The 288,358-nt window shown below is 32.5% G+C and overlaps 6 protein-coding genes across 6 annotated transcripts in view; 5 read left to right on the top strand and 1 right to left on the bottom strand.

Annotated features, from left to right (window-relative positions):
* The window catches only part of LOC105336706 (uncharacterized), a 19,874-nt gene extending 5,565 nt beyond the window's left edge, over positions 1 to 14,309 (top strand). The window contains exons 13-45 of the mRNA XM_066071045.1: positions 1 to 136; positions 548 to 683; positions 765 to 802; positions 1,002 to 1,143; positions 1,267 to 1,493; positions 1,742 to 1,912; positions 2,000 to 2,192; positions 2,273 to 2,512; positions 2,648 to 2,862; positions 5,986 to 6,091; positions 6,181 to 6,297; positions 6,455 to 6,590; positions 6,714 to 6,894; positions 7,155 to 7,425; positions 7,524 to 7,710; positions 7,823 to 8,034; positions 8,122 to 8,351; positions 8,449 to 8,602; positions 8,828 to 9,012; positions 9,116 to 9,259; positions 9,391 to 9,559; positions 9,682 to 9,811; positions 10,057 to 10,178; positions 10,362 to 10,501; positions 10,639 to 10,786; positions 10,881 to 11,084; positions 11,180 to 11,383; positions 11,669 to 12,451; positions 12,541 to 12,759; positions 12,919 to 13,014; positions 13,111 to 13,442; positions 13,539 to 13,749; positions 13,988 to 14,309. The exon at positions 1 to 136 is cut by the window's left edge and continues 62 nt beyond it. Coding sequence (XP_065927117.1) covers positions 1 to 136; positions 548 to 683; positions 765 to 802; positions 1,002 to 1,143; positions 1,267 to 1,493; positions 1,742 to 1,912; positions 2,000 to 2,192; positions 2,273 to 2,512; positions 2,648 to 2,862; positions 5,986 to 6,091; positions 6,181 to 6,297; positions 6,455 to 6,590; positions 6,714 to 6,894; positions 7,155 to 7,425; positions 7,524 to 7,710; positions 7,823 to 8,034; positions 8,122 to 8,351; positions 8,449 to 8,602; positions 8,828 to 9,012; positions 9,116 to 9,259; positions 9,391 to 9,559; positions 9,682 to 9,811; positions 10,057 to 10,178; positions 10,362 to 10,501; positions 10,639 to 10,786; positions 10,881 to 11,084; positions 11,180 to 11,383; positions 11,669 to 12,451; positions 12,541 to 12,759; positions 12,919 to 13,014; positions 13,111 to 13,442; positions 13,539 to 13,749; positions 13,988 to 14,274 — 6,466 coding nt within the window. The 3' untranslated portion in view covers positions 14,275 to 14,309. The remainder of the gene's footprint in view (positions 137 to 547; positions 684 to 764; positions 803 to 1,001; positions 1,144 to 1,266; positions 1,494 to 1,741; positions 1,913 to 1,999; positions 2,193 to 2,272; positions 2,513 to 2,647; positions 2,863 to 5,985; positions 6,092 to 6,180; positions 6,298 to 6,454; positions 6,591 to 6,713; positions 6,895 to 7,154; positions 7,426 to 7,523; positions 7,711 to 7,822; positions 8,035 to 8,121; positions 8,352 to 8,448; positions 8,603 to 8,827; positions 9,013 to 9,115; positions 9,260 to 9,390; positions 9,560 to 9,681; positions 9,812 to 10,056; positions 10,179 to 10,361; positions 10,502 to 10,638; positions 10,787 to 10,880; positions 11,085 to 11,179; positions 11,384 to 11,668; positions 12,452 to 12,540; positions 12,760 to 12,918; positions 13,015 to 13,110; positions 13,443 to 13,538; positions 13,750 to 13,987) is intronic.
* Positions 14,310 to 18,933: 4,624 nt separating this feature from the next.
* LOC105327902 (uncharacterized) lies at positions 18,934 to 49,778 on the bottom strand. The gene is made up of 47 exons (XM_066071043.1): positions 49,655 to 49,778; positions 49,285 to 49,498; positions 48,983 to 49,141; positions 44,287 to 44,635; positions 41,653 to 41,950; positions 41,104 to 41,230; positions 40,777 to 41,001; positions 40,432 to 40,641; positions 39,392 to 39,669; positions 39,145 to 39,295; positions 38,783 to 38,995; positions 38,440 to 38,593; positions 36,906 to 37,156; positions 36,316 to 36,339; positions 35,904 to 36,101; positions 35,197 to 35,332; positions 34,672 to 34,709; positions 34,309 to 34,450; positions 33,906 to 34,132; positions 33,383 to 33,553; positions 33,105 to 33,297; positions 32,784 to 33,023; positions 32,403 to 32,617; positions 31,785 to 31,890; positions 31,435 to 31,551; positions 31,020 to 31,155; positions 30,744 to 30,924; positions 29,710 to 29,980; positions 29,421 to 29,607; positions 29,097 to 29,308; positions 28,755 to 28,984; positions 28,516 to 28,669; positions 27,804 to 27,988; positions 27,558 to 27,701; positions 27,254 to 27,422; positions 26,999 to 27,128; positions 24,836 to 24,957; positions 24,431 to 24,570; positions 24,141 to 24,288; positions 23,838 to 24,041; positions 23,546 to 23,749; positions 22,375 to 23,163; positions 22,061 to 22,279; positions 21,795 to 21,890; positions 21,338 to 21,669; positions 21,003 to 21,207; positions 18,934 to 20,050 (listed from the first exon to the last, which is right to left on the bottom strand). The coding sequence occupies exons 1-47, from the start codon at positions 49,774 to 49,776 to the stop codon at positions 19,767 to 19,769; spliced, it is 9,300 nt and encodes a 3,099-aa protein (XP_065927115.1). The 5' UTR covers positions 49,777 to 49,778; the 3' UTR covers positions 18,934 to 19,766.
* Positions 49,779 to 80,622: 30,844 nt separating this feature from the next.
* LOC105336833 (uncharacterized) lies at positions 80,623 to 201,397 on the top strand. Its single transcript, XM_066071431.1, has 143 exons — positions 80,623 to 80,857; positions 96,554 to 96,644; positions 97,300 to 97,333; positions 99,775 to 99,907; positions 100,143 to 100,203; positions 100,348 to 100,454; positions 101,528 to 101,610; positions 101,788 to 101,846; positions 101,972 to 102,093; positions 102,188 to 102,278; positions 102,655 to 102,766; positions 102,936 to 103,110; positions 105,926 to 106,115; positions 107,213 to 107,421; positions 107,579 to 107,697; positions 108,367 to 108,593; positions 108,829 to 108,974; positions 109,869 to 110,045; positions 110,973 to 111,131; positions 111,989 to 112,131; positions 114,456 to 114,526; positions 116,538 to 116,704; positions 116,798 to 116,964; positions 117,155 to 117,338; positions 118,309 to 118,461; positions 119,335 to 119,511; positions 119,813 to 119,963; positions 120,214 to 120,360; positions 121,506 to 121,657; positions 122,376 to 122,514; positions 122,623 to 122,847; positions 123,946 to 124,012; positions 124,337 to 124,500; positions 124,660 to 124,787; positions 125,188 to 125,329; positions 125,586 to 125,822; positions 126,046 to 126,088; positions 126,202 to 126,356; positions 126,907 to 126,998; positions 127,539 to 127,587; positions 132,728 to 132,979; positions 133,072 to 133,126; positions 133,304 to 133,476; positions 135,390 to 135,563; positions 135,659 to 135,920; positions 137,722 to 137,876; positions 138,062 to 138,235; positions 138,366 to 138,587; positions 139,014 to 139,056; positions 139,338 to 139,498; positions 142,948 to 143,130; positions 143,355 to 143,564; positions 143,729 to 143,771; positions 145,523 to 145,686; positions 146,403 to 146,576; positions 148,212 to 148,479; positions 148,609 to 148,772; positions 149,861 to 150,025; positions 150,124 to 150,342; positions 151,569 to 151,611; positions 153,015 to 153,172; positions 153,503 to 153,691; positions 153,794 to 154,015; positions 154,177 to 154,219; positions 154,376 to 154,533; positions 154,743 to 154,916; positions 155,270 to 155,479; positions 155,598 to 155,640; positions 157,233 to 157,399; positions 157,509 to 157,685; positions 157,775 to 157,993; positions 158,206 to 158,248; positions 158,565 to 158,725; positions 158,864 to 159,037; positions 159,353 to 159,608; positions 159,790 to 159,959; positions 160,166 to 160,339; positions 163,152 to 163,401; positions 163,689 to 163,855; positions 163,961 to 164,134; positions 166,542 to 166,794; positions 167,321 to 167,487; positions 167,653 to 167,823; positions 168,259 to 168,523; positions 169,123 to 169,286; positions 169,644 to 169,817; positions 171,513 to 171,774; positions 171,903 to 172,075; positions 172,416 to 172,598; positions 172,725 to 172,980; positions 173,354 to 173,511; positions 173,719 to 173,892; positions 174,841 to 175,093; positions 176,425 to 176,588; positions 176,730 to 176,906; positions 177,399 to 177,660; positions 180,412 to 180,581; positions 180,721 to 180,894; positions 181,097 to 181,355; positions 181,442 to 181,605; positions 181,760 to 181,930; positions 182,325 to 182,537; positions 182,632 to 182,674; positions 184,821 to 184,984; positions 185,187 to 185,357; positions 186,641 to 186,899; positions 187,017 to 187,180; positions 187,404 to 187,568; positions 187,784 to 188,002; positions 188,204 to 188,246; positions 188,697 to 188,869; positions 189,046 to 189,219; positions 189,315 to 189,536; positions 189,641 to 189,683; positions 189,839 to 190,002; positions 190,306 to 190,479; positions 190,648 to 190,857; positions 190,946 to 190,988; positions 191,077 to 191,240; positions 191,343 to 191,510; positions 191,736 to 191,948; positions 192,542 to 192,584; positions 192,706 to 192,869; positions 193,287 to 193,451; positions 193,556 to 193,771; positions 193,874 to 193,916; positions 194,167 to 194,327; positions 195,985 to 196,161; positions 196,318 to 196,527; positions 196,702 to 196,744; positions 196,905 to 197,077; positions 197,326 to 197,496; positions 197,801 to 198,007; positions 198,102 to 198,144; positions 198,239 to 198,393; positions 198,594 to 198,803; positions 198,986 to 199,213; positions 199,334 to 199,376; positions 199,586 to 199,746; positions 199,864 to 200,031; positions 200,222 to 200,434; positions 200,912 to 200,954; positions 201,175 to 201,397. The coding sequence occupies exons 1-143, from the start codon at positions 80,693 to 80,695 to the stop codon at positions 201,395 to 201,397; spliced, it is 22,689 nt and encodes a 7,562-aa protein (XP_065927503.1). The 5' UTR covers positions 80,623 to 80,692.
* A 38-nt stretch (positions 201,398 to 201,435) lies between these two features.
* On the top strand, positions 201,436 to 255,415 carry LOC105342845 (uncharacterized). The gene is made up of 74 exons (XM_066070871.1): positions 201,436 to 201,622; positions 202,623 to 202,838; positions 202,975 to 203,017; positions 203,177 to 203,337; positions 204,689 to 204,868; positions 205,054 to 205,275; positions 205,351 to 205,393; positions 205,476 to 205,615; positions 206,555 to 206,614; positions 207,015 to 207,227; positions 208,444 to 208,678; positions 210,008 to 210,110; positions 211,021 to 211,174; positions 211,463 to 211,686; positions 211,991 to 212,150; positions 212,967 to 213,195; positions 217,537 to 217,750; positions 218,060 to 218,257; positions 219,246 to 219,549; positions 220,566 to 220,804; positions 220,929 to 221,118; positions 221,669 to 221,887; positions 222,490 to 222,675; positions 222,777 to 222,957; positions 223,221 to 223,387; positions 223,515 to 223,642; positions 225,440 to 225,686; positions 225,764 to 225,935; positions 226,050 to 226,290; positions 226,431 to 226,548; positions 229,944 to 230,119; positions 230,279 to 230,438; positions 230,641 to 230,841; positions 230,970 to 231,221; positions 231,369 to 231,528; positions 232,439 to 232,680; positions 232,831 to 232,961; positions 233,068 to 233,221; positions 233,765 to 233,986; positions 234,179 to 234,272; positions 234,616 to 234,733; positions 235,007 to 235,155; positions 235,248 to 235,381; positions 235,503 to 235,775; positions 236,240 to 236,530; positions 236,691 to 236,842; positions 237,067 to 237,208; positions 237,310 to 237,413; positions 237,614 to 237,817; positions 237,941 to 238,115; positions 239,321 to 239,610; positions 239,804 to 239,953; positions 240,332 to 240,548; positions 240,795 to 240,958; positions 241,121 to 241,429; positions 241,543 to 241,726; positions 242,026 to 242,237; positions 243,693 to 243,879; positions 243,971 to 244,141; positions 244,799 to 245,197; positions 245,330 to 245,480; positions 245,604 to 245,743; positions 246,568 to 246,665; positions 246,781 to 246,964; positions 247,180 to 247,288; positions 247,446 to 247,653; positions 248,184 to 248,384; positions 248,703 to 248,928; positions 249,098 to 249,401; positions 249,538 to 249,555; positions 251,254 to 251,303; positions 251,759 to 251,796; positions 251,897 to 252,187; positions 254,361 to 255,415. Exons 1-74 carry the CDS (start codon positions 201,514 to 201,516, stop codon positions 254,826 to 254,828), a joined length of 13,599 nt encoding a protein of 4,532 aa, XP_065926943.1. The 5' UTR covers positions 201,436 to 201,513; the 3' UTR covers positions 254,829 to 255,415.
* Positions 255,416 to 260,002: 4,587 nt separating this feature from the next.
* Positions 260,003 to 274,349, top strand: LOC105319325 (cytochrome b-245 heavy chain). Its single transcript, XM_034475987.2, has 16 exons — positions 260,003 to 260,351; positions 263,179 to 263,271; positions 264,375 to 264,485; positions 265,874 to 265,961; positions 266,641 to 266,801; positions 267,280 to 267,380; positions 267,889 to 267,969; positions 268,319 to 268,442; positions 268,990 to 269,082; positions 269,452 to 269,586; positions 270,140 to 270,258; positions 270,671 to 270,707; positions 270,921 to 271,003; positions 271,385 to 271,577; positions 272,172 to 272,296; positions 273,406 to 274,349. Exons 1-16 carry the CDS (start codon positions 260,310 to 260,312, stop codon positions 273,524 to 273,526), a joined length of 1,707 nt encoding a protein of 568 aa, XP_034331878.1. The 5' UTR covers positions 260,003 to 260,309; the 3' UTR covers positions 273,527 to 274,349.
* A 1,855-nt stretch (positions 274,350 to 276,204) lies between these two features.
* On the top strand, positions 276,205 to 285,145 carry LOC105347836 (uncharacterized). The gene is made up of 14 exons (XM_034475986.2): positions 276,205 to 276,454; positions 277,724 to 277,799; positions 278,256 to 278,411; positions 278,590 to 278,682; positions 279,107 to 279,234; positions 279,506 to 279,707; positions 280,059 to 280,195; positions 280,763 to 280,909; positions 281,434 to 281,561; positions 282,111 to 282,177; positions 282,650 to 283,092; positions 283,221 to 283,468; positions 283,886 to 284,042; positions 284,346 to 285,145. Exons 1-14 carry the CDS (start codon positions 276,311 to 276,313, stop codon positions 284,461 to 284,463), a joined length of 2,244 nt encoding a protein of 747 aa, XP_034331877.1. The 5' UTR covers positions 276,205 to 276,310; the 3' UTR covers positions 284,464 to 285,145.
* The last annotated feature ends 3,213 nt before the right edge of the window (positions 285,146 to 288,358 follow it).

The following is a 288,358-nucleotide window of genomic DNA, read 5'->3' as shown; positions in this document are numbered from 1 at the left end:
TTATCATGCGTACCTTGATGTGACATATCGATTTCGAGCTGGAACATCACCTGGAGCTTCAGATATAGTACCAGACATAGACGTTGGAACAAACAAATCTCACACTGAGAACGGACTCTCTTTATCTGCATTCAAAGTATATCAATTTTGCTGGGTTTTATTAGTAATGTTTATTTTTCGACTATAAAGTGACATTGTATACATTTTTTTTTAGATGTTTAATATTATGTTTTTAATGTACTCACTTTAATTTTCAGTTGTCCAATTTCGTATTGATAAATCTATGGATTTAATTATACAACTTTGGATAAAGAATGTATACACAATTCTAAATGATCAGTTCTGATTGATATTGTGATAAAAAAAAAATAAGCTCGTGCAAATACGGGGATGCTATTTTCAAGGCTACTTATGTCGATATATTGTTATGTTGGAAAACATATTGTTCAGTATTCATACAAAGTTCATATGTAATTGAAGCAATCAAATGACTTCTGTATAATGTATATAATAGAATACAAAACATATGACTGTTTTATGCTTTTAGACCTATTACGTCACAATTACTGCTGAGTCATCTGCTGGATCTGTGAACGTCACATCAGATGGAGTCACTGTTGTCCAAGAAAACGTCATCTTGAATAACGTCACAGTCTACGATGGAGACCCTTGTTTTAAAGCAGGTTTGTGTGAACTCTTTGTAATCTGTCCTTTGTGATCACAAAGTTCTGGACTTGTTAAAAAAATTACATATCTTTTTGTAGATGTGAACATCTCTGCAAGATTAGACCATCATGATTGGGTTCGTATTCATAATTTCCTTTAACGACGGTTGTAATATTAATTTTTTCCATGTATTTTGAGAATTGCTTTTATCTTTGTTCATATCATCATGTTCTTGTTAAATCGATATATATTATATTCTTAAATATTCCGATTTTATACCTAAATACAAAACTAATTGAGGTATACGGTGTACATTTATTAATTTTTTTTCAAAGAATATTCAAAGGAATTGCACGACTGATGCTGACTTCCAGACATCGACGGACAGTTTAAGTGCATATTGGAAAATTCCAGATGAATTATTGCCATTCACACCCGACGTGTATTTTTCCATAGAAAAGAAATCTTTTTATGGGGGTAAATTTGATTTATATTAATTAATTTTTATTGTAGATAGTAATATAGATTGTAATAGTTTTATTTGAACAACACTTTTCTTATTCCTTATGTTCTACAACACTATCAAATTTTGTTTTACAGACGATTGGACTTTATTCCAAGATTACAAATACAACCACGGTCACCATCAGGCTCATGTTACGGGGCTTCTGTTAGATCCCGGGAGGCTCTATCGATTTGTTGTAAAACTTTGTGCACGGGAGACGTGCTATCAGCCAGTCCACAGCAACGGGGTCCTAGTTCTCGCAAACCCACCTGTCACGAATACAATACGTGTGCAACATGACAACAATTCAGCTTCCGAAAAAGTAAGACTGCGTTTACGAATAATGTTTGGAAACGTCATACATTATACTTAAACTTAAAGTACATTTCTTTAACATAAAATGAATAATCTTGTACATGTATTTTTTGAATTTTCTATTATATATATTAAAAACTTAAAGTATAAGACAGGTTAAAGAATCTAACATCGCACGAAAAAGTTGTTTTAATATGAGGAAGTTTTTTAATGTATGTCTATCATTGATTTTTTTTTCATAATCAATATAATTAGCTTACGGTGGAATTGGATATGTTTGCGGATCCTGACATACACATTCCAGAGGAAAAATATGGAGTCGTTGACAAATACGAATGGGCCATAACTGACCAATCAGAAATTGGTAGACTGCATACTCGGTGGCACAGACTCTATAATTATGACGTCATACCCTATAAATATAAAGTATGTTTTTTGAATCAAATTTAGTATGTTTAATTTTTTTAAAAGTTTTTATTATTTTTGCTTTTAACGAGTAATTCCTTTGTACAGATGGAATTCACCATTTTGTTAGATGGTTTATTCGATTTTTCTAAATGCCGAAGATTGACAATCCGTGGCTACAACAAAGCTGGTCTCTACTCAACCATATCTTCAGAAATAAAGAACTGTAGCGCATTTGATCCAATTCTAGTCAAACCAAACATAGTAATTGATGCTGTGGGGACTCCCGATCGAAGTAGAGGTATCGAATTTTATTTGAGTTACAATTAGTATGAAATGAATTATTTTTTGTTCTATCCATTTTTTTTTTACTTTTTAAAGACGGATATGGAGAAGCAATCTTACTGCAAACAAACGCTAGATGGCCACATCCAGATAAAGACTATACTCCTAACATGAACTTTATATCAGCTGTATGGCCCACTCTACGCTACAATTCCTACACTGTGGCAATTATCATAGCACGAAATATGGATGCCACGTCTTATTATCTCTCATCGACCACCTTATCCATCCCCGACCCTTGTAGTCACCCAGATGCTATCAAATGTGACACTACAGGTAAGCAAAAAAAAAAAAGAAAAAAAAGTTGTATATTATTAGATACACTGCTTTTAACGAATAATTATATGAATTTTCTATAGAGGTTCAGGACACAAGTATGTCTACATGTATTATTTTCATCTAAAATTTTAGAGCATGAATTCATAAACGTGAAATTTAAGGAAGGTGAACTTCAACATGGACAACGTTACATTGTTTGCATTCATACGGAATATACAGAAATACAACATGAAAAATGGACACAGGTTTTACCTGAGATAAACACATGCAGTGATGGTATTGTGGTGGATCTAACTCCACCGACCGCAGGAAATGTTTGGATCGGAACTCGGGGACAACGCTATCAGGTTTATAAAATATTTGTCTTACATATTACATTTACACAAGGAAAGCAAATATTTTTATTTATATTTATTTATAACGTTTTTTGTAAAATTGCGGGTACTTTTTATAAGACTATGGATATTTCCATATGCTTTGTGTTTTTAGCTCACCTGAGCTGAAAGCTCAAGTGAGCTATTCTGATCTCTTTTTGTCCGTCGTCCGTCTGTCCGTCTGTAAACTTTTTACATTTTGAACTTCTTCTCTAAAACCGCTTATCCAATTTCAACCAAATTTGGCACAAAGCATCCTTATGGGAGGGCGAATATAAATTGCAGAAATAAAAGTCCGATCTGTATTCAGAGCGGAGAAAACCTTGAAACTGTAGAAAAAGGGGGGTGCATTTTTAAAAATCTTCTTCTCAAGAACCACTGATTCCAATTCAACGTAGTTTAGCATAAATTATCCTTATGGGAAGGAAATTATAAATTGCAAAAATTAAGGTCTGATTCTGTTTCAAATCTGAGGTATTACGAAAATAATAATAAAGGAAAGGCGTGTTTCAATCAGTTTAATAGCTTCGGGCTCGGCATCCGGTAAAATGGGTAGACAAGACTTGGCCTGGGCAAAACGAAAGATTGGCAGTTATTAATCTGCCAATCTCATTAAAATTTCAGGATATTTGATGGACTAGTATATTTGTATTCGCTGTAAATATTGCTGCAAAATAATGCGTATTTGGAATAGACGATTGCCGATCTGCCACGGCTTTTATTTTGCCACGGCCCGGGTTTGCATACCCATTTTACCAAGACTCGTATTCCATACTTCAAAAACGAGGTTCTTTGTTTAAAGCAGCCATGACATTATACGAAAAAGGGTCGATCTGACTATGATGAATTTGCTTGTTGTGCAACAGTTCGCGAATGAAGGGAAATTTTGAAACATGAAAAATATATTGGTGCCGATTTTGTGAAGTAAATTGAGGCCAAATATTTCAATGCGTTGACAGTTTTCACACATGACGTTGGTGTTAGCTTGTTCTGATTTTCGTTTCGTTTTCATTATTTATGCTTTGTAACCTGGAAACTATCGTCTGTATTTCGTGATTTTTACGTATCAAATCAAACAGAGACTTCGGTAAATCCAACAGTTACGTTAACTGTTTACCTGCGCAAATTAAGCAAAATGTGATGTAGGGGTACTGAAATACAATTCATTCTATCGGTAATTCGGCATTATCTTTTGCGTAATGGTAGATTAATGCAATAGGTTTTGTTGAGATGCTCGGCATTTTCTCGAGTTTATTCAGTTTAAATAGAGTTTGATATCGCTGACGGAAATATGTAGGTATATACATGTATATATATGATTCATTTCGAAAAAATAAATCGTGCTCTTTATTTGTTATACATGTAGTGCATGTTTCTTGTGTTTAATTGTTTACAATTTCTATTTACTAACCATATTTGAGTGTTCAGCTTCGAATTATAAGCAAGATACATAGATTTGCTCACAATTCTATGTTTGTACACAGATCTTAAAAACTAAAGATTAAAAAAGTAAAAAAAATTGTCAATATTCATTAAGAAAATTTTCAAAGTCTGTTCTTCCAGAAACCAACTTAAACAACTTATTGTATTGTAAACTTAACCTTTTTAGCTCACCTGAGGGTGGGGCCACAATGGGGGGTAGAAGTTTAACAAATGAATATATAGAGTGAATCTTTAAAAATCTTCTTCTCAGAAACTATTCCGCCAGGAAAGCTGAAACTTGTGTGGAAGCATCCTCAGGTAGTGTAGATTCAAAGTTTTGAAAATCATGACCCCTGGGGGTAGGGTGGGGCCACAATGGGGGGGGGGGGGGTCGAAGTTTAACATATGAATATAAAAAGTAAATCTTTAAAAATCTTCTTCTCAGAAACTTATCGGCCAGGGAAGCTGACACTTTCGTGAAAGCATCCTCAGGTAGTGAAGAATCAAATTTGTGAAAATCATGACCCCCGGGGATAGGGTGGGGCCACAATGGGGGATCGACATTTTACATAGGAATATATACAGTAAATCTTTAAAAATCTTCTTCTAAAAAAACTAATCAGCCAGGAACGCTGACACTTGTGTGGATGCATCCTCAGATAGTGTAAATTCAAAGTTGTGAAAATCATGACCCCCGGGGGTAGGGTGGGGCCACAATGGGGGATCGAAGTTTAACATAGGAATATATACAGTAAATCTTTAAAAATCTTCTTCTCAGAAACTAATCCGCCGGCAAAGCTGGAACTTGTGTGAAAGCATCCTCAGGTAGTGTAGATTCAAAGTTGTGAAAATAATAACCCCTGGGGGTAGGTTGGGGCCACGATGGGGGGTCGAAGTTTAACATATGATTATATAGAGTAAATCTTTAAAAATCTTCTTCTCAGAAACTAATTAGCCAGGAAAGCTGTAACTTGTGTGGAAGCATCCTCAGGTAGTGTAGATTCAATTTTGTGAAAATCATGACCCCTGGGGGTAGGGTGGGGCCACAATGGGAGGTCGATGTTTTACATGGGATAAACAAAGTAAAACTTTAAAAATCTTCTTCTCAGAAACTAATAAGCCAGGAAAGCTGAAACTTGTGTGAAAGCATCCTCAGGTAGTGTAGATTCAAAGTTGTGAAAATAATGATCCCCAGGGGTAGGGTGGGGCCACAATGGGGGGGGGTCAAAGTTTAACAAAGGAATATATAGGGTAAATCTTTAAAACTCTTCTCAGAAACTAATCAGCCAGATGATTCTATATAATTGGTAAGACCTTGGCCCCAGGACAATTCTTTGGCCTCACGAAATGGTTCAGAGTTTGATGTACGTTTATATCCCATATATAAACTATTGTTAGGGATCTTTTTGAGAACTGCAATGCTCAACATATGATATGACTATTAAATCATCCTGTTAGAAAAGGGACTAATGGTTATAAACATAAGAATATCCAGGGGAAAATGGATTTTATTTATACAGGATCTACATGTATTATTGTACATTGTCCAGATAGTTTGTATTATGACTCCATTGAGATGATTCTATCATACCTATTGTTCCTCAGGTGAGCGATGAGGCCCATGGGCCTCTTGTTTATACTTCCAACAAAATTCTTTATTAATTTTTTTCTCAGATTTCTACAACGGACATGTTTATAAGTTGGGACTCATTCGAAGACGTTGAAGAATTTCAAACGATATCACATTCATCTGGTATACAAAACTACATACTTGGGATAGGTAATCTATTTCAAAGGTTTCACCATAAATATATCAATTATTGGGATTGTATCAATGCTTAAATGGTTATACATATCTTCTTTGTGAAGGAACTACTGTTGGCGGAAATGACGTAGTCGCCTTTTTCGACGTTGGTGTCGTGAATCATAAAGCTATCCATGGTCTGACACTACATAGTGGTCACGGGTACTATGCAACAATTAAAGGTACCTATCTTTTGACTATTTAGTTAAGTTCTCCTTGATTAAGCACATTTAAATCCTGATATTTTTAGCATACTTAATGCGGATACTATACGCATTCAGTAATAAAGGACCGCATATCTACACAAGTTATAATAATATCAAATTCTGATAATTTCAGCAATTGATTTCGCCAGTAGAACTGCAGTTCAAACTTCGGAACCTGTTATAGTTGACACGAGCCCACCAGTCAAATTGGACAACCCAATTACTATCCCAGGACGTCACATTACATCCACATCTGAAATAGAGGCATGGTAAGATATGAATAGAAGTGAGATTCTGAAAGAAACAAAGGAGTATCTTATTATAAGTCTTTATATTTTAAACCAAAAAGAAAACTTTTCTCATGTTCTTTTGTGTTTGAAATATATCTGTAGTTGGAAAGACGTGTTCAGAGACCCAGAAAGTGAAATAGACTCCTTCATGTGGTCTATCGGTTCCCAGCCAGGGCACTGGGACATCATGGAGTTCACAAGAGAAAATTCTGAATGTGGAATCAATAACAAAAATCGAAGGCTTGACATAAAAGAAGGCCATGCTTATTATATAACTGTGAAGGTAAAAGTAAACACACATATATAGTTGATTGATCGAAAGAAAAAAAGTGTATGGTTGTTGAATTAATATCTACTTTTAGTGATTTTTCATAAAACATGTGTTAAGAATGTAAAACACAAATAAAGAATGGTACATATACTTTTTATCCGAAAATAACAATTATTGATGTAATCTATAAACATAAATAAGCAAATTTAGCAGATTATAATATTATTGACAATTTTAGACAATACAAATTCATATCCTTTTTTGGCATTTAGGCATATAACAAGGCTCGTTTAATGGCAGTTGCAACATCTTGGGCGTACATCGTGGATTTCTCACCGCCACTACAAGGAAATGTCCTGGATGTTTTACCTTCTGGAAAGAGAAGCATTGATATAGATTATCAAACGGATATGTCTAGGTTAAGAGTGGTTTGGAGTGGATTTCATGATCCCCATTCTGTGATCAAGGAGTATTTTGTGAGAATGGGTACCTGCCCGTTCTGTGACGACGTGCTCCGACGGCAGAGTGTTGGCCTAGTAAACGGTTAATATAAGTTGCATGATATTATTTAAACTCTAAAGTGCATCTAACATAAAGCCTGAATTATTAGATTTGTTTTTTTTTTTTTTGTGGACTTGCAGAAATAGAAGTTGATTATGTACATATTGGCTCTGGCTTAACTTACTTCACGACTGTGACAGCATGTAATACGGCTGATCTCTGTACCAGTGCTATCTCAGATGGTGTGATAGTCGACAACAGTCCTCCGAATGTTGGTGTGGTCATTGATGGGACTTCCTCCGAAGACATAGAATATCAATCAATCAAGTAAATTTTTACTTACTATCCATATTATTTCATACATTTTAAAATCAGTGACTGGATTAGGGACTTGTCATGTTGTTCAATCAATATAATATACAGATTTTCCTTATTTTAGAAATTGGATTGGTGCCAAATGGTACGGATTTTCTGATCCTCAGTCTGGAATATCTCATTATGTTTGGTGGGCTGGTAGCACCCCTGGTGGAAAGGATATATTACCAGAAAAAGAAGTGCATTTAGCTGAAACAGCAACTGCATATAATTTTTCTCAGAAACTACCAGAATCAAAGCGAATCTTTGTGACTGTTAGAGCTTATAATAAAGCAGGTACTATTAACATTTGTATATCAAAGTAACGCAAGTTTTTATTTTCATCTATGAAGGTAATTATTATAGATTATAATTCTATTTCAGGACTGTTTATTGATGCAATATCTAGTGGGTTTCTTGTTGATGCAACACCTCCCGTAATCAGCAGTGGTCCAAAGTTTACCAAAGACTTTGGATTGGTTGCAAGTACTCAATTTTATAGGTCATCCTTAAAAGTGGAGTGGAAAGTAGCAGACCCACAGTCACACATTGAGAGACAATACCTATCTCTACAATCTCATCATGGAGGTGAATTTCAACATTCTTCAACACAGGTATTTGTTATTGTAGATTTTCATTCAGCGAAAAAAGTAAAATGAATTTTAATGATAATGATAAAAATAACACCTCGGTTTTGATATTTTGTTTTAGATAAATGGTATCGCAAGGGATTATATTTTAAATGATCTGAAACTCCATGATGGCGTTACGTATTATGTAACACTTGTATCTTGCAATGGCGCCCAGATGTGCTCCTCGTCTTCCTCAACCGGTATTTTAGTAGATAGCACCCCTCCAAACCGAGGTAAATGATTGGTAAAATTAAAGAATATCTGTCGTCATAATCCAAACTATACCTATCACATTCAAAAATGTAAATGGTCAAGGTCTCCATTTAAAATACATGTATGTAGATGTACACGTTTGATGCCATGTTTTGAATAATTGTATGACAAACAGAACCTGTCAACATAATACATGTATAATGAACAGTCCAAATAACTGTGATTTTTACGTTATTTCATTAAAGGTACGTTTGCAATACAGACAGACCATTCAGTAGATAAAGATCTAAACCGCCATGTCTCAGGGTTTATGACGTGGTGGAAGTATGCTGTGAACTTAGCCTGGTTAGGGTTTGCGGATGCCCATTCTGACGTTGTCAGTTATTTTGTAAACATCGGATCAGCTTATATGGGTGCAGATCTCAACGCTGTAAGTAGAATCGTACTTTTTATGATTAATTTTTGAACTATTGCCAAGACCTAATGCTTGGAGATATAAAGTTTAATACCTCGAATTCTTTTGTAATAAAAAGAGGTCAGGCATCCCAAAAATGATAAACCATTCGACCAGTGGAAAAGATTGCTACGACGAGGGTAAAGTTCAAACCTATAGGATTCCAACTCAGAAGCTGGTGGGCCATGATTTTTTGTATATCAGCGTTTGGGCAGCAAACAAGGTATACATACAAGTATTAAAAACTTAAATAGAAAAACCTAAACAAGAATAAATATGAATTGAATGATTTTGTGTAGAAATTATACTTTAAACCGATTAATTTTAATATTTTTGTAATCCAAATAAATATAGGTAGGATTGTCAAGTGCGATAATTCATTCGAAGTTTAAGAAATTACCCCAGGGGACATTGTCGTTAGTAAGGCGATGTGAATCTGAGGACTGTGAAGGGCAATGTGTGTGTGGTCCTCAAGACAAAGTGTGTCATAATAATGGCTCCTCTTGTAATGACGTCACAATAGGTAAAAGATAACAAATTATAAATCATACTCATATTGAAACACAAATTAGAAATCATAGTTTTGAATGATTAATGCTGAAGCATGAAAAAAGTTGTAAGCCTTGTTAAATTTATGTTTGCCAGGAAATCCTAACAATTTGCTTCAAGTGAAGGACGTAATGTTTGGCTCACCAGATATACACTATTCACCTAGTAATACCGTTCTTCAGGGTCGTTGGACCATAGTTCACAGACAAGGCAGCAAACCATATATGTAAGATTAAACTATATTTTTGGATGGGTACCTTTTTCTCAGTTAATAAATGTATTTTTAAAAAAAATCATAACCATGAAAATAGTTAATACGTATAAAAGTTATGATATATGTCTTAAAAAGTTTGAACATTCAAAGAAAGGGTTTATTTCTCTCTAGTGCTGCGAGGCTTTTCCTTGTGATAGATAAATTTTTAATGATCGGAAATCTTGTGCATTAAATTCAACCATACTTAATTTTACTAGGTATCAATGGAGTGTTGGCTTTGCAGATCATAATGTTCCAGTAGGGATTTTTGATCCTGAATATGATCGTGTTTGGCATGATGCTGGGCAACTAAACTTTGTAATTTTTACCACAAATCCAGGTAGATATAGCTTCTATAATATACATTTTATAATATACAAATCAGAAAGAAATGCAACGAGATTAAGAAATGTATATCTGTAAACAAATTTAGAGCACAGAATCAATTTTTTGATAGTCACGACGACTTCAACTTTTTACCAAAAAGACGGATATAGAGAAAATATTTATCTTATACATATAGGGCATCGCCTGGAAGAGACAGTTTCCTTCTCTCTATTTGTGAAGGCATGGTACAACAGAAATACTTACGCTGTATTCAAATCAAATGGTGTAATAATCGACACTAAGAAACCAGCCGTTCAAGACATTCTGGGAAGTTCTGTATGTATGTTTGAAAAATAATTGAGTTCATTTGTTTTATATTTGATTTTGAAACACAGTCCTTTATCACGACATTTAATTTTTATAGTATAGACGTAAATAATACAAGTTGTTAAAAATAATCGATTTTGTGACAGATTTCTGAAAGGATGATCATAAGTACAATGAAAGACGATGACTACACACGAGAAGGCATTTCTATGATGGTGAATTGGACGAATAAATTTTCAAACGATAAAACTACCATTAAAACCTATCGTGTTTACATAAGTACTACTCCAGAGGGTATGGTTATTTGTTTTTTCTTTAATATTTTTTTTTTTTACAAAACAAAGGTTGAATAAGAATACCATTATATGGCATTTCATATTTTCAATAGGTCATGATGTGTGGGACAGTGGTGAAGACTTGCCAAACACAGAAACAACGTATTTAGTTCGAAGTATATCACTTTTACCCGGAGTCCGATACTTTGTGAATGTGATCGCCTATGGTTTCTCAGGAATCTACCACACCGAATCATCAGACGGATTTGTCATAGACAATACAAGACCAATAGCGGGAGTAGTGTTTGATGGAATAGGTATTTTAGTAAATACTAGGATGATACATGTATATAGATTTTATGGTTTTGGCACCTACCTCACTCGTTTACTATTATTTGCTCTTTTTCTGCAGGATTGCATGATATGGAATTTCAAAACTCTTCCAGTATTATCGGCGCCCATTGGCATGGGTTTTTAGACCTCGAATCTGGAGTAAAAAATTACTTTTGGTGTGTCGGTAACACGTCATATAAATCCGAGTGCAGTATACGAAACTGGGAAAATGTTGGTATTCACACATCTGTTTCGAGGACTCTCTCACAGATGCTTGTTGATGGTAAAGTGTATACCAAAAACTTTTGAGTACATAGTTTATCCTTAAATTGTTCACAATACTCCGTTATTATATTTTGTAGTAAAGTCATCCTCTATGTTGACATTAGATAATTTCTTTTCATCGTGCAAAACAATATTTTTTTCAGAAACCAAACCACTTAATATGATAAAACATTTCTTTATTATCTTTATTAATGCAGAATACATATTTGAATTGACTATTTATTAAGATTCATGGTATAAAGAAAAAAAAAGAATAACTATTATACGATTAATTTTTTTCCAGGACAAAAATGCTACAATAAAGTTTACGCCGTCGATAACGTTGGATACAAGTCTGACGTCATTGTGTCTGATGGCGTTAAGGTTGATATTACTCCACCGGAACTTGAATACCTCTTTCATATTGACAACAACTTGCTGAAAAACCCTTCATTTGAATTATATCAAAGTTCCTTACCAATAAACGACACTAGTCTTTATGATATCTGCAGTTTAACTCCTGATTTTATCCCTGATGACTGGTCATTAACATCTGGAAGTTGTGCAATAGTTGTGTCATCAATAAAGAATTTGGCTAGGGATGGAAGATCATTTCTATTCATCAGAGGGAGTGTGAAACAGGAAATTGAAGGTCTAAAACTTGGGGGACTTTATCAGGTTAACTTCTTTTCGAGTCAAATCCCATTGACGGCAGCAACCGCATCAAATAAGGAAGGGTTTCTTTCAGTTGGAAAATCAAAACACGTGTTTCTTCTGTATTCAAAAGCGTATAGACACGATGAACATGAACTATCTTTAACTCGAGAAATTGTTTCTTGGCAGAGACATACGTTTTATTTCACAGCGACACATGAGAGAACGATTTTAGAAATTGGTAGCGCTGATTCAAAAACCGGACTTTTTATAGACTACTTATCTTTAAAAAACGTTGAGAGGATTCGTAACAATAGTGCAGAGTCTCAGGTATCCGCCCATGTCGTGTATATTCACCAGTGGGGTTCCATACACGGAGCCTGGAGTTTCTTTGAAGACAACAGCCCTATAACAGAGTACAGTTGGGCCATAGGTACTAATTTTAAAGTGAAATACATGTATATTATTTCAAATAAATTTAACAAAAAAAGTAACTGACTTAAAAAAATCTTTTGTTGTTAGGATATACAAAAGGTGGGACGCAGATACAACAATTTACTAGCACAGGAGTTCAAAATTTTGGATACAATTACAACGTCACTTTGATTCACAACACATTCGTCCACGTGACAGTAATTGCGTCAAATGCTGCAGAGCTTATAGAAATAGCATATTCCAAACCTGTTCTTATAGACTTGACGCCGCCTGATATTGTTTATGTCTATGACGGAAGATTGTCAAGTAAGTGTTTGAATAACGGTGATGTCATTTTAAAAAATAATATTCGTAATGTAGGTACGATATACCTGTACAGTTTGTTCTGACCAACATTTTATAAATGTAAAATATGAAATTCATTGGTATTGGTATCTACAATCTAATTATCCTATGCTATTAAAGACACAGATGAAGATGCTTGGACGGACAACGAAGTTGTAGTCAACTTTTTGGCAAACGATGAAGAATCTGGCATTGACTATTGCGAATGGGCAATAGGTATGATAATATAAAATTATACCAAAACATAGATACTATTTGGTTACTTCTGTGTTGGATCAAAACATTCTGTTTATTTTCATATTAATTGTTTAGGTTACCAGCCACAAGGTATCGACTTACAAACGTTTTATAGATTGGGTATCGGAGAACATTTAGCGTCCAAAGACTTTGACTACAGTGTACTGGAAAGTAAAACAATATATTCCACAGTAAGATGCCATAACCGTGCAGGGTTGTTTTCTTCAAAATCATCTGATGGCGTGAAAATTTCCATTCTACCGCCATCAATTACAAATGCAAAAGTAAAAACTATTCCGTTGTCAATTACCGAATACAAGGCTGGAAATAATTATCAAAGTAATGTTAACAATGTAAAAGTTCAGTGGTCTGGATTTGAAGACTATACGGGAATTGAACAATTTAAGGTAAAAAACATTTGGTCTTTAAATGTGCTGACAATGTAAATGTGATAAAAACGATGTTGGTGTTATTGTGCATTCAGCTTTGTTCTGTGGTTGTAGATAACATTCATTGGTTATGGCCATGAAGCAACATTTGAAGAAAAAATGACGTTTCCAGTTGGACAAGATATCCAATCTGTAGACATCGTGAACATGAATATGCCAGATGGATTAAAGAATATCACTGTCCAAGCAATTAGTAAACTTCTGCTGACCAGCAGTCAGGTCCTTTTCAACGTAACAGTTGTTTCTTCTAAACCAATAACGAAAGGTATAGTGTTTCATTCTGAGTCACGAATTGTTTCTGTAAATTCATCTCGAACTAGTTGACTGAACAAAGTATTTGTTCTGTTTTATTTATGCTCACACGTTGTGTGAACACAGGATGTTTATATGCATTATAATCAATACAAAAAACTTTTTGTCGAGATTTGACATTAATGAAAATTGTTACAATTTGCAATACATTCTTTTTTGCGTTGCTCTCAGACGAAATCTGTTTTATTAAGCAGGCAATACATTGGTTCATTCTTGGCATGCTGGAAGCGAAGAATTTACAGTGTCCTGGAAGGATGTGTTTATTTCCCAATACTCATTGTTTTATGAAATTTCTGTTGGAACCGTTGACGGCGGATGTGATGTTCTACAATGGCAGGAAACAACATCAACGTCTATAAAATTTGGTTTACCTCCAGGTTTTGAAAAATTTTCAAAATTGTCTTTGCACGTCTTTGTTAGAGCCATAAGTGCTGGAGGGACGTTTGAAGACATTAAGATTGTAATCAAACATAAATGATGCCCATTTAATTGATTCGTTTTAATACTTAATTCACAATACAGTAAAACACGCTTATAACGAAGTCCCAGGGACGACCCATTTGACTTCGTTATAAGCGTAATTCGTTATATCCGTCACAACATGAAATAGAGACTTGGGGAATAAAATTCACTTCGCTGTAAGCGTCAATTCATTATAAGCGTGTTCGCTATAACCGTGTTTTACTGTAGTTGGAATATACTTAAAAGTTTTAATTTATAAATTAGATATACAAAATCATTCAATTAGTCTGTTTGAGAAGAAACCTACATTTTAAGCAAGCATGGTGAGGCATAGAAAAAAAACTAGCTGATTTTTTTTTCTTTTTTTTTCTATCAACAAAATTAAAAACACAACTTTGTTGTAACGAAAGATAAGTTACGTCTTACGTACAACTGCGAATTTTGTGTTGAAATTGATTGGAATATTGATGGCTAAAGTTTTCCATCCAAAATTATTATATCTTATGTCTAATAGATGATCACTAGAATATTAGTTTAATTTTAAAACGTTGTCAAATAATAAAGATTAACTTGGGAAAATGATTATGAAAAACGAATAGTAAAAAAGTTGTCAGCTCTTGTAATAAACATGAAAATCTATGAGAAAAGTACACGTTTTAGGTATATCTCTTATTTTCTTACAAATTTATTGGTTTAAGGTTTCATCGGATTTCAGGATTTCCCTTTCTGAAAAAATGCTCAAATTAATGCAAAACTTGCGATACTTATTATGAAATTGATCTTTTTAAAAATTTTCTTAAATGGCAAACAAGTTTATCAAAAGGTTTATTTACTATATACAGACTCATTGAATTTGGTTTACGTCAGTCTTGTTAGAATTTTAAAAGACGAATTTTTGTAGTTTAGATCAAATAAGATACTTATATTAGGTTTGTTTTTTGTTATGTTTGTCTTTTCTTTGTATATAACGGCGTGAGCCCCATTTAAGGAGCAATTATAATTACGACTGCTTCCTGATCATTCATCATAAAAATCCATATCTTACATGTAAATGAAATATTTACAAAAATTACTCAACATATCTTTTTCATGTTTCAAACCAATTTGATTTATTTTTTCTTTTTTGAAAAATTATTCAATTAAGCAAACTTTAAGTCTATAACTTTTTAAATAATGGTTCAAACTCACCCAAAATGGGTACGTTTGTAATTCAATACTTAATCGTAATCTGCAAAAACATAATGACCCTGTAAGGTACAAAATGTTAAAATATGGTGTATGTATATGACTGCCTATTTTGGAATGACCCTAATGACGTCATTCGACAATCGAAAGACCTTATGCATTCAGGTTTAAATTAACCTAACCTGTAATGTCAAACATTGCCTTTTGTAGCAAAGCGTTTAGAAGAAAAACATGAGTTATTATCGGTTATGAAAATCAAATCATACAAAACAAAAATCGATTTAGATTCACGCCAATATGTCCCACGCCAGTCCTTACAATAGATAATATAATTTTGTATAATTTTTTCAGAATTGACAATACTGACAATATTATACAAATTTTATGCAGGTACACGTGTTCGCTTTGCAGACAGAGTATGGCAACTCTTTTTGTGCAGGTTGATTTTGATAAAATATTACATACACTTTGTTATTTTTACGAAGAATTCAAAGTTACATTTTTCTACACAGTTTAGCATTCTTTTCTATTAAAATTTATTTGTACACATTAAGCCTAAAAATATATAAAAATGGCCATTGTAACCTAGAACTCAAAATAGGAACAACTAACGTATGTAAATACCCTATACTTATTTAGGAATCCCCATCGTTAAATGTGTTTATCGATTTGTATTGTCTTGATTTTCTAAACATTCAACTGTTTTGTAAAAATTGTATGAAATAAATAAGTGTCTGATTGAACTTGACTTCTTTTTAGATTGTAGAAAGGAGATAAAGTATTAAACAATCCTTCGTATCTTTTTTATTCTTTAACATATCGATTACTTCTACAAGAAGTTTAGATATTCCTTACATGTACCTCTGTCCAAGCGCCCATTTAAAACTCTGGTCACTGAATATGGCAAAAAAACTTTGTAAGCAAAACGGCGTCAAAAAGTGTTTATCATTGTTTAATCTTATTATATATATGACAAAAACATTGGAACCATTTTATCAATCAATCTGTTTAACATAAGAAAGTTGAACTTCTTTTGAAAATGCTTGACTTTTCTCTGCCCAATCTCTGAAAACTACATTATGACAACCTCTACAAACCCGTGTATACAAATATATTTTTTGCTTTATTCACGTTTAAACATGGTATGAATTTAATTACACAAACATGTTGATTTTTCTTTCAAGAAATGTAATATCATTTGCTGGTAGTTCAGATAAGTAACTGTCCGCACCATTCTGTTTTGAGTAAATTCCTTTTTCTGTTTTCTCACTTTTCTTTATAAGAACACCAATCTAAGCCAATCGTAATTAAAAGTCTCATTTAAAATTGAATGCATAAACACATGAATGTAGCTGTATGGCATCATTATGAAGTTACACAGAGCGTTTAAAATAAATTCGCCAAAGCATAAGGTAAAAATGATTAAGTCTGGAAAACAAGTGGGGACAGAAAGACTAACAAACCGCATTACCCCTCTCCCCCCCCCCCCCCGGGTTTCACCGGTAAGGGACTAATAATTGTGACTCAAACACGACACTATTTATTAGAGCTTTATAAGATATTAATTCACCACCGAAAATCCTATATAAATCTAAAATACTTTAAAGGATTTTAAGAGATACTGAAACATTGCTTGAAAATGACTAGTTTTAGAAGAAAACATTTGCCTTTTGTTATTCCTTAAAGGGGCGTGGTCACGATTTTGGTCAAATTCTATTTTTCTGTTTTTATTATTTACAATGCCCTAGAAATGCATTTCAAATAAACAAATAAAATTTTAGAGCCGTACAGATATAAGCAATATACAGAGCTCAAAATTCTTTGTCATGTAAACAAGGATTGTGCCCTGTTTGTGTTTACAACAGTTCAGTATGGTAGTAAAAAAATTTTTAAAGCTGATTTGTCTAAATTTTTTTTATTTATTTTATGCATAAATAAACAGTTTCTAACGTTTAGCTCATTCATTTCATGTCTAAAACTGGAATGTTTACATCAACATTCAAAATGTAAACAAAAGCGTTGTTTACATAGCAAAGAATAGTAAGCTCTGTAACTCGCTTATACTCAATAACACTCAAATTTTGATTGCCTATTAAATATGGCTTACTGAAGCATTGTAAACATTAAAATCAAAAAAACAATTTTTGACCAAAATCTTGACCATGCCCCTTTAATGGAACAACAATACTAAACTACACTGTAAACTTACAATGCAGATTGGTTTGTCCAGACTTTGACATCACATTGGTCGTGTATTAAAAGGTTCCGACGTAAAATCGTTCACGTGAGAATTAGTCATGGCTGCAAGAGCCCAATCGTATGTACATAATTGTACATTTTCTTATTTTGATAAGAGTTTATCCTACAGTTTAAATAAATCTAATCTTTACACATCAAAGATAGGAAATCTTTTCAGTTAACATTCAAATAAAATGCGAGTTGTAACGAATAACAAAATATTAAAATATTGGTAATTTTGTTCAAATAGAACTATATATGATCTGAGTTTTTTGGCCACCATAATTCGTTATTTTTTAAGTGTTTCTGGTACAATAAAATGTTATGTTATATTTAAGAGGAGCTGATGTAAACTATATTTTTCACCTATTTATTTGATTTATTTGCACCTACTGGCAGTATATGACATCAGGAGTAACGCTATTTCAATAATTCAATCAAAATCAATCAAAAATTGACATTTTTCTTCTCTTTTTATGAATGAAAAATACAGAACACATGTTTGAACGAGGAAATTTTTTAATCATTTATTAGCCGTGGCTGGATACATCTCTGATTAAAATATTTTCTTTGTTCAAGCATGCGCTCTATGTTTTCTGAAAGAAAAACTGCTTGAAAAGCTGTTTTATGCTAAAAATGCAAAAATTGTGTCTTTACGATGTTATACTTCTAAATTGTGGGCAGTTGAATCAAAACGAACATTATGTAAAAACATCACATATATATCTGTACAAAGAAAACAAAGAATTACAGTAAAATGATGATGTTCATTTTAGGGGGTGGGGGCATTTTAGGCCCATATCATAAATAGTCCTTTGTTTAAATTATATTCAATAGTCGATGCACCAACATCTTCTGAATCAATAAAAAAAGGACTGACATATCAAGTTCAGAATGCAATCTAGTAATTAAATTTAGTATACTAGAACTATGCTTTATTTTGCGTATAAAAACGCATCAATTTTATCAAATCAATGCGATTGTTACCATTGTATATGATGTAAAACGTAATGATCAATGTAAATAAACAAATACGATAAATAACTTTGGTTTTAGCAGAGGCCCAAAATAACAAACGCTACTTGTGACCAAAACTTTTCGACATTGTTCTACTCAAAATTGTCACAGAGTCTGTCATCATTGGGAATAAATGAACTTCACTGATAAAGATTCAAATAAAAGTTACTTAAATTTACAACAAAAAAGATTCGTTACATATATGCTCATACAAGTTTATTTACACTATCCTATCTGTCTATGCACAAAAAAATATATATAATTGTTTCATACCAGATATTATTGAAATTAAATTACGTGGACGAGTATATTCCAACTTCCACACACGTAGTCAGAAATCACACCCACCACATACCGTTTCTATCACTCTCATCTCCGATGAACAAGATGATTAAATCACATGAAACGAAACAATATTCCAAAAGCAACAAATTATGTGATGCAAGAACACAATTTACGAATGACATTCACATGACATCAAATTATTATACAACCACAGATTTCAATGATTTTTAAATTTCAAAATTAATATCACAAATTTCAATGATTGATGAATCGATAAATGAAAGTCTACCACACCTTTCACATTTAATTTTACATCAGCTGTTATTATGAGATGACTAATTGTAATAACTACGAGATAAAACAAATAATTGTCGCCCTGTGGCATCTACAATTGCTGCTTATTGTTTGTTCGTGATGCTCGTTTTCCTTAAAAAGTAGGAGTTTGTGCTAGTTTGCTACTAGTTTAAGACTGGTTTACTTGAGTGGTTTTGATTAACCTCACCATTATCATAAGTTGTGTTTTGTCACTGAAACGATTTCTATTGCAATTAAAATAGATACAACCATATAACTGTAGAAAATCTAGATAGAGTTTAAAAACAATTGCAAGATATTTAAAGTCTGAAATGTTTAAACAAGTTTTACCTGATTTTAAACAATATCAGGCGTTTTTCCAAGCTGTTATCTTTGTACGCAAATTTGTACAGGTTTAAAGGAAGTTGATAGTATATCTCAAAGATAATTTACTCAAGTACAGAATATGAAACCAAATAACAGGAAACTTTATTGATGTAGGATAACAAATTTTATGTCTTCGTATGTTCCACCAGCAGAAATAGCCCTCACATATACATGTAAGGACACTTTTAAAGCACGTTTTACTGTCGGTGGTAAACCGAATTTCAATGATGTCTGTTTGGTTTCCTGCCATTGTAGAATATCACTTCCCCCTTCAACGGTCCCAACAGTAACTTCATAGAACAATGGATATTGTGATATAAAGATGTCATCCCAGGTCACTGTAAATTCTTCTTTTTCGGCATGCCAGGAATGAACAAAATTTCTTCCTGTTAAATGTTATCAATACATATAAATTTATCTTTAAGATAATCGAGAAAAAAAATCGAATTATATCTAATATTCTAGAACTTTGATTTTTCCTCAAAATCAAATTTATACTTGATTTGTTTGTACTGTAAAAATTTTACCATAATTTGAAATGAAAGATTTAAGCTGCTTTTAAAAAGTGCATTGTTTAAAACTAAAATTTTGAATTATTACAACTGTTTTAACGTTGTCAGAAAGGTTATATGAGTTACAAAATTATATTGTACTAGAATATACTTAAAATTGCATGAAGGTGATGTACGTCATTATCTAAATGTTATAAGAAAATTACCATATGCATTTTTATTGAATAACTGTAATAATTCAACCAGGCATAATTCAAAATGTATGAAATGTTGTATAAAATATCCAAATATTAGAAATTCTTATAAGCGATTTGAAAAGAGGGTATATTACTTCAAAGACTTGACCTTTGAGCAATATGTATGATTTTGACCTTCATTGAGCTTAAAAAAAATTAACCTTATTTTCCAGATTTTATAACAATTTGAAGGAAAAATGAATAATTTCACTTTTCATATAATGCTTTATATACCCTGCACAGGGTAAAAAGCTTCATGTGTATGTAGTTTAGCCATATCCAAGTTATTTTATAACCATCGTTCTGATAAATGAATGGCAAAAATTCCCCGAATGTTTACTTAAAAACAGTAACATTTTCAATAGAGCATATAATTATTTCGGTTTAACTAGTAAGTCAACAAATTCTTACTTAAGTTAATATTTTTATATCATTAACATATTTTTTTACAAATTTTTGGTATAATTTTCATATTTCTGAAATTATAATTTAACCTTTTAAATAAATACCTATTGGTCATCTGAGTTGAGATAAACTTAAAAAAATACTATGTAACTTTATAGATTGTTTCGACAAATGCAACCTCATACCTTTCTTCGTCGGTTTGGAATGAACAGCTGTAAAGTTGTAAATGACTTGGTCGCTGGCCAATAGTAGTTTATTTATTGCTTGAACTGTAATATTTTTTAATCCTTCTGGCATATTCATGTTAATGATGTTTACTGATTGAATGTCCTGTCCAACTGGAAAGCTCATCTTTTCTTCAATCGCAGATTTATCATCGGTAATTGTTATCTAAATAAATGTCGACTAAAATATTTAACAAAAGCCAAAATCTGATAAAGCAGTTAAAAACGTTTTCATTTTTTTCTATTTTGAAATAAAACTTAATTTGTCTTTTGAATAAGGAAAACCAAATTTAAACCTGAAACTGATTAATTCCTGTGTAGTCATCAAAACCGGACCATTGTATCTTAACATTCTGGATTTTACTTTGATAATGACTCCAAGCCTGGTATTCAGTGATTGACAAAGGGATAACAGCTATTTTCGCATTTCGAATAGATGGATGCCGGACTGAAATTTTTACACCATCAGATGATTTAGAAGAAAACAATCCAGCACGATTATGACATCTGATTGTGGAATATATTGTTTTATTTTCCAAAACACGATAGTCAAATTCTTTAAATGCTATTGATTCAAATATTTTTATTCTCTGGAATGCTTGCAACTCAACTCCTTGAGGTTGATAGCCTACAAATTCAATGAAAAAAAAAACAATAAATACAATAATATCAAATTATATGTTCATGTTTAGCCATGTAACCATCTTTGATGGTGTTGTTTGATCAAAGATATTGTTTTATATGGAGACGTACCAACAGCCCACTCGCAATATTCAATGCCCGATTCTTCATCGTGAGCCAAAAAATTAACAACAACTTCATTATCTGTCCATGCATCTTCATCAGCACCTTAATATATAAAAAATTTATTCCTGATTGCATCAATGCTATTATATCACAAACATACATTAATATATTTGTTTAACTATTCATGAGTGTTATTTTACTTGGATACGGTTAAATTCCTATAAAAATTTCCTTAACAATTACATCGAAAGATAATTGTAAGGTAAACTCACCAGATAACCTTCCATCATAAACATATAAAATGTCTGGAGGCGTCAAGTCCACAAGAATAGGATCAGAATATGATATTCCCACCAGTTCTGCCACATTTGACGCAATTACTGTCACGTGGACGAATGTATTATGAATCAAGGTAATATTGGAATTATATCCAAATTTGTTAATCCCCGTGCTTGTAAAGCTCTGTATCTGTGTTCCTCCTTTGGTATACCCTGAACAAGAATACGTGTATAGGACATTTATTCAAAGTATTTGATTAAATATGCCTTAATTCTAAATTATTAAAAAAAACAGTGACTATTCATACCTATTGCCCAGTTAAACTCTGTAATTGGACTATTGTCTTCGTAGAAACTCCAGGCCCCGTGTATGGAACCCCATTGGTGAACATATACGACATGAGCAGAAACATGAGCATTTGCACTGCTGTTACGAATCCCTTCTATGTGTTGTAAAGAAAAATGGTCTAAATATAGACCTGTCTTGACATCTGTGCTACCCATTTCTAACACTGCTTTCTCATTTTTAGCCGTAAAGTAAAAGGTATGTTTATGCCAGGAAACAATTTCTCGAGATGACGATGATGATGAACCATGTTCATCATGTCTGTAAGGCTTTGAATACAACAAAAATACGTGTTTGGAATGTCCAATTGAAATAAAGCATTCCTTATTAGAGACCGTTGCTGTTTCTATAGAAATTTGACTTGAAAAAAAGGTTACACGATACAGCTCACCTATCTTCAGTCTATCAATGTCTTGCTTTACGCTACCTTTAATAAAAAGGAAAGCTTTCCCATCGATAGCCAGGTTTTTTAAAGAGAGGATAACTACAGCACAACTTTCAGAAGTTAATGACCACTGATCAGGAACAAAATCGAGAGATAAATTGCAGAGAGTGTGCACGTCGATATTGTCTATCGATATAGATCGTTCATACAATTCAAACGAAGGGTTTTTCAGCAAGTTGTTGTCAACATGAAAGAGGTATTCGGGTTCGGGTGGAGTAACATCAACCTTAACGCCATCAGACACGACGACGTCAGACTTGTATCCAACGTTATCGACGGCGTAAACTTTATTGTAGCATATTTGTCCTGCAGAAAAAAATACATTAAATATGAAATGATAAATTTGATTCATTTAAAAATATATAAACATCTCCATATATAAAAGATAATATGTTTTTATATACTAATTATTGTTTTGTAAAGATATATGGTAAAATTGTCTAAAAGAAGACATGACACCTGTTTTTAAGATTGTTGTTTTTGTTTTATTTGTAGCAATTGATAAAATAAGAATTGACATGTCAAATAATACCATCCCCGATAAGGATAAGGAACACAATCTTTGTCTGATATTCAGTTTTTAAGGACTAATATTGATCATTTGTTACTTTTTTGCAAATATTGTAACATTAATACATCGTTTATGTTGCAATTTTGCATTCTTTACTTGAACAAAACGCAATTTTACCATTTGGAAGTTCCGTTGACAGTGTTCTTGAAACTGAGGTATGGATGTTAACATTTTCCCAGTTCCTCACACTGCACTCTGTATTAGAAGAGGTGTTACCAACACACCAAAAGTATCTGTTCACTCCAGATTCAGTGTCAAAAAATCCGTGCCAATTAGCGCCAATGGTATCGGAAGAATTTTGAAATTCCAAATCATGTAATCCTGAAATAAATTTGAATAAAAATGTAAAATGTAACGCTTTCAATTTTCGTCCCAATCAATCAAATATTTACATGCATAATAAGTCTACCTATTCCATCAAACACTACTCCAGCCTTTGGTTTTGTATTGTCTATTACAAATCCGTCTGATGATTCGGTGTGATGGATTCCTGAGAAACCATAGGCGATCACATTCACAAAGTATCGGACTCCGGGTAAAAGTGATAGACTTCGAACTAAATACGTTGTTTCTGTGTTTGGCAACTCTTCTCCGCTGTCCCAAACATCATGACCTGGTCAAATGTTAAATGGTTTATTATCATTTTTATTATTAAAGGATAAAATGTGATTTATCTCAAAATTATTTGATAAACTATGATCAAACGTCTTACCTCCTGGAGTGGTACTTATGTAAAGATGATATAATTTAATCGTTGTTTTATCGTTTAAAAATTTATTTGTCCAGTTCACCATCATGGAAATGCCATCTTTTATATAATCATCGTCTTTGAATGTGCTACTGACCATTCTTTCTGTAATCTGTTTAAAAAAAACCCCTTTTAATGGTATATTAACGGTAATCATTTGATTTTCTACATTAAAAAATAACTTTTTGCCTAGAAAAAAAAATACAGATTTATATATTATTGATAATACAAGAAATTAGCCATGTATTCCTTACAGAGCTTCCAAGAATGTTTTGAACTGCCGGTTTCTTTGTATCGATGATAACACCATTTGATTTGAATACAGCGTAAGTATTTTTGTTGTACCATGCTTTCACAAATACAGAATACGAAACTGTCTCCTCAAGGACCCGACCTTTTAAGATACAATAAAGCTTTAAAGTTCTCTAAAGTTATCACTGTCATAACCATAGTAAGTTAGTTTACTCAACGAAACATTTTATAGACACGAATCACATAAATGTTATTGACTATATCTCCACCAGTATATCAATTATGTATATCTATGTGTTAATTGAGTTTTTGACATATAAATCTAAGCATGATTTGTTATTAGGAAAATTGCTTATGAAATACGTTTGATAACGTAAACTCTCGCGTAGTTATATACAAACACACACCTCGCATAAGGGTATAAATAACAAAGGTAAGCTGTCCATCATCATGCCACACGCGTTCGCGTTCCGGGTCAAAAATTCCTACTGGGACATCGTGTTCTGTAAACCCAACACTCCACTGATACCTTATAAATGGAAAATATTACTTTGAAATTACATGTTACAACACTTTGATAATATATGTTATAAATCACAACACTAAAATACAAAGTGTTGGTCTTCTCAAATAGATCTGAGTTTGCTAAAGGCCGTACAAAACATACACATATTGGGTTTTCAGATCAATTTTATGTAAAGATTAAATTTCGGTGGCCACGCAAAGCCAGAAGCTTTTTTCATACTTTACAGTTTAATCGACTTTTATAAAAGTCTACTTGTTAAAAAGTCTGATACAATTTATTTGTTGCTGTGTGTTCTCGTTTTCATGGTAACAGAGGGTTAAGATGTCAAACTGACATTTTAATGCTTATTTGAGAATAGATTGTCATGGAAACAATTTGTGGTTTTCAGGGTGGCATATACTATTAAAAACTTGTCATTTTTCGACGGAAATAAAAGTATTAATGGAGAAACGCATTGTTTTATATTGTTTCCATGGTAAACAACCAGAAGAATAAATTATGATTTTTCCCATTAAGTTTAAATGAAAATCTTTATTTTTAAATACTCTAATATGCCTGTGCATCAAAGAAATTTAAAATGAAAAAAGAGAAACGTTCCTATGGTAACAAGCTGAAAAACAGGTTTTTTAAAATAATAAATTGGGCCATTTTTGAATAGGTAATATCCAAATATGAAATAATATATAATTCTTTTTATATTTATTGTTAAGAAAAATCAAGTATGTCTTGAACTTGAATGCCACTTGAAAAAAATTAGAATTTTTCCTTTAAAAAAATGCTGTTGCTATAAACTAATTAAAAAGTAAGAATTTCTGTGTAATTTCTTTAGTTCTTAAATGTAGATAGCAACAGCACGTGTGTGCTATAAGACAAAGGTTTTTTTAAAAATATATATATTATGGAATTTAGGTAGATTTTAACATGTACAAACGAAAATATTGCTATAAGATTCGAAAATTAGAAACAACAGGTTTTCAACATTACCTTTATTCTAGTTTTAACCTATTTTTTGGCCTTGTTACAATAGCAACGAGTGCAATTTTTTTTTACAATTTTTTTTTATGTTTATTGTATGAACATTGGTAGAGATGTAGAAATTAAATAGTTACCCAATTTGGTTAATAAACCTGTATAAACCAATTTCAAAAATCTTTTGTGGTTTTCATGGATGGTAACACTATAAAGCATTTGTTTTTTCCATCAATAATTTTCGAAGAAATAAATATCGACAATATACCATGGGTTGTTTTACATCTTTGATAGCTTATATTATTAAGCAAAACCGTATTTTATGCTACAATGTAGGTACATTGTAGTATAAGCTAATTTTTTTTTTTTATATTTAGCATAGATTACAATGACAAAGGTTATCCTCAGCAGCCAATTTTTTGTGTCTTTTTGCATTTTACTCTTACAATGTAGCTGTATCCATGTATGAAATATAAAGAAAATCGGTGATATGCGTGGCATGACCTTTACATAAATGTTTGATTCTTGCATATAATTGAAAGATTGCAATGTCTTTGTAATTAAATTACATAGCGTGCATTTATGGTATGCACTTTCATATAGTATCAAAAAATGTTTATGACTACATGTGTAACTTTTTTTTCAAAATGTACCAGTATGAGAGTGAGAGATACAGAAAGAGAGGGAGAAAAAGAGATTGGTCGAAGAAGTAGCCCTTTTGATACAAACAACCCTACAGGATCGAATTTATTAGTACGAGATAAAATGTTTTATCAGTTTGCGGACAAAATATCTTACATTGTTGGTATATTAAAACTGTTCACAGTTGCTATAAGTTACGAATTTCTTTTCTGAAAAACACTTAAAAATGATTTTTGTGAAATATTTCTACGGTCTTTGAATTTGTTTTTGTAAAATATGTAGCACTGAAAAAGAATATTTTTAACACAGTAAACGCTACTCAGGTCATTTCATTTTTCGGGGGGGGGGGGGGTAGTTTGCGGTCCCTTTTCAAAGAACGTTCAAACAATGAAAAAAGTTGATGAGTTAATCAAACTTTATCAGTTAGGCTTACATATACGGTGGAATGCCTTGTCTGTGAACAATTGACCAACGACCTTGTAGAACTGTATTGCTTGGCGTATAGTGCACATTTGATGACCCAAATATTACGTCTGTTACTTGGAGTAAATTGTTTGGATTTCCTAAGAAAAAAAATTGAACAGTGCCTACGACTTGAATGAAGTTTGTTTCTATAATTAAGGTCTTAAGTGTTAAAGGTTAAATACAAAAATATTTGAATTGTTGTGACCATTTTCGATAAGTTTACCACTTGTGACATCATTGCATGAAGATCCATTATTACGACACACTTTGTCTTGAGGGCTACACACACAATGTCCTTCACAATCCTCAGATTGACAACGCCTCACCAACGACAATATACCCTGGGGTAATTTCTTAAACTTGGAGTGAACGATTTCACTTGATAAACCCACCTATTTCCAAAAGGAAAAAAACAACTTTAATACCTACTACTCGCATACATGCGTTCAGATCTTTTAGAAAAAAAACCGACTTGAACATAGAATAAATCAACGAACGTACAAATGTATATTATGGTAAATCATTACCTGATTTACTGCCCAGACACTAATATACAAGTGATCATAGGCGCTCAGCTTCTGAGTTGGAATCCTATACGTTTGAACTTTACCCTCGTCGTAACGATCCTTACCATTAGTGGAATGGTTGATCTGCTTAGGGGTACCTTCTTTCTGTTAAGTAAGAAATTCGTCATTGTAAAACATGATTTATATTTTTTTAATAACATGACTATATTTCTCAGTCTGCTTAAAGCTAGTAACAATTTGTTTTACAGCATTGAGATCCGCTCCCATGAATGTTGATCCAATGTTGATAAAATAATGCACTATATCAGAATGAGCATCCATAAATCCAAGCCAAGCCAAATTTATTCCGAACTTCCACCACGACATATATCCTGATACATGGCGATTCAATTCAGCATCTACTGCATGATCTGTCTGTACCGCAAACGTACCTTTTTGAAATTTATATAATAGAGTTTTATTATTAAAACTAATCTTTTGAGCAACAATATTTTGAAGTATTTTTCTTTTTTTGATCATCTAAAATGCATATTTAAAAAGATTTAAAGAATAATTATCATGGATAATGTTTCCTTTATGTGGAAAGTGAGGTGATTTAACTTAAAAAAAACTTTATAATTCGTATATACTTAGAGCAACATAGAACAGTTATACAAAACTAGTCATAAAGTGATTATTAAAATATATAAAAGATAATAAAACACACTGTTTGTGATTATTGACAGCATACATGATATCATATCGTACAAAAGATTATCGATAAAGTAAATGTAAACCCAATCATCATAAAATTTATGACAAATTGATTTGAAACAGTTCAAAAAAGGGGCAAAGTATTTCCTGTTAACAAAAATATTGTACTCTAATATGTTTACGAGACAAATTTGACTGACCTCATTGTATCAACATTAAAACAAAATATTGTTAATTTAAATGAAAACTGGATAACAGTATTTACCTCTACTTGGCGGTGTGCTATCCACTAAAATACCGGAGGACGTAGTCGAAGAACACATCTGTGCGCCATTGCAGGATATAAGTGTTACAAAATACATGACTCCATCATGAAGTAACAGATCAGTCATAATAAAATCTCTTGCAATACCGTTAATCTGAAATACAATATTTAAACATATACTTTTTATGTTTTCACACCACTTAAACGAGTTTCGCCAATCAAAATATTTTGATTCTTACCAAAGTTGAGGACAGTGCAAAGTCGCCTCCAAGATGAGATTTAAGAGATAGATATTGTCTTTCAATGTACGATTCAGGATCTGCTACCTTCCATTCAACTTTTACTGATGACCTATCGAACTGAGTTTTCTCTTCCAATCCAAAATATTGCAAGTGATTTGGACCACTACTTATTTCAGGTGGTGTTGTATCAACCAAAAAGCCACTAGATATGCCATCCACATACAATCCTTTAAATAGGTTTCATATTCAATATCTTTTATCTTTAAATAAAAATCTATAAAAAAAATCTAAAGGAAAAAAACTAACAGGAGTTCGAAGCTAATTAAAAGTAAATTGTACCTGCTTTATTGTAGGCTCTAACGGTCACGTAGATTCGCTTTGATTCTGGTAGTCCTTGAGAAAAGTTATAAGCAGTTGCTGTCTCAACTAAATGCACACTTTTTTCTTGTAATATATCCTTTCCACCTGGAGTAGTTCCAGCCCACCAAACATAGTGAGATATTCCAGACTGGGGATCAGAAAATCCGTACCATTTTGCACCAATCCAATTTCTAACAATAGAAAATCGTTATTATTGTATTGATTGAAATGATGAGAAGTACCAAGTCCAGTGGCTGATTTCAAACAAAAATCAAAGATTACGGTTTGTGGATTAATTTTTACCTTATTGATTGGTATTCTATGTCTTCGGAGGAAGTCCCATCAATGACCACACCCACATTTGGAGGACTGTTGTCGACTATCACACCATCTGAGATAGCACTTGTACACAGATCAGCCGTATTACATGCTGTCACAGTAGTGAAGTAAGTTAAGCCAGGACCGATATGTACATAATCAACTTCTATCTCTGCAAGTCAGAACAAAATGAAATCAAATATATATTAGTTCCGGCTTCAAATAGTAAGTACTTTAGTGCTTGGAATGATAATATCATGCCACTTATATTAACCGTTTACTAGGCCAACTCCCTGCTGTCGGAGCACGTCGTCACAGAACGGGCAGGTACCCATTTTCACGGAATACTCCTTGATCACAGAATGGGGATCATGAAATCCATTCCAAACCACTCTTAACCTGGACATATCCGTTTGATAATCTATATCAATGTTTTTGTCTGCAGACGGCAAAACATCAAGAACATGTCCTTGTAATGGCGGTGAGAAATCCACGATGTAAGCCCACGATGTTGCAATTGTCATCAAATGTGCCTTGTTATGTGCCTTTATGACAAGAAAAGGAAATGATTGCCATTGTCCAAAACAGTTTATGTCCAGTTTTTTCCTTTTCTACTATGATACATATTCTAATATTCAATATTATTTGATTAGTCAATACGTGAATTAATCATTTAAAATAACTGAAAATACGACTTTCTTCTTATTATAAAAAACTGTTATTTAGTTTTTTAGTGAAAACAATTGTGAAACTATTTTAATATATATCATGTTCGATAAATTATTTTTGTGGCATAATTTTGTTGTCCTTCTCAAAACACATTGCCATATATATTAAGCGTAGCTTTCGTACAAGGAAGTTTGAGTACCTTTAATAAACTCATTATAACTGTGGCATTGTATTAGCAAACAAACATTTAAATAAAACCGTATCATTAATCTAATGATTAAAAACACAATTTATCATTTTTGCAAACCAATATTGCATATCAACAAATATTGTTTTCGATAAATAGAGGGTTTAGTGATTTTTGCTAACTAAGCTTGCACAAAGTAAACTTTCTTTAGAACCAAGCTAGGTTAGCGCTTTTCAGTACTATCAGTACTTTGTTTTGTTTTTTTTATCTGTGAACAACCTTACGCAACGTGGTTCTGATTCAGTTTAAAGCACGATGTTGTGACTTGTTAATTTTTTTTCAAAAATACTGATAAAAGTATTATGTTTTTATATTTTCCTGGGTGTAAAAAGTTTTTAGAAAATTGAGATAGACAATTCTTTTTACTTGTCCGTTTCTTTTTCTTAGTTTACCTGAACATTTATAAAGTAAGCATGGCCTTCGTTTATATTCAGCCTTCGATTTTCGTTATTGGTTCCACATTCAGAACTTTCTTTGATGAACTCCATTATGTCTGAGTGCCCTGTTTGGGAACCAACAGACCACATGAAGAAGTCAATTTCACTTTCAGGGTCTCTGAACACGTTCTTCCAACTAATGATGTAAAAAAAAAATATCAAAATTTGCTTCAAATTGCATTCAAACGATAAACAAAGTTGTATTAAAAATAATTGTTGATTATACATTACCACGCCTCTATTTCAGATGTTGACGTTATGTGGCGTCCCTGAATAAAAATGGGGTTGTCAGATTTAATTGGTGGACTCGTATCGACAGTTACAGGTGCTGATGTTTGCAGTGTAGATCTATTTGCGAAATCAACAGCTAAAAAATATATCATTTGTTGAAAAAGTAAGAACTACCTATATGTCATCATACATTGATTCAATGATTAAAATTCATTCAATTTTAAGAGCAAGAATTCTTTTACATTTAATATATGAATTAATTTCTATTTACACGTTTGCTTGAAAACTATTTTAACTTTTTGTTTTTTTTACAAACATTGCAAACTCAATATCTATAAATGTATTTTCGAATGAAAATATATCTGTTATTCAAAATTCATGATTCTACTGTTAAATATACAATGATTATATATACCTTTTACAGTTGCATAATAACTGTGACCGCTGTGTAACGTTAGACCAGAGATGGCTTTATGATTTGCAACCCCAACGTCAAAAAATGCAACAACATCATTTCCACCAATAGATGTACCTATAGATAGCAAAAACAAAATTAATTTATATGCACTAAACATAATATTAACGCTAATCAAACTCGTGACATCAAATTTCATATGTAGATAATAAGCCAAAAAATTAGATATCTTGCCAGTAACACGACAACAATGAAAATAGACAAATGACATTTTCATTGTTCGTGTTGGTGGAAATAATTTCGGGCACTTTGTCAGTTCACGTTACAGCGTAAAGATATCAAACATGCACCTATTCCCAGCTCGTAGTTCTGTATTCCAGATGTATGAGGAATGGTTTGGAATTCTTCAACGTCTTCAAATGAATCCCAAGAAACATACATGTTGGTGGATGAAATCTGTATAATGATGTTGATTGTTAATGAGAAGTTAACTTTGTTTTCAATATGAACATGCATTGAACAAGTATTTCAAATAACCTTTTTAAAATAACTATAAGTTTAAGATTTAAATTGTATTTGAAAATTTGAAAACATCATAGCTCTCGGGTACAAACATAGTTAACAAACATTGCGTTCAAGATATAGTGTATTACACATGTTAACACATACACATTGCAGATAGTGAAAAAAGGTATGAACACGAAAATGTACGCAACATTGTTTTAAATTTGAATGGGTAAGATGGATTTTATTTTATTGAACGTCGCTTTAAGATACACAAACTATATTGAAAATCAAGACTGTCTAACATGCATATTGTGAAGGTATTAAATACATAAACATCAAAGTTCATCGTTCTTCTTCTGAAGAATTTAGGTCTCTTAGTAACAATTAAGTGTTATTGTCGTAACATAAAACGATACATGTGTTCAAATTCTTTTATTGCATAAAATAGAAAATTTCATGACCTGGTAGCGTTGCCCTTGAGTCCCGATCCAAACATTTCCTGCTGTAGGTGGAGTTAGATCCACCACTATACCATCACTGCATGTATTTATCTCAGGTAAAATCTGCGTCCATTTTTCGTGCTGTATTTCTGTATACTCAGCGTGAATGCAAACAACGTAACGTTGTCCGTGTTCAAGTTCCCCCTCCATGAATTTTATATTGATAAATTCATGGCCTGAAATTAAAACACAAACTTATATATTCTTAAAAATGTGCATATAATAATGATACAATAACTTATTAATTGATTACTACAAAAACAAAACGTGTATTCAAAATGAAATTGCTTATTTTAGTCCTTTTAGGTTTATATTTGGAGAGAAATAAAGCTTCTCTCTTACCTGTAGTGTCACATTTGATAGCATCTGGGTGACTACAGGGATCTGAGAGGGACAAACTTGTCGATGTGAGATAATAAGACGTGGCATCCATATTTCGTGCTATGATAATTGCCACAGTGTAGGAATTGTAGCGTAAAGTGGGCCATACAGCTGATATATAGTTCTTGTTTGGAGTATAGTCTTTATCTGGATGTGGCCATCTTGCGTTTGTTTGCAATAAGATTGCTTCTCCATATCCGTCTTAAAAAGTAAAAGATTATTCGTATAGAATAAATGAATATTCATTTCATACAGTAAGTATCACAAAAAAGAATTGAATACCTCTACTTGGGTCTGGAGTCCCCACGGCATCTATTACAATGTTTGGTTTAATAAGTACTGGATCAAATGCGCTACAGTTCTTTATATCTGAAGATACAGTCGAATAAAGTCCAGCTTTGTTGTATCCACGAACTGTCAGTCTCCGGCATTTAGAAAAATCAAATGTGCCATTTAATACGATCGTGAATTCCAGCTGCAAAAATCATATAAAAAAGATATACACATTTTCGAACACACATTACAACACGTAAAATTTATAAAACATTCATAATTCATACTTTGTACTTATTCGGTATGACATCATAATCATCGAGTCTGTGCCACCGAGTATGCAGTCTACCAATTTCTGATTGGTCAGTTATTGCCCATTCGTATTTGTCAACGACTCCGTATTTTTCTTCTGGAATGTGTATGTCAGGATCCGCAAACATATCTAATACCACTTTAAGCTAAAGTTAATACATATCAAATCAATTTAAAAAATAACGGTAAATTAGCTTTTCGCACTGTTTCCTGCTACTACATAAACTTGTTAATTATGATGAAGCTTATATAAAGAACATACTAAGTATATTTATCCTGGCATATCTAATACCACTATGAGCTGATTATTAAAAAGTGTCATTAAAATGTAGCAGTCATGAAAATATACCAGTTAGGTACAAGTTGAACAATTAAACCTTCTTAATACTTTATTTTTCGTTTTAAAGCTTTGGTTGAATGTTTGTCATTAAAAAAGATTTTAAATTACATTAATTTATCTTTAAAAATATACAATCAATGTATGATACAGAATGTTACTTTTTCTACAGTAGATGTGTTGTCATGCGTCACATTCATATTTTTTGTGATAGGTGGGTTTGCTAGAACTAGGACCCCGTTGCTCTGGACTGGCTGATAGCACGTCTCCCGTGCACAAAGCTTAACAACAAAGCGATAGAGTCTTCCAGGATCTAGCAGAAGCCCCGTAACATGAGCCTGATGGTGACCGTTGTTGTATCTGTAGTCTTGGAACATACTCCAATTGTCTGTAAAACAGTATTGCAAAAGACTATTTAACCTAAATTTTCCATGGGATGTCAAAGGGATGCCCAAGATTATGTATTTCATTTATATTTTATAGTTCTGTTGTTTGCTTTTTTAAACATTCATTCATAGAAAGAAAATATTATAATATTAGAACAAATATAAACTACAATTTTACCGCCATATAAAGATTTTTTTTCTATGGAAAAATACACGTCTGGTGTAAATGGCAACAACTCATCTGGGATTTTCCAATATGCACTTAAAGTATCCGTCGAAGATTGAAAGTCAGCATCAATCGTGCAATTTTTCAATGTGTTCTATAAAACAAGTGAATTATTTTAAATTTGTTACCTCTTTATTGTATATTATTATATAATATGTATATTATAACGATTTCAAAAGATGTCATATTAAGTGTTAAGGAATAAATTGTCAACAGCTATCAAACTATAAAACCATAGACTAGGGCGGTTTTCTCAATACTTTGTCCATTCAGTATTTTACATAATTATACTATACAAAAAACACAAATACAAACCCAATCATGGTGGTTTACTTTTGCAGAAATATTTACACCTACAAATGTATAGGAAATATAAAATATCAATATACCCGGTACCTTGATGTCAAGCAAATATTATTACATCATGGGGTAGAATTTATACAATCGAAAAATGTTAAGTACATGTACCTACCTCTTAAAATTTTAAAATACAATTTGAACGACAGTAAAATAGCTCAATAGTCTTATTTTGAAGTTTTTATAGTTATTTTAACCCTCTTTCAATAATTTTCCACCTCCGCTTTCTTTTTTTCTTTCTTTCCATATAATACAGAGAAAAGAATAACAATCTATCTATTGACGCTACGTATAAATATTCCATCCCGCAATAATAGGAGTTACTGCTAAAAATAAGATTATTGCTGTATGATACATTCTGTCATTATTTATCTTTCTTATTTATCAACAGCTTTAAATTATGATATCTAAAATATTTTCAATAAAAATGTTTATTCCATTGCTTGTCTATACAATAAAATAATAGTATTGATTCCTACAAACCTGATACAACACAGGGTTTTCCGTCATAAGCAGTAATATTATCTAGAAAAGCGTCTTCTTCGACAGCAGTGACGCCATCTGATGTGACGCTAACAGCACCAGCAGATGACTCCGCAGTTATTGTTATGTAATAGGTCTACAAGCATAAAACATAATTATGCGTATATGGATGTACTCCATTCTATACATAAAGCAGATACAACTAAATTGGTCAAATTTAAAAAAACAATAATAATATACAAAATTCTAAAAACATTTATATAACTATTAAAGGCATGGGGTTTCTTTTGTCATTAACTGTGAAATGAAAGTTTTATACGGACAATATATTTTTTCAGTTTTCCCTCTTAAACAGGACCAATAAAAATTTAGGTGACAAAAAAGATATTTTCAAGGAATTAAATTTAAACTAATAGAAAAATAAGAAATATAAAACAAATTCAAAGAAGCGTTCAGTACACATTTGATAATTGTCTAAATTTTGGTAAAAAACACAATAGTAGACAAGTCAATCGGCAAAGATCTCAGACTGATTCTCAGTATTATATTCTAAACAGAAATGGTGTTACTTGCGAAAGATTATTTAAAACACTTTTGTCTGTAACAATAGGTTAAGAATAAATAACTTATCAATTAATGGTTAAATTAAGTTTATTTCCGCTTTGTTTTTGTTATCTTTTTTCTATTACATGAATTACCCAGATTACCTGGAACGCAGATAAAGAGAGTCCATTCTCCGTGTAAGATTCATTTGTTCCAACATCCTTATCTGGAACTGTATCAGAAGCTCCAGGCGATGTTCCAGCACGAAATCGATAGGTCACATCAATATATGCATGATAGAAACCTGCCCATCTAGCAGACAAACTATGATTTACTGACGTAAAATCAATATCTTCTATGTCCTAAATGTAAATCAAAGTTTTAAAGAATAGAGAGTCCATACCACTCAAACACAATAAGGAAACTGATGTTTTTGCTAGCAATTTTTTTCAAAAATGCTGCTGTAGAAAATCTTGATTTTGTGATAAGGTAAACACATAAAAAATGCACTAGACTAAAGCAAACCGTTGACACGTTAAAAAAAACGTTAGCATTACTTTGAAGATTTGTACTTACGATAAACGGATTTTCAATAGTGTTCTACAAGTCAAAACAACAAGAATTAAATAGAAATTATAAGTAAAAGAGTTTTTTTTTTTAGCTAAAAAATCTAATAGTTTTCTACAATCGTAAAACAAACAATGAAAAAGTCTAAATTTAACAAACCCACGAGCGGATAGAGTGAATGTACAAAACTATATTCCATTAGATTTCATTTCGTTCTTCTTTGAATTCTTAAAGGATGGGAAGAGATGCAGGATAAACAAACACATTCCGAGGTCTCAAAATTTGCTTCTATAGTTGAGAAATACAACTTAGCCATTTGAGATTTCTGACGAACATGAATATTATTAAAGCTTCACTTTTGTTTTATTTACTTTCCTTACCTTAAGCCCTGAAAATGTTGCTTATTTGTTTTTGAAATGTTTCTCATTAATTCTGATGCATTCTATTTGACCCGTATTTTGTACGACAAATTTGCAGGCGGATATTTTGCTTTTAGAAACAGTTAAAACACAAGCTTTCAGAACTTAAAATTTCTCTTTACCTAACCAAAACAATGCAAAATGTAAACGATTATCATGATATTTTTTAAAATAACATACTGGTACATCCATGACAATTCCAGTTGAAGGAAGCTGAACGTTATGAATGTAAGGATCGGACACACCATAAGATATCAGTCCTGCATCATTTTCTGCCTTCACAGTGACGTAGTATGTATGATTTCCGTGCAATCGCCACTCTGTGTCAGATATAGGAATGGCTGTACATGTTGGTGGCTCTGTTATACTACAGCTGGCACCAGCCATTATTTGGGAATACTTCAGAACCTGAGTACCTCTTGGACTATGACCTGTTTATATTCAATTTAAATATAAAATGAATAGTACATAGTCAATAAGCCGTGTTTTAGAGTCCTTTAACAATCAAAGTACTGAAGTACTGAAAGCCGGGCTCTTTTGGTGTGTCTTTATGCATGTTGTGTAGTAAAGACTCTCTCTCTCTCTCTCTCTCTCTCTCTCTCTTTCTCTCTCTCTCTCTCTCTCTCGCAGCAAAGTAGTTCATGGAAATTCATGCGCTTTGTATGTGTCCAAAATGCATTAGTCTTGTTTTTAAAACACGCTTACTTATTAATAAGAAAACTAAAAAAGATAGACAATTCTCTCGAAATTAAAAAAAAAGAAACAAAATGCCAACACTTTTGACAAAACGTGGCTCTTTACGTAACTATTTGGTATAGCGGAAGCTTTTACTTTGTCGCTGTTTGGTTTTTTGTTTACTTTTGAAGTTGTGCTATTTATAGTAACATTGGTGATTTGCCTGCCTTAAGCCAAGACTCCGCTTTCAGCAGAGCCCGGCTAAACATCATTTCTGATAGAAAACAGCAGGCCTAATTGACATTCAAATTATAATACTTGAAAGATGAGTTTTAACATTTTAGATTCACACAAAATTTTATATTTAATTAACTCAATCAAAAGTTACGTAACAAAAACACGATTGAAAGGGCAAAGACAAATTATTTCTCTATTTACTTATAGTCATCAAACAGGATCAACAATAATTGTCCATGTGCTTGCAAGTCAATTTAGTAATTGCAGCTGCTTCATTGTCGATTACAACATTAATTTAAAAGAAATTGTTTCAAAGTACTCATTTTGCGAGTTCATAATATTTATCAATCTGTGATGAACAATCAGATAAAATACGAAATCAATACACCATTTGCAAAACTTTATGATATTGCTACGATATTATTTAACAATATTATAATTAAAGAGAAAGTCAAAATCAAGTTTTTATTGAAAACGTTGTCATTCCATAATATCAATATCTGCATGGAAAATTACATTGAATTTGGAATTAATTCAATGTTATTTTTGTGCATTTAGAGTATAGAATTCTATATTTGCGGCTTTACATATAGAACTTTACAGAAATTGTATTTTTTTTCTGCAAATCTGAAAAACGGTACCCTTGATTTAAAACAACTTTTAAACACGCCTGCAAATAACTGATTTGTTAGTTTTAATGAAGAATATTGATTATCAACTTCTTTATCTTGTATAGCTATTTTCGAAAGAGCCAAAAGAGCCATTTGTTTATGAAGTGAATTTAATCACTGAAACTCCTTACCAACAGCAACTTGTAAATCAAGAGGAAATGGATCGTCTGGATCGATGAAAGTCCCAACATTCCAGTATACTACCAAATGTCCACTATCATGGTGGACAGTAATGGGTGGAGAAAATATTGGTGGAGTTGTGTCAAGAAAACAAGGTCCAACCGACTTAATAGAAAGAGATTAAAACTATCAATTAGAATAAAATTAAATTTGAAAATTTATTTTGTAACAATTCATGTTTTAACAAGTTTATTTCGAAAAACCCTGCTCTTTTTCTAATTTATGAACCAACATTAAACTACAAAATATATTTTGGAACAATATTCAAATGCTAAAAATATGTCTGTGTTATACCTGAATCCCTCTAACATCTGACTTGCTAATAGTTTTAATGATGAAATAGAACGGTTTTCCATCAGGAATATCCGTGTGGATTAAGTGAATATGGCGATGTTGTTTTGAAGATCTGAAGGCCATGATATCTGGAGCAGTACTTCCCGACAGTGTAGATAACCCAACTTCATAATCGTGGATTAACGTTTCATTTGACGACCAAGATAATTTTATCTAAATTAGATATTAATATAAACATTATAACATTTTTTTAAATACCTGCTCAAGACAAAACGAGTTATACCATAGACATTTGATTTAAAAACAACTAAAGCTTAAAAACATGTACAACCCCCCTTTCACAAACCCGCCACGCTACTTACATTTGAAGATTTGGAAATCATTGGACTTGTTACTAAGGATGTCGCTGATGTGTTGGCACATACTACCGACCCATTTACTTGAACGGTAGATCCATTTGTGAGATATTCTGATGGAAACATGTCAACATTGGACAGAGGTACAGCCTTGTTCCTGATATAAAAAATGTCAATCTTTAAAGTCTTTAAAACAATCAATTAATATTGTAAACTTCATAATATAAAAGAGAAAATACAGAATCGTTCTTACACACAATCTGTTGTTGGGCTATGAATTAATTGTCTGCGCCTGTTTGTACTGATAATCCAGTAGTTTGTTCTCCTTACGTCTGTGACCAATCCCTCTCTTACATGGGCATAACTTATGTCTACCTCAGTCACAGAAGGAACATCTGTGGTGACAGTGACACCGTCAGAACAAACTGGGTCGGAGGGCTCAAGAGCACGGTTATAGGCGACCACGCAGGCATAATACGTCCCCTCTGAGGTAACTGTGTGAGTGGCATGGAGTGAGTAGGTTTCTTTAACCTATATATTATAGAATGAACAATTATTGAAAAAATATCTTTGGTCTGATTTGTAGGATAAAGTTTAACTCTAGAGCACATTATTTTGCCCAGCTTATCTTAGCAGTCGCTAGTGCATTTCCCTTTAAAAAGTATCTTTTTGAAATAAAGGAGTATTAAAAATTATTTGTAAAAAATATTAAGCGTAAAAATTTGTATGTGTTGTTAATAAAGTGTGTAAATGCCTTCAATGGTGTTAACTTCATCATTTTTTTTCTGGTATATGGACACTGCATATAAATGTAAAAGTACAACTACAAATTGATTTGCAAGAATTCAATTATGTCAAATATCGTCATTTTAAGAAGTCTTTGAAGCTTCAGATGAACCTTATCAGCAATATAAATAAGATGATATCTGTACAATAATATTCCTTTTTTCCAAGATGTACCAAAAAGACCAAAAATCAGGGAATTAAGACTGAAAAATAACTATAAAGTATTCCCTTGAATAAGCCAAACAGTTAACATTTTTATGTTCCCGTTTTCAAAAGATACCTAAAGCAAAAAATCAAAGGCGATAGGAAATTTGGAAAATTTGGTAGGTGTTCAAAAATTACATGAAGTCATATAGTAAAATAAGTTTTGAAATGACTCTTTAGCAATTCGGGATGATAAAGTCGATATTTAAATTTGACGCTGTTGTAAAATAGAATGCATGAGATAATCTCAATTTTTGTACAAAAGAAATATTAGAACTCGTTCCATTTAGATATAACACTTACAATAGAACTGTTTGAGTCGAGCTGGAAATCAAATGTTGGGATCTTTACATTATCGAAACCGTACATGTAAAACATAACACCGCTTTCTTTGTCAAAGAAGCCATTCCAGTAAGCGTTCAGTGTCTTGCTCTGTTGGAAATCTATCTCGTCAGTTCCTCTAATGCCGTCCTGTACAGTTCCAGTATGTGGAGGTGAAATATCAATTGTTATCTACAAAGTTATTTATGGCCTTTACTCTTAGAACATACAATACTGAGTATACGAAGAAACGTCTGTGCATAATTAGCACCCAATTATTCATTTCCATAAATGTATATGATCATATTAATTGATCGTAAAACCAACCCTTTTTGTCAGTATGGTTGACAAGAGAGCTTTGTTTGTTGCATTAACTTCTAGGAAATAATCCGAATCATGTAATCCAAGGCGTTTGTTATAAAGGAGTCCACCATCTCTTTTGACTTCCGGTTTTATTTGATAATGTCTGTGAAATGTCCCCCAGTGGTTTGTTTGGTAACAGTTTGGTCCTCTGCTGTAGTTTCCGTATATAAGTTTACATTCATCTATGTCCTGCAATAAATAAACATTGCAATTGAAAAACGGATAATAATTCATTTCTTTAATCAGCTTTTATTATATTCTCTATCAAGATTTTCTTTAAGTTGAATTTACCCTAGAATTCCCTTGAGCAGGCAGATCTTCGTGGCCATGCAAAATATTTTCTCCGGTAAAATTATCGTACAGTCTCCAGTAAATGCTATCAATACCACTGTGGTAATCGTACGCCAACCATTCAATCCTTTAATGCAATAATAAATTGTATGTATTACTTTAATCTTTCACACGTTATTTTGATGTTAAGATAAAAACATGTATCAGATCAGTGTGGCCACAACAAAATTTCCTCACGGGAAAGTATCGTTAAAATTTCAAAACACGCGTTCAATTAGCATCAATTAATGATTTGTTCTTCAAATATTCTCTTTCAAATTATATATTCAGATGTGCAATCATTTTATTAATTAATCATTAATATATTTAATGCGCGCATTCTAAAATGCTCTTCTAGTTGCTTTTAGCCTATTTTAAAATTTTGTGTCCAACTTTGTTGTTTTTTTAGAGGAAAAAAGTCTATTCACTTTATACGAAATGGTAAACGAAAATCAAATACGTTGACTATTGCTTTAAATTAGAGAAATTGTTAAATAAACAAATCATTACGTCATTTCTGTAAAATCCTCCAATCCGTGTACACTGATATTGAGTATATCTCCTCGTGTTAACCAAAGGTTCTCTATCACTGGTGGCGAGCCGTCTTTATAAACTGTCAGTGTGTCGTTTAATGTTTTATTAAAGATATCAACTGCAACAATCGTGATAACTGCTTTATCCCCGTCCGACCAATTCATTGTCAGGAATTCTGACTGTGTGGAGATGTTCTGTACTGAGGTAGGAGGTCGATGATCCTTTACACCAGTTCCATCGTATACAAAATATTCTACCCTAAAGTCAACACATCCTACAGCGAAACCTTAAGCTTTATTATTTTTGTATATAATTCAAGGTAAAACGTATAACAGAAATCAGCTTGATCGTTAAAACAATTGTCATCTGGAAGAATTTAAGTAAGATAAGGTTTCAAAGTCACATTGAACACATGATAAAGCTTACTTTAAATGTTCTGATGTCGCGCACGGTGTTGGTGTTAAAATGTCCTTTCAGGGTGCGCGCACAGTATTTGAGTACTTTTAAAAACAAAAATTTGGACATATGTAATTTTATATACCGATCTGTTCGAATGTATACGGACTTCAACAAAACATGTAATAAAATGTAGGAATTGTTTTTTATATTTCATAAATCGGTGTTAAAATCTGAAAAATTTTCTAGAAATGGCATGTAGATAGGTAACACTTTTTGGGTACATATCTCAAATAAACTACATTATCTCGGTGAACTTTCATTTTGGGAGGGAAATTTTTGGTGGACTAATTATTTTGATAATGTAACAGATATACGTCATAACGTTTTTGACGTAATCAATGCCAGGGATGGACGCCGGATCAAAGAATTCCCAGAATGGAGTTGTAGATGCGAAAAAATCCTCGAAAATGGCCAGGGCAAGATGAGATAATTGCCAAAATATAAATTGTAATTCAGGAACTTGCAATGATCTATTGAAGTTTTTTTTTTTTTTTAGATATATGACTTTTTTAATAAAGAGAAATTGTTTCTGTGAAAAATTTTCGTAATATATTTTTTTATAATAATTTAATTTTCAATGATAAAAAAAAGATCGTTATGCTGGAGTTTATTCAAGACACGTGTCACAAGAGATACATTTCACAGTCAAACGTTATGCGTAGCATGGCGATCACAAGTATCATGCCCATTAAAAAAAAAATGTTGGCTATATTTCATAATAATAGAAATCATTTTAGAATGTGCATTGTCATAGGTTGTATAGCCATTAAAAAGAAGCAAATGTGTCCACAAATTTTCTTAACAGAAACATTTTAGAATGTCAACATGAAATGTCACACTTTCATAAAAACACATTAAACTACATAAGCAATGAAAGAGAAAGTAACTTAGACACTTCTTTTAAAAAGTCGCGCAGAAAATTCACAAAAATGAATCGCAGTTAGAAATGTGCTTTTTCTCCCAAACAATTTGATGCCAAATATACAAGCATTGCGAATAAATATAATTGATTTTTAGGAAAAAAATGATGTCAACATGATATGTCACGGGTACGTAAAATGACGCAAGGACTTAAACGTTACGGCATGCAGTATGTGTGCGGGGTGTTTTTCTTCATAAAAACAGTTCTAGAGAAAATTATAAATAACTACAAATTATTTTGTGAAGAAAGTACCAGAGTATAAAAATAATAATAATAAAATATAGGAATAATAACTTAAAGACATAATTGATGATAAATATCTGAACTTAACCGGTCGAATTAATATATTTTTACGATTAAGATATAGGGTACATGTAAAATGACGCAATGACGTTAAACGTAATGTGACGATGAACATATATTTTGATTATTTCAACGGGATCTTTGACTGCTACACTACGAATTAACATTAATGAAGAAAAAAGGAAACATAGAAGGGTAGAAAAGACTCGGGAATGAAGGAGTTTTGTATATCATTTTTGAATCAAGAGCTATTCTTTATGATATATGACTAATTTCAGAGGAAGTTCATTTAAGAATTTAGGAATAAGAATTGAAAGCTGTGAGCGAATCACATGCTTTTGAACATTGATATTTCTTACAAAAATTTATTTATATAACAGTTTTGAAATATAAAATCTCTTACATGTGGGAAAAAATCAATTTAAAGGTCTTATTTTTTAATTTATTTGTATGTTGTGGTTAATGAAATGTATCATTACGTTATGATAATGACGAGTGAAAACGACGTTTTTGACGTTTTTTTACGTTACCGAAATTAACACCAACACCGTGCGCGACGTCTTTATCAAAGACACGTTTACTTCATTAATATTCTAAGAATTAATTTTCTTACAAACAGATTTTAGTAAAACGTGCATTCATTTGGCTTTTTCTAAATCAGAATAAATTTTCATACCTAACCCCACACTATCATTAAGAGAAAAAAATGACAGATAACCATTTTATAAAATTACAATTTCAATTAAATCTTTTAGAAAAAGTAATTGTCAATTTTTTTTAAGAATTGATATTATAATATAAATTAAGTACATATTTTATATAATTATTTACTTTTAACAAGTGTACCATTTTTTTCAAAATTCTATTAATATGATAACATCAATTCATTTTTAATGGAAAGATATTTCAATATAACTGTTGCTTACCTTGAACATTCTTTATTTGATTCACATTTCTTATGCCTGTGTAATCATCATATGGCTTTGAGATTCCATGACTTGACGATATTTTATTTAACCATTTCCTTTCGTGATGCTCAGCATTTCTAAATCTGTGTATCCAGTTGATGTAAATTGGGGTTGTATTTTCAACTACCCACGTGTAATTTGTGTTCTGTGAGGCAGTTTCCACACGCGAATTTACAGTCGGATTTTGTGACACGTGAGAATTGTTGTCATATAATACAAAACGTCTTGTACTTCTGTAATTTCCTGCCTTATCATAGGCGGTCAAATGGATAGAATGTACGCCCTTTTCAGATAGATTGAGCTGTTTCTGAAAATATAGTAATCATTAAAATATAGATAATGATCATTTCAACGATATTTTAAGAACACCAAACATTCATTTTCAGAGGACTATATGTCCTGACACGGTATCTAAGGTGGTACGGGACACTTCCATGTTGTGACGTATTGTTTATCGAAATAAACAGTAAAATGAAGTGTAATTATATTAAGAAGTTTCTTCCCCAATATTGTCACCCAACAGCAAAGCGCAGTGGGTTTGAGGGTTTACTACGAATCTAAATGTCATATGTTCGAATCCCGCTCCAGTTTTTACAATTTTTACCTCTCTAAATATTTTTAAACCGGTGAAAGTATTCCAATCATAATGTTCTATTATCTACACTTATATTGACAGATGTTCCATACAACCCTAAAAATTAGCATTAGTTTTGTACGGAATTAACGTATATAAGCATTAAAATGCTTTCTTTCATGATTCATTCGGGATATGAAGGTACATGTAGCGACGTTGCAGAAAAAAATACATAAACCGCTAACATAAAGTTTTTTTCTGCAATGATATAACCCGCATGAATCATCAAAAAAGCATTTTATTGTTTAAGTGTTTATATACGTTAATTCCGTACAAAACGAATGCTAATTCTTAAGGTCATCAAATCATCAAAGAAAGCATTGTATTGTTTATACTAATGTCTTTCTTTACACTAATTAATGAATTGATTATCAAAAGTTAGTAAAATTCACTTAATGTTATCATCATGATTGTTTCGTGCAGGCCGTGATTTTACTTAAGTCGCTATAAAGAGAGCGTGTCAATTAATTTCAGTCCTGTCAGTTTCAGCCGCTGTAGATTTCGACCAATCGATAAATGGGCCGTGTAAATAATTTCAGTGTAGCTGTTTCTATAGAGCTATAAATTACCTAAGTTTCCGTAAGAAATAGAGGAAATAATACTCGGTAGATGAAAATATATGTACATTAAGCTTCTAGCCACACTACTGTATGTTATCTGTAGTAGTTACTCAAATGCTGAAATATTCTTGCGTGAGAGAGAGAGAGAGAGAGAGAGAGAGAGAGAGAGAGAGAGAGAGAGAGAGAGAGAAAGAGAGAGAGAGTAAGAGAGATATTTTATAGTTTTTAAAGTGTTCAGGAAATCAATATATAAGCAACATATAAGCACCAATAAACGCATTTATACCTGCATGCATGCATCTACATATGTAAATATATACTAAACAGTAGGCCTACTCCTTTTAAAGCCATTTAGAATACTGAAAACCTTGGTGCATTGATAAATTTTGTGTGCATACATTGAGATGTTGGCATTTCTTTGAAGCCGACAAAACAACCTAGCGAACTCTAATGCCGTCGTACTGCACTTTGGCGGCATGTCTTTGATGCTGGCGATGCGACGAGCGTCTGAATTTAGCAAGCTGCTAATAGAAACGAGTTCTATATTTGTATTGAAAAAAAAAACCCGCTATTATTTTCATTTATGATAAAAATCAAATAGAAAACATTAAAAATCAATTATTTAAAGGTAAAATCGTTAAACAAAACACAAATAAGAAAGAAAAAAATTTGGCACTTGGGGACTGAACCCGGGTCGCCTGGGCATAAGTCCACCACTCTAACGACTGAGCTACGCAGACTCTCGCTTTAGGACTTTGGATCCGAAAATCTCGAGAATGCGTGGATCGATTTTAAAACAAATTTCATTTTCGAACTATTAAAGAGCGTTTCTGTCGAATAAAAGCAAAAAAAAAAACAAAAAAAACAAGTAAACATTTTTTGAAAAATTAAGGTTTTTCATTTCCTTCCGGTGACGACTGGAAGTGTCGGCGAACGTTCGAATATGCGGGAGACACTGCGGCTGGAGACTGTCTGCCATCCCTGAAAACTTGAAAGTTTAATCTTTCAGACTTTTTTAGAAAAATAAGCCACAAACAGAAACATAAAATCTTTAATATCTCGGGACCGGAAGTGACAATCAAAAAAATGATCGACCAGTTTCTTACAAATTTTGTCTTGAGTAAGTTCTGAAAGTTTCATGAAAATCGGCTGATGCGTTTTGAGAAAACCTTACCGAAAAAAACCCAATAATAATAGAGGAAAAGAAACAAAGCAATAACAATAAGGTCTACCGTTGAAGACCTTAATTAGTGGATGTAGATATAACGGTATACTAGTAACTAACATTGCAACATAATATTAACAAGATATTGAATGCAAAAAAGGCATTTAAAACCTCATGGGTTCATCGACTTTTAAAAAAACAAAACATTCTGTACAAAATTTTAGATTCTTACTGTAAACAAATTAACATATTAGATGTGAATTACGCTTTACAATTTCAGAAAAAAGATAGAAAATATGCAAAAAGTGGGAAAATTACCAAATAAATTATGTTTTATCAACAAGTTTTATGCTCATTCAATGAATGTAAGCCTAAAATCTTCAAAAATATTTCATCAATTAAAATTGTACAACAACCAATCTGGAACAAGTGCAATTTTTTGTAAAAGGGAAATTCCCTTTTTTTTTTAAAAATTGGATTACATGTGGAATTATATATGTAAACAACTTGTTAAATGATCAAGGTAATTTCACGTCTCTTACAGACTTCAAAGACTGCATAAAGAATTAATCAAACTGGATATGTGAATTTAAGATTCTTTCCTCTGTTTTCAAGCCACTATTTAGGAATTTTGATTTTTCAAATTGTAAGTTCACTAATATGCAAAACTATATTTATTTTAATTTCTATTCAGGTTTAAAGAATGTATTACGGATGTAGTTTTTTCTATGAGAATTTAGTAAATAAAAAATTTAGTAAACCTTGTTATCATACTGTTTTACAAAAGGAGTATAATATTGATTTTGTTAATATTTTATGTTTATATTTTGATAATATTAGATATTTCTGATAAACGTCTATCAGAATTCAATTACAAAGTAATACTGTGGAATCATTAGATTTCGTGGTGGCTCAATTTTCGTAGATTTCGTGGGTACCTCTCATCCACGAATTAACATCCTCCACGAATAATATATTAGGGTAATAAAGTCATATTTCGTTTTGTAGGTATAAGAAAATACACGAAATTACGTCCCCACGAACCTATAAAATTTCAGCAATCCACGAAAATTGGCCCCAATGAAAATTAATGATTCTACAGTAGTTCTTTGTAACAATGTTTATTTGAGTAAATGGAATAGAGAAATCCACAGTCAATGTAAAATATGCAAGAAGAATGAAATTACAAAGCATCTTATTCTTGAATGTGATAATGTACTTGAAATATAAAATGCTTTACATTCCTTACAAGAAACAAATTACAATATTCCGAACCATCTACTGTATTCTATGCGTCTGTTTCAATAAATTTTAATTCATAAGTAGACAATAGAATTTTCCAAAATTTTGTAAAATCAATTTAGAGAATTTACTTCCCTATGTATATTCTATATTTTTTTGATGTTATCTCTGTTTGTTTTATTTGATGTAAAACTGATATAATGATTAAATCTATAGCGGATTAACAGTTTTCTATCAATATACTACGTACATGTATAATGATCGCTAGACCGTGTGATGCTCTAAAAAGTTATTAACTGTTTATATCAACGTTACCCTCTAAATCTCTCGCCTATTTCCCATAAAATTTGTAAACGGGCGTCAATGTTTTTTCGACGTATATATTGTAGTATGCCGCATATGAAATAGCAAACGCTTTAATATCTGGAAGGTTACATGTACTGTCCTTCTGACACATCTTAATTTTAGCAATAGAAATATACGCATTTGGTGTTGCTAAAATTCAAAACTATCAGAAGGACAGTGCTACAAACTATATATACGTATAGTTTGTATATGTATATATAGTTTGTAGCACTGTATATACATATAGAACGTCAATTCGTGCAGTTTGCGCTTTCATTGAAGCTTAAGTTTTGATTGAGCAAACAGTCTCCGCATGATAAATACCAAAAAGCATGAAATAAAACAACAGTAAATAAATAGAATATGGAAATTTATGAATACTAGTGAACACTGCCTTGCTAGTACATTTTGCTACGTTTAAAGGCATAAAGAGAAGATCAAACATTTACAAATGACTTGATTCAGACTGGTGAGATAGTGACTGCGTTTTGTTAGAATTGAATTGTTTGAGGAGTAAAACTTATTTTAGATTCCAGTGTACTTTTGTGACTCATCATCATTATGCGAAAAAATTAAAAACTTATTTAAAAAAAGGAGTCTCTAGATTGAAATTTTGATATTTTATGTGCAACATCTTAATATCACTTAATGAAAGGATTTTTTGTGATAAATATTAACAAAACAAGGACACTTAATACGAGAACTTACAAATGTTTCATTAAGATGTATCGTTCCTTCTCCACCTTCTTGTAGTCCATTTTCAATTAAAATGTCGCTTAGGCCTGAGACTGTATGTATCTGATATTTGTATTCCCGAAGTCCTGCCAAGTCATCAAACCAATCACCCCATGTTATTGTTATCATTGACTAGAATAGAATAAGCTTACAGTTTACCATAAATGGAACTTATCCAAAATTTTGTAAAATATGCACACAACCTATTAGTATACAAAGAAAATTCTTGAAAAAAAGTTGTTCAACATGCATGATCAAATTATGAAAATGTTTACTTTCTCTGTTATATCTTGAACAGTTAAAGGATCTTCACACTCTTCGGGGTTCGCGTTTTGTTCGACACAGTGATAGGGTTGAACAAAGTCCCAGCGGAAAACATACTGCAAAGTCTTCGTTGTGCCTATCAAATGGTGTATCTCGCTTTCGTTATTTTCTCTGTGATCCATTGTAAGATATCCCCCGATTTCAGCTTCAATAGTAAAAGTCATTCTGAAAACAATCAAAAACTTTTATAAAAGCTTTAATATCAGTATCGGTTTTTGGTGTTTTCTAACAAACGTAAATTATATATCAAATACTATTTTTTTCTGTAGAAGTTAATATTTTGTTTTTGTTTTATAATTTTATACAGTTACATGTACACACGTATCTCCGGAAGTAAAGTTATAAGGTTGTGATCCGGACATCAATGAAAAATTCCTTTTGCATTTAAATGATGATGTTGCAGGGTTTTCGATTGAAACGTTGGGACAAATATATGTCTCCATTACTTCAATGGTTTTAGGAGCTGCAATATATTAAAATATTAAATATGTGAAAAATTATTTCTAAAAAAATCATTTCACTCATTTAAAACAAGTGTTGTACAATCTAAACAATACGCACAATTCATAATTGTTATATGTAAATTTACCAAACGTGACATTGAAGTCCTTAGACGATGTAGTATTTGCATTCCTAGAGGTGTTATCTGCTCTAAATGTCTGATTTGAGAGCATAGTTTTATTTGCATCTGTAGTGTTGAAAAATGTGACAACTGGCTGCATGACGGTTTTTGAAAAATTCAAAACAGTAGACGCGTTGACGATTCCATACACAAAGTTTGTTATATAATGATCGTGATGTTTGGGCTTGGTTCCATTGGTTGTATATTTTGCGTCCCACTCTGTTTCCGCCAGATCCCAACCTCCATAGTTTGACCAGATAATGGGGTGTGGTCCTGCATCTACAGTACCCGATGGGTTATTGAGGACATAATGTTTGTGCCGCAGATTGAACCAATTTGATCCAATGGTTGCATACTCCGTCACTAGAAATTATAACGTCATTTTTAAGTGTTTATTGCGGGAACAATTTTAGCAATACTTTACTATACCAACTATCTCGTATGAGTTTATATAAATTCGATATTTACTTATTTCACAATGCGTTCCAGTAAATCCCTTCACACATTCGCAATTTTCCGCCAACTCCCCGCCACAGTGTCCTGGATAACACCTAGTGCTGTCTGCTCGCCAAGAACAAGCTTCTGTAATTAAAAATAATGTATATCGTAGCTAAAACTTTCCTTAAAAAAAAATAAATACATGAATTGATAAAAAAATTTAAGATGAAAAAAACATAACCAGACAAGATTTTGAGGGGGTTTTCGTTTGATGATCGTATTTTGTTCATAATGTACTTTTGTCCACATCAATTTTGACATCCATCTTTGATTTGTTTGATAATTTTTTGTCAACTTGAGAATTCTGCTCACCCTTTTATTTTTACTTTTAATGACAGTACATCTCTACATAGCGATTTCAGTTTACAGCGAAACTGTCTATACCGCCACATTAATTCATTATACTATACTTTCATGTTAAATACTGAAATCTGATTGGTTTAGACACAGTTGATAATCCGTTCTATTACACTCAGCGTTAGCAACACACTTAGCAACGGGTAACACAACGAATTGTTGCATGCATGTAAATGATGCGCGTACGGTTCGCCGTAGAATTCACGTAAAGGAGTAAAAAATTCTGTAAAATTAAGACATTCAGTATAATAAAATAAATAGTGCCTGTTTGGGAGGAAAACAGTTGAAATCGACACCCCTCCCAAACAGGCACTATTTATATAGTGTCAATTTTAGTGGCACAGTTGGTAAATAATATGTAAACAATCTTGCAGATCTCAAGTTCGAATAAGTTTTTATGGATAGCGATAATTCTTTAAAAGTTGACCCCAATCCAAAATTAAACTTTTTAGTAATATTCAGGACGAACAGTTGCTAGTATATAAATAGTGCCTGTTTGGGAGGGTAACAGTTGAAATTGACACCCCGAGAAAACCATTGTCAACCGACGCAAAGCGGAGGTTGACAATGGTTTTCGAGGGGTGTCAATTTCAACTGTTATCCTCCCAAACAGGCACTATTTATTTTGTTATACTGAATGTCTTTTTTAAAATTTTTAAGAAAATTTTACTGCTTTTATATAGGAATAACGTGAATTCTACAGCGAACCGTACGCGCATAATTTTCGCGCATGTAACATTTTTTAATGTTACCCGTTGCCAAGTGCGTTGCTAACGCTGAGGGTAATAGTAAATATTATTAACTGCGTCTTAACCAATCAGATTTCAGTATTTAACATGAAAGTATAACAAACTGTAATATCTTTTAGATGTAAATACATGTAACGTTGGGCTGATATGATAATTGTTTTCGTCAATCTTCCAAAGGTATGGAGGAATCTAAAAATATTGAAAGCACTGCTTGTAAGTTAAATAACACGCAATTCAAAATATAAAACAAGGGCACTGCAAAGCGGAGCATCCCCTCGCGACATGACTTGTTGTAGGGGGAATGCATTATTTAGGAAAATACATGTGCATTTTTCAGATCAAAATACATCAGATCAAAAAAAATATGACACAAGTATTTCTAAAAACAACTTTGAATTCATAATATCTATTTTATCCTGATTCCCAAGCTTTGTGGTATTTAAATTGGGGGACGGGGGTTACATGTACGTGGTTGCACAGTTTTCATATTCCAAGCAGAAACTCATGAACACATATGCTTTAAAGTAAAATAATTAGATTTATTAAGTGACATTCATTTTTATATAAGCATACATAAACGATCCGTATATATTATGAAACGTAGCTGAAGATCTAGCGATCTGTAGCCGGCTCTGATGGACAATTCTAGTTGCTTGTGGTATGTCAACCCATAGTAGTAGATATACAGCTATTATTAATATGAAACAATCATGGCGTGATAAATGTGCGATATCTGTCAAAATCTCTTCTGAATTTTGAACTAGTTCTATTGTAAATAATACGGGACAATTTATCCAAAAGGCGACTGCTTGTTTCAATGTTGATAGGATGACTTTAATTTCTTGCCCGCTTCAACTTTTACCTATGGACAATCTTCTAAACCTCCAATACAACAACAGGTTTGTTTTTTTTTACCTTTATAAAATTAAAATCCCAAAATATTAGGTTGTTGATTTGAACTGCATACGGTAGCTATTTACTTAAGGTCGTACATAAAATTACCGGAAATGTCTATTGTCAAGTCGTACATAAAATTCATGTTTTAACTTTGCTTTTTTACGATAATTAAAAAAATATTGAATCAACTGACTTGGAAATCAATAAGGTGTGTCCTTTTACCATGCCAAAGAAGTGTATATTCATGAATATTCATTTGAGGGTTTCTTGGAATTTTGCTAAAGAGCTGACAATGGACAGACACACGCACACGCACACACACACACACACACACGCACAGCAGCGATGCTATATCCCCCTTGCAACAAGTTGCGCGAGGGGATAAAAAGAAAACAAAGCAAAGACAAAGAACTTGAAAATAAAACATAAAGCCAACAAACTGCGAAAAGAGGCTCAATTCTCGCATCGGTCATATGAGCATAAATTTTTTGCTTTAAATGGTCACGATTTTTAACAAATTTTATTTTTCTATTTCTATTGTTTACAATGCTTCAGTAAGGCATTTCTAATTATCAAATAAAATTTGAGAGTCATTCGTAGAGTTTTAAGCAAGATATAGGGCTCACAAGTCTTTGTCATGTAAACAAGGCTCGAGCCCTGTTTTTGTTTGTAATACATAGGTTCAATATACCAGTAAAAATCTTTTTCAAGCTTATTTGTCTATCTTGCTATTTATTTTAAGTATGGATAAACAGTTCCTACCGTTTAACAGACCAGTTTTGAATTTAAAACTGAAATTTTTTCTTCTACGTTCAAAATGTAAATAAACGCTTTGTTTACATTGCGAAGAATTTCAAGCCCTGTAACTCGAATATAACTCAACAAATGACACTCAAATTTCGGTTGCTTAATATGTTTTCCGGCGTGACCGTTTGGGTGAGCGCAGAAGGAACCACACATCTGTCATCATTGTAACATGCAACCTATGGACTTGCCCTAACCAAAAAACTTGGGCTTTGTTTGAAAACTTTTACCGCCGCAAGGAACCCAAAGTTATTAAACTTTTATTCCAATGGTCCCTTCCTAGGCTTATACATGTACAGTTAAACAAACTACCACTGAGCATTAATAAAATGATAATTAGAATTATTTAAATATTTAGATAAACACAAAGCCGTTTGGTTTTTTTTATGTAAATACAATTATATTTTATCATTCCTTTACCTTTTAATAATGATCATTAAAATCAGTAAACAATAAATTGTGTGTCTGTGTTATCTGTGTTTGAACTATTTCCTCTGTGACATCAATTTTGTTTTTAATCTTTTCAATTTTTGTACGCTATATAAGCGTTGTAGACATGTGCCCTTTTTTAGTGTGTGATATCCAATACTATTGAAAGGTTTGACCACATATGCAAGTATGCAACTATATAACAAATACATGTAGATTTTTAACAGTTTAATTCTTTTCTTTTATTTATTCATTACAAAATGACGTGGCTGCACGTAGATCTAATAATGATTAGACTTTTCTTTTTTAATAATTTTTTGTCACCTCCCTAACGTATGCACATATGATTGGATAAATATGACAATAAATTTAGCATGGAACTTGCATGTGTATTAATTTTACTAAGCAAAAAAAAAAAATAAATCATCAAAACAAAACTAATCAGCCAAAGAGTCACCGTTAACACTGATACTGAGTACTTACTACATGTTACATCCAGTACAGATGCTTGATCCGCCTCTAAATGTATCGCGGGAAATTAAAACGCGAGATCTTTGTGACGTCATAGTTAACTTTCTTTTGCGCTCGACAGTTATCGTAAATTGTCGGACAAATTCGGGGAAGGAAATGACGTCATATGTCAGCAAAAGTTCAGATAGGTACAGGTTTTTTTTTAGATTTAGAGGTAAGAACTTTCCGTTGAAACGCTTCCTGTTCCACCATGTTGCTATGCACTGCAAAGGATCACTGGGATAGTAGAACGTTTTCACGCGGGTCCACAAAATTTTCTTTGAACAATGTGCAGATTTCAACTCGAATTTCCTCCGTTCGTACATGTTGTCTATGGAGCTCGCTACCCGAGCGGCGCTTCGCGCTGCCTCGCTGCGCTCGCTATTAAAAATGCCTTTCTAAAGCATTGTAAATATTAAAATCGGAAAAATAATTTTTGCCCGAATTCGTGCCCATGCCCCTTTAAAGATAAGAACAGAAAAAAGGAACAAGACAGCACAAGATAAGGTCGGACATGATATTGAGATATAATTTTTATGTTTTGTTTTTAAAATTGTCGTTATACAAACACACGTACATAAAAACACAATTAAACACAAAATGCGGTTTGAGGGTATTAAAAAGGTATTGTCAGATATGACCCCAAGGGCCTACAATGTGTGTCTTCTTAACACAAGGGAAAAAAACCATGATTTGAGGGTAAAGACTCAAACTGTTAACTGAACATTTTAATAGAAAAAGACTCAAAGCAACACAATAAGGCATTCGCTTTAATTACATTGATTCCTCTGTAATAACCTAAAAAATTATTGTTATTTTTGCAATTGAAAAGTATGTTAAGTAGACGCATTTTCTAATTATTCTATTTCCTCAATTCAGCTCCTATTGTGTCCTAATCTGATCCCTATGGTTACATTTTTTTAAACAAAAATAAATCGGGCAATCATTAATTGATAATCCATATTCGTGTTTTTGACAAATAACACAATGCAAACCAGTCATGAAATATCCCTAGAACGTATATAATTTTAAGAGATCTTGATCACAAAAATAAGTCGCCTCGAACCAGTTTATTTCGTATAAAATGCGTAATAAAGTCGTCTGGAATGCAGGTTGGTTTACAGCAACCAAACATGCCTTTGGGCTACTTCTTTCCTTTATCACAATTCTAATTCGAATTAAAATTTTGATTGAATTTCGTTGAACACTTATCAAGATATTGATGTTTACAACATGGTATATACATGTACGTGACATCACCGCGTCTTGAATTTACGTCTCTTTTAAGATTTGTATTTTTAAATAAATTACAAGCTTCAAAAAAGCTCAAAACAACAAAATGTTTTGAAACAGATATAATATACACTCTTTTCTAACTGTTTAAAATCAAAGTACTGAAGTACTGAAAGCCGGGCTCTTTTGGTGTGTCTTTATGCATATTGTATAGTAAAGACTGAAAATCTCTCTCTCTCTCTCTCTCTCTCTCTCTCTCTCTCTCTCTCTCTCTCTCATGCTTTTAATGTCGGCAAAGCGTCAGAGAGCGACCAAATTTTGTAAGCGGCTATAAACAAAAAAATATGTCTGTCTAGTAGAAGTTAAAAAGTTCAACAGTTGCCCCATTTCTTCATCGCGTAGCAAAGTAGTTCATGGAAATTCATGCGCATTGTATGTGTCCAAAATGCAAAGTAATGTTTTAAAAACGCGTTATTAATAAGAAAACTAAAAAAGATAGACAATTCATTCGAAATTAAAAAAAAAAGAAACAAAATGCCAACACTTTTGACATAACATGGCTCTTTGTGTAACCTTTTGGTATAGCGGAAGCTTTACCTTGACGCTGTTTGGTTTTTTGTTTAAGAAGTTGTGCTATTTATAGTAACATTGGCGATTTGCCTGCCTATAGCCATGACTCTACTTTCAGCAGAGCCCGGCTAAAAATTAGGGTACACTAACGTGCATTTCAGAGATCTACGCAATGCCTTTTGTCTCTAGATCAAGGAATAAAAAGGCTGGACATGCGAATAGTGATACGATGCATTTTTTGCTTTGATGGACAGAAATCACAAGAAAATGTGCTGGAATTGACATAACAACCTAAAATTGAGAGCTACAGAGTACCCTTAACGTGGTTCCAACATTTAATAAGAGCATAAAATTATGTCATATTTATGGAGGGTAATCGTGTTCAAAAATCCAGACATGTAAACTTGTAAATCCGAATATGCAATCGTTTTGATGTGTGAGCCTGAGTATGAATATGTGTAATTCTGATCGTGTAACCTATAAAACTCGGGCATAAACACGTGTAAGATTTGACTCGGTTCCTTCGCATAATACACATTTTGCAACTTTATTGTTTACATTAGTTAATTAAACCTTCAACGTTGCACACTTTCAATCCGTAGTTTCTGCATTTGTAACTTCAGGCTCGGCGATAGCACATCTGACATGATACAAATTGACTAATGTAAAGTCTATAAGTTTGTCGAATTTTGACATGACCTTATATGGCAACTGCCTTGCTGCGGGAAAAGGCATGCCGTAACCGCCGGAATGAACGAAAAAAAAACCAGTCATAATATTCAGCTAAACTGTTGCAATAAGCTTTTAATGAACGACACCTTTTCTATCGAAAACACCGGTATTATTTTAAGAAAAAAAATTGAGGTATGATTGAAGCTGGACCAAACAGGAAGAGGTTCATGTAGAGAAAAAAAAAATCGTTGCCGATGTGACGAATGCGCTAATTTCCGTATAGATATAAATCTCATCGTATTATAAAAGGAAATGCCTAATATCTTATTTCTCTAAAAAAAAATTGACATGTAATTTAAACTGGAATATAAGTAAATGCGTACTCTTTTCTAGAAATGAGACGGATCAAGAAATTTCCTAAGGGGGAAAATATATTTTGAGTGGCATGGGGTTCGAAGACCTCCTGAGGTCCCATGTAACTCCATTGCTTCTGAATTCTAAGAATTTTGAGAGAGAATTTTTAACCGGGTTTCCGATTATTGAAATAGTAAAAATTGCAGGCGGGCGAGTGGCTGTCAAAAAGGTACCCTTATTGTACCGATAACTCCTCGAACAGTTTTCAAGATAGGAAGTTGTTCTTTTGCAGATCATTTATACATATATATCAGAGGTATGCAAATTGCTAGGATTTTGATTTCTGATAATTTATGAAAAAATATCAGCTGTTGAACTTAGTCATTTTTGGGCAAAAACATTGCATATAGAGTACCCCAATTTTACTCTTGTTATTTTTCTGAAATAGTTAGAATAAACGAACTGCAAGGATTTGGTAATTTTTAGCGGAAGAATTTATGTTACTTTACATGTATTTATACTTTTTGTTGTGGTGTACATGTAAGTGAAAGATAAATAATAACACAATCTTCAATAATAATATAAAACTAACGCGTATTTTTTGTGCGCCGTAAATTGAAGTTTTACTATGGGAGGCACTGTAGCTCCCAGATCGTCCATCTGTATTTTTAGACAGGCAGCTACAGACCTGCAGCTAGTTCACAAGTGGCTGTAAAGCTGTATTATAATAGCTCTCCAGAAAATGTTAATCAACCAACTTCACAAAGTGAGTCTGTATTGAACCGACATTCAGGTCGTCATACTCATATACCGTAATAATTCCTTGAAATAATAAAAAAAAATGTCAATTTTTACCTGCATGATATGCTTTTTTCCCTATATATTGCCGACAATGCAAAGAATCATTTCTTAAAATAATATATATACATGTTTTAATTTCACGACAGTTAACCTTATCTTTAGAATTTTTATTCATTTTTTTAAAGAGGGTGTCTCATATTAATCACAATCTCAAAACCAATGTCTTTAAATAGTTTGTTTTTCTTATCGATAACTTTGCAACTCTGCTGGTCGACCCCGTTCAATTTTTCGCGGGGGTGTGGGGGGAGGGAGGTCTTGTCACAACTTTGTGGTAGCGATAAGGATGCATTTGGAGAAATTTTCTTAATTCAGCCGAGGCCTATACTTTAACATTTGTTGCATGTACTCTAATAACAGTGGCGTCGGAAGCAAATTGATAGGGGGGGGGGCTAAACTAATCATAAAAAATATTGACAAGAATCCCCATATTCATGAATATTCTAACCCATGCGGGAGACTATATCAATAACTCCAATCTTACCTGCCCAATTTTTTTCTCCCCAAATCATGAAATTACTAATCCGTGGTGGTGGTGGGGTTGATAGTATACCTACTATGACTCTAATTTTCAATATCACTATTAATATTTCATTCTCTTTAAGGTCTTTTAAGGAACAATTTTGTTTGTTGCGAGGAAAAAGTAGGGGGGGGGGGTGAATCCTCCCTGTTGCTATGTTCCTAATGGTTACGTCTAACTTGGCAAAAAAGTGTGTGTGTGTGTGGGGGGGGGGGGGGGGGGGCTAAGTCCCCCCTAGCCCCCTCCCCTCCCGGTTCCGACGGCTATGAATAAAAATGCGTATATATCTTTATACACGTGTATTCAAACAAAGTCATTAAATGTAATTTTTTTCAGTTCTAAGAGGATATCCGAAGCCGATCGAATTCTTTACTCGCATCTTTTACACATTCTCTTGAAAAAATGTACACCAATCTCATAATTTAATTTTCCGAAAAATAATACTCTATGAAATGTTGTTATCCAGAGATAATATGATTATAAGCCTATTTATTTATTTTTTTATTTATTCCGTCCCTATTCCGGCGATTACGGCATGCCTTTACCTGCAGCTAGCCTTTTTCTATCAGTGACGTCACTGTTTCAATATAAGGTCATGTCAAAATTCGACAAACTTGTAGATTTTACATTTGTTAATTTGTATCATGTCAGATGTGCTATTGCCGAGCCTGAAGTTACAAATGCAGAAACTACGGATTGAAAGTGTGCAAAGTTGAAGGTTTAATTAACTAATGTAAACAATAAGGTTGCAAAATGTGCATCATGCGAAGAAACCGAGTCAAATCTTACACGTGTTTATGCCCGAGTTTTATAGGTTACACGATCAGAATAACACATATTCATACTCAGGCTCACACATCTACACGATTGCATATTCGGATTTACAAGTTTACATGTCTGGATTTTTGAACACGATTACCCTCCATACATATTAAGGGTGTTGTTTACTCAGAGTTTGAGTTTTTGAAATTCGGATTGTAAGAAAGTTCCATTTAATGAGTAAAATTTGTTTTAAACACTAAAAGTATTAATGAAATGAATTATTATTGACAAAACATTCGACATCTTTACTTTTTAATGGAAGTAGGCTCGAACGAAAATAGACGTTTAGCCAAACAGAGGAAATTCGAACTAAAATTTTGTAAATTTTGTTTTCAGCTAAAAATTTTTGGCACAACTCTAAAATTAAAAGTTAACATTTTATATTTTAGTATATATAATATGACATATTTTCTGTTGGTTTTACATCACTTATTTATTAAAATAATCTTATGGCACGACTTGCAAAAAGATTGAAAAAAGCTTAAAAACGATGAAAGACACCATATCTCAAAATTTTGATCATTGACCTCATATAATCTTTATGCCTACAGAATAAGATGTAGTTCAATACTATAAATGTTTTTGTATTATCATCATTCAATTTTTTGTAAAATTGGATCAATATTGGGTAGGGATTTGAAAACTGATAGAGGAAATTCGGACTGGAATATTTTTTTTAAATTGTTGCTGAAATCTTAATGCTTTGTATCTATTTAGTGCCACTACCATTCATAAACTCTTTTGAATTTTTTAAAGTGTTTTATTATTTGTAATATTTTTACAATTAAGAGAATCTCAATCATAGTGTAAGATTTTATGGGATTTTCCTTGATTTTCAAAAAATATTCGATGGCCATTAACTCAAAAAGTAGGTCATTGACCTACTTTTTTGAAAGTGAAAAATAACTATACAATAAAAGGTCTAGAACATTATAGATGGTTTTTCATTATCATCAGTGGATTTTTTTTTCATTCTGAGTAAACGTCATCCGTAATGGATAAATTATATAGAAAGAAGACATACACTCTGGAGGAAAGTTAAGGATATATTCTTGCATAATGAACTTTATTATAAAGCTATGTTCATGAATTAATGAAGAGACCTCGACAAAGTGGTCGCACATTAAATAATCCAATTTACTATTTAATCGATTACAAAAAAAGTAGTGACATTTAAAAAAAAATGATAAAAATAATGTGTTAAGAGATATGGAGGGTAATCGTGTTAAAAATCCAGACCTGTAAACTTGTAAATCTGAATATGCAATCGTGTTGGTGTGTGAGCCTGAGTATAGAAGTGTGTAATTCTGATCGTGTAATTATAACCTAAACACATGCGAGATTTGACTCAGTTCTTTCGTATGATGCATATTTTTGCAGCTTTATTGTTTCCATTAGTTAACATTAATTATTCTTTCGTATGATGCATATTTTTGCAGCTTTATTGTTTCCATTAGTTAATTAAACCTTCAACTTTGCACTCTTTCAATCCGCAGTTTCTGCTTTGGTATCTTCAGAATCGGCAATAGCACATCTGACATGATACATATTGATAAATGTAAAGTCCACAAATTTGTCGAATTGTGACATGACCCTATATGGCAACTGCCTTGCTGCGTGAAAAGGCATGCCGTAATTGCCGGAATGGACGAAAATTAACATAAAATCAGCTAAACTGTTGCAATAAACTGCAAAAATATTGCAATATTTCTCTGGATAGGTAGTATTTATTAATTCAGGATTGGCAAATGGATTATGGATACTGTTCATACAAAAGAAAACACTGAGAGCTTTTCTTTTTTTTGCTGTCACATTGACAGCTTTTCGTTATTTTTCTGAATTAGTTAGAATAAACGACTTGCAAAGGTTTGGTAATTTTTCGCGCAACAATACATGTAACCATACGTGTATTTATACTTTTTTTAAATATCAAAATGATTTTGTTGTGCAAGTGCAAGATAAATGATAAAACAATCTAAAACTGTTATAAAAAGAAGTTTGAAAATAATAATTAAAACACAAAGTTTTGTTAAAAATTGAAAGGTTTTGAAGAAATAGTAAGGGTATACTAGTATGTTAATGTTTTTGTAATTATTTTTTTTCTTTGGAAATTGGATATCCGAAATTCAGGAACGGAGTGGGTCATATGTATTTGATCGTTTATGAACTGGTATAGAGTTTTCCTTATAAATTAAAATATTTTAAAATATATAATGTAATGACGATAATTTTACAAAATTAAGTAGCTGCTAAATGGTAAGCAGTACATGTTGACAAGTGGCTGTAAAGCTGTATTATAAGAGCTCTCCGGAAAAGGACTATGTGCGGTATCGTCAAATATCTGCCCCCGATTTCAACCCATCTTTAAATAGTATCATATAAAAATCAAATCTTCACAAATCATTGTATAGAGGATGCCTATAACTTTAATGTTGATTTTAGTCATCATTGCTCATTCGCTGTTTATCTATGACTTCACCTAAATGACCTAATTCCCACAAATTTGCAAACAAATGAAAATATTCTCATTTTTGCTCTACATTTTGCATTCGGAATTTTTGTATTCGGAAGTATAGAGCGCAGGTCTACGAAAGCCGAGAAGGATCATTCGAGATTCGAGATTCAAAATACGAGATTCGAAATACGAGATTCGAGATTCGAAATTCGAGATTCAATATCTAAATTAACCAATCAAATCATGGATCTGAAACCTGTATCCTAGCAACATCAAACTGTTCTAAATAAAGATCATTCGTACATGCTCTTTCCTACAAATAAATGCTATGTTCACTTCTCCCTACCTAACTAAATAATTATTTGTATTTACTTTTACACAGAATATCTAAGTAGACTAGTAATAATGCAGTGTGCTTCGCGGATCTAAGTGATTTTGTTTGCCCTGGTGCATTTCCACCTGATGCGTTTGAACCCTGGGGTATTTCACCACCAGTAATAGTTTAAAACCCGGGTTTATTCACCCCTTTTGTGTAAAAATGCGGTTATGATAGAGAACTTCATAAGCGTAGCTAATTTTTTCTGTAGGGGGTCCTAGGCCAATTTAAAAAAAATTTACTATGTTAATTTAATAAGCTCCAATTTTTCCGGAGGAGGGGGTTCAGATCCCCTGACCCCCTCCTTTCTAGATCCCCGCATGAAGATTAGTACATGTATCTAAATAATCTAAATATAAATAATCTGTCCTGTTTCACTAATAAATATAAGCATTACTTATCGTTTTTATGTATGCATACAGTGATACACTAGTACAATTTTTTTCCCTTTTCCTCAGTAAACAACTTATTATGAGTCTTACTTTTGGAATTGTTTTCAATATAGAAGGATACCTACTCTCTACAATTAAAGGTAGGGATGATAGAGTGCCAATTTGTTCACATTGCCGATTTCTTGTGCAGAAAACAGTAAAACTTTTTAAAAATTTGATTGTGCATGAATATTTCAAAATTAATTGTTGTACATGTATTTTGTTATAATTCATTTATTGATATATCAACAAGAAAGAATAAAAGCATATGTTTCACAGCCAAGTTAAGTTTCTCTGTAGTTTCCTACCCCCCCCCCCCCCCCCCCCCGCACCAAAATTGACAATAATTACATATAAGTCATACAAATGTTTACTTTTTTGTAAGTAAATCTCTAAAGATGTAAATAAGGACTGCAAACAAAGTTATGTGTATCTAATATACTACTACATTACACTTAGCCAGATAAAATGTAATCAGGATGAAGCTACCAGGGGTGAGTGGTGCAAATTTACCAATTTGTCGCCATACACCAGAACACCAAATAAAGAAACTGTGAGTGGTGTGTGGAATGCATAAAAGATGGCGGCAAATTATCTCAAATAATCAGTGCAAAAACCCACAAATAGGCTGTTATTTGTTACCTATCCTGCAAAAACATTGATAAAAATGTCATCGTCCCATAACATAGCCGAATAAGTTAATGTGTACCTATGGTCAACGTACATAATTCTAATGTACAAGAAGGCGGACTTATCAGGCGGGGATCCAGAAAATTAAATTTCAAAAATGATCGGTTGAATTACATTAAATGCTTTGAAAATTGTTTTAAACTATCGCACGGGTCAAAATCCATGATAGAAGCTATGTACAGTGTAATTGGAAACTTTCATTTTATATCAATATGTAGTATTACCTAGTATAACAAATGAGAGTATAGCACAACTGCCACAAGCAATACATGTCCTTTACCGGCACCACCTCCCTCCCCATAAAAAAATGAAACAGTTGTCGTTTTATTTGCTAAAATGTGTGTGGTTCAAGATTTTTCTAAAGGACATACCCGATTAGAATTGAAAAATAGTCGTACGTTTAAAACTAATTATGTCAAAATTTTTAGATTCATTTGGTTATATTTTGGTCCATTTGGGTAAATAGATGCACCAGCGCAGCTCTAATTTATATATAATCAGGCCATAAATTCAAAATATTTTTAAAAATTAATAGCTTTAAATCCAGTGGATGAAAAAAAGGAAAGCAAGTCGAACTCGATGAGTGCTAATACCTGTGTTGAATGAATGGTGCAGTAGGATATGCGCAAAAAAGTCCCGTCTACTCTTCCTACCCTATATTTATTGGAATATTAAATCCGATTATAAGAGTCAAATTAAAAATCAAGTACGGATATGTACCTGTTTATCAAAAGTAAAACTACTCATAATTTATCTACAGTGCATCGTTATGGAGCTACACAGAAAGTTTTATATTAATTTGCCGAGCCAAATAAAATAAACCTGGAAAACGAAGAGAAAACAAAGTGGGGACAGAATAACTGGCAAACTAATTAGGACTATAAAGCCCCCCCCCCCCTTGAAATGTATATACTGAAAACTGATTATTAGAGTACAACATCTGCACACAATTTAAAGAACATTTCATGGTTTTTTTTATCACTTTCGCTAGCTAATGTAAGACATCACAAATACCCCAAACCCCCTCACGGAAAAGGAAATGCTAGGTGATGAGAGAGAGAGAGAGAGAGAGAGAGAGAGAGAGAGAGAGAGTCGATGTAAAATTAAAGCTTGCTAGTTGGTCTGCCCTACCCTAGCTACATCCTCTCTTTTCTCCTTTTAGAGGCTTAATTATTGTCTATATATGCTTGTAACAAATCAAATTAATTTCAAATTCTAAATCAAAACTGAATGTTACACTACAAAACTCTCTGTCTGTCTGTCTGTCTGTCTGTCTGTCTGTGTCTGTCTCTCTCTCTCTCTCTCTCTCATCACCTAGCATTTCCTTTTCCGTGAGGGGGTTTGGGGTATGTGTGATGTCTTACATTAGCTAGCGAAAATGATAAAAAAAAAACATGAAATATTCCTATTCCTATCTGGATTGTTGTCGTTGAGGTTGTAAATCATTATATCTTCTATGGTTTAAAACTTTATGATAACCTATATTTTGACATGTCGATTATTTCATTGAATTTCGTTTCATAGCTAAAACCACACTCAGTTTTTATTATTTAGATTAAACAGATCTTTCTTCGCGAGCCGATTTTTACACAGTTGGGGCGAATACACAACGGGTTAAAATGGTTCGGGGGGAAAATACATACAGGACAAACAAAATCACATAGATTTGCAAAGCCCACAGTGTTATCACTAATTTAATTGTTTATCCTGTGTGGGATCAATTTATCAATGTTAATTTAACCATTTTATAACCACAATATAAGAGCTATTAAGACATTTATTTGTAGGAAAGAGCATGTACGAATGATCTTTATTTAGAACAGTTTGATGTTGCTAGGATACAGGTTTCAGATCCATGATTTGATTGGTTAATTTAGATATTGAATCTCGAATTTCGAATCTCGATTCTCGTATTTCGAATCTCGTATTTTGAATCTCGAATCTCGAATGATCCTTCTCGGCTTTCGTACAGGTCTGCTCAAGTGCGATTTTAACATATGTTTTTCTTCAGATAATTATATACATTATACTAAAAAATAGTACTTGAGCAAGCCTGCGCTCGATGTTTTCCAGTCGAAAAACCGTAGGAAAACACCCATATTTTGCTACAAAACATAAATTTATCAAAATAATGCAATCTTCATGACGTCATTTCTACATTATAACGTCACTGTGGTGATAACCTTTTACACTTTTATTTCCAATATGATTTTAACTATCTGTCATCTTATTTTCAAAGCTCTTCTAAAACTTTGATTTTGGGGGCAAAAAATGCACAAAACCGCACATAGTCCTTTGTATCAACCAACTCTACAAATTGAACCGACATTCAGAACGTCATACTCATATTCCGTTATACCGGTATAATTATAGCTGTATAAAAAAGACATTGCCAATTCTCACCTGCATGATAGGCTTTTTTCCCTGTATATTGCCGAGAATGAAAAATAACATATTTATAAAAATGATTTATACACATTTTAATTTCACGACAGTTAACCTTATCTTTTGAATTTTTATTTGTTTTTTAAAGGGGGGCGGGGTGTCGCTTCATATGTCTCGTATATGGCCATATAGTAAAGATGTATTTAATCTTAGAAAATGTTCTTCTCTACTCCCAGATATATTTGTTAAAAACTAGAAGCATGATAATGATGTCCATGAGGCGCCCTCTACCAAAATTGTGAAATTCATGGCCCCTGGGTTAAGGGTTCTGGCTCTAGGGTGGGGCCTGCCAATATGGCCATTTAGTAAAAATGTATTTGATCTTTAAAAAATCTTCTTTATTACTCCCAAACATGTGGGCAAAAAACTGAATACATGGTTATGATGTCCACAAACTCCTCTACCTAAATTGTGAAATTCATGGCCTCTGCGTCAGGGGTTCAGGACATTGGGGGGGGGGGGGGGCAATATAGTGTTATGCATACTATGTTTTAAAATCTTCTCTATTCTCACACATCTGTATGAAAACCTGACTTCATAATTATGTTTACCAGGAAGTCCCCTACTAAAATTTTAAATTTCATGTCCCCTGGAGTATGGGTTTTGACTCTAGGGCAAGGCCAGAATGGATGTATAGGTGTTTATGCATATAATGTTTAAAAATTATCTTATCTTCTCCCACACACCTGAAAGGAAAACTGCATTCATGCTTTTGTTGACCAGATCTTTAAGTTTTTCGCCAAAATTATCGGTTTCTTAGTTCTTTTTGAAAGATTTCAGGCAGGGAGGTGGTCGTAAATACAAATTTATAATTTTTCTACTCCAGAATGAAACCCAATTAAATGAATATATGAGACTCCTCGACAAGTTTGTGTATGGGTTAAATGCTACTCAGGTGACCGTTAAGGCCTATAGGCCTCTTGTAGGTTACACGATCAAAATTACACTCATTTATACCCAGGCTCACACACCAATATGATTGCATATTCGGATTTACAGGCCTGTATTTTTGAACACGATTACCCTCCATAGAGAGCATTGTGGCCAATTTGTAAAGAATACTAAATAATGAAATTCTACCAGAAGGCCAATGATCTACAATTGACATCGCTAGCGTGGGGCGACTATCCTCACCTCACGCTCTACAAAATATATTATCTTCAGAAATAGTTATCACAATGCATTATAATTTTCAGATTTGAATTGAAATAGACAGATATCTCAAAGCACGAATTTTTGTTACTTTACGCCGATTTTTCAAGATTTTATCGCATATGTGACATTACTTTTGGATCAACCCTCGTATAAGGTATAAAGATGATCCTAAACTAACTGATGATAACAAAAATATGATTAGGGTTCATGGAGAGGTAACATTGCGAACATCAGCCGTATAAATGAGAGACTACTTACTTAAACACTGCTTATTTTTATCACTTTTTTTGTAAGCTCTGTAGTACCGTCTGTCGTCGACCTCCCCATCACAGTTGGCACAGACTGTGGACGCAGCAGTATCATTACAATGCATTTCCTTACAGTTATCAATACTTGGACAAACTGTTGTCAAAAAAGCGTATATATGTATAGTTAACAGTTCATTTTCAAGATCTTAGCTTTTTATTATTTCTGATCATGAAAAAAGGTTAATGTACATTTCTCTTGTAGCTTTACCCTCGGGAATTTGAATGCATGTCATATATGATAAATAAGGCAATATCATGTAGGTGAAATCACATATCATATAAAATATCCACATTAAACATAAAAAGATATTTAGTAACGTATGACTATATTTTGAATTTCTCATTTTCAGATGATTAAAAACAAACTTTATACTTCTCTGTGTTTTATAAAATTTAAAATCATTCATTTATTTATCTTGAATAGTTATCAAAATATGCAATTTCAGCGAATACTCGTATTACCTTTGCACTTTGGACCATCATTGTAGAAATATTTGGAAGAACAATTGCATTTTTCTGGGGATATACATGAACCACCAGAATTTTGCCATTGCTTTCTAAATTTTGTTGACACTTCCTCAGACACTTCACAGGCTCCTTCTTTATTTATTTTATTGTCACATATAGCTATCAAAATGATAAAAAAATTGATGTTGATTAGGCCAACTTATAGTAGTTGTTAGGAAGAACTGTAATGCTTACACAACCATTCATATTTTCGGAGTAGTAAGAAAGAAGTTAAGGCACCCACTCTATACAAACTCATTTTTTAATGAGACACAGAGCAACAACTAATTTTCTTTCGCTTATTTTTTTTAACTACAGGTAAGATTTTGATGCACAAATATTATATCATCTTTTTTTACTGAAGACGAATTTAAGTGAAATTAGGATAATAGATATACGAGTAGATACCATATTTGCAAATTTCGCCATTATCGGATCGGTAACCCGATGAGCATCGGTATCCTGTTGTATGCTGTTCTTTAAAAAAAAAGAAAAAAGTGTTGAATTTTTAAAAATAGATTTGTAACACAAATTTGTAGATCGTAGTCTACGGCAAAATATTAACACTAGATAATATCAAAGATATATAAAGCTGAGGTGACTTGAAACAAATTCTTTAACAAATACATGTAAATTCACTTTTCGTTCCTGCATCTTCCCCAATTCCATAGACCACACCGTGTATAATATGAAGTTCTATAGCTGATTTCAAACGTATCCACGTTTCTAAACGAAACAACATAAAAATATGCAATATTTTTATATAATAGTTTTAAAGCATTTAGGTTTAAATACATTTACTGAAGTGAAATTCCACTTTTTCTATGAACGCGCTATATATTTGAAACCTCAGGTTCTCGGGAGTTTCAGCTTATTGCGCCTACTCTGCATCTTCATCGGGTCTGGTTACTAGTTATATATATATATATATATATATATATATATATATATATATATATATATATATATATATATATATATATATATATATATTATTCATATATAACGTCAATCCAGTTTTCGTGGGTGGATGATGTCTTTCTCTAAGAAGGATTTGATAACATAGACTTTTCTTTCTCGCATATATTAATTATAATGCTTGAAAAGTAATCTTTAAGTTTAATTTTCATCTCTTATGACATTTGTTTTCTCCGATGCACGAATTAGAAGTGGGTGCTGGGCAGATTTAAATTTTATTGCTATGCCCTCGCTAAGCACATGCAAGAGTAATGGCGGATCAACCGATCTGCAAAATTCAACGCTGTGAACTGCATGACAGTATTCCATCCTAGTGGCAAAGTAATTTTTTTCTTTCATCACGTTAACAAATTTCCTTTTTTTTCAATTTAGATATCAAAGTCCTTTTAGTTTATCACGTATTCACATTTTAGATTTTAATTTGCTTGGATTTAAGGTTCAGGGCTGCGATTTACAAAAGAACTTACGACGTACGACCAAATCAATAAATGCTAGTTCATCACAAACTAATCAATAGTTTATTCTTATGGCTGAAAAACATAATTATGGGAATTCCAATATTTGTAAACAAATGGTTTTATGACAATTTTGTTCACTACAGATCTTTTATGAGACTGTAAATATTTACGCTTTTGTCGTAAGTTCTTTTGTAAAATACTTTTTAGATAATTTTCGCCTGTTGGTACACAAGAACGTACATTATTAATGACTGACTCTGCAATAAATCTGATCAAATTTATGGCAAACTCAGTACTCTTCATCGGGTCTGGTTATTAGTCATATCATATATGACGTCATCGAAGTTTTCCAGAAACAATTCATCCTCCCTCCACACCCTGATAAAATACACACCAATTTGTTATTCAAGCAATTTGTTCAGCCATGGTCATTAACACCAATAAACTCATCTCTTTTAAAATAGTTTTGTTTGTTACTTTGACGCCTAATATTTTGATTTCATCTGCAATCATTAATTTTTTTATACTATTTAATAACAATATTGGTATCCTTTTTGTTAACCTTTTATAATAGTGTTAACAAATTAGTTAACAAGTTTTGTGTTTTGCCTCCAACTTTTGACAAAAAGTTTTGTACAAAAGCCTAGAAGGCTCCCTCGAGATTCGATATACGAGATTTGAGATATGAAATACGAAATTTATAATATAATGCATACGATATCTTAAAATAATAAAAAAAAACAAAACGGCCATGTCCTAGCGACAACAAACTGATCTAAATAAAATCATCTATACATGCTTTTTATCTGTATATCAGTAATATCGTTCTGTTTGTTTTTTTTACGAAAGACAAATAGGGGAACATAAAATATATTTTCATCTCGTAATTACGAGAAAAAAATCTCGTTATTACGAGTTAATTATCTCGTTTTTACGAGAAACTATCTATATAAATGGTGGATTTTATTGGTCTTCACTCTTTTTATGTAAATTGGATGTATATAAGAAATTCATAAAATAAATCAAAGAATGTTAGAAGAAGGAGCAAAGCAGATTGATTGATAAATCAATTAACCAATTCATTAATATGAAGGATAATTTGTTTTCGACTTCAAAATGTTAATACAAAAACAATTAATTAACTATTTCCTGATTGACTTCCAGCCAATAGTTATTAATAACATCAAATATATGTTTACATATCTATTACTGAAACCATAAAAACATACTTACATTACATAATTGTTGGATGAAAATGGCCGCAAATTTTGCAGGAGTCAAGAGAGACAACTAGAATACATTAACAGAATGGGCAAGCTAGTGGCCCCGCTTATGAGTGCCATGAAGCCCCCTGCCTGACATGCATGGTGGCTAGGCATACAAGCTGCACAGCTTTTACACCCTGCCTCTGGCTTGCTACCTGGTTTAAGGTTTAACTTTTTAACTTTTTACCATCAGCAGATTGAAGCCTCTCCACCTTTTTATAGAGGCTGGGGGGGGGGGGGGGGACTGAGTACTGAAATGCTGCAAACCCCAAGCACTTTAAGAACACATTGCACACATTTGTTCAATGGCATTCAACTTCCATGTTAACACACTGCCATGAGACCCCCATGCTTTATGCAAATGGGCAGAGACAACAGGTTAAGTTTGAACAGACGATATGTCTCCCTTGACCCCGCTACTAACACTGATACGATGTTCCCCACCGAAATATCCCCCCCCCCCCTTTAACAATGTGTAGGGACCCAGTTCAAATCTAATAACAAGTGTACTGCACCACATAAGCAATTAAGTCATACAAAAATGTTCCCCTTTCCAGTAAAATGAATTATAAACCCCCTTGGATGTTGTTTAAGTAAGCATTGTTTCCCTTTTCTAATAAATGGGTCCCATCATACCTAAATAAACTGGTTTGGTGAACATCAATATTTTTGTCATGGACAATGCAATACTCTTTTACTTCAGATGTAATAAATTTTTAAATCAATCTTAGCCCCACCCTTGCCTAAGGGGGACCCATGCCAGTAGAACCGGGGAAGCATAGTTGACCAAATAAGTAATGTTTTTGGAAGCATTACATTACAGCGATACAAACTACATTGAATTTCGTGCGAAAATCACAGTGTTGTTTTGTCAGCTGTTGTAAGATCATTGGATCCCGCTTGAATGACCAATCCATCTGGGTGTGGTTGGTGTTTTTATCTCATCAGAAATAAGTTTGTCCAGGTCTTCCAAATATAGTCCCCTAATCCCTTTCCAGGTAATGCCCTGGTTCAGGTTCTTTCCTCCTGGTCTCTTCGCTGCTTCCTCCCCGGCCCAATAGGGTATTGAGGTTCCCACTATCCAAACTGTTTTGCAATCTGGAATACTTTTGGCAAATAAGCCTGTATTCCATTCAAACTAACAATGAATCTACAATCTAATGTAATTTTGAAAAGCCCTTGATTCCCATCTGCCGAAGGTTTTAATTTCTGATTCTGAAATCTCTTGTTTAGCAAGATCTGTAGCTCTGCCTCGAAAGCTATGTGGTCTAAAATGTCCCTGAATGCCATTAAATTGGAGATTCTTTTGCAAAATGGAATTAAATTGGTATCTTGATATGGCTTTGTCATCCATGTGAGTAAAAAATAAAATAGAGCCACAGTCAGGGCGTAAGCGTAAAAACTCTAGTACCCAACTTACTGTGTCAGCATTGGGTTGTCTAGATGTGTGCAACGTGGTTGCGTTCCCATTTGATCTTTTTTTGACCTTGGAATTGAAATGCTGACCTTGTTTCCCTTAATTTAGATGTGTGCCCTGTCAATGGACGGGACCTCTCTCACTCTAAGCAAACCATGATATGCAATGAAAAATATGGTGGAAAATAAAACACTCTCGTAGGGGATCTGTAAATAGTTGTCAATGCTAATACGACCCTTTGTTAAATGGATAAAGGTTAAGGAAATCGAGGATCTGTTGTGACGCCTCGCTTTTTATGGAGACCCTGCAGGGCTTTTTTGACAATGAAGGATTAAGTGTTATCTTGAATGCCTCTTAATTTGTAGATATAAGATAGAGCACTAATGTACAGAGCAGCTGTTCTGTACGTTGTACCTGAAATGGACAAATGAGCAATGAAATTAGGTAAGTGATCAATAGGAATCGGAAAAACTAATTTTGACCCACAATCTTTGAGATTTTTTAAACAATTGGTTAAAGCTTCATGATAGGATTTATGTATATTTGGTGAAATTGAGCCCTTGACAAGCCTGTTAGCTTCGGTTCTTAAATTTTCCAAATGTTCTTTGGGAGTGGTGTTGGCCATGGGTCGGCTGTCGGTGCTAGCTGTCGGAATTTGCCCCAATATGAAAGAGAGAGACAGTCAGCGATAGAATGTGACTTAGATGGTACATGTATGTGTTTTGCTTTTATTAAAATATTATGTTTAAGACATGTGAGAACCAATTTCCTTACAATTTTCATGACCCTAGGTGATTTTGATGTGGTGTTTATAACCTGCACAACTGCCACGTTTTTAATGTAGAACAAAATTTTTGAGTTGACAAATTGCTGTTTCCACAGATAGAGAGTTATCTGCACTGGAAAGAGTTCTAGAATGGTCATATCTCGAGTTATGCCTTGAACAAACCAATAACTTGGCCTCTGGGCATATGCCCACTTGCCTGCGTAATGTATACCAAATCCCCCTGCTTCTCCCCTGCACTGTCGGGAAAGAGCTGTAAAGTGTCGTTATTGACCCATGTGCCCTCCGTTATTACTGAAATCCCATTGAAGAACCGGAGAAATGTTAGCCAAACTTGAAGGTCAGCTTTCATTTCTGCAATCACTCGTGTGTGGTGATGCGGTTTAGTGAGACCGATAGTTGCATCTATAAGACGTCGGCAAAAAGCTCTACTTTGAGCTATGACTCTACAGGCAAAATTCAAAAGCCCTAGTAATGATTGAAGTTGTTTAAGAGTTGCTTTCTTTAATTTTATGGCCTCAGTAATCTTATGTTTAATTTCATGAATTTGTCTATTGGCAATTTCATGATCATTTCTACAGTATGAAATTCAATGCCAAAAAAATGAGCTATGGAGTTGGTTGTACTGTTTTTAAGTCACCTGAGTCACTCAGGTGACCTAATGTAATTGTTCTTCGTCCGTCGTCGTGCGTTAACAATTTTACATTCTACAAGGCCAATTGTTACCATTTTCGGTGGAAGCATCTCTATGGTAAGAAGAATATAATTGTGAAATTCATGGCTCTATCACCCAGGGCGCCACGGGCGGGGCCAAATATGCATAAAAAAGCTAAATGTTAAAAAATCGTCTTCCACACTCTCTCACATGTGCGGAAAAAAACCCGAATGCATGGTTATGATGTCCATGAAGCCCTCTACCAAATTAGTAACATTCATGGCCCCTGGGTCAGGGGTTCAGGCTGTAAGGGGAAGCAATGTGGCCATATAGTGTTTATGTATATAATGTTTAAAATCTTCTCCACTCTTAAACATCTGTTAGAAAGGCTGACTTCATAATAATGTTACTCAGAGTCATCTATTAAAATTGTAAATGTCCCCTAGACAATGGGTGTTGACTCTAGGGCGGGGCCAAATTTGATGTATAGTGTTAAGGATACAATGTTTAAAAATTATCTTCTCTACTCCCACACACATGCACCTTTTACCTGAATTAAAATGATGGCAATCCTGAATTCCAGCAGATGTGTTGCTTTCCTCAAAAATTGCACAGCATTGTTAACCTGAGCTTTACTTTTGAACCAGCCTTACCCGTCACATGTAAAAACCAAAATTTAATTCTTGACTGATTACACCCAAGACGATTTAGGGTTGCTGGCTTTACGATGCCGATACTGTTCATTGTATTTAAACCATCATTGTGATCTACCTGCGGCTAGTCTGATATCGCGCATGTACTTTAACATCTCCTGGGCCTTGGTTCTGAATTCTCTAACATGACACTCTTATATATCATGAAGGCATCGGTCTATTTGTCAATTGTCAGATAAGGGCCAAAATTTGACCTGACAATGCAGAATTTTCCATCTCTTATCTTTATCTCGCCTTGACCTCCCAAACTGTTATTAATTTCTTTAGCTGATTTTAATAATAAACCTAAATCAAAAAAATGATTTTAGCTTTCATTTAAAAGGCACATGTTGCCCTCGTTGTCAAAACGACTAACTTCAGGTACTGTTGAGTTTGAGTTCAAATTTACCAATTTTTGTGAGTCAAAAATCATCTGTTCCACTCTCATGGTCACTGTATGATGGTGAATGTTGTTGAGGCAGGGGGGATCATGGTGGCTGGTTTCAGCCTAAGGCTCTGTATTACCGGGCTTTTTTTGCCTTGGGTGATGGCGAGGCTTTTTATAACCCTTGCCCCTTGCCGGAGAGACCATTCCCCTTTTCCCAATTTCTTAGCCGTTTAGTTGGCATCCTGGATTCTGGATTTGTTCAGATTGTTGACCTTTAATTTTCTGTGGCTTCTCTGGCCAAATGGTGGAAAGGAAGAGAAAGTTGTTAACTGAGATAAATCTTACTGATGATGACTACTCAAAGTTGGTTAATCTGTACCTAGTTTAGTCATCCACTGTTGGACAATGCTATTCTATCAATTAAAGGAGATTATCTCATATTCATTTCAATAATCTGAATTGCTATATTCAGTAGTATTTTCTCACTATACAACTCTATATAGACAAATTGTCAATATTTGTAGTATTTGCTCGTCCGAAAAATATTAGCCGATCAATATTTTTTTAAATATTGACCGGCTAGGAATAATATCTTGAGAATACTATCTCTATATCAATTAATCGCTTTTGATTTGTTGATTTGTGAATGGTACCGTTAATAAATCTTTGCGACTCCAAAACAAGGTGACGTCATAATAGGGAATCAGTCAAGGCAAGTACACAACCGACACGCACATGACGCAGTGCGACGGTTTGCTATCATAATGGATATAAGGATTTGCGAATTACTGTGAGGTAAAATCAGGAAGAACATCTAAAACTTCATTCCTACGGGCAGCGGAATATCATCAGTGACCGTTTGACGCCGACGATACTTTGGAATGAACTTTGCGCAAAACTGAACTCGTGAATTCTGTGTTGAGCTGAGATAATTACGGCGATCTGTTTTCAAATCCTTTTTGAAATTCTGGTTAGTTTCTTCTAATAACAAATTAAACAAATGTTGACTGGGTTTTTGGGCAACATTGATTATATTAGCCCCCTCGGGACGAAAATAGTTCGTCCTTCGGGGGCTAATATAATCAATGTTGCCCTCAACCCCAGTCAATATTTGTATACTATTTTCAACATAGGTTGTGTATGAATATATAAAGCACAATCCGGGATGAATCCTGATTGAAAGTATATAGTCATCTGTAAGTAATAGAATTGTGTTTTTATGACTAGAACTTCATGTACCTGGTATTTTTTTTTCAGAGTGGGATTATAATATATGCTGAAATAAAAATTACAATAATAAATAATAATAAACAATAATAAAGTTCTTTCCACTTATTCTTATAAGATAAAATGTCCGATCGTTTTAAATGTGTGTGTAGAAATTAATAGAGAATGCATGATCGTTGTTTTTTAAGGATTTAGTCAAAATTAAATTAATGTTAATAGACTGAGAAGGGTAAAGGTCTTTTAGACAACATTTATGATATATTTTTTTAACTGATAACATAGAAATCACTGTTTGAGAACTACTTATGTAAATTATATGTAAGTTCATACGCAGTGATTAGTTGTTGCATTTATTAATGAAGGGCTTTATGGAAGATTTGATCACGTTCCAACCCGTATTAAAATTCTGATATACATTCAAAAATGATACCTTATAAATTCTTATATTTATATTAGTTGCAAATTATGAGAATAATAATGCTCCATATTTCTTTTTTATGATGACCAAGAAAGCCGCTTCGATTAAGATGACGTGACAAAAAATAGTACAACAATGTTGCAAGTATTTGATTATCATGATAAATAAATATGACACTACTTTTGACAAGCAAACACTTTTTTATTATAATAAAGTGAAAAAGAAAAGGAAATTTATTTGAACGATTGAAAAAAAAAAGGATTGAAGCTTGGCGGAATAGTACCACTTCTGTTGAAGTCAGAGAGCGGTTAAAAATTTGAAAACAAAGCGATTGAAAGTTGAGCAAGCAATTTTAACTTCTTTATGGAAGAAAGACGGAGAAACACAAGGAGTTAAATTTGACCGTGAATGGACTAAACACGAAAGGTCTGTGAAACTGCGTTTGCGGTTTTGTTCGAGGCTTGTTATACGGGTCAGAAATAAATTTTAACTGATTTTAACTCATTTGACAAATTGCGATTGTAATTGTCATGAACACCTTTTTACAATGTCGATCCAAAAACATTATTCTGTTTACAGGCCTATCTTACATGAATCAGTTATCCCCGCAATTAATGTTACTTTACATTTTGTAAGAAAGTGAATGAATAAAACTTTGATTAACAAAATGCAGATACGTTTAATTTTATTCATGCGCTACTTTGACCTCTTGACCCATTATGATGTTATGCAGAAATAACAGCGGATTGCGCAAACCGTGTTATATAAGGCAAAATATTTGCAAGTGTAAATATAGGCATTTAAAGATCACAGAATTTAATGGGAAATGACAGTAGAATGCAAATATTTTCCTTTATTCAACGTAAAACCGGTATCCTATTCAGGAGCAAACCAACATGCAGTTGCTTTGAACTTGTCGTTATAAACTCATTTTATCTATTTCACACACGGCGTCGCATCAATGGTAGACTGGGCGTGTAAACTTTAACAATTAAAAATACTAGGTAGATCAAACGTCTCATATAAGGTTCTTTTTACGCTAATATTGTACTGCGGCGGCACGGCAGGGCTAGATGATAAAATAAATAAATAAATAAATATTCTTTGTTCGAACGAATTAGCATTTGTTCGAACAAATTCGCTCTTTGTTTGGACGAATTACGTATTTGTTTGGACGAATTAACTATTTATTCCGACGATTAAGTTATGAGTTCGGACGAATTACTGTATTCACGAGGACTTTCTTTTGCAATTTACTTCCAATAAACTTGTTTGCAAGCCTTCTCCAGACCCGTCTTATTAAACATGTAACAACCATTCAACAAAGTATGGTTCACGGCGAGAAATATTCGCGACGACAGGCCCTCGCGAACAGCGCGAACATTTCTTGCACGCATATTAAAGGTGATTTACAGTACCTCTTTTGTTCAGAATGTGTTTTAATGAAGTAGCTTATTCGTGCAAACAAATCCTTATTAATATTCGTCCAAACAAATAACTAATTTGTCCGAAGAAAAAGTTTTTTCGTCCTAACAAATAAGATCTATTTATTTTTCATCTGGCCCTTCCATGACTCCATAGTTAACAATAGTTTTTCAAAAATAAAAAAAAAAAGGATTCTGATTTTGTTCTTTTACAAAAGAAATTAAAATGAATCAAATTGAATTTAAGATTTGATATGATTTTTAAATTTAAGAGACTTTGCAATGCACTCACCTGTTTGCTTTGATTTGATTTTCCCATAGGCAAACACTGATTAGTAACAATTGGAATACTGATACCAAAACACAAGTACCAACAACCATTTCGTCAAAGTCGATGCCACTTTAACAACTTAAACGGTATACGAGCCAGAACTTTTTGGTCCGTTTGTGCGCAACCGATATAGCTTTAAACGTAAGCAGCCATTTTAAATGTAAAGAGTGGTATTTAAATAGTCACGTGTGTGTTTTATCGACCAGTGAACGTTTTGATCCATCAAACAAAATAAACTCTTTAAAAATTTTAACAAGGTATCGTTTAAGGTTTAATTAAAATACGACAAACAAAAACAACAGCAAAAACAAAACAAAAACAATAAAGAATGGTGTTGCTGGACTGACTTTGCCTGTGTCAAATCTTGTTTAAATAGTAATGGACCGACTACTTAAATTTAAATAACGGAAAATAAGACAATTATTTAATTTTAAAAAAAATCAGTTTAAAAGATTTTCGCGTAATTTTTTTTTATTGAAACATTATATTGAATTGTTGTTTGCACGTTTTTTTGTTTTGTTTTTTGCATTATTTTATACAGGGTTACATTAATATACAGTGCTTTGCTTATAATTTCCTATAAGAACTTCGGTGATGTAGCATTATGATTTAATTTAACATTGGAAGTTATACAAAATTAAGAATTCAGTTTAGCAAATGTCCTTTAGGTTACAAAAGTTAAACAATATTTTCAAAGTTTTTAGAAAGTAATATTTTGTTTTTGATATTTGCAAAAAAAAACTGAGAACTTGTTTGTTTGTTTGTTTTTCTTTTTCGGCTTCAAACATGTCCAAAGAGACAAAATTATAGTTCCAAATGACTGGCGATTAAAGAAAAGAAAATGCATGTACATTGTTTAAAAACATTACGTTCATTCGATATCTAAAAGATACGTCTAATAAAGTTATGATGTTTACGGAGTTCCTCAATCTGTTTAATTACGACTAGTTACATGCAACTCCTAAAATATTATTAAAATATTTATCAGTAGTACTTAATGTGTGGCTAAGGCAAATTAGAACGAACCAAACGTAAAGTCAATCATCAACATCATCCTTTGCACTTAGTACTGTTATGATATTTGAATGATAACAAATGTTTGAAAAGTATGACATCTACAAAAAAATATCAAATCAACAAACTTTATTTCTGATTTTAATTGGAAGGCGAGACACATTATGTAGTTGCCTCTTTCTTAAAGAATTTTTGTTTACTAAGAAAAATACACGTGATGTAAACCGCGAACAAAATGTAATAATAAACCGTTTGTTAAGAAAACGACTTCTCAAAATCGACCCTGAATGGAAATTTTAGAAGTACATTAATTGTGTTCTGTGAATCAGACCGGGCCTTATAGAAAGGTAATCCGTACATGGGTTCTCTCCTATGGAAATGTCATAATTATACTAACAATGCTTCATGTTTCAATGCCCACACAGAACCATTTTATAGATACCGTCCAATAAAAACCTCAAGGTTATGGTAAGGTATATAGCAAACATTACTAAGGGGAATCCCTCTTTTTCCCTTATGCTATTCACACAAAATTACTGCGAAACATTGCTTCGTTTGACAGATTTGCATATTAGATGAAAAAAATGTTTTTATATTTTATATGATTATTTTATTGACCTCTTTTCTCAAAATAAAATAATACAAAGTTATTTAGTAATAATTTCTAACTTCATTTAAAGCATTACATTTGCCAACCAGTTTGCCTACATTTTTATGTTAAATATCTATTACTTTAAGAAGTAGACAAAAATCACAATATTTAAGGTTTGAAGAATGAATATATTTTTTACATTTCTGTCGAGCATTTCAAGGTTAACCACTTGCAGAGTTATTGTATCAAATATTTTATTCATTTCCAGATTCCAAGTCTGGATATTGTAACATAGATCTCGATAAAGTCTTTAAAGAACATTAGAGCGTATTTTCAAACCTGACTTAGTTGAACGTTATTATGTCATATGCCTAATCAAATAAAATTATAAGCGATGTCTACTCTATGAAATAAAATAACAACAAAAATGTAATAAACTAAAATAATTACGTTTTGCGCTATTCATTTTGCATTGAGGTTAATGCCACAGAGATATTAATATAAGTCTGTAGAAATTAGAAGTAAATAACTTTTCTCCTCAAATACCATTGTTTAAATATAAATGCATCTAACACTTTTGATAAATTTAAGTCAACTTAAACGATTTTAGGTTATAAGAAGTGTGAAAGTTTATAATTTTTCAGTCTGTTTTAAGATAAATAGCATCAAGTAAAATGGATATTTTCCTCTTTTTCTAAAGATGATATTACGTTTTATATCTTCTCTTTAATGAGTCAACTTAACTTGCTATTTAAAAATATAATCAAAACAAGTATACTTTTCCTTTTTGTTCATAAGTTAAAGATATTTAACACCTGTTCAAAAACAGTTTTTTGCTGATCATAAATATGACAGATGAAGATAAAAAAAAAACTAACTTCGTTAATTTCGCCAGTTTCGGAGGATGTGCTCAAAGAAATACAGTCAAACACACTTTTAACGAAATCCCAGGCACGGGCGATTATACTTCGTTAAAAGTGTAATTCGTTATATCAGTCAAGTTTTAACCTGTAATTAAGTCAAGGAGAATAAAAATCACTTTACTGTAAGTGTCAATTCATTATAAGCGTGTTTGCTATAACTGTGATTTACTTTATATTCCTTATTTTTTTCATTGTTTTTAAACTATCCACAGACAGACAGATAGGCTTTAAAAGCAAACATTTCTACGTGTTTGAAACCATTTGTAAGAAGTACGATAAGGTTAATATTTTTAATCAAGGTAGATGTTGGAAGCAGAAAATTGTCAAAGCGACAATGAGGTTTTTTTTAGACATTTAAAGATCAAAAATTTTTAACAGAGCGACTAGGGCAACTGAGATCGGTTTTAAAAATTAAATACCTTGTGTGCACATTACACGAACATTGCATTGGTTGCAACTGCGTTGTACCTATCCTATTTGAGCTTCAAAACATTTATTTGATTAAAAAAGTTCCCGAGAAGAAGACCAACCATGGCCATCTGGTCAGTAAATTCTGTTTTCCTGTTCGCTATTTTCGCAGCGATTCCAGGGAATGAGTCAAAGTTTATTAACTTTAAAAACGACTTTGAATATATTTATCGATATGAAGGCCATATAACAATCAAAGACTTGGGGAAATTCGTTATGGAAGCCAAAGTAAGTACCACTTATATAACTTGACATTAAAAGAAATTGGTATTCATGTCTTATATTTTCTATTTAAATTTTAAGGTATATTGAGCGTATCATATTGTCCTTGCAGTTTTGTGAACAATCTTTAAAATTGGCTAAAACAGCATTTTTTCAATAAAATGGTATATTTCTGCATAGTTTTTAGCTTAGATATCTTCATGACTGGCCTGCCTCTAAAATATCTTAGAAAAAAACATTATATAAGATTTATTAACACATTTAATTGTAGGTTAGAGCATGTGATGATGATTTTTAATTAAAACAGTTTGATGTCGCTTGCATATATGATTTCAGATCCTTAATTTATATATTGAATCTCGAATTTCGAATCTTGAATTTTGTATTTCGAATTTCATATTTTAAATCTCGTATCCCGAATGAGCCTTATGGGCTTTAGTAACAGAATGTTGCAAAGCATTCGTGCAAATGTTTGTCTGTTACATTGCAATTATTTGGATTGCATTTGATCGCGTTTAAATAGTGTGCCTGTCCATACTTTTAAGCAACTTGATGCGACCAGATAAACGCATGCAACGTATGCTATAGCTCGTGCGAAGCCAAAAGATTCCGATCACAAGGTGTTCATGCGCCAGTTATAAAATGGGCTTTAAAGATTGCATTTGGAGAGTAGACAATTTTTTTATACTATCGAAAAAAGGAAACTCTGCATTATTTAATATATGAAAAAAACATTTAAAAATTACAATGAACAAATTTTATTTTTTGTTATACTGTAACACATGCATTCGTAACAACATCTCATAACACTTTAATGTCAACGTCGAATAATGTCAATTTCAGCACACTCGAACGTCACTGTTATTTGAAATTGAATTAACAAAATTTATAATGCGTGTGACCATCATTTGCGTTCATGCATGCTTGACAGCGACACCTCATTGATGCCACTGAAGTGTTCAGAAATGCTTGAGGAATGTTGTACCAGATGTTGGTTAAAGCCTGGCCTAAATCAGCCAATGTCATTGGCTGATTTGGTAAACGGCGTAAACGTATTTCCATTTTATCCCAAACGTGATCGATCGGCGAAAAATCAGGGGAAATAGCTGGCCAAGGCAAGATATCGACATTCTGTTGAACAAACATGTCCCTAACTAGACGTGCAACGTGTGGCCTTGCGTTGTCTTGCTGCAAAGTGATGTGATTTTGATATCTCTGCATGAAGGGTACTGTGGTTTCATCAATATTCGTTGAATACCAATTTTCGTGGATTTCGTTGTTAAGCTGATCCACGAAATTAAATGTTCATTGAAGTTCAATTTCAATTTACATTTTGTATTGATTGGATCGTTGGCCACGAAATTACGTATCCTTGAAACTGTGGTTTTTAGAAAATCCACGAAAATTGATACCCATGAAAATTAATGAAACCACAGTATCACATGACGCTGAATAATTTCATCTCGATAGCGTACGCCGGTGAGATTTCCATTGACAATTTGTAGAGGGGTCCACGTGCTGATATTCCACCCACACCATAACACTACCTCCACCAAATTGTCGACGTTGCACAACACAAGCGTCCTGGTAACTCTCCCCAACGCGACGATACACCGTACAACGGCCGTCACTGCTATCCAAATGAAATCTGAATTCATCAGTGAACAGAATATTGGCCCAGTCCTGTATTCTGAATCGCAGATGTCGTGTGCACCACGCTTGTCTAGCGATACGATGACGTGTAAGCAGTACTGGGCGCACTGCTGGACGTCTAGGTCTGATGTTTTGCTCGCGCAGACGATTATGCACAGTTCTTGGACTAATTGGTCGAAGCCCTGGAATGCTACAGGCAGTCAAACTTGCTGTCTGGAAACGATTTCTCAGATGCACAAGACTAATGTGGTTGTCCTGTTGACGTGACGTCACACGAGGCTGTCCAGAAAGTGGTCGATCCTGAATGTTGCCAGATTGTTGAAAACGTCTTCATAATGACTGTAATGATGGTGTTCTGATGAACTCCACAGTGTCTTGCCACTGTATTTTGTGCCATTCTAGCTTGCAGCATCCCAACAGCACGATTACGTTGGTTTTCGTTGAGTCGTGGTTGAGTCGTGGCATGACTTAGGGGTAAATTCTGTTGAAACTAAAGTGATTTCCTTAAAAAAAAATTTAAACAAATCCTTTACAGTTGCTATTCCAAACAGTATTGGCGCGTAAAACTCGTGCGTACAAATTCTTCAATAAACAACAGGTGCTCACTAACCATGAAAAAGTCCGTGCACCCGGACGGTTACCATCCAATATTGTCAAAAACATTACCATTATCGATTGTTTAAATTTCATAAATACAAACAATAGATATAGAAAAATTGTACTAAATTTTATGATGCACAGTTTCTTTTTCCGCTAGTATATTATACTCATCTCGTATTTAATGTTTATTCACAATTCCAGTTATCGAATAAAACTAATGAGGGAAGGAATTTGTTATAGCAATTTTGGGCATGGATATATCAAATAAACAAAAAAGTATTTAACTTGGTTTTGTGCAATTCGCAAAAATTTATTTTATTGTTTATATTATTAATTATTTATCATTATTATAATTATAGTTTTACGTTTCCAATGTAAGACCTTATTGTTTTTCTTAGGTTTCTTTTTACCTATTTTTAATATTTTTCATACAAATTTTGTACACGCAATTCCTCAGCAACGTCCTTACTGATTAATATAAACATATGTTAACAAAATGTATCTAAAAATCAAAACACCTTTTTTTATCGAGAAAATGGGTCGGACCCTCTCACATTAAGAACCAAGAAGGATGTAGATTCATTCATTTATAGTAATATCATAAGGGGTTTCATGAGCTAGAAATCCATTGCTTTGATTATTTAAACCACAAAACGAAAAACGATTTAAAAAAAAAAGAGCAATATTGAAAAAAAGATATTGAAAACTAGACTCTTGTTGCAATAGCAACAAAAAGGTATTCCGTTTCTCATGTATTCATCGGTACATAAAAATCTATTTCTCTTTTAAAAGAAAATGGATACAATATATACTGTAAAGGAATTCCCAAGAAATTATTTTTAAGTTAAACAATATAAAAAAGACCAGGTGTCATTTTTTAAGCACTTTCTGTGACGACCGAAAGTTACGCCAGATCATTCAGAACATAGTAAACATAACTTCATACATTGTTTTGTCTTTCCTCAAAGTTTGCATGTTCAAGTTTTTGTTAGTTAAAGTATCTCGTTGAGAAAAGGATTTTGTCATGGGAATGGAAACGGACAAACGGAAAAGATTAAGGAAATTAAAAGAAGATATTTTTAGTACATTTAACTACAGTACGTTACTGTTCCTCACACTAAGTAAAATTTTCAAAAAATCTTAAGTAAAAAAAATTCTTCTGCTTGAATGCTTCAAGTGAGAATCGAAAGTGACGTACGACCAAATGAAACCCGTTATACACATGTACAATCAAATGTCCATCATCCCTTTAATTTATTTGTCTTAATCTCTTACAGATTCTGAGATCTTGCGGGTACTTTGTTTTGTTTTTTTTATAAAAGAAGGCTACATGATCATGAGATACATGTATTTGAGATGTCTCACTGGAAGCAAAATATTTTTTTTGTTTTTTTTTACCATGTGTAGATGACCTTTGTATAACTATAGCTTAAATGTTACATTCATGCTAAGTAAACAAAATGTTTTTAAATTATCAAAATTAAGTGTACTTCCTGTGACGACCGGAAGTAACGCCAGATAAAACAAAATAGTGTTAACACATGTATATACATAAGTCTATCATCCCACAAAGTTTGGTTGTTCAATGCTTAACCTAAATTGTATTAAACATTTCTTGTATACTTGCCTTTTTTTATATTATTGTCCATCAAGCTTACTACAAATATCAGAGGAAAACAGTTAAACTGATAAACAGCTCGATTTGTTTGAACTCTTCCTGTGTGGACAGAAAGTGACGAAAGACAACATAAAACCGGTTAAACACACCTTCAATCAAATGTCTCTCATCCATGAAAGTTTCGTGCTTTGATCGCTAATAGTTTCTGAGATCTGGTTTGCACAAAATGTGTTTAAAAAAGCTACCTGAGATAATTGAGATATCTCACCGGAAGAAGAATGTTCTTATTGATATAACATCGTATAGATAACCTATGTATACATTTAAACTCATATATTTAGTCTATATATAATAATTAAATTAAATGCGTAAAAATACTTATTTTTGAAGTACTCCCGGTGACGACCAGAAGATACGACAAACAAAACAAAATAGTTTAAACACATCTACAACAATAGGTCTATAATCCCACAAAGTTTGGATGTTCAGGTCATTACTGTTTCTGAGATCTCGACGAGACAAGCTTTTTCAACGCCGGACAGGAAACGGACGACAGGAAGTGAATTTTGAAAAATTGAAAAAAAAATCTCGAGATTCTTTATCAGTCCTGAAAATTTTACGAAAATCCATTGAGCCATCTCTGAGAAATCTTGTGGACCAAAAAAGGGGGGGAAAATAGCAATAAAAAACATTAAAAATTTTGTAAAATTGTCACAATAAGTAGATAAAGGGTCCATCCCTAAATTTGTTCTTTTCTAGATATCTGAAAACACGATAAAGAGTTTTTAAACACTTGCTTAATGAATGTGTTTAAAATCACAAGACTTTAAAATTGTAATTAAAAAGAAAGTGACTATCTCCTCACATTGGGTGCCAGGAGAGGCCTGAACTTTTTATCTATAGTTCTTGACTGAAAAATATTTTGTCCTATGGTATAAAAGATAAAAATTTTCTTCTTACAGCTAGTTTTTTAAGCACACACTATACTCATTTTTACATTTATCACTTGATATGTTTTCTTTCAGTGTTAGTAGTCCAACTTATTGATAAATTATATCTTATAGAGGCATGGTCACGATTTTAGGCAATTAGATCTATTTTTCCATTGTTAATGTTTTCAATGCCTAATTAAGGCCTAAAATGAATATGGCAAACGCTAGGAACTATTTATAAAAGTTCAAAACAAATTAGCATACAGAAAAATCAGTTTAAAAACTTTTCAGGTATATTGAACCTAGTTAAACAAAAACATTGCACTAACCCTTTTTACATATCAAAGACATGTCGGCTCTGTATCTTCCTTAATAATCTATAACTGACGCTCAAATTGTAATGCTGTTGGTTATAAGAGATGCATATCTAAAGCATTATAAACAACAAAAATAAAAAAAGATAAAATTTGATCAAAAGCGTGACCATAAGATCAAGGAAAAGCGATATAGAAGAACATTAAACCTCTGCCACCTTTTCTTGTTCACGTATCTTTGCCAGAATCAAAGTGAATGTCATATCATTTTCTGAAAAAACAGACGACAGACCTCCTCGTTGCTCTAGCTATTTTTTCATACCGATTTGATGCATGCGAGTTATTGGAAACGGCTCAGCGAAGTGTTGATTAATAAGAATTAATGAAATTTATAAAAAAAAATCTTCTTCTCCTAAACCATATGACCAGAAAAATTGTAAAATGTGTGGAAGTATCTCCAAATAGTGTAGAATCAAGTTTGTTAAAATGCTGATCCTGTGGTTAGGTTGGAGCCTTAATTTGGGGGAGGGCGGGGGTAAATATGAGAAAAAGAAACTGGCTAGAAAAGCTGTAATTTGTATGTAGGCATTCTCAGATATGTATAAAATTGAGTTTGTTCAAATGATGTTCCCTGGGGAAAATTTGGGACCATATTTTGGATGGGGGTTATTGAGGGTGAGGGTTTACATAGGAATATACATGTATTTAGAGAACAATCTTTAAATACCTTTTCCTAAAAACGTTTGCCTGGAATAACTGTGTCATATCCTTCAGAAGACGCATCTTTAGAAATGTAAATTCAAGCTTGTCAAAATAAAAAACTCAAATGTTATAACATACGGTATCACTGAATAACAAGCATCATAACGGTGACATAATGTTGACTCTCGGTTGTCAAGATCGCTGGACAATTCTTGGACCCCACAAGAGGTTGTGATGTACATGCATGTTTATAGGTATATGAGCAAAGATCTTCCTAAGAAATGTGATACTCAGCATGTGATATTACTCCTTAAATCGGGGACGAATAAAGCTCAAACATTTTTCATTCCTAACTCTTATCTGATACAAAATAGCCCCAGCCCTTATGAATGAAGACGCCATCCCCATTTTAGATTGTTTGTTTGTCGAATTTTAAAATCGAGATTTTATTTCATATCCTGATGATCAGACGGGGGACCTTGTCTCTGCTCGCAAACAGATCGTGTCTTGTTGTTTATTTCGTAACATTTTGATATAGAATATTATTTGGTAGCCACTTGGTAGGTTTAAAACATAAGGAACAAACAATTTAACATTGTGCGTATGTAATCAACTCGGACATCGATTTTAATCAATCTAATAAACCCAGATGGGCGTGACATTTTGCACTAAAATGATCAGCTTCATGACAGTGATTATAATCTTTTATGAAACGCCTATTGTTAAAAAATCTTCAATATCTTTTTTTTTAAATAACTATCTTTGAGTATAAGTTGCAGTGTTTGTTTTGGTATTTTTATTGAATGATAATCCCCCCCCCCCCCCCCATTAAGAATCTAGTTGTCACGAAAGTATGCAAACTACATGTATCTATGTGCATGTCGTTTGTCATTGCTCGGGCTTCGAATATTGAATTTGCTAGTTATATATTACATCCACAACTTTAGCATGCCTAGTGTTGTTGACTTTTTAGCGCTCTTATATCCAATTGGCAGTATACTTACTTTGTGTTCATTAAGTTTAAAAGAATTCTGTAACAGATCTACTTTTAAAAACTTTTCAGATGTATGTTTTTAGATGTCCTGGATTGATGATTATAACAATCGCAAGCAGAAGTTTCCAAAGTTGTTTTATTGTTCAGTTTTGATATGGCGCAAATACTGATCATGGTGTTTTTGATATATTGTTTTGTTCTTCTTTACACCTCTTTTGTACAATTGTTTGGGTTTTTTATTACAGGAGGTCTTCAAAGATGATTAAAAAGTTTGAAACATTTTAAAAAAGAGTTTTATCGAACATTTTTCTATACTATAGCTCAAAAGCAAAATATTTCCCATTGTATTTTTTTAAATCCCAAAATAACACATTTTCTTGAAAAATAAGATATTGCTTATTTGGTGAGGATTATCAAGGCAAGCTAAGGTCCTTTTTACAAGAGATTCATTCTTAACACATGTAATAAAATATATTTAAAATAAAAACAAAATTGCGTTTTTTATGTTTTTATGTCTTCAGTAACAAGTCACATATTTTTCTCAAGTAAATGGGTAAAAATATATGTTTGCTTAGAAGTGTCATAAGCGTAAAGTCTAACTTTTAGTTTTTAATCTCGGTTAAGCTTATACTTTGCAGTCTCATATTAAGGTCATCCGTTTTCAACTTTGACGCAATATATCTTGAGAAGGAAACGGATTTTGTAATGCATTGAAGAAGAGTTTTATATTGATGATTTTAATTGATTCCTTTAATCAAAACACAATTGTATGTCCCTAACCAGTCTCTACAGGCCTGCCCTCTAAAGTTTTCAATCTTTTGTTTTTCAAAAACGATCAACAATTTTATATACGTGTCCGAACAACAAATGTTAGAAATCAAGAGATAATTTGTATGAGAACAAGAAATGTGGGCAGACTCTTTTATTTAGGGGCCGATATACTCGTTAAGATTCTTATAATTACTTAAAAACGATCAAAATGGTGCAATTAATTATAAAAAAAAGTTGTTGATTGTTACAATTAATTTCTAAAAAAAACTCATTGCCACGCTCATTTTTACGTAATATTTGGGGAACTAAAATCTTAAATTATTTATATATTTTAACGATATTTCATGAATTCGAACGGCAGATACTCTCGTTACTAGTATATCTAACTAGATTTTATCTGGTTATGTTCTGTTAACTTTTGTCCAGACAATTTTCCCAAAAATATTCAGCCTATTTCTTTCATTTTTAACATATGATCGTGAATGGTTTAACCTTAATTTTAGAAAAAATTTTATAACGTCAAGTTTGGTCCCGATATATTTCTTTATTTTCATGGTCCATTTTGTAACTTCTCAGTCAATCTTCATAATATCAATGAAAAATTTGTCAGATTTATAGATGAAAGGTTGAAGTTGAACAAGATTATTTTTCATAATTAAGAATATTAAAGCGTTGGAGCTCGTTGGAGCGCGAAATTTTCAACAAAGATTTGACACCTTTTTATTGTGACCTTTTTTTCCATGAAATAATCTTTGAAGATATATAGCACAACAGATGTGCAATTTCTTTTTTAACTGAACTTAATTTATTTTACAACAATAGACAAGTTCTACAACTTATATCAATGTCTCAGATAAAACCCACGTGTATAAGCGGGCGACCACCATACCCTGCCATTTACAACCACAGTTGATAACGGGGATCGAACTCACGTTTCAGCGGTAATAACCAAGTGCATCGTCAAGTTGGACAAGTTGTGCAATATCACAAGCCTTTTTTAATGATATCAAGATTTAGGGACAAATCACTTGAACAAAGAACCTAAAGAGGCCAAAAGTTTTTCTAAGATTTTGTTTATGGCCTGTTATAGCCTGTTTAAAGATATTTATGTAGCTTATTTGATCAATTGTTAATAAGAATGCACTTAACTGTGAAAAAAAAATGCAATTCAAATTGATAAATGGAAGAATATCCAAGATATTATAAATTTTTATCCTCGGAAATAACATAGGATCGAAAACAAATGTCTTACTGAGATTTATAATGGAAATGTTGACATCTCTTCTCCATTCGGAAGCCACCATGAATACCTCGCCAAATTTTGAAACCTTATCATCCGGGTACCATGTAGATTTCATTATGAACAACATGCTAGCTTTAAAATCGCATAAGGGAAGAACATATTCATGGCTGGTCCCTAAAACTGGTTGTTGCATTTATGTCAAGATTGAGTAATATTTAGTTATGACTTGTAGATCAAAAAATGTTTCAAAGTCCTTTTTTCAATGATATCAATTATTAGATGACAGCCTCTTAAATAAAGGACCAATAGGGTTGAAAAATCTGTTCTATATATCTTTAAAATAATTGAGATTTTGGTTAAGATTATTCAAGCAAAATAAATGTTCATTTTGACGTTTTACAATTAAATGGCCTTAAAAAATGACGAAACTTTTACGTAAAAAAAAAGGAAACTTAAGGGGCCAAAATCTTGAATTTTTGATTTTACATAACTTTGAAAAGAAAAGTGTTTTTTTTAAGGCTTTAAAATGGAACCTGCTCAAAATTTCATTTTGAACAGTATCCTTTTTTTAAATTTTAATAGCGACTCTCTTCGTTTTGTGACTGGCACCTATCTTATTATTTCATTCTTCTCAAGATTTAGAAATATTTTGTAATGACTTCTAAAACAAAAGGCGCGTTGGCCACATACCTCACCTGAAGAACAATAGGTATGATAAAATCAGAGTCATAATACAAACTATCTGAACAATGTTGTATAATACATGTAGATCCTGTATAAATGAAAATTCATTTTCCCCTGAACATTCTTATCTTTATTATCATTATTTTCTTTTCTAACAAGATAATTTTACAGTCATTTCACATGTATAGCATTGCATTTTTAAAAAAGAACATAAGTAATTGTTTACATATGGGATATAAACCTGCATCAAACTTTGAACCCAATGGGAAACCCAAGAATCGTTCATGGGCCAAAACCTAACAATTTAAATGATCAGTTATATGTCAAGATGCTTGCATATAAGTAAAAAAATATATTAAATCATATTAACTATTCCGAATAATCAAAATTCTTTCCGTTTAAAAATTAGATCCCTAATGTGCTACTACCCTACTTCTCAAGTTTTTTTATTTGTAAAAAAAAAGAATTTACATTATCTGGAGTTACTTTCATTATAGTTACTCTTTTACTTTTTCTCTATATATTTCTATGTAAATTTTGACCACACCCATCCAAAGATGTGACCCAATCCTATCCCCGGGGAGTTGTTACTTGAACAAACTTAAATCTTCACTCTATGATGATGCTTCCACTCAAGTTATAGCTTTTCTGGCCAATTTGTTTCTGAAAAGATGATTTTTAGAGATTTCTCTATATATTCCTCTGTAAAAGTTCAAACCTCCATTTTGCCCAACCCTACCTCCGGAGATCATAATTTGAGCAAACTTGAATCTAACCTACCTGAGGATGCTGCCATCCAAGTTTCAGTTTTCTCGGCTGTTTAGTCTTTACGCAAAATGCTTATAAAGATTTTTTAACATGTATTAAATGTTAAAATCGACATCCCCCCATTGTGACCCTACCCTAACCCTGGGATCATGATTTTTATAGCTATGAATTTACAGCACCTAAACACAAGTTTCAGTTTTTTTCGGTTGTTTACTTTATGAGAAATTTTTTTTAAAAGATTTACTCTATATGTTTCCTTCTAAAAATTTGACCCCTCATTGTGGCCCTACGATACCTCCGGGGGTCATGACTTTCACAACTTTGAATAAGCACTACCTGGGGATGTTTCCACTCAAGGTTCTGCTTTTCTGACCAAATAAGTCTTGAGAAGAATGTTTTTTTTTTAAAAATCAGAAAGTTTTCAATAATCCCTAATTATATATTTAAGGTAAACTCCATAATTTTAAAAACCTTAAATTCCCTTTTCCTAAGGATGCTTTGTGCCAAGTGTAGTTGAATTTGGCCCAATTGTTCTTCAGAAGATGTTAAAAATCTGAAAAGATTACGAACAGACAGACGACAGACAAAATGCGATCAGAGAGTTCCGAATTTTTTTCAATTATATCAAGAATTAAGGATCAGCCCATAATATTAGGACTTAACTGTTGTCTAAATATCTCAAAAAGGTTGTTGATCATTATTGAAGCAAAACTGTCTTGATGTTTAAGAACTGATAAGTGCTTTGTACTTTTAATGGTCTGCTTTATATATTTATAGTTTAGAAAAATCTTTTAATTTTTCAGTATTGCATCTCATCATAACAAAAGACCTGATTGTTCCTCGCAACGAGATCGCATCTAGTTTAAATTCTGATGGAATTAATTGCTTTGGGTAGTAACTGGACTTTACCAATCATGATATTTGCAATGATAAAATTCAATCAACGTTTAGCTGAGGTGCAAGTAATTAAAAGCATATATGCAGGTCAAACTTTATGCAGGACATTTAATTTTGAAAAAAAAGGACTAAAAACTTTAAAGTCATTTTTCCATTACCTTGAGAGTGGATTTAGACATTCGGTCCTTTAGATGAAAATTTAAATCTAAAAAATGTTCTTGAACCCTATATCATTTGTTGTCTGCCAACGAGACTACTTCAACATGCTGATGAAGAGCAATGTTACAAAACCAAGTTAAACATACTTTGTAAAAAGACGTTGTTTTGATAGCCTGATATTCGTTATACTGTATGTATACCAGAAACATTTCAAATCAGAATCAATGAGAAGTTTTCTTTAAAGAAAAATATCATGAGCCATTGTTTTGGGTTTGGACGTTTTGGGTATGACTGTTCCGTACTTTATGTGCAGCTTATTGTATTTGTACAGTTTGTTTATGAACAATTTTAAGTCTGTCTTATTTTATATTAGTAATTAACATGACTTATTTATTTATCCAATGTGTACTCATTCATGTCAATCAGCCATTAATTTTTCTTTATATATAAATGCTTGTTAAAAATACTTTGTTTGCATGATTGTAGGCACATCGCTCAATTTAATAGACATTTATTAAATTGTGAAATAACCAAGTGAAATGTTAATCATTGTCTTAGAACAAGTGATTCTCTAGTGGTCGGATAAAATGCATTGAACGACTATTTAAATGTTTGGGTGTACCCGATAGAAATATATTTATAAGTTTAAAAGTAACAGTTACCGTATTAGGTGTTTCCCCCGTTCAACCCTCTGACTAATTTTTGTCAAATAAGATTTCAAACTGCGTAGTTTTCTGACTTCATTTAATGGATCTAGAAGTAAGAATGTTGCATAATATTGTTAAGGGCGTAACAGATTTTCATGCGTTCAGGTGGTGAATTATTTTGCACTTAAGTGAACTCTGATAATGATTCAAAATAAAAGTATTCCAATAGCAATTTTAAAAGCTTTAAAAAAGTCAATGAGACTAATACGAACATATAATTGTAAATTCGTGTTGTATGAAAAGCAGCATTTTTGTTAAATCAATGAAAACCAAATTTTTTTTAGAATATTTATCATTTTGAAGATCTATTCTATTAAATTAAGGTAAAAAAAAAAAAACCTTCCTCAACCCTAAAGCATTTGCTATTTTACTAACAAAGTTCAAAATGCTCAGTTCGGCAGGAAAGAAACCAGAACAAAGGTAAAACCTAACCATGCATGTTTCAAATGATACTATCTTGGTAGCCTGATTGTTTATTAATTTACAATCTGATATTTTTGTTCTTAAAATTGCAATCAACAAGAAAAAGGTTTCTTCAAATTATTGTATGAGATTGAATTGGATTATAGGACACGGATATTATGTATTGTATTTGAAGTTTACTGCACTCGTACCTTTTTTGATGAGACATGTTCTGCTATACGTACACTAGCTTAAAAAAAATTGCACCTTTTATAATCCAGGATGTATGAACCAATGCATATGCAGTTTATTGCTTTATTCCTTAAATTAAAAAAATAAATAAATAAGGCATTTCCATAAAAGTATGTTAGTAGCTCACTAGGAGGCATAGGTTCTTACATCTTTATAGTTTTCTTTCCCCCCATTTTATTTTTTCAAACTATGAAATCATTGAATTTAAATGTTAATCATTGTCTCAAAACCAGTGACCGCGTAACCTAGCAGTTGGATGCATTGAATAGTTTTTGGAATTATTGTTATACCCCGAAAAAACACAACTTAACGTTTAAAAACCAACGAAGATGGAATGCGGTCTTTTTCTTCTTCAATTCAATTTGCTATAAAAAGATTTCAAATTGCGTAGTTTTCTGACTTCCTTTAACGGGTCTAGAAGTAGGAATGTTGCATTATATTGTTAAGAGCTTAACAGATTTTCATGCGTTCAGGTAGTGATATTTTTGCACTTAAGTGAACTCTGATAATGATTCAAAATAAAAGAATTCCAATTATAGCAATTTTAAAAGCTTTATGAATATATGAACATGTAATTGTAAATTAGTGTTGTATGAAAAGCGGCATTTTTATTTAATCAATAAAAACCAATTTTTTTATAGAATATTTATCATTTTAAAGATCTATTTTATCATAATAAGGTAAAAAAAAAAAGCCTTCCTCAACCCTAAAGCATTTGCTATTTTACTAACAAAGTTCAAAATGCTCAGTTCAGCAGGAAAGAAACCAGAAAAAAGGTAAAACCTAACCATGCATGTTGCAAATGATACTATCTTGGTAGCCTGATTGTTATCAATTTACAATCTGATATTTTTTGTTCTTTAAATTACAATCAACAAGAAAAAGGTTTCTTCAAATTATTTTATGAGATTGAATTGAATAGGACACGAAAATTATGTATTGTATTTGAAGTTTACTGCACTCGTACTTTTTTTTATGAGATATGTTCTGCTATACGTACACTAGCTAAGAAATGTGCACCTTTTATAATTCAGGATGTATGAACCAATGCATATGTAGTTTATTGCTTTATTCCTTAAATTCAAAAAATAAATAAATAAGGCATTTGCACAAATGTATGCAAGTAGCTCACTAGGAGGCATAGGTTCTTACATCTTTATAGTTTTCTTTTCCCCCATTTTATTTTTTCAAACTATGAAATCATTGAATTTAAATGGGGTTTTTTTTGTTTTTTTTTATGAAATGTTCATTAATAAGCCAATTGCTTCTACATACATCACATACATACATCACAAATTTTCAAGGACACAAAGTATGTTTAATGAATTTAAATGTTAATCATTGTCTCAAAACCAGTGACCGCGTAACCTAGCAGTTGAATGCATTGAACAGTTTTTGGAATTATTGGTATACCCCGAAAAAACACAACTTAACGTTTAAAAACCAGCGAAGATGGAATGCGGTCATTTTCTTTTTCAATTCAATTTGCTATAAAAAGATTTCAAACTGCGTAGTTCGGCATATTTGGCACTAAAAAGGCCTTCCTCCCAAGGTCTTAATGTTTCGTACGTATGCACTGATCATCTATTCTGTGTCAAAAATACTTTGTAAGTTCGTAACTCTGGTCTTTGGCAACATTGTTTTCCTTGCAATTTATGTAAAGGTATCCAATCTCCTAATGACATATTAAACATGGTTGTGTTTATCATATGAATTTATATAAAAGTAACCAAATACATTGTATTTCATAATAAAATAAAATGTCCATGTATATATCTCAATCTTTCCCAATTTATATCTCTTGCTCAGTCTCTTTTTATTTCAAATAAAACAATTGTTTGCATGGACAAGACTGTGTTTATTCGGTTCAACAAGTTCTAGTTTTGTTCCATGTCCATGTACCCTTTCTTTTTTTTCTTTCTATCTTTTTTTTCCTTGAATTGTTATAGCTTTCAATTGCAAATGACGCAAGTAACATTATAATCCTTTTCTCTGAGGCAGTTTACTGTTCATGCGTGTTTTGCTTTAAATGACTTTCAGATCACCTTCAATGTACCTTATAACACAAAGCTGTATTCAAAAGCCATTTTGATGAAACTGTATATATTTATTTACATGAATTTGTGAATCTATTTGTTATAAAGAAAAGCTGAAATTGGACATTGGAATGATAAATAAGCAAACTTGATTTCGAAATCGTTATAGTTATTTTCATATCTAGATCTGCCGAGTTTTTATTGAATGTGCTTATGAGATTTTTTTTTTTCTATTGGTATACGGATGTTAAGAAAACGATTTGTCCAATTTTTTAAGTCCTTCATATACACGCAACACAAGGAAAACAATGATTTCATTTGTTTAATGTACATAAATTATCCTCAAACTACAAATTTCTATATATATAAAAGACAATAACTATGCAAAGATGAATCAAATAAAGGCATTTTTAAAAGAAAAAACGCACTGGTGTAGCTTTATATGGTATATGGTACTTCTACAGATAAGAAAACAAGACAATTATATAAATGTTTGCAAATGTAAATCAGTTCCGAACAAAAATTGATTATCGACTATTTTCTTAACATTAGTAATTTCCTTTTACTTGAATTCCATTATTCAAAAGTTTTGAAAACCAATAACTGATTTACATAAAATATTATCCAAGTAAAATAAAATAATTAAGTGGAATATTATTAATATCATAGAAACTATACATGACATTTTCATAGTCAGTTGATGGGCATTTTCCATATCCGTTGTCAAAACTATAAAAAAAAATCTAAAATGCTCATTGTGTCACTTGTATTAAATATATTATAACGAGTAGGACTTTGAATGAGTTTTATATTTAAAAAGGCGATTTGATATTTACTTTTAGTTTTACAATATTTCTTAACTTAAACGATTGTGCAAAACTTGAACCCAGTTTTTGTTAAACATTATTTTATCAGCGCTTTTTAGAATGGTCACTGATATAATTATAAACCGAATATCTATCTTTATCAGGTGAGTTATACCAACATTCGGACCGTGAATGATGACCAGGAATTGCTGCTAAATGTGTACACCATTAATGTCGCCCCTGAACAGAATCCAGGTAAGATGAACACTATGTTTATCAAAAGAAGATTAAATCGACCCATGTAATTTTCTATCTCTTGTCGACATTATATAAATAGTGCCTGTTTGGGAGGGTAACTGTTGAAATTGACACCCCTCGAAAACCATTGTCAACCAACGCGATGCGGAGGTTGACAATGGTTTTCGAGGGGTGTCAATTTCCACAGTTACCCTCCCAAACAGGCACTATGTATTTTATTATATGAAGGTCTTATTTTTTAAGAAAATGTTACTGCTTTTGATATAGAAATGAAGTGAATTCTACGGCGAACCGTTCGCGCATAATTTACGCGCATGTAACAATTCGTTGTGTTACCCGTTGCCAAGTGTGTTGCTAACGCTGAGGGTAATAGAACGGATTACCAACTGCGTCTAATCCAATCAGATTTCAGTATTTAACATGAAAGTATAATAATAATGAATATGCGTGTTAGCTGGTTCCATATGTTGAGGTCAATGACATAAAGGAGGACCTAAAACACACAAAAGAACTTTTTTATGTTAAACCGAAGAACATGAAGCAATAGATGTTCAGTTTCCATGTAAAACATATTTATCTTCGTTGCTTTTAAATGTTTGCTTAACTTATATATTAAGTAAAATTATATTTTTGCTCAACCCTCTATTTTCAGATGTAAACGGCATAGAAAATGATTTTTCAAAATGGTATGCATTGTTCCGTCATATTATTGCACTTTCATTGATTGTCATATAATATTCACATCACTATCTACTAAACAAATAATTGCTTGTGTTATTCAAGTTGAATTTTTGTTACGTGCATTCTTAAAACGGCTATATAGTATTACATATTTTAATAAAATAACATTTAATGATAGCACGCCACATGTACATTTTTGAAGCCAAATACATACCAATAGTAGCAACATTGAAGCACAAAGCAGTCGATATGGAAAGACAGTGTGGATCAACTGTTTTTTTACAACAATTCGATCATTTGATAAAAATTTTGTTTACTTATGCTTCAGTCTTGTTTTTTTCAAAAAATGTTTTTAAGATTGTTTCGTTTTATAGAAAACTGAAGTAATTCACTATTTTTTAATAATTCTCTTAACCTGTTATTCCGTCATAAACTATTCTAAAAACCGCAGCCACATATTTGATTTTAGCTTTATTCACACCCAGCATAAACAACACTTTCGTAGACCTACAATATATGGCCATAAGTAAGTAAACAAAATTGCCGCCGTTATAAGACACCGGCGCCGCTTACCTGATTTATAAATAAAATATCTCAAAAAGTAACACAGTAACGTACCTCAAATTTGATATTTAGTTGCATGACCTTTAGACCTATTGTACACGTTTTGGAATGGATTCATAAAGTTATTGAATGTAGTACCGTGAAAGTTAACTTCATATTTCTTTCACTTTTTCAATCAGATCTCCTCTGTTTTTTTATGTTAAACGGTTTTTAATTGTTTGCAATACGTTTTCTATAATAATAAGGTCCGGTGATTGGGATGGCCACTTTAAAGATTTGATATTGTTTTGATCTTTTCATCGTTTTCCTTTTCGTTTGAAGTTTGTACGCGGGCATTGTTTTCTTGGAATAAATAATCGTTGTTAGGGAAATGCCAAGCTAAAACCAGCCACAAATTTTCGTTTAAAATGTCGATATATTTTTCAGGAATTTATATCGCTCTCAGCTTATGTGAATGTTTCGATCCCTTTATTGGAAATACAACCCAAAACGTGACAGAAAACGTACGGTTGCCTCGTAGCTCTAGGCACTCCGGTCGCCAGACTTCATCAGCTCTCCTCCAAACATAAACTCAATTATTTTGGTCAACCACAACTTGTGTTTCGTCGCTAAAAATTACTCTCTTCCAGTGTCTATCCAAAGTCCATCCAAGTTTTGATCTATACCAATTTATCCGACGACTTCTATTCTCTTTCCGAATTGTAAATGTTTTTGCAAAGTTTCCTTCTTGTATAGCCAGAAAAACGCAATCTTCTTTTAACAGTTCGGCAAGAAACAGAAGAAAGTAATAAATTGTTTGCTTCATTCGTTATTTCTGCTAAAGTTTGTCGTCTGTCCGTTCTAACACAACATCAAATTTTCCTGCCCAACCCCCTTTTCATTCGCTTTTCAAGGCAGTCCGCTTCGAGGTAAAATGTGCTTCTTCCCATACAAATGACATCTCGCGCTAATATCCGTGCCAACGAGAGATATTAATATAAGTTGTAGAACTTGCTTATCAATCGTTGTAAAATAAATAAAGTTCAGACTAATGTTTCCACTTCGATTAGATTTACAAGAAACTTACAATTTTATATTGACTGAATCCATCTTGACGTAAAGATATAAACAACTGTTTCTGTGGTGTTGACATTTCTTTCGTTTTTTGGCCATGTTGTAGCAGACGATGTTTACAGTCAAGAAAGGACAGGGACGTTTGACGTCATGTATAAATATAGATTAGCTTCTATTAAAAGGCTATGATTTAATTTGTTTTTCTCTGACTATATCATTAAGAGCAAAACTTAAAAAAACATCTCAGACATTTGTAAAAATGAAACTTTTTATTTTGATGACTCACATTTGGCCATATACTGTAAAAAACTGATTGTTCGTTAGAACCAATTACTCTTACATATCAATATTGATTGTAAAATTAACCTTTCTAGTGTTGCTATTGGATTGCTTATACATGTATTGTCAATAAAGGTTGATCGCAAATCGATAAAATTAGATATCTTAGTTGCAAATTTATATTTATTTTGGTGATCTATTTCCTAAAGAAAAACATTCAAAATAAATGCAAAACTGGAATATGTTAAACATAACAATGCTCAAAGGTTGCGTTATACCAGTGTAAATTTTATAAACAAACTATCATATTCCTTTTTGTTTTGAATTTAAATATAATACTATTATTTTTAAAAGGATAATTCAACTAATTTAAATAAATTTTCTTTCAAAGTTGTGAATTTTAAAACTCATTCACAGATGCAGAAGCAACTGTTTATATTACAAATATAGAAAAAAAGAAATGATAGAAAAAATTGAACATTTAAAAAAAACCCGCATGAAGATAGATTTTTTTTACAATTGCATGTATTTTATTATATCATTATGATAGGTTTTCATTTGTGATATCTTCCCGGGGAGTGGTGAATCATGTTTTTCATCCAAGGCGAGAAGACGAAAAAGTGGTGGCAATCAAGAAAGGTCTTGCCTCCATTTTTGCAGCAAAATTACATGAGGAAGGAGAGGTAAATCATTTTTTAAAAGTACAAAAATACCAAAAGCATTATGGTGTATAATATTTTTTTGCACTTTGTATTTTAATTATATTTTATGCATTTGTAAGAGTCCAAAGTAAGACTTACCTTACAACTCCTTCTAACGATCGCCATGACATAACTTCGTACAGAAAAAAAATAGTTTAACAAAAAATAGATTCGGAGTTTGATCTATCACTCTGATTATTGATATTCTATCTTTAAGGTTCCAGGTACAAATGATAGTAATGGATTTACTTACAATGTGTCTGAACTTGGAGGCGAGGGTTTGTGTTCCTTATTGTACTATTTTGTGCTTTTATTACATTACATGTAAGCTAGCATTTTTGAAATATATCTCACATAGTATTTATGATTATTGATTCAAGTTAATCATTATTTTTAAACGATCATGTTGCAAATTGAAACAGGAGAGCATAACAGTACTTACATCGTGTCCTTGACAAAAGAGGGCATAGAGTTCAAAAAGACAAGACATAATCATCCAGTTAAAAATGCAAAGGCTTCCTATTTGAAGGTAAACTAATAAAGTACATTCTTCGTGATTTGTCACTGAAACATGGATAATAATTATCATAACTAATTTTTAAAACCAATCTGCATAAAATTTATGATATATACATTGTTTAATTGTTTAATTGTCCAAATCATTAAAACTATTTGATTGTTTTAATAACATTAAAATTGAATAAGAATGACACTTTAAAACATAGTGTTCCAAGAAGAATTGAGTGGTTTAAGATTTCATTAAATGTCAGATTGATTAATATCCTGAAATTTCTTATTTTAGATTAGTTGAGCTGAAAGCGAGCTTTTCTGGTCACTTTTTGTCCGATGTCTGTCTGTCTGTCTGTATATCCGTCGATCTGTAATATTTTTATTTTTTCCACTTCTTCTCAAGAACCACTAGACCCATTTCAACCACAGTTTGCTCAAAGCAAAATTGGGTAAAAGGGATTTATCTTTATTAAAATGAAGGGCAACGTCTTCATTCAAATGGAAAAAAAAAGAATAATTGAAAATATATTGGTATTTTTAAAAAAATTTCTGAAAAACCATTTGACCAGAAAGGCTGTAACTTGTGTGGAAGCATCCTCAGGTATTGTTGATTCAAATTTGCACAGATCATAATCCCCGAAGGTAGGATGGGGCCACAATGGGGAATGAATTTTTACAAAGGAGAATATACCGAAAAATCTTTAACAATCTTCTTAAAAAATAGATATTGGCCAGAAAAGCTGTAACTTGTGTGAAAAAATCCTTAGGCAGTGTATACCGAAGTTTTTGCAAATTGTGATTTTTAAGAAAACGGTCGTGGCACAATTGAGGGGTTGTTTAAGAGCTTTTTTAGAACGTAAATGCCTGATATGTAATATGGCCACAAAATCATCCTGTTACAAAAAGGGATCAATGTTTAACATAAAAAAAATCTGAAGAAAAATTTTAAAATTGTTTATACAGGATCTAATCTCCTACATTGCCCAGATATTTTGTATATGACCACATAAAGCTAAGGCTATTGTTGCTCAGGTATGCTGTGTAACAAATACATATTTTTGTTGCATGAAATATATATTTTTTTCAATTTAGACAATGGTATATCACGACTACCTTAGGACTATTCACAGTGTTCTTATAGAAGAGAATTTTACATCGCCCAAGACACCTCATGGGTAAACAAAGACATTTCATACATGTACATGATTATGATTGTTAAATAATTGGTTAAAGTCATGTGAATCAAATCTGATTTACCTATCATCAAGCCTTTCGGGCTTTATTGGATTTCATCACCTCCTACCGCATTTGATCACCTCATAATACTAAAAGATCAATATATTTTAAAATAGATTCAATCCTCTACATGGAATGAGAAAAGTGAAAGCTGTGAATGAATTTAGTACAACAGGTAAGTATTTTGATGCTCATAATTCAGAAGATTTAAGACGGTAAAGTTTATTTTGATCCAACATTTGTTAAATAAGTATTGTTAGCTTTTAGTTTTTTCTAACATAATATTCTGTTTAATAACAGAATATCCAAGTATGTCATACACCAGTCGGGGTAAACTGACCTTTATATCGAGACACGAGCACAAAAAAGAATGGTTGAAGCCAACTGAGCACTTAATGAAAGCACCTATTCAAATTGGCAAAGTAAGATTACATGTACAAATATCTAAATCTAACAAGATTGCAATTTTGTTTTTAAATTAGTAATAACTATTTATTTTTTTTTACTTTTTCAAAGGTGAAACATATTCCTAAACACCTCAATTTTACAGAAATTAGAAAAAACATTGCAACTAATCTTACTTGCATAGAAAACCAACCAGAACAAGGTAAACCAACATAGTTTGTGAATTTGACATCTTTTAATACCATACCCAATGTTATTGTCGATGTAAACTTATAAATGTGTTTGCCCTCTAAAATCGTTTTATAAATGCCGTTTTCGTGCAAAAATGAAACCAAATATATGAGCCACAGTTATCAGTGTTGATATTGTTCAGTAAGTTATCATGAATATATTTTATCAAAGTATGTTTAAATTTTATTTGTAAGGTCACTGTAAATTAGGGAAATTTACATGATCGTTCAAAATTCACCTTGTACGCAGTTTTTATGCGATATTTGAATCCATCGTAGATGTGATCGCTAATATTACCACCCCTGCCCTTGTATATTTTTTTAAATGGAGAAAGCTTATAACAATAGGTTCTCCTGGCACTGCAGTATGTTTTCTAAACATCGTAAATCAACTGAAGAAACTGCCAGATAAAGAGGTTGAAAGACTTGCTCATTTCTACTTCGATATCTTACAGACTACGTAAGTTTGAACAGTACAGTTTCATTTAGCCTGCAGCTTAATATGTAAAAAGCTATTTTATAACCTCCGAGGTTGTAACATAAATACTGAAATATTAGCATTTGCATGTTTTACGCATTACATTTAAAGTGTTATGAATAATTATACATGAAATTAATAAATATTTCAGGACCGACAAGTATAAAAAGGCAAAAGAAAATATGGTTGATGCCTTTGGAGCAATGAGTACAGATTTGTCTGAGAGAATATTAGCTGAAAAGATTATGTTAAGTTCTTCTCCTGATGCTAATCTTGTCAAAAGGATTTTGACTCATGTTGCAACAAACGATAAAATCCCATCTGAGGTAAGATTTGTTAGTAACAAGAAGTAAAATAATAACATTTATTTTACTTTGTTCTCTCTAATCCCTATACAAAAATAAAATTAGGTAGATATTATGAAAATATGACATTTTCGAATCTGATTCAGGTGATTATTCAAATTGAAATCGATGGCAAAGTACCTATTAACAATGAATTTAAAGAATGAAAACAAAAGTTATGAATTCAAGTCATTTGGTGCATCGGGTTTCCCCCCGAGACAGTTAGATTTGCTTTTTGTTTCATGCGATTTTAGTTTGTTGTTTCGATAGCCAATATACAGTATATAACAGACGAAGTTACTGATAAAAAAATTAAAAGAAAAAAATTGGGCGGAACAAAGTAAAGATATGTTCATATTAATTACACGTGATATGGTATTTTCTTTCACGGTTCTATATCATTTCAACTCTACATACATACTGTATTCTAAAAAGAGTCTTTTAATTCGTCAAGCTAACTCGAAAATGGCTGATCTTTTTAAAACACAATTTTCTATATGCTTAAAAGAAATGTAAGTAAATGGATTGAACTATACAACCCATTGTCAAAAGAAAAATACTTATTTAGCTCACCTGATCTGAAAGTTCAAGTGAGCTATTCTGATCACATTTTGGTCTGTCGGTCGTCTACCCGTCTGTCTGTCTGTCCGTCTGCAAACTTTTCACATTTTCAATATCTCCTCATGAACCACTTAGCCAGTGTCAACCAAACTTAGCACAAAACATTTTTAGTCTAAGGGGATTCAAAGTTGTGAAAATTAAGGACCACACCCTTTTACAAGGGTGATAATTACGAATTATGAAAATTTTTCAAAAATCTTCTTCTCAAGAACTATAAGGCCAGGAAAGCTGAAACTTGTGTAGGAGCATCCTCAGGTAGTGTATATTCAAAGTTGTGAAAATCATGACTCCCGGGGTAGGGTGAGGCCACAATGGGGGGGGGGGGGTTGAATTTTAACATAGGAATATATAGAGTAAATCTTTAAAAATCTTCTTCTCAAGAACCATTTGGCCAGGAAAGCCGAAACATGTGTGGTAGCATCCTTAGGCAGTGTAAATTCAAAGTTGTGAAAATCATGACCTCCGGGGGTAGGATGGGGCTACAATGGGGGTTGAATTTTAACCTAGGAATATATAGAGTAAATATTTAAAAGTCTACTTCTCAAGAAACATAAGGCCAGAAAAGCTGAAACTTGTGTGGTAGCATCCTTAGATAGTGTATATTCAAAGTTGTGAAAATCATGCCCCTTGAGGGTAGGGTGGGGCCACAATGAGGTGTCAACTTATTACATATGGATATATAGAGTAAATCTTAAAAACATTACTTCTCAGAAACCATTAGGCCAGGAGATGTTAAACTTGTGTAAAAGCATCCTCGAATAGTGTAGAATTAAAGTTGTGAAAATTATGACCCTCGGAGATGAGGCGGGGCCACAATGGGGGGGGGGCGAATTTTTACATAGGAATATTTAAAGTAAATCTTTAAAATTCCTCTTCTCAAAAACTATTTGGCCAGGAAAGCTGAAACTTGTGTGGAAGCATTGTCAGGTAGTCAACATTTAAGTTTATTCAAACCATGATCTCTGAGGGTAGGATGGGGTCACAGCGGGGGGGGGGGGACAATATTTTTCATAGGAATATATATAAATATCGTTAAATCTTTTTCCAAAAAAAACATTTGCCTGGAAAAGCTGTAACTTTAGTGAAAGCAACTTCAGATTTGTTCGATTTAAATCTTTCGGAGTAAGGTTTGGCCATATTGGGGATCCAGCTGTACAAAAGAATTCGCCAAACTAAAATGTTATCATATATGCTTTTACTTATATGCAAGCATTTTTACATATTGCTGATTCTTTAAAATTGTTTAACCATTGGCCTCTGGACGATTATTGGGCCTTACAAGGGGTTTAGATTTTGGTGTAGGTTTATATCCCGTATATAAACAATTCTTTAGTATCTTTTTGAGAACTGCAATGCTGAATGTGATATGACTATAAAATCTATAACTATAAAGATAATTTTTTATATAGGATCTACATCCTATCCTGAACGCATCGTTCAGATATTTTGTTATATGACACCATGAAGCTAATCTTATCAAGTCCATTGTGCTCAGGTGAGCGATGTGGCCCATGGACCTCTTGTCTTTTTTATCGCTGCATCTACTTGTAGTTCTGCAGTCTTAAAGTTTGCTTAAAGTTGTTGAAGAAAGTGAACTCTGCACGAGAATCAACATTCATCACCAAATTATTAAGACCAAAAAACTAAAAAAAAATTTTGTAAACATCTCAATATTATTATTCACTAGTGTGAAGAAAAATGTTAATTAACAGAAAGAAACTTTGGACAACAAGACATATATGCCACATGTCATACGTCATTAATAAACTGACTTCCTCAAAATGAAAGTTTCATTATCTAATAATCTGTAAGTCCGTGTTAGCGGATTATGTTAAGAAATTTAGAACTAGATAAAGGATTGTGTAAATTTCAATCATGCTAGTTTCTTAATGAATTACAATAAATATTTTTTAAAGAAATACAGGCGACAACTGTGTTGATGTAAATATATATCAATGTGTGTATCAAATAGTCTAATAATACATACGAAATATGAAGGGTGACAATGTACGAACATATTTTTCTTCAAAGAGATCACACCAGTAAAAAAAATTGTATTTGAGAGAAAAAGATTTTACCTTTCCACCTTGTCTCAAAGTATGTTATTTAACAATCTAAACGTAAGAAATATATTTACAAATGTTTAATATCTTAAAAGATGTCTATGTATTTTTAGGTAATGATGAAAGCATTAGAAGATGCAGTTTTTCACCAAGAAAAATATCCTGCAGCATTTTACGCCAAAGATACTCACAGTCGATGTATGCTTGCACTTGGAGCTGTCAGTCACAAGCTGATGAAAGAAGGGAAAGCAGAAAAAGCCAGAAAAATTATTAATAAAATACATGCAAATCTAGGATTACATGGTCAGTTAATAATTCACATTAATTCATTTTATGTCTGAAGTTATTTTGATTAGCGTTTTTAATGAAATATTGAGTTTGTATCTCTTAAAATTAAGTCGTAAGAGCTCATGATAATGTTTTATAAAAATTAGTTTGTGAAGTTTATTTTTTTTTATCTTGTATTTCCTTGTATAGACTAGAAATATGTGGGTTTAGTATGTATCATACATGTATATGCATTGCACCTGCAATATAAAAGATGCGTCATTGGTGTTAAACTAATTATAATGTTGAACTTATAAACTTGCAAAATCATTGACGGGGTAAGGTTTCGTAATATTTTGACAAATGTATGTTTCGAAGAAACGAAAACACTGAAAAAATATAATCTTTCACAATTTTTTCTTACATGTGTGTAAATATAGCAAAAAAGGGTGAAGTATTGAGCTGTTCGTTTTGAGTTCGAACAAATATGGGGCTTTTCAGTTCTTACATATTTAGGGGGCTTATGACGAATTTGTGGTATTATTCGATCAGTTTAAATTAGGTCATTAATTAATTTTCAAGTATATATAGATTCAGCAACAACTACAGGGAAAATGCATTATGCATCAATGTCTCCGAGGCTACTTGTCGTTCGGTACTTATTCATTCATGAGAAGTACCACATGTCATTAAGAGTTATGTGATTAGTGCTCTATGTTAACAATGACTCTAGTGATTTAACTTCTGTTGTAAACATCGTATATCATAAGGGGTATATTAGCAGGATGTTGCATATGGGGCCTTTGTATTTATTTAGAAAAAAACCTGACTACTTCATGTCCTCAGGGTTAACTTTGAAAAATAATTAATTTAAATCTTGACCAATCACTTATGGTTTTTCTCTAGAAGCAAACAATCTATTATGTATCGATTGTCCATTGTAACCAATACATTGTAAATTGGTATAACCTTTTAACCTGATATTTTTAAACTGTTCATCTTTATGAAATGTAGACAATAATGATATGTTTAACTCATATGAAAGAATATATTTACAAAAAAGTACGTGATATCATTTAACTTTGTAATATTTACTAACACGACTTTTTATGTTTTCATCCTTTTTATTTTAGACCCATGGGAATATAGAGTAAAAAGAGCTGCAATGACGACTAGGGAAAAAGAGGAATATGATCTTAATAAAGTTATTTTACTGGAAACGTTGGGGAATGCCAGACTAGACGAATCTTATGACTTCATTCTTTCTCATATCAACAGCACAAACTCGCCATGGATAAAAAGAGCGGGATGTCATGCTCTTCGGCATTTTGACCATGAACATGTAATTAAATTACACATATGCACATTTTTTTAATTTGTTTAACGTGAAAAAGATCATAAATAAACAACTGTTGATTACTTAATGTTAGTAATTTATATACTTTAAGTTATTAATGAGTGAATATGACTTATCTATTTAATATCAAATGCAAACACAGGCTGCAAACACCTTACTGTATGCAGCTCTGTATGATGAGGACCAGTCTGTAAGATATGAAGCCTCTCTCCTGTACATGGCACACCCCAAAGGGAAGATGATTGCCCCTATGAATGTTAGGTAACATACTGCTTACATCACACTAATTTTTGTTTTTTACAGTTGTGAATTTATCATAACCTTGAAACAGTAATTTCTGACACCAAACACGGGCAGTTTCGCATTGTCATTCTGCTGTAGTCGTTAATGTTGTTAAATGTACATTCTTTTAAATCTGCCTCGCTTCTAAAACTAAAAAGGGCGACTTGAATTTATGATGTCAATGCACTATGATTCAATGCACTGGGGCTTGTGCAGGATCAAACGTAAAACGGTTTAAAAACTGCAAATTAATACATTCATGTTGTGAAGGCAGTGCTATACATGCCGTAAAGTGAATATGCACTGATCTCTAACTTCATGTTAAAAACACTGAACTCATTTACAACCTAATACATTTATATATAGCTCTTTTGGTGGCATAGCTCGGTATTGCGTCAATAATTTACCATTCATGCACACACCTGTGCATGCAAGATAAATGAAACTCTGCATTGATGGCAGAAATATGGTACAAAAGGGCCTTTGACTTCGAATAGCAAATAAAATAGAATTACAAACTGCTTTGACCGAAAAACAGACAAAACCTCTTTTTAACAAATACAAATTATTTCTCGGGCCTTGTTTTAGAGTGGGCAGTCTTTGTTATGAATACACCTTTTTCCATATACTTCCAAATGACTTTTAAAGGGAGACAACTGTGTTCGACAACTATACAATGATGGAATACCCATACGATAATGGTGTAGATGTAATAGGTTTAACTTCAAGTCACCAGAGATCTCGTAGAAGTGTTTGGGATGGACTAAAATTTAGACTTGAAGCTCCAAGCGTTGATTGGAGAAAGCATATTGGAACAACAGACATAGGAGCGTCTTTTGGAGTTATTATGATGAACCTTTTAGATTTAGCAATTGGTAAATATAACACCAACTGGTTAAATGATAAGAATTACTTCTTACATTAACTAACCAACTAGTCACACAAAATTCCAAATAGAAAATATATATATATATATATATATATATATATATATATATATATATATATATATATATATATATATATATATATATATGATGGCTGTTGAATCTAAACACTACACATGTTCTTGTTAACATTCTTTGTAAATTTATCACTTTTTTATTTTAGCTCCAACGCAAGGTCATCTGAAAGTACGAGTACATGATGAAGCTTATGCTAGAGTCCATGTTGGGATACTTGGTGTTAATTTTGACTTCTTTGTTGCTAGAGTTTGCTTCAAAGGTGGAACTGAATACAACATCAATATTTTACAGGTAGCGTTGGTTGGTTACGTTTTCTAAACCTTTCTGCCACTCTCTTCCAGAAAAGGATACCATTTAAAATATTTTTTTTACATTTTTTTCCACATTTTAAAATCAATTTCTAAAATCTAAATAAATGTTTTCTCATTGATTATATCTGCAATTTATAATTATAAATGCCTGTATGCGGACAAATATACTTTTAATTTGCAGATAATAAACATTATTTAACATGCGCAGCTTTTCCTATAGGGAAAGCCTCTGTTGAAATGCTGAATTTGAAGCAATCTGATAGGCTTAAATATTGCGTTATATTTGTTTTGTCGGTCCACAAAATGTACAGTCTGTGTCTTGACGAATTTTCCTCCCGCCTTCTTTTTCATAATATGTTCTTTAAGAGTGCTGCATAATAACCCACCACCCATTTTTTTACAACATTTTTCTTTAGGATTGTTGCATTATGTGTTCTGCATAAAGCTAGGAGCTAGTCAATTTTATGATATCCATGGTTCAAAGTGCTTGCCATAGGCCTATTCCCCCACATTCTACCATCAGTTTGTATTATAAATAATTTACTTAGGTGTTTTGATGCATAGTTTACCTTGTATAGCATTCTGTTTTACATATTGTACATGATAGTTTTAACATGTGTTTTTTTTAAGTTTACAGTATTTTGATTTTTGTTCTACTCAAATTCCTGGTATGACTATACATGATGTACATTAAAGTTTATATGTTTTGATCAGGATATAATGATATTCTGAACAATAAAATTTTCAATGCGTTTGTGCAAACGCACAATGAAAAATAAACTAAATAGAACAATATTCTCCTTATTCATGATTTTGGCGAATTTAAACACAATTTGCGTATCTTACTCTACATGTATACATCATAATTTTTCAGGGTAACGAGATGAAAAAGATTATTGATATGGCCAGTAATTTCTCTAAAAAGTTGAAAGAAATCGTGGAGGGTATTATAGCAGGTGTCGACCTTTTCAGAAGACTTATAAGTGGAAATATCAGTTTGAAAAAGATTGTCGACGATTTAGTTATGGCAGTGACTTCAATCCCACAAAAGGTTAGTCCATTTAGAACTTTCGTCAAATGAACAAGTGTCATTCAGTCACTTTGAAGTCGGGAATGGTGACTGAATGACAGATGTATAAAATTCCGCGCCGTTTGGTTATCTCTCAGGTAAGTTTCAACCGACTACATGGATATTGTTTATCCTGTGTTTAAATTAGATTCTACTATAATGAACTGAGATTTTTATAGTTCCCTACCGGTTTTCACCAGAGGTGACTATAGCTTTCCTCTGCGTCCGTCAGTCCATCTGTCCGTCAGTCCGTCCGTCCGTCCGTCCGTCTGTCTGTCACACTTCAGTTTTCCACACTTTTTTTCTTTATGCGTTTGAGGAATAATATGAAATTTGTTGAACAGCTTCAAAATGTCAAACTACAGATCAAGTTTACAGTTTTGTAGCGTCTGATTGACATATTTTCGAGAAAATTAATTTTTTATATTCCAATTTTTTAATGTTCGGGTTCGATATTCTGGATAACAGTGCATTGTTTTCACAATTTCCACAAACCGGTAGGGGACATGTATTGCTTATGCAATACTCTCAGAATGCTTGTTATTTATAAAGCATACATGTTTTACATGTACGACATCAGGTAAAGTTTTTTGATCACCTATTCTTCGTCGTTTATCATGTTATGAATAAATGCATGTGTGTTATCCTTTATAAGATTTGCTCCTTTTTTCGAAACTATCGAATTTGACACTAATATGTTTACATTAGAAGGATGAACATAATATATGTGTAGGTGAATTAAACCCTTCTAAAAAACAAAAATATATCAATGGTTCGCAAACGTAAGCATGTTACATATTTTGTATAAATTAGCAGAAAAAAATATGAGATATTTCGTGTCTTCAATTCATGTATCTTTTGACATGAAATTTAGCAAATGAACACTATAATGTACATGTATTTATGCAGGTATCAAACTTGGTGGAAAAAGCGTCTCAAGCATTGGCTGTAATAGGACAGTATGATCCCGAAGATTTGCCTCCTGAGTTCAAAGCAACCATAAACTTTGTCCATAAAGTTTCCAAACTGTTTAGTGACATAAAAGTGGATGTAATGGGGTTTGTCAATGTAAGAGAATAATTGTATGAATCTTTTTGTTTTAGTAAGATTTTTTAAAGACACTTTAATTATATATTGTTTCTGATAACAAAGGTTTATTTTTTATCGAAGTTTAGTGCATTTACCGGAATATTTTGCATGCAGGGTATTAAATGTGTTGATTCGCATAGATTTTTGTCTCCGCATTGCATCCTGGGAAAAACTGTCAAATTACAAAAATCATTGTCTGGGGAATATGAAAATCAAACAATCAAATTAAAATGAAATCATGTAGGATCAAAACAGATATCATAGTTTGATTAAAGAAAAGATAGGAAGACTTTCAAAACCACTAAGAAAAGGGATTTGCGAAAGTTTACATAATATTGTAGAATATAACTTTAGAGGGAGACATTACAAGATGGATTTATTTTAATCTAAGGAGACAAATACTAAAGAAATAGTAGGACCTTAAAAACTAATTTTCTTACTTGAAATAAAAGGAGTTGCTTTTGTCCAAATAAATATACCTTCTTTCGTTTAGGTTAAAAAAAATAGTGCCATTTTTTCCATTCTCGACCGTAGACAAACTTGATTACAGTTTGACCATTTCAATTTTAAATATATCAATGCTAGTATTAACGATCTATAACTCTTTTGTTTAAAGCAATAATCATCAAGAACATCATGTTGTGCAGCTAAAACATTTATAACCGTACCGATTCTATTTATTAATATGTGTGGTTTAATCGTTATTTATACGTGTTCCTTCGGAAATTTAAGGAAACGGTAATCGATCGATCACTTTGTGGTTTTTTATGAAATGAACCTATAATCATGTATATTTGATTGTATGTTATTATCTATTTTTTTTAATTTATTTACAGGCGGTTGAGCAGTCCATTAATGTTGTGATACCTCATCAAGTGAACGCAATATATGAGAGTATTAAAGATATTATCAATGGGTTTTCAAAGATTTTGAAAAATCCCAAAGAAGCCCTTGGAAATATCGGGAAAGGGGTGTTCACGTATGAAACTGATTTTGTATTCATAGGTTCTTCTATGCTTGGTTATGGTAAAATGCAACCTAGCTAAATTTAAATTTGAAACAGAATATTTTAGAAAAAGTTTAATATCTTTAAATGTCTGTCGTTTTATTGATCTATGATTATAATTCATAATCAGTCATCGTTCGTCAATTTTTATCTTACAACTATCATGATCGTTTGCATGTACTTATGATTATAATTTAGAAAAAGTTTTACATAAGAAATTGATAATGATATTATGAACACAATTATGGCGATCAACAGTTCAGAAGTTTAATTCTACATGTATAATGTGATATTATAAATGTTAAACTGTTCAGACCTAAAATATTAGGGCTAATTGGCCTTTATAAATATACCAGGCTTGGGGACGAATTACATTGTAAAGTAATACATTGCATTTCCATTATTTCATGAATTTGTGCATTAAATTATCATTACCATTACTTGATTTTTTTTTAAAGTAATGCATTACATTACCATTGCATGAGTAATAATGCATTACCATTACCATTACTTTGTGAAAAGTCAAAATATGTTTAAAAAAAGGAAAGCTAAATAAAAAGTTTTTGCTATTGTTTCAAATATAGAACTCTCTTTAACATATCTTCAGGTTCCTGTTCAGTATCAAGTTCAAATTTAATGACTTAATTTACAAGATTTATTCTCTTTTTGCTCAAAATATAATCATTATATGGCATTATGAACAACATATCACATACGTAAATTGATATTTATAGACTTTGACATGGTACAATGTCAGGTATAAAATAAAGACACAGAAGTACATGCATAACAGAACACAAGCTATGGAATAACGTTGCGGTTATTTAAAGCTAAATAGAGATATTTATTTAGATTACATATACCTTTGAAATTTTTGACGTTTAATTGTATTAATTTATAAACAGATGGTTTTCCCAGTAATATTTCTTAATATATTTTAATTGGCTTACTTTATACTGCGCGTGAGGTCACTTTAAGACGAAAGATTGTTGTTGCACTATATGATCATCGAAGTTTCAGCGGGTTTATCTTTTAACTTCATCCTGTCAGGTTTGAAAATCTTCCCAGCTAAATTAAATACACGTTCTATAGAAGCAGTCGAAGATTGGACTGAAAGATTGGTTGGCAATCTTTATCTTAGGATATATTGAGTGGAAAAATACATGAATCTTGTAGTTTCTTTAAGTCCAAACTACATGTACTTAATACACAACAGAGAGAGAGAGAGAGAGAGAGAGAGAGAGAGAGAGAGAGAGAGAGAGAGTAAAATTATTTTCAAATGGCTTATAAAATTGAAATTGATTTTGATTTCATCATGGATGGCCAGTGTATTTATATTGTTTTAAGGGTGCATGTCTGTCCTCTATTCTATTGGAACATAGCCAAAGGAAGGGGATTGGGGTGTTTAGCACTTCTGAAAAAAATAGATTGTTTCGATACTTAGATTATCCTGGGGGCATAGTGTGTTGTTGATATTCTTTATTGAAGTGCAAACTAATTGGAGAAAATTTTCAAAGTGATTTCAAACTCTTAATAAAAACACCCTTAAAATGTAAAAAAAAATTGTTTTGTTATATATTATTATTAACAATTTAAAAATGATTTTTTTTTTGTATCTTTTTTAATAATACAACTAAAGCTTTTTTTTCAAGAATTATTTCTTCTCTCTTTAAAATAATTTTAATTAAATACAATTTCAGTTATTCATTTATTCATCACATTTTGTTAAAAGTAAACATAAGCATAGTAATGCAAAGTAATGCCATGTAATGTCAGCATTACACTAGATTTTGGAAATTAATGCATTATATTACCTTGACTTATAATGCTTAATTTGAGGCATTACACATTACTAGCTGTACTTTAAAAACATGTAATGCATTGCAATGCATTACCATTACATTTAGCATTACCCCAAGCCTGGAATATACACAATCAAAACGTATTTATCATTAATTTACACAGTGAATTATTTTGTATAAGAATGATAAAATTCATCAATTGTAAATGAATTATCTTTACCCTTTGATTGATGGCTTCGTTTTCCTGATTGTCAAGTGACCTTTAAGTATTATGAATTTATTTTTTTTCACAACATAATAACTAAGAGGAACTTTACCCTAAAACAATCTTTTGTACAATTTTCTTTATCTAAAAATAATGTTTCATATAGTTTAGTACTAGTTGTAATTTTTATTTTTAATTTTTTTTTTGGGGGGGGGGGGGGGCATTTTAATTCATTTATGGAAAATGTTCAAATCAAATCATAACTAATTTATTTTTTTATATCTTTACAGCATTTACACATCCATAGTTATCGTGATTGAACAAAAACAGAAAATACAAGAAGCGTGCTTTTTCTTACGAGGTAATTTTTAAAGAATTTTTAGAAAAAGAAGATTTATTGGTTAATAAATTCAACAACTCTCGTACGCCTATATCTTTTTTTTAATTGAAAATTCATTTTACTTTTCGTCACAAATGTCAGTTATACTCAACATTTAAATCCTTTGCATTTTTTTATCAATTAGGCAACATTTGAGGCATAAACTTGATAAACCCGCAAACAGTGTAATTCTTAAAGAAAAAATATAATATATTATACAGTTCCATATGAACTTGGTCTTAGAAAATATTATCGCTTACCAAAAAATTGTATATTCTGATGGAACTTTTAAATGATTGTTTAATGCTTATAGTTACGTATAAGAACGGCAAAACACGTTGAATTATTAACATATCTGAGTTTTGAGTATAAAATATTTAAACTGTAAAACAATAAACGCGTGTGGTATTCGTTGTAGTTTCACACAGTAATAAACGTTATGTGCTACATCCTGCTCATCTTCGCTAGCCAAGGGTTTTCGGTCCACTTTGCTCCCCATAAACCCTTGGCGGATTTCATTACGAAAACTCGGTGACAAGCTCCGTTTTATGATTGGCTGTAGCTGATCCAATCGCAGTGCTTGTAAATATAAACTTTAAAAGAAAACACATGTGTGATCTTTGGTAAAACATTCGGTGTTTTTAAGAAGTTGGGACACAGGTTCTCGAGTACAGTGCCTCTCCAACGAAGGTCTAACCAGATCGCTTTAAAAATTTATATTTTTTACTGGGATTGAACATAGTTCTACAAACTTGTCAAGGCTCGCGTGATAGCATGGGAGGTAAACATGACGAATGTAGAAGTTGCATATCCCGTTAGTATATACGTTCCTGCTTATGATTATTGCTTTTAAGGGTTCAATGAGCTGTGTTTTATTTAATTTCATTGGTCCGCAATATCAAGACAACGATACCTGGTTTATGACATGAAAGCTTTCATATAAATCGGCGACTTTTTCACTCCCGGTACAGGGCATTACAAAACACTGTGAATAAACACAGGCACGTAGCATCGTTTTTGAAAGTGGGGGGGGGGGGGGCCAGACCCATCCAAAAATTCTTGACAAGCAAAAAAAAAAAAAGGAAAATTAAAGTTTTCAAAAAATCTCCAAAATCCTAATTCGAGGGGGGGGGGGGGGGTACTAAACTATGCTTTCAAAAACAAAATCTTCCGTACCAAAATTTTTTTTCCCTCCAAAAAAGGAAGGGGGGAAGAGAGGCAACTTCAATTTCACTCCTCATTTCCTTATTTTCATATCAATTTTTTACTTCCTTCCACAAAAGTGGGGGGGGGGGGCCAACTCCATTAAAATTCATTTTTTTATATGTAAGTTTTCAAAAATTTGTTGCTGCGCCCCTGGCCCCCTGATGCTACGTGCCTGAAACATACATGTACCGTCCTTTCCCTAGGTTATAACTTAATTCGTATTAATAACATCTTTAATAATGTTCCGATATTCGGTATTCAACATGTTTTCAAGTTGTATTAATGTCATGATGTGTATATCACCCGTTGTTTTATTCGATTAAAATGTAAATATACAAGGGAAGCAACTCAAGTTTCTCGCTAGATGGCGCCACTACATCACCGAGTTTTCGTAATGAAATCCGCCAAGGGTTTATGGGTAGCAAAGTGGACCGAAAACCCTTGGCTAGCGAAGATCACGAATTTTGAATAAAAATTACCGATAAGAAAATTGCATTTCATATAGCTTGAAATGAGCCATAATGCTTTGTTTATAAAGAATGTTATTTTCACTGTCCCTTCGCATTTGAGGGTTTTAGTTTTTTAATAACATCAAAACTGCAATTTCTATAGCTTTAATTACAATCTAAGAAGTGGATACCATTGTGTAATCTCTTTTTATTTTAATTCACATGTAACAAATGAAGATTAGATGAAACCAGTTTAATATTGTTACAATACTAAATCGGCTTATATGCTGAGCTAAAGATCAGAAAGTCATGATAATCGTCACATTTGTAATTTTCAGATGAAAAACCCTATTGGTTTGATGTTGAACGGCTGTTGGTTGAATACCAGCCTTTGGCTGAAGAAGCTTTTGCAAGCTTAAAAAATGTTGGAAATAAATGGACGCATGAAAAAATAGAAGCATCAGAGGACATAGTAAAAAAATTTACAAAGGGCAAAATGACGCTGGTAAGATGCCTTTACTCAGATTATATTTCTTTGAAAACACTCATACTTCGTGTTGCGTTTAAATAATACACAAGCAACCACTTTTATGTACAGAATGATCTTCGACAAGAGGCAGTACAATCACTGGAAACTGTCCAGGCACTCTTGATGGATCCCTTCAATGATATTTTAGGACTAGCAGATAACTTTGTGAAGCAATATTCCATCTTTTTTGGACTGATAAATAAGATTAAAGATGCCTATACTACATTAAAAGAGGGGTAATAAACATTTTCTTTAAAAATAATATATGTATTTGCCATTAAATGAATACGCAGCAATTTTCTTCTTAACCTATGTAACAATATTGTCAAGTCCATTAAGTAAACGATAACAAAATAACCGCGCAGTAACAATAAAGCTGTAAAACCGAATTGTATTTGACTGAACATGTCATTTGATACCTTAAAGATATGATACAGCAAGAGGAATAATTGATGCTATATTTGGACCAAAAGCTCACAAAGACTTTCCTCGAAATTTTCGATTGAAAGGAGGTGGATGTGACAGCGGATTTTATCCAGCATCCCTTGGAGGGGATCGCAGTGAATACAAACATACAGGAATTGATTTGTTGGTAGAAAAAGGAGACCAGGTACATTCCCTTCCCTTCAAAAAAATGTGTAGTTGTATTAACCAACTTATTAGGGCAAATTTTGTAATGAAACAATATCCAGCATGTAAGCAAATACTGTTAGGATTGACCAAGCCCATTTTGCATTCATTATGCAAGACATTGTTTATCATAAAAGTTTCTCTAATATTGAAAACAATAAGATAAATCGGTATTATGTTTACATTACATTTCTTCCTCTGTCACAATTGTGTGCTCACGAGATGAACGATTAGTATTTAACGTACTATATGTTATAGATAATAAGAACTAAATGTAAGCTTCAAAAAGCTTGTTCGCATGTTGTCCAGTATGTCCATGTATTCATGTGTGTTTCACATATTTTTTTGGTACATTTTAATGCTTTCTATCTTAATGAACTACGGAGTTCAAATTAACTTTTCGATGGGCGGAATGTGGCCCACATTTGAATTACACAATAAACATAAATAAAATAGTTAAACAAGAAGTTATACCAAAGATCAGTGCAGACTACATCCTTATATTAAGCTGTAGCTTAGTTTATATTTCATTCATGTTTGTTAGAAAATTGAATCAAAGTATACATTTTTATGTTTATTAATACTGGGGCGTTGTAATTTCCTGTATCGCTTTGAATTTGTCGGTTTTGCAAGCTACGGTAACATGACATATAACCTAAAACACAATTTGACTACAATGATGTCCTGCAATGTTTTGGGGTTTTTTTCTTCAAATTATAGTTTTGGATTTTACTTTTTTAGAAAAAAACTATAGCTATCTAAAACAGTTGCCAAATAATACCCTTTTTTGATATAATACGTTTTAAGATTTAGTTTAAAAATTGTTCAGTAATATTTCATACTTTTAGTACGTGTTGATTTCATAAAAAAAATGATTTATATACGCAAAGACCTGTATTGCTTCTATTAGTAAAACATTAAAAATCCTTTGCTTTGTACTTTTTGTCCAGCTTGTTGCTCCGTTTGCTGGTTCTATAACTGTGGATCCTACAGACTCACACACTGTTATCATTGGTTCTGAAGGAGGTTCCTTGAGAGGAATCACAGTATACATAACCAACATTGAACCCAATTCCACAATTGACACAGAGGAAGGCAGATCAGTGAGTTTATTTATTCTCTAGATATCTTCCTGTAGTAAACATTTGCCATTTCTTTTAATCTTCATCTCTCTATTTTGCAATATTGTGATATTCGGTTGAAGTGCTCAAGTTATAAAAAGACGCATTGAACAAAAAGACAAGTCATGTAATTGCTACAAACGTCTTTATCAAATCGTATTTCATCACTTTGGCTAATGCACATCTAAATACATCTAAATAAGATTGATATATATCACTTGCACATCTATACCTATGTAAATTGAATAATTTTTTATCAAGATAAACAATGGTATCTCAAACTAAAGTAGTGTCGTCTCCTTTGTCACAGTTGTTTATTTGTTTGAATTGTAACCAAACTAACGTAATAAGATGACTTCGTAATCATCCTTTATTTCAACATATACTATTTAAATCACTTTCAGTCAAGAAAAAGAGAAACTTTGTTTAATCTTTGTCGTTTAAACAATGTATTCTTAACAAGTTATTTACATAAAAGGCACATGTGCAATCTCAAATAAATCGTATTTACTCTCTAAAATGTTTGTCAGAAATACGAAAGAAAATCCCAACACACTCCTTTACACTGTGCTCCATGAGAATAATCTTTACTGTTCAATCAAATGATATCTAATGCATGATTAGTCGAAGGTAATCGCACTTTTTCAAATCAACTCTGTATTCTAAATGTAACGTTTAAAAAGCCTTCGTAAAACAAAAAAATACGTTATCTTTATTTCTTCAAAATGTTGACGGTATGCAGTTGATTTTCTCCCTTTTCTTGTGACATGAATACTATGAGATATGACAAGTTGAGTTATTTCGTTGTCCATTTAAATATTTATTGAAATACTACATTCGTTATTTTTATTAAAGGTAGCATCTGGTCAACCTATTGGAACAGTCACAGGCTCAGAATGTGATAATCATATTCATCTAGCCATGTTTAAGAATGGAGGAACTTATATTGATCCAACGAAATACATTGAATCGCTTATTCCTACAATACCAACATGGAAACAAATCTGTGATGATTATAAACTAGTCTTCATGGTAGATTCCCTTATACATCTTGAATTGTAATCGTAATATGTACAAAATAAAAAAAAAATATTCTTTTTCGTTTCAAAAGTACATATTCCATTTACCAATTCCGATTATTGATATTTGTTGATGTCATGATTGTTAATAAAAGATAAAGTCTAAACTTTATTTTAATAGAATACCGTTATATTGATCAATTGATAATGATTTAAATACTCTTTGATATTTATTAATCAAAACTTCTGACAAGATGATGTAATATTGATTCTGCACTTCTCAATAATAAGTTTGTTTCATCTTTTTACGACAGAATTATACGATTGTGGCAGGTTTTATTGTTGGTTCGGATGGAGAAAAGGAAGTCAATAAAGACCCAACATTAACTAATACAGAAGAGGCAAATCCAATAACAGATATTGATGATAGCAGTGGCGGTCCTGTTTCTGCTTTTACTGGCAATGGTAAGTTTTGTAAGCGTTATGGGGTTAACTTTAATGATGTGAATGGTCTAGAAACTAAAATTTCAATTTATATTTTTTCTGTCAAAATTGTTTTTTTATTTGTTGTCTTCAGTTCTGGTTTTATCTTCTTTGAAGTGTTCCAAATTAAAACTTTACGTTAAATAGTAAACTATTTACAAATATTTAATCGATGTATTCTTGATTATTATGAAAACATTTATTTGCTTCTTATCTCTTTTCCTCCTGAAAGTTCCAGCACAACAGAACGCACTTTTTGATGCAGTTAAGGCAAATATCAGGAGTGCTTTGGACTTTGACACAGGTGATAGCCAGTGTGCTGCTATAATGGGTATTCCTTCGTCAGTTGTTAAAAGGTCAATTGGATCCGCAATTAAAGGTACTCTGGATATTTATCTATTTTTAGTATGGATAGAAAGATTGTGAAAAAAAATGATTATCAATATCAAATGTTGTAGCGCACGTTTGACAATTATGAAACATGCGATTATGATATTAACTAGTTTTTTTTTTTCAAGATTATTATTATTTACATTTGCTATCAAGTGCATTTCTACTTTTTACTTATATAAAGTATAAATATCAAGAGAGATGACTTATTTTTAAGATATTTATCAATATAAGATCGCCAACAATCATGTATGATGCTTTTTAAAATATCTAAATAAATCTTTTTGATAAGCAAACACTGATAAACAGCTATGCCGCAAAGCAACCATTGCCCCGTCAGCTTTTTTCTCTCCGCCTTCTTCTCTCTCATAAATAAAAATATGTACATGTACGTGCTAAATACCATGTTCATGCTGTTGTTTGTGTATATTATAATCACATATTGGAAAATCCTTAAATTTAGAGCTGTCAATTTATAAGTTGGAGTGCATGTTATATTTTTTATTTGCTTTTCTTCTTTTGTTTCTTTTGTTTGTGTTTATATGCATATTATTTCACTCAATGTTTTCTGTCCTTTCTCACCCCCACTAAAAACATAAAAAACAAACTTTCACACCATTGTGAATTATCATATATCTATTCTTGCATGTATATTGTATGTAAAAAAATGTTGAGATTCCAAAAGAAATGTATTATGTAAGAAAGCTGTGAAAGTCATAAATTAATTAATTATATATATATATATATATATATATATATATATATATATATATATATATATATATATATATATATATATATATATATATATATATATATCACTTTAATTATCACGTAAGAATTTATCGACAGTGTTTTATGAATCAGTTTATCAATGATAAATATGAAGTAAACTAAGGAATACAAGTTTGTGCTGTGTTTCGATATCTTTTTAAGTAATCCACTCAAATTTACTTTTAATCTAATTAACTACCAAAGATGCGATTTTTTTTGGTGACAAATCCGTTTTTTATGAAAGAGCAAAAGAGAAAATGGCAAATTTGAAGTGTGACCGATTAAAGCTTTTATTCATTTTATAGCTGTAAGACACAAATCATAATGTTTTTGTCACTTGTTAAAATTTATGTATTTCAGGAATGTTTTCAACGTTATTGAAAACTGCAGATAAATTTTTAGAAAAATTTAACTTAAGGAGACTGAAATTTGGTACAATTATGGAGTTTTTAGACAAATTTGGCATGCAACAGAGCAAGGACGCCTTGGGTAATGTAATGGAAGAAATAAAGGTATGTTATTTATATCTTCAAACCAGGAATTCTGACAACAATAATAAACTTTTATGTCTATTAGATTTAATGATATAAGTAAACATATATTGTGTTTCGCATTTTTGCATTATCTTTGATAATACATTATAGCGAATGCATGTAGGCGAAATGTCTTTTTATATTACTTGAATTGCCTGGTCTTTATTCAAACAGTGCACGAATACATCAAAATGTTTTGTTACATCATCTATGTTGATACATGTGTTGGTTTTATTTTGTTACACAATATTTCTCAACTTTTAAACGACAAACTCAAGGATACGTTTAGGTATCATACAACCAAAAGATTTAACATTTTTCAAGATGCAAATGTTTCTTAATGCATGCGGTATAATTAACCTTTTAAGTGAATTTTCCGTTTGAGAGAGATTATTCGGGTGCATTAAACTTTTTTTTTCAAATCAGAAAAATTCCCTGCTTGACCTGTTGTAAAGCAGTACATAATAGAATGGACGTAAATTTCCGTCCATAAAAAAAAACAATGAATAAACAAATAAAAGAGTTCTTGTTATTTGCTATTAAAATAACGAAACATTTCATCAAAGACTGGAGTGTATTGTCATGAGTTATAAACATTTTTATTTTATTTTACAGAAATTGTTTATAAACGTTTTGTTTTATTTCTCGGTTTAAAAAACTAGACGGCTAACAAAAATGATATTGAATGTTTATTTAGAACATAATAGACAACACAAAATGCAGAAATCCCCACGAGATGACAGAAGACCAGCTGGTGAATGAACTAACAGAGAGAGGGAAGGACACCCTGGGATCTAGGGAACAGCTGGTGGAAAGACTTGTTCAGTCAGACAAATGTAACGACTGTCTTCTGACTTATATTTAATGTTGTTTTCATTGTTAAATATGTTCTAATTTTAATTTATATTTATTACTTGTTTTATGATTAAAATGATTTTCTACAGCTTGTCCTCTGCTGTCCTTCACCATGCCAAAGAATGTCTACTGCACCTTTGACAGCATGTGTTTGGGACTGGAATGTTGCATCAACCTAAAGTTTGCCCTGTATATTAAAGTCTTTAAAATTTGGGCACGACTTGATCCCTGCACGACACCCCTGATGTTGTTCACTATAGGACTTGATTCATATACTTACAACATTCAGATACCAAAGAATATTAGTTTTGATGGTATGTTTCAAGTTCATTAAACTGAATGCAAGACCAATTTCTTTCAAAATCAATGAGTTCAAAAATTTGTATCGTATGCTTTCACCTTTAACAATTCCCTTTTTGAAGGTTCTTTTTTATTTATTTTAAGTGGGTAGATATTATTCATGTGTTATTGGTATTAAAAAAATAAAATAATCAAGTGTAGCTGGTAGATATTGTTGTTACAAAAATAAGAAGATTGTTTTCTGTTGAATTAATTTCTAAACTTTACCAAGTAGTAACAGTTGTTCAAATTACGTTGGGTACATGTAACAATGTACAGTTGTTATATGATATACGGTTGACAAAGGTCTGCTCTGGTTATCGAGTATAGATGTGTAATTAAGATAAAAAAAATAATTTAACACATCGCCAAAAAATTATTTAAAATTCTAAAGTTCATACTTTTTTTCCCAACCCACTCCCCCAAACAAAAAGACTTAATCTTAACTATTTTGCCATATGTTTGAACTTTGTGTTCACAATTAAGTGTTAGTTCTTAACTGTTACTATGCTTTTTTAGAGTCCTCTACATCAGTTCAATACTATTTACGACATCTAAAACTTTATTTTTGCTACTTGCATTTGTGAATACTAGTTATAGGTTCACAAGATGGTTTACATTATACCTATGAAGTTGCAATTGCATTTGTTACAAGTTTATTCTACAAACATTTTGAACGCTTTGGTATGTTCGTTTGTTTGTTTTTTATCATGTCCATTTTATTGCTACACTCAACTTATAATTCAATTATTTTACTGCTTTGTTTTCAAGTTTTACATGCAGACGAGTAGAATTTATTCATTAACATTTAAGCAGACAGTTTCGCAAATAAGATGTCTCAAACATTTTATTATTTGTCCGTATTCACAATAAATTGGTATGAATTGATATTTAAGGTTTTCTATAATTTATCTTACGAATTCTCATTATTACTTTGGTCAAATTTATTTGTCTTTGGGAAATTACTCTTTTACTCTTACACCCTTAAAAATAAAACAGTTTATGATTCTATTAATTAATTGTCTTCAATCCAATAACGTCAGATAAGCATTTGATTGTTTTTTGTTGCAAAGGTTATGAAGGAGAATTGAAGTCAGGAATTAAATTAGACTTTTTTGGAGGAATGGAACCGTCTGTCAGGTAATACGATATCAGAATTATTCTTTTTATTTAAAAGCATATTGAGCAAACACTTCTAGATAAGACTTACAATCGAAAAGTAAGTTTATGCACGATCAACTGATGGCGTTAATTGTTTTATAACAATAATATAAATTTGTAATGCATAGACAAAACATATTATTTTATGGAACAAAATTTTTTTTTAAGACAATTTGTCTGTCATTGGCCATCCTGGCATTGCAAAACTGTTTTCATTAACTTGTTAGTATTTTACTTCAGTAAAGACCTTAGTTGAAAACATTTTCTTCTTTTGAACTTTGCTTGAAATACAATTATTAACAGGTATAGAATATTTAAGGACCAGAATGTCACCCTTGTGACCATTGGAATTGGTCTGTGTAGCTTTGATGACTCCGATAGTTGTATTGTGTTTGTAAATTTGCTGGACAAAGCTGTGTTACCTGTACCCACCTGTATTGCAGATGGAACACTTGTGTGGCCAGACGGTAAGTGTTCCTGATGTAAACTGAATAGTTTTAATGTAAATAAGATCATCGAGTTGCTTACAGCATAATAGACTGACTAAGCTCAAAACAGTTTAAATAATGTTTAAAAATATCAAGCAATCAAAAGTAATAGGACATTTTTGGAATTTTTTTCCACAGTGAATTTAAAAAGTTTGTTCCGGAAAGAAGCTCTGCATCAGAAATTCAAAGAGCAAGGGAAATCTGTTATTCAACAAGTTAGATCACAGCTCCATGAGAAATTCTTGACAATGCTCAAAATCTCAGAAGTAAGCAAATACATTTTTAGCTAAATTCAGTCATGACTCTTTTGATTTGTCAACATCATTTTAATTTCAATTTACTTAATACTAATATTTTTCTATAAAGGGGCATACAGGTATAAAGCTAATTTTATATTTTTAAGTTTTTTTATCCACTTCAAAGAGTAAAGGGAATTTATCATTGACTTTAAACTTTATAGATGTGTTCCAACATGTGCATATTGTGTAGTTTTCTACAAACTTTTTTTCCGGTTAACACTTTGGTTTTAAAAAGACATTTGAGTCAAATGTCTCATTTTTTATAAGAGGAAGTGTCATTAGACTTAAACAATGCAATTATTGTTGTTATTTTTTTCAATATATGAGAAACCATTATAAACATCATTAAATGTTTATTCTATTTCAGGACATGCTGAATAAAGAAAATGCAGCCCCTAAACCAGATACTATGACCATAGGCCAGATAAAATCCGAGCTAGAACGGAGAGGTTTATCTACAATTGGTACAAAATCAGAGCTGAAAGCAAGGCTTACACAGGATGATCTGAGTACGAATATACATTTAAACATTTTGTTGAAAACATTATTTGCATACGTGTTGTCCAGCTGTTATGGATCATTATACTTAAAAATATAAATTGAGTTCATTAAATATGTTAAATATGCACAAAATGCTTTCTTTCTTGAAAATGAAAAGCGGATATATTATTTAAACTCAATTTTTTATACTTTTTTTGTCATTATATAAATGATCGTGGATTGTTAATATTGGTACTAAAATGTTTTCTCTTCATGAAAATTTAGCATGTGTAAACTTCACAATGGAAAAAATACAAAGGAGTCTATCAGACATAGTGTATTACAAACTACAGAAGGACTGTATGAGGATAGATTTGTGGACAGACATTAATGTAAAAATACTTGGATATGACTTTAGCAAAACGCTGTCAGCATACATAGAATTGGATCCGTGCAGTTTTATATTGCAAATAGGATTTGAAAAATACATATGGACTAAAGTCTTATTAAATTATAAATGGGGTAAACTATTTTTAAATAAAATTTGAAAATCTAAACTGATGTTGAAGATTTAATGATATTATAATAATTAATATGCTTTAAAAATACGTTTAAATTCTCATGATAGTATTTATGGCTTGTTCAACTCTTTAATCACTTCATTTTTTTATTGTTTTATGAGCATGTAAGAGGCTTTTGTAAATATACTGATATTATATTATTCTATGCATTGATTTAAAATTAGGCACAGATGAAATAGCTGAAATTAGTGCAAATGTAAAAATCAAGTAAGTAAAGAACAGACAGATTTTTTTTTTAAAAGTCGTACAGAGCATGAGAAATAATAAAGGGTAAACTCTGATATTAACATCTGCAATGATTTTATTATCTCTTGATAAAGGTACAGTGTGGATAAAGATGATAGTGAAGGGGTGTTCATCATGAAGTTTGGACTAGTCATCTGTTTCTCTCCCCCGTCAGACTGCATACTGGATGGCTACATTCTGACTAATGTAAAGATCCCTATTCCTAATTGCAGAGACTTTGTTTTTCCAGGTGATTTATAGTAGTTTATGATTCATAACCTATAAGTATTCTAGATTAAAAGGATGAATTTTCTTATAAAATTAGAGTGGTTAAAAAATGTTTTGACTTTCAAACAGTCTTCAATTAAATTTACTTACCTTTACGGAAGCGCTAAATATTGTCTGCCATCAATATATCAAATAAGATTAACAGTTTTGTGTTATATTTTGTATCATTAACAATAAGAAATAGTTTTAGTTTCCTCTTTATTTGCTTGTCTGTCTGGCTTAATTCTAACATATCCGTCGTAGGGCAAAATGCATCAGCATCTCTCTATAATTCATAAATCAAATATTTTTCGTAACATGTGCTACCATAGTAGTGTGTCTAGAAATGATATTTTCTCTGAGTATCTTAGTTGATACATTGATTAAAAATTCTTACTAGTTAATGAAACTTCTTGAAGTGTTTTACAGCAGGCAACCTCATGTTAAAACTATTTGAGCCACTATCTTGAGTCTAAACGCACCTATAATGAAATACCCTTGATTTGATATCTTGTTTTCCCTTTCCTCTTTAGGTGATGGTTCATTTGCCGATCTTTTAGAGAAAATAGGAGGGAAAATGTCAGAAAACATCTTTGAACTTGTTCTGAAGAAATTTGATTTGCATGTTAGTTAAAAATTTAAAAAAAACTGACGTGTGTAGAAAATATTTTAACCTATCAATTAGTATCTAAAATAGTATTCTAAAATCCTTGCTTGTAACACAATGTGTCATAAATATCTTATGTTATTCGTCAATTGACTTGCAAATATAAAAGGAGCTTAGACCAACTGATCTTTTTATTAAGATTTAGAAGTTTTCCAAATATCTTGCTTAGCAATCTGAATATAATACATAATATATAATAATACTATATGGTCAAATATATATTATTTTATATAACAATGTGTCTTTTTCATCTGTTTAGTTTTAAAAAAGGCCAAACTCTTTGGTAAATAAATTTTGTAAGCAGTTTTGCTCAAATATAAACAATATAATAATGAGCAAATACTTTTTGAAGTAATGACACATTGTAAAATTAAACATATGATAAATATTACATAGGAGATACAATTTCCTTTAATTACACATATTAAATATACTTCTAGCTGAAATTAAAGTATTGAACAGTTCATTTTTTTGAATAAGAAAACAAATCTTTTTAAGGATGTAATGAGACTAGGATCATGTCCCGTTATACCATCTTCTCCTGAAGGTAAGTCAGAATTAATATAAAAAAAAACCTATTTCCACTGTTATGTTGTCGAGTTTTACTCACGGCCTTCCATAAATAGATAGATTGCTTGTAAAAACTACGAAGTACTAGTTAATAAAAACTGGGAAAAACTGGAAAACAATTAATCTAAGTCTATAGTCTCTCTCTCTTTTTTTCTCTCTCAAATACATAATAGAATTATTATGTGATTATCATTTATGATGTATGAATACCTTAATTAAACAAATATGTAAATTTAATTATTCCCCACTGAGCCCTACAAACCATTTAATTGATTTCCACAGGAAGATACTATTACCCACCGTTTATGAATTACTGAAATCTAGTGTACCTCTGTCGACCAGAACTAAAAAGTATTGTCACTGTTAGAAGTAAAATCGTTATTACTCTTCAATTTCTTGTTAAATATTTGAAGTATGCTTAATACTTTAATGATTTTCGTGCGCCTAAAATAAAACGATCACAAAATTTGCATGCGCCTTTGCAGGCATGTTAAGGCTTCCCGATTGATTTTACAGCGATGTGTAGAAAGTCACTTGTCTGACTTCATATGATATGACGTCATAATTAAATTTGACTTCACGATCTGCATTCCTGTCGATAGTTCTCAGGGAATGTATCTTAACGTTAAAAGTGAATTATATCAAACCAGTATAAAACCGCATGTTTCATTTACATAGATGCTGTTGTTAATGCTAGACGTATAGAATTTATTCATACTTAAAACCAGTATCAAATAATTGGCAGTTTTAAAGCTTTGTTTTAAGTAAAAGACTATTTATATTGGAGACTCTCCCTGCTACGTGTAAACAACTGAATGAAAAAATTTAATGCATGTAAAAGCCAGCTTGACGCAGGTGAAAGATCACCACAATTTTAGAATATGTTACGTAAAATTAGTAGAGAATATAAGTACCAATGTGAATCGTGCTTGGCAAACCTACAGATTTTTTTTAATTTATGTTTTTATTCATGACTTTCACAGCTTTCTTACATGCTACATTTCTTTTGGAATCTCAACATTTTTTTACATACAATATACATGCAAGAATAGATATATGATAATTCACAATGGTGTGAAAATTTGTTTTTTATGTTTTTAGTGGGGATGAGAAAGGACAGAACACATTGAGTGAAATAATATGCATATAAACACAAACAAAAAAAACAAAAGAAGAAAAGCAAATAAAAAATATAACATGCACACCAACTTATAAATTGACAGCCTCAATTTAAGGATTTTCCAATATGTGATTATAATATACACAAACAACATCATGAACATAATATTTAGCACGTACATGTACATATTTTTATTTATGAAAGAGAAGAAGGCGGAGAGAAAAAACCTGACAGGGCAATGGTTGCTTTGCGGCATACCTGTTTATCAGGGTTTGCTTATCAAAAAGATGTATTTAGATATTTCAAAAAGCATCATACATTCTTTTAACAGATAGTTTGGGATATAGTGAAGACTTGTTAAATTCTTTCAATAATATTAACCAAGTGTCTCTCAAATTTTTCAAATTCACAGTTCTTTAAAAGTAAATGATTTTCCACAAGAAGCCTGTTTTCAATTTTCCTTTTGAGTTCCAACACATTTAAAGTTGGGTAAGTTTTAAGTCTACAAGTGAAAATATACTGTTTTACAATATAACTTTACAGGTTTTGTATTCTATACATGTGGTAGTTTTTATATTTACCAAAAAATATACTTTGCCTATCAAACATTAGGGACACCCTGTAGTTTCTTAAAAATAACTCTTCAATGTCACTCCATAGTTCTTTTACAAATGGGCATTCTACAAAAAGATGACTGATTGTTTCGGAATCTTGTTTACAAAAAAACATTTAGGGGATTGAAAAAGTTTAAGCTTATGCAAGTAATAATTTGTTAGTAATATCATGTGTAAAATTTGGAATTGTAACCAATGGAATTTAGATTCTTTTGTTGTCTTAAAAGGAAGTTCAAATATTTTATACCAATCATTCTTATTAAATATTGTGTCATTCTCTTCCCATTTTAGTATAGCTTTATTTTGGACCGTCTTTTCCCTTATCAAAATATTATACATATCTTTACATCCTTTTTTCTATTTTTGTAGAATATGGCTAGTGTGTTTGTGATATATGGTCCAACTGTTGGTTTAATTTCTTTTACATTGCATTCACCTATTCGTTTTAATATACTCTTTTTTAGACCATTATATTCAACAAAGTTAGTCTTAATACCAAGTTCAATTAAAGATTCAAAACTTCTAAAGTCACCATCTATATCAAAAAGGTCAATGATGCAAACAAAACCAGCATTAAAAAACTTTTCAAAAAAATACTTTCCTTGTTTGTCTTTACCCTTGGGTTATACCATATGTGTTCAAAAAGTGGATCGATGTTTTGGGAGATTATCTCGCTTATTTTTATGTAACTTAGGAACACCTCTGACCAAAATTTTTTACCTATACTTTTACTGTGTTTAAGTACATAATCCCAGCCGTTTATCCATAAGTTATTTATTTTTTATTTTCATTTGAGCTTCTAATAAATTAACCCACTTGGATTTTGATGTAAGGAGTCTACAAATCCAACTTGATTTCAAAGCATGTGTAAAATTGGAGTAATCAATCATTTTCAAACCCCCCAGTCTATAATCTTGAAAGACGATGTTTTTTTTAATTTTTAATAATTATTGCCACCCCATAGGAAATAATATAGTCCGTTATCAATTTCTTTTAACATTTCATTGTTAGGGTTTGGTAAGGTAAGAATAAGGTGGTTTTGGGATAATTAAATTTTTCAAAACCACTAGTCGTCCAAAAGGTGTTAGTTTTCTGCGTTTCAATTGTTTCAAAGTACTTTGAATATTTTGAAATATTGGGTTGTAATTTAAATCTATCATTTCAGTAAGATTTATGGAGAATTTTATTCCTAACAAGTCAAAAGTGTTATTTCCCCATTCTAACTTCCATCTTGAATGATGAAAAACTTCTTTTGAAAATTTTTTGCTCCCAATACAAACAAGTTTTGCTTTAGAAAAAAATATTTTTAGTCCTGATAAGTCGGCAAAAAAATCTAGTTCTCTTAGAATTCCATCTAATGATTCTGGGGATCCATCTGAAAACAGAGTAGTATCATCTGCACACTGTGAAAGTTTATATTCTTCTCCCTCTATAATTATACCTTTAATATCTTTGTTATTTCTTATAAGAATCCCTAAAACTTCTGCACATAAAAGAAAAAGATATGCTGAAATTGGGTCACCTTGTCTACAGCCCCTTTGAGGGTATAAATAATCTGACGCTATCCCATTTTGAATAACACATGGCTTGATTCCACTGTAGAAAGTTTTTACCCAATCTTTAATTGAATCACCAAAATTAAATAGATCAAGGGTCTGGTAAATAAAATTCCAAGATATGGAATCAAATGCTTTTTCAAAATCTATTAACATTAATAATACTGATATTTGGTTTTGTTCAATATAGTTCATGAAATCATACACTAGTCTATTATTTTCTCCTATGAATCTTCCCTTTAAAAATCCTATTTGGTCACTACTGATTAGTTTGTCTAAGACTTTTTTTAATCGTTCCGCTATACATCCAGAGGCTAATTTGTAGACAACATTTAATAGACTTATTGGGCGCCAATTTTTTAAATATTGCTTAGGTTTTCCTTCTTTGGGAATACAGGTAATAATTCCTAATTTATTAGTTTCAGAAAAGTGTAACAATTCAAACCTACAGATTTACCCAAATTTTTTGTAAATCGCTTTTGATTAGTAAAAATGTGCATTATTTTGAAGATGTTGTAGAATGTTTCAACAATTTCTTCCATAAACGAAACATCAAGTTCAACCCCAAGCAAGAACTTCAAAGCATATGACATAACAACATTTTTTCTTAAAAATATTTATGATTAAATGTCATTAATCACCTGCGCGCCGATGCAATTTTAATATATCATTTGCAATATTAGGATTCGCCCGTCACGTGATTACAAAGTACATATGACGTCACAAAATGCATCAAATATAATGTTTAACATCGTTGTCAATAAATGTAACATAGATTTTAAGAAATACTCCAGGTTAAAGTATTTTTGCGATGATTTAAATAATATCGTTTTTCAGCCGTATTTTAGCACAGGGACGCCTGAACATTGCTGCGTTCAACTTCAATGTCACTTTGATCTTATCAGTCATTGATAAATAGATATTAAACTAAAAGAGCTTTCTTTCTTCTTTTATAATAAAGCTCTGTTTATTATAATTTCTGACGGTGAAAGGATTATTGTTTGATGCCTTTTTTATGCAAGAAACGAAGAATAAAGAAAAAACCAAGGCCAACATTAACAATTTAAAATTACAATAATTACCCTAAATGAAACCCAATATATGAAATTGAATCAAGTGTTACAGATCTCCAAAATTAATAATATACCTTAATAAAAAGGATAATTATTAGAACTCTTACGTATATTATGTGGATCGTTCATTTTTCGTGTATCGTTTATCAATCAATTCGTACCTTGCGTGTATTCTGTTATATCATGCTTTACAATTACCCTAACGTGCGTGAATTCAATCTTAACGTTTATCTTATAAAACATAATGTTACAGATACGGTATGGTAGTTGTAATAAGTTTAGATTGAAGAATGTTGGCACCTGAAACACTAATCATCCGGAAACCACTTATATATTAAGATGAAGACTTAAAATGTTCATTTATATTATTTGTGAACCATGTCACCTGCCATTTTTTTTTAAATATGGAGCCCCATACAGAAATGATGATTTTTTTGAAACAGTTACTAATTTTGGCATCAAAACTAATTAAATAAATATACGAGTAGAATTATTATAGAATTATTACATGGTGCAGAATTTTCCGACTATGAACCAGATTGGTTACAAAACTAATAAGGAACGAACCTTTTTGATAATTATTTCTGTCAAAAGACACGGTTTATCACAACTGCAAAATTCGTCTATCGAGACAAATTCATCAAAGGTGATCAATATTCTAATATCACACATTAAACTTTATTCTTTTAACAAGATTTCCATTCTAAAGAAAATTTCTATGAACAGTGTATATTCATTTTGCATTTATGCACAGACTGTCCAGCTAAGATTGATGTTCAGAAGAACCTCCCAGCAGCTGTAAGAGACATGGTGAAATGTGAACAGCCTGCTAACTGTTGGGGAATCGACTGCTGTCTTCAACTGACCTTCAACATACCACTAGGAGATACCAAGATAACAAGAAACATCACATTTTGGTTCAAACTTGACCCGTGTGACTTTTCTCTTGACATTGGTTTTGGTGGGAAAACTCTCCTCAAGACTTATTTGTTGGAATATGAATATGGTAAAAACGTTATTCTGTTTAAACATAAAATTTAAAACAAATGATAACAATACTATGAACATGATTTAAACGTGTTTGTATGTTTCATATAGGAAAGCAACAAAGTTTAACTCTTGGGTCAGGGAGCCCACCACCATTGCAAATTAAGTAAGCATTTCAGATTCATGTAATTTATCATTAATTAATTTTGATATTTTTTGTTTCCACTTCTGATTCTATGACCAATTTATTTAATCAAAGTAGAAGTAAATGCATTGCATAGTGTATGTGCAGGTAGAAATTGTTCAATCATTTGCAAGTTATAAAATTCTCACCCGTTTAAAGTTACAGAATTGACAAAATGGAGGGGAACAAAGGATTCATTGTGGATGTTGAGATATTCATCTGTTTTGACTTTGATGGAAATCTTATTTGTATTCCTACTAATAACGGACTTCATCTCCTAAAAAGTCAAGAAATTCCACTTTGTGATAAGCATTTTCCTCATAAATTCAGCAGTAAGTCATATCTATTTCAAGAACAGAGTTACTGTATACGGTTATTTTAAGATGACTTAATCTAAGATTTAAATAAAAAAAATTTTTCATGAAATGAATTTGGATTCAAGACAGTTGTGGTCAAAGACACCTTAATCACTTTATTTTTCTTAAATAACATGTGATTGCATTATTTGACACTGTAACAAGGCTTCTTTTGTTTAATTGAGATAGATAATCAATTAAGCAGCAATTTTCTCTTCTGTGATACCCAACTAAATTCTATTAAACTCTACAGAAAACACACTTTGGATAAGTTGAATTGGAACTTAATTTGTTGAAACTATGAACCCAAATACATAAAATGGTCACACAAAACTTGCACAGTTCTGAAAAGAAATATTTAGCCAGATGTCTTGAAGAAAAAATAATTAAGTGTTTTTTTATGAAATTAACGAGTAATATGTTCATACGCAGAAGAAACAATTTTAAGACATCATATTTAAGATGAGATTCATTACGATATCATACATACCCTTGAGTAACATTACCTTGAATTTGTGAGTTTTCGGTGAATAACGTAGAAAAATGAAACATTGTCTTGATATGTTTCGTGAAATCATAAAAAATGCAAGATCTACGTACAGTGCTGCCATCATGAATGTTGAAAGGAAAGACGGGATATAATATAGGATGGGATGCACGATGCACGATGCGTAATAGAAATAAATAAGCTAAACGCAATCGTGTCTTATCCCATATTACCTGCATCCTATAGCCAAAAAGATTCGAGAATAAATTCCAAATTGATTTTGCGAAACGAAAATAAATGTAACATGAAATGAATTTGTCATACAAAATGAAACATAATAGAATGAATATATACGTCATATATTCACAAAGAAGTAGGAAATGGATGTGCCTGTAATTTTTGTCAAGTCTGGCATAGCGTAAGAATACAGTAACGGTGAAAGTTTTAGTTTTCACGATGCAGCTAAAAATTACTATAGATAAAAACAATTGTATTACTTCGATATTGCAACAAGAACTTTAATTACTACACGATAATAGACCGAAGTGTATGCTCATTACAATGACTTATGAATTTATATTTAAAAAATCCAAATGTCTTCAATACAATTACGATCTATCTTTTATTGATTAATGAAGTAATTATAATTTTCTATATCGTATTTACATATATCGCCAAACAGATTACCCGATTTCTGGTAATCTCAATGATGGATAAATAAATCATACTGAAAGAATTTAATAAAATGTTTGTGTAAGAAATAGAGTCCTATTAATTTACAATAATTATTTATAATAATTTGCAATTTTAGCGATTTCAAGACTTAACGTCAATTAAGAAAAATATTTCCCTACCTGTTTGTTTGCGTATTTTATTACACTCCGCGTACGATTAAATATTTACCGATGCACATGTAAATGCACAGGTTACCTCGTTTTCGTTATTCATCCTAGCTAGGTTACGATAGGATAGAATAGCATAGAGCTTGTTTTACACGTAGGATAGGATGCACGATACTGGATATAAGATAGGATAGAATTTCTTTGACAACTTTTTCCGATAGCAGCTAGCAATGTACATGTATACATAATAAATCTGAAATGTTCTTCAAGATGTTATAAAAATTTTATTTTGAGAGGACATATATTTCTGGACACATTTTGCTTGTTACATAGTAATTGTTTTGAGATTTTACAATGTTTGTAAAAAAAAAAAACAATTAATACACATAATTTTCTTAAAATAAATATCAGTTTCATTAACGTGAACATTTTTAATTGATATAAATTTTGACACATAATGTGTCTTTATTCTTGTTAAATTAAAACTGGATACTTATATAAGTTATGGTTTTTAAAGCGGTAGTAGAAATTAGATAGGATGCCATTCGTATTTTGCCCAGATTTTTCACTGAGCGGGTGGATGAGGGAGAAATCATTGGATCTAAATGAACAACTCGCAGAGGGAGCAGTCATGCTTCTCCTGGACCAACTCAATCTGACAGATTTTTTCCAGCGACCTAAATGTGACAGAACCAGAGCACCGTACATCCCGTCTATTCAAGGAATACATAATGGTATACTGATAATGCTACTTTGTTAATTTTTTTTATACATTGTATTCAAAATCATATGAGATCAAGACTATAATGATTTAATGATACTGTTTCAGAGTGTCCCAAAACAATTGCATTCCTGCCCTCACAGATCCCAGACCCAATGTCATGTCACATCCCAGACTACTGTACAGGTGTCGAGTGCTGTGCTGACATTCCTGTGCTGGGTCTTGGTCTCCATGTGTCCGTCTTTCTGGATCTGGACAAACTGGAGCTCCGGATTGGATTGGAAACAGCAAAGGAGACTATTAAACTCAATGACTATGTGTGGGGAGAAGTCAAAACCATTGTTGTGGCTGATGGCCTCATTAAATTAAGGTAAATAAATGTAAAATATTTCAGTACATATTAATCGCTCATAATACATGTAATAAGTAAGTGACAAATGTTGTAAAAGTGCACATTCACTGAACATTTTGTCGAAATATAATGAGTTCAATGATTTACTATAGGTGGTTGGAGTGCTTGTTTGGTTAAAGTATTCAAAACTTTTTTTGTGGTGATTTATTCATATGCTTAACATATTTTCATATTTTTTAAAGATTTAATGAATTGTAATATGTAAAAGTGACCGTTTGGCCGAGTGCAAATATTTTGGTTTAAACAGAGACAATATCTTTTTAAAATAAAGTCGGTTGCCTTGTCCGGTTCGTAACTTGAATACCCATTGACATTAACATCTTAAACTTGGCACTGAAATAGATAGTATTGAGAAGAGGTGCACGAGACCAAAACTTTGGACCATGGCTTTCAAGGTCAATCGTTTTCTTAAAAATCTTGTCTGGACCAGAACACAGGACTCCTTAAACATACAAACTGTATTTTAACTTGTATCATAGATAGCTATTATATAGCTGAACAATCGCAAAATTTTGGACCTTGACCTTATATTTTTATTTCAATGTCAAAGTAGAAAAAATATTTTTAGTAATTTCCTGAATATACTTTGACGGAAGGACTTTAAACTTTAAACAAAGATCAATATTAATACAGTGAGGTTTGTGGTTGTTATATTTATTTCTTGGGCCTTTTCTTTATTTAAGGTCAAATTAAGACCAAAAAAAAATATTGTCTAAACTATTTTTTTCAAAATCCTTTGAGTTAAATATTTCAAACTAAGAAGATAGTAAAATTATCTAGAGAGAAGAAAAAGTAACCCATGAACTCTTTGACCTTGACCAATTTGTATTTCAAGGTCAACCATCAAAACATTTGGAATGGGCCATAACATTAGCTTTCGTTACCAAACAGCCTTCAAAATTATACCATAGATAGAAGATCAATTACGTTGCTAAATCAGACTTAATTGTTTAACCTTGACCTATTTTGTCTTTCAGGGCCAAACATTTTCTGAGAAATATAATCTGGGCCATAACATTTGATTTTTGATTATACAGACTTTAAACTTGTACAATAGGCACACCAATAAAAATTTGAGTCTTGACTTAATAATTTTCTGAAGGGAACATATTAATACACTTAGATGCACTGCTGTTATATTTTTTACCTTGACCCTTTTTTACCTCAAAGTCAAATGAAGAAAAAGTCTAAAAGAATATTTCTGAAGATAACCTTAAACTCCTTTGCCTGAAAGACCTCAAACTTGATACATCGATAGATAATATAATGAATAGTTTGATCTATCAAAATCTTTGACCTTTACTTCTTTGGAATCTTAAATCCATTCTAGATTTTAAAATAATCATCCAAGTTATAATAATTTCTTTAAAAAAGGAATCTAAATATAAAATCAATTATAAAAAAATGCTTAATCATAAAAAATCTTTTTTGAAATAAAAATCCAGTGTTTGAAGAGGTATTGTAATTATTATGCAAAAGATATCTGTGTTTTGTTTATAATAAATGACCATCTAGATACGTGGTTTAAACTGGAAAGCTTTATTGTTTTGTTTTTTTTTGCTAAAAGTAATCTTAATAAGTTTAAGTTATTTCACCGCAGTTAGATACAAATTAAAATGTTTAGTTTACATCATCTTCACTTCTGAGTTCAAAATGTTTTACAAGCTTACATTCATGTTTATATGAAAAAGGGGGAAATATTTCAAATCAGACTTTGTTGAAAAATATATATTTATTGTGGATCTATCATCCTTTCCAGGTTAAGTGTAAAACCAATAACCAATGAGAATGTTTATGTGTTCAATGTTCATGCATCTGTTTGTCTGAATGGAGGAGACTGCTCCATTGACATTCCTATCCTCAGTAATACAAGGTTACCAACGATAATAGCCTTTAATACAGAAGAGAGCAAGAGTAAGCGTTTATTGGCATATATTATATAAATGTTTAAATAATAGTCGTATTTTCAAATTTTTTTTTTTCAATTTAAAAATGAACAATACTTAGGACAGTCTAATAACTTATTATTAGTCCTAAATGTGCTAATTGCTGTGTTTAATCATTGCTTTTGAAAATTAAAAAAACCTTTATATTTACAGACTTTTCTTTCACAAACTGGTTAAAAGAAATGGAAATTCCATCAGTAAATGATCTAAAAGACAATGCTAAAACATTGCTGCTTCAACAGCTGGGCATTGATCAGTATCTGTCAGACAAACCATGTGATGCAGGGGAAGAATTGTACTCACCAAGTCTTCAGGGATGGAAAAACCGTCAGTATATAATTATATCGAAAACCTTGAGGAAATTTTAAATTAATGTTTCAATTAGAAAAAATATGTGGTAAAAATAAGAACAAAACTTTCATAGTAGATATTTTGTTTTTATTTCTGTATTTTGTAGATTGTCCTTTGGATTGGGTTGTTTTACCAGAAATCACATCCGACAAAGTGAGATGTGGGCTGTCCTCTAACTGTACAAGGATAGACTGCTGTGTGGACTTCAGCCTCCTGAAACTCAAGCTTCATTTCTTCCTTCACTTTGACAGGTGTAACTATGTCATCTCTGGAGGAATAGAAAAGAAAACATTTAGCTATGGGCTGCTAGATTTTAACTCATTATGGGGTAAGTAGTAAAATATCCAAACAAAAGCTAAATTCAATCATTGTGTTGTATTTTATAATCTTACAGTATTTGTGTACCCCTCTCTTAAGAAGTAAAAATGATCTTCAATCATCTTTAGTCTTTAGGCCATATGTTCGCTAAAGAACTTTTTAATCATGAAACTTAATGAGTCATGTCCGGCCAATCAGTGTATACTACATATATGCTTTGAAATGGATTAATATCAGAGCTTACAAATAGGCATACTTTTATTTGGATGAAACACGTATTGCCTTAAAGTACACTATTCTTACCATGAATGAAATTTCAAGAAGATTTCTAATACAGCTTTAGGTTACAATTAAGCAACATCACCAATATGTAAGTTATTAATTTGAAATCAATGTTTTCATTCCATATGATTAAAAAAATTGTATTTTGTTGTAGGCAAAGAAGTTTCAGTTTATGTCGCAAATGTTATATTCATCAAGTAAGTCATAATGATTTCATAGATTTTAACAATTCAAATACATATATGTAAGACATCAATCACCGAAGGTTAAGATTTTTCATTTACATTTCACCGAAACTTGGATCATCTATAAATGTTTTTATAAATGCCGAAACGTGACTATATACTATTAGGGCATTATCAATAATGATATTAAAGAATTTATATTCCTTTATCACATAAATGTAATATTCAACTGGTTGATTAATTTTGTATTTCAATCATACTCTGTATAAAAAGCTCAAACTTTATATTTCAAGGTTTAAAGCAATTAAATTGGAGGTTTCCAAGAAATATGTGTTAGACATGGATGTTTCTGTGTGTCTGGAACCTGGTCATTGTGATTTAGATGTTTCAATTCTGGATCAAGTACTAATTCCAATTCTCAATTGTGACCTAACAATGGACTTTGATGTGAAAGGTGAGTTTTGCAGAAATTATTTATCAAATAGGATGTAATTTTCTGCCAGCACTTTATACTTATCAAAATATAAAGAGTCAATTGCAAACAATTGTTTTTACCCATCTAGTGAGGGTAATCGTATTCAAAAATCCAGACATGGAAACTTGTAAATCCGAATATGCAATTGTGTTGGTGTATGAGTCTGAAGATAAAAGTGTGTAATTCTGATTGAGTAACCTATAAACTCGAGCATAAACACATGTAAGATTTGACTCAGTTCCTTCGTATGATGCACATTTTACAGCTTAATTGTTTTCATTAGTTAATTAAACCTTCAACTTTGCACACAATTAACCCGTAGTCTCTGCATTCGAATCTTCAGGCTCGGCAATAGCACATCTGACATGTGACATCTGACATGATACAAAATGACAAATGTAAAGTCAACAAGTTTGTCAAATTTTGACTTGGCCTTATATGGCAACTACGGAATGGACGAAAAATAAACATAATATTCAGCTAAATTGTTGCAATAAGCTTTTAATGAACGACACTCTTTCTATCGAAAATATACCGGTATTAGATTTAGAAAAATAATTGGGGTATGATTAAAAAATGGACCAAACAGTAAAAGGTTCATATATATATATATATATATATATATATATATATATATATATATATATATATATATATATATATATATATATAAACCGTTGCCGATGTGACAAATTATATAATTTCTGTAATATAAATTTTATCATGGTAATATACGATAAGAGTTAAAAAGAAATGCAGAATAAACAATTTGACGTGTAATTTAAACTGGAATATAAGTTAATCTCTTTTTTAGAAATTAGATGGATCACGAAATTGTCTAGGGTGGTGAATATATTTTGAGCGACATGGGGTTCGGAAACCGCTGTGAGGTCCCATGTAACTCCCTTGTTTCTGCATTCTAAGAATTTTGAGAGAGAATTTTCAACCGGGTTTTCCGGTAATTGAAATAGTGAAAATGGCGGGCAGGCGGGCGAGTGGCTGCCAAAAGTGTACCCTTTTTGTACCGAAAACTCCTTGTACCATTTTTAAGGTGGCTCTATACACCCACAGTTTTTCCAATTTTCAATAGAAGACCACAAAACATATACTTATCAAATATTAAAATGATGATAGGGATACAATAGGTATTTTTTTAAAAAAAAATTAAATATTTTTTCGTGTTTTTGTAAAATAATTTTTAAAAAGTTAACTATTAACAAATTGAGAGAAATGTTTTTGTCATATGATGGATATTTTCTTCGGACATCTAAAAAAATATAACACTTATTAACATTCAAAAATGTTATTATTGCAATTTCTTTTAGTATTTCACCAAAATATAATTTTTCATACTTTCTTACTCTGTTCACAAATCATCTGAAAATGCTGCTTGATGTTACAATAAAATGTATTTTAATAAATGTGACATAAACAATTGAATGAAAATCATTGCAAATAAACACAAAAAATGTTTTAAATTTTATTTGGTATGAAAGTTCCTCAGGTAAGAGTTATCGTTCCTTCGTCCCAAGGCCCAAACACCTTGGGGACTATTCATTTCTGAGTTGGAGAAAATTTCGTAAATATCATATTGGAATGATAAATACATACATATTTCATTAAAGGCCTATATAAGTGAATATATTCGCATTAATGCAGAACTAAGTCAAATAAATAAAGGGGAAAATTAACAAATAGGATTTATGTATCCCAACCTGAGAGCAACCCTCCCATCTCTTAAGGTGGTAAAGAACATCTGTCGATATTAATGTGGATAAAAGTATATTATAATTGAAATACTTTCACCGGTTTAGAATTTTCTTTCACAGTATTCAACCAAAAATACGTTTTAGAAAATTATGGAAAGTTAAAAATTTTATCGTCATCAACGGGATTCGAACTCATGACCTACAAGTTTGTAGAGAACCCACTAACCCATTGCGCTACGCTGTAATATGACAATGATGGGAAAGAAACTTTAAACAATTATACTTGATTTTATTTTTCATTTCGACCAACTTCACTGAGTCTGCATTGAACCGACATTCAGGACTTCATACTCATATCCCGTAATAATTGCTTGAAATAAGAAAAAATACAAATTTTTACTTGCATGATGAGGTGGGATGACGCTTCTTATGTCTCATATTAATCAATATCTCATAACCAATATCTTTAAATAGTTTGTTTCACTTATTGATAACTTTGCAACTCAGTCGTTTAATCCGGGTGGCCGACCCTGTGTAATTTTTCGCCGGGGGGGGGGGGGGGGGGGTCTTGTCCCAACAGTGTGGTAGCGATAAGGATGCTTTAGAGATATTTTTTATTCAGCCGAGCTCTATACTTTAACTATTTGTGTTGCATATACTTTAATAAAAATGTGTGTATATCTGTATTCATATATATTCACACAAAGTCATTACATATGTATTTTTTTTGCCAGTTCTAAGAAGATATCTGAAGCCGATCAAATTCTTCACTCACATTTTTATACATTCTCTTGATAAAATGTACACCGAGCTCATGATTTATTTTTTACGAAAAATAATACTTTCTAAGAAATGTTAACGTTGTTGTCCATAGATAAAATGATTATAAGCCTACCAAATATATATATTTTTTATTTATTCCGTCCCTATTCCGGCGATTACGGCATGCCTTTACCTGCAGCTAGCCTTTTCTATCGGTGACGTCACTTCTTTTATATATGGCCATGTCAGAATTTGACAAACTGTACAATGTCAGCCGTGCTATTTCAGAAAAAAAATACAAATGCAGAGACTACAGATGGAAAGTGTGTATTATAATGGCGGTTTACATGTATATAACAAACAGCATTTTACAGCTGCAATTGTGCTTGTGTAGGAAAAATTAGCTCGAAGGCCTCTAAAGTGTCTATGCCTGAGTTTTATAGGTTATACCATCAAAATTACACTCATTCATACTCAGACTTACACACCAACACGATTGCATATTCGGATTTACAGGTTTCCAGGTCTGGATTTTTGAACACGATAACCCTTCATACCCATCAAACCTTTTTATGTTTTACTACGATAAAATTCAACAACAAAACTTCAGTCAGCTGATATATAACTCAAAGGTAATGATAAGGGGACTGAATTGCAGGTCTCTGCAATTCAGCCATCTTTCCAGACTTTCCAGTTCACATTCAGTTGAGTGAATGGTAAAAATTCATGTTATATTCGTTATAACATTATAAAATAGTCGTAATTGATAACAAAAATATGGTTTCCAATTTTGGTCAATCAAATGTCCAATTTGCTTTCTGATAATTGGTCATAGGAAGACAAGGACGCTTTGCTACGATACATGTATCTTTCATCTATAATCTTTGAAAATATAAAGGTTTTATGCTGAATGATATGTATTGCATTTTCATTATATCATGAGCTTTTTCACTTCAGGATTTTCTCTCTCCAACTGGATGAGTGAGCAAGGCCTGTCATTTGATGGTAGTTTGTCCACATCGCTGGCTGCTGCTCTGTTCAAGAAGCTAGGCATTGATTCCTTTCTGAAGGACCCTTCATGTGACAGGACAGAGTCGCCATACAGCGTCAACAAAATCCTACAGAGTGGATGGTCCTCAGGTACTCATATCGCATGGACTATTTTATCTCCACCATTCTTTTTAGAAGTCTGAGATTAGACAGTATATTTGCATGTTCCTAATCAAAATTATGTTTTTATTCTTTTATAAATATCAACGAGCATTTGATGTATATATATATATATATATATATATATATATATATATATATATATATATATATATATATATATAAATATATATATGTAAATTACTCTTTTATAGAGTGTCCAGCTAACATTGATTTACCAAAATTAAGGGGAACAACTGCATGTCATATAAAGAACACGTGTACGGCCATTAAGTGCTGCGTGGAGGTAGGGAGGGTGAGCAGGACGTTTGAGGTGGAGCTTGATATAGACTTCTGTAACCAGAAACTGACTTTTGCAGTAGAGAAGCTAACAGACACAATCTCTCTGCAAGGATTTGAATATGGTAAGCTTTTAAAAATGAAAATAACAGTTTTAAGAAATAAATGTTTTAACTTGCCTAAGCTTGATAGTAAATATGTGAGAAAAAAAAATAGCATTGTTTTAGTAATTAAGTAAATAATGAATTGTTCTCATTATAAATAGACTTAGCTCTGTTAAATATTGTAGGTAAACGGAGAGAAATTGTCATCAAGGGTGTCGTAAAGTTGTGGTATGATATACAACATTCTCTTTGCACATTTTTTAGCTTACCTCAAGAGAGGTTTTTTGTATCAAAACGTGACTGTTGTATGGAGTTTTCACGTCAATATTGTTATATTGTTGCAGGACCTTTAATAACTTTACTCTTTCTAATTTTTATCAAGAACCACTGATCCAATATCGACTTAAATTGGTACATCTATGGTTTATGGTTTCATGTTTGTATAAGAAGCAGGTCAGATTCCATTGTAATATAAGGTTGAAAATTAGAATAAGCGATAATGGGATGAGTTTTCAAGTATTCTTCTCAGGAACTCAAAAAGTATAACTGTATGATATTTTAGAAGTTTTAGATATGTTAGAATCACAATTCATTTTTGAACAGGAAATTGCCTCGAAATGAATTCAAATTCTGTAATGAACATGTACCAATTTAAGTCGATATATGTACCATCTGTTTTTAGGAATAAGAGTTAAATAAAACCAAATTTAAAAAAAATACTTTCATCAATGAACTATGAATTATCGATTTATGTAGTAATCAAAGTGTCTAATTAATACATAAAACCGAAAATCTTTAGAACGAAGTAACTTATTTACCTGAGCATTGGTAATATTAAATCGTGCGCTGGGTGTACACAACGGGTAAGCGTGTAAAATTTTGTTTTCATTTTAGATCTGTTTTATAATGATTAAAACGCAGATAGAGAGCTTTTATAAATTGTTTAAACATTTTCGATATAGATGGTACGGGATAGGATACGATAGAGTATATCTTATTTGCAGGATATGACGCAGAATAAAGGGTATTGGATAGAATAGGGTTGCTTTGTCAACTCTCACTATAGTAGCACTGTATCTGAAGTAAATTAAAGCTTAATATAAAATGAAACTACATTTAGAATATTTCATTTTTAGCTCAGTGATCACAGCTGAATGTTAACAACCCTTCTTTGTTTCTTATCATTTAATGTTTCTTTTTTTTCTTTTCTTTAAATATTTACAAGCTCTATATCGAACATCACGTGGAAGGATTTATTTATCAAATGTTGTTTTATTATGCATATCTTTTAAAACAATCAGAAAACACCAGCATTGATTATCAATAATTATACATAGGGGGATGTTACGTACCAGAGGTTTTCGAGCTGTCATTTGGTTTCATTATCCTTCTCCTACTATTGCTATTTGTTTCCATATTATTTTTTTCAAATGAGAAGTGGGCAACTAATATATGTTGTAAATTTAAGTTTCAATCTCTTAGTTGTTGTGCTATGTTCAAATATTTACACTTGCAACTGTTTTCCTTTACATAACACTGAGAAAAAATCGTTATTATTTGTTATGCAACAATTAAAAGGTATTAATTTTAATGTATATGGGGATATAAACGTGATCATATCTACCATAAAGCCAAAAAGGCTTCATAGGATTTGATCACGTGACCAATCCGTACTTATATTCCGATAAACATAACAAAATGAATCATTATTTCTTCAGATAATGCAAATGATTGATATATAGTTTTTTTTAAAGATATACTCTGTCAATATGCTTTATCTAAAAATGTTTGGAAGCAAAGTAGCGCTTGATTTATTGGATTTAGAACAGCAGATATTTATATCTTATTCTGTTTTGTAACGCACAATAAATCGATTTAGAACATGAAATAATATATCATGCATTTATCAAAACATTCTTGCAAAAATGTTTCTTTTCTAGCTTTACAAGAAAAAACATATCTTGTTTCTCATTAAACAGGTACACTATATGGGATCATAAGGGAGAGGGAGTGTATGTAGTGACAATGGATCTCGCTGTGTGCTTTGAAGATGGAGGGGACTGCTTGATCAACACAAATGTCCTAGATCAGGCCAAGCTCTCTAAACAGACCTGTGTGTGGGGAACGTCATTCCTGAATCCAAGTATCTATATTTGTTTTGTGACTGTGTTTAGAAATTCATGACAAACATCATTGTATTTGTTTTACAAATGCATGTTGCTTTCTATTTTTAAAAAATATGATCATGATAACTTTTGTGAAACTATTTGCTCATACTATATGCTTCGAAGCGTTGAGTAGAAGTTTATGGTTTAACGAGAATATTCATAATAACTCATCTGAAACGTACACCTACATAAACGTTTCATGCCATAGGTAACAAATACAATTAATAATATGAAAATCAGTCAAAAATATTTAAAGTATGTATTGAACAATAAAGAAGGTCTAATTTTGAGTATTTTTTCTTTTACCAATATGTTTCTTAGTTCAAATGAAACCAAAAATGATATTTTGTTAACACAAAAATATTAATTATCATTGTTAATGTTTTGTATCTCTCTATTACTCAACTCCAATAAGTTATGTCATTAATTTTTACAATGAAAAAAAAACCCAGATGTTTAAACGACTAACAGCATTAGTCCTGTTTTGTTCTTTATGTTATTTCATTGAGCAAAAATAATTTTATAGAACTAACAAATAATCGTTTTTGAAAAGGAATTACGGATGTAAAAGCTACAAAATGATTATTCTTTATTTATAATAAGAACATCTTTCATTGAATAAATTATTACAGAATGTTGCTTTATAAGATTAGTTATTAGTTAAGTAATAAGATAATGTCATGTTTTTCAGATTTTTCCCTTGAACAGTTTATGAGAGACAGCGCAATTTCTACCTATGATCAGATAAAGGGCCTTGCTCTAGACAAACTAAAAGAGGCCCTGGGTCTTCCTACATTCTTAGATGATCCACCTTGTTCAATGACGGCTCCTGCTTACACTCCCAATGTCAACGGCATTAAAAAGGGTTAGTCCTGCTTCATAGTATTCTAATATATAATGAAAAATACATTTGTATTTTTGTTCAGATAATCCAAGTGACACTTAGGGGACCTGTTTCTATTTGTTTATTTTTTTTATGTTTGTTTGTTAAATTCAGTGGTTGAATTGGCATATACCCAATATACCGTAATTTAAAAGTTTTTTTTCACTATTTGACATCTAAAGGAAATTTAAATACATGGTAGGATGCACAATTTCAAAACTTAAGATCAAATATTATTCACTTGTAGTTGATATGCATTTATTTGTTAAAGATGATCTTGCCTATTTATGGGCATCCAACTTTGTGAATCGTAAGGAGGAGGAAAGAGTTCTTACCTGATTTATTAAATTCTTTACCTTTGGTCTATTAGTTAGGGTGTGTGGGGCATTGGAGGATAGTCTCTAGTGGTTACATGTATGAAGTGACTATGCACTAGTGAAAACAATAATCTCGTCAATTTTGGATTTCATAGGCATACTAAAAGTATATGTTTAGGATAAGCAAGAATATCTATCAATTGGTGAAACTCATGTCCCTTGGGTAAGGGATAGGTGAACTTCCTAGGAAATTATTTGTGACTTGTATTGTTAGATAGTTATAAGTCCAGAGAGTTTTATTTTTAGAAGTATTTAATTTAAAACCTTTTTAACATTTTATAAACCAACATTTGTTTTCCTTACTTGTTCAATAACTTGAATTGTGCGCAGATTTTAAGCTGCCTTTTTGCATAAATATCTTAAAATTGCAATACAATCATAAGTTTTGTTGTGTTTAAGCATTTTTAGACTATTTTAGAGTGCCAAACACAAATATATGACAATATTTCATATATCATTTATGGATTTTGTTTATCGTTCTCTGCTGCTATCAAATGTTTTTTTTTCTCATTTTTAAAAAGTTTTGCCCTGTACATCTGACTTAATAAATAAATATGCGCCTACTTTAGAATGCCTGACAAGGAGGTCATATCTAATTTCATAATTAACCATGTAGGTCATTACTCTCCATCTTCTGGTCAATAAATAAAATCAAAAACAAAAAATCTCAGAGCTATTTATTTTCATTATCCTTCATAACTAGATAAACCTTGTTTTTCAGTTTGAAAATAGTTCTCTACCACTTTGGGTTGCATGAAATGATCATTGGTGTGCTTTATTATGTGGTGACCGTTAAGAAATAAGGGCCTTTCGTATTCTTTCGTATTGTCATAACCCATTTCCGAACGAGAGGGAATATACTGTTTCATCCTTGTGTGTTCGTCGGTGTGTCTGTGTGTCTGTGTGTGACACAGTTATTTAGGGACTTATGTTCGCAGAGGCTTGAACTTTACTACATTTAAGCTTGCTTTATGGTGGGGTTTATTTTTGTAAGAATCTGATGCCAACCCCCTGTCTTTTCCTCCATATTTTCATAACAATTTTTCGTCGCAATTTTTTCACACGCTTAAGCATTGGGTCACATACTTTACATTACTGAATAGGAGGTGTTATCGTTTAGCAGAAAGTATAAACACTCGCGAGTAGACTAACCGCTTTTGATGTTAAAGACATAAATCATTGATAACATTAGTTTCCAAAGTCAAACTGTTTTATAGTATACATTTTAATTTATTAACAGTGTGTTCCAAAGACCTCTCTCAGTCAGACTCTTCCCTTCCACTCCTCCCTAGTAACATGGTGTGTCAGATCACAGAGTCCTGTACTGACATTGACTGTTGCACCAGAGCTGATCCCATCCACCATAACCTCCATGCTTACCTTGATATAGACCCGTGTAACTTCAAAATCAAGTTTGGTATTGACAAATTCCAGTTTGAGATATACATGCAAGACTTTGAGTTTGGAATTGAAAAAGATGTCAGACTGGTCAACGTTGTACGCATCAAGTAAGAATTACTATACTGTTTGAAAAATAATTTGTCTATGCTTATCAGTATTTTTAAACAGCAGAATTTCAAGAAAAAATGATACTAGGTTAAATATATACCTTTTCGGTGGATGTGTTGTAATTTCAGGTTCCAGATTTGGGATTTATCAGCTGAGAACCAGTATGTTGTAAACCTCAGATTCAGTGTTTGTTTCGATTTACACTCCTCTTGTGTCATGGATAAAGTCATCTTTGATGAGAAGCGCCTACCTAAGAGTGTTTGTGAATTTGCGTCAGCTGCTGAAATACAAAGTATGTGAGGATTTCATTATGTATTTATGATGATATACAGTTATGTTTATCCTGGACAAGCTTGTAGAATTTAATCAAATTGAGTAAAATTTAATAAATTGAAACTATACGTTGACCCGTGCGTGCACGGGTTGACTTATTGCAAATGATATCGGACATTTACAAAAAAATAGATACATCGACACACCGTATTGTTGATATTTACGTAACCAAGCTTTAAGACAAAAATAATGCTATTAATTTCACTACACTCTGCTTAGTTAGAATAATCTAATTCTGTCTCGGGACAGGCTTTCACCACAATTAAAATGCATCCAATATACCCAAAACGTAGCAGAAAAAATGCAAAATTGCTCCGAAACGATTTTGGAAATAATTAATGAGGCTGAATTGAAAATAACAGTCAAATTTTCATCTAAAAATGTAATTCATATTAATGAAGAATTCTACACTTTTTAACCAACGTTTTTTACTTGTTTTAGATTTACACACAATTTTGACATTCGGAACTCTCGGGATATTTCATAGTAAATGCACTGAGTTAGAGTTAGAGATAAGAGTCTCCCGAATTCCTTTGATGAACAGAAAATAATTTAAGACAAATTTTCAATGAAAATTTACACTTATTTGAAAAATCGTTTCTGAGTTTATCCAGGCAAATGTGATATTGTGGAAACTAAAGAGCCTGCCGAGACTTATCGTGAATGTAATGCGCATGTGCAAGATTGTAAAATCCAAAAAAATCCAGATAATTTCCGGACTTTTTAAAGCAATTTTCGTTGATTATTAATTGCCGAAGCTTCAAGTACCAATGATGTCTAAAATATATAAAACAAAATAAGTACTCTTCCGATTTCTCGGTATTAAAGCCCCAAAATTCGAGTCTATTATTTTAATATAGTAGTATAGATAATATGCGTAACATATGAAATACAATCATGAAAGACTATTATAATAGTACCCTGGTATTCTAAATACAATTTTCTCTACACACAAATTTAATTATATTACTAATGACAATTTATTCTGATTTAGAAAAAGTCATTGTGAAATTGACATTTTTCATAGCTCGTTTTCTAAACCTTTAGACTTTTCCTTGGAGGAGTGGAAGGCTTCCCTTGACATCTCAATGGACACACTTCTTCCAACCCTGACCGATCAGCTGATGGAGCACCTAGGTATAGCCGGCTACTTGTCTTGGCCACAGTGTAGTCTAGCTAATGGAACCACCAGTACTAATGGATGGATTGATGGTAGGAGATTGGAGACATTTTTGATGTACAAAAATACCTGCAAAATTGCTGCTTTTATATTAATTTAGATATTAAATGATTATTCCTTTTGTGTTCAGAATGCCCCAAATTAAAGCTGTACAAGAAACCAAGTCTAGATGGATTACCATTGACATGTTCCATAAGCTCTAAGTGTACAGAGATCCACTGCTGTCTACAAGTGAGGCCAATAGGAAGGAACTTTGAAGTCTACATTGACCTTGATCCATGTAACAAAACGTTGGTTGTTGGCATAGAGCAATACAGAACCAAAGTCAATCTTCTTGCATACACATTTGGTAAGACAATACATTTGTACTGCAATTATTATACAAAAATCAAGATAGTCCTGTCAAGGTTTTCACAAAGGATGATGGCATTGCTTGAAAAGTAACTAAGTAATTAGAAAGACTTGTTCTATTAACGAATCTTTAAATTTTGTGATACATGTAGTAAGTGTATCTATTTACACATAGCAAATGCAACAATCTTAAAGATTTAATTTGTCTTTAATTTTTTTAGATCACCTGAGCCAAAGACTCAAGTGATCTTTTCTGATCACAATTTGACCGTTGTCTGTCGTTGTTGGCGTCGTCGTCGTCGTTGTTGTAAACTTTTCACATTTTCATCTTCTTCTCAAGAACCACTGGGCCATTTTCAACCAAACTTGCCATAAAGTAGCCTTAGGTGAAGGGGATTCAGGTTTGTTCAAATGAAGAGCCACGCCTTCTTTCATAATAGAGAGAATTAGGAATTAGTAAAAAAGTAATGGTGTATTTTAAAAATCTTCTTCTCTAGAACCTATTGGCCAGAAAAGCTGTAACTTGCGTGGAAGCATCCTCAGGTGGTGTAGATTCAAGTTTGTTCAAATCATGATCCCCGGGGGTACTGTGGGGCCACAATTGGGAATCGAATTTTTTGCATAGGAATATATAGAGAAATATCTTGAAAAATTTTCTTCTCAAGAACCATTTGGCCTGAAAAGCTGTAACTTGCATGGAAGCATCCTCAAGTAGTGAAGATTCAAGTTTGTTCAAATCATGATCCCCAGGGGTACGGTGGGGCCACAATTGGGGGGTCAAGTTTTTACATAGGAATGTAAAGAGAAATATCTTAGTTTTGAAAATCAATTAAGCAAAAAAGCTGTTACTCGAGTGAAAGCGTTCTCAGGTAGTGTTATATATCTAGAGAAAAATCTTTAAAAATCAAATAAAAAAGGATGAAACTATAAAGCGGGGGGGGGGGTCAAATTTTTAAATTGGAAATAAATTTGATCATTCTCAAAAATATTTAGTATATAGTATTACTAATATGCAATCATATTGACATTTGTTGATTCTCAGTTGTTTAAACTGTGTTCCTGGATAATTGTTGTGCCACATATAAGGTTCAAAATTTGATGTAGGTTTATATTTAGCTAATTTTATTATGTCTAGTGTTGCTCAGGTGAGCGATGTGGCCCATGGGTCTCTTGTTTTGACAACTGACAATGTATAGTTTATATATGAATATATCTTTTTTTCAGGAAAGAAGGAAAGATTTTGGTTACAAGAATTCATAAAGATTGAGTAAGTAATGCATACCAGTTATAATAAACTGACTAAGGTTATGATTGTCCATTTCTGAATTTTCTCTACAGCCAGCTACATTGAAAAGATAAACCGTTTTATAGTTTTTGTAACAATTATATGTATCTTAGTCACAGTTTATTGACATGACAAATGCGTATCAGAACATTACATAAATGCAACGTCAGTTATCCATGTTGCACAGTAAGACATAAATGCAAAATTGTTACTCATTTAATTTTGAAAATTAATTTAGCAAGTAAAATAAATGGATGGATTGTTTACTAAACAATAGTTTATAGCTAATTAAATCATGTCTTAAGTTTTAATTATAAGTAGATCTGATGGTTAGTTTACTGACCATCTAGCTCCTAAATGATAATAATTTGATATCAATACCTTTGTGAATTAAATGACGGTAGTCAACTACGTCCTACGTGTAACAATAAGATTTACGAAGTAACAGTTGAAGGTTTTATATTTTAATTTTCAGAGAGGGTTTTAAATGTTAAATTCTTGTAAAATTTGGCTCCAATTTTACAAGACATTTTTCTTACAAATATACTTTTTCTATTCACGATTATTTATTTTGCGATTCACTTGAGATGAACTGGTCCGCGACGACTAAATATTTCGACCAAGCCTAATTAACACCAGTTTTTTTTTCAATCTTCCTGATTTTATTTTCTATATCTGATACCTGACCAACAAAATACGTTACCTCAAAAATACGTGGATTAAAAAGTCAAATCACATATACGTAGTAATCAATTTTTCTTTTAATTTCATGATTATTTTTTTCTCCTGAAAACCTACAGCAGGAAAAAAAAAGTATCTAATAAAACTTACTTGTCAATTGATTTCTAATCGACTTTCTTCCGTATTACTGTGGTATGCTGGAATGTTTTTTATATTGAAATGATGTGAATACACTACTAACCATTTTTAAAAGTGTTTTGCGCCATGAACTTAAATCAACAAATGCTATCCTTAAAAAATAAGGCATAAAAGCTTATGTATAGAGAAGCGCCAATCCCTTTCCAATTAAACTAAAGAAACAAAAAAGATATCCATACTGTGGAATCATTAGATTTCGTGGTGGCTCAATTTTCGTGGAATTCGTGGGTACCTCGCATCCACGAATTAACATCCTCCACAAATTAATAAATTAGGGTAATAAAGTCATATATCCTTTGTAGGTTTAAGAGAATACACGAAATTACGTCCCCACGAACCAGTAAAATTTAAGCAATCCACGAAAATTGGCCCCCACGAAATTTAATGATTCCACAGTATGTAAGTTACCTGTCATATACATGTAATAAAATTAACTAGTTTATCACAATCGAACAGTCACTGAAATTAGCGATGTTGCCTCCTGAAATTATTTCATCCAATTATAGATACACTATAGAAGATCTTATGGGAGCAGATAGATATATGGTTGACATCAAAGTTGAAATCTGTTTGGAAAAGGACAAGCCCTGTATGATATCCAAAGAAATCACAAAAGACTTGTATCTTCCTAAACTTGGATGTGATTGGTCTCTTGGCTTTTCTCGTAAGTTCATGATACATTCACAAGTTTAATACTATATTGCTATGTGACATTTCGTTCCAAAATCCTTTCGATAGGGTGAATGAGAAAATAAACATTATTTTTAAAATCAACTTTTCTCATGTCATGACTGTCATATCAGTAGAGTATTGCCATATTGTACATGTCTTAGCATTTCTAAAGATTCACTAAAAACTGTAATTCCTTTCGTAGTAAACATACATAGATGTTTTAAACATATGGAGTAGAAAGCATAGGTTACTTCTATATACTGTATTTTTTAGTTTTTTAAAAAAATGTTAAATTTTATACCCTCAAGATATGTGTTTCCAGGTTTTTCACTCAGTGATTGGTACAAAAAAGTGTCGGTTCCTGTTGGAAGTTTCTTAACAGCCACCCATCTTTCCCTTTTGAGGGAAGCTCTAGGAATCACCAATTTCCTGCTGCCTAAGGACCAACAGTGCAGCAGGATGTCTTCTGATTACAAGCCTGAGACCTCTGGACAGCTTGGATGGAAAATAGGTAATCTATACCCCATGAGTCATGGTGGAGCAAAATAATACATTTGAAACATTATTGAAGTTGATTTAGTGGACTAAACTAATTTTACAATACGTTCTGTAGACTGCCAAGAATCTATAGATAAGATGACTGAAATTGCAACTGACCTACCTCTGAGTTGTCACATAAAACACCACTGTACAGCAATAGAGTGCTGCCTAGATCTACAGAGTCCCCTCCAACAAACCATCCACTTCTTCATAGATCTGGACCTCTGTCTACAAACTCTGAAACTGGGAATAGAAAACTTGATGTTTGAAACAACATTACTGGCATACAAATACGGTGTGGTTTTATTTACATATTAATCCTACCAAACTTTATCTTTGTGCGAAAAAGTATGCAAATTGTTTCATGTGTATTTTAGATTTGGAAAAAACGTTTATAAAATGTACAAGATCACCTTTTTAATTGAAAAGATATACTTGTAATGTCTTTCTTTACAGGAACCCAAGATTATTTCAGACTAGCGGATTTTGTGCAAATTGTGTAAGACATTTATTATGCGATTGTAAAAACAGTATATTCATTTTGATATTATTTGATGATTTAGCAATATTGTAAAAATACTTCACTTGATTTAAGGTTTAAAATGGTACACTCAGTAAAAAGATGTTTTAAATTTCTTTCTTTTAATTTCAAAAGATACCAGATTGATGATGTAAATAAAACTTCTCTGGAAGTAACTCTAAGAGTTAAGATCTGTCTCGAGGAGAACTCCTGTTTATATGATGTAATGTTATTGGACAAGAGGAGGATTCCTAAGCCAGGATGTAGCTGGGATTTTTCTTATACTATTCAAGGTAAACTGTTCTTATATTAAAATGAGTAAAATTATACATATTGCATTTATTCAATTAAATGATAAGAGTAAATATTCCTGTTTTGTAAGCATAATCTATATATCTATCTATTTATCTATCTAATTAATCAATTCTATTGTTGTTATGTGTGTGTTTTTGGTCTATATCAAAAGTAAAGTTCTGATCTGTTACCCATTTTTTGAAATTAGATTTCTCATTGAAAAACTGGTACAAGGACATAGGAGCAAATATCAACTCCACATTGTCAAAGCTTAGTGCAGCTAAACTGCTGGAAGAGCTGGGCATCTCTAAATACACCCAGGACCCACAATGTCAGAGATCAGGCCCTGTGTACAGTCCACATGTTAACGGTTGGAAATCAGGTACTCCATCATTCACACCATCTTGACTATTTTTGGTATTTAGTCATTACATTTACTGTATAACTGTTACTATCTTTTTTTTATAGATGAATGCATAAATAGGAATAAATTAAAGATAAAATCAATTGCCTTTTGATTTTTGATTTGCATGTTTAAGTAGACAAGTATTGATTGATAATGCAATGAATTTTTATAAATGCTTTTACGATGCATCATTATATCTTATCACTCTTAATATCACCATATTTACCTTCAGTCTTGCCTTGGTGTTTTTATTTTATACATTAACCTTTTTCTCATATTAATTTTAGTAATTGCTTTTTGTTTAAGATCTGAGCTATGCTTTTTTACAGACTGTCAGATGGATGTGTTGACCAACCCAATCTCAGACTCTGTGACATGCTTGATCAAAGACACCTGCACTGCTGTCAGCTGTTGTATGGACATTGACTTCCTACAGAGGTCTTTTGAAAGCTACATCACAATAGATGCGTGTAATCAGTGGATCCATGTTGGAATTGAAAAACTGTCCTTCAACATCTCCTTCGATGATTTCCCCTTTGGTACATGGTTTAGCAATCATTTCCTTGAATTACTGCTGCATATCAAAAAAAAATTTTAAATTGATCCCAATGCTTATTTTTTGTATATCACTTTCAAAAATCCATTTTTTTCTTGTAGGGAGAGAAAACAAATTTTACTTGAATAGTGTGATTCGGCTAGAGTAAGTATACTTATATAATATTTGTTATACATTTCATCGATACTAATAAAGAAGATGGGGGAATAAGATGGGGCAAATGCCCATTCAGTTTAGTAGTGAAATACAATTTTGAATTTATTTTTTTCCAATTAAATCTATTCAAATATATTATAATACAAGTTTGCAAAAGCACAATTTCTAACTATATTCAGTTTTTAATATATTTAAGGAGGCCGATTTGGGTTTTTATGCGGAAAAACTACAATAGCTTAACTCTTTATTTTTTAACCATATGTAATTTAAACCAACTCTAGTTTATTTGTGAAGGTTCATGAAAATCGACCGTCTGGTTCTTTTTTGGGACCATCTCAAAATAGAGGTACATTTACTATAGGATTAAATAGGAAACTGCATTTTCCGCACATAAAAGCAGTTTAAAAAAATACTACAATAGTTTTTTTTCTGAAATTGTTATATATGATTAGTAATAGCTTTTCCTACCTTATATGTAAATAACACAAAATTCTACCGTCTGGTTTTTAGTGGGGGCCATCTCAAAATATTAAAATGCACCAAATTTTGCTATATATTTGGATCATCACGAATGATGATTGGTGTAATGGATTCATTCCAAAAATTAGGAAAATGTCCTCGAGGATAGTATCATTCTGTATATAAAATTTCAAGAGCGTACAATTTTTACTTTTTCTTTTATGTTATTTCTTATAACGTACTCCTACAAAGCTTCATTTTATCTTAACGTCATAAAAGCGCAATGGCAATGCTCCCCTACCGCACAACGTAAAAATCGTGTTAAAAATAAAAATTTCCTTTAACAATCTAAATATTTTTATCTGTATTTTGTTTATTGTGTTTAATTTTATAAATGATATCGAAAAAAAATCATAAGAAGTATAAATCAACTGTATTATATTAGAATGCGCAAAAACATGCGCAATGCAAACTAAAGTCGGCCTCCTTAACAAAAGATAAAAAAAATTGTTTGTAGTTTTGCTGGTATCAAACCCAAAAACATAAAAACCCTAGATATATGAGTTTAGCTTATGTCAGGTACTCTAACCACTGAGCCATTTTAGACACAACAAAGTGTGTCTTTTAAATATTATGTGTGACTTTGGTCACGAATTAACGGACTTTCAAAACTTTCAATTGTTGGGATACAAAATGATATTTTTAATGTACAGTGGGTCATCTCTCCACGTTTTTGTTGATTTAAATCGGTTTGTTTTCCAATAGACCTTATTTAGACTATGAGAAAAATATGGAGCACAGACCCACTCTATAAAAGAAAACGCCTTGAAGTTCTAAAAAATGACAGTATTTGCAGGTTTTGAAACGTAAACGCCTGTTTGTGTCAACTTATTCCAAGTATCGACCATATCTATAGGTTAAAAATAAATGATTTGTTAAATATATATTGTTTTAAATGAGTTTTTTTTTTAAATATTAGATTTATTGATACTTTAATTTTTCAGTAGCTTGTCCGACCGAGTATGGGCATTTTACACGCCTTATCCACCCATCTTCTTTCTTGCTTTTTTAAGTCGCTTGTTAGAGAACTGCACGACAAGTTTTATAATATTAAATTGCAGTTATAAGGTAGAAGACTTAAAAACAGAGAGGCAGTTCCGAGTGTCTGCAACCTTGAAAGCCTGTTTTGAATCATCAGGCGATAATTGTCTTGTTGATCTAGCTATCTTCAAAAACACTCTGGTGCCCAAGAAGATATGTGACTGGACAGAAGGATTTTCAACTGCTAGTATGAAACGTTATATATAAAATTTTGATATTTGAGGCTCCCTCTCATAGAAGAAATGAAAACTTAAGTGTTGTATCTTATCATTTTATTTCCCTTTTACTTTTACCAGACTTCAGTTTGTCACAATGGTACAAGGATCTTTCACTGACACATGGATCGATGCTCTCACAGCTCAACAGAGACAACCTTTTAGATCATCTTGGTATTAGGTCTTATCTGAACAAAGAACCATGTTCCTTTACCTCAAGTAAATACAGTCCAGCTAACAGTCAAGGATGGAAAAATGGTGCGTTGAGAAATGGAAATCAACTAAAATTAAAAATTTATCAATAAAATTAATGTCCAACATCTTCATTATTCTTTTTTCTGTTCAAGACTGTAAGGAAAACCTGGATTCTAGCTTACCTGCACTACCCTCCTCAGTCAGATGCTCCATACCTGACTACTGTACAGGTGTGACCTGTTGTGTGGCAGAGAACTCTGTTCTAAGGCACCATTTTACAGTGGGAGTTCAGCTGGATGATTGCAACCACATCCTGACATTTGAAGTAGAGAAGCTCAAAATTGAAATTGCCCTAAATGGTTACAACTTTGGTAAGATAAATTTCATGAAAGCTAAAAATGAATCATTGAAATTTTAGTTTTTTGACATTTTATTTGCAAGAAAAATACCGTAGGAGGTGTTGCCTGTTGATTTATCATTCCTCTCCTTGACATTCACAGTTCAAAAGTTTTCTTAATTCCTCAATGTTTTCTAGTTTTGAATGTAAATGAAGATTCTACAATAAGTTATTATATCTTTGTAGGTATGACAGAAAAGAGATACCTGATGAGTGTTTTGCATTTTGAGTAAGTGAATAGAATCAACTACTGTAAATGTATTATATTTGGTGTGTTTGATATTTGGCGGAGAATAGTTTTCGAACAAGTTGGCGAGGATTTGAATTAGCGTATTTTTGAATGTGCCTATTCTTATACATGCATGCTTGTCATTTAGCGATGAACTTGATTTAGCAGAAGCCGCATTCCGCAAAAAATGCTAAATAGAGCACACAGCCAAATGTGTTAAAGATGTGTATTTGTTTGACTTTATTACAAATTTAGCTGCAAGTATCAATTACAAAGTGATAAACATGTTGTTAAATTTATGTTGATTTTTGAATAGATTTAGAATTGATGACATACCACATGAAAAGCATTACAAAATCTCAGCCAGCTTAAAGGTTTGTTATGGTATTGGTCCTTGTGCTTTGGACACAATTGCATTGATTCAAGACTTCAAACTGCCTAAAACACTGTGTGAATGGGGAACTGGCTTCCTATCAGGTTAGTGTCACAACTATCAAATGATATTGAAAATTAAATCTATGAATGGCCATATTACCATGTTTCAATTCATCTTGAAAATACAATGTTAATATCATACAGATATAAACTAAAGGTTGGTGTAATTTCTTTGAGTAGAATTTTCCCTTGAAATATGGCTGAGGAACAAAGGACTAGACATGAAGACTGCTCTCTCTTCTTTGGATGCCTCCTCGCTTTTATCTTCTCTTGGAGTTTCAGAGTTCTTGAAAGATCCACAATGTTCAAGAACTTCATCAAGCTATTCAACAAGCAGCAATGGATGGAAAAATGGTACGAGTCTGAGTCCAAAAGTACCATGTATACATGTAAATGAAAGCATTATAGCTGTGTGAAAGTATACTAGGTATGATTCCAAAATATGTGTTGTAGACTGCTCAAGCACTAAAGGTATAACATTGAAAGTGTTATGATTAGATAAAAGTATACTAGATATGTGGTCTTGTGATAGATACTAGTCTGCCCAATCACTAATGGTCTATCATGGAAAATGTTATAAGTATACCATAGCCCTTTTTGATACATTGCAATTAACTTATTGTAGACTGTCTAAGCTCTTTTAGATATACTGCTATATATGTATTGTAGACTGTCAAAGCATCCCTACCCTGCCACCTCTACCCGGTTCAGTGTCCTGTCACATCCCAGACAGCTGTACCAGCATTGACTGCTGTGCTGAGGTAGCCTTCCTTGGGGGTCGCTCCATTAATGTCCAAGTACTCATGGATCCTTGTGAAGCCATCATGAGTCTAAACATTGAGAAAATGCAGTACAACATCACTCTGTTTGACTATAACTTTGGAACAACTGACCATTTTACACTGCAAGGAGCCCTCCGTATTGAGTGAGTAATAAATTTGATTCTTTTACCCAGTACATGTAGAAAACAGTTTAGTTTGAATACAGCTCCATCTGTACATTTGTAACAAAACTGTTGAAAATAAGAAATTTACATATTATATTAATTAGTCCGGCGATGTATATATTTATTTCATCGGCATTCGTATATTTGTGTCTTTTAACAGCTTCAACATCCAGAATCTGATAATGGACAGGAAATACCTGTTAAACATGAATCTGAGTGTTTGTATGGAGACATCTGATCTCTCTGTTTGTGTATATTCCATTGTGATTTTCCACAACACAATATTACCAAAACAGCTTTGCAGCATGGAAATGCCATATTTAAACCCCAGTGAGTTGTGAATGTTGTGAAAAGCTTGGAATTTAGATATGAAATGTCATGTCAATCCCATTATATATATATATATATATATATATATATATATATATATATATATATATATATATATATATATATATATATATTTCATTTGTATTAAGTTACCAAAAATGTATACATGTACTTGCATCATAATATTTTCTTGGCTATATGACAAGGTTTTGACCTCTCCTCATGGAAGACCACACTTGGATTTGGTTCCCTGTTGACACATGAACAGACTAAGTTGTTACTGAGAGAGCTTGGGGTGGAGGAGTATGTAGGAGTCGGCTGTTCTAGGAACTCTGTACCATACTTCCCACAGACACAGACTGGATGGAATACACCGACAGGTATGCAACAACTTAAGTATATGTGTGCAGATGAAGTTTTTACCTTCACAAAAAATTTATTTTTATATCCCAGCTTCTAAGTTTAATGTGTATGATAATATGTGAACTACAATAAAAAGACCACACACAGGTTGCTTTCTCGTTTTTAGCTCACCTGAGCTGAAAGCTCAAGTGAGCTATTCTGATCACATTTTGTCCGTCGTCCGTCTGTCCGTCTGTCTGTCCGTCTGTAAACTTTTCACATTTTGAACTTCTTCTCTAAAACCGCTTATCCAATTTCAACCAAATTTGGCACAAAGCATCCCTATGGGAGGGCGAATATAAATTGCAGATATAAAAGTCCGATCTGTATTCAAAGCGGAGAAAACCTTGAAACTGTAGAAAAAGGGGGGTGCATTTTTAAAAATCTTCTTCTCAAGAACTACTGAGTCCAATTCAACGTAGTTTAGCATAAATTATCCTTATGGGAAGGAAAATATAAATTGCAAAAATTAAGGGATAATTCTGTTTCAAATCTGAGTTATTACGAAAATAATAATAAAGGAAAGGCGTGTTTCAATCAGTTTAATAGCTTCGGTTTCGGCATCCGTTAAAGTGGGTAGGCAAATCTTGGCCAGGGCAAAACAAAAGATTGGCAGTTATTAATCTGCCAATCTTATTAAAATTTCAGGATATTTGATGGACCAGTATATTTGTATTTTCGCTGTAAATATTGCTGCAAAATAATGCGTATTTGGAATGGACGATTGCCGATTTGCTCCGGCTTTTATTTTGCCACGGCCAGGGTTGGCATACCCATTTTACCAAGACTCGTATTCCATACTTTTAAAACGAGGTTCTTTGTTTAAAGCAGCCATGACATTATACGAAAAAGGGTCGATCTGACTATGATGAATTTGCTTGTTGTGCAACAGTTCGCGTATGAAGGGAAATTTCTGAAACATGCAAAATATATTGGTGCCGATTTTGTGAAGTAAATTGAGGCTAAATATTTCAATGCGTTGACAGTTTTCACACATGACGTTGGTGTTAGCTTGTTCTGATTTTTGTTTCGTTTTCATTATTTATGCTTTGTAAACCTGGGAACTATCGTCTGTATTTCGTGATTTTTACGTATCAAATCAAACAGAGACTTCGGTAAATTAAACAGCTGACTGTTTACCTGCGCAAATTAAGCAAAATTTGATGTATCAAAAAAGTATTGAAATACAATTCATTCTATCGGTAATTCGGCATTATCTTTTGCGTAATTGTAGATTAATGCAATAGGTTTTGTTAAGATGCTCGGCATTTTCTCGAATTTATTCAGTTTAAATAGAGTTTGATACCGCTGACAGAAATATGTAGGTATATATACATGTATATATATGATTCATTTCGAAAAAATAAATTGTGTTCTTTATTTGTTGTAGTACATGTTTCTTGTGTTTAATTGTTACAATTTCTATTTACTAACCATATTTGAGTGTTCAGCTTCGAATTATAAGCAAGATACAGAGATTTACTCACAATTCTGTGTTTGTACACAGATCTTAAAAACTAAAGATTAAAAAAGTAAAAAATTTGTCAATATTTTTAAAGAAAATTTTCAAAGTCTGTTCGTCCAGAAACCAACTTTAACAACTTATTGTTTTGTAAACTTAACCTTTTTCGTCATTATTACTCCTACTGTACATGTGATCATTGACTGTGTTTGTGTACATTTGTATAAACTGATTTTGAACCTCAAATACCAGTGAACTGGTCTTGAGTGAATAAAAGAATTGAAAATCTTAGGCCATTCTTTTTTTCCATTTTAAATGCTGAATAGGAAATACCAAGTTAAAAATCTTAAGCTGAATGTAATAAACTCATGTGAATAAAATATGACTCAAACCTAGGCGAACTGGTAGCTCTGTATCTTGCTTATAATTCTACGATTGACGCTGAAATTTTGGTTGAACATTAGAAATTCTATATGAATTAGAGTATGTTAAATACTTGAACAAACAAAATAAAAGAATGATATTCTGTATATACCTACTCTCTGGGGCCCCCTCTTTATACAATGAATAATGTGAAATCTACATCAATTTTGATAGTTTTTTAGACACGAGTAAATAAAAACGACATCTTTAAAACAGTTTCCATCGTTCTGACACATTTCTGTTGCGGGGATAAAGTAATTATTGCTATTCCTAAGAAAATATCACAGCGGAAAATTATCCGGTTTGAACGCGAGGTAAATAACAGTCATTTAAATATAATGGAGAAGACAAATTAAATGTTTAAATGTTTTTAACTTGAGGAATTGAGCACATTGAGGTACAATTTTTTTTTCACATCTATACATGTAGGATTTTTTAAATAAAAAACAATAACTATTAAAATTTTTTTTAAATACAATAACTAGTAAGTAGTTGCTGAAAAAAATGTACCTATATGCTCTCATATATTTTGATCGCTTTACATAGTGGGGGGGGGGGGGGCAGAACGAAAATATAGGGAATTGGAAGTTAACAACTTAACAGTGTACCCCTACCAAATGTTTAGTTTTATATCTTGCGTAGGATGTTCTTATTCTGGTAAAAAATAGTATTTCATGAAGGAAGGTACAATGTCAAAGATTACGTGTATGCAAAAATAAGTGTAAAATTCGAATACATGTACTTTACAATATTTATTTTTTGTTATTCTACCGAGGGACCATATGGCACAATATCTTTTGAACGCCCATTGTTGCTCAGGTGAGCGATGTGGCCCCATGGGCCTCTTGTCTTTTCTGGCAATTAAATGTTAATATAGTTAATTTTTCTATTGCTTTCTTTTTTAGCATGCAAAGCACGACCCCCTATACTAACCAGCAACAGCATCAGCTGTCACATCAACGCTTCCTGCACAGGAATCAGCTGTTGTTTTGATGATGACATCACAGGATTGACCTACCAGATATCAGTCACTGTAGACTCTTGTGAAGAAACACTGGTTATTACATTGGAAAAAATGAAGTTCGAGATATCTTTGTTTGACTATCCAATGGGAACAAAAAGCACTGCTCAACTGTTCGGAATTCTACAATTGGAGTAAGATATTGAGATGTTTTTGAATTTATTGCACTGGATATCAAAAGGCGGGTTGGTCGATGCCACTTTTTATTTTCAATACATATTTTTTTAAATAATTGGAAAACACGGAAATTCCCAAGTAAGAACTTATAGATGTTTTCTTTAGGTAGTAAGAGTTTATAGCTAAACAAATCTTTAAAAAAATTAAAGTAGATCTGATGAGTATATTGTTGACCACTCAGGTTCCTTGAAGTTCTTAATTCTTTTTTACCAAAACAATAACAATGTTTAACTTTTACCGTTAGGTACATGATTGACGACTTGCACCTACGAGGTGAAATTGTCATTGACCTTAAAGCAAGGCTCTGTTATTCAAAATCAAAAGCATGTGAGCTTGAAATAGTAATTCTAGAAGAATTCAAGCTTCCTAAACCTCTATGCAACTTTACTGAAGGAAGTTTTGCTATTCCAGGTAAGGCTTTGATGATGATATTATGCATGTATAAAGAGAAATGTCCTTCACATTTTTTATAGTAAATTCTGTATATTCTAAGGATTCTAATTTAAACTGTTGCAGATTTTTCATTAAGCAATTGGATGACGGAGATTGGATATTTGGGAGATAATGCTGTGCTGGAACAGTGGGCAATTGATTTGCTCAAATCAGAGCTGAAATTGTCAAATTACATGCTGGACCCAATGTGTCAAAGAACACAGTACAATGCAGGAGATGGAAATTGGAACTTAGAGGGTATACACCACGTGTATTACCTTTGATAAAAAATGTTGATTGTCACCAATTTTTCTCGATCTCAATCAATACCTTGAACGTTTAACTTTAACATTCGCCATGCATCCGTATAGCTTTTTAGGTCACCTGAGTAAACTCAGTTGACCTATTGCTATCCGTTTTCGTCCTTCGTCGTGCGTCGTCCGTCGTGCATTACATTTTTAACTTCTTAAAAACTACAAGACCAATTGTTACCATTTTTGGGAGTTGATTTTAAACAACTCTTCTATGCAGTTACTCTGACAAACCGAAAGTGAAACAGTGTTTGGACCAAAGCACAAAGACTTAGTTCTTGAAAATAATTGATAAATTCAAAATAATGTACGCTAAAGCTTAAGGGTTTTTTTAAGGAAACTTATTTATAAATACCTTGAAAATAGCCAAATTTTAAATGGTACGAACAATTTAGATATTTTTGTAGTCTTACGTTTTCTTACGCCAGAGTTCAATACAGTCTCGTTCAACTCGACGCTCGGCTGTCTCCGTAAATCTCCGACAAGCAGAGAGTTTCTCTTCTTGTCGGATTAACGGCGACATCCGAGCGTTTGCAATTGGTTGAACGAGACGAGAGTTCAATATTGCTTGAATCCCTAAATTTTCCAGAAATATATCTATCACTGATACATAGTTTGATTAAATTAAATTAATTCTATCTTTAAATATTGCTTAACATGATTCATATGGGGTTTTATCAACATTCTTGTGTCCAAAAAGTCCGAAAATTCATATTATAAAAATGTGCGTAATTCAAATACAGATTAGAAACTACCTGCACTTGTCATGCAAAATAACATATCATTGAATTTTAAATTAATAAACATCGATAAAATCAACTCCCGTCAGTTCTTCGATACTTTGATTGAAGTGAGGCATCTCTATGAAAAGTGAAATCTAAATTGTGAAATTCGTGGCTTGACCCCCCCCCCCCTTCCCCAGCGCGCACATGTGGGGCAAATATGCAATTAAAAAAAAGCCAAATTTTCAAAAATCTTCTTCTCTACTCCCACACATCTGAGGAAAAAACTGATGATGTCCATGAGGCCCTTTACTAAAATTGTGAAATTTATGGCCCCTGGGTCAGGGGTTCTGGCTCTAGGGTGGGGCCAATATGGCCATATAGTAAAAAATGTATTAAAACTTAGAAAAGCTTCTTCTCCACTACCATATATATTTGTTAAAAACTAAATGCATTAATTTGATGTCCATGAAGACCTGTACCTAAATTGGTAAATTCATCATCCCTGGGTCAGGGGTTCGGGCTCTAGGGTGGGGCCAATATGGCCATATAGTAAAAATGTATTAAATCTTAGAAAATCTTCTTCTCTACTCCTATATATATTTGTTAAAAACTAAATGCATGATTATGATATCCATGAGGCCCTCTAACAAAATTGTGATATTCATGAAACCCTGGGTCAGGGGTGCAGGCTCTAGGGTGGGGCCAATCTGGCAAAATAGTAAAGATGTATTGAATCTTAAAAAATCTTCTTCTCTACTCCCATATATATTTGTTAAAAACTAATTTCCTGGTTATAATGTCCATGAAGCCCTTTACCAAAATTGTGAAATTTATTACCCTTTTGTTAGGAATTCAGGCTCTAGGGTGGGGCCAAAATGGCCATATAGTAAAAATGTTTTAAATCTTAAAAAATCTTCTCTACTCCCACACATGTGGGCATAAAACTAAATACATGATTATGATGTCCACTAACTCCTCTACCTAAATTGTGAAATTCATGGCCCCTGGGTCACAGGTTCAGGACATGAGGGGGGGGGGGGTGGGGGGGGGCAATGTGGAAATATGGTGTTAATGCATATAATGTTTAAAAACTTTCTTCTCTGTTCTCACACATCTGTTTAAAAAAACTGACTTATACATTATGTTCACCAGGAAGTCCTCTACTGAAATTTTAATTTTCATTTCCATTGGAGTATGGGTTTTGACTCTAGGGCAGGACCAAAATGGATTTATAAGTGTAAATGCATATAATGTTAAAAAATTATCTTCTTTACTTTCACACGCCTGAAAGGATAACTAAATTCGTGATTTTGTAGACCAGATCTTGAGTTTTTCGCAAAAATTGTAGCTTTCACAGTTCTTTTTGAAAGATTTCAGGCAGGGAGGTGGTCGTCTTTACAAATTTATAATTTTTCTATTCCAGAATAAAACCTAATTAATTAAATGCATATATGAGACTCCTCGACAAGTATGTGTATGGGTTAAATGCTTCTCATGTGACCGTTAAGGCCAATTGGCCTCTCGTTTATCATGAGTATCGATCAAATATGTACTTGAGGTTGTTAGGTATAACGTACATGTCTTTTCTTTTATTTTTGTTGCATGTAAGTCAGCAAGATCTAATTACAGCTTGTCCAGAATTGGAGTCAGTTCTGCCCTTACCGAGTCATACATCATGTGCTCTCTCTGTCTCTTGCTCTGGTGTCACGTGTTGCACAGACATTGCTCTACTGGCAACTTCTATACAGACTGAAGTCAGTGTGGAGAGATGCAGGGGAAAAGTTTATGTCCGCCTAGAAAAACTGGAAATTGTCATCATGCTCAATGATTTTGAATATTCTTCATGGCAGACATACACAATACAGAACGTGTTTAGATTGGAGTAAGTAGTTGTACCCATGCTCCAAAGGAAAGGGGATAAACTGTATTTCCCTTGTCTGTCTGTCCATTTGTCTGTCCCTAACAAATTTCTTTCGTAATTTTCTGAGCAAATGTAAACGCTTGAAATTCTTCCACACTTATTTTTAGGAATGCAATTTGGTGGTTTTATTTTTGTTTGAATCAAACGTCAACGTCATGTTGAATGACGATTTTGTTTGTGTTCAGTCTAAATTTTCAAACAAATTTTCGCGAAAGATTTCTCATTAACTAGTCATCACACTGAATAATAAGACCTTCTTTGTTGAGGCATGCCATATGGTCCAATTAATTTTTCAGCAAATTCGATGTCAACTTCTTGTTAAATGTCAACGTTTTTGTCGAATATTCACACCAGAAAGGAAGTTATCACTTGTGAGCATTTTCTCACAGAAATCTTGTTGTTTATGTGTATCGTTATTATCAATGAACAAATCCATCTATTGAATATGAACTGTTTTGATTTTATTTACACGTTATTTATTTTTTAGATACAAGATAGACTTCATCTCTGCTGAGTCAGCTTTCTTGTTTAACATCAAGTTCAGTGCTTGTTTTGAAACGAAAGGAGACTGTATGCTGAATATTCCAATTTTGAAAGATGTGAAAATACCAATTCTTGCTTGTAATTTTAGTCTGCAACAGTTTGCCATTCCAAGTAATTTTTAATCACATTATGATTAATTTCACTTTTAATTAGAAAGTTAAGTTTTATTAATAAAAAGCGTTATTTTATCGTTTTTAATTGTTATATGAAAATTTCTGTATACCTAATGAATTGAACATTAGGTAATAACTATCACACTGTTCTATTTTGCTACAGATTTCAGTCTCAATGATTACCTTATCAGTAAAGGGGTTCCTACTTCAATCATTTCATTGTCCAGTGTAATGGCAGACCAGCTACTGGATCACCTTGGTGTCAGCAAGTTGTTCAGTGACACTCCATGCAATAGATCATCGTTTGATGGGACTCTTTCAGGCTTTGAAATTGGTAACTACTATAATATGTTGATTTTTTCCTTATTTGTATTAAGCAGGTTTCCCATACGTTTTTCCTCAACATTATCAAGTAGATATACAATAAATTATGTACTGGTAGGAAATAATCATTTCAGATTGAAATTATTGATAATAGGTGTTGGCTTATAATGTGCATGTATCAACTAGTTTCAGAAGATATTTTGGTGAAATTTAAGATGAAATTCTTTTTCAATGGTTTAAATTGCTTATGTTGTTGACACTAAGTACCTCCTAGATGTTGTTTATATTCAAACATGTGGGTTTTACTGCCTTTTTTGTTACAGAACCTTTCCTATAATTTTGCTCTCAAATGGAAATTTATATTTGAAAAAAATCTAGATGTGTATCATTATCGGCCATATTGTCTAGTAAAGTAATATTTATTTTATGTTTCCTTTCCAAACAGAATCCTCGTGTTCACAAGATATTTCTTCCTACATCCAAACTTTACCAGCTAATACCAACTGCGGGATCTCTTCTGGATGCATGGCCATACAGTGTTGTACAGACCTAGCTTTGATTGGACGGACACTCAACTACTCCGTCAATATTGACGTTTGTGAACACTCCCTATCATTACAAATAGAAACTTTCCAGTTCCAACTCTCTCTAGTTGATTTCCAGTTCGGAGACGAACACGTTTTTGGCATAGACCAAATCTTTTCATTAAGGTTCCTTTTATTTTTCAGTTTTATATTTCATATGATTATGTGCGGATTTTTTAATATTATACACGCCTTTTGTATCTCAAGACTTATTTTATTGATTTCAAATTATTGAGTTAGTAGAAGTAAGAAAATTGATGATTATGTGATGGCAATGAAAAAGATTTTAAGATTCCAAAAAAGTTTATGCTTTGAATGAACATTTTTATGCACGATTTACAGTTTATTTTTTATCAAGATGATTAAAGAGAAATGTATTTGCCAGGAACTGTAACATACTTATTAATCTTTCATAATTTCAAATGATTCTCACAAAATTGCTTTAAAAAACTATTTAAAAAATAATGTCCAGTAAAATAGACATAGCCAAAAACCTCTAATTTACGTTGACAGAAATGAGACATGGTCAAACGAAAAGCCAGAAGTTGAGGTTAAGATTTTTAAGTAAAAATGACGTATATAGGTCAGTCTTATTTTTTAAAGTTTAAAGCAAGAATGGGTGTTTTCCTTAAGTTTTTTTTTTGCTAGAAATATCCGAGTGCATGCTTAGTATCTTACTATGGCAGCAAATATATGACAGTGCAATATCTTTTTGTGTTTTAAAGGTACAAGATCAGAGACCTGAGTGGTCAGGGACAATATCTGGTTGACCTGAAGCTGAGTGTGTGCTTCAGTGACGGGGCACCTTGTCAGATGGAGGTCATCATTGTCAGCAACTACTTGGTGACTAAACCAGCATGTGCTTGGTTCAACGGATACAAGATAGCTGGTGAGTGTGGCAATAAATCATCTGGACTGACAAATTTTTTAAGAATCAGTAACTTGGTAGTTATGATAAAATATTGTTTTAGCTTGAACGCATCAAACGTTCTTGAAACTATTGTATGTTTCTAAATTAATTGAAATCCACTGGACAAAAAGATATTGACTTTTTGAAGACAACTTTTTTTAAATTTTGATTTTTCCTTCTTTATTGGATTTACTGATGTGAATACAACATATGCCTTTGTAAAGATACAGGAATATTAGTATTTATTATTAAATTACATCTAATTGCAATTAAAAAAGGAAATCGCATGTCTTATTAATTTCTAAAAAATATTGGATCATGTGGTTTGTTTTCCAGACTTTTCTTACTCAAGTTGGCTATCTATAAACAACCTCAAACCAACCGACATTTTATCCTACGGCAGCATGTCTAAACTTATTGAAACACTTGGTCTACAAAAATATATGAAGAAGGAGGCCTGCAATACAAAGGAAGGGCTATACAAGAACTCGTATCAAGGATGGACTTCAGGTACTTTATTCTGGAAATTTCTTTAAGCATTTTTATTAGATTTTAATACTTAAAAATATATTATGTCACAGTGCCAGTGTTGAGTTATAAGTGCGATACAGAGCTCACAATTCTCTGTTATGTTAACAAGTTATGTGCCATGTTTGTGTTTACGTTTAAAATGTTGAAAAGAAAATTTAAGATCTAGACCTAAACTAATTATCACCTATAAAATTGCCGATAACGGGACATGATGGTGTTTTGTGCCTCCTGCGGGTGTTCTAGCCGTCAAAAATGGGGATTTGGACTGTTGTTTTTTAAAGTTTCCCTTACGAAAGTATGCAGAAATCTTGCGACAAATAGGGGTCTATCTGTCGACGAGAGGATTTATAAATAAACATTCAATGCGTATATTATTATTCATATGTTATATTTTTGTAATTATAGTTTCATAAATAAATCAAGAGAGGACGTCAATTTGGATACCGCCTTGCTTCATTAGCTGTTTTCTTATTGTTATTGTTAAACTATACGTTCATGTATGCGTTGGTTTTGAATAAATGATTTCTTCATTCATAGCTCACCTCTGCAGAAATCATAATTTAAGTACGGTAGGAGAGATTTCTGAGTTGTATTTTTTTGTTGAAGAAGTCAAGGATCAGGTTGTCGATACTGAATGATTACGCGAGAAATAGACAAAGTTTGTTGATATACATTTATACGTAAATAAATTTTAAAAAACCGAGATTGGATCTTACAGAAAAAACAATAATAAAGGAAAACGGTATTGTCTGCTTTTATAATATATACTTATACAGTGTAATATGATGTAAACAACCTTAGAAAATTGTGACCAGTTACGGCCGAAGAAACAAACTTCTTGTGCACCACAGTTTTACAATAATGAACATTCTGAGTCGTTAGGAACGCCAAAAAGCAAGACTGGTGGCTCAAACATGTACACTACGACTGAATAATAAGATTCTTTTAATTTAGTCAGCATGTAAAAAAACAACGTACATGGTGAATAAATCTCAAAGATTTAAAGAAGATAATGCTAAGCCTACAATTTGTTTACAATCAGCTGTTCGAAGAAGGTCGCATGTGACGTCACTGTACCACGTGACACGCTATCTAATTAACGAGTTTTTAAACGACCGAGGCTATAAATTAAATTGATATCATGGCTTATTACCGCTTTTTTACCGTGACAAACTGTTAGAAGTAATTATTAGATACACAAGGAAGCCAAAAAATGTAAAAATGCCTCATACTTTAGAAACATGCTATATGTCCTTTAATGTTCAAAACGAATTAGGTGATGGAGAAATCAGCATAAAAGAGCAACTTTAAAAGGTGTATTCAGTCAATGCATATGTAAACAAAACATGGCAGGAGCCTTGGTTACAAACAACAAACAATTGTGAGATTTGTATATTTTATTGATAATTCTACGGCTGACACGCAAATGTTGTTCGATTATTAGAAATGCATCACTAAAGCCTAGTAGACAATATAAATAGAAAAATAAAATCGTGGTCATGCCCCTTTAAGATTATAATGTGAAGTACATGTAGCATGTAATATTGCAGATATATGAATATCTTATTTTTAAGAATCCTAGTTTTCTTTGATTGATATTTTTGTTAAACATTTCTTATGAGGAGCACGGGTAGTAATGATATTAAGTTATTTTTTGATTTGACCATAAATAAGGATGCCTATCGGACAAAGATATAACAAAACCTCAGCTGGACTCGAGCATTGCTACATGTCACCTACAGAGGTCCTGTACTGGAGTACAGTGTTGTGTCAGCATCTCCTATACAGGCATATCAGTGGAGGCATTTATAGAAATCAGTCCCTGTGATCATCAGCTCCGAGTAGGGATAGAAAACCTTCAGATCAACAGAAGCCTGTATGGTTATAAGTTTGGAGAAAGGGAGAAGTTTGACCTTTTTGGGATGGCTGTTGTTGAGTAAGTATATGATGTATTTATGGCAGAGAAAATTATACTATTTGCCCTTACATATTGTGTGCATTTTGAAATTCGCCTCTTATTAAATGACTGATTCATTCAAACCTGTCACAAGCTGGTTAATTTAGTTTCCAGATAGTAGATATGGGTTATGCTGGAGTAGATGGGATGTATTTGGTAAATCTAAACATCAGTGTCTGTCTAGAGTCAGGACAACCATGTAGTACAGTGATCCCAGTGTTTGTCAACAGTCTACTGCCAAAAGAAGCTTGTGACAGAGGTTTAGACTTCATCAATAAAGGTCTGAATTCATTTGATGTTTACTCCAGGAAACTATTACAAAAAGAGTTTGATTTGTTACATTCACTTAATGCATGTATGGCATATCTGGGCGAAAAAATTGTTTGAGTTTGTGGTTTGATATGCATTTTTTTATCAAATTAATTTTTATTAAGTCTGTAGTGTACCAAAAGCCTTTTTTTCAATGGAGCAACATTGAAATTCATTTTTCTTTGTATCTTAAACATGACGTTTTCAACACAACACAAGAGAAAAAAAAATTGGCAAAAATATAAATGTGTATATACTTTTTTTTTTAAGTATTACCGTATTAAATAAGTATGTGAATATTGTGTTTCCAGCATTTTCCTTGGCCAACTGGAAATCTATCCATGGTATATCTTCTGGTGTCACATTAAAAGTGCCTCAAGTGAAACAACTATTACAGGACCTCGGTGTATCACATCTCCTGTCAGATGATAATAAACGATGTGATTGGTCAAAAACCCCATATAACTTGGTCAACAGTTCAGGATGGGCAGATGGTATGAATTAGATTGCATTTCAATAATAATTTCCATTTTCCCTACTTGTGTAAACAACAGTATGAAATTTCAAACACTCTAAAAATGCTCAAACTGTTACAATGATAACGATTGGTCACTTTGCAGACTGTGACAGGGCAACAGAGAAACTGCCTTTACTTGGTCCAAGCACCAGGTGTGCAATTTCCACCTCTTGTAGTGAGATCAGATGTTGTATTCACTCCGACATCCTGGGAGAAAATCTGGAGGCGTACGTTGATCTTGACAAATGCAATGCCAAGGTTTCAGTGGGGATAGAGAAATACCACTGGACTGACAAACTCATAGGGTACAAATTTGGAGACCCAAGACATGTTTCACTGATGGGAATGGTCAATTTAGAGTACGTTGCTGACTTGATTTTCTTCCTCAACCCATCATTTGTGCTATATTCATTTGTATTATGTAACATTTTTTTTTAATGAAATCAAGTATTAAAATGCATTGAAAACATAGAATAACTCATAATATATGTGTACTTTTTAAAGATTATCGAAATTTGTATATTTGCCGAATGTATATTGTGGTCAAGTCAAGGAAAAATAGTTATTTTTAACAGTTCCTAAAACTAAGTAATACCAATAGTAAACAGTTAAGAAATGTGTTATGAATAGACCGTGCGATGAATATTACAGCATAACTAAACACAGAAAATGGTGTAATATACATTAAATGTCAAATATACCGGTAGTAATTTTATCATCTTTGTCTTCCAGTTATATCATAACAGACTTTGAGACATCCTTTGGAGTTAGTTTGAACCTGAGTGTTTGTTTTGAGGCCAATGGAGCATGTGAAAAAGTCATTCAGGTCTTCAATGAGCACAAACTCCACAAACCGTTCTGTAACTGGACATCAGACTTTGCCATCAAAGGCAAGTTTTTGTTACCTTCTAAGAAGATATGGATTTTTCTCAAGATGTGGTCCTCAATTTTGTGAATGTGAACAACTGTTTTCATTAAACATATTATATTAATAAGAAGATCTTTTTGTTTACACATTTAACGCTACTACCTTTTTATGAATTTATTAAATTATAAAATGCTACAGAACATTTAAATTTGGTTGGTATCCTTTTTAGAATTTTCATTGAATAATTGGATGGAAACCAATGGGTATCCTTTGTTGGCTGTGCTTCCTCTTTATGCAGCTTCACAGCTGCTGCATGACCTTGAAATAATTCAGTACCTGGGAGAGTCAAGCTGCAATAGAAAATCTGTACCCTTCTACCCTAGCAAGCTTGGGTGGAACAATGGTAATTTCTATATCTCTTTTTGTCTTTTTTCCTATTTTTTCACAACCTTAATCTAGTCAATGTGTTGTGAATTTGATCAACAAAAACCAATCTCATTATTAAGTCGAATACAAATAAACTTGTGCAATATTTTTAAGTAATGTTTTCAGATTATGTCAAACATTAATATATATTTTATGGTACTGGTTTGTTGTTTTAGTAAAACAAAATTAAGAAGGTCCAAATGTATTAAAATTCCATTTACAACAGTTAACAAAAACACTCTTTTTTGCGTAAGTATTTATCACACACTCATTGTCATCAAAATTTTAAATTCTAAGGATGTTCCACGAAATTACAAATCAGTGAACTCGAAATCTAGTTTGGCTTTCTTGTGTTCAATGAAGATCATAAACTGATATGATATCCTCCGGTTTCTAATCTCTCCTAATTGCAGTCCTTTGTAAAATCTATTACTTACCGGTATTCATCTGTCTTATTGTCTTTCTGTTACAACCCTAATATTGGCAATATTGTTTGAATTTTTTAATCAGAAATCAATATTTTTATACAATGAGGCCAATGAAAAGGGTAACTTTTAAGTTTTTTACCAAAAACCTTTGCCAGAGTAAGTTACATATTGATATTAATATTTATTTTATGGGAATGGTTTGTTGTTTTGATGTAATTAAGAATATTTAAGAAGCTCCAAAGATATTTGATTTCCTTTTCCAACAGTTTACAATAAAACCCAATGACATAAGTATATATTGCACACTTAATAGCCGTAAATTTGGAAGTTACATGCATGTGATTTTTCTACAGAAACATCGTTTTTCACGAAATAGTCATTCTTGTGATCAGTGAAAATCCTCAACTGATTTGATATCCCCCTGTTTCTTTCTTTTTCAATCAAATCCCTTTGTAAAGATATATCTGATGGCTTCAATTATTTTATGTATACATTAGGCTGTGACCAGTACGTAACTCTGGGTGGTGTCCCTGCTGGTACCACCTGTCACCTGTATGACTTCTGTACGGGAGTCAGGTGCTGCTCAGATATCCCCCTGCTGGACAGATCCATCAACACCTGGCTGATAATTGACCACTGTAACTACAAACTCAGTGTTGGGTTCGAAAAGCTCTCTATTAATGTCAGTCTCCGTGATTATGAGATGGGGAAGCAAAAAGATGTCATCATCAATGGTGTCTTTAGGATTCGGTGAGTCTTGTCAATAACAAATGATATTGTCACTACTGTCAGATACATGTTCACTTTACTGTACTTTGTGCTTAAAGTCATGGCGTGTTTTACACTATATTTTGCATTTACAATACACCAAGCATGTTAACCTTCTTTAAATTACTTTTTAAAAAGAGAGTACCGTAGGCTTAAGAAGTAGTTACAATCTTTACAAAATCCAAAGAAAAGGACAACTTTAATGCACATACATTGTCCATTGTAATATGCATTTTAAAAAACTATTTTGATATGATTTTTGTAATATTTAAGATCATTATAATGGCAAATAATTGAATTTATGAATATACTTTTCGTAACTAAAGATGATTCGGTTTTTGGGTCACCTGAGTCACTCAGGTGATCTAAAGCTATATATTAATCCTCGTCTGTCGTCATGCGTCGTGCGACATCCATCATACGTCGTCCGTTTATGATTTTATATTTTTTACTTCTTGTAAACTGTATGACCATTTGGTACCATTTATTTGTATCAAACAGACTGGAATAGATATTTGTGATATTTTTTAAGATTAAACAACCCTCGGGAACTCGTGGGAAAGACCAAATATGCAAAAACGACCAACTTTTCAAAAATTTCTTCTTCCTTACTTCTTCAAATACGGGGGAAACATGTTGTCAAACAAGCGTTCTACCAAAAATGTGGAATTTTGGCCCCTGGATCAAAAGTTTAGGCCATAAGGCAAGTCCTCTACCTAAATTGTAGTATTTTTGGCACATTGATCAGATTTACGGGTATTGGGAGATATCAATATAGCCATATGGTAAAATGTAAGGAATCGTAGAAAATCTTTTCTTCTTCCACAGATGTGGGAGATAAGCTGAATGCGTGCTCATGTCTGGATATCTATAAGATTTAATACTTTCTTGTATACTCTCAAAGTCTTTGAAGATCAAGTTAAAGATTGTTATTTTTCCCTGCCCATGGTGGAGCAGGTCAGGCTTTTCATTATTGTGAATGTGACAATATGGTCTTAGTAAACATGAAATATTTTTTAGATCACATAAGTTACTCAAGTAGCATATTGCTTTTGTTAATCATTAAATAATTAAGACAGAGGTAACAGTCGGAGAAGTCTCGGATTAGGGTTAAGATTCTAAAATGAAGCTTTAAACGCAAACATGAGACTCTCTGACAGGACCATTTACGGGATATGGTTCCCATGTGACTGTAAAGGCCCTTGGGTCTCGTGTTGATATTCTTTAATTTATTGTAGCTTGTTGTGCAATTGATTTAGCTTTATCTTTGTGATTTATTTCCTCAAATTGTCTTTTCTGAATTTTTTTTTCAGATACAGAATTGAAGACTTGATTAAGGAACAAAAATATCTTGTAAACATGAATATCAAGATATGTTTAGAGGCAAACAAGACTTGTTTGATTGATGTTTCTGTGTTTAAAAACACGAAACTACCCCAAAAACCTTGTGAATGGAGAACGAACTTTATTGATGAAGGTGTGTATGTGGGTGGGTGGATGGGTGTGTGTGTGTGTAATAAAACTTGTATCAAAGTCTTACTTAATTACTTAATTAATTTAACACATTATATGAATATTATGCACTGTTGTATCAAACACTGTTAAACTCTGCTTTTAGCTTTTTCACTTGATGCTTGGAAACAAACAAGGGGAATACTTTCTTCAGGATTGACGGACGAATATCGCGCGGAGCTTTTCCAGGATCTTGGTTTGTCACAATTTGTGTATGAAGACAGCAGAAGATGTAGCAGCAGCGTGTCACCATATATAGGAGCTGTGGAGAACTGGAACAATGGTAGAGATATTTTACTTGTAATTGTTATTTAATAAAAACAGTTTATCAGACTTACCTTATTCCTTGGTTTGCAAACAAACAGATTTAAATATGTAACATAATTGGGCAATGATGTATGGAACTTTAAGTAAATATCTATGACTTTTTTCGGGTTTTTGGATACCATGTTAAACACTTTGAAGCATTCAGAACGCAATTTTTATTATCGAATGATTTTACAATAATTACCGATTGAATGGGAATTGTAAACAGTTACATGTATCCATAGATACAATTAATGTAGTGTTTAGACCTAAATTATCAAACATCAAACGATTATCCTCATTAAAAAGTAGAGAATACTCCTAAAATTAATTCATTCTCTATTGATTTGTATTCTTATAAGAAATATTGTATTTCACTAAATATGGATGTGTTTGTTATATATCCTCATTTCCCACTTAATTTGTATAAAAGAAATTAACCTTTAAGCATTTTGATGATATGTTACAGAGTGCAATGGGACATTTCGAGCCCCTCTTCCATCTCTGACTGGTAAGGATGTCACCTGTCACATCTCCAGTTCCTGCGCTGCTCTACAATGCTGTGTACAGGTCCCCATCATCAGCACCACATTCTCCACCAAACTGGAGGTGGACCCATGTAACTTCCGGATGACTGTGGAGATAGATCAGCTCAAATTCACAAAGAACCTGTTTGATTACGAATGGGGCCAAGAAGAACAAGTCTGGCTCTTCGGTGTTGTCAGAATTATGTATGTTTTTTTTTATTTAGAAATGAACATTCTAATATATGATTTTATGATTTGTTGGTAGAGCCTTTTGCCGGATATAAGATTTATTTTTAGGGTCATAAAGCAAGAAAAGGTTAGAATTACTTTGACTATTTGGTGTTGCCAGATTAAATAGATGTAATGGTATTAGAAAACTAACTACGGAGGTATACTCTAAAGAGCATCTGACTTTCATTGAATTTGAGATCAAATAATCAAAATCAATGGTCAAGTTACTTCAATTATTTTGTTGTAGACTAAGATTTGTCCCCTTTATTGCACTAATGGCAACTTTTTTCTTTATATATACTTACATTTAAGAGTTTTGTTTTATTGATTGATACATTAAGAAATGAATTCATGTTTGCATTTTGAACTCTAGGATTTTCAAGTGAATGAGTATGGATACCTGTAACCTTTACATAAGCGTAAATGTTCCAATTCATAATTGATTAAAGGCTAAGTCACAACTAGCCGTACGTGTTTGGTGATCGTGCGTGTGCTACGGGTTTTGCAATTCGTGGCCCCCGTGGTGTAGCGTTAAAAATCGCATTAAAATGATTGCGAGTACAACATAAGACAGACGGGCGATTGACGTGCTACATGTAGTCAGAGGTGTCACGTGCTTTTTTTTAAAGACGGGTTGCCACTTGCAACGTGCGATGCCCGTTGGAACCGTACTTCCGTCTTACGATTGCCTTGTACCAGACATACGTTTGCCTTGAGAAAGGCAGTAATAACATTTGCGTCGTGGATTACCTGCAAGTCAATCGTACCGACTTTTTTATGTGCCCCACGACAGCTGCACAGATAATTATTAGTTTTAACGTTAAATAAATAACATTTTTGTCTAGACACGTAATAAAGTAAAATACTATTTACTGTTAACAAGTTAATATTGAAACGTCAAAAGAGCTCGTAGAAAAAGACTTTTATTCTGTAATCGCTGCTTTGGTGATAAGACTAGCTAAACTGTTCGACACAAAATTAATGAAAAATGTTTTTAAAACATATTTTCATCTTTCATATCTACATGTAGTACCATAAAATATTAAAAACTTCTCTGAAATCTAGAAAGAAATTTCTGCAAAAATCTAATATCAGCGAATTAACTATCAACTGATAAATTGTTTTTGTCCGATGTAATATCTTTAAATGATTTTACAACTATTTTAACTATCTGTTAAACTTCACAATATCTATAACAAAAAAACGTTGACGAAAATTTCAGTTGAAAGAAAAAAAAAGCCACATCGAATTACTTTTCTTTTACAAAATTATTATTATCATTAAAAGGGTGATACCATTCACACTTTATACATTTTTAAAATCAAAGTATACAATTTCTTCTCTGATATTCAGATTTTGATACAATTCTGATACAATTATGAAAATATTTTTATAAACTGATAATGGTCAAATGAGATGATAATCAATATTTTCAAACTGGAGAACGTACTCTGTTTACAAGCAAAAAAGATCAAATTTGTCTGAGTGAATCAAAGATCTGATTTTAATCAGCTTGCAAGCAAAAATTACGATACTCACGAAGACAACAACTTCCTCCACTATAATGTGTTATTTTTTTTTTTTGTTAAGTTGGTCGTAAAAATTATTTTTGGTTTGAACATATTTTATTGTATATATAATATACAATGGGAATGACCTGCAAGCGTGCCTAAATAAAATCATACCCATTTTCGGAGTAAGAAAGTTAAAATGATTTTAGGGTGAGAACCTAGTAGACTGCAAGAACTTGTGTGTGTTCGAACCCTTTGTATATTATATATACCATAAAAAAAACAAAAATCTTATGCTTATTTCTACTTCTACTACTTTTAATATCTACTTTAATATTCAGTTCCTTCTTGTCCCGATTATTTGCTTTCCATCATTTTGTCAAAAAGAATGTATTTGTTTGTTTGATTTTGGTTTTTAAAAGGGGGAGGTTAATAATATAGCTTTTCATTTGATTTTTGATGAATAGTAAAACTGTTGATTCTCTTATCTTTATAGAGATCTTTTTGTTAATAAAATCTTTATGGGCAATTCGCACGCACCATGAGCAATTGGTGTTTGCTTGACCTAAGTGTGACGAACGTTTGATTCATTTGTTGATGATGAACACATGCAACTTGCAGTCAACGTACGTATTACACCAGGAACAAGTTAGATCTCCTAACGTCGTTCGTGCAATTCCAATCGTATAGTCATCTTACGAGTTCCTTGAAAGAAGCAAGTGCAGCGTAAGTTTTCAGATCTCGCAAGGAAACCGTGGGATTGGTGTGCATGGCCAACAGCCACCATGTGCGCTTACAGGAAGCATATGTCCTTCCAAAATCGTAAGATGCACTTGCATGTGTCGAAAGATTTTCATTAAAGTCCACCCGTAGACGGCCCGTAGGAGCACGTACGACTTGTTATGACTAAGGCTTAAAACAACTTTATATCAATGCATTAATAATTGTCATGTATTTAAAATTCAGCAATGAATTAGATGATGAGTGTTAAATACATGTTTCGGAAATGTTTCCTTCTAGCAATTAAAATCAAAAAGAATTGAAATGAATCTTATTTCTATATAATTATTTCGAATATATACGGGTCTAGTATAGAATAATTTGTTACAGTTTCTGCATATATAAAAAGTGTAAACTGTCCTAAGGTATGCCATTCTCGTACAAAATAGATAGAAATTTCAATTTGGTAAGCAGAATTAAATTATTTTTATAGATTCAGTGTGTTTGATTTACACAACGAAGGATACTACATAATGAATCTAAACCTAGAGGTTTGTCTGGAAGCTGCTAAAGTACCTTTGTGTGAAGCAGCAATACAACCCCTAAAGGACTTTTATCTACCAAAGAAACTCTGCCAATGGGACGCACCGTTTAGCATTCAAGGTTTTACGAATTAATATTTTTGCATGTGTTCTAAGTGTTTCTATATATATATATCATTATTTATAGTTACATGTAACATCAACGTCTTTGAATATTCATTTTAAAGAAAACCTTCAATAACGACAGAATTCATTTGTAGGATTTTCACTTGCTGCATGGCAGATAGTAGAAGGTGTTGCCAACACAATACCTATAGACAGCAGTGTGGTGGATAACCTCCTCTCTGATCTGAATGTTGCTGCCCTTGTTTCCTCTCCACCCTGCTCATGGACTGACAATGACTATTTAAATGCCATTACAAATTTCCAGCAATGTAAGTTCTAAGTTTTGCTCATAAATGAAGAAAATATACATACATGTATACTTAGGTTTGATGCTATAATTTTAAAATGTTTAACAGAAAATTAAAGAATTTTAAGTTATAAACGTGTGCATGCATTATGTAGAAATCAAATCATAAAACTATAATCACAATCGTATTCGTACATAGTGTATATTAACTTGTTACATTTCAGATTGCCCTGAAGCCGTACAAACGTCTCTGTCCTCCATAACTGACCGGGCCCTGTGTACTGTATCCTCCTCCTGTACCAACATCAGGTGCTGTGTCAACATTCCATTGCTGAACAGGACGTTTGAAGTAGGATTGGAGCTCGACTACTCCTACATGTCCCTCAGAGTGTATGTAGAGAAAATGACCAGAAGACAGTCCCTGATTGGTTATCAGTTTGGACAGGAGGAAACCTTGAGTGTTCATGGCGTCTTTAGATTAAGGTTTGATATTGCATATTTTTAAAATATATTTTAACCAACAGAAGACAAAAATAACTTTATGTAATTGATGCATTTTCATGTTTCAGTTACAAGTTAAACAACTTGGAAGATGGAAATCTTCTTGATATGAGTTTAAAAGCAGAAGCTTGCTTTAATGATGGTGGACCTTGTGCAGTCAATCTTCGAATTCTACACAATGCATTGATACCAAAATTGAATAGGAAATGGTTTTCTCAGCATAAATCTAAGGGTATAAAAATCTAGATCTATATACTATGTTGTTTTCTTTTCAAACTGATCAAAAGGTTAAATTTCTCGATTCACATAATAAATGTGGATATTTTTATGATTAAGATTTATATTATAAGTATTCTTATTATTTACTTTCATGAAACTTCACACAGACTTTTCACTAAGTAAGTGGAAGGTTGAAAAATCAGTAACTGGACCGTTAGAACGTTATCAGATAAGTGAATTGTTGGAGATGCTCAGCTTACAACCTTACATGAAATCCTCACCCTGCAGCAGACAACAGGCAACGTATAGCAATGCTGGCTCCAATGGTTGGCAGAATGGTAATTATCTGATTATTGCGTATGAGTGGGACACACATCAGCAGATGTGAACATAGTTTTAATTTATTTTTATATATTCTGTCCTCTTTTGTATAAATAACATTTAAAGATACCGTACAAAAGTAATGAAGCAACCATATTTTAATATATTGCTATGCTATGATCTGAATTACAACATGTCGTATTGAAATTGTACTAGAATGTATATTGTGGATATTGAAAAAGCTCTTTTGTTTCGTAAAATTATACAATTGTCAACCCTTTGCTGCCTCGTTGAGTGTAACTATCAATGCTTCTTTGGTAGTATTAGTCAGTAGAAATATTCAGCTGTATTACAGCATTTCATACCAGATTTCATGTTTATGACGCCTTTGTGTTTATATGAATTTCTTAGATTGTACAAATGTGGACTCCTTTCTGCCTCTTGAACTGTATCCACTTACCTGTCACCTTGACAACACCTGTACTAAGGTCTCCTGCTGTGTTGACTCACCTGTCATAAACTCAACCTTTGAGGTCGTGATGGACGTTGACCCCTGTAACAGAATGTTGTATTTGGAAATAGAAAACTTAAAGACTCAGATTCCTTTTAAGGAAATTAAATGGGGTAAAATTAATGTTTAGAGAGTGTGAACATAAATATTGAAAGTTTTAAATTTTACACAAAAATAATATATACTTATTTGAATTTTGATTTGTAGGCACCAAAAACCATTTCTATCTCCACAGCGTGATAAGACTAGAGTAAGTGAATAAACCCAATTCAAGTCATCAATAAAATATAAAGATTTTGTTAAATTTAAATCAAATTCTAAATATAGATACCTATTATTTTAAATGTTTGGATCATGACAAAACTTTTTGTACCTAGTTATTTAGATCTGATTGTGTTTTATATGCCTAACATTAAAATGCTTATCTTTTATAAAATATTGTAAAGATTTTTCGCGATACCTATTTATTCCAAGTACAAAGTTGAACCTCCCTGTCTTTCAGTTATCTGGTTTATTGTCAAGTTTGGTATTTTGGTTATGTAAATTTTACATAGTTTGCATACAGTAAGGTAGACCTCTCGAGTCTTTTTTTTTTCATTTAAACAACTCAAAAGCTAGATCAATTTAAAAACAATAACACTTCAGTGTCCTTTTTTTATTCAATGAGATTCAGAATACGTGCGTCAAATAATAAATAGCCATTCACCATTACCAAAATATATCTTATTTCCAGCAAATCAAACGAACCACACTTGAGCAGAGGAGTTTAAAATGTGTTAAACTAAAGTAACAAGTTAATTTTTCAACTTGTCTTAAACAAATACAAAACATTTTTTTTAAATCGCAAAATATCTTCATTTAGAGATATCTTTAATAAATTAATAGTTCACATTCTATTTCCTTAACAATTTTCCTAATCCTAATATATTGTACATACAAGTTTATATATCACATTACCATATGTAGTCAAATATGGTGATACGTACATCAAATTACTACAACTTTCCTTTCACTTTTTAAATTAAGTTTGGGTTCTACGTGGTATGTAAAGTACTGAATATATCAGTAAAACCATAACTATTCTGCATTTTAAGTTTCTTTTCAAAATTATTTCTCTCTTTTTATTTAGTTTCTTTGCTTTAATGTGTGCAAGTTTAAAAAAAACTCCACCATATATAAATGTTTAAAGCATTTAAATAATTCCAATAAAACGCTCAGTACTATTAAACATTGCAAAATTTCGGGATCATCTAATGAACCTGGTCATTTGAAATATACGACATATACAATATGACTCTCATTTGTTTTTCATGAAAGTCATAACTAACACATGTATTTATCTACCAACATTGTTTATTGTTTGTTATGTAAAGTTGTATTTGGTGAAAATGTATTTTTGTTACATGATTTTCAAAGAAGTATATTTTGTCACCTACATGTAGGTGCAAAGCAACGTCTTAATATGTCATCATGACAGAGCATGCATAGTTTACCAAAATACCACATCTTTGTTTTAATCTTATTATATTGTGCCTATCCAAAATTTTAAAGCATTTGAACCCTTCTATTGTTACTTTGTAAAACTTTTCTATACGACTTGATATCTTATCTGGTCATAACTGATCGAGAATCAAATGTCAAATCTTTAATGTTTTTTAAAATATTTTTGTAACCTTGTGTTTCGTTTACAATAGGGATATCCTTCAACATCCTTTAACCAAATATTTACAGAAAATATTTTTTTTCTTTCACTCTGTTCAATATCCAAACTACAATGTATGCTATCCTACAAATAGTATGAAAATACAAATACGGGAATAAATTTTGACAAATTACCTAAGTGTTTGCATCATCCGGTCTGTTTACAATGTGCATCGATGTTTTTCTTAGTTGAAGTCATATATGTATCAACTTTCTCTGCTCAATGGCGTCAGGCGAAATCATCTTTTTAATCCATTTTAATGATGACGATATGCTTTTAACGATTTATGATTTAGGAAACAATGTATTCCATCATAATTTGTTAAATGTAACATCATCACAGTATTCAATTTGATATTTTAATATCATTTGGTTTTTGGCCCAATTTACAAATATATGAGCGTCGATAAAATGTGGTTCATTGTTTGCATAACACTAAAATTTGGCGTTCTCTGTGACTTCTTTTTTGCAATTTTAAATGTTTTTAATCATAAGATATAAAGAAAAATTGTTTTAGTTCCCATTGATTGAAGCTATTGCTGAATTATGTTAACAAAGTTTTATGATAATATGAAAACCAGGTCCCATGTACGAGAGTTCTTGAAAATCGTTTTATAAATTCGTAAAACCAAAGATCAACGTTTATAAAGTATACTTTTGATTATTTGTACATGTTTTGTTCTTTAAAATTTCAGATACACCATTTATGACTTGTACACTCAAGATTTTTTCCTTACTGATTTGCAACTCTCGGTCTGTTGGGAGAGTTACAAGGATTGCGTGTTAACAGCAACCATTTTTCAGAACACATTATTACCAAAAAGACAATGTATTGGGGAATTTGGCTTTGAAAATTCCTGTAAGTAATCACATTGTGAAAAAGCACGTACATGTATACTTTCAGATGATGTAGCTCTCGTCTTCCCTTTCTTCACTAATAATGATGATAATAGATAATGAAAATGATATGGCAGTGTCTCTTTACAACTACCTTTTTAAAATACAAAGCAATTGAATGGTGCCATGTATGTCTTTTCTTTTAATAATCATTTAAATTTTAGCATTTTCGCTGACGTCTTATGTATCCTCACATGATTTAGACCTCAACAATATCTCAGAGATTGGTTTGATTTACCTTCATGATTATATTGGCATATCCACATATTTATTGCCTAAAACATGTAACAGATCAGGTGAACACTTTCAACCTGCAAGAAAGGGATGGAAAATTGGTACGTATTGTAATCTCTTGCAATCTTGATCATAGAAATTGGGATGTCCGTCAGCTTGTACATTTATGGGTCAAAAATGTAAAGATTTTTTGAACTGACTTGTTTTGCCATACACTTTACACAACTGCTGTCAAAATACACAAAGCAATTAATATGAAGTTTTACATGATGCTTTGTTTGCAATTTGTGCAAACACGTACAAAAAATGCACTTTTGATTCACTTAGAACTGAGCAGTGCAGACTATAATCAAAAATCTTAAGAAATATGATATGAGGTCATTGATGTCCACCTTCAGTCATTTGTTGAAAAAAGGATGAATTTTCGCATTTTATACTTAAAGCTTTGTCCAGAAATAGTGTACCAAATTCTTATCAATCAGAATGAAATCTATTTTTAGAACAAGAAAGTCCCAGCCTACTCCTAGATATCCTGTGTCTATGAAGGCATTTTGACGTTACATTTTTATAGAAAAAAAGATATATATCAATTCAAACTATCTATGGGGATTCTCTATTTTAGCCCCAAATTTATCTATTTAGTTTTTCATGTCTAAATTAAAGTAAATTGTTTTAAGAAGGAAGGAGGGGTCCAAAATTTCATCTTCTATAAAAAAAATATATATATTCAATTTTAATGAAATAATTTAATTACTTTAATTTCCTACATAGACAGATACAAATATATTTTTGCGAAGACTAATTGTTTCTGACACCCAATTTAAGAATAGGGTACGTAGTTTGACAACCGAAATGTGCAAGATTAACCTTTTTTCAACAAATGGTTTAGAGTAGACACCAGTGACCTTAATTATATAATTTCATATTTTTAATTGTTCAATTTAAGTCGGCAACTGCGCAGTTAATATTATTATTAAATGCGTGCGCGATTTGTAAAGAAAACAACATGCAAACATTATGTTTATATGTATCTTTTAACAACTGTTTGGTTCAGATTTTGTCCTAAACAGGTCACTTAACTACCGGTAAAAATTATTTGTTCGCCAATGCATGCAATTTTCAAACCTTTGAACATTTTTTTTCGTTTGTTTAGAACATATTTAAAGCATCATTGTAACTTTTTTGATTAGTTTTTAAAAATTAAACTATACGTTTCAAAAAAGTTGAATCATATTTATTTTTATACAGTCATATTTATGGAGATTTTCAATGTAGAAACAGAACGAAGAAATGGCTTTCATTCAAGCGTTGGTTCATGAATATGGTAGAATCTTTTTTTGTTTTACAACAATCTTGATTATATCTTCTTTTTTACCGAAAACAGAGTGTCCTGCTGAAGCTCATCTTCCTATATTACCTGATACTGTAAACTGTCACCTGACCTCAAACTGTACAAGTATTACGTGCTGTATGGAGGTCACAAGGCTGATGTCCCGCCCAGTGACCTTTCACCTTTCTTTGGACAGCTGTAGTTGGACCATCAGCTATGGAATAGACAGTTTTGTTATTGAACCAACTGTTATGTACAACTTTGAATTTGATGTGTGGCATGAATTTTGGATGAAAGGAATTTTTAGACTTAAGTACGTTTTATCAATAGACACTATGCGTTTTCTTTATGAAATTTGACATTTTTAACATGAATTATAAAAGAGTTTTTAAATTTAAGAAAATTATATTTTTTCAAAATTTCTTCATAGATTTTTGGTCAACTATCTATATGGAATAAGTCGATTCCGTGTCAATTTACATATCATGACTTGTTTTGAGAGTGCAGCATCGTGTGATCAGGATATACTTGTACTGAACAATACACTTTTGCCTAAATCAGTGTGCAATTTTGCCTTGGGAACACCCTTAAAAGGTACTTTATATTGCAGACAATGGTTTATTTATTTCAACTCTTTGATTAAAAGTTTCCTTTTTTTAATCAGTCCTAATTTTTTATGAGAAAAAAAATTGCATTGTTGTTTCATTTTGTCAGGTGAGTTAGTTATGTTTTTGTCATATTATGTTCGATTTTCTCTACACTTTTTTATTTGATATCCATAATATCCAGGAGTCTAAAAAGGAATGAATCATTGTAGATTTTTCCTTAAGCCATTGGAAAGCAGAGAGAAAATTTTCAAGTATGGATAGTCATAGCATTGCTATACTAGAGGAAGAATTAGGACTGTTTGGATATTTTTATCCCAAAAATCAAAGCTGTGATAAAACTGGTAAATTCTCTGCCTCATCAGGATGGACAAATAGTAAGTTTTTCTAAAAAAAAACACAATAAGGATTGAACAATTCCAAATGATATTTGAACAGTGTTATACATCATATGTTTAAAAGGAAAACAAGTTTAGGTTAACTTTTTGTAACATAAGAAAAAGGAGTTCTATTTGGTGAATATTTATCCTTTAAATGTTTATTTACTGATATTGGTTTAAATTCTTATTAAAGTATTTTTTTTCAAATTCAGATTGCCCAGTGACATTAGCCTCATCTTTGCCATACATAAATGGACCATTTTCCTGTATTCTGGGGGACACATGTTCTGACATTACCTGCTGTCTAAATGTTGAGCCACTCTCTACATACTTAACTATCAGAGTTAGTCTAGAATATTGTCAGGACAAAATCACCATCACAGTGGATAAGTTTCAAGCTGAAATGAAAGTCAGCAAAATCATTGCCTCAGGTAATGTATAGAACTGTGATACCGCTATTATGATACAGAAAAAAAGTTTATTTTTGTGTTTGAATTTTTGTTTAATATGCAGGTCAACATGTTTAAAATTAAAGAAAATAAAATATTAATGAACTTAATCAGGATATCATTACCAATATTGACACATTAAAAGTTAAGCAAGACCAAATTATGATTATCTTTTGATTTTAGAACAAGAGGAACTTATTCAACTCGGAAAAATTTACAAGTTAAAGTGAGTAAATGATGAGCTGGTATCATTGAGATATGTATACACAAATACATGTATTTCAATTTATGATACTCATGTTTTATATATGTCTTTTTTTTTCTTTACTTCACAATATATATCTGAAAAGCAATGGTTTGTTTTTCTGAGAGATTTGATTCATATGTTGCTTAAGGCAAGTAATGTAATTGAACTTATTTATTTCTGGTCATAAGTATACATATATATGTGCTACATCTGCTGTACTCGTTTGACCGATTTGCTGAGAGCCCTTGGCTTTATTACAAAGATAATTACTGAACTCAATCATGCGTTTGATATTACAAGTACATGATATCCATTAACAATTATATTACTGATAACGTCTTGTTATAGTTTAGTGACTGATTTTTGTATTGAATATTAAAATCGAAGATAAATCGTTTTTGTACTTTTGATTTCATTTTATTATGCAAGACTGTTTGTTGAGGACCTCCCAGACTCCAACCAATATGTGGTCAGTGTCTCCATTGCATCATGTTGGGAAGGAGCTCAGTCCTGTTTGGTGTATACCGTTCTCTCCAACACCAGGCTGCCTAAGTCTTTGACAAAACCATACTGTAACTGGAAGGGAGAGTATGAAGACCCAGGTAAAGATCTGTGGTTTATTCTGTATATGGTATTATAATGTACATGTATATGTAATTCTATCCAAGAGCAAATGATCAATGGAAAAAAATATGTTTAACTAATGCAATAATGTAACTACACATATTAAATGATAATATTAATTATGATAGAAAATTCATCATATGCATTTGTTTAGACTTTTCACTGACCACCTGGTTATCGTCCACTGGACACCCTGACACCACACCACTGACAGGTGTGGCCTTACAGAATCTCATGGAGCATCTACAGCTCAGCAGATTCAAGGCAGACAACTGTGATCAGACATCAGCTCCATATGAACCCAGGGACAGTAATGGATGGAACAGCAGTAAGAATCTAATAATAAATGAATTCTAAAATGGTACATTGAGAACTACTAGTAATTTATCTATTAAATGAAACTTCTGATTTATTTCTATTTAGCCTGTGCTAGTCTCCCGGACTTGTTACCACTTCCTGGAACTGTTGCTTGTCATCTGTCCAGTTCCTGTACAGCATTGGACTGTTGTGTGTCCAGCAGTAAGCTAGGACAGAGCTTCAGGGCATACCTAGATGTTGACCCCTGTACATCCCGAATCACTGTTGGTATTGATGACTGGACATTTACTGAGCTTTCTGAGGAAACCATCAAAATGCTTAACACTGGTGAGTTGAAAAGTTATTTATTTTTATGCAAGACACAAGATGGGACTTAACCTTTTGCTCAGCTTTTATGTGAAACTGAATGAAATTTCACATTCTTTGAACAGAATTTCAAAGAAGTATATGGCTGAAGGGAGTTGTAAGAATGGAGTAAGTATAGTTCTTTAATATAGCTCTTAATTTAGTATTAACTGTTTTGTGTTAGATATAGTAAAACCACAACTACAGTTGACTGTAAGTAATTTGCTTTGAAATCCATTGCATCTATTGACCCAACTTCAATTATGTCAGTGTTCGTTTCACAGTATGACTATGAAGAATTTGTGGCATGCCAGCAAATATCTAGTGAATTTGAAGATCAGTATTTGCTTAGACAGCCATAGCACATGTGATATAACCAATCTGACAATCTTTCAAAACACACTGCTTCCAAAGACAAAATGCAATTTTATCCAAACCTTACCTGATGGTGAGTATTTTTAATTCTATTGTTGGAGATTTTTTATTTTATATGTATAACAGCGTGTTATTGGTCAGGAAATTTGCAGAAATAAAACAACAATGTTCAAACTTTTCATTTTATAATTTTTTTTAGCTCCACTGAGCTGAAACTTTAAATGTGCATTCAGAAATAATTAAGTTTGTTCTCACTTCTGTAAAAAAAAATTAAAATATGCAAATAATCTAAAATGCTCTTTTATTATTATTATTTTATTTGAAAAATAGAGATGATATGCTTATTTGTGAATTACCGCTTATATTTTTAATACAGGATTTTCTCTCGTGACTTGGAAGATGAACCATTCTCTTGGTCCCCATGAAACACTGTCAGACATCATGAAAGCCAGACTTGTTGACCATCTAGGTTTATCAGGTTACAGAAAACAAAGAAAGTGTAGCAGGAACAGTTCACCCTATTGGCCAACTTACAATGGATGGAAAGAGGGTAGGACTACATGAAGCCACGTTTAAGTTCACATAGTGAATTCTTGTTTTAAATGACTCTATCAAGTTTATTGTACAGAATAAGTAATATATTTTTTACCAATGTGTCTTTCTTATAAATATATATATTATACTTAATGATATCACTTACGCGGTCTGTGACTTGCAGAGTGTAGGCTACCAGGCCTTCCATACAACCTGGAAAAGAAGACATACTGTCAGCTCCACACAACCTGTACCTCTATAACCTGCTGCACAGAGGACACAGAGCTACAGACCACCATCTCTTGGTTCATTCATGTCGACTCCTGTCATTTCAAACTCAGCATTGGAATAGAGGAATGGAATGCAGAGTTCTCACTGATTGACTTCAGATTTGGTAATTTTTTCGAAGAATTTGTTTCTTTTATATTGAAATTATTTTTTCTGGTTTTTAAACTCATCACTTATTACTATCTTTTTAATAGGTCAACGTCGGATTTTTCAACTTGCTGGAGTATACAGAATAGGGTAGGTCAAAGTCAGCAGTTAATTTCTTTGATAAATAACATTGATAAAGTCCTAAATCTTCCTTATAAAATAATTTGCACGGTTTCAGCTTTATGTTGTTTGACCTTCCTGTGGACTCCCACTACATGCTGAGTGTTAACATCAGTGTGTGCTATGAACCAGATCAGTGTATTCTAACAGAAAGTGTACTCCAGGACACGATGCTTCCTAAACCACTCTGTGACTTCAAAACCACTACCTATGACATACCTGGTAAGAAGTCGTGTACATAACTCCCCTACATAAATTATAATGACAAATTTGATACAGTGAGGATAAAAAAAAGTACACGTCTAACTTATGTTTTGAAAATAGGTTTCTCAATGACATCCTGGACAAGTGAGAGACATTTGCAAGCAGCCTCCTTACCAAATTATGGTCTCACTGAGTTGTATGAAGATCTGGGCCTGGGAATGTTTGTTAAAGAAAGTTCTTGTAGTGGAAGCGCAAATTTCAGCTCTCTCATTAATGGATGGGCAAAAGGTAATTGTGTGTTGTAAATATAGCAGAAATAAAGTTGTTGCAACAAATATATAATATATGCGTGCATCTGATAAGATTTGCACTTTCAATGCTCATCATGTAAAGCATTTACTACGTGAAGTTTATTACTATGGTCACCTATATTGTAAACGTTTTATTACATCATTTGTTTTTGTATAAGACAGACTTATAAATTGATAGAGTTACTTTTTCCATTTCCAACAGACTGTCCCCTTACAATTACAACAGATGACTTACCACCAAGATTGGGCTGCTACATCCCATCCTCATGTACTGCTGTGTACTGCTGCCTCAATGCTTCTGTCCCCTTTAGGAGATCCCTGTCGGCATTTCTTGACATTGATCCATGCAATCAAAGATTACTGATTGGCATTGAAAATTTCATTCACTCGATTTCCCTGTATGATATTGTGTTTGGTACGTGTCTTGTATTTATAATTTTTATCAAAAATAATTTCAGATATGAGTGCCAAATAGTGATCAGATTTATTGTCCACTACAAAAGCTTAAAGCAAACTGAAAATAATTTTATGTGGTAACTTTGATTAATTGAATCCTGCATAACAACACAATCAGATTAGATATGAACAACTCACAATAATTTGTAGTGAATTTTCGTTCACTATTTTTAAGATTCAAAAGTTTTAAGAACTAACAGAAAATTCTTTTTCTTTCAAATTTGCCATAGATGTTTTACAAGACTTGAGTCACATTAAACATTTTAGTTGGAGGATTTTAATTTGGCTAATTTGTGCTTGTTATTTATATTGATTTATTATATGTACCAATCCAAATAGTTATTCATATTGACAGATATATTTCTCAGTATATTTCTTTTTGTCATTTAAATCAGTCGATTCGATCAGCTTCAACATAGAAGTTATAGAAGCAAACTAAGTATTTGATGCATTTTTAAAATAAAATATCTATCACAATGTAAATTAAATATTCTGTGCATACACATTTTTAATCAAAGAACGATGTTTGTGTAATTTGTTTCCGGTTTTCAGATCAAGAGATCTTTTACTACCTGAAGAACGCCATCAGAATGAGGTAGTTGGTTTGTTCTACAATTAATGAACAACATTTGAAGATTGCAAAACTGTATCCCCTCAATGTTTACTTTTATGAGTTGTTTGAATACCAGGTCATGTTTTGTTTATATGCTTTGTAGATATACAGTGTTTGACTTGACTGCAGAGAGACAGTATCAGGTCACCCTTCATGTTGGCCTCTGTCTTGAAGCACACAGTCCATGTATATTTGAAACCACTGTGTTCAAAAATACATTGCTTCCTAAGAAAGTATGTAAGCTGTACTCAGGATTTGCTCATGCAAGTAAGTCCAACTATATATGACATATCTATACAGTTACTGTATAATAATCTGGTTGCAATTAATTGATATTATTCCAAGTGTAATAAAGAATGCTAAAATAAATAAAAATATGGACTATGTATTTAATGAAATGACTCTTAAGTAAAGATATCTTGTAAATACGAACACATATTTGGAAGTATTATAGAGAAAAGAAAAAATAGTAAGCATGGGGTCTAATATTGCTTAAGTAACTTCCAATATACACCGGCAGTGATGTACATGTAAAAGGAATCCATCATACTGCTTCATTTCAGATTATTAACATGGACAATTTTTCAGTTGAAATGTATGTCTCTATGCATATACATTTTTCCAACATAGATCAATTTGTATATCTTGAAACTGATATTAACCTCTATTTCATTATTGTGACAGACTTCTCATTGACTCAATGGAAGGCAGATAATGGTCTTGTTAGTTTATCAGAAGGAGACAGTCATCTACTTCAAGAGGAATTGAGAATTTCTCAGTACCTGTGGACATATGGTTGTTCGAGAGAATCAGATGACTTCATCCCTCATACCAACTACTGGAAAGATGGTAACTACCTTAGCTAAAAAACAAACTAGATCAAACACGATGAAGTTATTTATTATTAACAAGAAATTAAGGTCGTAAGCTTACACTTTTGGTGACATTTTCAGTTTGTGGGACAGTACAAGGCATTAGACAGTTCACAGCATCCGACCAGATCTCCTGCTACCTGGCCTCTAACTGTACAATGCTCACCTGTTGTATGTTTGACCCTGTCTTGTCTAGAAATGTACAGGTCAAGTTGAATATCGATTCCTGTAGTTTCAACATGCGAGTAGAGATTGAAAAACTTCGTTTTGACATTAGCTTGCTAGATTTTAAATGGGGTAAGTGTTTTGTTAATTTTCTAGCTGTAAGATAAGTAAAAATGATGGAAAATGTTTATTAAAGAATAGTGTTGTAATGCATATGTCTGCATCTATTATTAGGAGAAGAGGTAAAAGTGGACATATATGGAGTGTATGTATTAAGGTAAATAACATGTTTTGGAAGTTATAAGTTACTGTTAAGTCCAAACAGGAACATTTTCCGCTATCATTTCTAATGAAACTTGTTATCTGGATAATGCTTTAGTGAATATTTTATTGAAATTTGTGTGCATGTCCCTAATCTAATGCAAGTGATGAAAAATTGCTTATTCGGAGTTTTTATGGAAGATATGAGAATCAAAACATAAGTGGGAACTTAACATTCCTCATTGTATAATATTTCATTGTTGCAGTATGTTGATGGAAAATTTCTACAATGATCACAAGTATCTTCTGAGTCTGAACATAAGCCAGTGTTATGAAGCAGATAGCTGTGGTGTCCAGCAAGTAGTGCTAAAAAACTCAGTCATTCCAAAAGCTGGGTGTGATTGGTCCATGGATTATCTCATTAAGGGTTTGTACTATTATCAGAGAATGTGACATGAAAAATAGGTGACCCATTACATATTATTTGGATGCTTACGTGTATAATATTGTTAAATATGTTGTTAAGTAATCCATTAAAGAACTCCTGTTGTATACCCAAGATACAGGGGATATAATATTTTCACCTGATACTCGGTTTGTCAGTCCTGATTGGTTTCAATATGTCAGAGCAACCTCAAAAAGCCACTGCCCTTAATTCAAAAAGACTTTATAAGTAACAGTGACATATTTTGTAAACGCCTATTTGCAGAAAATTCTTATTCTATTTCTAGTGTGAAATTTTACCTTCTTTGATATTGGAAGTCCAACCTGTATTGATATTCTGATATGATGATTTTTGGGAGTTGATTTTAATCAAATCTCCTATGCAGTCACTCTGGCAAACCGAAAGTGAAACAGTGTTTGGACCTAAGCACAAATCATCACCGCTGACAAATCTTAGTTCTTGAATATAATAGAAAAATTCGACGTAATGTATGCTGAAGCACTGTTTTTCAAGGAAACTTATCTATAAACACTTTGAAAATAGTAAGATTTTATATAATACGAACAATTTACATATATATGTAGTCTCGTGTATCCCTAATCCCTACGCCAGAGTTTATATAGTCTCGTTCAACCAAAAGCTCGACTGTCTCCGTAAATCTCCGACAAACAGAGAGGCTCTCTTGCTTGTTGGAGATTAACGGAGACAGCTGAGCGTTTGGTTGAACGAGACTGGAGTTCAATATCAATAGTGCTTGGATCCATACAATTTTTAGAATTGTTTCGATTACTAATACATAGTTTTAGATCTATCTTTAAATATTACACAACATGATTCATATGGGGTTTCTCTAAATTCTTGTCTGAAAAGTCTAATTAAAATTCATGTTATAAAAAAGTGCTTATTTAAATACAGACTAGAAACTCATTGCCACGCAAGATAAGTTGATTTTAAAATAAATGATAATCGATAATATCAACTCCCGTCAGTACTTCAGTACTTTGATTCTAGAAGTCATTCCGCCTTGATCAAGTAGATTTTTTTAAACATTTTAGCTCACCTGAACCAATAGCTCATTGAACTAACCACTTCTTGTCAGGCGTCCGTCTGCCTGTGTGCAAATTTTGTTCTGTTTTACTTCTTCCACAGAACCACTGGGCTAATTTCAACCAAATACTCTTTTGGATGCAAGCTCTTTTAAATAAAGGGTCTTGCCCTCTTCCAAGGGGAGACAATTAGATTTCACTGAGAAATTGTTGTCGTTACAAAAGCATCTTATCGAAAACCATTTGGCCTGAATAGTTTAAACTTATGTAAAAAGCATTCTCAAGTAATTTCAATACCTGTTTGATAAAATCTAGATACCACTTGTTAGGATGGGGCCATAATGGGGTTTATAATTTGTTTATAGTAATAAAAGGTGGATAAAAAGGGGTTTTGACTTTCAAGTGGAGAAATTTGAAACCTCCTATTAACAAGGTGTACTCTACAAAGTTGACAATATATTTTATATTTGATAGAATCAAGTATATTTGATTAGTTTTTGTTGTTTAGGTGAGCGGTGTGGTCTGTAGGCCTTTTTGTTTTGGGTACGTTTACTGCAGTACATTTGTGTAAACTAATGCGGTATTGTTTACAGATTTTTCGCTATATATTTGGAAATTGAAGAAAGGTCTTGACACAAGAAACAGTGAAATAGAAGATCCATACATACTTCAGCTATTGGAAGAGCTGGGCATAGCAGCATATTTCAAAAACCCAATGTGCACAATATCACCAAGCAACGCAGCAGGAAGAGTCAACGGATGGACAACTGGTGATTAAAATTTTGGAGATGCTGATGTTTTTATTAACTCATATTGGATCGCATATTTTTAAAAGTGCCTTGTTTCAACATTCAGACAAGCTATTATCGGTTAAACTCTACTCTTAATAAACAAGTAATATATTTTTGTTCTGGGTTTTTTTAAAGGTTGTGCAATGAACATCAGTACGAACAGCCTTGTATCTAACGTGAACTGTCACTTACTGTCCACCTGTACAGGAGTCAGATGCTGTGTCCACGCTTCACTGCTCAAGAGGAATTATGAAGTTTACTTTAACATTGACCACTGTACCAGCAGTCTCAGTCTACAGATAGATCAGGTGTACCACAACCAGACCCTGGCAGGGTTTAATTGGGGTATATACAGTCAATATTGTTTTATTGTTATCAGTGTGATGTTAATTTCTGTCCTCTTTTTGCATTAATTGAAAGCATTAAATATTGTGTTTTTTCTTGTTTCCCTTTATTTAAACTAGACAATCATTTTATCATTAAATGCATTGATAGTTGTATATTAATTAAATTCATTAGGTGAAGAATATTACTTCAAGTTATTTGGAGTTTACAGAATTAGGTTAGTATGAATTGCATTCAAAAATGTCATTAATATAATTACAGATGGTCGCATTAAATTTCATTGATTTGAAGACAAAAATCTTTGATAACTAACGTCATGAACATTGATGTAAAAACCAAGTATACTTATATTTACATGTGTGTAATTAATATGTCAGATACAAGGTGTATGATCTGCCAGAGGAAGACAAGTGTCTTCTGACCCTGGATGTAATGGATTGTTATGAATCCACAAACCCTCAATGTAGTCCATCAGCAATATTTAATGTGTTTAACAAGGCAGTCATTCCAAAGGCTCAGTGCTCCTGGGATCAGAGCTACAGGATTCAAAGTAAGCACTGGACAATACACACATAGACTTTGATACAACACTATTTATGTAACAAGATTGAATGCCTTCTGTAATACAATGAAAATGGTCATGATGATATCATTTTATTCTCAAGGTGAACAACTTAAAACAAAATATTTAACATTTGAAATTAAGTTTTGTGACGATATTAGATAAAGTTCTCTGTTAAAGATGATTATTTAGCTATTTTCATTAATGCAAATATATCAAATGGATGTCAAATTCAGATTTTTCACTGAAGTCCTGGCTTACCAGAAATGATCTCCAAAATGCCACAGAACTGATTAATAATGATTACAAACGTACTCAGATGCTGGATGAACTTGCAATATCCCAGTATTTTGATGCATCTATGTGTAGCTTGACAAGTCTGACTGCCAACTCTGGATGGACCTCCTGTAAGTATATGTACACTGTTACATAAAATGATTTATGAAATACCACCACGCCAATAATATACAAGTAGATACATAAATATTACAATTTGTGTTTGTGTCTTGATTTTCATCCCTTTTTGACACTTAATGCATCTATTAGACAGAATTTAGTGTGAAATTTGTATTATTTCTAGACTAGTGTGTTTTCCTATGGGAAGTTGATATAAATAAGAAAGCATTTTTATATAAACAGTTGGTAAATTACTTTTAATTAAATTTTGATTCATTTAAAAATATATAAATTATACCTTTGATTAATGAACAGTTTGCACCAAGACCGTCTCTAGACCAAGCATCTCTGGAGGTCTGTGTCATTTGTCAGAAGACTGTACATCCTCCCAGTGCTGCTTTAATGTAGACTTTATCAGACATAACTTCAGAATCTTCCTCAACATAGACCCATGTAGTAAAGTTCTGAATGCAGGCATAGATAAACTAGAGAGGGAAATCTCTTTGGTAGATGACCAGTTCGGTGAGTGCATGGCTATAAGTAATATTTCAAAGTTTTAAATTTTAGTTTTTTAAAACATATAAAATAATATCCATCCATTTCGCTGTCGTTTTAGGAAAAGTTGAACATTTTTGGCTTGGAGGAATCGTCAGATTAGAGTAAGTTCCTTTTGTTGGAATGTAGGTTCCAAAATGTACTGGCCAGTTTGGACAAAATTTTGAGGTTATTTTTAAAAAAATATCTTTGACACAGTTTTGCAATTGAGGACTTTTATGGAGAGAGACTATACCTTGTGAACATGAATGCAAGTTTCTGCTTTGAGTCGAGTGAAGATTGTTACAAGACGATCACAGTGTATAAAGAAACTCTTCTACCAAAAAAGATCTGTCCCTGGGACCAGGACCAAGGTGAGTCAGTAGAATGAAATGTACCATAAACAGTTGCATTTTATTTGACAGGGATAGTTTGCTTATTCTTATGAACATTTGTATGGGAATGCAATTTATGAAGAAAATTTGAAATTCATCTAAAAAATCTGCGTCAACACGCATATTCATATATATGTAATCAAATTAGTTATACATGTATTTTTCTGAAATTCTTGAAGTGTTTTCCCTGAGTCAGTGGAAAAGAGAACACAATATTCAGTTTGGTATTCCATTGAGCACCTGGACCAAAGCTCTGCTGTTGGAACACCTGGACATTGCACAGTACAGGGAGTCTACTGAATGTCAAAGAGGAAGTGGACTCTACACATCTTCCACTTATAACTACAGAAACACAGGTTTTAATCTGAATGCCTCGCACACACCACAATGTGAGTTCCGAAATAGAAATGTTTAGCGTAATCTGAAATTTTTAAATGAGGGCCTTACTGTAATCTTTGTTTTGTTGTTCTGTGTTAATAAATCATATACATGTATTTCATCAATATCTACAACAACCAGCTTTATATATAAGAACTTCATTTGACTTCTATTCATAACATTATTGATTTAGTATGTCCAATGGCCTTGGACCTAGAGAACCATCCACTGAGCCCTGACTCTGCCAGTAAGGTCACCTGCTACGTCCCCAGTCTGTGTACAGCTGTGGACTGTTGTGTAGACGTCCTGGACCTTGACATGTCATTCCATGCTTACTTATCCATTGATCCATGTCGGTATACTCTCAGAATTGGAATAGATAAGTACAGCTACACTGTGTCACTGGATCAAATGGAATATGGTAAGCTACCAACATATATTTTGGTTCTAGATTGATACATTTACGCACGGTTTTTTTTTACCTTATTTTACATTAACATACGTTTTCTTTTACATGTTGCATCTACTTTTGCTTTTGTAGGCCAAAATAAAGTGTTTAATCTAGCTGGAATCATGAAACTTCTGTAAGTCATGACATTAAATAAAATCATATACAATTATGAAGCAATATTGTCACCATATATATCACCATCGTGTTAATTTGTTTATTTCCCGGATATTATGCGACAGCTCGTTTATATGAGACATTGATTATTTTACATGTCACAAAAAAGTACATGTATATAGCTTAGTTTTACTCTTAACTTTTAAGCCACCATTTTTTTTAAAACAGATACAAGATAGAGGACCTCCCAGCAGAGAAGCTGTATGTGGTGTCAGTGATGCTTAGTGTTTGTACCGAGACCTCAGGATGTGAGGCTAACCACACGATATTCAACAAACTAATGCTGCCTAAACAACCTTGTCAATGGGATGAAGGATTTGTAAATTCAAGTTAGTGACGGATTAAAGTTGATAAAATAAGTAAACTAATTGCTATACACTACTCCTTTGATTGAATGCAAAAACTTCAAAAACATTAATGTGATTATAATCAATTTTATGATACAGACTTCTCAGGTTCTGCCTATATGAACAAAAATGGCTACACTACACCGCTCTCAGATTACCAGTCTGCTAAATTGATGAAAGAGTTGAAGGCTTCTTACTACTTAAACACCGATTCCTGTAGCCAAGACACTGACGTTTACTTGTCCTTAGAGGATGGTTGGAATAATGGTAAGGGCATAACAAACATGTGAATGATTTGAATTTATTTATCATCAACTTTACAATTTGATAACGTTTTTATGAAGTAAAGTATGAATCGTTTTAGCATATCTTATTTTTGATAATAAAATAAGGATGTAAATTAACAGTATTTTCATGCTTTCTGAAATAAACGTGATTTAATTTTTGTGTTGAGTAGATTGTTCAAAGGATATAATATTGACCAACCTGACGGGTCAGGCAGTTGTGTGTCACATTTCCTACCTGTGTAGTGAGGTACAATGCTGTGTAAGAGCTGATGACATCAGGAGGACCTTCCAGGTGGAGCTTAGTGTGGATCCCTGCTCAAAGATTATGCTCATCAAACTGGAGAGGCTCACCATCAAAGTCGACCTGCTGGTCTTTCAGTTTGGTAAACACACATTTGAATTCTACAAAATTCAGCTTGTGGTTTTAATAGTCTTTACTTATATTTCATTTTAAACTACATATGATATACGGTTTAATAAAAACAATGAATAAAAACTTTAAACAATTCAAGGCGGCATCCTTTTATTATCAAGTTTGCATGCAACGAACCTTGTTTATGCAAAAATTTGGGGAGAGGCTTTAGATTTCAAATGGAAAAATTTTAGCTTCAATATTCTCTTAGTTATGTAGTCTTCACTTCCACACCTCAACATTTACCTGTGGATTAACCACTTAGCTTAATTATCTGAAAACTGTAAGGTTTCTAAACGTAAAGACTTTCTACAACACTTTTAATATACTAATGATGAGAAAGACAGTCGTGGTGCTAGATAGTAGAACAAGAAAACTGTCGTTAGTGACAATTTGCTAACATGAATATTAAAAGTGTCTTGATCTAAAGTTGTTTTCTGATTTGCAGGAACTGTACATCACTTTAGTCTGGTTGGCTTCCTGAAGGCAGAGTAAGGATAATGTATTGTCCAAATAACATGAACTGTCTTTGTGTTATTTATTAATTTTCAAAAATACATCTGTATATCATAAGTAAAGGCATTTTTCTGCAAATAACCAAGATAAATAATCCACATTAACGTTTTGTATCTGTGCGTGATAATCATGGGTTGCTCAAACTGTTTACACGCTTGTTATGCTTTGTTTAAAATATTGATCTTATTGATATAGTGTTAATCTGCAAGAGATTGTTGACATAAATGGATACATGATAGACCTCACCATAAGTGTCTGCTTAGAAAGCAACGGGACATGTATGTTAGTGGAAACTGTGCTGGATGGAACTGTATTGCCAAAGACTGTTTGTGATTGGTCATCTGGATTACAAGGCAAGTTTTATGTCACAGTACCACATTCCTCATGCGAAAAAAATACAACGTTAGGTAGTTTATAGATTGTTAAAAGTTATAAACTATGTGCATATATTTAATAGGCTTTTCCTTGCAAAATTGGCTCAGTTCAAAGGGTGACAGTGAAGTGTCTGGCTCTTTACCTGAGTATGTTCAGTATATGTTACTGGAGGACAGAGGCATTTCTAACATGATGAAGGAGACCCCCTGTAGTAAAACACTAGTACCCTGGGATAACTCAACTAACATCGGAATTGGATGGACTACAAGTATGTTTTATATACAGAATCGTAGAGGATTTTGTAAGTTCTAAATATCTTTTGCAGGGCTCTAATTGAAAAGGTATCAATAATTCTTGATATTTTTCCATCCCATATCAGTTATCTAACACCGTAGCGCAATCGGCCCCATACAACCTAAAAGCTGAATCCATAAATACGCATTATTTCTTTTATATTTCCGACTACCGCCATATTACGTAGTTGTTGATTTCTATTGTTCTACTCATCGCTACACATCCCTATAAAAGGCCGAGAGCACTATTAATGCTTCATCGCATTCAGGTATATTATACACCCGAACACGTTACCTTGGACGAAAAGACGTGTAGAAACACTAGTCTTTTTAAACAGAAATAATATGACAACCACTGCACTAGCAAGGAATATTCAATGAATGATGAAACAAGACAAACTAAATCCAGGCACAGATACTTAAAAATTTCCTCAATAATTGTAGACCGTTTTCCTGTGTATGTTATGACATCAAACATGTGCAAACCACACACAGTGGCAGATCGAGCAATGTCAGTGATCGCATGGATTTTAGAAACGGAACGTTTTTGTAGAAACCGATGGAAACGTTATAACTTTGTTCGATTTACTGTCGTTTAGCTACTGTGTTGGTTGTAGTGCCGCCGGGGATTTAAAAAATATACCTTGAAAAGAATGAATATATTTTGTGTTTTATTGATTGTAGTTTCCTTTATTCTTTATAACAAACATTTTACTACAATGTGTAATTCATGCCTTTGGAAGTATGTGCAACCTGAATGCATCGATCGGAAAGCAACCGACCGTAAGTTCCTCAACTGCTATGTATACCCCAGTGGGAGTATATTAGCGATCGAAACTAAAATGGCGAACAAATGCTTTTATGAATTCAGGCATTACTGTTGCTTAAAAGTTTCGCTCGTTTAATTTTTAATGATCCGTAAGGGGCGGAATTTTTAACCATTGCTAGTTTCTATCTTTTTCTCTTTTATTGAAGATTGTACGTCAACAACGATGAAACTTCCAGACTTACCATCTGAAATATCTTGTAACCATTACGATTCCTGCAATGCAGTCACGTGTTGTATGGAAATTGCAAAATTTAACAACGGAACTATTGAAGTATCTTTTAACTTTGATGAATGTGCCAACTTTCTTACATTGACAATAGAAAGGATATCACAGACAGTTTACCTGCATAAATTGTCCTATGGTTTGTTTTTGAAATGACAAACATTTGGCGATAATTCTCATGATTAAAAATATTCCAAAATAGTAATTTGATACTCTTTGCCGTTGTTATATATCATTCTTTATATATTCATGATTCTTTTATTTCATTATTACAGGAACAGAACATAAATTTTCATTAAAAGGAATTTTCGAAATAAAGTAAGTTAATTAACTTTATGTTATATCTTTATGTTAAAGTTTATTGAACTTTGCAATTTTAAAGATTGTTTTTATGAAACAATATTCAATTTAAATGGAAATATATGATGACTGTATTATATAAAAAATAACTAATGTGTGTATGATATTCTGCAATAGATACTCAATCATACGGAATACGGTTGCAAAGAAATATGAGATTCATGTTGTAATGTCTGCCTGTTATGAACCATTCAGCTGTGACCAAGTTGTAACCATTTTGAATCGCACATCAGTTGATATGAAAAACTGTTCTTACAATGATGGTTTTTTAAATTCCAGTAAGTTAATTGTCATGATATTTTAATTGGGAATTATATCATACACACAATTGTAAATTAACCATTGTAAAATTTTCATACGATTGTGTGTAATATATAATTCCCAATTCATAAAAGAAAATTAATGTAGTATATTGATCACAGAAAATACTTATTATTGTTTTCAATTTGTAAATGACAACATAACAATTTTCTAAAAGATATTTAAAGTATTTTACAAGAGTGTTCTTAAAATTGCACGATAGAACACGGTTTATTAACTCTGGTATCCTTACAAAAATACCTTCAGTCTTGTTCCTGAGCATAGTAATGCACATAAATAACTAAAACACTATGTTTTAACCAAATTTTAATTATTCAGAATAAAACAGGAAATTATTAAATATATACCTTTAAAAGTGTAATTATGGTGCTTTGACTACTGTACAAACTTCAAAACTTTCGAATTTTAACTATTAAGGTTATTTTGACAAATTTGGTTAAAGCCTGAGGAGTAATGGTGGTTTTCAGCCAGGTTTCTCGAGAGACTAGTACATCCATACTTTGATATTAAATTGAAAGAATTATCTGTTAGCAACGTGTCTTTCCTAAGCATTTTTATCGGTAGGGACTGAGGTTCATGGAAAAATGATTTTAAGCTTATCTGGCAAAATTAATCGAGTGATAGCAACAAATATCCCTGTGTAAATAGGAGAAATCATTAACGCATAATTATATGTAAAGTATTTATTTATGTAGAAGAGGAATTAGGGGTACATATCTGTTTCCATTCTAAATCAACCCCTGTTGGTATTTGGGGGGTATAAAACATGTTTTTGATATTGAAAAATACTATTAGAACAAACACGAAAGTAATAATTAAATTTGGAGATATTACATTTTTATCTAACAACATGATTAATATATTATAATATCTAATATGCAAGTAAAGTTTTAATACATACATTCACTTATAAGAACGGGTTAAAAATTTCTTTTGAACATTTCAAAATCAGTAGCACTAATATAATATACTTATTTCTATAAAATAATAAATAATAATATGCGTTAATTTTTTGGCATATACAATGAAAATCCCAAAGGCACTGTTTTATTTTTGTCAGATACTATAGACAAGAAAAACGATAATGATGCGTAGCTAGTTATTAAGTCACAAGAAGTTACTTTCAAAGTATATATATATATATATATATATATATATATATATATATATATATATATATATATATATATATATATATGTATGTATATGTATATATATATATATATATATATATATATGGGATATTTTTGATTAAGTAGTGTTTCTCCTTGCGATATACTGATACTATACCTGGATTTTTTTTATTAGACTTCTCCCTTATTGCTTGGTTGGCCTCCCGATCTATTCCTAGTGTAGAGGATATTTCTGTGCCACAGGCCAGTAAACTCCTGATGGAGCTGGGACTGGACCACTTCCTGGATACTACCGACAGGTGCTCCCTGTCTGACACGGTCTATAGAGCAGCAGGAGCAAATGGATGGATAAATGGTTATATACAATTCAGTGTTAATGTCTATGTCTATGCCAAAGCAAAGTTAATTTTGATAACTGCACATAACTGCAATAAGAAAATATGTTCAAATTCTTGATTACAACTTTTTTCAGATCGATGTAAGTTTAGTTTCAGTAATCTTTGATAAACTTATTAATGACACTTATTTTTAACGATACAGAGTGTGACCGTTTCCCAAACTACACTCTACCAACCCTCACCAACAAGGAACAGGTTCTGTGTCACCTCCCCTCTTCATGTGACAGAGTTAGATGCTGTGTTTACATCGCTCCTGTAAAGAGACATGCCCAAGTGGTACTTTCAATGAATACATGCAGTTACCAGATAGAGGCAGAGATTGATAACCTCAGGATCACTCGAAGCTTGTTAACATATACATGGGGTAAGCTGAATTACATTTGAACTTTACACTTTAAACTTAAATGGAATAAAAGTCTAAACAAGTTTTATTTTTCAGGTACATCAGAAGAAATTGGAATCCATGGAGTCATAAAATTCAGGCTTGTTGATTAACACAGATGTTAACAGTCTTATTTTTAAGTTGTTAAAAGCATAAAATTAAAGATTTTTTTTATTCAACAGGTTTCATGTCACAAATGTGATCACTGAAAAGAATTTTAAAACTGATGGAAATGTCAAGCTTTGTTTTGAAGAAAGTGTGTGTACAGAGGTGTTGGAATTCTTTGATCTACCTTTAAACTACGGGAATTGCAGTGAAATAGGTCGGTATATGCCTGAAACTGAATTTTACTGTCTTTCGATATGTTAAATAATCAATGTTAAATAATCCATATATTCTAAGGTCATGTTAGGGTCAATAATGTTGAAGAATTGCCTTTTCTTTGGTTTTGAGTTTTCGAAAATAATTTTAACAAATTTAATATTTCAAAAATGTTTTAGAAACACTAAATAACAATAAAACGACGTTTCTGAAATCCAAATTTGTTTTATTTATAAAAGCATGCAATGACAAAGGTAGATTTATTTTGAACATTTAATTAGAAAATAGAAATATTATCGCATGTTACTCTCGTATGTGGTTTCTTGTAACATTTTTCACGTTATGCCTGTTTATGATTTCAGTTATAAACTAATTGGCTAACAACCAATAAAAAAATATAGAAAGTCAAAGCTTTGTCTTATCTTAGTTCATTGGAATGGGGATCGTTGAAATTCATATTTTTCTTTAAACAACGGAAAACAATCGTTGCAAGGCAAATATAAGCATTGTAAATAAATGTAAAAAGCTAGAATGAACAGTCAGAAAGGCTCTTCTTTCGGGGAATACCCATTTTTAGCTTAGAATGATAAAAAAAAACTTATGTTTGGAATAAGTAAAGACTGTTTTGTGAGATTACATACAAAGCAGGTGCAAAAATCGACGGCATCCTAACATCCAGACATGTCTTAAACTTTTTAGAACCCTATGTGCAAAATTTTATTGGGATAAGATATATTGAAGTCATACCAAAATCGTAGAGAAATACCAGATAGCTGAAGGTTTGGAGTCGAATATGATTTTTAAAAAATATCATGTCAATGTTTTGATACTTAAGAATGTCATACATTGCATTAAAAAGTTAAACTTATGGTACCAAACAGGGAAATAAATATAAAAGTTTTTAATCATTGTTAACCTTCTTTTAATTGATTGATTACAGGAATCAGCTTTGACTTTTGGAAACAGTTACAGTGTCAGTCTTTCGCGTTTGATGTAAATGGTAACTATATATCTAATAAATATTAAATTTTGATGTTGTTAGATGCGATAGTTGAGTGTCCTGAATGTTTTGTAAATGTGATTTATATGTTATATTTACCTTAATTGCCTTGTTGACTATATATATATATATATATATATATATATATATATATATATATATATATATATATATATATATATATACCTCAGTTCTTTTTGTGAGTTAATATACATTGTATATATCAATTTGAAATTGTTAAAAAATTGTAAACAAGTTTTTATTCAGCTACTTCCTTTCTTAGTACAATTATTATTTTATCATTATTAATATTGTAACCATATAGCTCTGACCACATGTTAGAATATATATATTTAACTATAACCTTGGCAATATATCCTCTAATTTCTTATTCTTTTAGCATGTAATGACACACAGATAGAGGGTATTCCTTTAGAGGCCCAGAGTGACTGTAGGTATCTACCTGATTGCAGTGGCTTAGAATGTTGTTTGGAGAGCCAGTTTGATCTCGGCAGTAGACGAATTTACTTTACGGCAAGAATGGACTGTAACTACTTTATCTTTCAAGTAGAGAATAAAAAAGTGCAAAAGTCCTTGACAAGTCTTACTGAGAGTAAGTATTACGGAATTGTTCAAGCTTGAACATAAAAGTAAACTAAATGTTTGGTATTCTGGATTAATATATAATATTTATTAAAATATATCATTAATATGCATATCTGGATAATCAATTAGGGATAATTTTGTTTCAAGCTGATGCACAATCAAATATGGAAGGATGTACTTACGTTTGCAAAATATTTTTTTAATACCAACATTAAATGATTATAGAAAATCTTATACAGTGGTTTTATGATTTTCGAAATCATTTTTGTTTATATCCCGGGAAATATAAAGTTAATTACAGATAACAATTAGTACGAACTTCGTGTTTTGTGATATTGTTTGTTAGTTCTCTTAGCTTACACGGGAGGAAAAGTACCAAACAAATATTAGACATACGGAAATATATAGTGTGCAGTTTAAGTGATAAAAACTTTCATTTGAATTGAAAACTTTTAAATGCCTTATATGGAAAATCAATTGTCACATTATTTCGATGTCTTTAGAAACTCTTTCAATGTATTGACACTTCTTTCACCAAGTTGGAGATATTCTTTGGTTAAGTGAATATTCCATGAGATTATAAGAAAGATGTAAATAAAATTAGAAACATTTTGACTGATAAAGAATACATTCATGAAAAGTACTAAAATTCAAATAAGAGGCTTACTTTTCGATAAAGCAGCCTTGCTTACAAAAAAACACCATGTACTTATAGTGTTCATTTCCGAAGAAAATAAAATAGAAATATAAAATTGTTGCTATCTTATATTGAATAATTTTCTGGCTAACAATATCAGACATACTAGCAAAGGTACTTTTCATAATTATTACAAAGAATACCATTTTCTCTCTTTTGAAAAAATAGCGTGTTTGAGTGTGAATTTAACAACTGATGTTCATAAGAAAAATACAATAATTCATTCGGCGGAAAACATTTCCATTCCGTTTGATAAAGTTTATTAAAAATTATTGACATGCGTTGAAATGTGTTTCTGATGGTAGTGCATATAACCAGCGGACAATTTTGAACTGTTTTCTGATTGATGATAAATTAACTTTGACATCGAGAACCAATAATGAGAAAGAAGACAAAAAGCAAAACAACACTTCAATAGTATTGTTTTGAATTTCTAACAACCATATACAAATATGATAATTGAAACGCTTAATTAAATATTGCATAAATTATTGTCGATTTTTTATGAACGTATATTGGATTTTAGAATCAAATTACACAGAGAAATTCGGAGATCCGGTGATATTTCAAGTCTACTACATCAAAGCAAAAAATCCTGCAAATTATGCTTTGGGGGTCGCTTTGTCAATATCAAAATCATTGTCTGGCGGTTCGGGATCTTTGATTTACAATATCATGAATATAACAACTACAAGGATAAATCCATCAGGATGTGTTAATGGCACAAGGAGGCGGCGAAGAAGTACTGTTGACCTCTCAAAGTATGTTTATTAAAATATAATAACTACCAAACGATTATCAAAATTAACCGCCTTTGATTATTTTCCATAACTGACACAGGATGAATGACCATCTTTAAGTTCTCCTTAAAGATAGCTTAAAGATGCTTAAAGGAAGCTTAAAGACGATCTTTAAGCCACTGTTGTGTATATCTTGTATATTCTGTGTTAGTTCCAGGGGTTTTCTTAAGTTGGACAAACAATAGACTCTAATTAGATATTCACAAACGAACAAAACTATGAGAGAGAGAGAGAGATTAATTTATAATAGGAAACAGACATACTTAAATATAATTTCATGCACAAATTTAGATGCAGAGACTGCGCTCACCCCTACAATAATTTTGAATAATTTTGAAACCCAAAAAAAGATTATAAAGAATTTTATAACGGCAATCTGTGTCCATCGGAGCGTTGTTGGTGATAGCGATATGTGTTTAATGGAGCGACAATTAAAACCGCCTGGAACACCCCCCTTTCCTTGGAAATTATATCATCACTCAGATCACCCCCTCCCCTCCCTATAAAAGAGCTTTTGCATTTAATATATGTTTTTATTGTTCAGTTTGATCAAACTTGACTTAAAGGGAACTTAAAGATGGTTTAAAAACAACTTAAAGGGAGCGTAAATGCCACTTAAAGATGCTTAAAGGTAGCTTAAAGATGGCTTAAAGGTGACTTAAAGAAGTTTGGACATTAAGGACCTATAAGTTAACCTTAAAGGTGGCTTAAAGGTGGCTTAAAGATTGTATCTCCTTTAAGCCACCTTTACGCCACCTTTAAGAACTTGCTTAAAGATTGTTTTTTGCCCTGTGTGATATTTACCTTTTGATTTTACATTTTTGTACCTATATTTTTCAAATTTTTTGATATTAGAAATTGAAAAATGACGGAAAAGTTGTAAAATTTATTGTATATTCATCACTCACATGTTGACTAGCATTATTGATGGATGTATAAGAATGACAGAAAAGGGGAAAACTGTTTAAGCTTTGAAGAACAATTTTATATTATCTACCCGTAATGCATTCCAAACAATGTGTATTTAATTATCTTTACAAGCCTTAATTCAAGCATTAGATTAGGTAGTTAAGATATGTTGCTTTTGCTTGGGTTGTTTTGTGTTTGCCCAATTTTTTCTGGTACAAATTATGGTTTGTTTTGCAACTAGTTTGTTTAGCCAATTGACAATCTACATTGTATAGACAGAACTAGACAAAAAAATTCCTATTTTTGTCTCTATTTCAGGTTTATATAAGAATGCTAACATGTCATTGTTTTCCTTTAAATTACATATCTAACTTATTACAGATTAGATCCAAACAAGTTTGTGGAAAGTATCAGGATTCTACTGAAAAACAACGCGCCAAACGAAGATTTTCATGCATTCTATGAACGGGTGCTGGATAGTAATGTAAGTTTAACAATCAAAAGCAACTTATGCATTTCTTATTTCTGCTGCGACTTTAATCAATTTGGCACTCTCAATACGACGACATTTAAAAAGGTTTTAGAATATTTGGACCTATACTTATATTAGCTAAGCAAGGTGTAAATATGTCTTCATCAGTAAGTAGTTTTTCCCCATTAGTTATTGCCTGATTTCTTCTCTAAGCTAAATTTATTTCAGTAAGAGTTAAAACTTCTCAATATTTTGTTGTTAGCAAAATATTTTATGACACCTATACGAAATTATATCATTATTCCTCAATATGATATATTCTATATAACGCGACATTTGATTGGTTCTAGACAATCACGTGACTGGGCGACAAAACGTTGTGTCTCCCAGGGAATAAATATCATGTCTCACCTCTTCGGAAATCTCGGGTTTTTTCATGCCAAAGGTATGAAAAAGCCAATAGGAGCATACAGTGTTAAAAATATGACGAAATCAAAAATATTTAATTATTTAAATTCTCTTTATGCTACAAAAATCAATTTTACTATTTTTGATTCGAATTTATAAAAGCAAAGATAGACAATCAGAAAAAAAAAATCACGACGTTATTGATTTCGACAAGTCGAAAAATTATTAAAAATCGACGTATGTTGTATAATCATTTGTTGTTCGGTATAATAAAACTTCTATTGCATAAATGTTCGGGAAATATGAAGATTTATTCCCCCAGAAAAATTATGATTTTCTTTGGGGGAATAAATCTTTATATTTCTCTCACCATCATGCAATATATGTATAGTATTACTTTTAATCTTTTCTGGACAAGAATACCAATGTCATCAACAAACCATTGAAATGAGCATTATGTGTTTAAAAGGTCTTTACGCTGCAGATAATTTTGACAAACGTGCACTTTTTTCAGGAAATTGAAAAAGCAAACAATTTGGCGGCCACACTCCTTTCAAACAACGATGTAACAACTGGAATCAAGTCTCAAGTGCAGGCTCTAGGGTCTGGTAACCCTTTTACCATTAAAACTACAGGGAACACTGTCAGTTCAGTCACAGTTCAGGGAGGTAGGGGTTTTGCCATATCGTCTTATGATGATAAAAAAAGGCAAAAATAAGCATACTAACGCGTTTTGCGGTATATGTAGCTGTCTAATAAAACCTTACAAACATGTTTCTTGAAATACATAATCAGTTTTATCCATTATTAGTTGTAGAAAAATATTGTAAAAGACTTCAGTTCCCTTTATGATCTACTGATGCTCGTTCGAGATGTTTATAAGGTCAAAGCTTAATTTATTTCCGTCATTTTATTCAGAACAAAATAATTCAACTTTTTTATGCACCGTTTTTCAGCTGAAGCTATTGCACAAAAACTGAGCTCAATTGATCTGCCTGGAAGAGAATACCAGACATACATTGTGGGAAGTGGAGTAACTGCAAAAGGGACAAAGAAGTTGGCGAAGATGTTAGCATGCATGACCATTGGTGACCTGGATGCCTTATTACATTTAAAAAACATTGATCCTGCAAAAGTGACAGAGCTTTTGAAGGATATACAAGACTTGGCAAAAGCTCTGGTAATATTCTCATTCCCAATTATACTTAGAAATATGTTATAAAACTTTTCAAAAATTTGAAATAAATATCATGTTAAAATGATGAAATTATTTTGCTAAGCGTACGCGATGTAAAATAAAGATAAGGATCTGTCACTGATAATTCCATTGTGGACAATTTTGATAATATATATTTATGATTGAATGCCAATTTTAAACAGACTATCCACTATTACACATCTTCAAACTTTTATGAAATCAATTGATTATAAATATGATATATATAATTCATTTTATTAAAATGAACATACAAATGCTTTTTCAGTATTCTGAATTTATTAGCAAGCTATTTTCTGAGGCAGCCAGTATATTTACAAGTTTTGATGTCTTGCTGAAGGGAGATTTCAGCTTTCCCAGGCAACAAGGAAAACTGTTTGCAGTTTCTATACCAATTCCAGTTGCAGGACTTCTGATCATAGATTTTAGTATGATTTTAACTAATTTGAATATATATATTAACTTAGCGTTACTAATTAAGCCGTGTTAACTTTACCCGCCCTCAACTGGTTCACCTGCGTCTTATGCAGATGGAAGTCATCATTGCTTACAGTGCATAAGAAAAACGCGTTAAATAGGTCTGATATGTAATTTCAAAATTTTCTAGAATGAAAAAACTTTTGATAGATTTTTGTGGGTATCCATCACCCACATATTTATATCCTCGAAACAAACTAATTATAAAAGATTTAATTTTCCTACTGGAACTTAAAATCAACGCTTCATGAAATAACATTCCCACGAATTAGGAGAAAAAAATCTACAAAAATTGACACCAGCAAAATTAAATGATTAAATGACACAGAATAGATATGACGGTAACATCTGCAGGTCAAGGAGGGACATCTTTGTATAAACAAAAAATGTATTGAGTTTCTTGAAATTTTTCATTGATAAACGAGTTCGAAATATCAGAATTTGAATTCAACGTCAGGCATGGGTAACATCATAAATGTTCCGAGACGAAACGCGAGACAAATTGAATGTATCCGATGGAAAGCGTTGACCACCCTATATTTACTAAGGACAAATTAAAAACAAATTACAAACAATTAAAACGGACGGTTTATTCGTACTTGTTTGTATAGAAAAGATGGATGTAAAATAATAGAAACACATTCAAAATCATTAATGTGTGAGTCACCGTTTACCAAAATGTGTTTTATTATCCTTCATCTCGTTAATAGACAAATTTGAAAGAAATACCTTGTAATGAGTCAATACTTTTCAATATTTGTGTTTAGGTTTTGGAATGGATTACTACTACGGTGTACAGTTTGCCGTTGGAGCAAAGATAATGGAGATGAAAGCCATTGTTGAGGTTGAGCCTTATGGAGGTGTGATAGTATGGGGAGAACTTGGTGTAGGATATGCAGCCCTTTATGGAAAACTAAGGCTAGTTGGACATGTAATGGATTCTGGATTTCCAACAACAGCAGAAATAACTTTTAATAAATTCCCACTAGATGTTAAGTAAGTTAACTGGAAAAAATATAATCGATTTATAAACGTAAAACAAGTAATGTACATTTTTTATCTTGTATCTTACCTTAACGCTCAAAGAGAACTTTTATTACTTCTGCACTAGTTTTCTCATTAGTTAAAATATGTTTATCAATGTTAATTTTCAAATCTTTCAGCCAATTTCAATCAAACTCAGCACATATAATTCTTTAGTAAAATAGTTAACAACTATTAAAATGAATGGTCAAGTCCATTTCTTAAGTAGGAAATAAAATTAAGTTGAAAATGCGGAACTTTGGATCTGTAATCAACATATTGCTACCAAGATTAAAAAATAAGCGGGATATTAAAACATAATGACCCATATTTGCTCAAACTGTGACTCTCAAAGGAAATATTGATATAAGTAAGAGTGTTTTAACCCTTGTAAACTTGCGAATCAGTCGTCTTGCAGCAACAAAATACTGCAGCAATGTATGTCATTTTGCAAATTAAAAATGCCAAGACTACAACAATGTCAATGGCATATTTGTGTTATTGTGTTGATGTTACGGTCGTACAAACACCTGTGAAATAATTTATTTGAAACATTTATTCAAATACATAAAATGATGGATTAATATCATATAAAAGTTAATTTTAATGCTCTATCTGAAGAAATAAATATAAATCATGCCCATCAATTACTTCAACGGCAGTAAGCCTATTTTGTTTATTCTGAAACTTAAATTTGATTGTAGTTTATTTGACTTTTGTGCAAATTAGTCTTCTATTATTTAAAAATGTGACATTCGTGTTTCGTTCATGCATGTAGTTAAGACCTGACACATTTAGACACAACCATCGCCAGTGTTTAGATTTCATGCCCATTAAATTTCAAGGTCTTATTTGACATATTTTTTTTCAAATACATAAAATGATGGATCAATATTATATAAAAGTTAATTTAATGCTCTATCTGAAGAAAAAATATAAATTATACCCATCAATAACTTGAACGGCAGTAAGCACATTTTGATTATTATAAAACATAAATTTGAATGTTGTTTATTTGACTTTTGTGCAAATTGGTCTTCAATTATTTAAAAATGTGTTACTTGTGTTTTGTTCATGCATGTGGTTAAGACCTGACACATTTAGACATACAAATGTAACCATTACCAGTGTTTAAATTTCATGCCCATTAAATTTCAAGGTCATATTTAAAAATCAAGGGTCAAACATGATGACGTCATTTAGGATTTTCATCAATTCTCTTCTCCGTCAAATATATTTAAATCTCAAATAATCTAAAACCCACGGTCGAATTTTCTTATTTTGACATATTTTAAGTACGATATTATGGCAATCTTAGGTAGCAAGGGACAGTTTCGAATAAAGTACCCGTCAATATTTTTGTAAAATTGCGAGTTGCTGTACTTGAAGGCTTATGAGTGTTGCTAAAATTCATGAAATGATTTTTAATGATTATCATTAGTTAGAGGGGTGTCTCTTGTTGAAATTGATATGCAATATGTAGGCCCCTTATGTTAGGTACATGAGAATCAGAAGTAAAATGCGAAACCTGCGGCTATGACTGTTGTGCTGACTTTACACAGTGAAATTGCAAGTTACAGACGGGAGGTAAAATAACACGAAAAGTAGGTGGATGGGACATTGTAAACTATACACCGGTAAGTTTCTGACATGTGATAGTGCAACATGCACGCGGTAGGGAAGGTCAACCCTCTGCAGGGAATTAGCTGGGGGAGGTCTAAAAAGCTGAAAAATCATGAAAAATTAGCAAAATATGAAAGGGTCAAAATCTCCTAAAAACCAGTATGTAGAGAATTTTACAGGTTTTGATTAGTAATTTTCTTCAGAAATTGGTGATTGGCCTTATAAAGAGTGAATTAAAGGTATTTGTGCTGAATGGGAACTGAGGAAATTCTAATTACAGAGTTCCGAAGACATGCATCCCTTGGCTACAATGAATTGTATCAAAAAAACTGTCCCCTGCCACCTTCAAGACTACATGGTATTTTCATATTTCTCTTTTAAGTGTAATTTTGAGTGGATTTTGTACCATAAGTAATACATTTTGTGAAAATGGATGATTTTCTTGGCTAAAGATGTCATGACATGATTTATTAGCTAAAATATTCAAGGGGAGTAACTCCCTCTTAAATGTGTAGAATGACCACCACTAGAGTAAATTGGCTTAGAGAGTATGTATTTCCTATCCTGAAAACAATTAATAGGCTTAAGTTAATTACTGAGATAAGAATAAGTACTTTAAAGCAGTTTTTATCAATTAAATCATTAAATTTATGAATTTGCAGCCATTTTCCTGTCTGATTTTATGAAATAACATTAATCCACCTGACTTATATCACCCAATTTTTTTAAAACAGCATATTTTTATTTCAAATGAACTTTACATATTGACAAATGCAGTTAACAAAGTATACAATATGTCAAAAAACTCAAGTTTTTGCTCCTTCCTATCAAAAAATGGTATTTTAGATGTATTTACAGAATTGAAAAAGCCACCCCCTCTTTCCAATGGACTCTATTACCATTACATGTAGGATATGTAAATGTACATTTGACCTTGAAATAACATCTGCTATGATAGTTTCTCTTGAAATGAACAAAAAAACAACATATTTTTACCCTTTTATTGTATATATGCATCAAAAATGTAGAAAAACATGTAAAATTTGAACATTTTTCATGGAATTCTCATCCGTCCCCAGTACCCGGGTGTGTTTGAATTTCATTTTAATTAAACGCACACATCACACTTGTAGGTCTTACAAATTTAGCAAAGTTAAAAGGAGACTAGAAACCAGTATATATAAGATATCCACTAAATATGATTATAGGCTTAGTTTTTCATGAAAACAAGAAATCACATGTAGGGCGACATGACTTTTTGTGAATAAAAATGCTACAAATCATCCATTTACCAAAAAAGATCAATTTTAAATATCAGTGATGGCTGTTTTCAAATTTTTGTAAGAAATGACTCAAAGGAACTGCCACAAGTTTTATAATATTAGGTTAAAGTGTTCAAACTAATGCTTCTTGTGAAAATCAAAAGATAGGGGGAGGGTATACATGTAAAGGGATTTCTAAGTGATGTGATGCTTTTATCATGATAATATCAAGCAGATATATGTAGCATTGAATAAGGTTTCTTATTTAAGGAGGTTGAAGAACAGTTGACCTCTAAAAGGTTAGGTAAAGATGATTTATTTATGGAGAGCCCTGTGAATCTGTGTTAAATAGAGGAAAGTGGAAATGGTGGGTTCGCTTAAATGGCCATATTTTTCTTAAACCTCAATGGAATTGGCAAAATGTGGTGTACTTTTTTTCAGAATAGCATAAGCTTTTTTAATTTTAAGACAAGATGACTTTTAAGAGAATGTTAGTGTATGTTAAAGGTAGCAAGGGACAGTTTCGAATAAAGTACCCGTCAATATTTTTGTAAAATTGCGAGTTGCTGTACTTGAAGGCTTATGAGTGTTGCTAAAATTCATGAAATGATTTTTAATGATTATCATTAGTTAGAGGGGTGTCTCTTGTTGAAATTGATATGCAATATGTAGGCCCCTTATGTTAGGTACATGAGAATCAGAAGTAAAATGCGAAACCTGCGGCTATGACTGTTGTGCTGACTTTACACAGTGAAATTGCAAGTTACAGACGGGAGGTAAAATAACACGAAAAGTAGGTGGATGGGACATTGTAAACTATACACCGGTAAGTTTCTGACATGTGATAGTGCAACATGCACGCGGTAGGGAAGGTCAACCCTCTGCAGGGAATTAGCTGGGGGAGGTCTAAAAAGCTGAAAAATCATGAAAAATTAGCAAAATATGAAAGGGTCAAAATCTCCTAAAAACCAGTATGTAGAGAATTTTACAGGTTTTGATTAGTAATTTTCTTCAGAAATTGGTGATTGGCCTTATAAAGAGTGAATTAAAGGTATTTGTGCTGAATGGGAACTGAGGAAATTCTAATTACAGAGTTCCGAAGACATGCATCCCTTGGCTACAATGAATTGTATCAAAAAAACTGTCCCCTGCCACCTTACTGCTAAATTTGATACCATTCGAAGTGAACAATTTCTTTTTACAGCGTGTTGCAAATTTTTGTCTTAAAGGATGACTTACAAGTGCTATTTTTTACATTATATTTCAGGGTTTTTTGGGGGTAATTTTCCATTTTTATAGGTTTTAATCGAGATAACAAAATATCAATTTTTTTTTAATTGAATAACTAGAAAATTTGCGTTTATCTGTTTTGCACTACCCTAAAAATACTTTGGTGATTGTTAAGATTTGAGTTTTTTCTCTTGTATAGGTTACAAATGTTTCTAAGACTTACTCCAATCAAACTGAGATTATATGCAGTAATAACGCTGGAGGTAAAGCTTGGATTTATTTCAACTCCACTGATATTGACGTTGTATAAAGCAAAACTGTGGGAGTATCAGACGGCAACAATACGAAAATTGCTGATTGACAACACAAAAGCTGAAGAAGACGAATCACCTCCCAAACTTCAAAGCTTCGGAGTACGAAATTTTTAACATATCGATATTTTAATTGTTGTTACTTACCTTAATAATATTTTCTATTAATGTTGAATAATTGGATTCCGTGGTGGCTCCAAATTCATGAAATTCGTGGGTACCTCTCATCCACGAATTAACATCCTCCACGATAAAATAAAATAGGATTATAAAGTTTCATTTCCTTGTGTAGAAATAAGATAATACACGTAATAATGTCCCCATAAACCTGTAAACTTTAAGCAATCCACGAAATTTTTCCCTCACGAATTTTAATAATTTCACAGTAATTTTTCTTTTGTTTTTATACAGGGTACCACACCAGCAGGATCGTGTGGAATTTCACAGGTGACAGGAAGAGATCACACAGAACCAGAGTTTATTGTCAGTATTCAGGCAGAGGATGACAGAAGCAATGTCAATCTGCACTTAGACATCGGTACAGTGCCTGGAGGATCCAATGTCATGTCTAGAAGACAATTGGGGGGCTTCTCAACAGCAATGAATGATGTAAGATATCAGTTAATAAACATAGATAATAACTAACCTGAATGTCATGTACATATTAGAAAAAAGATTTAAGAGGATATTTACTAAAGAATGCTTTTATTTGTGGTATGTTCATGAGAGTTAAAATAACTTGAAGGAGTTTAAACACAATCGACAATATTATGAAAGGAAGGAAATGATAGGAAATCAAATATGTTTACAAACCATGATATGGTTTAAGTGTTGTTTTGAACAGCTGACGGTGATTGTAGCTCGGTAATTCTAATATATGGATTTATAAATAATAAAAAGAAACTTGCGTTTCAAAATACTTTATTTGACCTATTTTCTTGAAATGGCTCTCTTTGAATCATTACAAACTGTTTTTTTTATGTTTCAATCTTTTTAAAACGATTTCATCTTCACATGTGACAGCACACTTTTTTATTATAGCAGTATTGTAGTAGTCCTTGTTTATCCTTTTTCTATAAAAATTAAATCGCTCAATTACGTTCATTGTCCCTATCCTGCAGTTTTCAAAATGTTACGAAGTTATTGGTCAATTTTTAAAGAGGTCATATGACTTTGGCTTAGATTTTTCTTGTATTTCTTTGTATGTTTTATTTTTATTTTATTTTTTTTAGAATTATTAAGTCTGTGAGTGTCCTCTCTCAGTGATAAAAAAAACATGTTTTGTCTTTTAAGAAGACTAGATGATCAACAAATTTTCCATCAGATATGGTGTAAAATTTTAATTACGATATTTTGGTAATTAACTGTCTATTGGGAAAGAATAGAAATCAAATATCTTAAACTTAAAATTTAAACATAATTTTATATCTTTATACAGAGCTTTTAATTTTATTATAGTCTAAAAATGGCACGTCGATCCCTCTTAAGACACTATGAAATGTATATGAAGCCAAATGCATCACAAATTTAGGTGTATTACATTTAACACATGGTTACAGGTACATTTTAATGACCTTTGAAACATTTGTTTTTCCAGGTCTTACATCCAGCAGGTGTTCCTCTTTACTTCACAGTCCATGTGTCCAATGAAGCAGGTGTGAGTGTCCCTGCCACCTGTAAGCTGGACACCTTTGATGTAACTATACCAGGTGGGAGGATGGCGGAAGCTTTTGTGTCCACCAGTAACCCCAATGTGTTGAAGGCTGTAGTCACGGTGTATGAAGACTCTCCTATCAAACAAACCATGGTGGCAGTGGGATATGGAAAGAACACCTGGGCAGAACAGATCATCAGATGGACTCCAACAACAGTAGCAGCCAATATAGTGGATTATGATGTTGGTGTGTGGTTTTTATTTTGGAGTTACACTTTGGTTCTTTGTTTTGATTTTGTTTCGCTATATCTAATCTAACCTATGCGAAAATATGTTCAAGCATGTCCATTCATTCTATTTATTCGTCAGCAATTGTTAATCGCACATCCATTCATCCATCCGTATGACTATTCGCCCGTCTTAATATCAATAATATAAACCCTAAATATGACGAAGATTATTTTTTTACATTTTGACTCAAACCGTAAAGGAAAAATAGGAAACAAATTTAAAAGTTTTTCACTCAAGGACTTCATGACTTCACTTTCTATTATATTGAAGCAACATTAGAGTTAATTTAAACCTTTTAAACTGCTAAACAATAAATGCAACAACTAACTTAAAGTAACGTTTTTCCTACTGAAATATACGACGAATTATAAGATAAGTGTTACTTTAAACAGCATAAATGGAAAGCATTTACATATATTATCAATCTTTTATGTATAATTAATGAAGATTTATTTAAGTAATAAACTGCAAGTTAAAATGTTTGCTGGTATATGAACTTCATACGTCACATGACCCATTGCTGTAAGTCATTTAAAACGATGTTATCGATAAAACTCTTTGTTTCTTTATATTTTTAATTTTGATAAATAGGTTATTGTTTTCTATAAATGATCATGGAAATCTTATGCATGTATATTGAGAGCAGTGATTAAACACGATCTTGAGATCATATTTAGTGTTACTGAAATGAAATCTCTACTGTTATGGATTTTATCATTATTTTCTTAATTTATGTTTGACGTCTTGTATCCAGCTGCTGTAATTTGTAAGAATTATAATATATTAAAAAGAAAACAATATTACGAATCATTTATTATACGCTTGAAGAACATTATTTTTGTCAAATTAATTGTTTTCTTTGTTTTTTGTTTTGTTTTTGGTGATTTACTCTTTTCTGTAGAATTTTTACCAAATTCGTTTTAAAATAGAATCACAAGGATCAAGTGGTAAGAATTTTGTTTTGTATTTCAGGGCATGACCCATTAAATCTTAAGGTCATAACTTTGTTTGCCTCTGGTAAAGCAGGAAGACTTGTTGGTAGAGGCATTAGTGTCGGTGATTTCTACCAAATAACAACCAAGGAGGAGTGTGCTGCTAAGTGTAATGGACTGCATGCCACCAAATGTTTAAGTTTTAACTACGATTTTGGATCTTCTGGACACTGTGAGCTTCTGGAGGCTATTGAAGGGCATGATCACAAAATATCACGTGTAATTATCTATTGACCAACCTTCTTATGCCACATGAGAGACAATCTTGCATTTGATGTTCAAAAGTAGTTTTAAAACATAACTTCTTCTGAACAAATATTATTATTTTTATGATTTATTGTAGCAAGGACATTACATGCATTATGAAAAGCTAGGAGTCGGTTCCAATAGAGGATTTCAATACAACAATCTACAGCTGCCTCATGACCACATCGTGTATTTCAACTTCCGTATTGTTAACAGCCTGGGGTTTGAGAACATACTGTCATCCAAACCTATACTCACCGATTATACCCCTCCAGATCCTACATCTTGTAGGTATTTTCACTATCTCATGAAAGAATTATGTGCATACTTGTACTTACATAAACAAGTATCATTTAGCAAAATTCATTTTGATTATACACTACCTTATAAAAAGATTCTGTGGGCACTCAATTTTAAACTTATATTCAATGATAAAATATCTAGGAGAGTGAGAAATGATACAGATGAATCCGATTTTCTAGAGACCTCTGTGTGAATGTTCTTTAAGATATGTAGATGTTAAAACATCTATAACTTTTTGGGTCAATATGTCAGGAATTAATAGGCAAAAAGTTCTTTACACATGTCATTGTATGTCTTGTTAAACCAGTATTTTGATGTTTTACAAGTAATCAAGTTTTTCATTGCGGTTAGTCACGACATGTGTAGACCCTTTCTTAAATCAATGTTCGGAAACTCACTGATAATTTTAAATTGTTTACATTGTAAGAGATGTACATATCGGTATGTATTGGACACATAGTTTTATGTAACAATTATAGATATATCATGAACATATATCGAAAAAAATAATTTTATTCGTTTTCATTACTGCAGGGCAGATCAATATTACATCAGATAGATTAGAGACGATAAAATGTCTTGATGTGATTCCTGATGACAGAGATGATTGGGAGGAAAGATTCTGTGAAGGAGTCAACGCCAAGACAAAGAACCACCGCATTGTCATTGATGGAGAGGGTTCAGAAACTGTCTACAATGGGCACACCTATAAAAACGACCTTACCTACACGCGAGCTAATAGATATATCTCAGGTAATGATAAGCAATATGTAAAAGGGAGCAAAGTGGGTTCTCACTCAAATCTTTTAGAGCTACGTGTGCCAGAAACCTCTCATATTTAATATATACCTACCCCTCTTCTTTTCTTGAGAGTGTCAATTTTGCAATGTGATTCGATTGTTGGGATTGCAAACTGTGGGTTTCAGATTCAGTAAGACCATTCTCTGAAACTGATAACGAAGCATACATTGAATAACGTCTTAATTTTATCGCATTTTATAAGAGTGTGTTGAAAAATAGCTTTGTTATATCTGTAATTTAAATCTTTAATTGGGCAAGGGTATATAATAAATTTACCATTGTAACAGTGACTTGATCCAAATAGCCGATAGCCGGATCACGTCGAGTTGTTATGGGCTGATCATCAGATCAAACGCCACATGAAGTAGTTACTATATATATATATATATATATATATATATATATATATATATATATATATATATATATATTTATATATATATATATATATATATATATATATATATATATATATATATATATATATATATATATATATATATATATATATATTCTTTGCTTTCAGTAATAATTAACAATTTCATTCTTAATAGCAAACTGGGATGGAATCTATGACAATGAGACAGGAATCCTGGGATACTCGGTCACAGCCGGGGAGTCCATCTGTGAGGAAAAGATCAAACAACACCACGACCCCCACGCCCACCTGTTTGATCGGTCCCAATGGACACACACTGTCATGATGACCCCTCTGGAGGAACCCTATACTATTTTACCAGGTATTATCTAAGAGTGGTTTTATACTCTGGATATAGATAAATTTCGTTTATGTAAAGTTTACCGACACGGTATCTTAAATATGTAAAAATATTCATTTCAGATGGCCCCTATTACATCACAGTGAGAGCTATAAACAACATACAGTATGGAGGTGCACTCAGCACGAGCATCTGTCATTCCTCGCCGTACATAGTGGATAACAGCCCCCCACTGGTCTATGAAGTTTACAATGTCCGCTACGATGAGCACAAGTTTAACCTCTCTCTGTCTCATAATTCATCGTAAGCACTTTCTACCTTATCTTTTAAAACAATGATTCTTAACATGCAGTAATTTGCATTTTTGTCGCCAAAAAAAGTTCTTACTGTAAAAACGAAACTTAATTATCAATAAGAGATAATTGTTGATAATTTTGAAATCAGCTCTCTATCAGTTACATATGCAATAGTGATTTTTAAAATTGGCAAAAATTGTGTTATCTAACCTTTACTTTAAACATTGGATATATTATACAAAACAATTTAATTTTTTTTCGGTTTTGAAGTGATCCAAACTCTGGTGTGATAAGAAACGATCTTTGCCTGGGAAAGTCCACCAGAGACTGTGATGAACTGATGTGGGTTCCAATGGAATACAACCAAAACATGACCTACTTAAAGAAAATAACAGAGGGGGTTCCTATCTGGGTGAAGGTTACAGTTGTTAACAATGGTAATGAAAATTTGGTCATTTTGAAATTATTAACAGCAAGCATAGTTAACTATCTTTGATTAATATAGAATATCCAACATGCGTACTTTACATAAAAGCTGCAAATATTTTAATGAACAATTTCCAGTGGATTTAAGAACGATTGGAAGATGTGATTCTCCTCTGATTGTGGACAATTCACCACCGGTGGCTGGAACTGTTAATGATGGAGAGATATATGGTTTAGACCTGGATTTCACTAGATATGAAGACAAGGTAAATTGATTAAAATACTTAAAACACTGCTGTCATCCTGAAAGTTTACTTGGACATGGTAAGATGGGATGAACGATGCATAATTTTGTATGCTTAATTCTATCCTATCCTATCATATTCTTTTCTGCATCTTATGGCATTTCCGATTTGATTGTCGAATGGGAAATTCAGAGTAATTTTGCAATTCAAAAATAATGTCACGATAAAAAAAATCTTATACTAGAACATATATTTGTTAATCAAGATAATACTTTTAATAAAGATTATTGATGTGATATCTTAACAGAAAGGTGAATAAACATTTATGCGCTTTACATTTTTATATATGCGTTCTTAGCTGAAGTGTGCAGATACTGTGAAAGTTTTATGTAACAACAATACTACGTATTATTTAGTACATAAATACATTGTTTTTATTTACAGTACCTTATTGTCTTAACACAAAAAAATTTCGACGAAAAATTGAAACAGAAATATGTAGTAATCAAGAAACTAATTTTGTTGTTTGGTGCTTCATACGTTTCAAATAATATTTTCGATACCTGATGAAGGAATGCCTATCAGTGTCCAATGATAAATATTAAACATATTAAAATAAAAGATATCAGCTAACCATAAATGCCTGTAAATTTTTCTCCTAGAAAAATATCAATATTTAAATATCTTAAATATCTTAAAGAAAAAGAATTCCATTAAGCTCCATCAGTCTTAAATGAGACCGGAAAACTTAATATTTATTTTTGTTTGTTATTGTTTATAAGGCTTTCATCTGTATCTTACTCAATATGATGCAACTTTTAATCTAGCAATTTACCTTTAACTACAATTTTTTACGTTATTTGTACACTACACGTAAGATTTTATTTTACAAATATACAGGTAAATAAGTTGCCTCGTTCTAGAATATATCGGTTCTATGTAATCGTCAGTCGGATAAAAAAAGATGACAAAGAGTTGTTTGGGGTTTTTTTTATTTCGTTAAAAATTTGATTCATTGCCAAACATAAGATAGTATAGGATAAAATAGGATAGGATAGGCCAGCTTATTTGAAAGATAGATCGCAGGTTAATATAATTATATTATAGAGAGGATATGACAGTTTTGTCAACTTTCACGACTAGTGTCAACAATTCAACTTTGTCAACTAGCACGGAATGCCAACAAGTAAATTTAAATATCAGTTCTTTGAAATAAATTATGTCAATGAAATAAAACAACTATATTGTTCACTTGCAATGATGGAAGGATATTAACAGGCGCGGATTCTGGTCACCTTCTTTTTTTGAAGACGTCAATCTTATCATTAAAAACCGAATATTGTCTCAGTTGAGATTACGGCACATCCAAAAAATCTCCTAAGAAGCACTTTTACTCCAAAATGGTGTCGACTCCGAAATTTAAAAAAAACAAAGGAGAAGAAAATGAAAACTATCCTAAATCTCTATCCGATTCTTGTCGGAAATAGATGGTTTCTTTCTTTAAATATTTCTATTTTTACAAAAGTTTCTTAAAAAGGGTGGGTTTAAGGTATTTTTCTTTTTCAAATTGTTTCATCTTAAAGGGATTATCAAACAACAATTATCAATAACAAATATTAACATAACAAACTACTTGCAGCTTAAATTTAGTTTGAAATAGTGGGTGAAAATTAAAATACGGCAGCTCTACTTAAATTGTATATGAAAATAGTTTAATAAAAACTTAATTGTTAGCAAAAATTATTTCTATGCTCTTTAACTTAGTTTTTTTTAAACTTTATTCTTTTTATCCTTTATTACTTTTCATTGATGTAACAGATTTGTAGCAACTGGCAGAGTTTCTATGACCCTCAATCAGGCATTGCTATGTACATGGTGGGTGTTGGATCCTCTCCCAATCAGACCGATGTCGCCAACTTGACTCGATTTTCTAGTAAATCTCACGTGGCTTGTGTGGAGCTGAAGCCAGATAAGTATCTTTCACACAACCAGAAATACTTCACCACTGTGTATGCATACAATGGAGGTCACAAACAGCAGAATGTATCGGCTATTTCCAATGGAGGTATGTGCGATTGATAAAGTATATAAGAAGACTGATTACCTGCATGATTCATATCATGTCTTTTTTGTCATTTTCAGTTTTGGTCGATTTAACAAAACCAGTTCCAGGACAGATTGTGGATGGGAATTCAGTCAATTTCACAGACATGAAGTACACCACAAGTCAAGCTAAAGTTGATCTACAATGGAAAAGTTTCTTTGATCCAGAGTCCAACATAAGTCATTATGATGTTAAAGTGTATAGGGCAGGGTATGTTCTGTTACATTATTCAGAGCTGTAAGAGTTGCTAGATACATATTATAAATTATCATTAAATGAATATTCAAATAACTATGAAGTATTTCTCAACCTTTTTGTTTCAAGAAACCTGAGTCAAGATTATGAAGAAATCCGAGACTGGACAAAATTTGATGCTTCAACCAGCAGTGTTAAATGGCTGAATTTCCACAATTACCACAAGGACATAATTAAAACCTCTTTAAGAACCACAAACAGAGCCCTGAATGAGATTGTAAACACTACAGATGGGTTTATTGTTGACTTGACTCCTCCACAGTTACACTACTTGTGGGATGGGGATCAAGAAAAGGACAGAGAGTTCCAAGTAAGCTATAGTTGATGAAAACTGAATGATACTTGATAAATTCATTGTTTAAATGTAATATTTTTGAGAAATAGAATGTATACACTACTTCATTGAATGGATTTTGTACTATGACAGATCGTTATTGGTTTTTATTACAGTCAGACATAAGTCAACTAACAGCATCATTTAAGTACACTGATAAAGAGTCCGGAGTTGACCATATAAAACTTGAAATTTTTGAAATGTTTCATGGAACTCGTACACAGAAGTATCCAGGTAATTGTCATTATTTATCTATGTGGAGTATATTTAAAAAATAAGAAATCCGATTCTACTACAAATTGAGTATTTGATTGATATTCTGAAAAGCACAAAATGAGTTTTAAGGAGTGTATTTATACTTTCTTCTGTACTAATTGATTAAACATTATCATGCCTATAAAACTGTCAAGTTTTAGTGCATCACTTCATTTTGACTGAGACACTTAACCGTTATTTAAGATATTAAATAATATTGCATGTAATTTTCTATTTCTATGATGTTTCAAATTAATAGTTATTTCATTTCTGTATCTAGAAAAATATATTATCACCAGATTTACAACATTAAATTTAGAGCAATGATGGATTTTTTCATCCGTACCCTTTCAGATTTAATTAAAGGTTTTACCAAACACTAGCATATTACATTTATTTTTTTAAAATCTGTATTTTTTTCAACTTACAATATCAATTTTTATCATCCACATTATAATTACCCAATAACGAAATATACAGTGGTGTTTTATTACACTTCATTTGGACATATTCGAAACATTTTTATTTTAGTAATAAGTAATCATTTTAGTAATCATTGTATGAATGTTATCATATTTTTATATAAACAATCTCTTTTTTTTAAATGAAAGAATGTTCATATGTTGATATGTTGAATATGTTGATCATATTTGATAGAATTAAAACAAGTTATATGATTTATTTAACTGTGTTTTATTTTAAGTTCATGATTTGAAAATGACTTTTCATATGTAATGCAATATCAGTTGATCATCATATTTTGTAACGATACATGTAGCAAGTTTTTTTGAAGCGTAAACCGAAATTTTTTTTTATTTTTTTACCATGTAGACTAAGCTTTCCTAATTACTTAATAGAGTAATAGCAAATTTGTCACATTGATTCTGTTTAATGTATAACATTCTGTATATAAACGATGCTGCCATTGAATTTTTAGCTCACCTGAGCTGAAAGCTCAAGTGAGCTATTCTGATCACATTTTGTCCGTCGTCCGTCTGTCCGTCCGTCTGTCTGTCCGTCTGTCCGTCTGTAAAGACGGATGCATTTAAAAAAATCTTCTTCTCAAGAACTACTGAGGCAAATTCAATGTTATTTAGCATGAATAATCCTTATGGGAAGGAAAATATTAATTGCAAAAATTATGGGCTAATTCTGTTTCAAATCTGAGTTATTACGAAAATAATAAGAAGGAAAAAGCGTGTTTCAAGCAATTTATAGCATCCATGAGTCTTGGTAAAATGGGTAGGCATGACCGGGCCAGGGCAAAACAAACGATTGACAGTTATTAATCTGCCAATCTCATTAAACTTTCAAGATATTTACTGACCAGTATATTTGTATTCGCTGTAAATATTGCTGCAAAATAATACGTAATTGGAATCGATTGCCGATCTGCCCCGGCTTTTATTTTGCCCCGGCCCGGGTTTGCTTACCCATTTTACCAAGACTCGTATTCCATAATTCTAAAACGAGGTTCTTTGTTTAAAGCAGCCATGATACTATATGATAAACGGGTCCATCTGACAATGATGAATTTGTTTGTAGTGCAACAGTTCGTGTACGAAGGGAATCTTTGAAACATGCGAAATACATTGGTGCCAATTTTGTGAAGTAAATTGACGCTAAATATTTCAATGCGTTGACAGTTTTCACGGTGACGGTGGTGACGGTGGTGTTAGCTTGTTGTGATTTTCGTTTCGTTTTCATTTATGCTTTGCGTTAACCTTGGAACTGTCGCTTGTATTTCCTGATTTTTACGTATCAAATCAAACAGAGACTTCAGTAAATCAAACAGTTTACTGTTTACCTGCGCAAATTAAGCAACATTTGATGTATTAAGAAAGAACTAAAATGCAATTCATTCAGGCTATCGGTAATTCGGCATCATCTTTTGCGTAATGGTAGAATAATGCAATATGTTGCTCGGCATTTTCTCGAGTTTATTCAATTTAAATTGAGTTTAATATCGCTGACGGAAATATGTAGGTATATACATGTATATGATTCATTTTGAAAAATAAATTGTGTTCTTTATTTGTTATAGTGCATGTTTCTTGTGTTTAATTGTTTACAATTTCTATTTACTTACCATATTTGAGTGTTTAGCTTCATATTATAAGCAAGATACAGAGATTTGCTCAAAATTCTATGTTTGTACACAGATCTGAGGCCATTCATTTTTTTCCATTTTAAATGCCGAATAGGAAATACCAAGTTAAAAATCTTAAGCTGAATGTAATAAACTCATGTGAACAAAATATGACTCAAACCTAGCAAAATTTTGAGCTCATCTTGCTTATAATTCTACAATTGACGCTGAAATTTTGGTTGATCATTAGAAATTCTATATGAATTAGAGAATGTGAAATACTTGTACACAAAAAAATTAAAGAATGATATGCTGTATGTAACTACTCTCTTTATACAATGAATAATGTAAAATGTGAGTTAAAAAAAACGACATCGTTAAAACAGTTTCCATAGTTCTGACACATTTCTGTTGCGGGGATGAAAGAATTATCGCTATTCCTAAGAAAATATAACAGCGGAAAATTATCCTGGTTTGTAGCCATTTGTTATTTTTGAATAAAAATGAAAATAATGGGTGCATAGGCCATAGTAAATTAGAGTGATGTGCCTGTCAATACGGTAACAGTGATTTTTATAGCTCTTTAACATGTCACGTGACAACATTTTTCATTCCAGTGTATTCATCAATCAAGTGTGAGTAAAGTTATAAAAGTCACGAGTTTACGCGAGGTAAACAACAGTCATTTAATTATTATGGAGAAGGCAAATTAAATTGTTTACTATTTTTAATTTGAGAAATTGAGCCCATTGAGGTGCAATTTTCTTCTTCACATATATTCATATAGGATTTTTTTGATAAAATACAATAACTATTATATTTTTAAAAAAAAATACAATAACTAGTAAGTAGTTGAGGAAGATATGGTACCTATATGCTCTCATATATTTTGATCGCTTTATTAAGTGGGGGAGGGGGCAGAACGAAAATACAGGGAATTAGAAGTTATATAACAGTGTACCCCTACCAAATATTTAGTTCTATATCTTGCGTATAATTTTCTTATTCTGTGTAAAAACAGTATTTCATGAAGGTACAATGTCAAAGATTACGTGTATGCAAAAATAAGTGTAAAATTCGAATACTTTACAATATTTATTCTTTTGTTATTCTACCGAGGGCCATATGGCACAATATCTTTTGAACGCCCATTGTTGCTCAGGTGAGCGATGTGGCCCCATGGGCCTCTTGTTAAATTTAAGTGTACTACATGCAATGGCAAAATTGGTTTACCTGTTGTGTAAACTTAATACATTGATAAATATATTCAAAATCTGATTTTTAGAAATCCATAACGAATGGATGGAACTTCCCAATGGAGACATGACCAGCTACACTTGGACAGGCTTGTCTCTGAGGAATGGAGCGCGATACACCATGAGAGTAGGAGCTATCAACCATGCTGGGTTTCTCGCTTCCTTTGAGACAAATGGAGTTGTCATTGACATCACTCCACCAATAGTAATGTTTATAAGTCTGTGAAAGTCGCAATAAGATTAAATCAAAGCTAATCCCACGTGCGTGAAGAATTTGCTTGACAATTAAATGTCATTCATTATGTAAATAAATGTAAAAGCTGTATTGTTACAGCATGAATTAAATGATATTTTTTCTTAAAAGGTTTTATGGTTGAAAATTGGAGTAAGTGGAGATGCCAAGGAACAACAGATAGATGGTCATGTATGGCAGGCAGATAGGAAGGGGGTCCAGGCGACCTGGCTGTGTAAGGACCCAGAGTCTGGAATCACAGAGTATGAAGTAGCAGTTGGAACCTCTCCAGGTTTGTGAAACAGAATATATATATGTAGGGAGCGTACTTCAGTTTTGCCATGTTAGAAAAAGTAATTCCTGAAGACGTATTCTATTTTAATCAAATAGTTTTTCTAACCTTTATGAGAAATAATCTACACGTGTTTTATATGTGTAATTGAAAGAAGGGGAGCTTGAATGATTTGTAAAATGATTTTTGTATAACAATAAAGGAGGAACAGATAAGCTGCTATGGAAATCAGTTGGCACGGATAGTAGTCCATACATCAATGGACTGAATCTAGAACTGACTAACCAGACAACAAGATCTCCTGTATACTATCTGTCAGTCAGGGCCAGGAATGGCGCAGGAGTTGTCAATTCCTCTCCTAAAATCTCCACACCCATCATTGTGGTGGAAGAGGACAAAGCTGGTATTTATATTAGTCACTAATTAAAGTCTTATCAACTTTGTAATCTCTGATGGTTTAATATTTATCAAAGCTTTCTACGTGCAAATATTTTGTGAAAATATTCTGATAATTTGACTACTCCGTTTCAGGCATTGTTGTGGATGGTCCCAATAATGTGGATCGGACAGTGGTAGAGAGGCAAGCAGTTAACGTCACCTCAGACATCGACTACCAGCTGGGCTCCTCTACTGTGGCTGTCCAGTTCACTGGGTTTGAGAGTGCCCTCCACGGAGTGATGCGTTTTGAAGTGGCTGTTGGCACACAGCCTAGTGGAGATGATGTGCTTCCTTTTACATCAGCCAACATTGTCCACAACGAAGAAGAAGATATTGCTGGGCATGGTATTGTTTCTTCCAAATATAAGACGGAACATTCCACATTACCTTAAAACAAACAGTATTTGTTTAATAAATATTGTTGTTTGGGACTAAAACTAATGGAAATTATGAGTTTGTATCAATTTTGAAATTAACTCCATATTTTTAAAGGTTTATCAAGTTCTGGTTTTGTCACGATGAACTTGCCTCTGAAAGCCAATAAAACCTACTTTTCAACAATACGAGGAGTAACAAATGAAGGTAACGTCTTGGAAACCAGTTCTGATGGATTCACTGTGGACCAAACGCCTCCAGTGAATGGAATTGACAGGTTTGTCTCCATCATTTTCATAACTTTATGTACAATTCATTTACAAATAACACAACTTGAAAGTGTATAAAATAACATTTTTATTATCACCACCGGCAATCCAGTAAAAATTTACAAAAATGGCTATTGATCATGCAAGATAGGATTTTTAAAATAAACTTTTCAGTGAGCTCCGTAGGTAAAAGTTAATTTATATAAGTAAAAGCAGGTTTCTTCATACATTCCATTTTATGATATATTTACATGTAAAGATTTTTTACAACAGAATAAGCTCAGATACAGTTATTTTGAATGAATGACAAAAAAATTTCCAGGAGGTTCCATTTCTAACTTATTGTTATTGCTCTGTGATGCCCTATAGTAATCAGTATCGTCTTTTGGTAATGGATGTGCAGTGACTTTGAACATTTTCTTAGTCAATGGATAAGGTCAGACTTCTATGAAAAAATCTTTGTCCAAAACATATATACTTTCTTTCCCCTTGGCAATATCTGGCTCATAACAAAAAGTGTTTGAAGGTTAAAAATGTACAGTGACCTTGAATTAAGTTGTTGGGTCAAATGTCAAGGTCTTGGAAAACCTCTGAGTAAATCTTTATCTAGAACCCTTTATTCTACCCTCTGTCTTTCCTGTCCTTTAATTCACCTTTAGAGTGCCTGGTGGATAAAGGATGTGCAATGATCTTTACTATAATCTCCAAGTCAGAGATGAAGGCCAAATCCTTATATATAATGCTTTTTGTCCTTATGCTCTTTTTAAAGTTAACACTTTAAGATGTCACCATCACAACAATGTCTTGTTCAACCAAACATTGATGAATCGACTTAAAGAATGCAACAAAATAATGTTAGCCGAGAGTTTCTTATTCAATTGGTTCACTGCATAGTAGATACCTAAATTTTGATTTCAGATTGGGAGACAAATCAGCTACCGAGGTGGATGTGTCTGAGGGGGTGTTGATTTATGAACAAACAGTGGATGCATTATCAGCTATGTGGCATTACAATGACACTGAGTCGCAGATTGTCAGGGCTTGGTACTCTGTAGGTACCTATCCATACGGCCAGGACATTGCCAGCAGAAAAAAAGTCACCATAACATCAACACTGTCCAGTTTCCTTGCCAATAATGAAGTCACACCTGATATTACAGGTAAGATTTGACACTTTATTATGTTTTTTAAAACCCCAAATACTTATAATCATGGTACTTGAAATGGCAACTGAATGAAAAGAACTTTAATCCAAAATTGTTTAAAGCTTTTGTGTTAAAACTGGTAATGGAATATTAAAATTTTGACAGGTAAACCTAATATCATCAGTGTGTGGGCAGAGAACTCTGTAGGACTGGTCAGCAAATCAAGAACAGGAACTGTGGTCATTGACAAGACAGCTCCAACGGCAGGCACTGTCAGTTGTCCAGCATTCATACAGGCATGTAGACATGACTTCACACATCTAACATCATTTTGTCAAAACGGAAAATACAGGTTCCTGAAATAATTAATTCATTGATTTTATTTGATGCTGTTTGTTGTAGGCCTCTGTTCCTGTTGTTTGTACATGGACAGGATTTTTAGACACACAGTCACCAATCAAAGAGTACAGAATAATGATGGGCAATTCTAAGGGAGACAACTCCCTGTTCTCTGGTGGTCTTGTGCCCGGCTTCATGCAAACCTTCACAATTCAAGGTAGTATTTCTGTGTTATTTTTCTGAATAAGCTTAACAATCTGTTTCCTGTTGTTTACCTGAGCTGAGCAGAAATATAAACAGAATATTCATGTCATGCTTTTAATCATCTTTTCTTAACAATATTTTGTTTTACTAGTAAAATATCAAACACTAATGATGTGTAAAAAATTTGATAAGGTTTAACCTGTTAATTGGTCGGAACAAGTCTGAAAATCTGCAATCCCTGGAATATAGATAGAAAATATTTTTTTAGAATCTCCGCCTACAAATTGGAAAAACATAACGAGCTTGATGTTTATCATAATAAAATCATAAAATAAGTCTTTTAAACAAGATCTACTTTTAGACTACCAAATTGTCCAGATATTTTGTATTTATACCATAAAGCTAATTTGATCAGAGATATTTCTATTGTTGCTCAGGCGAGCAATGTGGCCCCTGGACCTCTTGTTGGTAAAATATCTATCTATTGGAGAATCATCAGGCATTTCATGAAGTTATAAGGATAACCACATTTACTTTAATTAAAAAATTTAAATAGGAATTGGACATAAAATGGAGCATGGGGCCAAGTACTATGTGACAGTAACAGCAGTGAATTCTGTAGACATGACTGAGAATGCTTTCTCTGATGCCATCGGGGTGGATCTTACCCCACCACAGAAAGGAATGGTGGTGGATCTCAGCTCAGTTTACAGAATTGATGTAACAAGCAGTGACAACACTGTGGCTATGAATGCCAAGATCTGTCTCACAGAAGATGGTGAGAATTTATCTAACATAAATAATTTCAGAATTGCTTTAACTTAAAAATCTTCAAGCATTTGTCACCGTTTTATAATTAATATGTACATGTATTTAATTGGACAATTTCCAAAGAATGTATTTTAAAATGGTAACACTTCAAAAATTTGAGTATTTGTCAATGTGGTATATACATTGCATATTTCCACAGAATGCAAGACCCTTGATGCAGTGTGTACAGAGTCCTTGACCTCTCTTTCCTTGACTTGGATTCCCTTCAAAGACCCAGAATCAGATATTACTGAGTAGGAATTTAAAATTTTTGTTTTCTAAAAATGTCCTTACACAGGGAAAAATCCTTCCATATTTTATTTTCGCTTCTTTCGCACTTTTTGTCAGCAGGTAAATTTAAGACTGGGTGATTTCCGACGTCTTAAATTATCTCTCTTTAAACACAACTTTGTCTGGGCGAATTGGAGACGGGACAAAACCATTTACAAGTGATGAACGGCGAAAATAACACTGTATACAGTCATGTATATTATGTGTTAGGCTTTATGATGTTGTCATAATCATACAATAGATAAACTCTTGCATATGAAAGCAAATAAATGCATATTGTAGAACAGACCTTATGAATTCACACAGGTATCAGGTAGCTGTAGGAACAACACCAGGAGGGGGACAGGTCAAAGCCTTCTACAAAATCCCTGCAGACAGTAAACATCACACGGTCACTGGACTCAACCTGGATGGCTACAGACAGGTAGAGTATTGTTTATGTATATTTATGTGATGTGTTGATTTATAATGAATGATTTTTCAGAAATCTAAATTCTAATTAAAATCCATAAAATTGCAGTATGTCATACATCCCAGACAATTTTGAGATACTGCTTTTAAGTGAAAGTTTTCTACAGGAATAACATCATGTTATTCAAGGACAAGGAAGATTTATAAAAGACTCAAAAATATAATGGTTATAACGAAAGTTTAAAATGGTGTTGTGGTTCACAAATTATTTTGAATGTATTTGCAGTTGTTTGTCTCAGTAAAGGGGATCAATGGAGCAGGATTAAGTAGTGTCTCCACTTCTGGTGGCGTTTACATATCGTACCTGAGTCAAAGGAAACCACCCCTGTCTCCTATTGGTGTCTTTGACATGACTGATGGAGAAGATGTTGACGTGTGAGTACATTCTCTGAATTGTATAATATGAAGATAAAGTAAAGGAAATGAATTACTATGTAAAAATTAATTGTGCTACTTTTTTCTTGCAGAGATTTCCAGACAGATATAAACACCATGCAGGCTGGGTGGGACATGTCAGGTGACCCCTGTCCAGCGGTTAAGTATGAGTGGGCTATCAGGAGAATTGATGGACTGGAGGTCTCCAGTTTTCTGGATATGGGAGGTATGGATGAATCAATACATGTATTATTATATCCGCATGGTATAAGTCAGATACAATAACAGTACTGTTAAAGATTGAAAAAAGAATAAACAATATCATATTTTTACAAATTCTATTAAAGTGAAAACAAGAGGACTGAATGATGGGTTAGTCATGAAGAATTTAGAAACCTACATAAACTTGGTAAGAGTGACAAATGCCATAGGATATGAATATACCATGAGATCCAATGGTGTGACAGTACAGGAGACACCTATTCTGCCAGGCAAGGTGTTTGATGGAGACATCAATGGTTATGATCTGAATTATCAACCTACTAAATCTACAGTATCAGCCAACTGGAACGGGTTTGGGCTGCCAGCAGATGCAATATCTCAAATTAATATCAAAAGTGGTACGAATTTTTGAAACAGATATATCAAAAATGTCATGAGTACTTGTATTAATAAGACGAGTGTATATTATGATTCCACGCGGAGATCACAATTCATGTAATTGCAAGACAGACTTTGATCCTCGTGTTAATTTAATATTAGATATTACTAACACATTTCCTTAGTAATTGAATAAAATTGCGCCCTTTCCTGATTAAAAATATGCCAAAGTAGAAATTCTTGTAGTTTAAAGTCCAACGTAACTTACTGACAATGAAATGATTGACATATTTTCATATTAACACAAAATTAACAATGTTAAACCTAATTCGGATATTATCGATAGATAGATAGATAGATAGATAGATAGATAGATAGATAGATAGATAGATATTTTGTTTGAATACTTGTATTCCATAGACAGCAGTTATTCATTTGCTTCTATTCATTTCATTAAAAACCTGTTTATCTCATTTGCTTACAGGTAATCCAGGAATACAGATAGATAAAAACAAACTTGAGGAACAGGATGGCAGTCAGCAAGTGGCATATTATCTGGTGGCACTGGGAACTGACCGCCGATTCAACCACACCAGAGATGATGTGGTACCATATACTAATGTGGGAACAAACACTTCAGTGACCTTTTATGACCTTGACCTGACTGCAGGCATTGCTGTTTATTATTTCTCAGTGTATGCCATTAGTAAATCATTCTCCAGAACCCTAGTGACATCCAATGGTTTCTATGTAGGATATGATGGAGGAGTTACTGGTAAATACTATCAAATTCAAATTTCCATTATCATAGCTCAATCTTAAGAAAAAAAATTATATGTAGATTCGTGATTTTTTTCATGTTAGACAGTTACATGCACATATTACATTTAAATGAATTACAAACATAAAGGATTATTATTATACTGTTTTTCTAGTCGGATCAATATTGATGCCTGGTCCATGTGTGTCTCAGTCATCAGAGCTAGAAGTACAATACGAGAAATTCACCTCTAAACTTGGCATTTTGATGCACTATATAGCAATTTCAAATCACACTGAAGCCAACTTCACGAACTGTAAACAATATGTGAGTGTTTAATCATAGAGGTTTTATTTAATTAAAGACTTAACTGAACACTAGACCTACATGCTTGGTACTAAGATTTATGTTGACATAAATATGTTCTTTTCTTATCAAATGACCTTATTGTGATCAAAGTTTTATTTGGAAACTTTTCACTGACATCGTTAATGAAATATTTTGATGAACTTGAATAGAACAAACAGCTTATCGAGTTAATATCTTTTTAGATTGATGGTGGTAATTTACCAGAACAAGAGAGGAAATCATTGTTCTCTGTCCTTGATGTCACAAACATGGGACATGACACTTACACCAACATATCAGGCCTCCAAATGGAACAGGGAAAAACTTACTATGTTTGGGTCATGGGTTTGTATATTATCCCATGTTAAAGTTCATAAGATTATACGTATGATATCTTCTTAAAGCATTTTGAAAAGTGATTAATTTTTTATGAAATATGATTACAGGCACTGACAAGTCAGGAGCATGTGAAATGACTTTCTCAAAGTTTTTGGTGGACGTTACCCCTCCTGAGGTGGGACGACTAAGAATAGGGCCTTGGTATGATATGGTAGGTTATTGAATTGCTTTATGTCATAAGGTTCTTAGTGAACATCAGAGTTTGAATGAATCAGTATTTCATTGTTCAGTAGTAAGTGTTAATTTGAATACGGCCTGTTATAATCGGATACTTCCAGAACAATAGAATAACTTGTTCTTTAACAAAAGAGTTCGCTTATGATTTTTGTTTTATTTTGGTACGTTCTTCATAAGATGGCTTATACCACTGACAACAGTAGCATAAATGTAACCTGGGAGGGATTTGAAGACTTTCAGTCTGGAATTTCTACGTTTGAGGTATCCCTATGGAAGAATAAAACATGCCAGAAAAACAGTGAGATAGTCCTAGTCACTGACTGGATAACACTTAGTAGAAACTACTCCTTCTACCAGTTGGTGGACCAACAACTTGAGGTAAAAAATCAGAATATCTTTGATTGAATTATTTAACTTTACAGATACTGTAAAACTATGTAAATAAAATCTAATCATATATGCTAGTCAGCAATGTTGAAGAAGATGAGGTTTTTTTTTCAGAAAAATGTTCCCTACTTTGTGAAGCTGCGAGTGATTAACTGCGCTGGTCTGTCTGTGGTGATAGAGTCTCCTCCAGTATTTGTTGACTTTACTCTTCCAAGTCCTGGGGTAGTCAAGAATGGAATAAATTTCCAGAGTGACCGACTGTGGTTCTATGATCCAACCTTTTGCCAAGGCAAAATTAATATTTTAATAATATACTCCCTTGCTTATAACCTCGATACCAATTTATTGATATTGACTTTCGCAAGTTATGTAAATACAGGTAACTCTCGATGGCTCGAACTTCGATCCCTCGAAGTTCTTGATTGCTCGAAGTGAGTCTAGGGTCCCGATTTTTTCCCCTATATAACTAAGCAAATTTACTCTTCATTTCTCGAACTCTTGATCTCTCGAAACCCTTGATCCCTCGAAGTCAAACTGAAGTCCCGTTATTCATAATCTATAGTTTTTTACCCTCGATACCTCGAAGTCGCCCTGTATCTCCAAGCGCTATACCTAATTAACACCTACTTGGTCATTTAAATTGCTCCAGGCGTTAGACGCGGGACCCGTGTCACGGGTTGTTTATTTAGGCGACACTTGTCCTGCAAGGTGAGAATTGTTTGATGATTGCCCATACCGATACCTAATCTATAATCAACACCAACCGTTTTACGATAATTTGGAGACGCAATGAAAATGAGAAAATAATTGAGACGAAACGATGATATTGAGCCATGGTCAAATTTTAGAATTATAAAACTTTAAAAATTATGTTTAGCAGCATCATTTTCATTATAATGATTATTCCTGAACAAGTTCTTACAGCTGGTGAAGGACCCGTACAGTGGGAACAATGGGTGGTACTCAGATATCACATTTATGACATTTCGATCGTCTCGCAGTACAGTAGTACTGAGCAATCTGGTATTAATATGATGCATAAAATAAATAATTATTATGAATTTATTTAATACTTGTTTTATTCAGTTTTAAAGAAAAACATCAATTTCTGTATATTTTACTGAAAAGAAAACGTTGTTTAAGCACGTGCGTAAGGTTAGCACTAAATAAATGGCTGAATCATAACATCCGGTAAGACTAATTTTAAAACCCGTCGGTCAACCTGGAAAATTCCGAACTCTTGAAAACTCGAACTCTTGAAACCTCGAAGTTTTTCCTCGGTCCCATGGACTTCGAGCTATCGAGAGTTACCTGTAGTTAAATATAAGTAACGGTTTTTACATGTAGTATATGACTGATGTACGATAGATAATTTTTCTTGAAAAAGGAAAAATGTTTCTGAGACTTGATGATAATGACCTTAGCCGAAATAGGATTATGAATATGAACATAACTAAGGAATATTGATTATTTTGTTTAATATTGGCTATACAGGAACTTTCCTACATTTTGCCAATCCCTATTTCCTGCAACACACCTGTCCTGATCAGGAAATATCAATGAGGGACAACACTGAATGGAGACATCTGAATAAGCTTGGGATGCTGGATCCTGATGGAGAAGCCTGGAGGATAAAGTATGAGGACAAGTATGTCATTCCAGCCCCTGTCGAGGACATTGTAGACATTAAACTTGTCCTCACCAAAGATTCTACCAACAGAGACATCATGGGAGCTGGTGCTATCTACAGAAGAGCAGAACTCTACAATGGTGGCACCTACAAGGTTTTACTACTGATATTAAGTGATATTGAATATCAGTAATATTGTATATACATATTGGTAAAAATCCAAGAATTCTAACTTTATTTTATACTGAAAATTGTCTTTATGGTATTGTTGAGTAAAATTGTTCCATCAAAAAAATATATACTAATATAATGTCTAACTAAATAAAATGAATTAATTACAATATCAGATAAGATTACAAGCTGCTGGTCGGGATGGGGAGGCGGTAACAGAGATATTGTTTTGGGATGGTCCAGAGGAGGGCATTGCCACATACAAGTATCAGCCAGAGGCAGAGTTTGTCAACTGCGACTGCTGTTTTGTAGATCCGTTACCTCAAGTACGTGTATAATTTCAATGTTACTCATCAAATGTCGACCTCTGCCTTCCCATAAGTAAAGTTTGTAAATAGAAAAAAAGAAAAATTATATCAAGAGGCTATTAACTGGAATAACAAATTACAGAGTCGCTATTTATAAAAATCACAATAAAAATAGGAAAGGACATGATGAAGAGTGATCTGAGTTTAACAGTACACATGTTCTTTTACCTAGCTGTTTTCTTAAATGATTGTTTGAATGAAAATGACAGTTACGACTCTAAATAGCATACTAAAACAGAAGTATTACGTGTATATATTTGGATATATTTGCAATGTGTCTGTTATTAAACAGCAACACGATATGTTCAATTATTATATTCACTGGATTATATCTAGTGGTGCTCCGGCTGCAACTGTACAAGCTACTTGATGAACCAAGGTTTTTATCTGAATGAGACATTCACCACCACCCCTGCCCCTACCACCACCACACCAGAAAATGTGACCTTCTCTCCGTATGACGTGGTTGACAAACAAGGGTCAAGTGTCATTTACAAGCCTGGTGTTACAACTAGTACAGCAGAAGACTCTTGTGGAGTGCAGATATATTCAGGTGGTTTATTTTTTCTTAAATGTCTTTATTAAAGTGCATGGTCTGTAATTATTATCACCAAAAAGCATATCTAAATACTCTAAAATATTTAATCTTCCAAAATTATTTTATTTGGTAAAAATAATTCTAATTGTTTGGGTTTTTTGTAAACTTGACAAGTGTATGCATTTTAAGCCTTGATGAATAAAGATTATGCCTTCGAATTTTGAAATTCAATTGACCGTTTTAATATCTATTGTTTGACAGCAAACTTGAAAACCAACACAAGTGCATTCATTGTGTCCTGGTGCAGATATTTCAATGACACAAGCAGAATGAGAAACTTGGTTACTGAGATTGACGTTGATCCAAGCGATGGTTTTCATAATTATAAAGTGGAATTTGCTGTCAAAAATGAGGAGGCTACTTCTGTAAGCATGCTATCGTAGCACCTTATCCGACTGTTGAAAATTTAATTTTCAAGAAAAAAATATATAGTATATTTGACGAAATGTTCTACTTAAAATCATGTGATTCCGTTTATGAATCTATAGTGGGAGCTTTGTGCATCTTCTGAGGATTTTCTTTTGTAGACTGTAATTTGCATGATGGTGTACATGGATGACGACTTCCTGAATGAGATCTGTGATGTCCCTCATCTGTCAACTGAAGCTTTACTGTTCCTTCATGTGTTCAAACGCCTGAACCAGTTACCAGAACACTCGGACAAGTTCAGTGTTTGGTCAGCTAGAGCCTCAGTTTCTTCTCTCGTAATGCCACCCCCTGTAGGAACTCTGTGTAGATCTGGTCAGCAGTTTGTCAGTTTCACCAACCCCATCATGAAGTATGAAGCAGGTGTGGGCACAACATCAATGACTGATGATGCTGCAGCGTTTAGAGAGGTGCTTCATTAAGATGCTTTATAATATTTATCGATCTCTCATACATTTCTTTTTTTTTTCGTCTTTTGTTGCAGAGAAAATTCTCAATCATTTTGGTTTTGGGGTTTTTACAGATAGAACATCCATGTATTCCATGTATAGACGAATGTTCTAGATATGCTTGCGATGAATCCTGTGAAATTGCAGAAACTGTACTGAAAACCTTCACCCTCTCAAATCTTACCTTACCATCGAAGAAAATAATAGTGAATGACACTGGTCATGAAATACAACAAATCGTTACTTACTATTTCACAGGTGCTTTATATACAATTGAGCCATCCTTATCATAATTTTAAATGATCACAATTATAATGGATGATATATTTAGAATAAATATGGCGGAAATACATTTATCGTTTACTAAGTATATATTTTGGTACTAGTAAATTAAGCTATATGTAGTAATGTTATTTCAATGTTATAAATCTAATGATTGTTTTAATGGATAGCATGAAAATATAAATATAAAATCACACGGATCTACAAATAACACATAAAGGTAGAAATTCTAAACTTTTGTATCACTCAATGTAGCCCTCCAATTTCATTTGCAGTGAGAGGTGTGACAGGATCGGGAGACACAGCTGTAGCTTCCTCCAATGGATTTTATATCGACGATTCACCTCCTGTGTTTGACCAAGAAGTCATGAGTGCCATCTTTTACTACGATGTAGGACAAGGAGAATATACTCCTGTCAAATTTCAGAAATCCAATGACACGATAAAATGTATCTGGAAATGTGATGACAAAGAAAGTGATATTATGGTACGGATAAACTCTAGCAATTAGTTGAAGAAAGAATTTGATATACCGTACATGTACAATATGCAAATCTAATCCGAGATTTGGCACTTCTAATTTGAAGCACGTAAATATTTTAAAATTTTAAATGTTCCATATCAGTTGTCTATGTAAAACGAGTAGTTATCTAATTAAAATGTTTTATTAACTTTTGATCATTATACATTTTCAAAACCTATGACAAAGTATGCCTCTTAAGTTTGAGCAAATTCGTCTCCCTGAATGGTGTTGCCTATCATTTCAAAGAAGTGAAAACGTTTTTTGCATATATAACTACCTAATTTGCCAATCAAAAACTGTGTTACATTTTTGAATAATCTAAATATAAGAATGTACATGTAGAGCACCCTCAACGTTATTTTTTGAAAGATAAACGATAGGATAGAATTCACGCACGATATGAAAGAATAAACGCACGATAGAACAGCAAACACGCACGATATAATAGGATACACGCACGATAGGACATGATTGATACACGATAAAAAAGAATAAACGATGTTCATGATAAACGTATTAATGCTCTAAACGATCTTCATTATTAGCCTTGTAATGGCAAAATTTTATTTTGAAAAAAAAAACCACGTACGAAACAGGATATCGGCAAAATTTCTTTTTACTTATACTTTTACATATACCGTACAGTCCAGCCGATCGCCGCAAACATCTCATCCTGACATTAAATCTTAAATCACACGGAAAATAGTGTGTTCAGTTAAAACATTAACTCTTGCTTTAAATTAATAATTATGCATTACAAATATTTTTTTTATGTTTTTGTAAAAACTATGCTTAAAATGACGAATTATATTATATACAAGCTAATGTTTTCGCAGTTTTACCCTCCGCCTACGATGTTTGATATACACGTAAATATGTTACCTTGTTTCTAAGAATACCGATTATTCACATAAATGTTTCATTTTCATTACTTACTAATATTATTCATATGGGGGTATTTTCTGTTTTGGATATTGGTCTAATGAATCTGGATACTAGTATGATAGAATGCAAGATAAAATTGTATGAGGAATTGTCGACGCATTGAATGATTTGTAACTTCAAAGTAAAATTACTTGGTTACAAAGAGGAACGCTACGATTAACACAATAGGATAAACGAAAAATAAACTGTTATATTAAACGATAAACCTGATAGGATTAATGCTCAATGGCACAGTAAACATGCACTATACGACAGAATTGTTTCGCGGTAGGAAAAGATAGAGATGTAAAAATAACGTTGTGGGTACTGTAAAGATGATGAAAAATATGTACTACATAATGTACATGTATGTACTCATGAGTGGATGAGGATAGACACACTGATTTCTTAATTAACAAGCGAATGTGAGACTCTTATACTTTGTGCATTTAGAAAATGAATTCTGATTATGATTGATACTGGGGGGTTTTTCAGGAAAACTTCTGGGCTATTGGTACTTCACCTGGAGCAACAGATATTCAAAATTACACTTCTACGGGTCAGAGTATCATAGGAATCAACAAAAGGCTGGGTGGAGTTTTAGAACATAACAAAACATACTATGCCAGCTTCATTTGTTCTAATGGTGCAGGACTAAATACAACATACATAGACACTGGAGGTATGTTATAAATGTCAATTGGCACGAAATTTTCCATTAATACAGGCTTAGAAAGTCTAATGAATAAAGTTGATACTTGTTTTGTACACAGGAGTGATTGTGAAGCTGATTCCACCAGATGTCGACTCTGTGAACAACACAATACCTGGCACATCTCATTTCTTAGAGGAAGTGTATCCTAAAGACTCTCTTCAACAACAGGATCCTAACTCAGTTGGCTTTACTTTCACCAAATCTGAAGACCCCTCTGTCAACAGATACGGTGTGTGAAATCAAGAGTAGAAGAAGAATAATGCCAGAATTTTTAGCAATACTGAATTTTGCGATTATATTTTCTTACTCATAATTACAAATTACGATTTATGTTTTTGAACAAATGACCAACAAGAAAAGTTTTAAAATATAGTTGGATACTTTTTAACAAACAGGAAATGACCAACAAGAAAAGTTTAAAATATAGTTGGTTACTGTGGTTTCATCAATATTCGTTGAATACCAATTTTCGTGGATTTCGTTGTTTAGTTGATCCACGAAATTAAATGTTCATCGAAATGCAATTTCTATTAACATTTTGTATTAATAGGGTCATTGGCCACGAATTTACCTATCCTTGAAACTCTGATTTTTACTTCATCCACGAAAATTGATACCCTTATATATTATTGAAACCACCGTACTTTTTAACAAAAAGGAAAAAAAAGAATTATTTCAGTTGTGTGAATGTTAATTGTATTTTATTGAATAACAAATGACCAACATTTGATGAGGCAATATTTAAACCATTTTAGGTAATCAAATTTTTATACAAGAATGTAGATACTTATTCTGAGTTTACTATGTGTCAATTTTTAAAAAATCTATAAAATGTTTCATTTTATGTACTGAATTTATCTAACTATATTAATTGAACGGATTATAGATCTCTGTGTTGGATCAGAAGAGGAAACAGATGACATTATACCTTGTACCTGGGTTGGTTACAATATGTCTGGCTCTGCTGAAATCAAAGATGGAGCTCTCTGGATAAACGGAGTAGAGGTCAGAAAACTATCAGACTTGAAACCCTATCAGGATTACACAAACACCAATAGCTCTGCTTCCAATAGTTTTACCATGCCGGTGGGCCAGCAGATGTTTGTGACCATGCGGCTGTGTAACGAAGCAATGCTGTGTACTAACAAAAGTCTAGGGGTGGTGGTCATCACCAACAGTGATTCTGTGGTGGCTACCTCAACCAATGGAAGCGCCATTGAAGAGAAGCTCTCAATTACGAGTAGGAAAAGAGCAGCAGCAGAGCTTGATATCCAGACACCAAGTGGTAATTGTGTTAAGAATAAAATATCATCAAATATATAAACCGAAATCTATAGAAGACATATCATTATGCATGTAGATGTACAGATTTAAATTGAACAGTTTATCTAACTATTTATACTCCGTCTATCGCCAGGTCTAGCAGATGGCCAAGCTATTGTTGTTACTAAATTGAGTGAGTCTGATCTGACCAAAGACTTTCGCTCAGACGCCTCCATAGATTATGTTCCTTATATCAAGAATCCAGAAACATCTAAAGACATGGTGGACAGACTTTTATACAAAAGGTCAATCAAATACTATATATAATATATAATCTCATAACTTTTCTCAGGTTCCTCTCATTAAAAGGGTTGTTTTTTAACTTGTTTAGCCTTTGGGATTTACTTTGCATTATTTGAATATTTCAGGCTTTTTGGACAGAATTTTGCCTTTTCTATTGTTCCTCTTGGCAATGTGCCAATGCCAGGTCCTGTAGTCATTACATATCCTGACAGTGTGGGCCACGTTACCACAGGCAACAGAACCATGTTGCTTCATTGGAATCCAGGTTTGTTTATACATATCATTTCTATTTTTGGGGATTTATTCATACAAAAAAGAAACACATAATCACCTCTAAGATATAGTTCTTTGTTAAAAACGAAAATAATGAACAGTGCACACAATTTTGATCTTATTTGCACATGTTTGTCTATTCTAAAGTTTAAAGACTTCTTATAAAACCGTTCAAGACCAAGGAAAATGTAAAACTTTGTAGCAAAACGTGAAAATACATTTTCAATTGCAACTGCATTACAACATTAACAACCTAAGTTAAATCAGTCAGACTAGTATTCTCTTATAAGAAGAGTAATTATTTCTATTTATTTTATTAAACGTACTATGTACATTAACCATAAGTTAGTTACTTAAAACTCTTCATTATGTTTAACTCAATAATTATTTCAAGAACAAGTATGAAGTATAAACAATAAAATGATTCTACAGATTACATAGGTAGTCATTATTGCAGGGAAAATAACCTAACGCGGGTTATGTATTTTTTCTGCAATGCTCCCTACCTTCATACCAACATAAATCACCAAATAAATCATTTTATTGTCTAAATAACATTTTCAAATCTTTTTTAAAACAATTTTGGACTAAAGATATTCAATTTTTTTTTAAATGTTAACTCAATTCAAGATAAAAGTTATCTTTAAACAACGGGTACTGTAGTATTTGTATCCATGCGTCAAAGGCATATAATTTTGCAAGCAGCAGTACTTTTAAACAACAAACCTTCCCCAATAATTCTAATCATTTGACAATCAATCTTCAGAAACCTTATTAAGTTCATTTTGTGTAACACATAATTGTTCGATATTTCAGTGATGCAGTACTGGGAGATCTCAAGCAGAACTTGTAAACATCTCCCTCCAGAAGAACAGGAAGTCTACCACCCAGACAAACAAACCATGTCTGTCAAGGTACAGTACATTCATTAACTGTTTAATAAGTTACAAAATGTGAAAGAAATAGCAAACATTGCATGAGCCAGATAAGATTTCATTAATCAATGAGTAATTGATTTGTATTGTACAGGTGTGCAATACTCACACAGAAGGCAAGATTAATGAAATAAAGACAAGGAGGAGAAGGGCAGTAACTCTGACAGATTATTATGAGAAGGAGACAATGTTCATTCTATCTCTGACAAGTGCCTCTATTTATAATTCTGCACCAGTACTGGACAGTCAAACTCAAGTCAACATAATGGAAGACTCGGGTAACGAGATTATTGTCTACTTTTCTCTATGAAACATCTAGACAAATCACAGTCGTGTCAAATATACACTATTCTAGCATTCTAATATAAATGAAATGCAAATAAATAACAACGGATGTCAGCAGTGAATTTTTTAGGGATTACTAATTTCTCAGCATATTGTTAGGTTACATTGTATATTGAAGACTGAAAGATATTTTGTTTAATTCTTATAGGAACTTTGCACTATCAGCTTTCAGCAGTAGATGAAGAAGGAGACAGCGTTATTTTCTCCCTCTTAAACAAAACACAAAGAGGCGAAGTTTCCGTTTCTAGTGATGGATTGTATGTATTATTTTTTTAGTGGTTAATTTTTTTAGGAAGAAAAATACTCGTTTAAAATTTTTCTTTCTGCTTCAAATTGAATATGGTTAGATTCAATAATTTTTTTTTAGAAGAAGAAAATAATATGCTTTCGTGACTTTTCTCATCTTTTTCTTAGCTTGGTGTATACTCCATGTCTTGACTGCTATGGAGATGAAGAAATCAACATCCTGTTGAAAGAGAACCAGTCCAACACAGATATCCCACCAGCCAGCTCCCAAGTAACCATCAACGTCCACATCCAGCCAATCAACGACCCTCCTGTTGTCTTTCTAACACGAAATGGATTATTTCTTGGGAACGAAGATATCACGGAGGATACTGTTGTATGTACAATGAATTCTTTGCTATGTATTAATTGAAGAAAAACACATAATGAAATATTTCTCAAATCAAATTCGAAAACCGGTTATGGAAAAGGTATACAAGTTACAAGGGACGTCGCTGAAATTCATAGCATTTGCATTGCATTACTGAAAAATTGCTGAGCATTGGCAAAAATATCCATTCTAAACGTCTAATGAAATATGAAAGTAATTACAAAAGCATGTAAATAGATTTTATTGTAAATTATAATGGATTGTCGTAAATAAAATAATTTCATTTTTTTTTTTCAAAAATAAATAACGACCACATACTTTGAAAATCAAGCCATTAGATGCGTAAGCAATGTGTAGCACTCATGATCAGAAATTATTGCACATTCGGCACATTTTCTGCCTAAACGTACATGCACAAATTATATATTTTATTCAGTCTGATTAAAAAACGCCCTATTATTTTATTATTTGTTACAAATGATAAAACGGGGGGCTATTCATAATAAGACTGATATTAAACTGTCTCTTAACTACAGATACTACTTGAGGCTATCAATGATTTCAACTTCAATGCGAATGGGCTCTGGAAAGCAAGGATTGGCGCTTATGATGTTGAAAAGAGTGATATATTAAATATCGTGATGTCAAATCCTTCCAACATCAACTTTACTTTAATTGAGGAAAGCAGACAAGTTCCTCAACTTTTAAAAGACTGCAATAGTTATGATAGAATTTTGGTAAGGAGCAGAATTCAGCTAAAAAACATTTAATCATTTTTAAGAAAACTACTTTATGGTCAACATTTGTTAAATCAATTACAAACACATGCATGTTATATGTTTGATTTTGCAATGATGTGAAATTGAATTTTGAATTAAAAGTTGATTTTAAAGGACTAAAGTGAATTGAAACTGGTCCCTTGTAAGACATTTTAAATTTGTTTATCTATCAGTATGAAACAAATACCTCCGGTATGCATAATGTTTAAAATTATTCCGTTGGAGAGCAATGACTTTTTCTCTAAAGCTGATATTTTGTAAAACATTGATTTTCAGCCCACCATGATGCCATGTTCAGACAACTTCACACAGAATCTTCCCCATCCTGCACCAGAATTGTCCTGGTTGACCTATATTATTGAATTCACACAGCCAAAGAATGTGTTTGGAAATTTTACAGTTAGTTTGTACTTTGAAGACAGTTCCAACCAGACCTCTCTACCGATAAATATTAAGTTTGGCATCATGGAGATGCCATGTCACAACGACGGGAAATGCAAAGGTATAAATAGTTTAAGTCACAATACAAGTGGTAATGCATTGCAATAGCAATTTGCTATCTACATGCTTTCTAAATTATTGAAGAAAAAAACTACTCTGAAGTTAAATGAATTCAATATTTTTTAACAAACGTTGAAAGTTGAATGTGACGAATAGACACAATTTTACAGCGACTGGAATATACCCCTGTGAGGACACACACCGGACCCACAGCTTTAACGCCTACTATAGATGTGTGTGTAGAGGAGGGTACCAGGGTAAATACTGTACAGAGGATGTGAACGAGTGTCTGAGTGACCCCTGTGTTCCTCCATTTGTCTGTTATAATGACTTGGACAGTTACCGCTGTGTTTGTCCCTCAGACAATCCCAACTGTGAGTTTGAGGTGTGGATGATTTTTGTCATTGTGCTGATGGTGATCATAATCCTCGTACTGATAATTATAGCTATCTACAGATACAGGACCCAGAGAGGGTAAGATAATAATTTCTATAACAAACTTGTATTCAAAAGTGTTTTTTACATAATTTAAAAAGGTTGGCAGAATTGTTATTTATCATTCTTATACTTTATGCATTAAAACTAATATTTTTCTTTATTTCATTTTTAGGAAAGTTTATTTTTTGAAGTAAGTATAATGTGTTGCATTTGTAGTTATATTTAGGGTTAGTCTTTATGTGGAATGTCCATACGTGTTTGATTACAATGCACTCAACAAAACTTCTAAGTGTTTGCCCTTAAAAATAATATCATAAACATAAAATCTCGGTTATATTAACAATTCTGAACGATTTGTCCTTTTCAAACGTAAATATAAGTAATAAAAATCAATTTTAAAAGGTTCATCGAGGTATGAACTTGGTTGGTACGTGATCAAATCGTCAGGATTTGATTATGTGACCAACCAAGCTCATATCATGGTGAAATTTTCAAATTGCTGTGTATTAGTCCCCTACCGGTTTTTAACCGGAGGGGACTATAGCTTTCCTCTGCGTCCGTCAGTCCGTCTGTCCGTCCATCCGTCCGTTCGTCCGTCTGTCTGTCCACTTCAGCTTTCCACACTTTTTTCTTTATGCGTTTGAGGAATACTATGAAATTTGCTGAACAGCTTCAAAATGTCAAACTTCAGATCAAGTTTACACTTTTGTAGCGTCTGGTTGACATATTTTCGAGAAAATTAATTTTTTATATTCCTATTTTTTAATGTTTGGGTTCGATATTCTGCATAACAGTGCATTGTTTTCACAATTTCCACAACCCGGTAGAGGACGTGTATTGCTTATGCAATACTCCCAGAATGCTTCTTTCTTAAGTGATTTCACCCCTAAAACGTAACGCTTTACTCTGTGTTCAAAATTGCAATCATGAATTGGGAATTTGTACTTTTACTGTTTTTGCTGATGATTTGTCCAAGAAAATTTAGGGTCTATAAATTGATATAAACGATTCTTAGTGTATGAAAATAAATATTCCGTGCAGAATAATTATCATTTTTTACAAAAATGAAAATAAAATAAGATTGAAGTGATAAATATTGGAATTTTGAATATTTCATTTCATCTAAATTAACTATATATTCGTTAATGTTTAAAATATAGACCTAATAGGTCTGCTACGAAAATTCTGGGAAACTGGAGTCGAAATATGGGTCGATGCATAGACCGTCTTCAGTTCCGACATTTACACGTTTACCAGAATCAAAATATGAGGGCATGCGAAGAGAAGAGGGTGAGGGCTATGCCTGCCCACTTCTAAAAGAGAATAGACTCGATACAAAGGAATGGAAGCATGTAAGGGAATCTCTTGGGTCTCACCGAAGATTGTGCGGTACTCAGAACGTGTCTTCAAATCTCAAGGCAGCGTAAATTACGAGTTAAATGTTAGCCATTTTTGGCATAGCCCAACATAAGAAAACATTAGAGAGCATTATGGGATGTAGATAAAACAATTCTTAATGAATCTGTAGGTTTAGCTCGTTCTTTTTCCCGCGGGCACTGGTTCTTAATAATTCGTAATTCTACCTTTCCCTTATGAAGTTTTAGCTGCATTATGTACAAATGTCTTATATATAAACCAAACCTTATCTAGACTGTATTGATATAAAAACTATAGGCAAAGGATTTGTTCTTAGCGAGAAATGTTCGCGACGACAAGGCTCTTGCTAACCTCGCGAAAATTTCTCGCACGCGAAGTAAAGTTGGTTTACAGTATATATATATATATATATATATATATATATATATATATATATATATATATATATATATATATATATATATATTGCAATTGATGCACAATTCGTTATCTGTTTTGATTTTTTTTGTAGAAAAAGAGCATCAGAAAAGTCCATCTCATCGTTTGTGACTGGCAGCCATGGTATTAAAATTATTTTTTTTGTTATTATTACTTTTTTTTGTCCAATAAAGGATTATGAATTCCATATGATTTCATTCGAACAAAAAATCCATAACAATAACGAAGACTTGTGATCTGTAGAATCCAGAGCCATGATACCATATATTTTAATAAATAGAAAATGTACATGCTATTCAACTTACCTATTTATTATTTGACATTATTAATCTTTATACAATCAGCAATCATTTCTTACTAGGATAGTATGTGGGATTTTTTAATCTAAACGTTTAGAAACTATGTATTTATTTAATTTTTTATTTTTACTTAAAGAGTAACCTTTATCTCATTTTTTTTTTAAATTACTACTGCTACAGTAATGGTATCTGCTGTGCAATTTCTAAAATTTCCATGCATGATATTTTTTAATGAATACCGGTATGTCACAAGGTTTTTTTTTTTCTTTTCTTTTTCAGATAAAAATTCAACATCAAACACAGACAACTTTGAAACTGTAAGTTTCTAGAAACACAAATACATTTCCGTATAAACCAAACATACATTTTTAAAAATATTAACTAACCACATAGGAATTTTGTTTCGTTTTTGGACAGGATGATGGTATTCAAAATTTTTTTACCTATGCTGAGAGGGATGACATATCTCATGAAAAGAATGACATTGATAAATATTCCACATCAGACGAAGATGAATTCTTTGTACATCCTCCACCAAATACCAACTGGGATGAAAACTGGGAGAATGAAAACAACTGTGCCCAAGAAGAGGATGAAAATGTTTCTTCGGTACCTCCTTTGGAAGTAGACACACAGGATTTTTATGAAAAGATTGCCAAGGCTTTAGCCACCCATAAAAAGGATGAATCTTTTATTCATCCCCCTCCCGTAAGTTCTATACGTCTCAATGAATTCATATTGCAGACTTACCGAAAAAAGTTTTGAAACTCCCTTTGTAAACAATGCCCCTTTTGGACTCCCCTTCCCGGATTAAAAAACCGGGTCCATGTGTTAATATAATTTAAAAGCATCTAAATCAGTGCAGAAATAATTGATAATTGTCTCTTACGAATACTTGGCTATACTAACCTTCTTCCAAAAACTTACTAAAAAATCAGTCATTATCGAGGCCAAAGGGAACGTGGCGTCTTGTGGTTGACAAAAAAAGTCATTTTAGTTTGATTAAAAAAATGTAGAAAAGTGATATATTGCTCCTATAATACATCCAGTAAGACGTTCGGTTAATTTTCAAGAACTTTTTAATATATCGAATCGAAATTTATAAGAATTAAAGATATTGCAGAGACCCCTAAAGGCTAATAAAAGATGAATTGCAATTATATTTGTCAAACCTAGTACTTATCGATATAGCTTAAGGTGTTCATTTAACCAATGAATGCTTATTTTGGATGCCATCGGTCCTGTAACACACGTGCAGACAAATTGAGTTTTGCGCGTTAGCGCGGTATGAAAGGATGACTGCACTTAGGACATCCGATATTTGCGAGAAAATAAACTTTTAAAAGAAGATTTTTTTTCTTTTAATTGTTTTCTTTTAAATTGTCAACATCTAAACTGCAACTTTACGTAATTGAGTTAAATGTTGACACCAAGTACGAATTTATTTTCATCAAGATTTCTTCAATCTCCATACAATAATGAGGACGCCTACTTTTATACTGACTTCATACATAGTCAGCGCATGTTTGTCTTTTGTTCTCAATTTAGCAGTAGTTGTATGTTTGCATTATCAAAGTTATGTCAAAAAGAGATTAATAGACAAACATGCGCTCATGGTTTAAATGAGAAAAAAACTGCTTCTTGCTTTCGCTTTCCCTGTTGTAACCAAGGGCTGATGCATGTTGAATATAACAATTATGATTTCTCACCTCAGGTAACTTTTTGAATACAAAATTCTATCACGTGACGTGTAAGGTAGCAGTTATGTGCTAACTAGGACAATGTTTTCGAACACGTTAATTTGCCAAGGTGAAAGGGTGATCACAGAAATTTTATACATGGCATTGTTATTCATGCTAGTCTAATTTTAGTACTATTCTATTCTGATAATGTCAGCTCCACCTTTCATGCATATCAATATCAATCTTACGTTTGATCAAGGGCAGATAAGCAAAAATTCTCCTTTTTTACAAAGTTGTAAGGAGAAAAACAGAGAATGAGCTTATTGTATCACAGTATAAAATCTTAATTGGTGTTGGAAATTGACTAGGTTCTTTAAGACATTTAACACAAGCGATGTTATGTTAAGAAATAAACACAACAGAGGCGACCGAAAAGGGCCCAAAACCCGGCGCTAAGTGCATTTATCCTTTGGCTGCACCCATTGGTGTGTTACAGGACCGACGATATCCAAAAAAGGCATTCAGTGCTTATATTTATATTCATACTGAAGTCTATTTGTGTGAAATTTAGGTGTATTGTCGTGTAAAAGCCATTGTATACGCTCTCAGTTAGGGATATGAAACATACTGTGGTTTCATCAATATTCGTTGATTACCAATTTTCGTGGATTTCGTTGTGAAGTTGATCAACGAAATTTAATGTTCATTGAAGTGCAATTTCTACTTGAATTTTGTATTGATAGGATCATAAACAACGAATTTACGTGTCCTTGAAACTGTAAATATCATTAAATCCACGAAAATTGATACCCACGAATATTAATGAAACCACAGTACATGGAACAGCCATATTAACATGTTATTTAGTTCCCTTCCGCAACTAAAAATATAGTGCCAAAACTATGTAGAGAAAATTCTTTTTTATTATGGAGCAGAAATGATTTGATGATTATTTTTCAAAAGTATATATCAAATTAGTTATGTAAGATTAAACGTTTCATTTAACAATACAAAAATGAATAAACTCAACACGTAAAGACGTTTATATTTGTGTTCATGGCGCATAAATTAGTAAAGTGTATTCATAGAAAATTGAACGTCGCAGATTTCCAATGCAAACATAAAGGGAAATATACACTGAATGTAAATATCTTATAACAAGCAATAGAAATTTGATATGTTTATTTCACTTATTTCAGGCAGCTACCCGTTTTCCTCACTGTATTGAAATGCAGTCGAAACCAATCTACGGACAAACAAGTAAAACATTGGCAGCAAACGTACATAACCAGGAAAAATTTTCCCTAGCAGACAGAAGGGAAAATACTCTGCCAAATAGGGAAGAAAAACTAAAACCAACTGAAACCGAGCCTGGTCCTGCTGAGGTATCTGGTGGGCAAACAAACAGGGGATACGTTGATGAAAATTTCACCACTCCTTTTAACAGCAGCATTGATACACCCACAAAAACGACGACGATGTCTGATGAGAACGAATGCTGCTTGTCTACTGTGGCTTCGAACACAAGCCTGGGGTCTCCATCTCCTACTGATGACCTCGGGAAATGTGACGACGATCCTCCCATTGATTCCCCTCGCTTCACCACCAGACTGGCGTGGAGTCTATCGGAAGAGGAGGAAACTTGCGAAGAACAATCCACATTTTGACCGTTACTCAGTGTGTGTCCATGATTAAAGCTATCTGTTAGTATCGGTATGACTGGACACATTTTGAGATTTCAAATTAAATGGACATTGAATATGTTGTCTTATGTATAATATTAAACGGAATTTTGTCTTTTTCTCAAAAATTGGTTGCATTTATTATAGTGTGTAGTAGACTTTTCATATTTTTAGAAAACTTTTATATATATATATGATTTGTACTGAAAATTTCGCTGATCTTGTTAAGTAATACATGTATTTTAGTTTGTTACACATATTCCTTTGCAACAAATTTATTAAAAATTAGAGCAAAATAAGAGCGTATAGTATGATTCTGTTTAATGTTTATGTTTTATTTGCTGCTATAAACAAAATACAATGCATTTATATATACATATTTTGTTTTTGATATAGAATTACATTAATTATTGTAGTTGCATTAAATACTTTTAAATATTGTCTACATATTTCAAAAAATTTCAGAATTAACACTCTAAAACACAGATGTATGACTTCAAATTTTAGACACTAGCAATGGGTACTACACATGTTTATACTGATTGAGTGTGAATAAAACATGTATCAAAGGGCATAGTTTAAAGGGACTTGGAAACGATTTGAGATCAAAAATTTTATTTTTATTTTTTATGTATAAAATGGTTAACTGGTGCATTTTAAATGAATTACCAAAATATTGGATGTTAAAGCCAAGTTACAAGTTACAAGCAAGATACAAAGGTAAGAATTGGTTGTTATGTAAACAAAGCTCGAGTCTTATAGTTGTTTACAAAATATGTAATGTAAAGAATTACCATTTCTTAGACAAAATGACATGTAAAAAAAACAACTGAAACAACTCATTATCTTCATAAATACTAGTATCAACAAAAAAAAGATACATTTGATTAAAACTTACACCAATACAACACATGTGTAAAAATGACAATATTCGAGCTTTGTTTACAAAGCAAAGAATTATGAACTCTGTATCTTGCTTATAAATTGATATTTGACTTTCAAATTTTGACATAGCATTAAAAACTTCTATATTTATCAGAATAAACATTGAAAATGGAAAAATAAAATTTGAAAATTTTCAGTCAAATCGTGTCCAAGTCCCTTTAAGCCTTGGTCATAAGGCATCAAAAATGTTGTGTACAGTAGCTCCTTAGTAAATTCTATGTACACATGCACATCTTTAAACTTGCATATTTCCATTATTGTTCAGGTCCTGGTTTCCCTGGCGATGGGATTTTTATCTCGTGACTTCCTTGAAAACTCAGATATCGTATAGTTACAGGTTATCTTCAAGGTTTTTTTTTTTTTTTTTTGTGGGGGTGGGGGGGGGGCAAGATATTCATGCACGTACATATACGGTTTGTATATATTCAATTATTTTGGCCAATTTAGCATATTTGAAACGTACGGGAAGTCGCAAATTTCAAGTTGTAATAAAAATTCAATTCATTTTATGCGTCACTTATTCATTCGAAAGTACCGAAGAACTGAGACTTCAATAGTGATTGTGCACATTAATTGAATTAATTATATCACTTTCCAATGTGGTTATATCAAGTATATCATTGAAATCTGTTGCAAAAACATTTTAAAATTGCAATAAAGGTGGAGTCAGTTGGTCCACTTGGTTAACTATAGGCGTCTATGATTTAATCTATATGTATTTCCACTAAAACTGTAATTGTTTGCCAATAAGGAATTATCAACTTAGCGAAAAAAAATGATATGAATATTGTTTAGAATTGCACAATGATTAAATTGAATAGAAAAGAAAAAACTGACCACAACTTAATAATATTTTCAGGGATTTTTGTTTGTCTCTGTAATTGGGTAATTCTTTAAGTCGCAAAATTATTCGAAATGCAATAAAATGTAAACGCTTTTTTGAATATCAAGATATTTAAAATTGAATGTTATTTGTCTTCACCTGTCCTCAAAATTTAGAGTGACAAAATATAGAAAATTGGGGTCAAATATGTGAGTTTTTAAATACAGGGTTTCAAAGGTAAAATTTTGCACTAAATTTGGTTGAAAAAATCACTTTTTTACAAATATTTTTTGCAATATTGAAAACCTATCTTCAAATTCTGATCCCCGAAATGTTTTGAACTAATTTAAAAAATACATGTAATTCTAATGCGCCGTGAACTTAACAGTCATATATTCAGAGAAAGTGTGGAATACGTGTATTTTTGCACCCCATACTTACATCCTTTATCTTATTCGGTGTAACGATCTGTAAGCTATCTTATCTATCTGCGCATACAAATTTTTAATTAAATGTGTTTGTATCTCCCCCCCCCCCCCCCCCCGGTTAATTATATAATTTTACTTGACAAGGACAAGTGTTGTTCTTTTTTTTCGTGCAAACCTTAAGGCTTTACGAGAATTTTTACTAAAAATGGGGGAATGCTTATACAATTTATTTCAACAATGAAATGGCTATTCTTGGTGATTTATGCAGGATAATTTGTCTGCAATTTTTCTTCATATTCCGCACGAATCATCAAAGGACGCATTTTATTGTTTATATTTACACCTTTCTTCTGACGAATTAATAAACTGATTGTAAAAAGTAAGTAAAATTAACCAAATTACTGGTGAATGAACATCAGTACGTTAGTTAAAAGAAGCAGGCAAATTGTTCCCTGTAGATATTTGAGTCTGGCATAATATCATGGTTAATATCGTCCAGTTCGTGATTTTTCCTATGTTGATGTAGGTTTCGACCAGTCTATAAACGTGGCGTGTAGATTTCAGTCCTGTGAGTTTCTTCAGATGTATGAATTGCAATCGATTATCATAACGTCCACCCCTATATCATAATGCCTCCTGTCTATTTTATATAAATCGACTTGGGGATATATGGAGTGTGATGATATTTAATTTGTTTAGATCCTCGAGATCTTTGTTCCATCATCCCCACACTTGGCGGGTGCCCTAGTCAAGGTATTTCCGGAATGTCTCCTCTTCTACATGGGGAGTAGCCCGTGTCCCAGTCTGTATAAAAGAGGAGGCAGAAAGACAGCTTCCAGATGACTACTCTTTTATTAATTTAATATGACATTTTAACAATAAATATCAATATCAATTACAATGAAATTTATCAACATTAATATTTCTTACAAAAATCTCTGAAAATTAAATATTAGTTGAACCCTCTGAATCTATTAACTTTACTGAGAATGCGCGCAAGCGTTATAATTTATCTTACCTGTATAAAAGAGGAGGCAGAAAGACAGCTTCCAGATGACTACTGGAGAGCCGTGTTTCCCGCACCCCCATTTTATACGCACGGACACTGCGCTACAACATTCTCCTCCTAATAAGTAAATGCGATGAAGTGCATACTAATGATCTGACGCACCGTGGTCATTAGAAGCGTTTTATTTAGATTTCTGACCCGGCGTCGACAGACTCATCACCGGACTTAATAACACATTTCTCCATGAACATAAACAAACATACGCTATCTATCTAACGCTTTAATCAATTTCTATAGAATTTCCGTTATGATACGATTTTCGTAAGAAATAGAGGGAATCGTACTCTGAAGTTGTAAATATATGCATGTACCTGTATACATGTCTACCGATCACTTCTTATATAGAACTTCCTTTAAAGTGATGTACACAACATGTTCCATATCAAATACCTGAAAATTAACTAAAAATAAGCGATTTATTTAAAACAACCTCAACTTGCATATAAAAAGGGGCTTAAGCTTCCTCTTTTCATATGCCGGGGGGGGGGGGGGGATGCATTAATCGTTTATTTTCCGTTAATTTTTTGATATTTAAAATGGAGCATGCATGTTTTGTACATTACTATAAAGGACTTTGTATAAAAAGTCAACTTCCCCAGTGGTTAAAAAAAGGGGGCGGGGGTCCTGTCCTGTGATACATGAATGTCAATAATTCGTTGCTTGGAATCAGTTTAAACAATATTTTTTTCAAAATGAAATAGGATCTGACAGCAGGCATGGCCTATTTTTGTCCTCTCCCTACAAACAAGATCAAGATAACATTGTGAAATTAAATTAATGATATAAGTATGGTGCATGGAAGTAATTTTTTTTATAATGTTTCGGAATCGGATGGGCGAAAAGAGATTTCGTCAGAATGTTACAAAACATATTTCTTTCACAGAGAGATTTACCAGGGGTTCCTATTGTATACATCAACTTCGGGTTATGGTGGCATATCTCTGCCCCTTGTGTGCAAGTTATTTTTCTATCAAATATGTCGACATGCAAGATAAATATGTTGACATGCAAGATTATTATGTCAACATGCAACATAATTATGTTGACATGCAAGAAAATTGCAATCAGATAAGAATTATACAAAATCTAAAAAAAATATCTCAAATATTGCCCACCTGTGACATCCAAGATGCTAGATGCTACCTTTTTATGTCGACGTGCAACTTATTTATGTTAACATGCAAGATAAATATGCTGACATGCAACTTATTTATGTCAACATGCAACTTATTTATAATGACATGCAACTTATTTATGTCAACATACAACTTACTTATGTTGACATGCGAGATGAATATGTTGACATGCAACTTAGTTATGTTTACATGCGAGATAAATATGTTGACATGCCACTTATAAGTTGCATGTCGACATAAATATGTTGCATGTCAACATATAAATCGTGCATGTTAACATAACTAAGTTGCATGTCGACATAAATAAGTTGCATGTCGACATAGAGAAGTTGCATGTTTACATAAATAAGTTGCATGTTGACATCAATAGGTACCGTATCTAGCATCTTGGATGTCACATGTTGGCGATATTTGAGATTTTTTATAGCAGTTTTCTTGCATGTCAACATAGTTATGTTGCATGTTGACATAACTATCTTGCATGTCAACATATTTATCTTGCATGTCGACATAATTAATAGAAAAATAACTTGCACACCAGGGGCAGAGATATGCCACCATACCGGGTATTTCAAATCAGCAAAAAACAACAACAACACGACAAATTAATTAAATTAATTACACGTACATTATTTATATGTATCGTATTGATGTACGACATTTTGTATATCGATATATTTAATATATATTACTGATGATGGCAATTTCATTTGTTGATGTTTCGTTCTTCCGAATACACGGATTCGACTGTATAAACAGTGGGCGGGGCTAACCTAACAAAAACAAAGTAAACACATGTGACAACCGACATGACAACTAGATCTATCGACTATCGAAGCAATCGTGTCATCCTTCTCACAGTGAAATGAACAGGGAAAATATCATGTGTTTCACAACCAGTTTTAAATAATGGACTGTAAGGGCAAGAATGTGTGGGAGAAAGAAGAACGAGAAAGAGCGCGCCACCCATTCATCTCGAATTTCCTCAGTTGGTTTTAACAGCCATATCGTGTAACGGTGTGGTGATTCATAAGTTAGTTGAGTTTTCACAGTTATAAAAGCAACATGGCGAGAATTTTGAACGATCTACCCAGATGGCTTGTGATTGTAAGTATTTTTGATATATACAAAGGCCTATATTTATAATCCTTAATTTATTGTGTAAAAATTATATTTACATGTTCACGTATAATTAACTTACATTGAAAGTTTTTGGCTTTTACAGTCACATTGATAGCTGCAAAAACATGTACATGTGGTAGGCAATTAAAATTATTTTATTTTAATTGTCATGTTTTTAAATGCATACATGTACATGTATTGTTTTATCTTCAGGGTAGTGAAGTTATAATATTACAGTGAAATCATACACTTAAAATTGAACATCCCCATATGATTCCTATCTTAAGCCACCCTTCCCAATCTTCTTCCTGTTACTTATATATATCTTTGTGCCAAGTTAAAATTTTATAACTTTTTTCATGAGTGAAGAGACATGTTAATTTATATATCGGCTATTTCAATATATTTTCTTGATTTAGAAATACCTAAATGTTTGATCACTGTTGCATGTTTCGGAAGAGTAGGGTAGTAATCAGTTTTCAATAAGGAAATGTTGTGACATCGTGATGTGAATCATCTTCTCTTACATACACTGGTAACACGAACAAGTTTCCTTATCAACTTAATCGTTGCATATACACGGAATGTGTAATACTGATAAATAGCTGCAGATCTGCATGCATGTTTTTCGGCACATGATTGCCTAAATCTTGAAAAAAATTTAAACTTCAGTATCTGTCATCATGTGATTTTTCTTCACTATATTAAAAGTTTTAATTGAATTTCTGAACAAAGACTTAAATTCTAACACAACAGAGTGTCACTTGCTTTTATTTTGAATTAAAATGTTAAACATCATAAAAGATGTTAAAAAAATATGAAAATTTTGCATTATTCATTACTGTTGCTGCTAATGATAGCAAGCAGTCTCATTCTGTTGTAGAAAATTGTTTGCATGACTATATTTTAGAAAAACTGCAGCTTTTGATTTGAATACATGTAGACTACATGTATATGCCTGATTGGTCATTTGATAATATGTACATTAGACTTTCATATTATTCACTACACTGAAGATGATAATCCAAAGCAGGATGTGAATTGTTTAATGAATTAGCTAGACTTATGACAGGTCAACAAGTGGTTGCCTTGATAGTCTTCACTTATACACAGGAACACCATTTCCTGGCCAAAGAATGATGATTTACAAAGTGTTAAGTCTGAATCTTCAAAAGTGCTCATGAATTTTAAAAGTTTACTGCACAAGTACATGGTGTATGTTGTCTAATTGGTTTAAGTACTTTTAGTACATTTACAATCAAATTTCATTTAAATTTTACTGCACAAGTAAAATGAAATTTATTACAGCATGAATAATTTTTGTTATGCAGTCAAGCATTTTTTCAGTACATGTACTGTAAATTCCTTCTTTTATGTGAGTTCTTAATTCCGCAATTCCGCTGTTTTGTATCAGATCTCGAGAATATAAAATCGCGATCAGCAATTTTTTGTTACATGTATAATTTAATTCCTATAGTTCAAGACTGTCTGAAAAATAAAAGCGAGATTTTAAAAACCGCGAGAGTTGCTACTCGCGATTTTATGCGGAAATTAATTCTTCATGTTTAGTTAGGAATCTACAGTACTTAGAATTCATGCAGTGCATGTAAATGCAGTCAGATCTCAAAACGGACAATAGTATTCAAAGATATGGGAATAAATTACATTCCAACTCTCATCAACATATCCTTGGTATTCAAAATATTTATGTTTGAGATATTTATAATGGTCCAACTGTATATGTACTAATGATACTAATAAAAACTGTACAAGAGTCCTTGCTGTCCCACATATTTCTCTGCAAAGCAGCTAGTGCATTATACATGTACCAAGATCATGATTTATGTAAAAATTTGTTAAATTTTAAACATGATATCTGCCCTTGCATAATGATTTTTTAATATTTTTTTCATTCTGCCTTTATACTGTAAACATATTTAATATGTTATAACAACCATGCTGCATTACAGCATACTGTAAACAATCTTCAAAATTGTCCTTCACAATTTTAATTCTTCTGTGTTTTTTGTGATTTTGTGAATGCCTTATATTTGGGCTATAATTTAAAAACATGATGATTAATATTTTATCAATGTTAAATTATCATGAATAAATGATTACTGGTACTATGTATATATCCACAGTATAAAAATGTGCATACCATATGTATGTGCATTTGTATCTTGACATATTTATATTGTATATGGTGTTTAACATAAATATATAGAAGACACTGTATTGAATGTATGGAAACATACATAATTATACATATATATATACCGTATATACATATATACCAGGTACTATTTAATTGTTCATGTCTGTCTTAGCTCTTTCAATCATCCAGCTCTTTCCCTCTTGTATATGTTTATTGAATGTTTTATGTTCATTGGATGTCGTATGTCAACAGTCTTCATGCTGCCCCTTGAGGGCCCTTAATTGGTTAATAAAGAAATTGAAATTGAAATTGAAATTGTATACAGTGTTAAATATATATATTAAAATTATAAATTGGAATTTTTCTAGGCATAGATTTACATAATATGTATGAACTAGAAAAATAATTGTATACAAATATGAACATCAATATTTCAGTGCATAATTAGATATTCTCTAGTAGCTAGTAAATCACTTGTATGATTTAAATTCTACCCATTTACTTTTTTTTTTTTAAATCTGATGACCGTCCCCACCCCCTTTCCCAAGTTTCGTTTTTTAAAAGGGGAGCTGTATAGTGTTAAATCTTTGATGCTTCCATTAATAGAATTAAGAATCCTATGTTGTTTATGTCTTTTGGTGACATTTTTTGTAGATTGTTTGGTTGATTGGAAACATTGTATACTTCGTCGTTACCTACTTCAACTTCCTGACAAGAGACTACGACTACACCAACCTCATGCTTGGGGTAAGAATTCAGTATTAATTGACTTTTAAAAATCTAGGAGTTTTCTCTTGCCCTCAAGATATTGCATTAACATTAACAAGACACAATTAGGACATGGAGATGAAACAGGGAGAGCATCACTAAGTGAAAGCAAGAGGGCTTAATAATTGAAATATGTTGAACTTTTATTAACAGCTCTAGTACTTTGCAATTTCATAGTAACTCCGTCTCAACAGCAAAAAGACATTTTTGTAATGAGCCTTAAATTATTCATAAGGTATATGTTTTTTAACTATGATAAATCTGTGTTTACTCTAAGTTAAGTGAGCGACAATTGATATTTCTCAATTGAGCTAACTACCGGTAGTTGGTTTAGTTATGAAATACTTCTCCTCCCTTTTTCTCCACTAAAAAAGGTAAAATGCAGTGATTCAACTATAATGAATTTGTGTTTAGTCGAAGTATAGTGAGCAACAACTTATATTTTTCTTGAGCTACAACTAGTACACTTAACTTAATTGGTTTAGTTAAAGAATTTCTCCTTCAGGTTCCTTTTTTTAAGCTGTATGTCATTTTTATGACCACACTAATAGCATACAGGTAAGATGTTTAATGGCGCTATTTAAAAGCAATTTTATGGCATTTCAACTACGAGTAATATCAATAAACAGGAATATATAGCCATATTGTTTCAGTACAACTCATTCAGTACAAACACTAAATATAGCAAAGTTTTGTGGTGTTCACTGCAACATACTGTTACATACATGTAATTCTGAACAATTCGTCAATTCCTTAATTGTAAATTCTTACCGTTATAAGGGTAATGAACTCATATAAATTGGATTTTTAAAAAAATGAATTATAAACTTTCTTATTGACTTCTTGAAGCGGCAATTCACTTTTAGTTTGCCATGTTCGTCATCAACGTTTTATTTTTTTCAATGTTCTAGTGTATGGTATCTTTCTGTTTAATGAGGATTTAATTATGTCTTGACTCCAAGGCTTTGTTTCATTATGAGTTATGTCCCTTGTTCATTATGAGTTATGTCCCTTGTTCATTATGAGTATATGTTTATGTCTTGAGTTGAGGCCTTGTTCATTATGAGTTGTGCCCCTTGTAGCCCGCCCTTCCCTGGGCCCGAGCCAGTGCAGCCTGTCTCAACCTAAACTGTATGCTCATACTCCTGCCGGTCTGTAGGAACCTGCTGTCTGCCATCAGAGGATCATTCCAAGTAAGAAATAGTGTTACAGTGGGGTCTTACATGCATGTATATCTATACGGCAAAAGAATTTTAATTTTGCTGATATGCATGCTCTTTAGATCGTGTGGGGGCATTTTGTTGTCCAAATATCTGGAATCTTTGGATCATTCCAAGTTTTGAAGTGTGCTACAGTGACTTGCAGGGGCTTTTTTACAAAATATTATTTTTTTGGTTCAGACTCTCTGAAAATACCAATGTGGGAGCGTATTACTGTTACTGTCCTTTTGGGTTTTTTTTAACATTTCTGTCCATACCCCTCAACTTTAAATTGGGAACATATTTGTTTGACAGGCATTTTACATGACTCATCATCTTGTTTTCCAAATTGACCAAAAATATTTTTTATTTCAATAAATTTTTTCTCTCCAAATTTGAAAGCAATTTAACAGGAAGTACCTTTTCGTAAATCTACTAATTAGCAAAAATACCAAATTATACTGGTACTTTAAAGTTGTATTAAATTTTAAGTATATAATTGGTGTAATTTGGGGATTTTGGCTCAATTCTACACTTACTTTAAAGTATTTTTGGATTTTACACCCTAAACTTATTTCCTTTTGATATGAAATTAGATCTTAATTATGATTGCACATGATTTTCTTTTAGAATTATAGAGATCTAGAGCTTTTGAAATCTTCCTTTAAATTCAGAAAGCAATCGGGAAGTATCAGCACCTCTGCTTTTGGTAATAATCGATGATAAGGAAATCCTGTGGAAAGATTTTTTGGCAGAAATTGATTTTCTTTTGATTTTGCATCCTGTCTGTAATGATTTTCAGAAAAATACCAGGAAGTTTTGGGTCAAATTAAATAATCTGGTAAAAAAACTAGAAAAAGTTAAAAACTTCCATGATCTTTATCTACAAAGTAATTTGTAAGATGAGCTATATCTGCTGAATAATTCAAAAATCCCCTTTTTTCATAAATGCTATCCATTAGTTTTTCCTTGATCTATGAATTGATTTGCTTCTAGGTAAGATTATAAAAAAAAGTGTTTTTTACGGCTTTATTTTCGGATATCCTAATTCAAAAGTGGAGAGAGTGTAATATATGCACAACAGATATTTTGTTGTTTTAAGTAAATTATTCATATACTGTATACAGGGTTATTTTCACCTCGTTTTATTTTTGCCCTTCTACACCTTTGCCTTTCTACACCTGAAAATGTTTTTGGCCCATCTTAAATTTGCCCAGACACACTTGTGTAATAAGAGATAACTTGGAACATTGGAATTCGCCCAGTTTTAAATTTGTCCACTAAAAACAAGGGCGGAAGGGGCCAAAAAAAAAGGGGGGGGGCGAATATTTCCGTGTATACAATATTGTTTTTAAAAAGAAATTATTTGTTTTATATTTCAGAGGTGTTGTATTAGAAATATACGTCGTCAGCTGGACAAGCACATCACCTTTCATCGTTACATAGCATATATGATCTGTGTTCATACTGGTAATTTAAGTATAGATATAGTATAGATATAGAATTACAAGTACTTTCTTACAAATGCATACTTAAACATAACTTGAATCCTGATGTTCTAAAATAACGTAATAGAAAAGAAAACTTTGTAGATATAGAATTTATACTCTGTTTTTTTTTTCTAATGAAGTAAACATATGAAACATATGAATTGGTCCATACATTAGATATATTTTATTTGAATTTTATGTGAGACAAATTATTCAATTGAGTATGATTTATAGTTATAGATTTATATATACTTTAGTTGGGGCTATTATATTGACCTTGGATACTTCATGATTAATCAACAGAAGGGCTAAATAAATTGAGATGAATTTTCATCAAAATACTACTAGCATGTATTGGAGAAATTATCTGATTAGGTCTGCATTGATCAAATTTTTAAATTTGACGAAAATCAAGAAATTTAGAACAAAACAAAATGAATGCATTTTCAATTTAATTTGTATCACTGCAGTTTTCTTTTCACGTGCTCAATTGATACTGTAGCTGCAATAATGTAGCCCTCTCCCGATTTTTTTCTCCAGTAAACATCAGATATAAAAAATCGGAGAGGGCTACATTATTGCAGCTATTGATACTGTATAATTGATTTTTATCTATCATATTTCATAGTATTGGAAATGAATAATTATTGTAATTTTAGCCATACACTTGGGAGCTCACATATTTAACGTTGAGCGCTACGTAGAGGCCTATAACAGCAGAGATGAGGCTCGCCGAGACCTGCTAGTTAGGCTGAGTTCATTACGAGATAATCCTACCGCAGGCACCACATATCTCAACTTCATAGATTCACCAAACACAGTATGTCTCACTGCACAATGAACTTGTATTTCATTACTTACAAAGTTAAATACTGTAAGTATATGAAAACACTTGTACCACTCGGCAAACCTCGGCCGATTCCATAACCTACATTAGATGAGATTCGAATCTGCCGAGATGTGCCAAATATACTTGTGCTCAAAATTGGTATCAAATTATAGATTGTACAAAGGCATGAGAATAGTTATACAGCTGAAAAACATGCATATGATATCACTTTTCATAATATCCAGTATAATTATAGATATTATTCCTGAATACTAAAACATGTAATTTATACAGTAATCCTGTGAGTTATGTCCTTTAATGTGCTAATGTACACTTTCTATGGTTTTTATATTGCATGTACATGTATGATTTCCTGGTGATTACTGTATTATATGTGTACGTGCGCTCTCTTTTTATTTCATGCATCCCATTGTGACTGACGTGGTCTTTTCTGACATGTCTGTTGCAGGATGCAGTAAAGGAGGCCTTGAAAACACTGTCTGGTGTGTCCGGGGTTGTCATCACTCTCGTACTCATCGTCATGGTTTCCTCAGCAACTGAGCTCATCAGGTACAGGGTGTTTCAAAAGCTTCTGACAAGATTTGATCAAAGATTTGTTATATAGTTTTATGTATTTTCGAATAGCTATAGATTTATACGCGGATCAAGAAAATATTTGAGGGCATCAGAGGGATATTTAGGTTTGCTTTTTTTTTTTTTTTTTTTTTTTGGGGGGGGGGGGGGTTGTTGTCTAAGGCATATGTTTATTAATTTTACTCTGTAATTAAAAAAAAATTTCAAGGGGAGGGGAGAGGGTCCAGACCCACTGCCTCTCCATCTAGATTTAAGCATCTTTCACACATTAATCAAGTACTTGCGTAGTTTGGTAGTAGTTTGTAGATAATTTGATTTAACCAAAAAATATGATTTATACTTAGTACAGTACATCACAAAACTTCATATTAAAATTATATATACACTGTTGATATTTAGCATCATAATTACATGTACAGTTTAATTCGCAAAAAGATATGCTTACCAGTATATTATGATTTTGAATGTTACTTGTTTATTTCAGACGTTCATATTTTGAGATTTTTTGGTTCACCCATCACCTTTTCATCATCTTTTTTATTGGCCTTATTGTCCATGGCTTTCAGTAAGTACATTACTTAAGTAATAAGTATAAAAGACATACATGTACAACAATGTACATAATACCTGAATATTTGGCTTACCGGTATAAAATATATGTGTACAATCAGTCATGTTTGCAAGGCATGGAAGTGAATGCACTAGAAAAAAAGTTAATCAAGGGTATAAAAATCACGAATTAAAATGATGTTGTATCAAATGAATTTATTGTAAAATTTCAAGATAAGGGGAACGAAACTTAATTTGCTCTTGGGTGAATTGTCTGTAACATTGTCTGTGTATATAAACTTTACAGTAGCCATTAGAATACTGTGTACAATGTAGTATTACATCATATATTACTATAATTACAGAGGAATTGTCAGGAGGCAGACCAATGTGGCCGAACATGACCCTGTAGCTTGTATGAACTCATCCAGTACCTGGGGGACACCAGGGGGGTGCCCCAACCCACAGTTTGCCGGCCTTGAACCCAATGTAAGATTTATTTACATATACAGTAAAACACGCTTATAACGAAGTCCCAGGGACGGGCAATTTAACTTCATTATAAGCGTAATTCGTTATAACTGTCAAGTTTACAACATGAAATAGAGACTTGGGGAATGAAATTCACTTCGCTGTAAGCGTCAATTCATTATAAGCGTGTTCGCTATAACCGTGTTTTACTGTATTATGTAGCAAACAGTCACACATATTAGAGGTACTATATTGTTAGGAGTCAAGAATGTCTGTAGATATGTGATGGATGGATGTAGATATACAGTGAATGATCATCATTTTATAGAAGTGCATACTTTAGTGACAGATTTTAATTGGAAAAAAAAGATGAATGCCTTAAAAAGGATATCAGCTTTGATATAACTCAGTCAGATATCTCTCAAGAAATCAGTGAAGACCCATTATTGCATGTAAATTCAAAAACTTTGGTTAAAGTATGATAAAATGATTATAAGGAAGTGGAAGAGAAAGTAACTGTTTTATTCCTGGTGATATTATTCTATTTGTCTGGTTTCTGTTTCAGGCCTGGAAATGGGTCGCGGGCCCCCTGGCGATCTACTTCATAGAGAGACTGGTCAGGTTCTGGAGGAGCAAGCAAGTAGTGGTCGTGTCCAAGGTAATGCAGATAATTGTAAAATTGCTTAAACCTGGGGGAGGGGAGACATTGAAATATTGCCCAGATCTTTGGGGGAATGAAGGGTGAAATATTTTTCTGTCAGATCTTGGGAGTGGGATGAAGGGGGAAATATTTTTTCAGTCGGATCTTTGGAGTGGGATGAAAAAAGCATTATTCCGTGTTTCAACGTTTTGCATCAAATTGCAAGAATATAAAATTGCAAACACCAAATTTTTATCATAATTTCATTCAGTTTATATCTGTCAGAAAAATAAAAACCAGATTTTAAAATATGCAAATATTAATACCTTGCGTTTAATTAGGAATCGGCAGTATCATGCATCTTCACCCGGCCATGTCTTTGTTTAGGTGGTACAGCATCCATCCAAAGTGTTTGAACTGCAGTTGAAAAAGAAAGGATTTAAGATGGGCCCAGGACAGTACATATTTCTCCAGTGTCCAAGTCTCTCTAGTCTGGAGTGGCATCCATTCACTCTAACCTCGGTAAGGGGAGAGAATTTTATGTAATGAAATTATTTGATTATCTCATTAAGGAGATGGAGTTTGGAAAGTTAGATTCCTGGACCCCTTAATATGAATGTTGTAAATTTCATATTGAAATTGAAATTCTAATTCAAAACTGTGCATTAATTTACAAATCAGAGTTGAAATTACATTTGACCATCAAGAATTTAAGGTCACAAGGTACCTGAATGTGTTGAGAGATGAGTTGGGAGAGGGTAAAAATGGAATTGATAAGTGGTAAGAGTGTAAAAGATGAAAAGAATACTGTATACAGGGATATTTTTTGCCCCATGTAATTATCGCCCTTTACTTGCAAAAGTTTTGCCCCGCCTTGAATTTGCTCAGACACAGTTGTGTTTTAAGAGAGATAATTTGAGACATTGGAATTCACCCAGCCTTAAATACGCCCGCTGACAACGAGGGCAGAATGGGCAAAAATAGAACAGGGGCGATTATTTCTCTGTATACAGTAGTACAGTATCTTCATCATTGTAAAGCTGGTACTAATTTTTTGTTACTGTGCTGATTGTAGGCCCCTGAGGATGACTTTTTCTCGGTACACATTAGACGAGCTGGTGATTGGACGGAAGCTTTGGCCAAGGCATGCTACGTCGATGACGGAGAATTCCAGTCTTCCAGAAAAATGCCAAGGTCTGGGAATTTCATCCCAAAAATATATAATATGGAATCATTAGAATTACATGGGGGCTCAATGTTCACTTTTCGTGGATTTTGAGGGTATCTTACCAAAAATTGGCCCCCACAATTTTTTATGATTCCACAGTAGTATTTATAAATTAGTGTAGTTGTTAACAAAATTTTTTATTTTTCATAACATCCTACTGAAGGAGCATCTTGGAGGAATATAGATTTTTGGAAGGCATATTTAGCAAACACTTTTATAGGGATTGTGTTGCCCATAGAATGTGCTTAATTATTATATTTTAAAGAATTTTGATTTTGATAGCTTACTAGGTCCTCTAAAAAATTATATACTCACCTGATCAGTACCAAAATGAGAAATTTTGCTCAATGGTATACACTGTTAAATATTTATTTACAGATTGTCTGTTGATGGGCCATTTGGAACAGCTACAGAGGTATGTAATTATGGTTGTTTAATCAAAAGTGTAATCCATTTCTACAATCAACAAAATAGTCCATAAAAACTACAATATCAGTTTTGTTTATACACACCATCATTCTTCTGAAAATGAACATATATGGTTATATCCTCAAAGATATATGCGCTAAGGTTGTTTCTTTTTTGTTGTTGATAAATTTTAGTACATTTCTATGTTTTTGAATTTTAGGACATATTCTGGTATGAAGTTGATGTATTCGTGGCTGGAGGAATCGGGGTCACTCCTTTTGCTTCCATCCTCAGACACATCTGGTGAGCTCAAAGACTTACACTAAATCATGAAAAATCATGAAAAAAGGATAAGTGGGATTATAGAACTCATTTCTTTTCATATCTTTTCATGATCTGAGATAGAAAAATTGTTTGCATGTAGTACACATCCTTTAAAAAATGGTATTTATTACTTTAACCATTCACTAATTTAGTTTCCTGTATGTAATGTATCAATCCAGGTGAAATATGTCATATTTTACAATTTTATGCACTTTAAATGATTCATTTTTTATATATTTTTTTTCCATCAATAAAACTCGATTGAAAATTTTTAATGGACTTTGAAAGGTAATGCTGCAGTTCAAATCATCTTATCATTTGTAAAGTTAATCCCTCAGATGATGAAGTAATTTTTTCCAGGCATAAACACAAGGAGGCCAAGGCGGACATGAAGCTGAGGAAGGTTTACTTCTACTGGGTGTGTCCTGACACAAACTCCTTTGAGTGGATTAACGACCTGCTGAAGAACTTTGACCAACAGATGGCAGAGGAGGGACTCGGGGAATTCCTGAACTACTACATCTACCTGACCAGGGGCTGGGACAAAAACCAGGTAGGTATATCGCCAATCAATGGGGAGGTGGTAGGAGCTTACAGTCAAAGTTATTTCATGCTCTTCAGTTGATCATAAAGGGAGATAGTACATGTAAACATAAAGTAACAACTATAGATTAGGAGGAGTGCTAAAGTACTATGGAGGGAGATAACTCTCTATGCACATACAAACATCACCAACTAAGTTATAATAAATATTCTCATGAACAATTGCATACTCTATCTCTTTATCTGATTGTAAAGGGAGATAAATCTAATCTCCATCATGCAGTAAAATATGCAGCTTATAATGAAGTGCCAGGGACAGGGGATTTTGATTCGTTATAAGCGTAATTCATTATATCCATCAAGATTACAACATGTAATAAAGTCACTGGGAATGAAATTCACTTCTCTGTAAGCGTCAATTCATTATAAGTGTGTTTGCTATAACTGTGTTTTTTACTGTATATAAGTAGTTCAAGGCTTATTAAAAGGGAGAATTGATCATTTATCTTTTTAATTTTGGTATACATGTATTAACAAATAAACTGTAGGTTAAAATAACCATAAATTGATATATTCGATTCTATTTTTTTCTGCATAATTTTAGGCTCAGAACATTATTCTTCACGAACATGAAGATGTGGACCCAGTAACAGGTTTGGCTCAAAAGACTCATTATGGACGACCAAACTGGGATAAAATTTTCCAGGACATTACAAAGAATCACCCCAGGTAAGGAGGTCAAGATATCATGCAGGGTTAACAGCAATCAGGTCAAGATATCATGCAGGGTTAACAGCAATCAGGTCAAGATATCAGGGTTAACAGCAATCAGGTCAAGATATCAGGGTTAACAGCAATCAGGTCAAGATATCAGGGTTAACAGCAATCAGGTCAAGATATCAGGGTTAACAGCAATCAGGTCAAAATACAGTGATATCAGATCCATTATTAAACTTGTTGTCTGGGATTATGTCAAATTGGAAGAAATAAAGATTTTGTTTGAAATTGATTATTTCAACCTCATTCAGTACATATAGAAAAATTTATATTTGAAAGATTGTTATTATTGGTATAAAATCATGATGCAGGAACAAGAATTCATACTTGGTCCAAGAAAAGCACATTAAAGTAGATCCAGTGTTCTGTGACGTCACACTTTTTTGTAAAAGTTTGAATTCTTTAAAAATTGTGCAAGATAGTTTTATTTATTTCATGTGAATATAATCACATGGATGTAATTAGAAAATTATTGGTAGGTTCAAGATATTTTCGCACTTAATTTTATACTAAATTTCCAAATTTTTATATATTTTATCTATGCAAAGGGGAAATAACTCTTTTTCTGACTTTTCTCTCAGTTGTGTGTCTAAATGCATTCCAACGATTAATTTTAAAATATTTTTGTAATTTTAGTTTTCTGATAAAGTTGACATTAAAATTAAACAAGAAAAACAAATTTCTGCCTACAAGATTTTACTTTTAACAAAAAAAATACATTTTTCTAATGCTAAAATATGCATTAGTTTATGTTTGTCCGGCATCTCAAAAAGTGTGATGACATGTATATTTTTTCTAACAATTGATGACATTTAAGTCTATTAAGTCGAAATCAGTTCGGTTTTTCCACTTTCTTCAGAGAATTTTACGAGTATGGAGCAACCTTAAATTCAGTTTATCTTTAAAATAAACCAACTTCTATAGAGATAATAATCAGCTGATGCGTGTAGATAAGATCAATAAAATACCGGGTACCGGTACATGTATTGATTAATCAGAGGATTCATATTGATTGATTGAATTGGTTTATATTGATTGATTGATTGATTGATTGATTTCAGTACCAGTGTAGGTGTCTTTTTCTGCGGACCAGGTGTCCTCTCCATGACCCTACACAAAATGTGCAACAAGCATTCCACAGTGGGAGGGACCAAGTTCTTCTACAACAAAGAAAACTTCTGATCTACGTCATTGGTCTACAAAATATCTACCATGATAATTGACATTTTGTTTTTATATTTATTGATGCACCAAAGACATTATAATCAAATTTAATGATATATATGCTTATGTTTTATTTTCCTATTTTACATGAAGAGAATGAATGTATTTTAATTGTGTATATGAAATTTATTCTGACTTATGAGTTGTACTCTACAAATGATGTGCTACATCTTAAAAGATAATGTCTTATATTTTTGGATGAGGATTTTTTCTCAAATATATAAAATTCTTGTATAAACATGCAATATACTGGTATGTGTATGTGGATTTTTATTTATTGTATGATACTAGTATTTCCGCTTTATTGCTACAAACCAAATAATTCCATATTGACTTACTTTTCATTATCATTTTGTAATACAATTTGATATTTTTATGTGTATATTTTATCTATTAAAAAGGAAGGCTCACCAGTTTAGTGCTTTATTTTTTCTTGTTCCGGTACATATCTTGTCTCAAATAAATGAATGAAAATCTATGCAATTTGTATTGTTACAGCAGTTTGTGTAAAACATTTTCCTTTTTCTGTGTATTTATGATCCCTGCAATTGTTGCTCCTATGTTTATTACCTATAAGGTGTGTTAGTGTTTATGTATAACATATATTGGTTATCTGTACCCATTTCGAGTTTGTGTCATAGATGAGCAAAGTTGAGAACTTTCTTTCGTATATATCATGCAATATATACATATATCTTTTACCTCTGCGTTATAAGCAGGCTGTGTTACCACATGAGATTATAAATGTATATAATCGAAATAAATATATTTAATAACATGACGATTTTATTACTTGTTATTCTATCGTGTTGCATATTGTAAGCAAATCAATTATCCAACAATTGAACAGGAAATAGGCATACAAAGGAATAGTTAAATTATGAAAGTATGGTGTTAGGCTTCAGTATTAATTTCTTTATACTGTATTTTAATCTGACGTTTACCTGGGTATTCTTGACAAAGATATATTTGTATGAATTTACGGAAATATTTAAAAGTTTATTGTAAAGAGGAAAACTGAATAATGTTTTGTCCAATATAATGTTAAAAAAAGTGTAATATTTATAAATAAATGCTTAGTACTGGTATGCTCCTACTAGCACTGGCTAGTGGGTTAACCCTTTAGCTCAGTCGGTAGAGCATTGGTTTTTAAACTGAAGGGTCCCAAGTTCAAGTCAAAATGTGGTCATTCCTCCTCTTCTGTTACATTGGTGCCCAAAAAAATGACCCATGTGGAGTGGTCTAGAGAGTCTCCTGTGAGATTTCTAAGGGATAGAAAACTAAAAAGGAATTGGGGAACTCAGAAGAGTGTAATAGTGTGTGTATAAAAGCTCATTACTGCCACGTTCCAGTAACACTCGCTAGTAGGTTAACCCTTTAGCTCAGTCGGTAGAGCGTTGGTTTTTAAACTGAAGGATCCCGAGTTCAAGTCAAAATGTGGTCATTACTCCTCTCCTATAACAAAAGAATCGCCTCCTTTAAAAATCCCACAAATGTAACTTATGCACTAAAAAATTATCAGTGCTACAGAGTTTACTTTAGAATGTGCTGAAAGTAATTGTTTGTCCATCATTTGGACAGAGATTTATAAAACATGAAATAAGAATATGGATTAAAACATGAAGCAGATCTCGTTTAAAATTCAAACCTCAAAAAGGAAACTAATCAATTTGAGTTTAATATTTATTTTGTATTAATGAATAATTATCAAAATTGTCATCAAACAGTGAACTGGATTAACCATAAGCGCATAACTCGACAGTAATTACTGTTAAATAACAGCCAGGTTAATGATATGCTATTTGCCCTTGACCAAATTATATGTATTATGCAACACAGTTCATGTGATATTATTGTACAAATGGTTCTTTAAGCTGCACTATCCCTGATTTCATTTCTCCCGAGTTCAATATTGAATATCAATTTCTGTCTCTAAGATCTTTGCATCAAAGCAAACCGTTAACAAGAAGAGTCAAATTATTTCTCAAGTCTCTTCTTGGTTAATTTTCTTCTTCTCCTCGAGTTCTGCTTGTCTTCTCCTCAGAGTTGTCTCCTTATCTGCCTGCAGCTGTCGCTTTGTAATTCGTTTTCTAGCTGCGTCTCTTATTTCACGGGTCATTTTATCTCTCATTCTCCACTCTCTATTCACTTCTTGATCAATCGCTGCTCTCATGTCAATTTCGTCTGGGATATGAACGTATCTGATATTCATTCCTTGCACAAAAAAGCTTGAAAAATTATGAGAAATTCCTCTGTATGACTTGAACACAACATCTTCCATGACAATATTCATGAATGGATCAACGTTTTGAATCAGACCAGTGACAGCGTTTTCATTCCTTAACTCTACTGTTGTTACCATTCCTTCTACAGCTTTTAAAAGCGAAATTAGAGTGTTTCTAATCAAGAATTTCTCTCTATCACTTGCCATGTTTTTCCCGTTTTGGACAATATGAAAGTTGGCCCCTTAGGTGATTGTGGAGATATCTTCTAAATCAAATTGATTTATATGTATCATTTCATAAATAAATCAAGTGGATTGTGAAATAATTTTGAAACAATGTGCAGTTGCTTGGTTTTTGAAAGCTGCTAAGGATTTATTTTCTATTCTTTATTTACTTTGTAATGTTGTAAGCGATTGTAATGGCGGCAAATCTAAACAGAAAACGTTGATCTCCAATGATTCATTCAGTCAGAGACATAAATAGCAGTATTTATGTCTCTGATTCAGTATCTGACTAGATGAGAGAAATGGAGGAGATATTCAGCTTGTTCAAAACCCAAAGATATACACGATGCTTGAATATTTTAAAAACTATTTCGAAGTCATCTGTATTGGAGAATTATTTGTGGCAAAACAATTTGAACACAGTGGAAATTTCTCTGGTATCAGAATTAACATCTGTTTATTATCGATAAATTAAGTAAAATTGAGATTGTTTAGCATTAAATTTCATAAGAACCTATTGCTGTAGTTAGGTGTTTCAGAGGGGAGGCAAAATTGAAACATGTCATCTGAATTATAGCTGTATAACTGTTAAAGGGTTTTTGATATCTGACATGGACAAACAATTAAAATAAACTCAAATTCAAAATGCTGAAAAAAAATATAGGATAGCTAGGGGTCATTTTGATTGGTTGAGTACATCAAACAAATTAATTTTTAATTTTGGCCTAGCTAATATCTGGGATATAAAGTAAATGTAATTGAGCTACTAGTTCTGACAGTAGAACACTGGTGCCAGATACCTCAGTGGGTAGAGCAACTGATAAGAAAGTGAGGGCCGGATTCAAGTCACAGTCTGGTCCACCATTTTTTATCCCATCCCATTATGTTTAGTTAACTCCTGCCGGGGAAAGGGCCTGGGGTATTCTTTGTGGACAAAGATTATTTAAGGGGCATTCAGATTGGTTTGAATACTGGGCCAGACATGTAGCTTAGTGGGTAGACCTGCTAGAGCACCTGCCTCAAGGAATAAAGATTCAGGGGGCCCAGGTTAGAATCTCAGTCTGGTCTATCATTGTTTCTCCAATCCATGGTTCATTACATATAGTACAACATTTGAAATGACTAAAAATTTTAATTTATTTTTATATTGGAGACAATTTTAGTAGTTGCAAGGGTTATACTGTGGATATCAGCCTGGGTAACTTAGTGGTATAGAGCTTGTGACTATAAGGTTACACTGGGCCCCAGGGTTCAATATCCAGTCCAGCCATTTATTTTCTGAATTTCATTGTTTATTTTAATTTATATGCTCATTCCTCCTTCCCATCTACAAATGGTGTCATGGCTTTTCTTGTTTAGGCAATATAAGAAAAATTAAGAGGTCCTGGCAATTAGGTGAACTTGTGTTGTGTTTTCAGGGTTGAAGACCATTTAAAGGGAGAGAAATGTAGAAGGTTGGGCTATATGGACCTTGGATATCACCATATGGCCTGGGTAGCTTAGTGGTAAACCTCCGTTTATAGTTGCAAGGGTCCTGGGTCCAATTCTTGATTCTATTATATATTTTCATTGTTTATATGATTATTCCTGCTTATCTAACTGCCACACAATATAAAATGTCAAACCCTCAAATGATTCTGATAACCACGGTATATCTTTATAGTTTTGTCTTTGATATTGTCTTTTTTTTAATTTTCTAATTACAGGGTCTTCTGTCAGGGGAAATAAACAAAATCCAAAGTGTTGAAGATGAATTTATGCATCTGCTACAGAAAAAAAGATGTATGTATTTCCATATTATTTAAATTTTCCAGTGGTTTTGCCTGTGATAAGACTACGTATCGATTTAATACATACTATATAACTCATAAAGCCAAATTGAGGCGCCAGCAGGGTTTGCTTATTTATATTTGAATATCTAATCGTACGATGGTTTAAAATTATATAAATATAAGTAATAAGGAATCATTTTTTGAATATTATGATGTGATAATTTTGGTCGGGGCGTGATCAAATCCAATAAAGCCCAAAGGGCTTTATGATAGATTTGATCACGCCCCGACCAAAATTATCACCTCATAATACTCAAAGAATGATTCTTTATTTAAGACAAAATTAATTATGCCTGCAAAAAATTGATTTCAGTTGCAACTATTTTGAACCAATTTATATCTAAATTGTGCATATTTTTAGAGTTTTCAAATAAAACACAAATGTAAATTTGTTCTTTTATTCCAGGCATCCCAGTTACTGAAGAGATCCTAGTAGCAGAATTGTGTGTTGTCTGCAATGTCATCACTTGTCATCTTATTCAAGGCATTTGCCCTGTTGACCAGTCTCAGGTGTTATTATTGCCATCCATCCAGAAATGTTGGAATCTTACAAAAAAAGAAGGTTATTTTAAAACTTTTCATATTTACATGGAGTCCCGTTTTAAAATTTTGGCTCTAAAAAAAAAATGAAAATTATTTCAAAATTACACAGCAAGCAATTTGTTCTTATCATAATGAATTTATTCATTATATTTCGACATATTAAAGAATTTCATCCTCAGACTTTTGTTTCGTAACAGGAAATGATCACTGTGCTACAGCTGACATCGAGACAAAAAGAGGAAATTTGATCCACGGTCTGATGGAGAATCTAATGAGTTCTGCTCTTAGTGGTAAATAGTGTGTTTGATTGTTGTTTGGCTGTAAAGCTAACTGAAGAGGAAGTGGATAGATGGGGTCTTCTTTTTTTTTATTTTAAAAGCACTGAACAGTGGGAAAGCCTGAAGGTTTATTTAGCATACATAATACAATAAAAATCATTATGTACAGCAGTTTCACAAATACATGTATGTTTTTTATTTTTGATCCCCAGAAACATTCTTATTAAAAGTTATTTGTAAAATTTTGTGCATGTGATAAACTTTGATATAATACATTTCAAGGTATATGGAATAAATTTTTTGAAGATCAGGTTAAAAATACATTTAAACAAATTTTATGAAGGCTTCTAGACCTAAAAACATGAAGCAGACAAAAATCAATTAATGTAAATGAATTCTGTATGTATCATTCTTTGAATCTGTAGTAATATTTCAGGACCATTGGGTAGCATTCTGTTGGAGGCATGTCTAAGATGGGCCGCTGTTCTCCTCTTAAACAAAAATCCAGAAAGAGCTTCCAAAATTTTGTTTCTTGTTGATGCACAGTCAAGAACAACAAATCAGGTAATTGACATTTAAAGAATGAGTGTGTTAATGGAAAATAACAATCTCAGTAATATGAAGAATATAACTAAAACAGCATATTAAATATACTTGTAAGACTGTGATTTAGTGATTATATATAATACATTATTTATACATATCACTGGTAAAGCATTTCATTTAAGAAATGTTTATGAATTCATTTTCAAAACACTCGAAATCCACCAGCTTTTAAAGAAAGCTTTTATACATACATGTAAGAAAAAAAAGCAAATGTTTTATTTAAATCCAGGAGGAACCTGTGTCAGGCTTGCTTCTGCCCCTTGAGGTATGTTTGCTGGGGGGTGAGGCCTGTTCCCCAGACGCCAGTGTTGTAGAGGAAGTGCACTTGCTCTCTGCTTTGTGTTTGTTTCCAGTGGAGTCTGACAAATGTCAAGGCCATCTACAGAAACTGAAAACTCAAGCATGGCTGCCCTACACTAAATTGATGGAAGGTATGACAGAGAAAGTTTATAAAAATTGTAATTAGGTACATTGTAACTTTCATGAAGGAAATCTCACCAATTGTGGTAAATGCTAATTGTGATAATGCAAAGCAGCATATGTAAGCAGCAGCTTGTTTTTATAACATGGCCTTCAGTTTCATTCATCAAAAGTTTTGCATTCTTATTAAGTTTGTGAATCAAAAAACAAATTTCATTCATAATGATATTAAATATCAATGAGTTGGCCCAGGGTCAGAAAGTTTTTATGAAACTGGCCACGGGTTTCAATGACTTTACATTGATGTATCTATTATGACACTTTATTATAATTATTCATATGTATATACACCCACTCTGCAGCACATTTAGAGTACAAGGCGGAGCGTTACATGGAGGCCATCATTATTTTGTCTGCAACAACTGCTCTTCCTTTCAAAATGACCAAAAGGCTAACAGCTCTACACTGCGACCTATTTGGGAAGTGTCTTTCACAACTGGTATGCCAACTTTGTTAATCATTTAAACATACCATAATTGCCAAGTCAATATTGAAAGGATAATTAAACAAGTACGGTATATCCGAACTAAAGATGGATTCATAGAATTTTTAATTCAAGGTAAAAGTGTCAGATACATGTATATTGCATTCATACAAGGGGCAAACCAGTGGATTATAATTTACACCACAAGGGAGGCAATATCTGTCTTTGTTATAGTAAAATCACAGAATAGATGTATCCTTCTTACATTTAATCTAAGCAAGTTTTCAAATACTGGTAGGCAAGTTTGACTGCCAGCCCCAATGAATGAAATTCAGAAATGACCATCAAATTTGTCATGTTGTCATTTTCTATTGGTACACATATATGATATTGGATATACATGTATTTTATCCTTGATTTAACATGTTTGACTCTTCTTTTTATTTATTTTTAATCAACGTCAAAGGACATAACAGTATAAACAGTTGCTATTTTCACTGTTTTCGATATAAACACAATATAGTAGAGAAAATTATATAGACAAAAAATGCCTACATAAAACATGTTTGACTTGATATTCAGAACAAGCCGCACAGTGCCATACAGAAATTCAGGGAAGCATTAGATGCCGATTTTTCCTACCTTTTACCGCTGTATAACATAGCTACCCAGTACAGACAACTAGGTCTGATGGAGGCAGAGTTAGAAGCACTCAACCTTCTTGTTACGGTAAAGATTGGCTTATAACTAACTCATCAAATTAATGTACTGTAGAGCTCTCTCTTTCTCTCTCTTGTTTTCTCTTTCTCTTGTTTTCTCTCATTTTTTGTTTCTCTCTCAGTCAATCTGTCTCTCTCAACATTTGCACTTAATCAATCAAAATATTTCCTGTCATTTATAAACTCTATTGTTGTCCCTTTTTTTAAATCTATTGCTGTATTTTTCTTTTATATTTTTTTAACACTTGATATCTCTGAAGAAAAATTAGTTCTAGGATATAAGTCTTAATAAGGAAAACTTAAACTTCAGTATGATTTAAAAGTCTTCTAATGTAATGTACAAAAGTGGCATGTGTGAGCCTAATACTCTGGTGTAGAAATTAAAAATAATTTGGTAATTTGAAATGTCAGTCATGTGACTTACCTTAAAATTTCTTTCACCAAGGTTGAATCTGAGAATTTCTTTGAATTTGACACCTGCATTACTGGATTAAATGACATTTTTTTTTCTATGGATTTTTGAAATTTATTTAGGCCATAGAAAATAGAGAGATGAAACCAGAGTCTTCAGAAAGCATCTTCTTTCAGCACGTAGTAAACAAGGATATAGGTTTAACACAGGCGCTGTTTTATCTCGCCCAGGCCTGTGAAATCCATCACAAGTAAGACAACTCTGTCAACTCTAAAGCTTTCACACTTTTCGCACCAAATGACAAATTTTTCACCCTGGTGATTTAAATTTCTTCCATTTCAATTTTGAATGTCATTTAGTTTGCTGTTGCATATTGATCTTTATCTTTTAAAAGGATTATATAAGAAAGAGTTTTAGATTGATAGTGTGTTCAGGATTCCTCATAACCACTTGTACACTGTTGTGGAATGAATTCCTTACAATGCATATTTGTGTTGAGGGAATGGAAGATAAGCTTTATACAGAGTACTGGTGTCTGGGTGGGGTTATATATCCAATATTCATGGAACTCTCTTTTCCTTGCATGATCTTTCTTGAAATACACACAGCAGTGTATATAATAACAATGCAAGAAACCCGCACTTCTCTTCAAGGTCATATAAGTGTTGACATATAGTTGTCCTACAAATGCACACACAGTTTATGGAGCATGACACTCCTTTGATGTTTAAAAAAGAGGGAAGGGTTGTTGTTGCTTTTTCTTGTTGCACTTGACATGGTTTAATGCTTAATGTTTCAGATATGACATTGCTGCTGAGAAATATATTCATCTGATATCATTGATAAATAACAATACATTTGAAAAGGTAAGCAAGAATTCCCCAAGAACACAATGAATACAGAACACGCAATATACTTTTTCGACATGAAACATGTTACTTGATATCTTTGAAATGTAAAAAAGTTGATCTAATTTGTCTACTTCATTTTTGACCTTCAGGTTTTCATCAGTCTGTGTCCAAAGCTATATTTGTGTCAATTCAGTTCTTTATTATATATACCAAGTATACATTTGTTAATATCAAGCTATGCTCATAGCATACAAACTAGCTAATACAAATTTGTCCTAAAAACAGTTCCAATAACCATAATTATTTATAAAGCTTGATGTGTGTATTTTACATTAATGTTCATACACAAAATCTCAAGGTGAAACATCATATAATTCTAAAATTAATGTGATGAACGAGGCTAATTTACTGCCGCAAATTGACAATGCCAGATGTGTCTCAGTTGTTGAGAAATTTTTTTCATAATAAAAGTCCATATTTGTTTCAGATGAGAGGCTGTGAAATGTTAAACATACCATCCATATCTGACATCTATAGGTCTACAATAGTCTCCTTATTGAAAGCTAAGAAATATCATCAGTGTGAAGTCTTGTGTGAACGTGTGTTGTCATGCCAACCAACAAGTGTCCTTGACCTTTCAAGCATCCTTTCCCAGCATTCTCAGGAACCCACTCATTCTCAGGAGACTTCTACACAAGCTAGAGCTTGTATGGGGTCATTTGCATTCGGAAACCGTTCCTCTCAGGAGACATCCATAGAAGAGTGTAAAGTCTCATGTTCCCAGGGAAAAAGGAAAAGGTTGGCATCATCGGAGGAGAAATCTGACCCTAGGAATGAAGGACAGATGGAGATGGTTTTTGTTCACCTGTATAAAGCTGAGGCTCAGGTCTGTCTCAACAAAATCGAAGAGGCCATTGAAAGTTTGGATATGTAAGTCACAATAAAGTGTAGATGTTAGCACATAAGAATACCAGTATCTAGTTGTTTAATTTGATTTTAATTTGGATTTTATGTTTGTAATTTTAATTTGTTATGGGCTTTATTTATAATTCTTGTAGTGTGCTAGAGACACTTAGAAATACCTGCTCCTCTTCAGAGTCCTCCTCACAAGAGTCCAAGAGACAGAGACTAAGTTCTGATGGTGCTGCCAACCCTGGGACCTGTTCCCCAGGTTCTGTCTCATTTTGGAGAGAAGTAGGTCACCAGGCATCACATGTCTACCTTTGTTTGGGAATCCGCCTTGGTCGGCAAAACAAGCTCACGGATGCCCTACACTTTCTCCGAATGAGCCTTCAGATGGAAAAAGGTTAGATTTCAATTATGGTAACATCAGCCGTTTTACCCATCTGAAGAGTCTTATGAATCCCATCAGAATTATTAATGCTGTTTCCCTATAGATGAAACTTTATTCCTCATTGCTTAAAGGACTCTTGCAGAAAGCATTTTAAAGGGAAAGTTTTTGATTTTTACAGCTTTTTTTATGTTACATGTATTTAAACTCGGTCTGAAAAATGATGGTTTCAACAAAGTTTACAACAACATGAATTTAAAATTGTTAGAAACAATGCAAAACCTCTCATCAAATGACTAATGACTATGACTTACCGGGTATTAGTTTTTGAAAATTGAAAATACATGTACCAGCAACCAAACATCCTTTCGAAATTGTAGATAGTTGATGCCTATCAGTACCCATATATAACCAATTTGTTGCTTTCTCCAGAAAACCTGACAACCCTGTACAATTGTGTGGTGGTTCTGTGGAGATTAGACAGACAAAAGGAAGCCGCCGTGATGTGGTGCAAGGGGAGACAACTGGACATACAGGGGGACAGTTTCCAGATGGCAGGGGTGATTAAACGAAAAAAGGCAGCCATAAAGTGAGTGCCGTTTATCAATTCTGGCCAGCATTAAACTATTTTAACTCTCAGTATTTATCAACCTCATGCAATATTGATGGTCTTCATCAATGTTTGTGTATGTAGTAAAGAAGCAATTTTGTTGTTAAAGATTTTCATTAATACTGAAGAGATTTAGTAATGTACACATATGAATGATCAAAGAATTCATTTTGATTAAAATTTTAAGACTATTTAATAGCAGCTTTTACCATCACTACCCAAGCATATTAGACTGAATGAATTAGATTGAATAATTCTCACAACTTACGTTGTATTTAAAAGGGACACACAAGGAAATGACACTCCCCTTGAGGTCAAGGCAACAGTTGCTGACCAGGAAACATTACGACTTGATGTGCAGTGTTTGGAGTTCCTTTTTCACTGGAGGCATGGCAGGTGACCGATGATTTGTCGTGGATGGCCATAGTCCTTTGTTGTCCAGAAACTAGTACAGTTACATTAATCATACCCTCTGGACAATTGACTGATATATACACTGTACATGTACAATGCACAACATACCAGTAATGAAACTTGTAACCCAAAAACTTCTCTTGTGTCTGGGTAGGAAAATTTATTTTACAGAGAATTTTATTTGCATCAAATATTGTTTCCTATTGCATTGTTTTGAATGGATATTTTTACTTATTTCATTGTTTTGTTATTAAAATTCTGTGCAGGCTTTTTGATGGTACAAGTATATGAATGCCAAGAATAAATGACTTTAAGGAGAGGTAATGCTCTGCACAGAGGGGAAAAGTCTCCAAGTGGAAGCTATGCTTGTTGTTTGTTTTGTCAGGGTTTATTGCTCGTTAATGAGTGACGTTACAAAGCCGCCAGAGGATTCACCTCAGCTTGTTGTACTGACGTCTGAGCAGTGATGGTTATTGGGGGATTATAGAAGACAACAGTCGCGGTTCATTTGCTTTATAGCTGAATGCAGGTATCATCTACCTGCTTGATATCTCAGGTAAATAAGCTGGGATTTAGCTATCAATCCCTGGCTAAGTAATAAAATTGCTTTGACTTCTTACTGGGTCATAAATTAAACTGTGAAATTAAATACCTACAAATTTCATTCAGTTAAAGTGTGTGTCTTGTTTGTTGATAGTATAGCTGAAGAATGTCGTTATTATAGTTTGGATAAAGGGTAGAAACTGAACATAAAGGAATTTTTATGTTTTCGCTATGTATATTTTTGGGTCTGGGTGAATACCTTTAAACTAATGAGTGGTTTTACTGAATCGGTGAATGATTTAAAGGAAGTAAATAAAAGGGCGGTATCAACAGGCAAACATAGAAATGCGGATTAATTGCCCATCTGTTTTTCTTCTTACAGTCTGGTCTATCCCATTGTTGATGTTTTTTAGCCACGTTATTTTGTAAAAAGAAGGAATATGCAGGACATTGCATTGCTAAAACAAAGGTTGTATCTCCATCTGTTTCCCAAGATTACCAGGGGAAGGGCCTCAACTTGTTAACTGCTAATCGGAAGACAAAGTGCATATCCTGTCTCAACAATAGAAGGCCGGTCTAAGGTTATCTGACAGCCTTAGTATGTCCTTGTAATTCCTCCACAATGTCGCCGCCTGTCTTTTTGTTATTATACCATCATATTTTTTTCATTTAGCCACTGGAAAGCAAGAGTCCTGTTTCAATTATATGATTATACAGATAAAGTACATGTATAGAAATGTATATAGATAGGATGTGTCGAAATTCAACAGAGAAGAACATATAATTGGGCTGCGTGTATACATACATGTGTATTGGATGCATTTAATTGAGCAGTTGACAATGAGGTATCTCTACTCTACAGTACATCAAATCAAGGTGTTTGCACTTATTAGAAATTACTCAGTTTTTCTAGCGGACCTTGTCATTTTCCCGTTTGATATGAAGTCCTTTGTTGACTGTACTTATGATCACTCGAGACAATGACAAGTAGAGGGTGTGGAGGTAAATTAATGATACAGCATGTGATGTCATTCTGAAGTGATAGGACACTAGTAGGTAGCCGGGAACCTCTCAGAAATGAATCCCACGATAATAATCGCTGTTCTAAATACTGTCACTGAAGTACTCTGTCGAATTGTTGTAAAAAAAATATGTCATTATTTAAATGATATTTAAAGACCAACGTTTATAGTGGTTTAGAAAGGAGTTTGGGGGGGGGGGGGTAAATTCCACAAATGTTGTACTCGAGTTTGACAAACAAAAGTACATCACATTTACACTTCGTACCGTATATCTGGCCTCGATACTTATGAATCTTCACACGTAAATCGACGGAGAGCTTTTTTAATGTGGTGGGGGGGGGGGGTGCTTGTTCATTTTCGGTCGATGTGTTCTCGATCAGGTGATTTTATCGGCCAGTTTGTAGGGACTTTAGCTCGGTAAATAACGCGGTAAACACTTGAGATATTATAACATTGTTTCCGCCTTGTCCTCATGTTTCTAAGTAATCTACAGCTCTGCCAAGTCACATCTTGTTCCGCAGGGCGGGGAATTAAAAGGGTAGGCGGATAAAAAAGATGAATATTCGGCATTCTTATGGGGATGTTAATACTCATAGTCATTTGTCTTTTTACTCATGTCAATAAAAAAAATTCGTTTATCTGTTACCACAAAAAAACTAAATGTTAACCAGTTGTGGGGGAGCTTTGTGCGCGTATTTTCTTCGCTGAAGATTTAATGCATACATCCATCATCTTTATGAGAAATGATGGGATAAACACAATGCCCAGTAAGAAATGAAAACTCTAAATATGTTCGAAAACCGCACAAATATTTTCGACTCTAAAATGTTAGATGGCGTTTAAATCCGATGGAAATTGAAATAGGGCTGGGGCATTAACCCCCATGAAAGAACGGAATTTATCTCATTTCCTAAACCGTTGAGTTTTAGGAAACTCGCGGCAGTATGGGGCAGGTCTCGTATAACTAGATTTCTTTCATCTGGAGGGTGTTAAGAGCGATTATCTTGTACATCTTGACGGGCTTACAAAACAATCGCCTATCGGAACCATTCATCTACCCGGGTAACTTTTGAATTCTATATAATTAGCAACGGTTGAGTTCCGCTAGCTTGTCGTCTCGATATTTAACACACAATGATTGGCTTTAGGTTTACGCACATCCCGCAGATCCAACCCCCCTACCCCCTCACCTCCACCCCACCCCTAACATTTTACGTGCTGCCCATTCACTCCTTGCTAAGCCACGGTCATCATATGTAAATAAGTTATTTGGGGGTCATAAATTATTGAACAGAAGGGTTTGATAAGGGGGTAAACCTACATGGTTTAGCTTAGTAGCCACATACATTCAAACGACCGATCGATTTGGTTTATTAGTCAGGCTGTTCAAAATTGAGGAGAATCCTCTTGCATTCTAGGGAAGGGAAAGTCCATAACTTAACACCCCCCCCCCTCCCGCTTTTGTCTACAATTCCCCCATTCAACATCTGTTCAAGTCTATAAATGCTTGCGATTCACTCTTTGTAAAGGATTAAAAAGGGAATATATTTCGGGAAGAAGGATTATGCAAAAACTTACACAAGTGAACCGAAGCATGTATAATTTATGAACAAGAACAACACTTTGACAACTCGTTGTTAACTTTGTTCGCTACCTCACTGAAAGAATATTTTCGGGAACACCGTGCGAGACTGTGTGAACTGCACAAGATGACGGCTTTAGGGTCAGCAGACAAAGTTTGTCCGTCGCCGACGCGTCGTCATATCGTTCATTGCTGTTTTATCGCTCCCCTCTCATCATTCATCAATATAACGCAACATATCTAGAGTAAGATATAGCGTAAGACTATTGTCGGGGGAAGAGTACATGGAGAGAGAGAGAGAGAGAGAGAGAGAGGCAAAATTGGAATATTTAGTTTTTGGTATATCTGTTTTATTTGCTGTTTCGTCGAAAGGGGGGGGGGGGGGGGGTCCTAAGTCATTTGCTATTCCGTCGAAGGGGGGGGGGTGTCCTAAATTGTAAGAGGATTCTCCTGAATATGTAGCTTCTTTCATAATAATATCTGATCTATACTTGACAAGAAAGGAGTTTTATTTAAAATCGAAATCATCATTGAAAATTTCTCTTGACGACTTCACGTCGTAATTAGGTTTTTTCCGCTGCGAAAATACCTTGCGCTCCTCCGTAGGTTAACCCTTTCGGTACAAGAAAATCAGCGATTGAATTCCAATATACACGTGTATTTGAGTGTCATTTTGACACAAGCTTCTCTGTCGTTGCTGGTCACTGACATCTAATCGTAAGAACCTCAAGCTA

The sequence above is a fragment of the Magallana gigas genome, chromosome 9 (genome assembly GCF_963853765.1).
Source record: "Magallana gigas chromosome 9, xbMagGiga1.1, whole genome shotgun sequence".
NCBI classification, from domain to species: Eukaryota; Metazoa; Mollusca; class Bivalvia; order Ostreida; family Ostreidae; genus Magallana; species Magallana gigas.
Note: the sequence above shows the minus strand (reverse complement) of the source record. Positions and strands in the feature narration are given on the sequence as shown.

Bases quoted from the DNA above. Each gene is read 5' to 3' on its own strand.
- LOC105327902 (XM_066071043.1), bottom strand. From the start codon at position 49,776: ATGGAGACATATATTTGTCCCAACGTTTCAATCGAAAACCCTGCAACA. The intron at 37,157-38,439 runs GTAAGGAGTTTC...GAATATAAACAG, and splicing joins TGATTTACAAGTTGCTGTTG to GTCATAGTCCAAGAGGTACT. The intron at 27,702-27,803 runs GTAAAACAAATT...CTTACTTAACAG, and splicing joins TGGGAGCGGATCTCAATGCT to AAAGAAGGTACCCCTAAGCA.
- LOC105336833 (XM_066071431.1), top strand. From the start codon at position 80,693: ATGGCCATCTGGTCAGTAAATTCTGTTTTCCTGTTCGCTATTTTCGCA. The intron at 151,612-153,014 runs GTAAGTAATGCA...ATCCAATTATAG, and splicing joins CAAGAATTCATAAAGATTGA to ATACACTATAGAAGATCTTA. The intron at 159,038-159,352 runs GTACGAGTCTGA...TATGTATTGTAG, and splicing joins CAGCAATGGATGGAAAAATG to ACTGTCAAAGCATCCCTACC.
- LOC105342845 (XM_066070871.1), top strand. From the start codon at position 201,514: ATGTTACTGGAGGACAGAGGCATTTCTAACATGATGAAGGAGACCCCC. The intron at 225,936-226,049 runs GTATGTTCTGTT...TTTTGTTTCAAG, and splicing joins GTTAAAGTGTATAGGGCAGG to AAACCTGAGTCAAGATTATG. The intron at 251,304-251,758 runs GTATTAAAATTA...TTTCTTTTTCAG, and splicing joins GTTTGTGACTGGCAGCCATG to ATAAAAATTCAACATCAAAC.
- LOC105319325 (XM_034475987.2), top strand. From the start codon at position 260,310: ATGGCGAGAATTTTGAACGATCTACCCAGATGGCTTGTGATT. The intron at 267,970-268,318 runs GTAAGTACATTA...CTATAATTACAG, and splicing joins CTTATTGTCCATGGCTTTCA to AGGAATTGTCAGGAGGCAGA. The intron at 269,587-270,139 runs GTAAGGGGAGAG...TGCTGATTGTAG, and splicing joins ATCCATTCACTCTAACCTCG to GCCCCTGAGGATGACTTTTT.
- LOC105347836 (XM_034475986.2), top strand. From the start codon at position 276,311: ATGAGAGAAATGGAGGAGATATTCAGCTTGTTCAAAACCCAAAGATAT. The intron at 276,455-277,723 runs GTATCAGAATTA...TTCTAATTACAG, and splicing joins ACACAGTGGAAATTTCTCTG to GGTCTTCTGTCAGGGGAAAT. The intron at 282,178-282,649 runs GTAAGCAAGAAT...TATTTGTTTCAG, and splicing joins ATAACAATACATTTGAAAAG to ATGAGAGGCTGTGAAATGTT.